At 34.2% G+C, this 249,734-nt stretch overlaps 5 protein-coding genes across 23 annotated transcripts; 3 read left to right on the forward strand and 2 right to left on the reverse strand.

Annotated features, from left to right (window-relative positions):
• The first annotated feature begins 12,248 nt into the window (after window positions 1-12,248).
• LOC108358515 (activating transcription factor 7-interacting protein 2-like) lies at window positions 12,249-26,039 on the forward strand. 13 transcript variants are annotated; one of them, XM_017609911.1, is made up of 7 exons: window positions 17,776-19,343; window positions 21,926-22,365; window positions 22,609-23,497; window positions 23,777-23,881; window positions 24,193-24,297; window positions 24,563-24,894; window positions 24,976-26,039. In XM_017609911.1, exons 2-7 carry the CDS (start codon window positions 21,981-21,983, stop codon window positions 25,458-25,460), a joined length of 2,301 nt encoding a protein of 766 aa, XP_017465400.1. In that variant the 5' UTR covers window positions 17,776-19,343; window positions 21,926-21,980; the 3' UTR covers window positions 25,461-26,039. The 13 variants fall into 13 exon arrangements, with proteins under 13 accessions (XP_017465394.1, XP_017465392.1, XP_017465390.1 ...); XM_017609899.1 differs by having other exon boundaries at window positions 17,776-18,619; window positions 18,671-19,343; window positions 21,926-23,497; XM_017609905.1 differs by lacking the exon at window positions 17,776-19,343 and adding an exon at window positions 12,249-12,517 and having other exon boundaries at window positions 21,921-23,497.
• Window positions 26,040-27,942: 1,903 nt separating this feature from the next.
• Window positions 27,943-32,003, forward strand: Daao1 (D-amino acid oxidase 1). The gene is made up of 6 exons (XM_017609921.1): window positions 27,943-28,020; window positions 28,093-28,310; window positions 28,769-28,892; window positions 30,344-30,489; window positions 30,566-30,956; window positions 31,644-32,003. Exons 2-6 carry the CDS (start codon window positions 28,123-28,125, stop codon window positions 31,803-31,805), a joined length of 1,011 nt encoding a protein of 336 aa, XP_017465410.1. The 5' UTR covers window positions 27,943-28,020; window positions 28,093-28,122; the 3' UTR covers window positions 31,806-32,003.
• A 2,265-nt stretch (window positions 32,004-34,268) lies between these two features.
• On the forward strand, window positions 34,269-77,027 carry LOC108358516 (ubiquitin-conjugating enzyme E2 W). 4 transcript variants are annotated; one of them, XM_017609913.1, is made up of 6 exons: window positions 42,127-42,458; window positions 67,068-67,430; window positions 73,265-73,356; window positions 73,449-73,551; window positions 73,624-73,855; window positions 75,158-77,027. In XM_017609913.1, exons 2-6 carry the CDS (start codon window positions 67,299-67,301, stop codon window positions 75,169-75,171), a joined length of 573 nt encoding a protein of 190 aa, XP_017465402.1. In that variant the 5' UTR covers window positions 42,127-42,458; window positions 67,068-67,298; the 3' UTR covers window positions 75,172-77,027. The 4 variants fall into 4 exon arrangements, with proteins under 4 accessions (XP_017465404.1, XP_017465402.1, XP_017465403.1 ...); XM_017609914.1 differs by lacking the exon at window positions 42,127-42,458 and adding an exon at window positions 66,426-66,742; XM_017609915.1 differs by lacking the exons at window positions 42,127-42,458; window positions 67,068-67,430 and adding an exon at window positions 34,269-34,486.
• A 1,089-nt stretch (window positions 77,028-78,116) lies between these two features.
• Window positions 78,117-80,137, reverse strand: Mat1 (CDK-activating kinase assembly factor). Its single transcript, XM_017609920.1, has one exon. It carries the CDS (start codon window positions 80,013-80,015, stop codon window positions 79,065-79,067), a length of 951 nt encoding a protein of 316 aa, XP_017465409.1. The 5' UTR covers window positions 80,016-80,137; the 3' UTR covers window positions 78,117-79,064.
• A 4,737-nt stretch (window positions 80,138-84,874) lies between these two features.
• Window positions 84,875-227,624, reverse strand: LOC108358517 (mucin-12). 4 transcript variants are annotated; one of them, XR_001846789.1, is made up of 8 exons: window positions 227,572-227,624; window positions 196,608-198,399; window positions 193,169-195,502; window positions 89,685-89,847; window positions 89,323-89,561; window positions 89,015-89,218; window positions 88,502-88,820; window positions 84,875-85,896 (listed from the first exon to the last, which is right to left on the reverse strand). XR_001846789.1 is itself a non-coding variant. In XM_017609916.1 (8 exons), exons 2-8 carry the CDS (start codon window positions 198,267-198,269, stop codon window positions 85,890-85,892), a joined length of 4,860 nt encoding a protein of 1,619 aa, XP_017465405.1. In that variant the 5' UTR covers window positions 198,270-198,399; window positions 227,572-227,624; the 3' UTR covers window positions 84,875-85,889. The 4 variants fall into 4 exon arrangements, 3 of the variants coding, with proteins under 3 accessions (XP_017465405.1, XP_017465407.1, XP_017465406.1); XM_017609916.1 differs by having other exon boundaries at window positions 88,570-88,820; XM_017609918.1 differs by lacking the exons at window positions 84,875-85,896; window positions 88,502-88,820; window positions 89,015-89,218; window positions 89,323-89,561; window positions 89,685-89,847 and adding an exon at window positions 124,354-124,425.
• Window positions 227,625-249,734: the final 22,110 nt, after the last annotated feature.

Here is a 249,734-nt window from a genome sequence, read left to right on the forward strand (position 1 = left end):
AGAAGAGAAATGACTGGCGTGCTGTTTTGGACTCGGCCAAAATCGCTTAGGCGGTTACAGCGCCAAATAAGAAGAAGAAGAATTTGCTTGCGTGGCTGGCATTCAAGCGAAAGGTTTCAACATCATTAAATTCACACACAAGCCACCTGCTGCATATTCACCGCAAACACTAATGATTTCTATGGGTACCGTAGATATTCCCCAAACGCTTGCCATCATTATTTTGGGACAGCACCGCAAGCATAGCTCATTTATCTCGAGAAAACAACATTTCACACATTTACTGGCGCATTGATGCTTGTACGCTCATACATAAAAGCAAATTGCTACAACTCATAATTCAAGCAAAAACATTAAATTTTGTTTACTAGTAATGTAAATATTTTAATTAAAATTTCATTGCAAAAGCAGTCAAATAAATTACTATTCTACTACTTTAATTAGCTAATAAATTTTAAAATACTATTCATAAATATACAAATATAAATACGAACAAATAAAGTACTTATGTATGTATGTATATCTGCATCATAAATAACTAGCAATCGTCGCACTACTTACATTCGTTTGTATATGAATTTTGAGGCCGCTTTAAGCAAACTAGGCGCAAAAAATAAAAATTCAAGCTGTAGCAGCAGCGCTTGCGTTTTGTGCAGGTGCGAGTTGTTGTTGCTGTTGTTGTTGTGTGATGAGCGGTCGAGCGCACGACCCACAAACTATTTATGTAGCTATGTAGAATACTATTTGTCACCTTTGCGTTGTGTTTTGTTGTTGGTTTTCACGTTTGTGCGCGCTTTATGACGCGTTTAATTGCAACTAATTTGCAAATGTCTATAATGTATATGTAAATATATATGTATATATATATATATATATATATTATACGAAACGAGCGTGTTTTAATGCTCCTAGCAGGCGATGGTGGTGATGACGATGATTGCGATTTCGATTGTGCAAATAAACTGGCAACAACTATAAATTGTAGTGTATTTATAGGCGCTTATGAGCTTGCTTGCTTGCTGGCTTGTGCCAAATGGAAGTGCGAATTCAGTCAACTGTAACAAGAACACAAAAACACTTACTACATCATTGCTATCAAAACACTAGCCAAATGTGTATGGTGGGTCTGTAGGGCAGTGAAGGTGCATACATAAGTGGCGGCATAGGTTAGCGGAAAAAAAAAAAACAGGAAAATGAAAATGGAGGAGTACTTAGAATCTGCGGAGTTCAATAACAAAACGCAATAATTGCACTTGAACGGATATTTTGATAAGCAAGAAAATTTTGCCACTGCCAGTTGAACTTAAAAATATTTGTTTGCGAAGAGTATTTGTTTTATTTTCATGGTAGCGAGGAAACTTGAAACTACATAAGTATGAAATAATATTTTTTAATATTCAAACTAGTTTCAAGGTTAAAGCATGATTTCTAGCTCTTAAGAGAAAACGAAAAATGCATATAAAAAACGCTCAGGAAATTAAAAAGAAATCAGTTTGCAGCTCTCAAGAAAAAAATTATCGTATATTTATTTCTTCAAGAAAATTTACAGCAACGGCAAGGTATTTTTCAGGCAATATAAATAAAGAAAAATATTTGTTAGGATTTTTCTTGGCAGCTGGGAACTAAGCTTAAAGAATGCGCTGTTTTTGAACTACATATTTGAGTGGAATGTCGTAACCTCTCCTAAAAGTTCTGTGATGAAGGCGCAGAGAACTGAGAAAAGTGATTAGCTTTCTAAATCCCTCGAAGTAGTAACTTGCTATACGTTTTTGGCTTTCCGTAGCCCATTTGAGATTTCCCAATAGGATCTTCTAAATTTATCGGCTGAATCCGAAGTTGAACCGAGCGTTCGGTTTTGATCTAACATTCGGCAAATTACCGAAGCCGAAGCCGAGGGACGACCGCTATTAGAAAAAGCGTTTTCTAATTCAGATGTTGCCTAGAACAGGGATCAAACCCAGGTCCAACGAAATAGTAGTACACCCCTCTAACTGTTCAGCCTCAGGGGCCGCCATTTCTCAGCTGCACACACTTTATCTTATTACATTAAACGATCAATTATTGTATATATATATATATATATTTATCCATAGGGTTCTGTGAAACGGCTCTAACGATTTTGATGAAGTTTTGTACACAGATAATGTTTTGGATTCTAAGACTATCTGTATAGGCATAATCTCCGAGAAGACTCGTATAAGGTTGCCACCTATTCGAAATTAGTTACAATTAGGGCTGTGCGATTAATTGATTATTCAAAATTTTAATTAATCATAAAGTTAATAACTCAATTATTCGATTAATTGGAAATTATGATTACTCAAAAGTTCAGTTACTCGAGTAATCAAGATTTTGATTAACCAAAAACAAAAATATTTGAGTAATTTGCTTTACGATTAATCAACATTATGAATAAAATGAGTAATCAACATTTCAAAGTACTCTTTACATACATACATATAAAGCAGTTGAAGTTCCTTGATACTTTGAAAAAAAACGTTTCTGTTTTCAAAAATTAAAATGAGATACATACACACATACATATTTTTTTCATATACAGAATATAAAAAAGAAAATAGCCATTTTCCAAAGCAAACTCTTTTAACGAGCAAAATTAATTTTTTTGAGTAATCAAAATTGATTAACCGAATAACTGATTGACCAACTTGCTCGAGTAATCGAATAATCGCACAGCCCTAGTTACAATTAATTAAAAAATCATAATATGGATATCAAATGAAAGGTATTTTAAATATCCCGAATTAAAAAATATTTTTATAAGGGTTGCCACCTATCTTGAATCGCAATTTTATTTAATATTTTGTTTAGAAAAAAAGGGTACCAAGAGAAGTTTCTTAAACAATGCTTTCTCTATATACAAAATGTTATCCCTTAGGATAATAGTATAAGGTTGCCACTTATTTTCGATTCTTCACAATTTATCTAAGATATCGCAATATGGATATCAAATGAAAGGTATTGTTGAGAACTTTGATCAGAAAATATTTTCGATAAATGTTGCCACGCTTCTATGTAATACAAATTTTCATACACAGTACATATACGCTTAAGACTTTTACTATGGATTCCGGCGTATTTCGGAATGGGGTTGCCACCTAAATTTTACAGTAGGAGACTTAGTTACTAGATATCGAAATCCATTTTTTTTTTTAATTCCAAAATATTTTTTCAAAGCTATGCAAATCTTGAAAACTTTAAAAAGTATATGCACTCCGGGCAAAGCTCGGTCAACCTGGTACTGAATTTGATACAACGAAGCAAAAAATGTGCTTTCATTAATTACAAATTTACTAATTTGCTGCTAATGTTATCTAATCAGGCATAAATACCTGACTTTATATGTAAGTAGTAGATATGTATAGTGAATCAACTCCTTAAACATTTAGTAATATTTTTTCAATATGGAAGAAACGTGAAAATGTTCTTTTGGTCTTCTCACAACCTACTCTCTAAAAACTTTACTTCTCGGCCTAAGCAAGTTCAAAGGAAAGTTCCCTTCAGACTTTAAGTGCAATAATTACGGCATCACTCAAGGGCCAATTACCCCATCTCTAACTCCCTGATAGCATCCATCGAACTAAACGAACTATTTCCCTTTACTAGGCAAACTAGGCGCTAAGTGGCGCTGGCAGGCTGCCCTGCTTGCGCTGAAATTGACTAATTTTTTAATTGAAATAAATAAATAAACAAGTAAATAAGTCCCGCACAATAACATCAAAATTAGTGAACGAGTGCTGCAGCATCCTAAATGATCTTGGAATTAAGAACCCAACCTTACTGGGCTGGGAACCGGGGCCCAGCAAAATATAATATTCCATGGCCCGGAACCATTTTTGGGACTCACCAAAGCAAATTCAATGGAGGTCATAAAAAAGGGGGTAGACGAAAAATTCGGGCCAAAGACAAGCTGATCGGTTCATCTGTCCATCACAAGAAACTTTTAAAAATCTCATAAATCTAGGCAGGGAGGACCTTTGAACACACAACTAACTCAAAAATCAGTTCCGGAAATATAACTGGTTGTACAGATTCAAGGCAATTAATGCAAAAACAGGTACTAGAGTTGTTTTTTAGTTAGTGAATATAATCGTAAAGAAATAAATATTTGCATTACCTAATTGAAGATAAGTCCTACGAATTGATTTAAGAAAAAATAGGCCTAAAGTTTTTTTTAGTTAGGTCTCTTTAGAGATAGGTCTGCGATATATGCTATTGAGTTTCCTTATAAGGACTTTTATTAGCTTAAGACAGGATTTAATAAAATCATTGCAGAAAGAAGGGATCAGTATTCCATATGGTATTACAGCGCTATTACTCTTGGCCCTCTCAGAAAAAAGTCAGCTAAATCTATTTTTCTGAACACATGGTTTAGTAACTATAACCAAATAATGTCTTGAGCGAAATATATTTAGCTGACCTTTTCTGGGTATAAAAAAAAAAGTCGAAACCATCGGATTTCTTAAAAAACTAATATTTTTTACATATCGTCACTAGACACGAATAAAGGCGCGAGCTCAAAAGTTGACGGCGAAAAAAGACGCATAAAAAAACGTTAGCGTCAAAAACTCTTAGCATACTTGGCCGAAGTTTTTCATAAGCATCTTGTTTCGCAAATTTTTTTTTACGCGCCTTTTTTCGCCGTCAAAACACTATCGCGCCTTTATTCGTGTGTAGTGACGATATGTTTTATTATACAATTATTATAGATTTTGAGACGAGAAACACGATCAACCTGTTTAAAAAGCGAAAAATATGTAAGCCTCTTAATTTAAAAAATGCATCCGTCTCACAATTTCGTATCACTCGCGTAAAAAGTACATCGTAGTGCTATTCAAGTTCTTTAATCTGAGCCAGAAGTATCTACAATATCGGTCATATCTATAGCACGCCATTTCAAAGTGATATTGTGTGCCACTTATGTTTATTTATTAATTTTTAAGAATTTTCAATTAAAATATGGTTCATTCTCAGACAAACCCGATACAAACCCAAGCCTAATAACTTATAGAAAGCTACAAAAAAGTAGAACAAATTTTCATATAAATTTCAAACTTTTTTCTCGGAAGTGTTAGAATTTTTTTGAGTACACAGTTTTTTAGTCCCTTCAATTTTAGTCTGATAATGTGCAAATTTGAAGTGGCTACGAATTACCGTTTATTTTTTAGAATTTTTTTTGTCGCATTGGCTTCCATATAATGAATACCTTTGGCGAAAAAAAAATCTAAAAAAGCAACGGTAACTTTTAGCCACTTGAAACTTGCACATTCTCAGACTAAAATTGAAGGGGCTAAAAAACTGTGTACTCAAAAAAATTCTTACACTTCCGAGAAAAAAGTTTGAAATTTAGGTGAAAATTTGTTGCACTTTTTTGTAGTTTTCTACAAATTGTTACACTTGGGTTTATATGGGGTTTGTCTAAGAATGAACTGTATTTTAATTGAAAATTCTTAAAAATAAATAAATAGACATAAGTGGCACACAATATCACTTTGAAATGGCGTGCTATAGATATGACCGATACTGTAGGTCCTCTTAGAGCCAAATTATAACAATTTTAAAGCCAAATTGCAAAAGTTCTGAATGAGTTTTTAATCTGAAATTAAGAAAAAAAAAATGCTAAAATGTCGAATGAAATTTCGAAGTCTAACTGACCTATATCTTAATACAAAAACACCCAATCGTTTAGTTTCAGGGAATTCTTATATAGCAGCCCAGTAAAGGATCTCGCTTAAGTAGTTCACAACGGTGCACGAAGCCTAGCATTTCCTCAAAGCACAGCCACCTCAACCTAACCTATATTGTGCATTTTCATAGCCTACACTTAGGCGCACATACCCATTCTGAAATTCTGGGTTGTGTCTTCATATATGAAAGTATGTATGTACATGTTTCCAATTTCTTACTCTGACTACAAAATAAAGTCGGAAATTAGAATAGTATGTGTGAGTAGCTACGTATGTTGCTTGCAGGGGCATTCGCAAACTGTTCATGTACACCCCTGTAATGCTGTATGCCTTCATGTGCATATGAACATATGCAATTTATTTGCATTGGTCATTCGTTCTGACTTAAACGCGTCGCATTGCAATAAATAAATGCCTTATAAAATGTTGCTGTGATGCGGCAGCTGCGCGCAAACATACGGAGCATTTGCTACTTTAGCAAATACGCGTGTATACACACACATACGCACAACAATAAATGCGAGAGTGTGTTTGTGTGAGTAAGTGGATTTTTTTTCTCTGGGCACGCAAACGAGTCTGCAAGAAAGTCTAGTATTTTTTATTATTTTTTATCTTCGTTTTACTAATTTTTTTCGCTCCATCTCCACACACACGCATAAACAGATGTATGTAGATACATACCTACAAACAAATCGATAAAAATTTTCTTCATCTAAAAATAGCGAGCGGAAAGGAAGTCAGGTAGTTGGGTTGGTCACAGGGTCGCTGGCTGGATGGCTGGGGTTGGGGTTTGACTTTGGGTTGGGTAACTGGGAGGGAGTGGTGTTGGTGTAGGTGCGAATGTGAGTGTGAGTGTTCACAGTAGCTGTGTCCTGCAACTATGTAACTACTTTGTTCTGTATATGTATGTGTGTAAATTTTTGTGTACACACACTTGGTTGCGTGTTCTAAGCTGGAATTTCCGCACTTCTCGCCAGTCTACTTCTGCATTCGCACAATTTTACTCTAACTATCCATCAGTCTGTCCATCTGTCTATCTCTACGTGTGTGTTGTTTCCATTGATTATATCGCACATCGAGGATTGCATTAATAAATTGCACCTGCTATTAAAATTTATTTTTATAATTCTGCTACTATACCTTTTAGCTTTTATTTCTGCACTTTCAATTGGCCTATTTGCCAACTTTTACTGCTGCTTCTACTTCGGCTCTGTTTTTACTCGTGATTGCTGTTGTTGCTGATTGTGCTGCCTTGTGGCCTGTTGTGGTTGGGAAGTGGCAGCTGGCGTTGTGCGATTAGTGTTCTTAATTCAATTCAATTTCGTTCGAGTCTTAGAATTACACACGGAGGACACACACTCACACACATGCAAACTCATAGAAATGTTCCACGTATAAACGCTGGACGCTGACAGCTGCTGGACATATATAAGTACCTACATATGTATGTACACACACACAGAGCTGAGTATAATAATTTATTTCGTTTGTGTGTCAAAATGAAATTTCAAGTGTTACTTTTCTCGTCGCAGTAACACAAATTTCCTGCCTTGCGGCTGGGAAAATTCACATTAACTTCTTTTGTAAATTTTGCAATTATTTAAACTTTTTTTTTACACACTACTCAAACACTTTTACTCAGCCACACTGCTATTCGTTCGCTCGTTTGTTGCCTATTTTGCGTTGACTTCTGTATTTTTCACGTCCCGTTAGGATACTAAAGAAAAATTCGTTGCTCTACACTTAGCGAGACGACTCCAAGACTTTTAAGCAGCAGTTACATTGACGGCGAATTGTGCGTTTGTTGTACGTGTTTTCTGCTTTTCTTGCTTCTCCCTTTCGCTGTTGGGGCGAATTGCTGTATACTGTCAGTGCACCTGGCTAGAACTTATCTCACACTGCTGGCGCTCCTCTTTGATCGAACTCTGCACAAAAGTGATTGCAAACTTACTTCCACAATTCAGTGCTTCCTTTTCAAATTTATATTCAGCCTCTTTTAGGGTTTCCACTGCGTATACGCAACTCTTGTGTGTTCTGCTGCTTTTTATCAGTTCACAGATTTTTCTCCACGGCCCACTTTACTGCTTCGTTTGAAGTGCGATATTGTATTGCAGCTCGTTAGTGACTTTTGGGTTTCTTCTTGCTTGTGAAAATCGATGACACGCGTGAAAAACTGCCTCTAACTATTTGTGAGCTTTTCAGTTCGCCGTAAGGCCGGCGAGTTTGTAAGCTTCGCAGTTGTAATCAGCGCTTTGAAAAGTGATAAGGCGCATGCGCTTAATTGGTTTTGACGTTTCCCAATAAATGAATGGCAGCATTTTGCACAAATGTGGTTGTGCGTGTGGTACTACATACAAAGATAAGTAAGTGTGTATATAGTATACTATGTGTGAACGTACATACCTACAATTTTACCGTGTCCAAAATCGGATAAGTATCTACTGATGTCGCCACAGTGACTTTATTTGGACGTTTTTTCGGAATAAAATTTTGTAAATTTATTTGTTTTTGAACAATTCTTTATGTATATTATTAAAATAAATTACTTAACATCAAGTATTTATGAAACGAATTTGCTATTACGCCTAAATTAAATTAAAAATTTAGAGAATTTCGCAAGCTGTGAACATTAGCCTTATCTGTTTTTTTTAGAATTTAGAGTAAAATTAGCGATAAATTTTTACTTTTAATTTTTAATTGACTCGTGACTTTTTGCGCACTTTCGTTACTTCTCTTTAATATTTCCCGCCATTTTTTATAACTTTATTTTAGAGCTTTATGGAACATTTCGTTACTATCAGGGATTTTTCTATACTTTTCTTAATTCTTAAGTACAGTGGCACATTTACGAATGCCGGTGACCGAAAATAATTATATTAAATGCCATTTTTTTTAGATCATAGCAAAATTGTCCTTCCTTGATTTTTTAGTCTTTGATATATTTTGATCGTCATTTTTTGTATAAATTCAATAATTTTTAACCGTCATTATGGAAACTGCATTCTTATGAACATTTTAAATCTAAAAAATTTAGTTACGGTTATGGTATAAAAGAAAAAATAAAAATCAAAAATTACCATCAAGATTGATCGGATAATAAAAAACTCAATTTTAACGCTTAAAATGTATTTTTTATGCAATCATAGTTATTATAGTCCTTGATGAATATCTAAAAATAAAAATCCGTCAACCATTTAGTATTTTTGAATCTTTCTATATATACAGTGTACATAGTGAACTATAGTACTTGTCATAGTTATACGCCACCAACATATTGACAAGTTTTGACTATTAATTTTTTAATATTTTCAATTTAATTTTTTTTTTTTTTATAAAAAATATAGTTTATTCGTTAACAAAAGCTTCATAAATCCAGCTTGCAATGCTTTATGCCATATTAAAAAAAGGCAATACACTTTCTTGAAAATTTCGAGCTTCTTTATTAGATTTCTTACAAAAAGTATGCAGTTTGGTAACCCATCCAACTTTATAATAAAAAGTGCAATTTTGAAGAAGCTAGGCTTGCCGTTGATTTTTGTAATTTTTCGCTGAAGGTAATGCTTCTTTTCTCCCTTATAAAAACATCGTGGAACATACTTTGTATGTAATATGCAAACAAGCCAATCTTGCTCTCACAAAAGTTTCTTATCAATTTTGATATTTTTTTGCATGGCATATGCTACTTCACAAGCACTATTTTCGCCCACTTTGTCATATATTCTTATCAATCTGTCGCTATCTATTCAATGTTGTCAGTTGGTTGAAGAGAGACATCGTCAAATCATCATTTGTACTAAAAAATCGTCAACACACAAATTCACAGAAAAAAATCCCCGAAGGAATGGGAGCTGGGATTTTCGGGCCAAGAAAAAGAATGCCTAGTACAATCCAATCGGAGGTTCACGCCAATGAAATCAAGTCCGAAATTGTTCTTGAATGCGTCGAGAGGGCAATAAAGGTAATGAGGAGGCAGACACGCCTGCCAGGAATGCGGCAGCAACAACACCAATAGGTCCCGAGCCTTTCTTTGCGTTAGGACCACACACCATCAGAGAAGAGCTTAGGAGAGAAAAAATAACTAGCAAACTACTACAAGGCTGCGACAGGCAAAGAAACTACTCACAAACTCCCAAAATATAAACTAAGAGTTCCAACAGGTATCTTAACAGGTGTTTGCAGATTAAGAAGCCACCTACATAAACTCGGCATCTGGTCCAACAATGTATGCCGGTTCTGTGATAATGCAGCTGAGACTTCTGAACACTTACTTCTCGAATGCGATGCTGTGGCGATAAGACGTGAGAAATACCTCGGTTAATTATGCCCGCTGTCGAACCACATACACTCTATGTCACCAAAGAATCTTTGGGACTGAGCGAGGTGTTGTAAGGAGAGAGAGGGCACTATAGATCTCCAGGTCGCAGAACATACCACAACCAATATGTATGTATCTATCAAGAAAATAGTGTCCGGAGCGGTTATTTTTTGTTTTTTTTTTCGCTGTTTGGTATAGGAAAACCAAAAAAAAACTATATTTAGCTTTTTTGCGAATTCATAAAATTTACATAACTTATTTATAACAAAAATATGTTTAACTGCTTTGAGATAAATATCATTCATATCAATATACTAAGCTGATACTCTAGTAACATTTCTGCACCAAAAAGAAGCTTTTGAAAGAAATTTTGCTTACGTCTTTTTGGAGGTTATGGCTCGATATATTAAAATTGTAACAGGTCGATGTCTGTACATTATAGATATAAAGGAAAAGCTAATATGGGGTCTTTATTGCGGCATAATAGAAGCCAAGTAAACAATTTTTAGAATTTGTATATGTCTGTCTGTCGGTATGTTTGTACACGTATCACTCAAAAACTAATGCATGGAATTAGGTGCTGTTTCCACCGATGTATTCCTAAAGGTCTAACTTGAAATATAAGCTTCATTTTACAGCAGAAACATATCTTATTAGAAAAGCGTGCGTGGTACCACCTATACAAACTGAATTTTTGACACCGCATATCTAGGAAAATATTTGCGAAAGAGTGCTGGAATTGTGTGGTTGAGCGTCCCCTCTAAATTTTTACTCCGCCTCCGAGTGACAAATGTTTTTTATGGAAAGCTCTTTCGATGCAGAAATATACACGAAGGTTTGCCATTGCCTGCCGAGGGCGACCACTATTAAAAAAATTTTCTAATTTTGATGTTACACGTACCAGGTGCCGAACTCTGGTCCTACAGAGTCTTAGTACGCACTTCTTACAACTACACCACAATGGCCACCTTTACTTAAAAATATAAAAAGGTATTTTAATTTAGCTCAAAAATTTTTGTTTTATAGGGTTAAAAGCCCAATAATATTTGGAAATAGTTAAGAAACTCGCACCAACTTTATTGAACACTAATATGAGACTTTTTTTTAATTTTAATCCCCAGTTTTATTATGCCGAATTTGCACTAGGCATTAAATGATTTTAATGACAAAGTTGGGCATTAAAAAATACCTGTGCGATAACGTTAAGAAAAATTGTCGTTAAATTCGTTTCCAAATAGCATTTCTTAAATGGCACACATTTTTCGTCACTTCAATACCTAGTGGAAATTTGGAAAAGAAAATTTGGATTTAAATGTTGAGTATACCTTGCATTGCAAACAAAGATAAAATCGTAGTTTGATGGTCGAAATCTTCAAATCGTCATGACAGTTAAAATGCGTCCCAATGACGACCAACTCGTCAACTTGGCAACACTGTACTTATTTACCACCCACTTAAAATATGTACAAATGTGCGTAAATTCTCGCTTCAACTGCTGATATATGCTGCCTGCAAATGACAAACAAACTTTGTGCGTCTCTCTTGTCTTGCTAGGTAATAGTCTGTTCCTTTGAACTTCGGACTAAAACCTGTGGAAATGTCAAACTACAATTTTACGCTCTCAAATGAGAGTAAAAGGAGAACAGATGCAGAAGTGCATAGGAACGCAAAAAGCACTATTTCCTGTAAAAACGTCAGACGGTTTGTTTACATGTCATTGGTACTACACTGATTTAGCTGAAATATCACTGAATAATTATTAAAATCTATACATATTCAAATATTTCGTTGTTTACTTCCATTTTTTAACAAATAAAAGGTTCTTAGCTTTCACCGCTTTCAGTTTTTGTTTGCACATGTAAATCAGCTGATCGTTTGACACTTTTCATGAACTTACAGGAAAAAAATCTCCGGACTAAATCCTGTAACTTCTGACTAGGAACAGTTGCTCATTTACTCTCTCAAATGTGTTCCCACTTACAGGTTTTGTGTCAATAGGAACGACTTCCTGTAAGTTCTGACTAAATCCTGTAAACCGGACTGCTATTGGAACAGACTAAAAATATTTTGCGGCGTGCGTTTGACACAATGCATACATACATACATACATACCCATGTTACTCTTATTAATATACACACTCATGTATAATAAATACATTAATCTATATATAATAATTTTGCCTGCTACGTTTGCTTCACTTACGCGCCATTAATTGATTTTCCCATTCAACAGACTAGTGTTCGACGCCTAATAGTATGCCTCTAATACAGAGTAAAACATATGCGCGTATTATATTTGACAACCGACGTCAAACAGTTGTCAAAAGCACTGCAACACTCAAAGTTAGTTGGTCTTCCATGCTGCAGACTGTTTTGTGTGGTGGCTTTTAGTGCAGCCTTTATCAAAGAACGAATTGGAGCATTAAATTCGTCTGGTTTCCCTTTTTATTTTTCTGAAGTAAAAAGTGCCACGTTTGGTTACAAAAAGTACATTTATGTAAGTGTTTATAATGCATTGCTAGACTACAGGAAGAGGAACTTTCCGGTTTTCGGGGTTCTAATTGTATAAATACATACGTATGTACATATGCACACATACTTTTGTATATGTGTATTTGTTCTAAGTCTACTCTTCACGCCCACACTCTTTAACTGATACTCGCATATATAAATGTATGTACATATGTATGTACGTAAACACTTTCGCATTCTTACAGTACATAAAAAATATAAATAGAGACGCGACATTTTAACAAGTTGCGACTATTTTTCTTTTGCTTGCTTAAGATTTTTTTAGTCTTTTATGAAAGTGTATCTCGTTGTCGAATAAAAACCATGTAACTCGAATTTCAAGCTTTGTCTAAAAATTAAAAAAAATTAGTGAAATTTCAACAAAATTGCATTAAATACTCGAACTTTATAAACAGAATTTCTACATAGAAAAAAATTTGGTGTGCAGTTTTATAGCCTACTAAAATTTTTTATAATAAAGTGCAAGTGATTTTGGGATTTTTTTTCAACTAAAGTAAGTTCGACAGTTTAAGGAGAAAAGGAGCAATACCTAAATTGCCACAAAGCAAAGGTAAGAGTACAACTCCACAACACGCTGTTCAGGCGTTTGCCGCTTTTCAGGCTTACAGACAATTCACCTATTACTAAAAGCCTAAAAAGCGCTCAACGCCCAAAGAGCTTATTGTGGAGTTGTACTCTAAGTTCTAGCTTCTTCAAAGTTGCACCGTATTGTACTAAAATTCAATTGTCTACAAAACTGCTTACACAAAATGCTTCGAAGTCTTATCTCTTTTGAATTTTCCCAATTTTGGTACATACTATATTCGGACACACATGTGTTTTTTTTTAGATGACGAGCTATACTTTCATACAAAACAATAAACATAAAATAATCTAAAGGAAACCGGCCCAACACTTTTTAAAATGTCGCGTCCCTATTTATATTTTCGCCACTGTATGTATGTACATCCATATATCCACCGTTACGAAGCTTTATTTTGCTGAGGTTCTTTCCCTAACAATCCGGACCGGATCTGGTAATTAGAAAATAAGCGAAAAGTTTGCTCCCAAAAATGGAACATAGTCCAGAAGTACGGGAACGCAAAAAACCACAAACCAGAAGTCCGTACGAGTCCGGACTAGTCAGAAATAGTTAGAATCAGTCAGATTTGACTGGAAATCGATCCCGTACTCGGTTCTCCGCCTATTGAGAGGACAAAAAAGAGAGTAAATACGGTTCTCTCTCTGTCAGAAGTTCCCAATTTTAGTCCGAGAATTTTTTGCTGGTAAATTCTGGTAAATGTGTCAAACGATCAGCTGTAGTGTGTTTGGCAACCAATTGTAAACAAAAAAAAGTACACTCTGCTAATTCACGTTGAAAAGTATTTAATTATTTGTTTAAGTGGATTCTAATGAATTTTAGTGTATTTTTGGTTATGTACATGAGTGAGCTGAGTTTGTTTACATACAAAATAAGCAAAAATTTACAACCAAAATTTGGAGGTTATGTTAAGTTAACAATTTTTTATTGTTAAGTTAACAATTTTTATTATTCTGAGCGAATTTTTATTTTTTGACAGTTTTACTAGTTTTAGTCCGAGGAATACGGGATTGCACCTAGAATTAGAGAAACAGCTGATTCACGTTGCTTTTTTGTCACTTAAATGCAAACACTTGGAAATTTACCGCCCTATTCCCACACCACTGACAAAATTCATCATATGACTATTGTCACAATTACTGCGCCTAAAACACGATATAAACATTGTTTCGCCGTTGTCACTTACTCAGTAGGTCTTAACAATTAAACTGACAATTGTCATACGACAGCTTAAAATAAATTTGCGGCATAGTATTAGGTGCAGTAGTAAAGGCAATAGTCAGCCGCTTTTTTGGTTTCCAGTGACAGTGCACTAGCACCACTTTTGTACTTTTTTGTAGCCGGCAATACAGATTATTATTTTGTTATATTTGATTTTTAATTTTTTTATCAAGTTTAATTTATTTACACAGATTATTTTACTATATCAGTTTATATCCTTTTAATTTAATTTTATTTGGCTAAGTAAAATTTTCTTTAATGTATTTATATTATATAATTTTATTTTATTTTATAGTGCTATAACTTCTACCGCTTAGACTTTGTTCCTTTTTCAATTTTTCCTAATAAACAATCGTGGTACAAAGCTAAATAAAAATATTAAAAATAAAATATTTTATTTCATTCTATTTTATTTTATTTTATAGTATTTTATTTTATTTTATTTTAATTTATATTATTTTATTTTATTTTATTTTACTTTATTTTATTTTATTTTATTTTATTTTATTTTATTTTATTTTATTTTATTTTATTTTATTTTATTTTATTTTTATTTATTTTATTTTTTATTCTATTATAACTAAGTTAACTTTGATTTATTTCCGTTTACTTTATTTTACTTTAATTTATTTTCGTTACATTAATTTATTTAAATTTGTTCAACTATCAATTTATTAAGTTTATTTGGAAAAATTTTAGAATGGTAACCCCCGATTACGGAATTAAGGAAAATAGGGTGGGTAGAGGGGGTTCTACAGGGGGTGTATGTAAAGTTTTAAAGCGCGCAACCTTATAGTTTTTAAGTAATTTGTTATTAAAGTTTGTAATTTTCACCAACTTGTATGGGACTATTTCACAATATATAATGCACTTTCCACTAAATTTACACGTTATTTACACTCAATATATGCGCAGTTAGAGTGTGCACGTTCAAACAAATAAATACTTTTAGTACATTACAGCTTATTTATAAAAAATTGATTGTTGTTTAACTTTATGAGAGTACATGCAGACTATGTGCAAATGGCAGCAGGACTGTGTTGCCATATCAAACAAACCAAGAGTGGAAAGCAAGACCAAGAAAATACGATTAAAAGGAAAATACGACAAGGTTCTTTTGTTCAGATAAAAATAAATAGTTAGTAGGGGGATTGGGGTAATATTCCCCCATAAAATACTGAAATACATTTTTAAGGCTTATATGTATATTTAATTCCTTAATAAGTTTGAGGAAAGTTTGAGGATGCTTACGAGCAATTGTTTTGCGCCAAAGATATTCTATAATTTTATCCGTAAAAGTATGGATTATTATAGTTGTAGAACACCTTTCTGCGTAGGTGGCCTTCGGCCGCACTTAGGGCCTACAACCCTCAGGCAGTAGAATTCTCCTTTCTGTGTTGCCAAAGAAAAGGGGCCGAACACCTTTTGCATAGAACACCTTTCTGCGTAGGCGGCCTTCGGCCGCACTTAGGGATTATAACCCTCAGGCAGTAGAATTCTCCTTTCTGTGTTGCCAAAGAAAAGGGGCCGAACACCTTTTGCATAGAACCCCTTTCTGCGTAGGCGGCCTTCGGCCGAACTTAGGGATTATAACCCTCACTACGTAGAATTCTCCTTTCTGTGTTGCCGGAAGAGGGGAATATGACCCCAATCCCCCTACTATTTATTTTTATCTGAACAAAAGAACCTTATCGTATTTTCCTTTTAATCGTATTTTATTTTGGTCTTGCTTTCCACTCTTGGTTTTTTAGATATGGCAACACAGTCCTGCTGCCATTTCCACATATTCTGCATGTACTCTCATAAAATTAAACAACAATGAATTTTTTATAAAAAAGCTGTAATATACTAAAGTTATTTATTTGTTTGAACGTGCACACTCTAACTGCGCATATATTGAGTGTAAATAACGTGTAAATTTAGTGGAAAGTGCATTATATATTGTGAAATAGTCCCATACAAGTTGGTGAAAATTACAAACTTTAATAACAAATTACTTAAAAACTATAAGGTTGCGCGCTTTGAAACTTCATACAGGGAACTATTAGACCCCCATCTACCTCCCATATTTTCCTTAATGCTGAACTCCGGGGTTTGCAATCTAAAGCCCACCCGTTTATTTAACTATACATTTTATTATTGTCACTGAACACCCTGTGGAGTAGTTTGGTGGGATCACTTAGAAGTCAGCTGATCTAACTTATCTGTTCCCACTGTTGGGCAACAGAAACAGCTGTATTTGACACTTTTATTCGTGTGTATTGCAGTAAAATTTCGCGTTTTTATAAAATTTATTTGGCAAAATTAAAACTTTAAATGAATAGCACGCGTTGCGTTTGTGCGCGTGTACTACATTCGACGCGGGGTGGATTCACTATATACAACATTCGTGTCTCACTTTTTTGCCGATATTTCTGTTTTCAGGAGCTTAAATAAAAACCAATTCACTGTTGTATACATGCCCTGCACTAAAATTTAGAAACAGTCTGGCCAAGCGCTAGGTCCGAACTACATATTTCAGAACTATCTCTGAACTGGTGCAAAACGGCTGCAGATCGGTACAGTTGAAACTTGCGGCGTAAGTGTAAAAATCCTCAATTCTCGTACAATATGAAACTAGCTCAGCGAGAAGACCTCGGACTCAAGCATCGTTGCATCGCACAGTGTTTCGACTACATGGGGCAGGTTGAAAAAATAGTAAACGTTAACCAATTCCGCTGAAACTTGACATGTGCTCTAATTTTACTTAGGAATACACAATTATGAGATATGGTAAAGTTGGGCTGATTGCTACGCCTTCTACACTTGTGGGCGGAAATATTACATTTCGTCCGATTTCGATGGAATTTAGTTTGTGCTCTCTTCTTCATCAAAGAAAACTAAAAGCAACATATGGCGAAGATTGACTAACTTAAACGGCCATAACTCGCCAAAATAAAATGGATCAAATCATTAAATGCTTTGGAGTTTTAGCATCGTTCGAAATTTATTTTCGCGAAAATCGCCAAAAGATGCTGGAAATGGAAACATTAAGAAAATCGAAAATTACATATATTTGCAAAATCGCGCGAAACGATCAAATTATATGTTCAAAACTGCATGAAATTCTCTAAAAGATGCATTTAGTTTCAAGACCTAACGAACCGGTACTCGCATATTTTTACGGAAAATCAAAATTTGTTTTTTGTTATTTTATGGCCTTATAACAATTATATTCAACAATTTTTATCGAGCTCGACGCCGTTTTTTAATGAAAACTTATTGTTGAAAAGCAACAATAATTTGAAAAAATGGTAGAAGTGAAAGCTATTTCGGAAATCACCACATTTCCTCATCAGACTTCTTTCAGCAGGATTCGATTCAACTGGCTGAGTCAGTGGGATCGTCGATTCGTTTCTTACACTGAAAAAAATTAATAATAACTCAAAAAAGCAAAATCGCTACAGTGAAAAAATGGTTTGAAAACCCGCATAAATTCAAATCCGCATAAAAAAGACCTAAGTATATGTAACAAGCACGGAATCTGTAAAAGAGTAGAAAAAACGGCAAAAAATCGAATATTAAAAACGTCTTATAAAAACACTTTCGAAAGTGGAACCGGTTAAAAACTAGCTGCAAAGTAATGTACTGGGAGACAATTGCCAGAGAATTGAGAGACGAAATAAACAACATTCAACTATATTATTAGGCAAAGAATTATTGAAGAAGTAAAACCGTTTCACCTAAGGCAGTCAATATGGCGGAATCAGAGCGAGCAGCTGCCAGCCTTGTATTATTGCATCATGGTTCTACGCTAGTTCTGATCATGATTCAATAACACGAGGTTGGATAAATATTGACATTTGTGTCAATCGACTGCGTTGTAAGGTTGCGTTTGAGAAGGAAAGAGATGCGGGTAACAATTGTATCCCCTTTTGTGAAAAGGTAGTTGGAAAAGTAGTCTGATAGTGCTAAAATGCGTTTTTTATATACAAATTGAATTAAATATATTAGGAATTTTCCACTGATCTACACAATAGACAATGAATTAATTTTTTATGGCCATATAAATATTAAAAATGTAACAAATGAATATTCACTTAAAATTCTCAACAAAGAAAAATCGTATCGACAAATATTCCTAAACATTAAAAATAAACCATGGTTTTATTGAAATTCCAGTGTATATTAAACAAAATTAATAGAATTCAAACAAATCCTTTGTTCAAAGGGAGTATATGAAGAAATATACAAACGGTAAAGATGCAATTGATATAATGCATATAAGTGAGTCTTAAAAATTATTATATTTATTGCATTTAAAGATTACATTTTTAGAAATTTTGCGATATGGATCGCGATCCAGCAATACTGCATGCTACACCGTCAATAAATATCGCGATACTTGGATCACGTCAATAAATACGAACCGTGTGACAGGACCCTATAAATGCGGGAGCGAGACAATTGCCAGGTTATCCAACCTTCTATTATTGAATCATGGAGTGAAATTAGAAATAAGAAGCAGTCCAGTTCTGTCTTTTGCATATTTCACAAACGAACTCAATTTGTGCTATTACTTGTTGTCCGCGAGGCCGCGGATTGAAATACATATATTTTTTTAAAGTTTCCTAAAGAACGAAACATAAGTGGCGCCCAACGTGGGACCTGCTTACATTTTAAAAGTGTTCGTATCGAAAAATTTTTAAGTAAAAGTCAGTCGAACCGAATTTTTTTTTAAATGAAACGAGTAGTGATCGTGTTAGAAAAACCGAAGGAACTTTTTCGTGAATAGAGAGCTGGGAGAGATCTATCAGTATGTACATCACACAGGCAATACACAAAATCTCCAATGACGTCATACTTCTGCCAAAATTTTCAAGAGAGAGTTAACGGTATCACAATCAGCGCCACCTTCTGTATTCGTTTCACCATGCAGTAGCAGCAGCCTGCAACAGCTCAACGTTTCAAAGGATAGGAGTCTGGATTTAAGGTTATCAACAGCTTAGGAGTAAGTTATATAAATATATACACGTATTAACTTAGGTACATATATGGGAAATACTCCAACTAAGTTTAAATATAATAAATTACATTACTGTGAATATTGTGGGGGGCCACATAAAGTTAAGAAATATGCCAAATTATTCGTCAAAAAGTAAAAAAAAATAACATAACTCAAGGCTTGTACAGCCGATAAACTAAAGAAAAAAAGACCTCCATAACTCAGCTCAATTCTGCGATTCCGAACTCCGGACCCTCCAGAATAGAAGAGCATCCTTTCCTAGAAGGGATAACGAATATAAAAATTAAATTGTGAAATTATTAGTATTGTTGTGAAAATAAAAATATCATACAAAAAAGAAATATGGCAAACGGCGACTTGACAGTTGACCTTAATACGCTACTTATCGCTAACAACAATTTAGGCCTAAGGCAGGAAATTGAACACTTACGTTCACAATTACATGTGAATAAGCGTAGGGCTACAGATTATGAAGCAGAAACAATAGAGCAAACTATAGTGTGTCAGGCATCCCTTGACGTGACTACCTGAGTTTTCGTGAAAAATTAATGCGTATGTTAGCTGGAAGGAAGCAGCTCGATAACACGATTAGCCTGTACGTGAGATGCAGTAGAAAATACTTCGCGGCCCTTACTATTTTGGGAAATTTTTCATTAATTTTTTTTTTCTTTTTTTACTATATATTTATTTTAGATTTTATTCTTTTAAAAAGAACTTTTTTTTTTGTTTAATTTAAATACTTTTTTAAACGAATGTTTATGAAATTAAAGTAATTAGGTTTCTTTCCTAATAAATTCTTGTTGACTATTGCTATTATTTCCTCGTTTCATAGAAATATTCATTCTTTAAAAAGCGTCTAGCAGATGAATGTATGTACATATGTACCAGGGATGTTGCGAATATTTGCATATACATTCGTTATGCGAATGTTTCGCATCAATTTTCGCATTCGCATCAAATGATACGAATGCACTAGACCACTAACCGGCTTTTAGCTTCAGGCGCTAAACGGTTAAGTAGTATATTAAGCAACATTAATGGGCCTTCAACAAGTACTGCTAAAAGTCTTATAAGTAACCTAGAAATAATTTTAGTTTCCTCCAGCGAAAGCGAAGGCTCGGATGTAGAATCTGGAGACATTAAAAAATTTGAAATTAAAGCTCAATTGAAGGCCTATCTTAAAGAAAAACGAGCTCATCTCGGTAAAAATCCTCTCGATCGGTAGAAAACTAAACTAAAATATGACAAATTGACAGATCTGGCCACCAAATATTTAAGCGCTCCACCCACCAGCGTTCCAAGTGAGCAATTGTTTAGTGCAGCCGGCCTTATAAGGGAGCCTCTAAGAAATCGCCTCATGGAAGAAAAGGCGGCAAAATTACTTTTTTTGAAATGCCCGTTTTGAACTTTGACTACCAGATTAAAATTACTCCCAACATTCCTATTCGCATTCGCTTATTTGCGTTCCGAAAATTCGCATTCGCGAATGTGAAAAATATGTATTTCGACCCGCAGAATCCGAATTTTAAGTCAGTTTGGCCAGTATACCACCTAGATTTCGAGTAAACTTCAAAAATCCGTAAAATATAGCGAAAATCGGCAATAAAAACGGTTTTATGAAGTTTTCTCGAAATCTATGAAGTATATTGGCCAAACTGACTGCAAATTCGGAATCTGCGATAGCCCTTAATTGCAGACGTTTTGGCCTGGAAAATGCTTGCAGTCTGCATAACTAGGCTAGACTCTCGCTTGAGTGCAGTCACTGTGGCTTGAGATTTCGTACGCGATTTCCGGTAAACCCAGGTCTTTGGTAGAATATAGGAGGTAATGGAGGTGGTGGAACTGAGGCCGTATTTTCTATCCTTCCAGAGCCGCAGAGCACATAGTTCAAAACCGGGCCTTTAAATTCATCTGAGGTTTTTAACAACGTCATCCTTAGTACGGGTTGGCCGCCAGACCAGCTCCCAGAAGGGAGTATGGGTCAGACTATAGCTGTGTACATCCTTGGTTTTAAACCCCATAAATTTCCTAATATTCTCTCGGAGGCATAGAGAGGCAACGAGGCTTTCCTTGAATGCTCCTCAACATTTTTCCCTTTGTTTGACAGATCTAGCTCCCCTCCCTCGCACCCTTAGTTTAGTAAAAAATTAGATAATTTTGTTTTATTTGTGAAAACTCTAAGGTCAGTTTTCTCAGGGTTTACGCCATTTTGGCCCAGGAATCTATCTATCCAAAATAATTTTAATCTCTCACGATTTCGTCGCACACGTCTATATAAAATTCACCTTTAGCTTACGATTGTAGTGAAGGGAAACGGCGACAAGGTATAGACAAAAAAAAAAGATAAAAAGGAAGAGAGAAATCGATCCAGGGCACTCTAAGTGCCATATTTTACGTGTCGATATTTTAAGAATTTCTTTAGATGCAACAACTGCAATGAAGAATTTCAAGAGTTATAACTTTTTTAATAAAGTTTATAGAAATTACCTATTATTTCTTTTGTTTTCTGTGGTAATTATTTACATTTGAAAATGATTTTTTGTTTTTCAATAAAAAAATTAATTTAGGTTGTGGAGGGCAAATACTCCAGCAGGTTGAGCCAGAGATTATTGAACAAGAGCAATGGCTATTGACCAGGAATTCCAGTTAGAACAGCAGCAACACCGGAAAGAGTCTGTCTCCGATTCGAAACATTTTTCAATGCAGAATGCAACTGACTCCTACCTGACAAAAGATACTCCAGTGAAGATGGAATCTGCCTCCGATTTAACAGATTTTTCAATGCAGAATGCAACTGACTCCTACCCGACAAAAGATACTCCAGTGAAAATTGAAGCTGCCTGCGATTTAACAGACTTTTCAACGCAGAATGCAACTGTCTCCTACCTGACAGAAGATATTACAGTGAAGAGTGAAGCTGCCGCAGATTTTTCAATGCAGAATAAAACTGACTCCTATCTGACAGAAGATCTTCCAGTGAAGAATGAAACTGTCTCCGATTTGACAGGCTTTTTAATGCAGAATACAACCGTCTCCTACCTGGCGGAAGACCTTCCAGTGAAGAATGAAGCTGCCTCCGATTTAAAAGACTTTTCAATGCGGAATAAAACTGACTCTTACCTGGCAGAAGATATTCCAGTGAAGAATGAAGCTGCCTCCGATTTAAAAGATTTTTCAATTCAGAATAAAACAGACTCCTACCTGTCAAAAAATACTCCAGTGAAGATTGAAGCTGCCTGCGATTTGACAGGCTTTTCAATGCAGAATGCAACTGTCTCCTACCTGGCGGAAGACCGTCCAGTGAAGAATGGGTCTGTCTCCGACTTGAAAGGCTTTTCAATGCAGAATGAAACTGACTCTTACCTGTCAGAAGATATTCCAGTGAAGAATGAAGCTGCCTCCGATTTAACAGATTTTTCAATGCAAAATAAAAGTGACTCCTACCTGTCTAAATATACTGCAGTGAAGATTGAACCTGCCTGCGATTTGACAGATTTTTCAACCCAGAATGCAACTGACTCCTACCTAACAGAAGATCTTCCAGTGAAAAGTGAAACTGTCTCTGGTTTGACAGATTTTTCAATCCAGAATGAAACTGACTCCTGCCTGACAGAAGATATTCCAGTGAAGAATGAAGCTGCCTCCGATTTTGCAGATTTTTTAATTCAGAATGAAACTGACTCCTACCTGTCAGAAGATCTTCCAGTGAAGATTGAAGCTGTCCCCGATTTGACAGATTATTCAATGCAGAATGAAACTGGTTCCTTCCTGACAGAAGATCTACTAGTGAATAATGAAACTGTCTCCGATTTGACAGAAGATCTTTCCATTGGTCAGCAATTCCAGTCAGAACAGCTTCAACAACATAATGAATCTTACTCCTATTTGAAAAAAGATCTTCAAGAGCCGAATACATCAACTCCAAGTAAAGCAAAAACTTCTACGGAGCGATCAAGACTATGGAGAGAAAAGCTGAAGAGGCTAACTGAGGCAGAGCGGAGCGAAAATTATAGGGAAAGAAAGCGTGCAGGCGTGTGTATTACCAAGCCAGTTGCCAAATCAAGCGTACAACGTAACCGGGAGTGGAGAGAGAGGAAGAAACTAATGCGACAGCAACTTGACGCCGATACAACGCAAGGGTAATGCTTAGTAATTAGAAAAGAATCGCGAGAAGTTTCAATTCCGTAGTATGGCATAGGCACACTTAGTATTTTACAGGTCTGCACTCCTCCATTTTGTGATTTTGTCAAGGCGCACAGCACAAACTGAAGGAGAAGCTCGGCCTATCACTTTTCAAAAGCACTAATTGTTTGTTTTTACATCTGTTATTTTCTTTGTATAGATAAGAACATACCCTGTAAATAATTACGTACTTTCAATGGCACAAAAATAATTTGTTTCTTTTTTTCTTTAAACAGAAATTATATCAAGCCACTTGCCAAATCAAGCTCACAACGTAACCGCGAATGGAGAGAGAGGAAGAAACTAATGCTACAGCAACTTGACGCCGATACAACGCAAGGGTAATGCTTATTAAAATGAGTATTTCTTTTGTTATAAATATGATTTTGAGACTAGTCAACAAGACTGACTCATTTCGGACTCTTTTGGTGTCATAAATTCTGATTTGAACAAAAGTAACAAAGTTCACAATAAAAGTTTAGTAATAATCAGGATTATAAAGAATAAGACTCAGAAAAGCATCATATTTCAGACTCTAATATGACTCCCAACTTGGACTCGTATTTACGTGGTCTTCTAAAAAGTGAAATATGCTCTTTTCTGACTCTTTTTTGGGCACAAAAATAACTTGGTTCTTTTTTTCTTCAAACAGAAATGATATCAAGCCAGTTGCCAAATCAAGCGTACAACGTAACCGCGAATGGAGAGAGAGGAAGAAACTAATGCGACAGCAACTGGACGCCGATACAACGCAAGGGTAATGCTTGTTAACGAGAAATGAATCGGGAGAAGTTTCAATTCTGTAGTATGGTATAGGCGCACTGAGTAGTTAACCGGTCGGCGATCCTCCATTTTATAATTTGGTCAAGGCGCACAGCACAAATTGAAGGAGAAGTTCGGCCTAGCGTGCTAATTGTTTGTTTTTATATGTTATTTTTTTTAGATAAGAAAATTCCCATTAAAAAGTAAATAATTACTTCCAATGGCACAAAAGTAAATTGTTTAATTTTTTCTCTGAACAGGCGGAAGCTTCAGCCTAAGTCTGTTAGCACTGTGTTAGTCCAACAACCGACACAGTTCCCATCGCCCGGCGAAACAACAAGCACATCGCCTAATGCATCCGTGGATGTCTGCAATCAAGCCTCACCAGCAGTGGATCTTACAGACGAAGATGTGGTGGCTAGTACTGCTACTGCAACTCCACAAGTTCGCCAGCGCAGTATCATCAACACCAACATTGGCATCAACTCACAGATAATGAGCGCAAATCCTTCTGTACCACCGATACCTGTCATTCCCATGAACCAGAAGACAGCTCCAATAGGTGGTATACGACAACAGAGTCCTATTACGGGTAAGTTTACGATTCTTGGAATTGCGCCTGAAATTAAATTATGTAAATAATAACAATTTCTTTAATAAATATTTACAACAGCAACAAAAACCAACCGCAGTGTACTCATGTCAAATATCTTCATACCGCCCTCCGCCACCAGCATTACGCGCGTACACATCAGTCCAGCGAATATGCCAACGCCGCCCGTATGCAGATACAGCCATCCTGCGCCGCTGCCTAATACACCGCCACAACCCCTCAATCCCGACTGGAAACTGACACCTTCCAGACCTACCATACGTATTAGTAATCTTGCGAATAGCATTGTCATTTCTTGGACTATGGAGGATTCCATGGAACGATTTGCTGAATGTGTGCTTTATCAAATTTATGCTTACCAAGAGACCTCCGGCCCGCCAGCGGTTGATTCGTGGTGGCATTTCGGCGATGTGAAAGCAATGTCACTACCGATGGCGGTCACGTTGCCACAGTTACAAGAAGGTGAACGGTATTACTTTGCTGTTCGTGCTATGGACGAGCATAAGCGATTCGGACCATTTAGTATGCCGAAAACGTGGACCTAAATGGATGGCTGAAAGGTTGGATGATATATATTACAAGAAACACTAGAACATTACAACCACAAGTAGTCATACATAAAATATTATTACATTCGATATTTTCATTTTTTTTTCATGTTTCACCACATTATGATGTATTTGGTGAGTTTGTAACACCATAAATGGATACTCTAGAAATTGTGAATTAATTGTAATTCGTATAAATTAGGTCTCAATTAAAATAATTACTATTAAAAAAGGAGTATTCGCATATTTGAGTATATTAACTAGAGTCCGACCGAACGTTCGGCTTCTGCTTTGGCCGAAAAATTTACCTTCAGTCGAATTCTAATATTAACTACGGCATATGTTTAAAATAGGTATTTTTAAAAGACATAAATGATTCAACCGAAGAATGAAAATTATTCACTAAACCACTCAAAAATTCTAATAAATATTTAATTAAGGTAAAAACTTAATTATTTTTAGTTGTTTGGTGCAATGGCACTGCAGTTCGTAAATGCAACCCGCAGAATTACGGTAAAGAATGAAAATCGTTTATTCATAAACTATACTTCATGAATATGACTTATTTTCGCAAATTAGTCCTACGGCATGGGGATGAAATAAATGACAAAAATGTTGAAGAATGTCATCTGAATAATCAGTTGAACGAGAGCTATATTTTTGTAGTGGTCCGGCAAATTATTAAAAAATTATAAACGAATACGCTCCTGAACCAAATTTTAGTCGGATATCTCTTTAGCTGAGGGACTAGTTGCCTTCAAATGGAAAAGCAGACGGATATGGACTCAGCTCGTTATATTGATACTTTTGGAATAATCTTCTATGATTCTGGCTCTTGATCTTATACTTACTTACAAAAATCACTATAATACAAGGATGCATTGTAACGGTAATTTTACGCTTCCTTAATATTTTTTCGATCCATGAAAAGGCATCTGTGAAGTGCAGAAGCAAAGCGTATTGAACGAAAAATTCAATAAAAAAATTTCAGAAAAACAGTTTTATGTACCATCTTTTCCCGCCCAACCGAAACGAAGGGCGCAGTTTACAAGCTTTTTTTTGTGCCAAGTCGTGGAAATCGGAGTTTGTTAAGGTCGAGATCTAAAACTATTCAGCTCAGAATCAAATTCATCAGCTCATTGGAAATGCTAAAGATGGTATTCCAATTATTCATAGAGGACATGGCGCAATAAACAGGTGAAGTTATAAAACAGCTTTCTCGCTTTATTTTGTGACATTCGGCTGCCTTATAGTCAAATTTTAAAGGCAATTTTTCATATAAGGCAGATTCAAAATCTTTCTTTTAGCTTTAATTACTTCACCTGGTATAATTCCGCCATGGATAGAGGAAAGGATAGTTTTCTTTGAAGTAAAAATTGAGTCCGGCATGTCAAACGTACTGGAGTGAGAGTTAAAATCTTGCTATAAACAACGAAATTATTCGTTTAATTCAAAATTAGTTTTATATGGATTTAAGAACAGAGGCCGAAAGTGTAGTGGCGATTGTATTTTTAAGAGAGTGTCTGGATACTCTAGAGGGAATATTAAAGTTTACTTCAGACTCATTAATTTTACGATAAATATCACACCTAGCATTTTTCGACGACTTGCAAGGTAAGGTAAATTAACGAGTTTTAAACGACTAGTGTAAGGTGGGAGATTGTACTCTGAAGCCCAGTTAAAATCACGCAATTCAAAAAGCAAGATTTGTTTTTGAATTGATGCAATCCTCTCTGAATGAACTTGGTAGCAATAGACAGTATTCTAATACTGGTCTAACTAAAGTGGTAAAAAGAGCTTTAGTAACATAAGGATCGAATAAAACTGACCCATTCTGTCGGCGTGAGCCACTAGAGTCATAATAACGGTGGTAGAACTCGCTTCTGTGGGATGCATATATGGCTCTGATTTGGAACTGTGGGATGTATATATGACCCTGCTTTGGAACTCAATTCGGCGGGTATTACTCTCTTCCTTAGCAGAGACACTATGCACTATTCGTTTTCCTGTACCTACTTGGAAACGAAAGTCGGTTGAGATATGATTTTATTATTCAAACATTTTATGAAATCTGCATTAAATGGCGTCCGTTTCTGGATATGAATACATATAGACTGTTAAGCTATTTAGCTACAAAAAAAAAAAAAAACAATTCGGTAAGTGAATAGTCGAAAGAAATGTGATGCGGATCCGTCCATGTTTTTCTGAATATTAAAATGCACTCCAATTTAAATTGTAGGTACATATTCAAAAAATACAAGTAATAAGTGACCGATAAGAGTATCACAACACTAAAAGACAAGTAGGTGGTAAGCATATATACTAGGTATGAGTGCTGAAGAGAGTGCCAAGGTGTCACAAGTATAAATAATAAAATTAAATAAACTAGCAGAGTGCAAGTGTGAAAGAGTGCACGTTATCAAATTGAAGATAGTACCCTATCTTTGCCTGCTGGATGAGATACGTACATAAGCAAAAGCTATCATTCAGTTGCCGATCGCGAGCGAAGCTGTTTTCGTTGAACGTGGGGAAGTGAACGCTACTTGAATTTTTACAAGTAGATATTACATTTACTACATACATACATATGTACGTATATAAGTAAAAAGTATTTTGGTTCATATTCCAGAATTAATTTAATTGTGATAATTATTTAAAAATGCATTTCGGCATCGTGGGCAGTGGTGTTGTGGGCTTGACAACAGCTTTGGAATTACAGCGGCACTATCCAAATGCGGATATTACAATTCTCGCTGATCGTTTCAATGAAGATACAACCAGCGCTGTAGCGGCGGGCATTTTTAGACCAGGCACCAGCTTTGCGGGACCAACCAGAGAGATTACACAGTTCAGTTTGTTGCACTGTCGCTTAATAAATAAAGGCCGGTCCACATAGAACTTTGGCGTTGGCGTTGATTTGACAGAACTCACGTTAAAAGTATGATTGCTATAATGAACTCTTGGCAGCGAATGCTTTGGCCACTAAATTAACATACTAACGACAGATAAATTAATATTTCATATCAATAATTACGTGAAAAACGATATTTCTTGCCCGCATTTGATTAAAAGGAAAAAATAATTCACATAATTTTATTTATTTGCAACAGCTGACGAGCGACGCACGGGAAAAGTTGAGAGTTGGCCATCTTTCTGCTTTGTGTTGGCGTTAGCTTTTACGAATTTCGGCAATGTGGCTATATTTGAATTTATTTATTTATTTAGTGCCAGCGCCAACGCAACGTCGAAGTTCTATGTGGTTGGGCCTTAAGTATCGCTCTGCTATTTGCTAAAGCAATTTACAGACAATGGGTCACCGATGCCTTTCACTACTGGGATGAGATTCGTCGCTCAAGCGACGCACCACTTGCTGGCGTTTGCGAACTCTCTGGTTACATTTACTCTTCCACCTCACCGAAGATTGTGCGGGTATGTAATTGGGGTATATACGGTGTCGTAAGTGTCGTATTGTCTTATGTCGTAAACTTTAAACGTCTTAAAATATATTATGAATTTTCGCAGTGTTAAAAAATAGTTGGTTGTGGTTTTAAGTTCGCTAAACATTTATTTTAGCTTTTAAAGTTTACGATATACAACAATAAGACGCTTACAACACCGTTGTGAATCCTCCAAATGTGTTTTGTGAGAAGTAGAGAGTTGATGACATTAACAGGGCAATTCTGGTTACTTGAAAATCTTTCGAAAGACAATTGAATGACAGTAGGCAAGATAATTTGAACGATGTTGTTTATTCTGCCACGAAAGTCTTACAATAAAAGCTCCCTTGCCAACTTTCATGTTGCAAAGCACTGCTCCACTGAGCAAAGCTCTTACGAAAGATGCGAAGTTCGAGTCCTCGGTCAGGTTCTTTAATTTTTTTAACTGGATTTTTTATTTTTATTTGAGTTTATTGTTTTAAAAGAATATTGTTTCTCTTTATTTCACTTAATATTTAGGAACATATTTAATTTTTTTAAATTAATTCTTTTTTAAATTTGTATTTACAGAGAAAAATGTTTTTTAATTTCTTTTAATTGTTAGAAACTCGTTTATGACTTTTTTCTTTTTTAATTAAATTTAATTTTTAAAAACTTATTTTATGTATTCTTCAATTTCATTTATTCTTTATTTTTTTTGTTTTAGAAAAAAATTAGTTTCATTTAATTTGAAGAACACATTTTTTTCTTTTTTAATCTTACTTTTTTTCTTATTAATTCAGTTTTTAAACATATTTTTTTAGTTAATTTCGAGAAGATTATTCTATATGTTTTTAGTGAGATTTTTTTCTACTTTTCCTTTAATTTCCCTTTAATTCGTAGAATTCATTATAGGAAAAAGATTTTTTAATTGTACTATATATTTAGGAACTTACTTAATATTCGTAATTTTTTTATTTAATGTTTTTTTTTTATTGAATTCCTTATCTTTTTTCCTATTATATAATTTTTTAATTATATTTTACTTTTAGAAAACTTATTGCAACTCGTTAGCAAATCTTTCAATTAGCCCTTCGGAATACATAAAAGAGCTTTCAAGATTGTTATCAGAATTAAAAATTGTCTTACGAAAGACTTTTTTTCTTTCTAAAGACTGTTTTGAGTTGAAAGACAGTTTCCAGAATTGCGCTATAAACTTGGAAGAATTTACGATGTCTTTTGGGTCTATCAGAATCGCTTAACCATTTGGCGTGCTGAACCTAATCTTTGTATTTAAAATTTTAATAACAACAAATGATAATCTTTATTTACATTTCTTATCAGCATTTGCCAATACTTTTGAGTGTGCTATGCATTTGTTTGATTTCTTCTTTTAACTTTGAATTCATTGCATCAATATTTTAGTTTATTTAGTAGGTACATGAATGTTTTTTATTACTTCAGAATCATTTTATCGAACAACTCCTGCCAGTTTATCGTCAAGCCACCGAGGAAGAATTGAAGCTGTGTCAAGGTGATTGGAAATACGGTTCATTCTTCACAACATGCCTGACCGAATGTCGACTCTTTCTGCCTTATGCTACTAAAAAGTAAGTGATAAAATCTTGCTTGCTCGCTTACCTCCAACTGTCAATTCCATTATTCGTTAATTTTTTCGCTTCGCAGATTCATTGCTGCCGGTGGTCAGGTCACGCGCCAACATGTCAGCTCGTTTTCCGATGTGGCAGAGCAAAACTTTGATGTACTCTTCAATTGCTCCGGCTTGGGTGCCAAAGAATTGTGTAATGATCAACAACTTGTGCCACTGCGTGGACAAGTGTTAAAAGTGCGTGCACCCTGGGTCAAACTGGCCTTCTATGGTGACTATGATACCTACATTTTGCCCGGTTTCGAAACCGTTACACTGGGCGGTTGTCGTCAATATGATAGTTATAATTTAAATGTATGCAAATATGATTCTATGGCTATTAAGGAGCGTTGCTACAGCATGTTGCCAAGCTTGAAGCGCGCCGAAGTTGTGCGGGAGTGTGTGGGACTACGACCACATCGTGCTGTGGTGAGTTTTCTTTTTGCTGTCAGCTATCACGACAATTTTAAGGAGAAGGTAGGTAGAGGGCTGACCTCCCATATAAAAAAAAATACGCTCATAAAAGGGTCACCGTTTTTTAAATGTTTTTTATTTAAAAAAATAAAATAAAAATCTGAAAATAGTCCTAATTTTATAATGGTTTCCTAATATCTTTTAACTGCATTTCATTTGATTAAGAAATTAACAAAGTATAGCCTCATTTGTACGTGCAGCAAAAGAAAACGGGTGAAAAAGCCCGAAGTTTTTAAATTTAAAAAAGTAATTTTTAAACAAAAGATACGAGTAAAACCGACTTGAATGCTCATATAACAGTTTAAGATTATCATTGATTTCTTCATGATCCAATGATTGGATCTATACCCAATTAGTATGGGACCACCTGTGAGGTAACATCTTTCCTTTAAAAAATGACTTGTACAAATCGCTTAACGTGGTCCAAAGTTATGCGGTAACATTCATAAAAATAAAAATAAAATATTCCGACGAATTGATAACCTTCTCCTTTTTTGAGGTCAGTTAAAAATATCAAAATTTCAAAAATTATGGCACTTTTATAGAGGAAATTTCGTTGAGGTCACCCCCAATATATATACCTTCTCCTCAAGTTTGTAGTGGTACTTATTGGACACCCTGTAAACTTTTTTGTTTTTGTAGGTGCGCGTCGAAAGCGAATTCCTTCGTTTAGCTAACGGTCGTATGCAAAAGATAATACACAACTACGGTCATGGCGGTTATGGTGTTACCACATCGCCTGGTACAGCTAAGTATGCTGTAAAAATTGTACGTGATCTCTTGGCTGGCAATAGCAAATTGTGAAAAAATATAATTAAATACATACTTATATAAGTATGTACATACGAGTATTTATAATTAATATACTGTATTTTATAACAAAAATTAGTAAAAATTGAAATCGCAAAATTAATGGTTTTGGTAATAGTATGTAACCGTAATAGTAGTGGCAATCGTTGTGGTAATGGTAATAGTAAAGGTAGTGGTAATGGTTATGCTAATAGTAATGGTAATGGTTATTGCAATGATAATGGGAATAATAATGGTATTGACGGCCGCTGTGGTGTAGTGGTAAGCAGTGCGCGCTTCCACTTCGCAACGCCTGGGTTCAAGCCCTGTCAAAGCAACATCGCAAAAAAAAATATAGAAAAAAGGTTTTTTCTTAACAACGAGTGTATTTCTGCCATGAAAAACAGCTTCTCATAAAAATACAATCGCCGTTCGGAGTCGGCGTAAAACTGCAGGACCCTCCGGTTTGTGTGACAACTTCAAGGCGCACGCCACAAATCGGAGGAGAAGCTCGGCCAAACGCTAACATATGTGTTAGCGCCAATCTATTATTATTATTATTAATAGTATTGACAATGGTAATGCTATTGTTAAAGGCAATTGTAATAAAAATTATGATAGTAATGGTAATGGTAGAGAAAATGGCAATAGTGGTAATGCCAATAGGTACGGTTATAGTAATCGCGATGGTAATATTGATAGTAATGAAAGTATTGATGGTAATGATATCGGTATTGCTGTTGATAATGACAACAACAGTAGTGGTAATGGATATGGTAATGGTATCATAATGGCAATAGTAACGATAACACCGTGCGGCAGTCAATTTTACACACGAAAAAATCAATATATTCACAAAACTGGAGGCCAAATATATTAAAACTGTGCTTTTAGTTTTTCTCTCTGACATCAGGCATTTTTTTTTTAAAGGACTTTGAAATTTCTAGAATATGATTGAATAAAAAAATGATTCAAAAGATTCGCTGCACTGTAGAATAACAACATGGGTATCAATTAATCTGTAGAATAGAAAAAAAATTTAATTTTTGGGTGCACCAGGAGTATTTAAAATGTCCTTTTAAAACTTTATCCTTGAATATCCTTGGAAATTTCCAATATTTATTTTTGAAAAAATATATGTCAAGAACATCCTCGAATTTCGTCCTTCTAACTTTATTAGTTTTAGATAAAAAAAATTTTACACTTCTCTTTATAAGATATTAATAGATAAGATATACATAAATGAAGATACTGGAATCATTATTATGGAACCATGTATGCGCTCTAAAAGAACAAACTGACTGTATGATGTACGGTTTAAATACCTTAATTGTTTTGTATACAAGGGCGTGGGGCTTTTCATCTAGGGGGGAAGGAGTTTATATAGAGGGAAACAATTTTTTTAATAAATTTTTTTTGTGTATATAAATAACAATTTTTGGGTTAAAGAAAGTATAAGTTTTCTGGTATCCTTTGCAACGACACCAATTTTTTAAAAATCAGTTTGTAATTTTTTTGTTTAAAATATTTATTTTTTTTATAAAAAAAGGTGTTCATTCCCATATTTTTATATACGAAGTATACAACTATGCATACCAGAAGAAAGGGGGTTTAATCGCCTTTACAACGATACCAAGTTTTTAAAAAGCGGTTAGTAATCCCTTCTGTAAATGTTTCGTTTTTTTCATAAAAAAGAGTATTTTTTCCTTTTAAGTGTTTTTTCTCAAATTTTGTATATACGAAGTATATAAATATGTATATCAGGAGAAAGAAAGTTTGATTGCGATTACAAAGATATCAATTTTAAAAAATCGGTTAGTAATTTTTTTGTTTAAAATATTTCTTTTATAAAAAAGGGTATTTTTCCTTTTAAATCTTTCCTTCTCAAGTTTTTACATACGAAGTACACAAATATGCATATCAGAAGAAAGGCGGTTTAATCGCATTTACAACGATACCCATTAAAATCAGTTCAAAATTGTTTGAAATACATGTAAGGTTTTAAATTTACGAAGACCCGACCTTTGACTCCTTATGGCTCCTGTAATATAAGTTTGCACAAAAAACGTTGTATACCATTTCAATAATAGCAAAAGGCGGACTACGTCTATATTTTTAGTTTTTTAGTTATTGACATATAGTAATAGAAATAATTTAGTCCATTTAGGGCGATTAGTATAGAGGCTGTTCACACCAGGCGATTTTGTTGCTTATAACTAAACGTCGGCCGTAAAATCGCCTCATGTAAACCCTGTATAAGCGATTTGCGCAAGTGCATAAACGACACTTATTTGCTCCTACGCACCGACAGATAGTGCATCATGCGTATTTCTCGATTATACTCCATTGGCCGCCTGATGTCGCCGTAGCAGATATTAGTTGCCAAGGCGAGAAAACTGTACTCACTATAATCGATAATAGCCGTCGGGAACACTTTCTACAGATTTCGTTTTGGTCCCTAACCGATTCCGGTTGTCAATTTGACTTGAGATCTAGCTGTCAAAATACAACAAACTGTCAGATGGGAAATTTTTCGTGATTGTCAACAACTTAAGAAATTTAATAAAATTAATATAAAAATAGAAGAAGTTAATACAATAATCCATTCGCAAAGCCACAAAGAAGCGTCAGGGCATAACATCTAAAAATTGTTTAGCCTAAACGTGAAGAAGATGTCATCAATGTCGCCATCAGAGGTAAGTGACTGATTTTTTCATATTGTATGGTTGTTGTGTATGTGATCCTCTTGATTGGATATGCACATCACATCAAAATCTATTGTTGACAAAACTGCCAGCTGTACAAAGGGTAGAATACGAATATACGTATTCCAAATATACTCTATATTCTGATGCCTTTGTGGTAGACAAATATGTGGCTAAAGATGTATAATTAATGTATAATTAACACCCCATGAATTGAGCTTGTTATTGGAAAATTCGAGTCGCCTCTTCATCACGCTAGTCGCAACTTACTCAAAGTTCATAAAGCTGTTGTTGTTGTTGTTGTAGCGGTTACCAAGCCCCGCTCGGGTCGGTACATTCGTCAACGTTGTCCGTTTCAGCTAAGGGGAGGTCCAGGAAGTGTGCGACGACTTCCACAGGGTCTGTCCATAAGAACAGGGGCGTCAGCTGGGTGGAGTTCTAAGGGCATGTGAAGAAGTCATGTGGCGACTCTCCACATGCCGGGCATTGTTTGGGCACATCCTCATTAATTCTTCTCAGGTATGAGTTAAGCCTGCTGCAATAGCCAGAGCGAAGATGGGCTATTGTGGTGTGTGGAGTTCATAAACCTCATTGTTTTTGCTGATAATTTTGCTTGTAAGTACTGCTAATTCTTGAAGATTCACCATGAAAAATCATTGCGTATACAGTTTTGAATTTTGTTTCAATTTCTTAATAAAAGTCGAGTTTATATAGATTTATTTCCTGCCAGAATTGCCACATCCGCTCTTAAACACTTTTTGGCGATTATATACAACTTTACAAAACCATCAATTGCGCTCCCATTGAGCTGTTTTCGCTGATTTAAAAACTAGGATGAGTCAATGATACCTACATAAAAGTTGTGAACCGTTTTTTATTTGCGAAGACATGAAAAATGATAATTTCTTTATCTAATCCATTTTTCTAAATCAATGTGTGCACAAAAGCTTAAATTGGTTTTGCTATGCATATCAAATTTTACTTCTATTTTACTTCCTATTTGCGAGTATGTAAATTTTTTTTTCGTTTCAAATTTCACGTATTCTTTGTTGCGACAAAGAAATCACACATAAATGAATGACACACATTCAGCTTATCTCTTGATTGTGTCAGTTGCTTCTTAATGCGCAATTTATTGCAAAGTTTCATATAAAATATATAACTTTATTTTGTTATGGTTCAGTGAATGAGTTTATGTTCCTCAAAGCGGCGGCATTATATGTACATACATATGTATTATTTATTCAAACTGTTTGTACATATAGAATCAGCTTTATATTAGGTATGTATACACAAATGCATAATAAAATAGTTCGTAACACCAATTATGCTATCAAAGAGCACCAGTTTCTTATTTTTCTTAATCACAATTTCTTTAGTTGTTGTAAAAGCTTCGATGATGATACTTGTCAGGGGAATAATTGCTAAACCTTATAGACGAGTTTCATGTCTTAAATTTTTTACGGCTCTCCAGAGTAAATAAAAAAGCACGGTCCGCAAATGTTACATTTTTACTGCTACCATAGGTTTCCGCATCTCAGAGGTATTTTGAAACGACGTTCCAGCATCCGTTGTCTGATTTGTCTTAGAGACAACCAGTTTCTGTGCTGTGGCATGTTTGGTATGCACCAATTTTCGTGCTCATCATCTTGCGTCAAAACTTTAAATTTTATAATATGTACATATTTAATTCAGTTTAAAATGTATAATTTAATTTGATGTAAAACTATTGATATAATGAATCCAAAATATTCGTAGTACGTGCGAAAACAGAATCTTTACGATTCCAAATAAATCAAAATTTAATGTCCGAAATAATGTATATTAATTATTCAAATTTCCGTACATCTGATCACTGCTTGATTTTTGGCTATCTGACCCTAGCGCCATTCCATACCATGTCTAGACTTGATAACTTTCTCACTCTATATAAATATGTATGTTCTAAATTATTTTTAAATTTACCCTGTCGTGTCCATAAAAAACGCGTTCGTAGTAATTCTCTCGTGTTATTGCCATTTTTTTTGTTTAAAAATAAAACATACAATTGTGTACATGTTGATGCTTGCTGACACATTTAAATTGCAATAAAAATAATTAAATGCTTTCCTTAATGGCGCTTAAACATATGTAGTACATACATATTTATGTACATGCTGTATATTTTTATTGTGGCCACACACTTTCTAAATGATCGAACCACGTTCTTACTATAAAATGTGCACGCAGCGCCTAGTTGCTATTTTAATCTTTTGTTTTTTTTTGGGGTTAAAAATTAGAAATCTTTACATCTCCCGAATGCATAGTAACACAAAAGTTCAAAAATGGAATGTTATCAATTTGTTGAAATTATAAATTGTATTTTTGTCGTATAAGCATGTGCTGATAATTTCCAACTTATTTGTTATTTCGCTTTAAATGAACATTTTTATATTATTTTAATCAATTATACAACTCTGCTAGTGGGCAAAATCGATTGATTACAAAAACATGCGCATATTACTTACATATGATGGGATTAAATGAAGGTCATTCGGAAAAATCGTGAATTATTTTAAAGTTGTCTGTAGCAAATATCACAATAAAATATCAATTACTTTTGAGTGATTCACTGAAAATGCTTGTGCTTGTCTATAACTTGCAAATGGCGTTTTCATAGTAACGTATTCAAAGTAATGGTCGCTGAAATGTATATTACTTTGGTAGTTTTAAATATCTTGCTAGAAGCAAAGAATATTTCTTGTTCTAACAGCATAAATATTACCCAAACAGTTTTGAGGAATGTTTGTGAAGTGACGGCCCTTGGCCAAATATAAATGCGAGACGTTTCGGTTACGTAGTTACCCGAACAAATTCTGATTGCTGAAGTAAACCGTATTTCTGAAGGACTGTCAGGGCCTGAAAAGAAGTCTCATAACCCATAGCAGTTGGTTGCCACATTATCTGATAAAACGATGCTGGGCTTATAATTTTCTTAGCGTCAAATTTCCTTAGCTGGAGAACTGAAATGGAACGGTTGGCTGGCTGAAGTTAGAGTCCAAGGTAATTATAACTCAAGTCTTCAATCTGGTACTCTCGGCGACCCTCCGCGCTTAGGAAAGGGTTTCCATTTAAACAAAAAAATCCCAAAAGTGAAATATATGTACTTGTTTATGCAACACTTCTGGGGCAAGTAAATTGGCTACTTAGCTGTTAGCGTGCTGCATGCAACTTTTGTGTACATTTCTCATCAAGTGTACATACATACATATGTATGTATTTTCTATTTCCAAATACATTACATAAATGTTGTCCCCGTCCCCATGCGGGGCGGTAACACGTGAGAGCTTCATTCAATTTCTACCAGGTAGCAAGTTTGCGCAATATTACAACGTTAAGCCATAGATACACACGGAAATGTTGACAGTTGACAAGACATTAGCGCTGCTACATAGTGCATAACGCGTGCAGGCGTTAATTTTAAGTCCATTAGACGCGCCCTGATATGCAAATAAAAATACGAAAGAAAAAAAAAATTTCTTATCGAAGCTTATTCTTGTTGATTTTCCTTATAACATTTTAAGCGCTTCTTTAGCCATAGAAGTTTGAACGCATTCGCAAAATGTTTCCTACTACATGTCAAGCATGATGCATACGTGTCGCCAAATCGAATTGATATCGACCAGGCTTAAATTGCTTTGATGCGCTATATTCATTGTAGATAAATTCAATTAAGGTTAAACCCAGAATATGCTTATATGTACCAACTATTATATAAAATTCAATTATGTGCATATACATACATATGTACATATATGCCTACATACATAAATATTTGCACATGATTGTATGTAATATGTATAGGCATGGAAAGTTTGTACATTACCCTCACTGTCCACGACTGCCATCACGCATACGCCATGCGGTACCGCATAAAAAACAACTGATTTAGCCGCTCGCAGCTTTGTTGACAGCGTAAAACAATTAATTACTTATTGCCATGGACCTAATCTGATCTCTATCGAAATTTATACGCTTGCTTTTGTACTCTCTAGTGACTCAGCTGAGCTGAGTAGCGTTGCTAGTGGTGGGTGCCACTTCGCTTGAAACTTGTATACTAGTTGCTTTTTTCTTTTGCAACGTGTTTTTTTTTTTGCAAATTTATCTTTTCCACATTTGGCATACACGCGCATGACCGGCTGGTCAGCATGCTGTCCAGCTATTCTCTCAACCGGTTATACCACAGCGATGTAGTAGCCTATTGGTTGTATTTTTCTCACACAATATAAGTTTACAGTGCAACAGTTACTTTATTAGCTGCAAGAAAACCTGTCTCGGCAGAGGTATAGATTTCGGCTTACTAAAGCTTTAAAAAGTAAAGTGAAATCGTTTCCAGAAGGGCAGAAGCATTGCTGGGTTAAAAATGTGACTGTTACGATGACACGTGCGTTGTTTGTTGATAAGCCAAAAGTTGTCTTCTACTTTGTGAGATTACAATATACCTATTTAATCTCGCGCGTTTTCTACACTTCTTAACCGATTAATATGAATTGCGAGGAAAAATTTATTATTGCATCATTATGATGCAGAGGATGTGCTTGCTAAATCAACGACGACACAAAATAAGTATATATTTTAATAATAGATAATAGACTTACAGGGCGATTTTGGAAACTCTGTTTCAACTAGAGATGGACGCGTGGCTAACGTTGATGGTTTTTTAAATCACGCACACTCACGTTCTGTTAATTGTTTTTCAATCATGTTCACGTACGCTGACGTCGCCTAGTTTTTAAATCACGCACTATTTTTCACGGAAACATTATTTCTATAAATAGAATTTCATATAAATATTGTTACAAAAGCTGGGCCAAACGTCTTGCCTGGGATGAATGCACTATTACTTTTTATTTTACAAATGTCAGATATACGTATGTACCAAGGCACATTAAACAGGTAGTATCAGTAGAGCAAAAACAACATTTGCGTGTATTTTGTTGTTGCTTCTGGTATCGAAAGTGTCAAAAACTGTTCTGAATTTTTTCTTCTAAATCAAAGCGTGCCATGTGAAATACAAAAAATTATAAAAAATAAAAAATTGAAATTGGAAAAAATAAAAATTGATGCAACTTTCTTTCCTAGTAAATTTGTTTGCTTCTCGAAGCATTGATCCATCCTTTACAAGGGCCAGTAATCAGCGGTTGTGCTGCTGAGTTGGGCGAACGTTCCAAAAGCTGCTATTCAATCGCTTGTTTTGTATGGAAAAAGGTTTCACATGCAAATGGATTTTAACAATTCAGAATTTTTGTGAGAAAAAATTAAAAATATTTGACATTTTCGAGACCAAATAATTTGAAAATAAATCAAATCAGCTGCTCTACTGATACTACCTGTTCAATGTACCTTGGTATGTACATATGTATGTACATTAAAGTGGTCCAAAAATGTATGTAAAAAAAATAAGGTCGGCTTTTTAATGCCGCCACCCCCTAGGATTGTTATATACCGAAAAAATATACCCCAATTTTTTATTTTGAAATAAAAAAAAGTTTAAGGAATGCTCAAAGCGCTCAAAGTTTTCCATGTATTTTATATGGGCAAAAAACAACTTTTCGTAGAAATAGTGTAGAATTCTTTAAAATCAATATTTTTCGATCGGAAAGCTTTGCTTATCTTTAAAAAGTTCCCGGCAATAATACGCAATTGTTTCTTTAACAATTCTTTCATGATAACTATATTTTAAGGTCCTCCAAAGCCCTTAGAAAATGCATTGGGGGGCCAATAAAAAATCTTTAATCATAAAAAATTGTTAAATAAACAATTGGATATTAATACTGGAAGTCTCCTGAAGAGAACCACAGTCTTCCGATCGAAAAATTTTCAAGAGTTTTATACCATTTCTACGAAAATTTGTTTTTTCTCCATATAAAACACATGGAAAACTTTGATCGCTTTGAGCACTCCCTAAATATTTTTTGATTTGAAAATAAAAAAGTACGGGTATATTTTTTCGATATAGAACAATCCTAGGGGGTGCCGGCATTAAAACTCCGACTTTATTTTTTTGGACCACTCTAATGTACATGTGTTACGAGTATAGAAAAGAATTTACATCAATATTCATCTAATATTCAAATGACTAGCTCGTATTTTTATTTTAAAATAATATTTTGTTCAGGTTATCACAAAGCAGTCGTGTACGTCTTTCTTCTAGAATTATGCCTGACACAGAAAAAACTCTTTCAATAGTTGCTGAGCTAACTGCTATTTGTAAAATTTGCTTTGAAAAGCTTCTAAGAAGCGGAAAATGGTTAGCTTTCTCCCAAAATTTTAAAACATCGTCACAACTTTTGTTTTCTGATTTTTTTTAATAAATCTTCCGCGTATTTCCGCATTAATGTCTTCAAAAACTGTTTCTGAAGATTCATCTCGTCAGAAGTGTGTACAGCAAGTAAGTTAAACAGAAGTAGTTTACGGTTTTATTTTGGTTGAAAATACACATATGTATGTATGTATATGTTACGAGCCCTATACGCCAGAAAGATGTAAGTGTAATTTTTTTCAAATTTTCACAACGTGTCACGTAGAAAATCACGTGTTTTGCCCATCTCTAGTTCTGTCCCTATTTCTAACAATTTTGATAGTACACATGTTCAGTTAGACTTAACGAGATAAACTTATATAGGTGGGCGGTACCACGTCCATTTTACAAAATTCCATAATAGTTTTATTTATTTTTAAGGGATTATTGCGTCCTTAAATTTCGAAATATAGTAAATTTAGTCCGATTTCAAAACGATCGTACCGCTCTGCCAAGCGGCTATTAATAGCCTCAGATTTCATCAGGCAATATAAAAACTAGTGATGGAGTGCCTTAAAAAGCTGATCATACTAGGTATGACCCACTGGCCGACTGGCATCAATGGCGGGGTCAAATCTACGAATATTTCTTTCGGATATTAGCTCGATTAGGTCTTAAGGTCGCAGTGCTCTATCCCCAAAAATTAGTTAGATAAATCCAGATTTTTTTTTGTAGATCATTGCAAAATCATGTTTCGATTTTTATTATTTTTCAAACAAGGATAACCGTTAAATTTAGATTTTTATTTTTTCGGTCCAAATTAAACGCTATTTTGTAATTTTTATTTTTTTCGGTCCAAAATAATCAATTTCCCGGATTTTTATTTCTTTTGATTATTTTTAACCGTTATAATGGAGACTGCGTTTTTATTTTAGATTTAAACATTTTATGATTAAAATTAAATCTTAAAATAACGATTATTATATGATCGAAAAAATAGAAACCAAAACTTTATCGAAAAATTAAGAAAACAAAAAAAAAATAAGATTAATCGTAATCGAAAAAGTAAAAATCATAAAACAGCTGACAAACTTAATCGGAAACATAGAAATCCAATTTTAACGGTTAAATTATAATTTTTAGTATAAAGTTTATAACCGTTACGGTCCCTGGTTTTCATTTTATTTTACCATTTATTGTTTTAGTTTTTATTACCCACACTCCCCAATATCTCCACACTGTGCCGCCATGCCGCATGCTATTTTGCTTGTTATTGCTGTTGTCCCCGTCACTGCCGGTTTTTGTTAGTAGCATTTTTGTTGTAAATGTGGCTGTATGTAGCTAAATGTGCTCATTATCGAGGCAAGCTGAGGTGGTTGGCTGGTCTGCAAGTTTGGCATCAGTTGTGTTTGGCACGCGAATTCGCAAAGTTTACTAAAAACGCATACTTAAAATTATAATAGATGTAACAATAAAAAAAAAATCAAAACAAAAAGTTTTATGAAAGGATAGTTAATTGATGTGTGCGACATGTAAATACTTTTAATTAGTCAAGGAAGGTGTTTGCAGGATTTACAGTGGCTACAGTGACAATGCAAAGCATAAATATTGTGCTTGAAACAATGGGAAAATGCTTAGGAGCTTTTACAAAAGTTTTAAGTTTCAAACACTAACGCTTTGAAGGTAAAATAAAATTCAGTTTAATGCAAATTAAGTCGCAAACACTGAGCGCTGAGTAATGCAAATGCACAAAAAAAACAACATTTCAACCGGTTTATAGTTAAAAAAAGATAGTTTGTAGTCTATCGCTTTTAAGCTGGCAGTGATTTCTGCAATTTTTAATCTTTTAAAAATAAATACTCTTAAACTGACCACAGACCCGTATTTATATACCTAATTGATAACTATTCGACCAAAGTAATATAAAAAAAATGGTGTATTTTTTTTGCCTCCAATATTTCGAATTTCAGCTGCTTACTCATCAAGTCACTTAAACTACATAATTTTTGTAATATATTTTTTTATATCATCAGCCATCTAGACATCTTCGAAGCAGTCGCTATTTCGGTACATTGTTTGTTTTTATTTCTTTCCTCTAAATTATATTCAATTCGTTGCTATGCAACATGAAAATGCCAGGTTCTAATTTTATATTTTGGTAAAATTGAACTCAAAATTAGCGAACTAAAATTTTTCGCCGCACGTTTTGGTTGACAAGCGGTAATTGTGTTTTTTTTTTGTTCTTGAATATAATAAAAAGGCCTCTATTTGTGTGTACTCCTATGTATGTACATTAGAGTGCCGCACGCTCTATGTAAAGAAAACGAAAGAATTTTAAAATTTTATAATTCAACATATTTTTTCTCAATACGAATTGATTCGCGGTCTTTTGATAACTTTTTGATCTTAGATACCCCTGGAAATCGCGTTCTTCTTTTGATTATTCTTGAAATACCCCTGGAAATCGAATTTTTTTAACCGACTTCAAAAATAGGAGGAGGTTATCAATTCGTCGGAATATTTTTTCTTTATGTTACCGCATCACTTTGGACAATCAACCGATTTCGAAAATTCTTTTTGCATCGGAAAAGTAGCGTCTAAAAGGTGGTTCCAATCTGGTTTAGATCCGATCATTGCATCATGAAAAAATTAACGGTACTCCTAAATTTTTATATGAGATTTGAAGTCGGTTTTGTGTTTTGCTTAAAATCTGCTTGTTTATTAAAAAAAACATATCAGAGTTTTTTCGCCAGAAAATTACCTAAGCAGATAGAGCAATCAAAAGCAGAACAATTTAAATTAATTACATTTTCTTATGCAATATAATACAATCCTATAAAAATATGAAAAAGTCAAATCTTACGCCGCCAATTTTTCAAGGTACAGTAAAACCCCGATATAACGAACCTTGCATAAACGAAATACTCAAGTTAACAAAATTGAAAAAAAACTTGTTGCGAAATTTTCCATAAAAAAAAATTTCCAAGAAACCTTCAGAAAATATTGGCGATTAGAGTCCCATAACGAATTCCGAATATGTCGGCCATTAGAGTCTCGTAAAAAAAAACTATACTTGTATAGAGGTTTTAATATTCTGCTTATGTACACTTTCTAGGCACTGAAAATCGGTCAGCGTCAGTCATTTCACTTTGTAAACCGTCATGAAGGATAGATAAATCTGAAAAACGTTGGGATGGCTTGGTTCGAAATCTAAAATTTTAATGATTATTTAGTCCAGCGCACATCTCTAATGCGAACTATCTCCCGGTAGGTTCCAGGTTCGTCTCCTGGCCCGACCATTAATTAAGTAATTCATAATTAACAACATAATTAACAAAAAAAAAATTAACATTTATAATACAGACATATTTTTATCGATATCGTTGGTAATAAATTTATCGATATTTATCCATATACAAGAACGCCCTATTTCATAATTTGGTTGAAGAGCGCCTTATCTCAGAATTCGATTGAAAAACGCACTATCTCAGACTTTGGCCGAAGAACGCCTTATCTCAGAATTTGGTTCAAAAACGTCCTATCTCAACTGAAAATATTTTGCTGTCGATAAATTCTTTCGATACTGTTATCGATATTCATGTACAGTTGGTATCGATATCAATACAAATATTTTTTTTATCGCTCTAATATTAATATTTGTACTTGTACATAAAATACCTACAGATGGTATACTTATAGAAAAAGTTCAACTCAACAAAGACAATTATTTTTATAACTAAAAAATCCAAATATTAAAAACAACCGAAATAAAAATTGGTATACAAAATGTGACTTTATCTACATACATATACATGTACCTATGTATTATTAAAACTTTGTATGCCAAATTTAGCGATTTTTGGACTTTGTAATGAATACGGTTTTCAAACCACTCACATACATATGTATGTCCATATGCTTTTTGCTTGTCTACATCGTTTATTCTATTATTACCCAGACGCTATCTCTGCACACTTACTATGATGTGTATGTATGTATGAAGATTCGCAGGTCGAATTCATTTGTTAATGCCAGACATGTGAAATAGACATAAATTAATTGGACAGCAATCATGAAAGGGCATAAATACAAGAAAATATAGGAAAGCCATAGAAATGCGTCGCAAAATCAAATTTTAAGAATAAATAGACTAACGATGCTAAGTACCTGCTGTGTATCACCGTCTCGCATCTCTTCTACCTGTGATGAGTAATGCAATCATTTGCTGCCGGCCGTTTGTTGCTATTCGCTCCAATCCGCTTGGGTTTAAAAATAAAAAAGATCCATTTATTTGAAATCATTGCAAATACTACACTCTAATTTTGATTATTTGGTTCATTTATAAATTAGCCGAATTGGCGTTAATTTGGTTTGTTGATAATTGCGCATACGAGAGCAGTACATATGCACATTCATACATACATAATTCGACTTTGGACACGCGCCAAAACAATTACAAAAAAAGGCATACAAACACAATAAGTGTACGTTAAGATTCGCACGAAATACTAACGTTGTTACTAATGATCAGCATGCGTATTGAATGTAGGCATGTACATATGTATGAATATAAGTACATTTACTAAGAAAAGTGACCACCTGTTGATTTTTTTCCAATATTCACAATGGTTTTCAAGTTACTTCTTTTTTGTTATTTTTCTATGAAAATATTGGCCAAGCTATTACCAAAACCAAGTAAATGAAAGTTTAAAATTTTATACAAAAAAGTAGTTCAGCAACAATCTAAATTTCAACATTTTTAATATGAATTTTTTAGCACATTATAGACCAACTTCGTTAGACTAAAATTGTATGGGCTATAAAACTGCTTCATTCAAATATGTGCTAAAGATTCAGATTAAATAGTTTTGCAACTTTGATGGAAATTTTTACAATTTTCTTAAATTTTGTATAAAGTTTGAAACTTTGATTTACATATATGATTTTAGCTTAAGCTGGGACAATGTTTTTATAGAAAAATAACAAAAAAATATACTTGAAAAACATTGCGAATATTACAAAAAAAAAAAATACACGCGGCCATTTTTTAAGTCACTGTACATACATAAAAAAGTCACATTTACATACATAAATGCTTATGCAAATAAATTTGATATAAACACGCTCTTTTTGGCTGAACCGCATACTATTATGGTTCGTTTTTTTTTTACATTAAATTTTTTTTTTTACTTGAATGTTGTTTGAATAGTCAGAGCACCGCAACATTTGCCGCATTACTTATACTTTTGCATTTTTTGTTGAATTTATTTAACTTTTGCCTGCAGAACATAAGGCGTGTCTTGTTTTGGCAAAAAAAAAGAAGAAAAAAAACAGCAACAGAAAGCGCTGTCTATTTTGTATAAATATTTATATAGCCATTCGCGTGCTTAGCAGCTTTGCTCATAATAATTCGTATACATATACTATTTCTTTCAGCGTGCTTAAATTGCCAAGCAAGTGGTTGGGCGCGTTTTAAGCATTTGAATATGAGTTATAAATTCGTATAATTTTTATTAGAGTGAAACGTAACAGTTGGTTGGTTTTTAATACACTAGATAAGGTTCTCAAATTTCGAAAAAAACATCGACTTCAAGACAGATCCGACACTTTGGCTCTTTGTATGGTCACACCAATCCTGTCAATATGAAAACGTAATCGTATATACGTACGTATATGAGCGTAACGTGATATCTGTTATGTTTAAAATAATAATATTCATCTTAACACAAAGGTAGTCCAAGAGTCTTGGCTGTCTAAGGCCCCATCATTACACAGTTGAGAATCTTTTGCGCGCCAACTCGTCGGTGAGCTCGTAGCTTACGATCCCACAGTTGTCTTGTACGCAGCATAGTGTTGAACGTATTTATTGCTGCCAAAAATTAAAGCTTTGACTTGATCTGAGATACTCAAAAAAAAAATTAAAAAATCTGATTAAAATATTGAAAATTTTCATGAAAATTCGCTGAATTTTCGCGAGTCGCGATTGAAAATTGTTGCATATATTGTGAAAAATTTGCTGTGCCAATACTTTGTTCCGGCAGTGTTTATGTATTTCTGTAAGATTCAAGTAAATCAAACAACTTTTTGCCCGATTTAGGAATAAATAACATAGATCTCTTTATCCAAGTGTACATGCGGCAATTATTCCCAGCATTAGCTAACCCCAAATGGACATATCAGAGGATCAATGTTATCCTAAATATTTCTTCGAGGTGGTGCTGGAAAAAATCCATGAAGTAGAAGCAACTGATATTAAAAAAAAAACTTACCACAATTAACCCCGATTTCGGTGCTCCAAATTCTAAACAATTTAAAGTGTCGATTTTTGCACTCATTTAGAGCATAAAGTGTAGCAAGCCACTTTAGAGTTAATTTCACTTTTGACCTCATTCCACTAGCTTTAAAATTGTGCATTTTCATAAACGTTGATTACTAATAATTCAAACAACTTTGTTCTATTTATTTATTTTTTGCTGTACTAAAGTAACATTTAAAAAATGGTTAACTCATTTTTACTCTGTACGTTTGTATCTACAGCAGAGCTGTTGAAAAAAAACATTGCACTATTTTAGTAAACAAAACCTAAATGAGCACAGGTGAAACGAGCTATTCTCGTTTGAAGAATAATTTAAAACAACAATAATTCAAGTCAACAATATTTAAACTATTTACAGCTGTTTTTGCTAGCTGAGTCTGCAGAATGGAGTAGAATGAGCGCAACACAAACTTATCTAGCTTTGGGTGAACGACTTAAGTTGCCTACACGCAGTTCATTAATGGCTCTAAAGTTTTTTTGCTTGATTTGCTTATACATACATATATATACGCACTAGGAAAAGTTTTCGTGCAGAGATTTTTGTTTTACGTTTTTCATAAGTTTCATTTCATTTCATTTTTTATAAATTATATATTAGTCCATTTTATAACACTGTGGAACACAAAAAAAAACCTAGAGTGCGTATATATCAGGTTTGATAGCCATACGAACAAGGCCTCATACTCAGATTTACTAGATCCGAGTATAGCGGCCAAATTTTTTTTCTCGAAAAATTTGCCAAATTGTCAGCAAAAATTTGTAAAATTTTTTAGAAATTTCGTTTATGCAATTTTATAGCCCACTCAATTTCAGTATATAAAGTGCAAGTTTGAAGAAGTTCCAAAATCTAGTCGATTTTGATAATTTTTTCTTACGGTGTTGTGGATTTTTTTTTCATTAAAACAATTTTCGAAGAAACTTTGTATGGCAGAAAAAAAACTGAAATCAGCGGGATTCTGCAAAAACTTTAAACCACCACATTAGTAGACTAAAATTGAATTGGCAGTAGAACTTTATACCCAAAAATTGTCTGAGAGTTTCACAAATTTTTAAATTAGAAATGAAAGTTACATACTTTTAATTGTTTTATTTTGTAGATTGGACTATATTTTTAGAATTAATTGAAGACTTTTTTAGAAAAAGCAAAAATGTTGTAAAAAATCTGTATCGAAACTTTTTCCAGTGGGTGTATATTTTGTTTTAGGTTTTTTTTTACCGTTTATTAGCACTTTAATGATGTTGCTTGCCAAAGAGAACTTGAGCACACGTGCTAGCAAACTGTTTGAATTGAATTGGCATAAATTGCGCAGCAACTGTACGAAAATTTTAGGCTTAATATTCTTTTGGCGTATAAATGTGATTATTCACAGTATTTAATCTTGAAGAGAGTTTAGATCGATACTGTGTATTAGCAGTCAAGTCTTATATTCAACATATTACATATTTAGCTTTGTGATTGTGATATTGTCTTTACTTTATTATTTGTCTGCTTTTTTAGTGAATTATTCTCGCTCGTATAGCTCATTTATGTACAGAGTTGATTGCTCTGAATTTCATAATTTTTTATAGCTGCCACTTCAATAGAAATAATATTATAGTTAAAAAAACTAAAAACACGCTTTTATTACAAAAAGAACTAAAAAGTATAAAATAATTTGTAGATATAGCGATTCCGTTTAAGAAGAATAGGAAGTTCCCTAACCTGATTTAATTTAACTGTTTTAAGTTAGCTAAAAATATGATTAAAGTGATTGATCCGTAGTTATAGTCAAAATAAAGTGCACTGTAAAGTTNTACATACAAGTGAAGTTAAATAAAAGCTTGTAAAATGTATTTATCTATGTACTTTGTCAAGTCGACTGTGCCACTGAATATATACAAGTTACGTAGTTCCAAAAATACATATATGAGATATTTTAGTCATAGTCATGTCCATCTGTCCCTCTTTTTGAAACAAAACATTTTCAAAACTAAGATTATAGTTGGCATGTACCGAGTTTTAAATTAAATAAAGCAATCGGTACTGAGTTTTTTTTTAGTATATTTTGACTAAAAATAAAGCACCGTCATTGACGATTGCTATCTTGCAAATCTGGATCTCTCTTTGAAAGTTCCCGAAAGTGCACGTTGGTTTCTGTTTGTATTTATCTGAGGGGATATCGCTGTACCACTGCTACAGTTTCATCCATACAAGGTTCCGCCTTGGCTAATTCGTTTGCTTTCTCGTCATCTTCTATGTTCCTATGGCCGGGAACCCAGACAAGAGAGTATTTTCTTTGGCTAGCTTAGATTTGGTTTCAGTAGATGCCTGGCTATTCGAGTAAATATCCGCTCTTTCTTTCCTGGTAGTACTATTTCTTAAAGGCAGTGTAATACGATTGGACATTTGTCCGAAATTTGGTACAAATCGAATCGTTGCTATCGGCCTAAGTCTTAAGATTGAGCTATGCCCAAAGGTTTAGAGGCCGTTTGTGGTTTTTCCTACCAGGCTTGGGAATGAGCACTACTTTGACTCGACTCCAACTTATGTTAAATTATTTATTAATACATTAATAAAAATTTCGAAGCTTACACAAAATTCACAAAAATTAATCACATTAAAAAAAAAAATAAAAAAATTTAAAATTTTTTATTCAGAATTTTCGAGTATGCAGTTTTGTAGCACATTAAATTTTAAGCCACCGTTATGATTCACAACTTGTATGCTGCTACAACAACAACACAACAACTTTCAAGATAGTTGAATTCAAGTTTTAAGTCGTTAGAAATTACAGTAAATTTTTGAAAATTGTTTTCTAAGAGTTTCATTTTGGATAAAAATGTTTTAAATAAATAAATAATGCTAGCAATATCATTTTGAATTTCGCACCGATTATTGTCCATCAGTGTAAATAAATCAATATTACGTTGACGATTAAAAGATTCAATATCTTTACCTACTGCTCTGCTGGTAAATAGACGACGAGAGCCCACTCTTAAAAATGCGTTTCTTCATTTCTTGTTAATCCTTGAATAAAATGATTTCGATATTTTGCGGTTATTTGCGCATCGTTGAGTTTTATTTTTTTTTTTTTGTGGCGACCCTAAGCCTTTCCACTTAATTTTGATGAGAAATCAGTTTCTTATTTGGGAACATAAATTTTATTATTCATGCCGGCATTATGTTACCTCATCCAAATGCTTACTTCCTTGTTTGTAAACATACAAATGATTATTAATGAAGCGAGTATTCATTAGATTCTTCTTAAACAATCAAAAAGCAATGTAATTTGCATTATCTAAAAATAATAATAAAAAAAAAAATAAACAACTGCAAATTCAAGTTTACAGTGATTCATTTGAAATACCCGATAACACTTTCATAGCCCTTAGATGGCAAGCAAATTACTTGAAAGTGCTGAAAAGCCAACTAACCGGTGGGTACTCCAGGAGGTCATTCATTCAATAAAAATGACATGACAGAATTTTATCGACTTACATACATACTTTGGGATGTACATGAATGCATACACCTACATGCATATACGAGTGCAAACATGTATATTAGGGCGGTAAAAAAAAAAATGTTTTGAATGTTAACCTCTCATCTGGGATTTTTCTAAATGAAAAAAAAAGAATTACCGTATTTTTCGTTTAAAAAATAAAATGGTATTTTATATGAGGAAAGACATTTTCGTAGAAATGGTAGAGAATTCTTGCAAATCAATATTTTTCGATCGGAAGACTCTTTCTCTTCAGGAGACATCCAATGATAATACTCAATTACTTATTATACCATTTTTTAACACTAACGACTTTTTATGGAACCTATGTACATATTGTTATTCTCCTAGAAGTCTCCTAAAGATAAACTGAGTCTTCCGATCGAAAATATTGATTTTCAAGAATTCTAGACCATTTCTACGAAAATGGTGGTTTTTCTCAGATAAAATACATGGACAACTTCATGGGCTTTGAGGCAGTTCTAGATATCTTTTTTTTACAAAAAATACGCTTATAGTTTGTTTTCATTTAGAAAAATCCTAAGGGGTGAGAGCTTACCATTTTGAACTTTCCCCCCTCCCCACATGTATTTTGGGACCGCCTTATATCAAAAATAAAACAAACTCCTCACAAAGCAGTAAGCCACTGCACCTGACTCTCACAGCTAATGCGCTCTAACATGAGCAACAACAGTCGCACAGGCCGGCGAATGCAGGGAAACCATCCACCGCTGGTCGGTTAATGCACTGCAAATCTCTGGAAAAAAAACGCTCACAAAAATGCATTCGCAGTCTACAGTGAGTCGTTGCGTTGCAGCAGTGCAGTTGCTGTGGCCGCGTGTTTATAATCTCATCAACGCCGACAAATGCAAAATTGAGCAAATATGTTGTGCAAAATTAAAAAAGAAAAAATAACAAAAAATATGTAGTTGTGCTTACGTGCTTGAGCATATTATTAAAAGGGAATATCAAAAAAATAAGCTTGTAATAAACATTTTAATTATAGATACGTTTTGTAAGTCAAAAAATGAAAAAAAGTCTTAAGTATGTTGCCGATTAAGTGCTTAGCCGGTGACCGGTTTCACCGGCTTTTTTAGTATACATATTCATAAAAAAACGTACATACAAACATATTACATTTATGCATATGTAATTTGCGTTTTTTTACATTTTTTTTACTATTCTGCGTGCATGCGCGCATCGCGTGCTTTCTCGCGGATTATTCGGTATATCATCGTTTGGGTGCGAAACTTGACGCTATTACGGGGTGTGCTCTCTCTCTTTTTTCTTATCGTAAAACCATATTTTCTAATAAATCAACGACAAACAGCTGAAATTTCGCTACTATAGTTGTGAGAAAAGAAAAATTAAAAAAATAAGAACTGAAAATTTAATACAACTGTTTTTTGGCATTTTGTTTTGATGATTTTGTTCATTAAATTATGATGAGTATATTTAGCATTTAAGCTCTTTATAAAAAATGAGTTATTAAAATATCAAGAAAATTTCTTTAATCCAGTTTAGACGGCTCTCTGAACATAAATTTCGCTTTCTGCTAAGCTTTAAGTAATCCAACTCTTTTTCTCGGTTTAAAAACTTGCGTAAAGCTGATTGTGGCAAATTGTCATTCTCCAAATGAGCGCGTTTGAAGCCGAAAACGACCGATGTCGATGGGTGCGGTGGATAGGTATCTATTAAAGTATAAGATTGGAGATGCATGCGAAAAGCTGTTGGGTGTTATGAGAACCTTGCGGAATGCGGGACAGATGCTTGTCATTTCAGCCAAAAGACGTAGCTCTTGAGTCTGTAGCAACACCCGGGACCGAGCGGGACTAGGGGGCACCTGGTCTCTCTATTGCGATTCAAATGGCGACATGGACTTATACAACCCAATAGTGCCAAATATTCTAAACCGAATGATTTTATTTTCGAATCGCAATACAGAGTAGACCCCCAGCTTTCTCAATGCGGTCTTTTAGGTTTGCCACTGCGCGTCATTTTTTCCTTCCGTCCACACCGACGCTGCGTAGTTTCCCTACAGTAAAATTTACGAGCGGGACAATTGAACTTGCGGTGTAAGTGTATAAATTCTCACTTCTCGTACAATATGAAAGTAGCTCAGCGAGAAGATCTCCGACTCAAGCATTGTTGGTCGCGATTTCAAATCGCGGTGAAGGCAGTTGTGAGTTTTCACAGGGGTACCATCGACCTGCGGATCGCTGTGTACGTTGCAAGTGTCGGATGTACATATGTATGTATGTGCTGAGAAGGAGAAAAGGCTATCGAACGTGACTTCCAAAATCGTCAGTTGTGGTGATGGATTTCGCGGCAGAAATGTTGAGGCTTCTGGCAGTGTAGTTATTAGAATGATCGGAAAGATATGTCTGTTATTTTACCGCAAATGCTGCGAATGCCTGGGACAGTCGCCATGTTTGTACAATCGTCTGCTCATTGGGTTGACTAAAATTTCTGACGGAGGAGGTTAGGCCTTACAGAGGTTAAACACCGTCGTGAAGAGTACGTCGCCGCCCTCTTGTGGCTTGGACTTATCATTTCGAAATTCAACTGCCAATTGACATCCACACATATAGCTGATGTCTTAGCAAAGGCTCGCATGGTTTAAGATGGGAAATAATCCCAGCCATTTTGTGTTGTTTTGCATGTATTTTATAATATAACATCGCTCCTAACACTCTGCCTTCAAACTTACTCTCTGCGGTACATACAGTGGTTAAATAGGAACGCGTCAGTTTAGCCTATTTTTCTTTTGTTTATTTAGTACTTATTATTTTTTCATAAAACTGTTGCGTATTAGCTAACAAAAACCAATAAATTCATATTTCAAACTTTATGCAAAACTTATAAAAATTTTGCAAAATTGCATCTAAATTTTAAACTTTTTAATCAGATTTTGCGGAATTTCAAATTCCAGTAAAATAAAGTGCAAGTTCGAAGCGGCTTAAATAACTATTCAAATTTTCTTATACCAATCTTTGAAAAAAGTTAAAAAGCAGCATCAAAAATCTCATTATTACGATTTCGTTCAAAATTTTTTTTTAATATTTTTATGTAAATTTTGTAAGCTTAAACCGTTTTTTCATTTGAGGGGAGTTTTTCAAAAAAAAAAAAAATCTTTCAGAAACTATTTTTATTCATAAAAAACTCCATTTTTGGAGGTATTTTCAAATAGGTCCAGCTCGCTTAAATCTTAATATTTTTCCGAAATATTTCGGTGGACGTCTTAAATGGAGTTTTTTATGAATAAAAATAGTTTCTTATTTTTTTTTTAAATCCCCTCAAATCTATATAAGTTATGTATTCGTAGATGCAATACCGAAACAGTGCTCCAGTTGTTTAAGAGAGAAAAAAAAAACAATCTAAAGGGATTTCGTTTCAACTCTTCATAATGCCGCTGCTTTATATACATATGTAAATAAGAAATTTTTGTGCTGCAATTGTAAAATTCATAACCGCAAATACAATGTTACACGAGTCATTTGTTATTGTTCATTTTTTTTTAACTAAATGCAACACAATCAATCAGCTGCTTGGAGCATGACTTGAGCGTGGTGGCATTGTTTTGCAAACGAAAAATCATAGCAATAATTAATATTTAATGAAAAAAAAGCGTTCAAAAACAACACCAAACCGAAAAACAGTGCTCGGCTCTCACCCATCTGCTTGCATACATATGTACATGCATGCAATTTACGTACAACTGCATCTACGTATGTACATACATATGTTCATTATGTAAAAAATGTCTGAAGAACACAGGAACTGCATTCATGAGCTTATGACGTATTTCATGCCAGTCAATCCGTGTCAGCTTTCTACAATAGCTCAAATGTCATGGCCGACAGCTGTACGTATGGATGTAAATATCGAAATTTTAGCTTCTATACACATGCAATATGTATGTATGTATGCACATTTCAGCATGCAAATGCGCTCTAAATAATCGTTGGTAATTTTGCATACGTCAACACGTCATGCTTCTTGCCAATGAACACAAAATCGATCGCTCTTTTCAGCTGTCACCGCTTTTTTTCTTTTCTTGTTCTTCTTCCCATTTTTTATGTTTGCATCTTTGTCCTCGCCCAAGTTTAAGGTGGAAACAATGCAATGCTTTTTGTACATACTTATGCATATAATTGCGACTTGCGCAAGTATGTATGTATGTATTTACCCTTGTGGTCAGCTAATAAAGTTAAGTGACATTTTTGGCTATTTTTCTTTTGTCTATTTAATGTTTTAATTTTTTTCTCTAAAAGTTTAGCACATTAAATAAGCAGCACCTCATAAATGCAAATTTCAAACTTCGTACACAATTTATAAAAATGAAACAAACTTTAACAATTACTCCAAAAAATTTTAAACATTTTATTAAAAGTTTTTTTCGAAAAATTTTAGGTATGCCGTTTTTAAGCCCATTTAATTTTAGTAGGTTAAAGTGCAAATTTCAAGACACTAGAAAATCGCGTTGATTTTTAATAATCTTTTTTTGCTGACGGTGTTGAACATTTTCTCCCATATAAAGTATGCTCGACAATGACTGCTGGTTATGCAATGTGCTAGACTTTTATTAAAAAAAAAAAAATATAAACATTAAATAAACAAACGAAAACTGGTCAAAATGTCACTTAACTTAATCAACTGGCCACAAGTGTACATACATACATACATACTTAAGCGTGCATTTACTTTTCATTCAAGTTCATTGCAACTTAAGCTCACAACTTAAGTTCCTATTTTCATGCTTTTTCGTCGTAGAAAAATCGTACGAAAAAAATATCCCTATAAATAAAATAGGAATTAACTGGATTTCATTTTGTAATAGAATTTTAAGAGTGGGTGCAAATAGGATTATAGACATGTGTAAGCCAAATGCATTAGCATTCGCCTTTGCTCGATCATGTGAAGTATGACAAAATAGAAATACGATTAGTTTTTTGTGGTAAAGTTCCATATAGCATTAGCATTAGGGTGGCTCAAAATACATGTGGAAAAGCAGTCGGAATTTTTAACCTCTCACCCCTTCGATTGATATATACCGAAAAAATATCCCTATATTTTTTTATTTTGAAATCCAAAAATATTTAGAGGTGAAAAAAAACAACTTTTCCCAGATCAGAATGCTGCGAAGAACGTTGACGCAATGAATAGAACAAAAAGCTTGCAGGCAAACTTTGTAACGAAATTTCAGTGTTGCATTATGGACGACGAAACTTATGTATTGGCGGACTTTTCGCAGCTTCCAGGCAACGATTTTTACGTAGCGGATCAGCGGGGAAATGTTCCAGAAGACTAAAGAACCCAAAAAAAAATTAAGTTCCCCAGTGCTGTAAAAGAATCCAGCCGTACGTAACTTCTGGGTCAGTCAACGCGGATATTTATATTGATGAATGCTTGCAAAAGATGTTAAACCATTTGTAATGCGGCACAAGGTATGTAACTTCTTTTGGCCTGATCTGTCATCATGATGTAATAGAAAAAAGGCCATGGGTATACCAACAATAATCTTAATATTGTACATAGAGAGGCTAATTCGCCAATCTGTCCAGAGCAAAGACAATTGGTGGAACGCTATTGGGTAAGCAGAAACTGAAGGTGACGAAAGGTGTATCGAAGGACGTAAGGGAATTGAAAATAAAGTAGACCACAGCTTCCAGAACCATTCATGAAAGTTCAAAATTTTCTCACCAACAAAAAACTTTAACTATATAAAATTAAGTATAATAAAAAAACCAATTCGCATAATTTGGATTCAAGCCTTAGTTAGTATTTTGATTTTTCTCTGTTACTGTTTTTTCATGCGTACTTCTTATCGTAGATATAGAAAAAATAATAGCGACATAGTGTTAATCATAAACTAAATTATTGTTTACATTAAAATCGTTTTATAAGGTCATTATTTTTATTATTATTTGCTCACAAATTTTCCGCGTGTAAAAATGTTAATGCCGGCGAAAAGAATTGTTCATGTGTATGGAGCTCAAACTAGTCGTTAATATGGGCTCTAAAAAATTTGCGTTGCGATTTATGTACATACATGTTCAGGCATGCCGTCATTATCTGAATAAGATTCATAAACTAGTAAAAAATACTCGTTCTATTTTAATGCAATCGTAATTAAAAAAAAAACAAAAAACATTTTTATGACGGTGTTAAAATTTTCATTAAATCTAATGATGCATTGGAGTTCCCTGTCGACTTCAACGAAAGCTTCAATATAACGGCATTAAGCAAAGTGCGCTAAGGTTACGACAAGCCGCTAATTTATAAACTAAACATGGCAATATACACATGTATGTATTTAAGTATGATATTTCGAAAACATCTGCTTATACTTAGTTACGCCAAATTTCACGTGAAATCGAAATTCACTTTCATTTAACTCATCATAAACATCGTATTTGCTACACGTCAGTGACTCAGCCGTCCAAAATAAGCGAGGTATCACGCAAACCCTGGCCCCCGTCAGTGCGATTTCGTTTGGTTGCGGTAATCACTTGCCTTGCCGGCGTTTCTCACCTATAAACTTATTTAAATGCTTTTTTTCTACATATGTAAACTTATGTATGTCTGCCTGTCTGTCTGTTTGTCTGTCTTGCTGCGAGTTCGTACGCCTTGTTTTATGCGTACTTGGGGGCTATTCAATTAACATGTTTTTGTGTTAATTAGCTGTCGGCTTTTTGTGCGATTTATTTTTTTGTTTGGAATTTGTGGTTGAACTTTCGGTTCGCCGCACTTAACATTCCAAATGCCAAAATAGCAACAAACAATAAGCGTTCTGCAAATCGGCCATCTGAGTGATGAGCAATACTTGCTTGCACAGTGTGTTGAAACATCTTGTAAACATTGCAAATGTTTGTTTACCTGGTGCGTTGTACTTATGGATTGTAAACATTTTGAATTTTTTTATTTTTTATTTTTTGCTATGCAATGTACAAACAATTAAGGAATTTTCCGGATACCAGTTCCCTTATAAACCGACATGTGGGCGAAAGGGAAATGAATTCGTTGTATTCAGAGCCATTGTACTTTGCATATTAAACACAAAATATTTGTAAACAATTCGCAGTTGTTTAATAGGAAAACAATTTTATGTAACAGTATTTACATATTTAGGTATAACACGGCCTATTCGTACGCGTATTTGTCATCGCTATCGATATACATACATACATTCCAAAATAACTATCGACACATTTATTTACATCTTTATCGAGATTTTTATCGAATAGTTTATTGATACATTTTGCATTTGTATTTTTTTGTCATCGCTATTTGAGGATTTTCTGATATTGTTATCGATTAAGTTATCGATATACATATTGCTTGTACAAATGGTATATGCTTCCTTTGATAGATTTGTTGATATTGTTATCGATTTGTGCCTATCGATAGAAATATTGATCGATAGACATACTTATCAATATTTTATCGTTATACGCTTATCGGTTTTTATAAGCCAAACAGTTTCTACAACGCATTCGTATTAGCTGCATATGAGATTTCGATAATCGTACAATCGAAATAACTTATCTTCACTCGAATGGAATTAGTCGAGATGAATTTATGCTTAATTTCACTCCACTAAGACTAATCAGGGAATTAGTCGTGGTTAATTTATACCTAATTTCACTCCAACAATACTAGCCTAGCGTTTTAACTGAATCTCGTAACCGGTGATCGGACTAGTTAGTCTCCATTTGAACCAATGGGAGATGACTCGCGTGGGAACTCATGTAGTACGCCTAAATTCTGCGGGATTTTCTCCGCCAGCCTACAAAACTTGCAATACGTCGTTTCAGAACTACCCATTTTGGAAATTAACATCCATGCCCTATCGGATTTCCATGAACATTCTTTCACCCTTCTGGCTAAAAATAAGCAGTCGCTCAGTGACTCCATGCGAGGGCATTATACTTAAATTTGTGGGACTGTCTTTAAGCCCGCGTATCCTTTGGATGGATCATCGAAAGGCTGAGGACCATACAGGCTCCGCTGGGCTCCCAATTTTGAAGGGAATGAGGCCGTTCGTTGCCATCAAAGTGCAGGCGAAAATGCCTCGTATGTTAATGAGTATGACAAGAAGCAGTATGTCTGTCATATGATTTCAAGCGTTTCCTGTTGCGGACACACAGACCAAGCGTACCCAGGTTTTACCACCATATCGAATGACCAAGTTATCATGAGTAAATTAATGGTACACCTAGATGGTTATATGTGCACTGGAGTTGGCTGCGTGTTTTTACCTAAAAATTACTTCTACCCCAGTTCTGCACTTGTTTCGCAGGGCTTGTATTTTAATACGCATATCGAAAGCAAAGATGTTACATATAAAAAACCAAAGCGTAAAAATTACGAAAAATACATAGTATGTACTTATCAAATGTCACAATCTTTTTACCTGCGACGAATCTTGTCACCTCTTGATTGGAAAAATTACATTGCGATACGACGCATTATAGCAGAGCTATATTCTACAACAAAATGACACCAGCCATCTTCTAATTGGCTCAATGAATGCATTGATACACTTTTATTTATAAACTAAAATTGAAGCATATGTACATATACATATATGTAGGTACTATATATGTACATATTTCTTTATTAATCAAACATCACTGCACGTGCGACACTGTAACTCTTGGCCTATGTAGGCTTTATGGCCGCAATTTTTTATTTCCCACATGCCATGTAGTAATTGCTCTTTTTTCAGCGCTCGTCAATCTAAGACTCTAGAGGACTTCAATGATTAAATATTGATCATTAAAGGCAAAAATAAACTTCTACAACTAGCCGCCTGTGTCCAGCGAACACCAGCATTGTTGTGCATGCGTTCTATAGCTGATCGATATGCATAGCGATTGACCAATTGAAAAATGCAATTGAAAGTGATTCTGGCAATTGTCAGCCTCTTCACACTCAATATTTGATTGCCTAATGATGATTGTTGCTGTAAATGTATTTGATGTAATTCTTCGCTTCATATGAATTTTGATATTTCCTTTGTTTACACTTAATGAATGCTTGTCACAATTGCTCGATTTATGCCAAAGACATTTGTGTGTAATTATTTATTTGAGTCTATTAGGTCCGAGAACCACTGCAACCAATATTACAAATTTACATTAGGGTGGTCCTAAAAAAGGTCAAGATCATGGCGCATCCCTTTCTTTTTTTCTACGTAATAAATAAATATATACACGAAAATTAAAAAATTTTAAATTGGTTTTTAAGAGTCGCTTACAAGGTTTGAGAAAAAATAATAATTTTTTTTTAACTTGCAAAGACTTGAAAAAATTTTGACTTTGACCAGCTATAATTCATCGAGTTTATGAGTTTATATAAGTAATACGCTTGAGTTATAGCTCATCAAAGTCATACTTGCATCGAACTTTTGGGATTTAAAAACCCCCGACCGCTAAATTTTTATTTATACATTGAAATTTTCGTGAATGTCTTTATTTTGTACATAGAACAAAATGGGAATGGGTAACCCAGTAAATTTTCAGGAGTTGACTCAATGACTCACTTTAGGGAGGCAGCTCAAACTACTAACTCATTTGAATGTTTCACTGCTTGTAATGCTTTGATTCAGTCTTCTACGAGTCACATAGTAAAATGTATAGACAATTTCTTTTGTTAAAGCTGTTGCTGACATTTTTCCATGTTAAAGAGTGTGGTGTAGTAGAAAGACTTTATAAACTAAATCCTGTGGTAAAGTAGAGAGAGTTATAAAGACTTTTTTCTATTGCCCAAACCCAGTTACATATATTGACTCCTCTTGGTACTAAAATGTGGCAAAGTGGACGAATTATATGGGCTCTTTTTCATGTTTAACAGAAATGAGCGATATCAAAAGAATGAGTCACTGGATATCAACTGAGCTACTGAACTGAATTTTTTTTTTTTGTGAGAGAGAAGTCTAAGCTGCCAAGATTAACTGATAGGTGTCAACTCAATATCTCAACTCAACTGAATTACCCACCACTCACGTCATATACCAAATATCTCCAAATAATGTGCATATGTACGTAGTTATTTGGCTAAAAATACAACTTCGATATCTACTATTTAGCTTTGTATTTGAAAAATTTATTCGTTTGGACTTTGATACGCTCCGCGCTTTTGACATCTTCAGGTCAATTATTTAATTAATATAAATAACGCTTCGTGGAATGTGGCAAAATAGAAAATTGTACAATTGCATAAGATTTCAGTTGAACTGCAAATGAATTTTGATCGATCATCATGCAATAGCTTTTAATTACCATTCCGCCTATATATGCTTTTTGGCTACACAACGCTGTCCGTTGGCATGGCAAGGCAAATCAAAGCAGATACTAATTATTCGGCAAGACTTCGCTGCGCCACACACAAGCGCCATATAAAGTGTGCCCACCACTGCATAAAGGCGTTGTGCTGCATTTTATCGATTCCAATATCCCAGCAGTGGTCTGTCGTCTTTAATAGAGACTTTTCGGGGTGAACATCGATTTGGGGCTATTTGATATTCAGTAAGATGTCTCACGTCTTTAGTCCAGACAAAAGGTCAAAAATTTTTCAGCTGGCTCTGAGCAGGTCAGGCAGAGTTTGCTCTAAAAAAACGCGAAAACGAAGCAAGGAAATATCTGTTTAAAAACAATTTAATTATAAAATAGCCCTGAATAATTTAATGTCATAAAAATGAAATGAAATAAAAAAGGGGTTTTTTGAGAACAATAAAATCTAACAATTAAATGAAAATTGAATTAAAAAAAATATTTAAAATAAAGAAAAAACCTAGACTAGAACCTCGGATATCTCGAATAGCACGCTAGGGCTTTGCTCAGCCGGCCTTTCTCTGTTTGTCTTCATCGCCCATTTTTGGTGAGTTTTTTGTAACTTTCTCTTACCGAATACCAAAATCGTTTTCGGGCGGAGTCGAACATTAAGTACCCGGCGCAAGTATTCAATATAGTGTTTTCACCTTTTCGAAAACTACTGATAGGGGTGGTTTTACCACTATTTCAAACATCTTCGATAGAACGTTTAGTTAGACATCATGAGATAAACTTATATAAATAGTTATATTGGGCGGTATAACGGCCGTTTTCCAAAATTCCATATTAATCTTCTTATCTTTTCAAGGGATTGTTGCTTGAGTAAATTAGCGTACTTTAAAAATCAATGCGATTTTCTAGCGTTTTGAAATTTGGGTATAAAACTGCATACCAGGGTTTGAAAATGCTGTAATTTTTTCATTTGATTTACTTTTGCTGTGCTTTGACTTCGGCATGTATGATATCGAAAGCAAAGCAACAGCAATTCGGAAAAAAGCAAATGCTTTGGCTGTCGTTTTGCTGTAAAATTTCGAAAGCAACCAGACAGTTAAAAAACAATATGTGAAAGCACAACGACAGCGCAGCGGCAGCCAAGCAACAGCAATTCGACTACCACTTGACCGTGAAACATCAAATTGGCAGAAATATGTATGCATGCACAAATGCACTACAATTTAGTTGTACTGGTGACAAGAGGCGACCATAAGCTAACTACGACGATGCATTACCGATTGTTAGGCAATTCGCTAGCGATTGGTAATCGCCAATTTCACACCAGATAATCGCTAGCGAAAGGTCAAGGCAAAGGAATTGATACTGCAAATTTTGTGTGTACTCACTCCTGGCGAGTCAGCGATAATACACCATGCTGCAAAGCTTCATGTGCACAGGACATTCAAGCAAATCACAGCACAAGAAAAGTGCTATCACAGCAAATCAAAAGCAGAAAATTCAATTTACTAAATTGTTTTCAATAAACTGCCGACAAAAAAGCAAAATAAAATTTTCAAAGTCACAGCGAAAGCAAATCAGTTTGAATGAAAATCAAAAATTTCAAAGCGAAGTAAAAGCAAAAATAGTAGTGCTGTTGCTGCTGTGCTGACAGTTTTTCAAACCCTGCTGCATACCAAAAATTTTTCAAAAAAATCTGATTAAAAAGTTTGAAATATTTGGGGGATTTTGGTAAAATTTTTTGAATACTTATAATTTTTGTACAAAATTTGAAATGGAGATTTATGCCGTGCGTGTTATATAAGGCGCTAGACTTTTATAAGAAAATATTAAACATCGAATAAACAAAAGTAATATAGCCAAAACTGGGCAAAATAAAAAAGTTTCTATTATTTCTTCCACCACTGTGCATAAAGTCACCGTAATTGTACGAGTGTTCAAATTTTTTCGCATTGTTAATAGTTTTTTGTGTATATTTGAAAAATTTCTGGCAACAATCATTATTATTTTTACTTATCAATATTTAAGTACCTACATAGAATAAATATGCATGTCGGCTTAATTGTTAGTAACACTTTTATCTTATCGGCCCATTTGCGCATTTGTTTTTGATAGCGGATAACACAAATGAACACGGGTAAGATAGCGGGGCAATTTGTTATACTAATTTCAGTATCGCAATAAAATCGATAAGGTAATGGAGAGGGGTAAAATAATATTTACTTTGGTCAAATAAATTGAACAGTAGATTTCCGTGAAATTTTTCCATAACTTTATTTTTTCTAGTTAAATAAATAAATAAGCTTGAGTAAATTGCCTGTAAACAAGTTTTGAAAAAAAAAATAAATATATAAATAAACAACGTAAATATGTACTTCAAAATGCTGCAATAAAAATTAAAACTAGAATATTTAAATTCTATCCAAACCTTATGCAAAATTAATGATAATTCTGCAAATTTTCATCAAAATATGTATTACATTTCTTAATTACACTCTTTAGAAAAAAAAACTGAGTATGCAATTTTTGAGCCCATAAAATTTTAGTATAATAATGTGCAAGTCTGCGGTATGTAGGACTTACCAATGACTTTTGACAATTTGTTTGTTGAAGGTGTCGCTCATTTTTTTATATGGAGAAATGTAAATTGATGAAAATTTGCAGAATTTTCTTAAATTTTGCACAAGGTTTGCAGCTCGGATTTTTGGGGTCTTAGTCATGGAATTAACCATATTTTTATAAAAGAAAAATAAACAAAAAGTTGCCCGTATTGCAAGATAATCGCTGTACCTAAACTTTGTTGATTGACTGTATCCTCCAAAATCTGAGTAATATCGGACTTTCCATCATCAACCTTGACCAATTGGTCTAGAGGACAGTTATTGGCCTAGCAAATGAATACAATAAAAAGTGTTGTGACTGTCGTTAACAAAGTTGATAATTGGTGCTAATTTTATCACAATTAACTTGAGTTCACAGCAACACAAAAAATACTCATTTGTACGTAATGAGAGACTTATCGACTTTTTTTATATAATTAAGTTCAGAGGCACTGCTATTTAGGAAAAAAGCATGTAATGAATATGAAAATATGAGATCTTTTGATGAAAATGTACATATGTACGTAGCTACTTGGTGGCAGGTATCCGTTCATCCTTATTGGCTGCAGTGCCATGCGGCAGAGAGTTCTGGACATTGGCCACTGGGGCGTCATGAATGTTCTTACAGTAATTTTCTATGGTCTTGCAACTCCGTAAGTCGCTTAATTTCCTAATACAATTAAATATTGGGCGTTTTTCTTATCCGACAGCATTTTAAGCTCTTCGCACTCACTTATTTCGGTCTCTCTGTTTATAATGGTATATCGCAGCGTGGCTTTGTTGGATGGAGGAAATCATCAAGCCTGATTTTGATATCGTTACAGGGCAGCGCTCGTAGCTACATACTTTCCAAGCGCTCATAAAAGAGATCTTCTATATACATGAGAAGCTAAATTTTTAAAAATATCGATAACGTCTATGGCGATAATTTTATTGATATCAATATAAAACGATATCTTCGTCAAATATATCGACGATTATTTTATTAAATATATCCATAATTATATCGATAACACTTTCGATAATTTTACCGCACAAAAATATCGATATCATGACTGGAATTTTAGAAAGATCTTATGGTTATCAAAATGAAAAATAAATGAATTCACTAGCTTTAATAAAAAAATATTCTGTTCGGGCATACTTGGTTGTGAAAATTTGTCATTTGACAGAAGTTACGCTTTCACGATGCTGTTATTTTCGACATACTCGTATCAGTAATATTTATTATTGCCTAATATCTAGCACTAGTAAATCAATAAATCGTAAATGATGAAGGAAAACAACGATAAAAACCTCACCACACCACAAAATTAGAATCATACAGGCACAGGAAGGTAGCAAAGACCTGAAAGCAATGGAAAGTATAAGTGCAAGTATGCGCCTACCCTGGCGGCAGAAATAATAGGCTCGTCGTACTTTTAAGAATTTTGGCTATATTCCTTTAGGTTATTTTATATTTAATATTTTCTTTTTTTTTATAAAATCGTGGCTAGTTATACAACAAACATCTTATAAATCCGCTTTTCAAACTTTGAACAAAAATTTTCAAACTTTTTATTCAGAATTTTTAGAAAAATTTTTCGTATGCAGTTTTGTAGCCCATTCAATTTTGGTATAATAAAGTGCAAGTTTCAATTGGCTACAAAAGAATTTTTTTACTGACGATGTCACGCATTTTTTCCCGTACAAAGTGTGCTCGACTATTTTTTTATATGGAAGAGAATCCCTAGCATCAACAAAAAAAAATTGTCAAAAATTAACGGTATTTTCTAGCCACTTGAAACTTGCACTTTATTATATTTCATTTTCTAAAAATTCTGAATAAAAAGTTTGAAAGTTTTTGTTCAAAGTTTAAAAAGCGGATTTATATGATGTTTGTTGTATAACTAGCCACGATTATATAAAAAAAAATACTAAACATAAAATAACCTGAAGAAATATATTGCCAAAGTAAATAGAATAAAAAGTTTAGAAATTTGTTGAAAAATTTCTCGAATTCTTATAATTTTTGTATTAAGTTTGAAAAGGGGATTTATATGGTGTTTGTTGTATAACTTTCCAGGCTTTTATAAAAAAATATTAAACATAAAATAAAGCACGGAAATCTAGCCAAAACTCTTCAAAGTAAGGCGAGTCTATTATTTCTGCCGCCAGTGTACATTACTTCTTCTTTGATACTCGTATCAGGCGCAATCAGCATTTTCAATCTACTTACATACATACGTACATATGTAAATAGTTTATTCGTACATATTTACAAGTGCTATTTTTATTTTAATAAAAAAGGGTCTAACTGAAAACAAACACAAAGGGAAAGGCGATAGATGTGTACATACATACATATATACATTAGAGTGCATCACAAAAAAAAAAATAAATATTTTAAGACTTCCGGAGAAATATTTCTAAAAAATATTAAGGTTTACGTGAGCTAGAATGATTTGAAAATATGTTCCTCCAAAAATCTCATTATTTTAATTCCGTTGATACAATTTTAAAATATTTTTAAGCAGACCTTTTAAGGTTAAACTCTTCTATCCTCTAAGGTTATTTTATAGAATTATTTTCAAAAACTAATTATATGTATTTATATCAAACTCGAATTTTGAGGTGTTTTCAAATTTGTCCAGCTCAGGTAAATCTTAATATTTTTCCGAAAAACAGTATCTACCATATTTATATTTTTTTGTATGGAGAGTGATACACCCTAACGTACATATATACAAACAAATAAGGGAATACTCAATAAAGCATACACAGGAAAAGGCGGCGTATTGCAATCGCAGCAAAAATTGAGCCACACTAAGCGAGCGTGTTTATATTGCTTTGACTAGTAGAGCTGATAGCGGTATATAAGTATTTTTTTTTTTATTTCATTTTGTTTAATTTTTGTACATTTTATTTTTCTTTTTTATGTTTCCATGCCTCAGGTGTTGTTAGCAACTTTCCTGAGCAGCAAACGAATATTCGTATTTTGAACGTTGAAGCGCTCGCAGCTTTCGTGCGGAGTATTTTGCAATCCAACTAAAAAACGAACGGTTTAAAGTTAAAGACATAAAACAAGTATTTAATCGCATTTTTCAAGTCGATATTATTACAAAATATCTAAAATAAAGAAAATAAAGACTATTTATAAAAATAAATTCTACGGCAAAGCGCTGTGGCGTTGCTGTAACGCCATGTGCAGCTTAGTGTGACGGCGACCCAGTCGTTTATGGGACGAACGATAAAAGAAAATTAATTACAATTCGCAAGATTTGTGCAATAATTGTGATAGGTGAGCTCGTCGCGCGCCGCATCTAAATACATATCTGGCTGAGTATTGTACATATAGCGTTGGATATAAAATCAAATTTGTAATTCTAATGACGCTTAATTGCTAATTCATTGACTTGAGCGTTTTACAAGGAAGAAATAATAAAATTTTGCTCACCGCTCGAGTCAGTTAGTTCGTTGGTCAAAGTCATTGCGCTGACAAAGCGAGTGCAGAAATTTGAATTCAAAACCGTACAGTAACTCAGTGTTTGCGCCTTAATTAACAGTTAATTGAATAACAAACTTAAGTGACTTTATTTTATTCTATTTTTTTTTACAAAATCTAGAAAATTACATCAGCGCTGCAGTATTACATAAAAAATAATAAGACTAGTGGGTTAAGTGTAGAGCGCCATTTTACATGCATATATCTACATATACATAATTACATATGTATGTATTAGTACAAAAATATAAATAAATTTTGTACAGCAATTAGAAATACATATTAGATAAAAAAAAAAAAAAATAGTGAACACAACTGTGCCAGTGTTAATAATAAAGTGCACAACGACAAAATGTTGAAAATATTCAAGAGCAAGAAAGACAAGTTACCGAAATCGGAAATCATCACCTGTGAGCCGCAGGTGACCAAAGAGCCGCGTACAAAATGCGGTAAACCGCTAGTATTGGACAACACACGATGGGAGGCAAGTATTGATAGATACTAAGAGTGTATGTATGTATGTATGTATTTCTACAACAATTATTTCTACATATCTACTATAACGGCCCGTCTACACAGGCAAAAGTTTTTGCGTACCAGCTGTCATTTTTATTACCAGATATAAATTTTATCAGAGACAATATTTGTGCGTGGGCATTTTTTATCTTGATAAAAGCATTTGTAAGATGGATATTTTTACCGAATTGAGTTACTTAAAAAATTTGCTATTTCACATTCAAGCACATAATAACAAATATTTTAATAGAAAACAGCTCAATTTTTGCTTTTTTATTAAAATATCAATAATGTTGCCGCCACGAAGTTATCGCGCAAATGAAAATGTAGCTGTCGAAAGTACCAAATTGCTGTCAATGTTTATCAAGATAAAAGCTCTGATAATTATTGCTTGCCAAAGTATTGCCTGATAACTTTAACATGATAAAAACTTTTGCCTGTGGAGACAGCAAGTAACTAAAGATATTGAAATGAAACAAAGAAAATATCTTAAAGTGGGTTTAAATAATGTTTTCCATAGGAGTACTAGTATGTATTAATTAATTCAGGTTGCAGATACTAAAAACGAAGAAAATAAGAATGGTCTTTTTAAAAAATTTAAATGAAATGGACATTCTAAACTCCCAAATCAACCCCGAAATTGAAGTAGTTTGTTTTTGCTCTATGTAGTCCCAAAGGCCCATGTAGTCCCAAGTCGAGAGATCTTCTGCCTTCTTCTCTACATCTTTCTATTTTGTATGGAGTGGCACAAATTAAGGCCATAGAAGGGCTTCCAGAAAGGTTTTTTGTAGAACGTACCTACTTCAGAAGGCCTTTTGGAGGAGTAATTGTAATGCTGCTTCTTTAATTCATTGATTCTTCAAATTATGCATAGGAATATTTTCTTTATAAAATTTTCATCGTAAATGTCTTAAATTTAAGTGTGAGGTTTCATTTTACCTTACCACCACTTTTCTAAAAAAAAAATAGCGTGGAATTTTGTAAATTAATAAATTATAGTTCACACTATAATACAAATTATATAAATAAAAGTAAAAAAAAAAATAATTCAATCAATTCGTGGCCCAAATTTCTCGGTGATTTTTCGAAATTTTTTCTCGGCGGTCTTGTGTACTTTTTCCATGTAACACATGCTTTTTATATTACAAAGTATCTCGAATTTTTTTTTTGTATGGAGAAAATTAACACCATCCAAAATCATCAAAACGCGTATTCTTAGCCACTATAATTTTACACTTTCTCGAGCTAGAATTTGATGGGCTATAAAACTGCATACTTAGATTTTTTTCAAAAAATTCTTAGTTAAGAGTTTGTTGTTGTAAAATTGTGTTAATATTTTTTTAATTTTTATGCTCAGCTTGAAATTTGGACTTATAATGTTTTTGTTAGATAGTGAGTTGTATTTTTATAAAAAAAAAATAGTAAACATTAAACATTAAACAAACAAAAAAATAGCCAGGTCAAATGCCCTGTCCTTATTATTTTTCACATGATTGTTAAAACAAAATTAATTTTTTTTTTAATTTACAAAGTTTTGTCTCATTTTTTAAGTGGTGGTAAGATTTGCGTGGTCACAAGTATACGTAGGTATTGCTTATTTATGCTTATGGTTCTAGTCTATATCAGTGACAAATTCTTGATAGTGTTTTTTTTCACGGAAAATATTATTATATATTCAAAAGTTTAAATTTGTCAGTTACAAAAGTTTTGTCATCGATACATAATTGGGTAGTATTAGTTTGTGCCGACAATGTACAAACACTCGCTCTCACTTGATTAAGGCCAAATATTTTCCTTTTGTTTTTGTAAAATTTTTTGTCAAATTTATTTTCAGAGTCGTAAAAAAATTAATTTTGGCATTTGCGGCTTCAGAAGTTCGTCCTTTAAAATTTTTTCCATAGTTATCAACATCGCGAAGATAATTGTTGACAACCGTTTTACTCCTGTCGTCCTGACCGTCATCGAAGAACAACAACTATCTGTACAACAACAACTGCTATACTTTCGCGTAATTCCTCACCGATTTTTGTAGCAGGATAAATTCCTATGTAGCCAGAATAAGAAGACGTCCGGAACGTCACGAATCCATCCTCCAAATGCTCACTCAAACCAACTTTACCGATGTCGAAACTGTTCGTTTCCTTGGTCTAAGATTGGCAAAAACACTCAAGTGGAATCATGGACTTAGGCAAGGTTTACTTAGGGCTGGTTTCTCTAACTCAACTTAACTTAGTTTCGCCATTTTTTGGACTTAAGTCAAAAGTTGGCCTACTTTTTACACAGCTTATTCTTGACTAAGCCAAAAAAATTGGCTAAACTAGGTTAAGTTGAGTTGGAGAAACCAACCCATAGTATTCTTCATATGTATGGCTTATCAAAACATAGCAAAAACTACTTTCAAGTTTTTCAATGATTAACGGGTTTAGAAGTTGTTTTCTTTGCCCCTGCACGTTGAATCACCGCGCTTATATCGGAAACGAAAACTGATTTTCAAAGCTGATGCCGTTATACGTAATCCTGCTGAAATCATCATACTGCATTTGTTCAATTTAATACTGCTTTAACAACTCTTTGCTCCAAACCTATCAGAAGTTTGGTGAGCTGTCGAGTCCATAGTAGTCATAAAACGTTCTCACAAATCGGCGGTAAACTGTCACTAGCAGTTTGGTATTTTTTTAACGAGGTAAAGAAGATCATTTGACATTGTTTGTGTGTTTGTTTTATGGCATTTTTTCTGGCGAAAAGTACTTGAACTACTTAAAAAAACACACAGAAAAAGTATGCAGCGCCAGTAAAATACCGTCAAACACAATATCAAACGGGCTGGAAACACTCATAGTCACAATAATTCCGCATTCTTAAGGAGTATAGCGCACCAAATATCGCAAATGAATCGACATTCGACGCCATTTTCAAAAGTTATTTATTCTTCCAGGAGATTCATTTAACCATATATATACGCCATCTTGTTTAAAGCAAAATTTTCAATGAGTGATTTGTCTGAAAATGAAAAGCATTAAATCAGTAAAAATTACCTTCAATTCAAGCACACCCAAAAAAGTGCAATACTAATACGACTTACGTCAAGCTAATGAAAGCTTCCGAGGTCATCTTACTTAAGACGCACGCACACCAAAAATGTGATAGGGGTACAGCCTTAAAGTTGTTAAAGGTGAATTCTTAAACGAGTTCATTAATATATTAAAGTTTATTAAAGTAAAGGGTAAAGTCAAAAAATGTCCGGAGCGCTCTTTTTAGAGAATAACTGATACAAGGGACTTTCCAAAATTCAAAAGAACTTATGCAAAAAATAAAAAATAAAATATTTATAACTTTCAATAAAATCAAAATATTACTCCATTAGTTAACTTCCGGAAGCATTGCATTTACATAGAAATAAACTATTCAATCGAAAATTACACAACGATTGAAATAGTAATCAATTGTATGTAATTTACAACTTTCAGTTTTTACGCGTAACTAATTACATATTATTTTACACAATTTCCATTGTTGGAGTTCCATAAAATTTTGAATTGAACTTAAAAGCAACTCATGCAATGCCGTCATTAATAATAGTTGCAGCGTACAGCAGTATTGTTGCATTATCATATTTTTGTTTATCTAGTATTTTTTATGACGCGCTAGAATTTTTTTGACGAGTTGTATTAGTCATACACATGTATGTTTAGTAATAATGCAAAAACAATTGTTTTATAGTAGACTTCTTGGGGATCTCTTGACCCCTTTATAGAAATTTAAAAATTCCTACTTAAAACTAGCAAATACCGTGCGTGCTTCGCCTTAAAAGTATTTTTGTGCTGTTTGATACTCGTATTGTAACATTTCATTTATTTTATGAATTTATTTTAATTAAATTTTTCAAACAGGTGGCAACCCTCCTCAAACGTATTCCCGACAGTAAACTTGCTTAAACCTCTTCAGTTGGATACCCATATTGTAATATTCAATTTACCTTAATTAAATTAAAATTTTCAAACAGGTGGCAACTTTGAACAGAAGTATTTTTGGCAGCGAGGCTTTTTAAATGTCTTTCTTTTGACAGCCATATTGCAATATTTACTTCATTTGGTCAATTTACTTAAACTGCAATTTTCAAATAGGAGGCAACTCTCTAACAATTTTCTTTCTATATTTTAAGTTAGACCTCTAGCAATACACAGGTGAAAACTGCATTCAACTTCATGCATTAGCTTTCCAGTGATGCGGGTACAAACATACCGACAGACAGACATACAAAAATTCTAAAAAGTTTTATGCCGGTTTTCAAGAGAAATTTTTTCATTGCAGAGATACACTCGGAGGTTTTCCATTGTCTGTCGAGGATCAACCGCTATTAGGAGCATTTAGCTCCTTCAAGTGTCAAACTGTGATTGCCAAATAACTTAATACTTCGATTTTTGTTATCTTATCATTTATTTGCTGACAATAATAACGTTTTCTAATTAATCACACAGCAAATATGAGTTTTTGTGCAAACAATAATACTCAAAAACAACTCAGCACCTCAGCATTTTTACCACTTTTGACAATTTTTTTTTGTCTTTTTTTTAATGCGCAGCAGTTTTTTATAAAAGATACACATAAATCCGAATTTCATCTAAATTCTAAGTTTTTAAATTCTTGAAAAAAATATAATGCAGTTTTATAGCCTTTTAAGTATTTTTTATAAGGAAGAATCAACTCGATTTTTTAACAACTTCAAACTTGCACTTTATTATACTAAAATTTAATAAGCTTGGAATTTTGATGATTTTTTATGATTTTTGTACCAAATTTGCGATTTGATTTTATATGGTTTTTATTACATAATGAGCTATACCTTTATAAAAGATTAATGAACATTCAGCAAACAAAAGTAAAATAGTCAAAAGTTGGAAAATATGGTGAGCTGCTATCATTTTGCCGCATACTGTATGTGCACCTACTCTCACATTGTATTTATGTACATTCTTGAAACAAATGTTTTTTTCAAATTCAATTTTATCCGCTGAGAAAGTAAACTTCGTAAATAAATACCGCTTACACACTGGTGTACTTTATTTTTCAGCAAAATTTTATCTTATCAAAAGTAAGCTCTATACAACCCTATTGACGTACATACTTGCGGAAAATGCGAATCATTTCCATTTAAATACATACACATGCAAATATACATATATGTGTATATTCGGCTTATTAACTTCTGAAGTCTACATTAACCATTAGATTTTTACACTTCCTGCTAGGCTGTAGAAATAAGTTTTATTTGGACTGTAACGCTATGTGAGAGTTTTAGATAAAAATGTGGTCTGTCTTATGGCATATAGTCAATTCCCACGTGATTGCTAATTTTACCTAAAAAAAAATCTTTGATTAGCGAATTCGATGCTACCTACCATTCAGTTTTCTTTTGCAGAAAGCTCACAAAAATTAATTCATAAGCAATTTTAATTTATTTTTATTATAATTAATATGTAAGTGGATGTGTCAAAGATATTTTGACGATCTTTAAAATCTAACGAATTTAAGCTTCTACCTACAAAGAATTTTAATTATTAACCGCCCCAAGCCTTTCAACCAACAATAAGCCTAAACCATCATTATCGGTCGTTTAGCTGAAGGCCAAAAAGTGCAAGCACTTTTGTTGAATGTATGTGCACGTACACTGATAATAAAATCGAAATAGTATTCGCAATAGAAATTTGCAATTTATGCCTTTATAAACACTGATCAACGTGACTTTATTGCTGTAGCAATTCTTTTAATAATTTGCCCATCTATTGCTCTTTCTCATTACAGAGAAGACTGCATAAAGAGTTGATGTCGCTGATAAAGGAACCGCCACCGGGTGTTACCGTTGATACCGATAGTATAGGACAAAATTTATCAGAGTGAGTTGCAATTAAACAAATTAACTACTATATGTTATTTGTGCTTTATTGCAAAACTAAATCATAAATATAATATTTCTTCTGTTTTTTAGATGGAAAATAAATATTGCCGGTTTCGAGGGTACTCTGTATGAGGGCGAAAACTTTCAGCTGCTTTTCAAGTTCAACAATAAATATCCCTTCGATTCGCCAGAGGTAAAGTGCCTACATATAAATACTCGTGCGTTTGTTTGTATGCTATTTAAACTGTTTTTTTTGCTATTTCAGGTGACGTTTATTGGCAATAATATACCCGTGCATCCGCACGTCTACTCCAATGGACATATCTGCCTTTCTATATTGACAGAGGATTGGTCGCCAGCGCTATCAGTACAATCTGTCTGTCTGAGCATAGCATCGATGCTAAGTAGTTGTCGCGAAAAGAAACGTCCACCAGACAATACACTCTATGTGAAAACCTGTAATAAAAATCCGAAAAAGACTAAATGGTGGTATCATGGTGAGTTTGAAATACGTAATTTATTTGACGGAAAACATAAATGTAACATCAAACAACTTATGTATGTAGCAAAGTTAAGACCCACAGACCGCCTTCAATTCATTCCATTTCGTGGGGTAAATTTTAAGCTGAGTAATATTTAGTGGGTTATTCTGAAAATTTTCCCAAAATCATGTCGATCTTTTGGTTAATCAGGACAGCTCCTCCAATTTTGCTGTATCAAAAAAAAAACATTATCCTAGGGCTCTGGAGTGCATTATTTGCACTGAAATAAATTCACAAGAAAGTTCTGAATGGCTTCTGTCTTCTTTTCATGACTAAAACTTCAACAGAAATTTTCATGGTAAACTCCTAACTGGATGAGCGTATGACATAGGCTTCAATGTATTCCTGACATTCAAGAAGTGGATTCATCATTTATAGGCTCATCAAGTTTCTTTTTCATCAATCTTCTTACGTTGACCAACGGGCGCGATGCCTTTTTTGAATAAAGTATTTCCATATGCTGAAACGAAATTTTAACTGAGATTCTTTTCTCCGTACATGCGATATGCTCCTAGCATGATAACCAGGTTAGCTGGAAGCACGTAGTTTGCGCTCCTACAAAATCAACACTAACGGTTTGCAGAATATTAGCCGGAAATCACAGCCGTGCAGACCTTATATATCATGTTGTACACCATGATAGTAACATGTAGAGCGTTGAGATGGTTCGAAAGTAAAGTCTTCAACGCAGTAAGAGATCGCTTATCGTCATGACAAGAGGAAGAGCGATCTCAAGAACACTGTGGGAAGAAATCAAATCCAAGATACCCATTTCCCATTTCAACAGATTGGAATTGTCCGGAGAAGAATATTTGAGAACAAATTCATGATCGAACTATGCAGCACAATGCTACAAAAGTGATAAGGGCCGAACGTGGTTGACAGGCTGGCAAATTATGCAACAGCTACCCGACAAATAGCATTAGAACCCTTCCTTGCTAAAAGGACAATATACCATCAGGGAAGAATTGGCAACTGAGCAAGCTGACTACAGCAAGCCGAAAAACCATAAGCAGTTACGACTTCGACAGATTTATTAATTCAATCGCTCTTCCTTAAGGCTAATAATAACTACTACAAATCTTTAAGAAGAGTTCTAGACCACAAAGCTTTAAGGAGAGTTCTAGTTGAGGTTACACCATTCACATAAAACAATTATACATACATAACAAATTACACATAGAACAAATATTTTTTTTTTTTAGCGTATAATAATAAATATCTTACTCATAAGTCTCTTTTTTCAATCGTTTTCAGACGATTCTGTCTAGTGGAAGGCGATTGCTGCTGCCGACCGGTTAACATATAAGCTATTCGCTGCACTGACAAACTCATTGCTGGTACTTAGAATGGAACTACAACAACAAATTACGCAAATATACACTGAGAGTAAATTGTCTGTGAAAAAAATACGTCGACGCGTAAAGCTCAAACGTAAACACGCTTGCGCAAAATTACATTAATTAAAAAAAATTATTCATATATTGCAAAAGGATAAACAAAAACAAGAAAAAAACGAAAGCAAGGTAACAGCTACAAACGACAGCAATCAACAAAAAGAAAGTCGCTTGAGTTGTGGGACGTTTGAGCTGAAAGCAGTGTTGAGACGTAAATGTGCGTAGGCGTAAGCGTGAAAAAATATCGTATTTTAAATTAAAATTTATTTTTATTATTATATAACTTTACTTTACCTTAACAAAACGACAAACGGCAAGAAAAGCAAGAATATAATATATCTCTACATAAATAAAGAGTAAGCAGCAACTTTGTGAGATGCAGACATAGTATACATGAAACACACCTACATAAATACTGACCGGCATACTTAACTAAAAAATAAATGAATGCAAACAGACAATGTAAAAAGTGACTAAATTTTCGAAAATAATAAAATTAAATACTTAAAATGCGAAGCTTGTATAAATTTCTAGATTAAAATATGCGAAAAGACAATTTTTTTTTTTAAACTTAACCTCAAAATTGAAAACATTTATATGTGCTAAATATTTCGAAAGCCATTGTCTTAAAATGCCAAGGTTCAGCATTATTTAGCTGAATTCATGTAATTATTTTTACGTTCTTGGCTCTGTTAAACAATTAGTATGTCAGTAGTGGTAGTAGTATTGTAAACCCAAAAAATTTGTTATGTTTCTTTAACAAATTGTGCAAAAGTGGCGATGACGATTTTAATAATGGCAAAAACCGCTTTGCCAAGGCAGCAGGAACATTCCACTATATGTTTGCTGAAAGTGCAATAAAACCAGAAGTATGCAATCATTATTTATTTGGAAGAGCCGGTATGATTAAAGTAATTATCCGATAAAAAAAATATGTAGGTATGCTTATGAAAGTAAAACTGAAGAGAAGAGAAAGAAAGCGATATAAAAGTAATTAAATATAATCCACGGCTGCATAATAACTAACATAAGTAATAGAAATTTCTTGAAATGCTAACTTTTTTCGAGCAACCATCATTACCTTTGTCTGCGCTTTAAACATCAATATCTTTACTAAGTTTGCTTAGCGTTACTAATGTATGTTTGGTTTCTTTTGCATAGTAAGTTTGTAGTTCTAACACTTTGGTGCAATTCTAATGTATCATTTGTATTCTTAATTTTGAGTTGTCAACTGTTCTGTTGCCATTTCAGTACATTTGTGATTTCCTTTTCTAAATGATCTACTTATATAAGATATGCGTATACACATACATACTTACTTACTTATATGCATAGTGTATTAATTACATTTTCCTTATAAAATCAGTAATTGCCAATTCTTTAATCATACATCTTAGACATACATACATACATATATTTACCTGTAGGATGCGGTATATTGCCGTTCTATTAAATATGTATGTGATAATTTTATATCTCTCCACGCGTAATTATAACTTTGTAATATTGTGTTTGTCCTTGTGTACTTTTGATTTTTTGTTTAATATATGCATATATTGTAGTTAAGTCGATTTAAGTGTAAGTCAAACTTAAAGTATAAAATTAAAAAATGTGTAACACGTCTTGAAACAATCTTAATAATGCAAGTAAATGCGTGTCATTGTCAAGTATTCAAAAATAATAAAAAAAAACGTATGATTATAATTCATACATAAATATGGAAACATAAATATGTTTTTATTTAAATGTCGGTTAAGCCGATGGAAACCTTTAAAAAATAATCTATAACAAATTGCGCAATAGAAATACATAAAGCGAGCCACAAAAGCCTACGCGCAGAGAATTTTTACGATGTATGCAAAGCTTTTATTTATTTTTTAAAATAAAACTCAAAAAAATTTAAAAAATTTGCAAAAAAATTTTTAAGTCTAATCAGATTTTTTTTTTTTTAACTTTGATAGTTTAGTAGCCGACTAAAATGTAATAGGCTACAAAATGTGTATATGAAGATTATATGAAATGCGCACAATCAAAATTTTTGTGAAAAATCTGATTACAAACTTGAAAAAGGGTATGAAAATTTACTAAATTTTCCATGAAATTTTTGCAAGAAGTTTAGATTTTTTTTTTGTAGTACAAAAAATTTATTTATAAAAAAATTCGAAAACACAGACTTTTGTGGTTCGCTGTATATTTCTAATTATACTCAAACCGCTTTTGGTTTATTTTAAACTATGGCTTGAGTTTCAGGCAAAAATCTGGGATCGTTCGAATCGTCTAGGCTGCTTTTCATTATCAGCCATATTATGGTTGGCCCGAATTCGTGTATTCGTGACCTTATGCAAATGAAATAACTAAAATGGCAAAAAAAAATTGTCTATCATTAAACCAATTATAAGTGGAAACCGGCTTAATGATTTTTATTTTTAACGGAATGGCAGCGCTTTTTTAATGCCCAAATTTGTCAATAAATGTACTATTCGAAACTCTAGCTGCAAACCCTAAGTACTGATATAACCGCACGTTCTCTCCAAACCGACTGCCGTTTGACGAAGTTGTATTGAAGTATGTTCCAAAGGTAAGTTTTTCTCCCAATCTATCAGACAGCGTGACCATCTTGAGACCCAGCTGCTTTCATCAAAGATTTTAAATTTCGATTACTAAATTCTTTGGTTGTTAGAAACTGAATTCGGAGTTCAGAGGAGTCCAATTACACATTAGGGGTATTCTCTGAGTCTTGCAAAGCCCTTGCATGGTGCACAGATTGCACGGATTGCACGGTTAAAACCGGTTTGCGTATGGGACAGCTTTGCAAACCGTGCAATCCCTGCACCGTGCAAGGGCTTTGCAAGACTCAAAGAATACCCCTATTGAAATCGAAAAGAATGAAGCAGAAATGCGCCGGTGCCGGTTTTGCAAACCAAAAAAAATACTTAGAATGGTAATTTGTCAAGATTCGGTGTTTTATGCGTATTTGCCTAGTAAACACTTGTTTTTCAACTTTGGCACTATTTTGTAAAGACGTCAGAAAAATACTGAGTTGATTTAAAAACGTCGTTTAATAACTAGTAAAATGAATTTATATTTTCAAGAACCAGTGTTTTGCTTATTTATTTATAAATGGGCAAAGAAATTAATTTGTTATACATTTGGGTGTCCTTATTCTTTTGGCAACTATGCAAAAAAAAATTAAAATTAACGATATTTTTAAACCTACATGAATTACAATTTACGTGAAGGCGTGTGTGCAGAAATTCATCAAGCTAAAGCCTCTTATTTTTAATCTATAATTGTTGAAAATACATACCTAATCTACGCGACTACGTTCGCATTTATTTAACCACATATTGGACATTTCCATTATGTTTTAGAAATAAAAGAGCATGATGTTTTGGCTTGATGCATTTCTGAACACACCAAATATATACATGCAGTAGGAAATTAGTTTTTGCCGCTAAGTAAGACATCGATGGTCCTCTGCAATAACGGCACATTCCAAAGTTCAGAAAATTTAAACTCCTACTGTTAAGTGTCTCATATCCTTAATTTTTGTCTAATCCATGTCGAATCATTACTACTTACTTAAGGGATCCTTACCCCTTACTTTATTAAGGACAAGACGTAGATTGTACAAGGATAAGATATTAATTTTTGAATTTTGGATTGCGTCGTTATTGCAGAGGATCATCGATATGTATGTATGTATTATATTTAAATTTTCAATCAACGCTTAGCGCCATCTCTCCGCAATCTTTCTTTCCATTATGTCAATTAACCGCTGGCGCTCCATGATAAAGTCCCATCATTGCCTCTTGCAAGGCACGCTGACAAGCCATATGTGCCCGATAACCGCCAGCGCGCTCAGCGCTATTTTCAGGCCGTATGTGTGTAATGAAACCTTTTGCCTCAACATCAGCGCCGCTGGGCGGAGATGGCCCTTCCATGTACAATGTCGGCATTTTGTGCACATAGAGTGGTCCCTCCTCCGTCTTTGGCAATGGCAGGAACATTTGATCGGTAGAACGTCCGAATTTGATGCCCGTCGAGAATTCTGTTGTTGGTTTGGGCGGTGGTACCTTCTTTTCTTCTTCGCGCAGTTTTTCCACTTTCTCAGCAAATTCATTTACAATTTCTGATGCATCTTTACCACTGCACATCAGTTCGTCGATGAGCGCCTCCTTCTCGCGTGCTTTCTTTTTCTTTTGCTCTGTTTCTAATTCGGCTAATTCCTGACGACGCGCCTCCTCTTGTGCTAGCTCCAGCTCGAGCATCTCCTCCAGTTCGTACTCCTCACGTCCCATGCGTGTCTTGTTACGTTGTATGATATCACGATTTTCACGTCGATATGCTTCGATCCGTTTATTTGTGCCAAGAATGTCGATGTTATTGCAGAGATTGTAGATTATAGTTTCAATTTCTTCCAAGTAGTCATTGTACTCTTGCAATGTTGCGAAATCGTCTTCCTTTTTATTGTAATCGCGTAACACACGTTTCCTTATATCCACTTCCTTTTCAACCATGGGATCTTCGAAGAGTTGTACTCGAAAATTGTTACGCCGTAACGGCACCATACACTCGGGGCATGATCCGGATCCTTTCAGAAAAAGTAGATCAACGCAAGATTCGCAGAGCGTGTGACCACAAACGTTGACCATCAGCTTCAGCGATGGGTTGCGGTATTTGGTTGTTTTGCAACGCGGACATGCCTGGTCCTCCATGCTGACAAGAGCACTTTTTGTTTAATACAGCAAAATTTGTAAGCTTTCAAGAACCTGCAAAACATAAAATGTTATTTCGGCGAATGCGGCGTTTTCCCAAATCGAGTGCACAAAACAACCGCCAGCAGACAGCTGTTTTTGACGTTAGTTCATTAGAAATTCATGCCACCCTGTGTATGCATTTATCGATAGCAAACTAGAGGGTGTATGCAAGTAATTTGTTTTAGAAAACTATTAAAAATTCTTCTGTAATGATAGGATATAATTTGAAATGTACTCTTCTGAGAAAGTTATATTCGTAATAGGAACGCAGTCGACACTACTCTCGAAACTACTCTCGAGTTTTCGAAAACAAATTAAGCTCTACCCACAATTGCAGCGGACGACGGCAAACAAATTCTGTTAAAAGATGTTGTCTTTTTATTCTAAAAACAAAATTTTATGTTCGGATTCGATGCTCTAGAAATGTGACGATTTTTGTCCACATAAATCTTGTTACCGTAATCATAATGTCCATACACACATATAAATGTATGTATATAAAAGATCCAAGACATTTTTGCTCAGTGTTTGATGAGCCAAATATAATGCCAATAGTTTCGCTGAAAGTTATTTGGACCTTCAATGTCTACTACTCATACAAACCCCATTCCGCAGCTGATGCTGATGAAAATAAAATTGAACCAAATAAATTATTCACATTTTCTCGTGTACTCTTTATTTTAAAGTTCAATTTTAATATATGTGTGTGTGTGTGTGTGTGTATATACATATATAATTTGTTTTAAATACATTTACAATTTCTAAATAAGTATTACTGTAAACAAGATTGATCAAACAAATACTTAGCAAATCAATCAATCCATCAATCAGCATTAATATTGTATTTTTCGCATACAATAATGATCATTTTAAATTAATTATATATACGTACATACATACATATGTACATATATCGAGCCCTCAACGCAAAAACACGTAGGCGACATTTTCTTTTTAGAATTTTTATTTTTTTTTCATGCAGAACCGTTCCTAACGCTTATGAATGCATTTCTGCGGCAAAAAAAAAAAATCGAAAAAATATCGTTTACATTTTTTTGCGGTTAGCGCTCGATATGCTTTTTATTTTTCATATTATAAATTTATATCGATTATAATCGTACAATAGTCTAAATACAAATTCAGCATTCAATTCAAACGGCGCGCCGCCATACAAGTTGCCCAACAGGCATACATACAGACATTGCAATTAATCATATGCATACGCACATACATATACCGACCGTTGAGGTAAATACTTTTGTATTATACCAATTACACAATTTTTTTTCTGCTACGCTATTTGCATTACGAATTGATTACGCATTAGTTAACTACATACAAACATACGTTTTTCCAATAGATACATTTAGAAATTGTATTTAGTGCTAGTAATAATAATTATAATAATAATAATAATAATAGTGTCGTTTTTATTTTGTAGATATATAACTGATTGTGTACAGACGTATGTACGTATACTTGTATATGGGCGTGGCTAGCTACAATTTGATTTAAATAAACTAAATGCTAGGCTAATTATGCTAAGTGTATACGTACGTATTTATATAACTTTTGAATTTCAAGTGAAATATTTAGACGCTTCTTTCAATTTATGCCGTGTTTTTTTTTTTTGTTTGGTTGCGCGACTATATTTGATATTTTTCTTCTAAGTTTAATGTTGTTATATATGTATGTATACGAGTACTATAGTTTTTTATTTAGTTCAGCACATAAAATAAAACAAAAAACAAAAATTTTTTAGTAAGTTTTTAGCAGAGACATTTTAATACTTTACAGTTAACAGTTAGAGAAATAGAACTGATTAATTTAATTTACTTTCGTTTTTATTTTTAGATAGCTTTATGCCTCGACATAGATACATTTTAAAAATGTATGTATGTAATTAGTATATACAGTAGTAAAAAAGCAGACATTTTACTAAGTAACAAGATATTAAAAAAAAAAAATAAATAAAAAACAATTTCTAAATTCAAGTAATGCTTCAGCAATCTACGTTAAATACGAGTATACAATAAATAAATACTTAATTCCACTAACAATCGTGACGAAAAACATTGATGCTTCCTATACAGTTGTGTAATAAGTATTCAAAATGCTTTTAGTAAAAGTAGAACTTTGCGAATTTCCAACAAACACCAGCAGATACTTCAGTATAAATGTACACTAGGGCGGTCCAAACATACACCAGAAAATCAGCTTTTTGGAATTTTCCTGCTCCCACCCGCCATGAAGAATAACAAAAATAAGGAGACCCGAAATATTTTTTTTTTAATCGGTTAATATTTAACTGTGCCGTGCGGGTAAAATACATTTTTTCTATAATTGCTATAAAATCCATGAAAATAAATATTTTTAATCAAGTAGGAATATTTCCATACAGAACGTTATAGTTAAAATTATGATGAATAATTTAAGTTTAAAATTTTACTATTTTTTCATAAAATTTGCGATTTGATTACACATAAAATAACATATTTTTGTACCTATATAAAAAATAAGATTATCGGTTTTGAAAAAGTAGTTAGTAAAATTTTAAAGTTCAATATGCCTCATTATGTTTTGAAAATCTCTGCAGGAAAAATTTTAAATGTAAAATACAGCGACTCGAACAAGTGTTCACGTGTTGATTTTTTTTTAATATTCACAATATTTTTAAAGTTAACAATTTTTTTGGTTATTTTTCTATAAAAATATTGTATAAGCTTTAGCCAAAACCCAGTTTCAAACTACCTATAAAATTTAGCAAAAATTCAACAAAATTTCATCAAAAGTTTCAAACTTGCTACAAAATTTAGCAAAAATTTAACAAATTTTCATCAAAATTCCGAGCCTATTAATTTGAATCTTTACAACATTTTTGGGAACCGTTGCTTAACCGTTATTTTTTGATTTTAATTTTATGGATCAATAATTATTGTTATATTTGGATTTTTATTCTTTTCGGTGAAATTTAATTGTTAGTTTGTGATTTTTATTTTTTTCTATAAACAATAATCGTTATTTTGGATTTTTTCTTCAATAAACTTTAAACGTTATAAAGGATACTGCCTTTTTTTGGCCGATTTAAGTCTTTTGTGATGTAAAAAATTCAATCTGAAAATAACGGATATAACGAGGCCTAACCGCCAAAAATATGTAGGTGAATTTTTTTTCAAAATTGTATTTTTGATGCAGAAATGTTCCTAGAAAGAAATTTTGCTTTTTGGCTAGATAATATGATCCAAAAAATTGAAATTAAAAATTTATCGGAAAAATAAAAGTACAAAATAAGCATTACTCTGGATTGAAAATATTTTAAAATCATACTTAAATTTAATAGCGAAAATGGAATTCCAAATTTAAGGGTTAAGTTATGATTTTTATTACAAAGATCATACCAGTTGAGGTCTTTGATTTCAGGTATTTGTTTTTTTTTTTTTTTTGAATTTTCGCTGTTCAAAATAATAACATTTTTTCAAACCCTGCTAACTTGTTTAAAATTTTGAAACTTTCTTGAATATTTCTAGTTTGTACGTAGAACAAAATAAAGGGCTCCCATACAAAATTATGATACTGATATTTTTAAGGACCACCGTAAAGCACATGTTTACATATGTAATTGGTACATACAAAGTGCTTTAGCAATTAGCAAAGTTCTATTTGAAGACAAAAATTCTCTCAAGCCGGGGTTGTACTAAGCGTTTTTTTGTTTTGCTTCTGAGCTAGCTTTTATCAGCTTTTGTGAGCTTATTTCCATTTTCGTTTGTGTTCGTTTTATTTATGTACATATATTTTACAAGTGTTTGCCCATTTTCTCATTTACTAAGCAAATAATTCTACCATGTTTTGTTTTCTTAATTTTTTTTTTGCTTTTGAGTAATCGATTTCTAAGAAATACGTAACGAAACAAAAAAAAATATTTATTACAAATCGAATCACTGTAAATATCACAATTTAGTTAACGCATAATGCATACCCAACTTACTATACATACGCATATATACATTTACATAAAAGATTTTACTTTTACATTCATATACATACATACAAACGTACTTGGTTATTTATAGCTTTAATGCTTCTTCTGTGTTTTTTGTTTGTTTATTTCAGCTGTTTTTAACTATGTCATTTAGACGTTATTAACGGGTATTTGAGTGAATATGCAAAACAATTTCGTTTATGAACTTCTTAAATGGGTATAAGTACAACAACTTCACCACAAAACCTTGAATCAAGCAACAGTAAACTATCGACATACATATCTATGTATTAACATGCCAATTGTAAAAAATAATGGATAATTAATATCTTATACTTCGCTTACAATACTCTGCATTTATTAGCATAACTCCATCGTCTCATTTGCCTAAATAATTATGAGTACATTAATCGAAAAACAAAAGTCTTTCGCTACGACTTAAACAATTTTAGTTAAATTTGCTTTATACACTTATGTACATTAGGGTGCATCACCAAAAAAGTTGTGGTTTTTCCAGCGGAATTATAAAACTTAGTATATTTTAAGATAACCGCTTAAATCTGTCGAAAAAATATTACGATTTACATGATCTAGATTGCTTAGTTGGAAACCATTTTTCGTGAATTTTAACGAGAGTTACTTATCCGGATTTCAAACGGTTTTCATCTTTCAAGTATACCCAAACAAAAATTTAATTTCAGTTACAATTTTAAGTTCTCCCTAACCGCCAAGAAAACGAAAATTTTTTCAAACTATTTTTTTTTTTGATATAGAAATGCTTCTAAGTCATCGGTTACGTTGTTTTTTTTTGCGGTTATGGATCTATATCTTCTATATTACTAATAACTCTGTGCAAAAATATCTCGATGGAAGTTCATAAAAAATATCAAATTTTATGATTCGCTTGTAGGAAAAATTATTTTTCGACTTATGTTTGTATGCATGTACATACATATATTAGGGTGCATCACTCTTCGTACAAAAAAAAAAAAAACTAAATAATAAAAATCGGTACAGTTTTCCTATCGGAAGTATAAAATTCAATATACGTATACATATTAATGACCTTTTTCATAAAAAATAAAATATATTTAAAGAAATTTATAAAGTGACATTTTTATACAAACTTTCTAATTATAAAGCAGTAAATGTCTTCTTTATTTTTCATTAGTTTGGGTGTAAGACTTTCGAAAAAATATTGATATCTATGTAGGGCCGATTTAAAAATGGCACCAAAAATTTAATTATTTTGATTCCGTTGGAAAAATTTTTAAATATGACGCACCCTAATGTATATACATATGTGTGTTACCTATGAAAGTATATACATATGCATCATATATATGTATATATGATTTATAAATCAAAATCAATCAGTACGAATTTAATTACACGCCAAACAATATTCTGAATCACAATTCCTTTTGCTAGTTTCCCGTAGTTTTCTGCTAAACAATTATACATACTTGACGCGTACATATGTATTTCAATGAGTATTTTGGAAAAAAATGTCTCGTTAATAATTAAATCAGCATTCTAAGCTTGAACTTTGCCTCGCTGTTTTAAAATTAAAGATTTTAAATAAGTGAAATATTTAATGCCGATAACTTTTGCTGTACTTTGCTCATTTGTTTACATTTCATTAGTTATTTATAAATACATTTACATACATACATTTGTGGTAGTGTTATATTCCAGATTATATTTTTTATAGTCAAATAAATAGGTAAAAGTATACGCTCTTTACTTTATATTTTTCGCATCAATACACTTTTCTGTATTTTTGTTCGTTTTCTTTTAAAAATGCTTCAAATTTGTTGTCCAAATTCTGGTGTACGTTTCGTTGGCGCCTTCTAAAGACTGAAAAAAGTAAAGAAATGGAATTATTAAATAATGGAATTATGAAATAAATTTAAAATAATGTTATATGAAAAAAATTAAATTCAATTCAGACCATGATGTTGAAAGAGTTTTAAAATATAATAAATCTTTTTTTATTTTCACTCCTTTCAAAGCTACTGACACCAAACAGCTGCTCATAATGCTGACTACACACGGGGCAACCGTTGAAGCGACATTATGAGGAAAGCTGAGACAACTTTTCAGCTCACTTTTTTCAACGAACCAAGCCAATAAAATGGCCAAATTAGGCCATTAACCGCTTACTACTAGTAAACTATAGTAAACTTATTCGCATAAAGAAACCCACTCGGTAAGACTTGAAGTTTACGCCTGTCATACGACCTATAATACTTTATGGTAAATAAGAAGTTGAATGCCAGACAATTTGGCGGTGTTCAGAGACAAACCGGTTTATGTATGTGCATATAGCCAATATACTTAGAAGTCAAGAACAGGAGTACAGGGGTCGGTCTACATCTTTCCACCAAGAGACGAACTCTGTACTTATGGCGGGTGAAGCTCTATTGGGTGCGAGGTTATAAAGAAATAGGTGCGAAGGAAAATTGGTGCAATCATATCGGACAGCGTGGCGTTCAAACACATTTTTTTACACAGATGGCCTAGCCGGCACAAATAAGGAAAATCTATTTATATATGTACATATGTATATTAGAGTGGTCCAAAAACAGTAAAGTCGGAATTTTAATGACGCCACCCACTAGGATTGTTCTATACCGAAAAATATACCCCTATTTAGAGGTCGCTCAAAGCGCTCAAAGTTTTCCATGTATTTTATATGGGGGAAAACAACTTGTCGTAGAAATGGTATAAAATTCTTGAAATTAAAATTTTTCTATCGGAAAACTGTGGTTCTTCGGCAGACTTTCAATAATAATATCCAATCGTTTATTTAACCATTTTTTAATACTACTTTATTGGTCCCGCCATTGCATTTTCTGGGGTTTTGGCGGACCAATAAAATATAGTTGCCATGAAAAAATGGCTAAAGAAACAACTGGGTATTATTATTGGGAATTTCCTGAAGAGAAAAAGAGTTTTCCGATCGAAAAATATATATTTCGAGAATTCTGCACTATTTCTTCGAAACGTTTTTTTTTACCCATATAAAATACATAAAAAAGTGTGAGCGCTTTGAGCACTCCCTATTTTTTTTTAAATAAAAGAATATTTTGAAAAATATATGGGTATAGGTCGGTATAGAACAATCCTAGGGGGTGGCAGCATTAACTTCCGACTTTACTTTTTCACATGCATTTCTGGACCACTCTGATGTACCTATCCTATATCCATTTTTAGGCTCTAAATCGAATTACCTTTTGTAAAGAGAGTAAGTATCTCTCTACTGCTGCAAGAGCGAGGGGAAATTTATAAGAGTTATGACCTCTCTACTTAGGATATATCCTCGCTACATAAAACCGTAATGAAGCCTATAATGTGTTGCGAAGAGATCTGGGTCGCATGCTGCGAAGAAAGCTGGGTCGCATGCGCATGCACATAAAAGGGCAGTCGGTAACCTCGATAACGATGTGTAACGGGAAGATAAATTTAACAGACATTCAAGAAAACGGTCCTTGCGTGCTGCTTAACATACACCCCTCCGACATCGTAGGTAAGGCTGCTGCAGTAAGGGATGCATTCAAACTTAACGGCCCTGGGCACAACTGCCTTAACGTTTGGACATTCTTGGGGGCTTTGGCTTTATGCCGTATACATAACTTCGATGACCGCGTGTGTAGACTGTCTAATTGAGAACTTTCTCCGCGAAAATCTCCTCCAGGGACGAGTGGACGGAAAGCAGAGGTGGGGTTCGCAGAAGACACTGTGAACTTATATATGTATGGGAGGTGGAGGGATGTCTTGTAGGGAGCTCTTCATCAACCTCAAATTTCGGCCTCTAAATCGTTGTAGTGTTTTCCAAACAGAGATAGATGGTCTTAAGGAAGCAGTCGATTAGCTGTTCAATTGTTGAGCATTCGAATGGGAGGTAAACACTTACTTTGCTACTCAAGCGAAAATTATGGCTTTGGACTCGCTTACAGTGCACTCAAAGCAAGTAAAGGAATTTTTATGATTTTAAAACATCAACATTTACGAAAAATTAATCTGCTGGATTAATAAGATCTGTGTTTACAGTCCGATTTTGATGAAATTAAAAATCTGTTTTGCCGGTTTGATGAGCTATACTTAAAAATGGATTCACTATATGGCGCTAGAGCCGAGCTACTAGAAAATCATTAAATATGGCCCATTTTTTATGATAGTAAAACGGTATGCTGTAGGTGTGATTAGAAATACTCGCTAGATGGTGCTGGTGTCGCGGTTTCCAGAAAGTCTATATTTATGGTTCGATTACAGCTATTTTTGATAGATATCTCATTGAACATTATTTAGAAAGACCGCAACTATCTTTGGAGTCCGCCTTCATATTAACTGCTAGTTTTTTTTTCCGGTTGGCGTGTATCAAATCAATAAAAAATTTTATACCGATTTCGTAGTTTTTGTAATTTAACTTTTTGATGGCAATTCTGTAATTTAAAATGACCTTTTTATTTCCTTATCCTGGCCTACATATATCCCAACTCAAAGCAAATGGTATATTATTACCCTTACCTCTGTAACGCTGTCGCTTCGTCCAATTCGGCATCGCCTTCATCGATTCTTGCACCGCTACAACTGCGGCATTTACAACATATAATACAGGGTGCTGCCAATAGCAGTAGCGGTGAGGCAACCAACAACAATATACCGAAACCGGCAAAAATACCAATCACTTGCGCTCTATGCCACACCACCGAGGCACGGGAATGTCCAAGTTTGTTCTTGCATGGCCCACGATCGTAGTGACGCAACAGAAAGTCGTCCTGCAAGATAACAACAATATAGAGTAATAAACATTAAGCACACTACGCACATAACACTCTAGCTTCTATGTAGATACTTAATAGCGCTTATTTCACAATCAACTTGGGTAATTTTGAAAATGTGGAAAATTTGGCAAAATGTGCGCACAAAATTGCTTGTGTAAATATTTAATTTTTGTACGCCGCATACTTACATCCAAACTGGCCAAACAGTACCAGCAGAAGACGTGCTTGCAACGTTTGCACATCATCTGCGCACAACCCTCATCCTTTTCGATGGGCACAGCACACATGGGACAGCACTTGATGAGGTCATTGTCGAAGGGTATACCAATGTCATCCTGACCGTCCGCCACCAAACGACGACTATTCTCCTCACAAGTCAGATTTGGATGCCACTGCAGTGGTAAAAAGTAAAAGTAACAAATTATAAGTGAACCAAAAGGGACAGACAGAAATTAGCAAGAAATTCACGAAAATAAAGAGCTGTGTGTGTACTAACCGCTTTCTTGCAGGACGAGCAGAATTCATCCTTACACGACGGACACTGAACGGCGCAGAGTGGCTGTGCGTGCGTGCCATGCGTGTCAGTGAAAGCAGCGCCCGGAGGGCCGCCACCACCACCACCAGCACCTGTCGAGGTCGATGGTGTGGCATCGGAATGTGGACCAACGCCGACGTGACAAACGGTTTCGCAGCCAGCGCGCGGACACCAGGTGCGCGTCTTGTCCATTTCGATTTCTGGTGAGCGTACAAAAAGGTGTGCAAGGAAGATTATTATTATTATTATTATGTTTTTATTAATTTAATGGTGTGCTTGTTTTATAGGAATAATATGTATGAAAACAAAATATGTTAGCATACCTTTGTTGAGTCGATATCGATGGTGCTTCTTCATCAAGTTGGTCGTCGTTAGGTTGGCGATTTCGGGTAGTGTCATAATGCCTTGCGCCGGGCATTGGGCATCGGGACACGAGATCTCGTAGGCGCCTTCGGTTATTTCAAAATCCACATAGGCCTTCATGCACTGCAAAGGGGCAAAGAGAGAGAGAGAGAAAAAAAATGTGTGAGTGAGCGGCGCCAAATTAGTGTTTAGTCATAAAAGTATGTAGCAACAACACGAATAACATTAGTCCAAATTGAATTGCAAAGTGGCGCCTGCAATTATGCTCCAGTGATGGCCATTAAAAATTTAAAACTTTTTAGTTTGTATGGCAAGGGAAAACGACAACAACAACAAATCTGTGGACACAAACTAACAATCTAATTGCGGCGAAGCAAAGGATGCAGTTAGGAGATGTCTTATGCCTGCTGTACTATGCCACATACGATGCAAGTAATTTCACAACTTTTGCAAAGCGGAAAAAGTACAAAATTTTTTATAAAACTTGCGGCATAAAAAATCCAAAAACCGGATATTCCGGCTTCCGTTGGAAGAACTTCAGTTGCTAAGCTGCTGCGCTGCGCTTGTGGGGTTATATGTATGTGTGTACATATGTAGCAGCATAGCCTATTGCGAGCGGGAAAGAAAGGACTGGCACGTAAGTGGCGTGGGTAAGAAGCAGTTGGCTGTAGAATAACTTGGCCATCAGCAGTAATTGTAAAGCCCAACATTTTGCAAATGCAATTTTCGCCAACTGTTTACAATGTTAAAAACTCACTAAAACAACAACAAAGCTAACAAGTCAATTTGGAACCATACAGCATAGTGCAACATGGCAGCTGGTTAAAAATTAAATTTGGTTTCTATACAAGAAAAAAATTCGTTTTGGTGTTTATGCTATTTTAAATTTATCTTTTCTTACTAAAATTTGCGGATTTTTTAGGATTGTCCGGCATTTTCTTGCGACTGTTCGGATTATTTTGTTGGGGATTTTCATATTTTATTCGAAACTTTTCGGGATGTTTCCGAAAAAAATTTTTGAGATTTGTGAATTTTCGAAGAAATTTCTTTTCTCCGGATGGCTTCATGATTGTTTGGGACTTAAAGTATCTTTTCATTACTTTTCGCAATTTTTCAGCAATTTCAGGTTCAACAGTAGGTACAAGCATGGAAAACTTAACTTTTTCGTAGTAAATATTTCAAAAAATATATAGCACATTTTACTGATTACTTTCGGCATACAATAATATCGGTTTGGATTTGCATTTTAGCTTTTTCTTCAAAAATAGAAAGCAAGCTTTATCGAGTTTTTTTTTTTTGTCAAATCAAAATTGTTCACTTTTTATTATAGAACTATTAAACCCGCGTGGCGTTAAAACGCCAAACCGATGGCAGGAAAAAAGTTCAAACTGCAAAAGATAAACAGGAATAACGGCAGCACGGCTGATGATGTTTTATTTGTTACCAGGGAACGGATTTTTAGGACCTAAAAACCTATAAAAATGCAAAAAAAAGTAACGAAATAGGCTGGAAAAGGCAAAATAAAATAGCGAAAAAGGCAGGAAAAGGGGGAAAAAATGGTATTGCAAAAAAAGCAAAGTAAGGCACTAAAAAAAGACAGAAAATACGAAGAACAATCAAAAATGACATTTATTTTAGAAATGCTTATATTACAAGTAAAAAGAGAAAAACTATGAACTAGTTTCATTATATGAAAAATTTGTACTTTGAATCTTTGACTATTTAATCCTTTCGAGTTTCTAACTCATAAAACTTTAATCTGTATAGTTGTAGTAACATTGAACCACAAGATGCATTTTGAAGTTTTCTGGCAGCATTTTCATTCGATTTTCGCGAAGAAAAGCCTTGAATGTACTAAATGTGCGCTCGACGTAAGTTGATACAAGTGGAGCTCAATTTAAATATGGAACGTTTGAAACGTTCGTATTATCAGAAATAAGGGCGTTTTCCTCGCCCTTTACAATTTTATCCACACCCCTTATTGTCTTCAAGCCTACGTTAGCTGAGAAAACGGCTTTGAATTTTTTCAACACCAATTTGGCAAGAGGACCCTGTGCTTCTATAAGCCGCATGGGCATGTGTATATTTTTTAATCTTTAAAAAAAAATTGCAAATGCTATAATCACTTTTTTAAAGGTAGAAAAGGCAAAAAAAGGCAAATATCTTAAAAAAGGCAACCATGTTTTCAATTTTCGGCCACAAAAATCGTTTAGCATGTGTCTGTAGCGCTGACCGTTGATCGAAATGGTGTTTCCAGCAGTAATTTCCAAGAAAAATGGGCAAATATTGCCACCGCACCGAATTATCACTACCTGAGGATGCATTGGCTTCCCGACGATGACGTGCGGGTTTTCCGTTCCTCAGAAGCAGCAGTTTTTCGTGTTAACATAGACGCCGAGATGAAATAGCGCTTCATCAGAAAATACGATTTTTCGAGCAAATTCGTTGCGCACTTCATTTGCACGTTGTTCAAGCTGGAAAGAGCTGTAACTGTCAAAATAGTATGACTAAAAAAAAAAAAAACTATATGGACCACACAATATACTTATATACGAGTATATAAATGATGATTTTTTTTTTTTAGGCTCTGGGACTAAATACGTTGACTATTCAGTCAAGGGCTCACTAAGCCAGAGAAGGAAGGTTGCAGTATTACCAAATACACTAACAACCAATGAACCGTTGCTCATAAGCCTGTTAAATAAAATTTCAGTTCTTTTGTCGATTGCTGATTATAGGTCATGTAGCTGATCGAATCTTTGCCTGGACTCTCACAAATAGGTTCCCTTATAACATTTGTGCTCCCTATACTTTGTGTCTTTAATTAGGCCTCTGCAGTTTGAATGCATGCGCTGCTAGAAGAGTGTTCTTCTTATTGATAACAATAAACCAGCAGGTTTCCTATCCTATGATCTATACATAGTCCATGTAACCCATGTATGTATGCCCAGTGCACGTGTATACCACACAGTCTGTCTAGTGGTACATGATCAGATCGTACGATTGTTTGATTTGCCGTAAGTCCGTCTCAAGTAAGACGTCAAGATGACTAGCTCCTCAAGTCTTCCGACCTACCCTTCTGCTTTATCCGCTCCTCCAGATTAAGCGTCGCCGACATTTTTCTGTCCAGCATGATTTGAAAGTACTTTGTTTGCTTAGCTTTGGTTGTAAAGTAGTCTCCCATAATTCCGGGTATTCCAGACAGGAATCTTGTGTATCCGAGTGAATAGTACTAAGTCAGTCTCATCCCCGCATTATTATTATTATTTTTGGGGATAAAGTACTGCGACCTTAAGGTTTATTTCGAACCCTTAATGGATTTATAGTGTGTCTATTAAATCAGTTAATTTCGCAATACTCTCGGTTATTAAAAGTTAAAATAGGTGCATTTTCCGTTTGTGCATCAGTATAGGACACCTTTCCAAGATCTGCTTTGCAATTTCGATATCTATTCTGTAAAATCTGCATCGCTTCTGCGAACGAATTCCCAGATTAGTGAGGTGATAGTTTAGCCTGCAGTGTCTTATCAGATGTCTTGCAATAATTCTTAAGTTATTTTTGAACTAGTAAATTGTCCCAGCAGCGATTTCTTTGAGCTTCTTCCCTCATCCATGCCAGGGACGGGAGTGCCCCTTTTTCTATGCCACACAAGGGTTCTGGGCCGATGAAAGGGATGATGCCCCTTTTTTCGTAAATTTATCTGCAATATTCTTTCCTTTGAATACCAATATGTCCCGAAATCCAGGGAACCCAAGTTCCATTGTTCCGACCAGTTTAGATGTTACCTGATGAGATCTGAAAGCCTTAATAGCCGCTTGACTGCCAGTTACGATTGAAATGTTCTGATTAAAGTCCACGCATCTTTCTATAACGTACGTTTCAGCCTGCAAAATGGTCATATGCTTTCCCATAAGTTGCGAGTATATCAACCTCGGTCTAACTACACCTATCCCGGTATCAGTGAATGAGCAATCAGTGTACTAGATAATAGTAATGTTAGGATTTATCCGATATATCTCAGATATTCCGGCCCAGCTCTTCTTATTACTCGGTTCTGTCCGCATTAACTATGTATAAGTCCAATTTCCGTAACCCAGTGGTTAATAAGTCATTCATCATGCCCGCGTTGGTATATGGTGCACAAACATGGACAATGACAACATCCGATGAAGCGGCTCTTGGAGTCCAGCAGACGATGGAACGATGAGCTGTGTGAGTTTTACAACGACATGGGCAAAATACAGCGGCGCCGCTGGCGTGGCCATGTAGTTCGAATGGACTCCGACGTTCCAGCTCTGAAAGTATTCAACTCGGAACCCGCTAGTGGTAGCACAGGAATAGGGAGCCTCCACTGCGATGGAAAGACCAAGTGGAGAAGGACTCGGCTTCACTTGGCATTTCCAATTGGCGTCAGTTGGCACAGAAGAGAAACGACTGGCTTGCTTTGTTGAGGTCGGCCAAAATCGCTTAGGCGGTTATAACGCCAAATAAGAAGGAGAACACGAGGATGGCCTGCAGTATCTGGTTCGCCAGAGAGCTAAGGGTCCACCTTAGTTTTTAACAGTCAGTAGTTTATTATCCGCAAATTCTCTAATTATTCTGGTCATTTAAAATCAGTTGCCATGACGAAAACTTTTAATCAAACAATAGTAACACACACTTACAGAAAACCTCTCTAAAAATCGCAGAAATGTTTGAACTTAGCTCTGCCTCGACACTCCATCACTGTCAGGGGCAGGCGCCAGCAACAAAAGCAATAACAAGTACATTAAAAGTGTTTGCTCGACCAGATGTTAGAATGAGTCAGCAAATTTTTTAAAGTTCGCAAACAGCATGGCAGATAAAGTCAGAGGAACACAATATGAAAGCTGTGTTGCTGGTAGAGTTAGTGGCGGTCAGCCAAGTGTTTACTTTTGTCAGCAGTTGTTGCATTTAGTTTATTTTATTTTTATTGTGTTAAGTATTTACAGCTATTTTATTTAAGTTTCGCTGCAAAAGTTGCATTTTACTTAGGTGGAAGTTGAGCTTGAATTTTCGAGTGAGTTTTGTTGAGAAAAATCTCTCTATATTTGATTTCTTTAAAAAAATTGCATCTCAAGAAGATTTTTTGATCAAGTCATGTGATCCGTGAATATTCTTTCAAGATACACGTGTAGGTAGTTTGAAGTAGTTTAACGACTTCTTTAAAAGATTCCACAATTATATATATCTTTACTTATTATTTATATACTTCCTTTGCAAAAATATAGTTCATAATTCAACGAAAGCCAATTAACCGAAAGTTTCAAACTTTGTGTAAGATTTATAAATTCGACAAATTTTATCAAATGTTGAACAAAATTTTAAATTTTTTAAATAGAATTCTATTTCTATAATTTCTACCATATAAAAAAAGTTTTATCATACTTATATAATATAATATATATCGAAAATCAACATTTTAAGCAAATGGTTAACTCAGTGATTCCTCTTAGGTTGTATGCATATATCAAAAAAAAGTATTTATTCGACCAAAACTGGTGGGTAGACAATGTGGCCAATGAAAATCATAAATTACCGTAGAGAGGAAATCCGGGCCCGGGGAGGGAAATTTGGCTTGTGGGCCCCTACCCTCCCCCATTACAATTTATTTTTGCTGGTGTAACATTTAGATGAGAAAAATAATAATAAGCATATATACTGCTGTCCAAAGTAAGAAAGTGATTAGCTACATAGGAATCTCATTGCGATTGCTGCTTTTATGATTTGGACGGCAATATATTGAAGACGATCCGCCTGTGAACCGGAAAAAATTGCCATCTTTTGATGTGACGTGAAAACAAATAGAATTTTAATAATTTGTCCGAAAATTACTTCCTACCAAAAAAACGGTAAATAGAACATACAGTCAGTCAATATAGCACGTAAGGTGGAAAAAATTCCACACAGGAAAAAATGGTGCCATGCTGTTCAGAAAACTATTTTAATCGAAATAAGAAAATGTTTTTTCTCTCCAATTGACGGAAAATATTTTTGAATAATTAAACTGCTACTGCAGACTAATTGACTACGAATTCAAATTGCGAAATTAACAAGTAATTTTTAAGCAAAATACAAAACCGACTTCAATTACTACCTTTCCAATGCAAAAAGAAATATCGAAATCGGTTGACGTGGTCCAAAGTTATGCGGTAACATACATAAAAAAAAGAAAATTATTCCGACGAACTGATAACCTCCTCCCTTTTTGGAAGTCAGTTAAAAATTGTTTCCATTTTAAACCCTAGCAAATCAATTTACAGGATTTTTACTAAATATCCAATGATTCGGGAAAAAAATAATAATTAGATCAAACTATTTTTAAAACTAGCAAATTATTGATTGTATTACTAAGTTTTGTTCTCGAATACTCGACGATTTTCCTTTTTACAAAATAAATAATCTATTTTGATAAACAAAAATCTATCAATATCAATATCATTGCAAATGTTTGCCACAATTGCATTTTCGTTTCCACATAGTTAGATAAGAATAATTCAACAGTGAAGCATGTCCCACCCGTGACAGCTACGAGTGGGACAGCTGTCAGAGGTAGGTTTACAGGGCTGATAAGCTTTATTTGTTTGCTGAGGTGGACGCAGAGGAGGAGGGGAAGCGCGGACTTGCCCATTACCTACCCTTGTAGTCAGCTGATTAAGTTGAGAGACATACTGACCAGTTTTAGTTTTTTGTTTCGCTTATTTAATGATTATAGTTTTTTTTTTATAAAAGTCTAACATATTACATAACCACATAACCACATAAATCCACATTTACCCAAAAATTATAAACTTTTTGTTCAGAATTTTGAGAAAAATTCTAGGTAAGCAGTTTTATGACTCATTAAATTTAAATATGTAAAAGTTAAAATGTCAAGACGCAAGGAAATCGTGTTGAGGCATTTTTTTTTTTCTATACAAAAGGCACTATAATAAGATAAAACGTTAGTGAATTGAATGCCTACTTGGCTCCATATATTTTTTATAACTAATATATGATATGGAAACACACTAAAAGCTCATTTTCGTATACAAATTCGTACGTATTCCATCCGTGACAAACACTGTACCACCCGTGACAGAGGAATTTCGGATTTTTTTTTGTAATAAAGCAATCATTTTTGTTGTAGTTTTTGTTTTGTTTGTATTCGTTCTTTATTATAAGACATCATGTTCACACAGAAAAGTGAAATAAATTCGGAGAGTTCCATATAAAAGAAATATATACAGCCCATTTTACAGCTGTCAACCATCAAAGTTTTAATTTGATATACAATTCTTGATCCCCGCGTCTAGAAATCAAACAAGTAATTTTTAAGCAAAAAACCAAACCGACTTCAATTCTCATATACAAATTTAAGAGTATTGTTAATTTCTTCATGATCCAATGATCGGATCTAAACGAAATTAGTATAGAACCACCCCTTAGGTAGAAAGAAGAATTATAGAAATCGGTTAACGTAAAAAAAAAAAATATTCCGCCAAACTGATAACCTCCTTCGTTTTTGAAGTTATTTAATAAGTGGCACTTTCAAAGAGATGTATTTATTTTTGGAGAAATTGACAGTTTATTTGACAGCTGTGAACTGTGAAACTATAAATTTTATCGCACATTCGGATTTAGCATTGCAAAAATACTACAGTTTTATTAAAATCGTAGCAGTTCTTCTAAGTTTTCGCGTAAAACATTGCATCTTCGACCACTGTGCGGTAGCTTGAAATAAGAACTTTTGTCATCCTGCAAGTGTAAACAACGAAAATAAAAAATTAAAAAAATTAGACGGCGAGTGGTCAAAGTTAAAACAATGCGACACACATAACTATTCCATACGCCTTTATGTATGTAAGTGTATATCTAAGAATGATGTGCTTAAATATGTATTTAGCTAAGCAACAATAGCACTAAAGTTTAAAGCCATTCAGCTGAGATCCACACATTATGCCAGCGCGGTCATTGCAACCGCAGCGGAGCCAACGCTTGCCAACGACCGCTGGCATTACCCCAAAGTGTGTTGGTCACTGAGGCAATCAGTAAATCCTGACCGGTGAATGTCGTGTGGCACGTAATATGCTTCTTACTGCTCAGCCATGTGTTGCTTGAGTTAAGCTGTTTTCTTCTTGTTTATTTTTTTTTTAGTCACTATAAAATGCTAAACGCGTGCTAGCATGTCCCACTTTACGCTTGCTGACCGATTTTCTAGTATTAGGCGAGACGCGCGCCTTCCGTATGTGGATGCACGCATCTGTATATATGTACATATATGTATATCTGCATACCTACATATAAGGGGGACAATTTGTAAAGGATATCATTTTTATTCTTGCTTGCTTCCACTCTTTTATTTCTTCCATCAGTGGTCGCTTTGAGTTGTCCTTGTTGACTGAGGCACATTGCATATTAAAATATGTGCAGATTTTTCTTTATTTTTATTTTTATTTTCTCTTTCTATATTTCTTTCTTCTTATATTATTTTTCGCATAACTGCTGCACCAACATACTATGACTCGCACGTCGATGTGAACAGTTTTTCCTGCAGCAAATTTATTTATGTACCTAGGAACATACATATATGTATGCATTTGTATTAATATGCACATATGGTGCAAGCTGGATCAGTATGCAATCTCGTTCCACGTTCGTCCATTAGTCTGGAATCTGAAGCTGTTGTAAATATGTACATACGGACATATGTATGTATTTATGTAGTGACAGTGGTGGACATAAGGCACACTGTAATATTTTTTTTCTTATTTTTAAGTTTTATTGTAGCAAGAAAGCGCTCATACACCCTTTTCAATTTTATCACACGCTTTCGCTTCGTTGGATGATCAAACGAGCTTGGAAAATGTCTAGGTTTTTTTTTAGGAATAATATTTTCAAAATATATGTAAATATATGGTATTTACTACATACATACATATAAATAAATGCGAAAAAAGCGAGCGCCAGTGCTGGACCTTACCATAGTTAACATAGTCGCTAGCCTAAGGGGCCCGCGCTAGATGAAAAACATAAATACTGAAAAGTGGCAAAAATTATTCAATGCCATGCTGAGTTCCCTAATCGAAGGCGATTCAAATTGTAAGTAGCACAACCAGTGCTCGACCTTCTACCACATTGTGGTAGATCTACCACTTTTTTGAGCGTGTACCACATCTACCACACTTGGTCTGAAAATTACCACATATTCTTATTTTTGAGGAGTTTTTTTGTTCGTCATAATTTTTTTTAGTTTTAAGAGGGAAAAAAATTTTCCGACATTAAAAAGTATGTGATAAAAGAAATCAAAAAATGTGTTTAAATAAATAGACGGAAATGCGTGTCACTAACACCAAACAAAAAAAAAAAAAATTGCCAAAAATCAAACGCGTTTTTTTAGTAACTTCAAATTTGCACTTTATTGTACTAAAATTCAATGGGATGTAAAACTGCATACCAAAATTATTTCTATAAGTTCTAATTAAAAATTAGATGAAACTTACTGAATTTTTATACTTTTTGTAGAAAGTTTAAAATTTGGGTTTATACGGTTTTTGTCAGACAATGAGTTTTTCTTTAATAAACATTCAACAAACAAAAGAAAAATAATCAAAACTTGTCAAAATGTCGCCAACTTATTAATTTGTCCGACACTATAAGTACTTATTATATTTTCTCTTTCGTGATACATAAAAAAGAAAAAAAAAATTATAAACTATCTTAACACTGAGATCTCCTAATTTTGAAAGCAAATAAAAAAATGTCCAGACAACAGCCTTAGAAAAGTAATAACTGGAGGATGATCCGAGATCACAGTTTGTCACAGAATACACCTGGGGGTCCATGGGTCATAAATACGTCTCTGGCTAGCACTACTACTAGTTGACTAGTTGGCTGTTTGCAATTTCCATTTATGCTAAAATAAATATGATTTTGCTCTCCTAACAACAACACTAACGAGTTATTATCATTGTTTGCTTCTGCCATTTGCTGTTGTTTTTGTTATTCTGCTATGCTGTCCAGTTATCCTTATGAATACTAAGCAAAAACTTACTTGGCGTGCGTGCTTTTGCCATTGGCGTCCATTCTGACTTGCCAAGTGCTCCAGTAAACTATGTTAGCACATATGAATACTTGCGGATATATTTGACACATTGGTAAGAAGAAGTCCCATTTGGCCAGCATTGCCTTAGTCTTTGTTATGCTCGGCACGTTTCTCCAACATTCTATTGGAATTACGCATATTTTCTGAGTGATAAAGTATAACATTTATTTATTTATTGATTTGAGTGACCAGCGACTTCTTGTATGAGATTTTATTTTGCTTAAGCTTATGGTAAAGAATGCAGTGCAGCTCAGTGATGTATGTATATTTTTAGCATTATTTACTTACTCGTGCCTGACAGGAATCTTATTTGACAAATGATAAGTTTTATTAGGATATTATTGATAGCATTATTTCCAAACATTTTGGAGCTCTTTGGGTGATGTTCGAAGAGAACTTATCTATGTTCTATTACACAGCGGGATTTAATAAATAGATTGGAAACGAAAGTTTAACTAGCAATGGGATTGTTGAAATCCCTTCGCTAAATTTTAATCGACAACAGAATTACCAACAACCAAAAAGAATTTAACAAGAGTTGTTGAAAATATTCAACAAGCAAGCAGAAGTATTTATTAAAATATGAAATCGTATACTAGATAGGTGGATAACTTTTCTCTGAAGTAATTCAAGTACAACCATTAGACCAAGACATTGTTAGACAGGCTTAATGAGTCTTTAAAACCACAAAAACCCGTGAATTTTACTATAGGCATCTACCCTAGATATGTATGTACTAGATTAATTGATGTCACAAGTTTGGAGTCTCATTGTATGTTGTACGACATCAAAGATGGGAGATCCTGCTGTTTGTACAAATAACCGTGGAATAAGCCTTCCCAATAAACCAACTGATTGGGCCTCGTCATTATCCTCTTTAGACCAAAATATAAAAATATAATAAACAATTTTCTATCTTAGTTAGTTCATGTTCAGATCTTATAAAGATATGGCTTAACATATGAAAAATCCACCATTGACTAGATTTTCATGGTGCGTCAAATCTTAAAAAAGACTCACCTTGACAAGCAAGTAGAAACACACATCGTTGTCGTTGACTTAAAACGCGTTTTTGATAACATAACAGGGCTCGCTCCAAGGCCCCATATTTCCCAAATTTCTCCAAATTTGGAACGACTTCTTTGAAACCTTCGACAGTAAGCCAATTCATACGAATTGCTAAAGTATTTTGGTAAGTTTTACCTCAAGACCTTTTCACATTCTAACCGTCTACGGAACATAATCTATATCTCTGACAAAAGCCGGATAATATGATGAATTAAAGCAGAGCATAAATAAAAAAATAAATAATAAGGTTGGTATCACTTTCGTGCTGCGATTCAAATTGACACGCTGATAATATTGACATCATTGAGCTCAGCAACAGGGCCGTCAATGCATCAAAAATGCTTAGAAAAGGAGGTGAAATAAGTTTGTGTACTGGAGAATGAAAACGATTCATAGTATTTACCTCCTGGCAACAAGCAAAGACTCGTCCTGTACTGGTATAGAGTGCCTACCACGCACATCACTATTGGTGCATTTTACTGTGTAAGTAAGACCAATAATGTTAGCCTGGAAATCTGTGTCTCTCAAAGAAGAAAAATTATGCTCTAAAAATCTTTCATCATTCTCATCCCTTTGTATGGAGCAGAAACATGGAACATGTTGAATAAAAATTAAAAAGGCTTTGGCGACTTTCTAGAGAACACTTGGTCCAGCCTGCGCTGGAATGACGAACTGTATGTGCTCTATGTGTGATATGGAGATAGTTAAACGCATTAAGGCTTGCGATATCTTGAACATTAAGTACGCTTTTGTGGCCATAAAAAACTGACCAAAAATCTTTCGTATTTTCAAAATTGTACTCAAAATGCTGGTAATTAAAAATCTGGACATAAATTCTTACGCATTTAAAAACAGGAAATATGCATAATTTCTGTAATTTAGGAACAGAATGTCAGTTTTGGCAAACATTTTTGATCATTTCGTATACTAATCGTTAATAAAAAATTTGACATACAAATTCAGAACTGGGCATACATTTTTTGGACATAAACTTTTACTCACTTAAGAACTGGCCATATACTTTTGGTCATTTAAAAACAGGATATACATTTTGGTATTTATTTTTGACAATTTAAAAACCAGACATAAATTAACGGCCATTAAAAAATCATACATAAATTAGTGAAAAAAATGTCGTTATTTAAAATGGAACATATTTAATGTTTGGTAATTAAAAAAATGGAAATACATTTTTCCTAATTTAAAAACTGGATGTTTGTATGTTTTAGTCCCTCAAGCCAAGAGGATACATTTTTTTTCAAAGATCAGACATAATTTTTTGGAAATCTTAAAATAGGAAATGCAATTAGGATATTGTACATTTTAAATATTTTCAAAACTGAATTTTTCTTAACTTAAAAGTTACTCCCCATTTTATCTTACAATACCCTGCCAAGCTTTAACTATGTACACACCTAAACCAGTTTGTAAATAATTAAGGACACTTTCAATCATCTGTTACCAGCGAAGAAGAGGAGCTAAGTAAATTTTCCAGCACATCGCCTTTGTTACGAAGCCATTAATTACCACTGCTTCTTAAACCCAACAGAAAACAACAGCAACCTAGCTATGTAAGCATGTGGACATGTTTACGCAATAATATGTAGGACTTAAATGTAGGTCTCTTGTCTTGTACATAGGCATACACATGTACATATATAAAATTTGTCCACGTGTCATATGATAACGCAAATAAAAGACAAGCAAGAAATACACACATACATAAGAATTTACCAAAGCTAAAACAAATTAATTAATAAACGTGAGCAGAAAATGAAAGAAGTTAGTGGTAGGGATAAGGAAAAGTTTCTCTCTGTGAATAAAAGCACAGCTTAATTGTATACATTAGACTGCATCACCAAAAAAACGTTGCGGTTTTTCCGCCGGGATTTCAAAATCTATAAAAAAAGTTAAAAAACAGCATCAAAAATCTCATTACGATTCCGCAAAAATTTTTTTTTTTTTTTTTTGAAAATATTTTTATGTAAATTTTTTAAGCTTAAACCGTTTTGTCATTTGAGGGGATTTTTTCAAAAAATATCTTTAAGAAACCGTAAATCTTAATATTTTTCCGAAATATTTTGGTGGACGTCTTAAAATATAGTTGATTTTATAATTCCAATGGAAAAATAGTACCCATTTTTTTTTTGTATGGGGAGTGATGCAGTCTAGTGTACATACTTTCATACATTTGGATACATATGCATGAAATAAGCTATTCACATAGGAAGCATATGGAGATATGTATGTATATATATGAAAATATGTACATCAGTTCATATGTATATATAGGAATAGCAGAATGTGGCCAAATATTTTTTAGGGAAATTTTGTTTTCCCTTTTTTACCGACCCACAAAAAAGCAGAAGGGGGTGTCATTATGAAAAGTTCCAAATAAAATGTAACCATAAAAGTTTAAGTACCTAATAAATGTACACGGAATTGTTGAGCATTAAAAGTGGTAATAATTTTGGGTATGAGCAGTCGTGTACATATGTACATACATACGTACATATAAGCAATTTCATATGGTGAATGGGGTGACTCAACCCAAGGCATGTAAACAAATTCAGGATTCCCCATGCATGTGCCAATAAAAAAATTTGTTTTCAAAATGTAAACAAATGTGCCTTTAAATTATGCATTCATAAATTTGTTTCTTGATGAAATTCTTTTCAGTCAACCCTTTATAATTTCATACTCGTGCAAGTATAAACAAATGTAAATTATTTATTAGAAGACTAGTTAGGAGTTTGGCTGAGTAGCGAAATAAACAGTGATACAAAATTCTACGCATAACAAAATCTACATGAATGTATATCAGCGAAGCTAGAAGCCAGATATTTTTAATTGGACTTTGAAATTTGAAAGATAAACATACACCAGGACAGCCAACCTTAATCCAACCCACCAGCCTTTGACCACAAGAGTAGCTCTGGCATTCATCTCAAAGTACTGGATCGAGATCGTGTAGTGATACGATCGGAGAATGTTGATCCGTTGGGGGTGTGTTGGCGTCCAACTACTGTGACCAGAAAACAAATTGCTTCTTGGCTTAAGCCTGACGACTGTTTTGAACGCTCTGCTTTCGAACGAAAAGTCCATCGGCGTGAAATAAAGCAAGAGGTAAGATGATGACGATGGGACTGTTCTAAATGCACCTGCAATGCTAATCAGTAGGGGTATTCTCTGAGTCTTGCAAAGCCCTTGCATGGTGCACAGATTGCACGGATTGCACGGTTAAAACCGGTTTCGTATGGGACAGCTTTGCAAACCGTGCAATCCGTGCACCGTGCAAGGGCTTTGCAAGACTCAGAGAATACCCCTAATAATAGCCTATATACACTATATTCGTTAGGAAGTATTTTCCTAAAATGTCTGCTGTACACTAGACCAGTTTTCCATGGAATACTATCGGCCTGATAATTGCAGTGAGGATCCAGCATGAAAGAGGGCGGTAAACCCCAAGTACAGTCCACAGTTACTACAGTTTACTGTCGAATCATTTTTTTATGTACTAGGTCTAGAGCAGCGGTACTCAATAAATTTAACTTAATGAGCCAAACGACAACAAAGTAAAAAGAAAGAAAAAAGTACTAAAACAATTGTTCGGTACTAAACTAACAACAAAGCAATGATACAAACCTCCCTACAAGAATTGTGTGATGGAAACTAACACATTCTCATTTATCTTACTAACACATTGTTAAAAAAAGACCATTAAATAAGGCCATAAGTTGGAGGAGGATAGAAGATCACACGTACACAAATGTTTACACCACATTTTTCACATTGCTCTTAAAATGTTGATAGAAGTACTGTATAGAGATTTCCATCACCAGTGAGTATCACATGATCAATCAAATGACTATCACTGTTCTTGTACGGCTACCGCTGATCAAATGCGAGCCAAGTAGTGAATGATATCTCAACCAGCCATCGACGGAGCGCCCTTCCGTACCTGCCGTCCGTATCAACATATGAAATTGCTGTTGATAGGGAGAGAGTAAAGAAACAACAACATCACAGCTTTCGCTAACACGAGAATCCCATAAGATAGTAGGTCGTGTCTGCTGACAAGGTCTACGGTTTTACGTCCGTCGCTGGTTGAGCTTCGAATCGCAATCGGTTTTGGTTTAATTTGTTTTTACTCAGTCAACGCTTGCTATGATCATTTTGTTTCTTCTGCTTCCAAAAATGATGTGTATAGTGTAATTTAGTCTAGGCGAGCCACAGTGATGTTTTTGTAAGCCAAAGTGAGCCTACTGAGCAACTGAGCTACTCATATTTCATGGAAAAAAATATTAGGTCCATCCTTCCTGCGTTGAGGGTAAGCCCTACTTCGGCTACCCAAAGGTGTATGTTTGGCAGTGCTTGGCACATGAGTGAGCTGTGTGTGAATAGAAGCTTCTTCCTTACTATGACAGAGACTACATCTGTACAAGTAGTAAGTTCAGCAGCTTCTCCTGCAATTTTCTTTAATATCTTCTTATGCACATAACTGTATACAATATGTATATGCATTTTCACACTTCCTTCACTGTTTGGTTTGCCTTTCTTATAAATATGTACATTAGGGTGGTCCTTAAATATAGGAAGAAAATTTTTACATCGGATTTCCGAAGCCTCAACCTCAACGTTGATGCTACTATAGGCGAAGATATCACAAATAATTTTTGGTCCGGACTGATGTCGGTTAAGGCGCGTCGCACAGGGGTCAAAGTTCAGATTGTTTTATGAAGACGTCTTAACCGACTCCAATCGGAACTAAAATTTATATGTGATATCCTCGACTTTAGTAGTATCGATTTTGGGTATTAGATGAAAAAAAATAAATTTTAACTTTTTCGGAATCTGTTGTTTGCCCCCTGCGCGATACGCCTTAACAGTCTCTAACCGGGTCCAAAAATTATATGTGATATTTGTGACAGCGGTATTACCGATTGAGGGGGTGAGACCCTAAAAAAACTCCTCCTTGATTTGATTTTTAAGGACCACCCTAATGTACATACATTCATTCATACTAGTGCGCATATCATATACGGCGTATAGCATTTATGTTTTCCCTGGCATGGTTTTGATAACATTTCCATTGCTTTCATTTTCTTATGCTTTTTTGTTTGCTTATGTAGCCCTTTGTTTTGTAGTCATTGCCGTTATTGCAATTACCTTTGGCTATTATAAAGTGTCTTGCTTTTGTCAGTATTTTCTTTTCTTTGTAATTTCTGGAATATTTTGTTCATGATAATTGCAAAGCTGCCATAAAAAGAGTCATAGTGCAGTGGTAAAAGAGAATAGAAAAAAGACTAGACTATCATCCTTGCACTTCATGCCCAGAAGATAATTGGGACAGAGTTTTCTTATGCCGTGAAGACTCTTTGGTCAAAAACCAAAGCACATACTTAGTATATATTTATAAAGTGTATTAAACAGAGATGTTAGGAATTTCAAATACAAGTATTTAAGATACAAAAATACATTAAAAAAATTTTTACAAGAGTATTTTGTATCTGTATTTTAATTACTTTTTCACTAAGCAGTATTTTTATTTTGTGTTTAAATACATTTTTACAAGAGTGTTTTGTATTTCTATTTGAATTACTTTTTTGTTAAGTTTTGTATTTTTAAATACCTTTTCTGTTCTCCATTATTCGTCATAACATAAAGTTCGAATTACCAAAAATTTAAAAAGGTCATTCAAAGCGCAATACATAAATTGAATTTATTCAATATAAGAAGATTCTTTCCTCCGCTGTAAAATTTTTAAAATAGAACTTAGCAACTTTTCACTATAAACAAGCGATATACAGTTTTGCAATTATTAGTTACTTTTGCCTTTCAAGCCTTGGCTGTTCCGTGTGATAAGGAGTTCGTCTCTAACCATAAAAGGAGAGAGTATACTACCCTTTGAGGGCAATAACTTGACGGCCACTGTGGTAAGCAGTGCAGAGCTCCGCAAAATTGTCAAAATAATTACGAAAAGTTCAAAACTCATTAAAAAGTCTAAAACAGCTATTATTACGGTGACCATATTTATGGGAGCCGAATACGGGAGAAAAAATAATTTTGAAAATTTTTTCCACAAAAACTTATTGATCTTAAAGCCTTCTTCAATAATCCTAGATGTATTAGCCTTGAAATAGCATCCTTCTAGTAACATCACAAATTTTTAGGAAATTTTCCCCGAGATTTTTACCCACAAAATTAAAAAGAAATCTTAAATTTAAGTACAAGAAAGTGTGATTTTGAAGTCGCTAAGACTTACCGTTAATTTTTGACCTTTTTTTTTGTTGTTGACGATGTTGAGCATCTTTTTCATACAAAGTAGGTAAGTATGGCTGACTTCCAAAACATCAATTGCTTTGCATATGTACAAAGTATAACATAACGTCAAACTACAAAATATTGACAATGTATACTGTTCCAAAACATAAGTTATCGAAACGCATCGCCCGAGCATACTTTGAACTGCTATCAAATTATAACTTAAGAAAGTTTTATTACATGGCAGTTGAGAAGTGCATTCATTAATTTAATGAAGGAAATTTTTGGACATGCAGCAGCCCATAGCACGAATTTAGGCGCCTGGTGTTAGCAGTTGCACTTAAACAGTATTATATGGGTTTTTTAGGAAAAGAGCTTTCTTTACTTTCATAAAGAATAATAAACGTTAAATAAACTAAGGAAAAATAGCCAAACTTTGCTGAAATGTCGAGTCCTAGCTTCTATTTTGGCCACTGTATGTATTCCTCGAATCGAAACACAGGCATTCAGATCACTTAAAACTCGTTCATAGGCTGGCCTTTTTAATGAGATGTTAAGGCATCGAAACACCGAATACGGGACAAATACAGGACATTAAAAGAAATACAGAACATTTNTATGTATATTTAAAGTACATTTGGAAAACGACCAGGTGGATTAGTGATGTTTTTTTTTTGGCAATATAAAAGCGTGTGAAAAATTAAATAAACTTTTTTTTACTTGTTAATTTCGACGAATTTTTTAAGCGTAAATATGCTCAAATATGTATTTATGTATATTGGCTCGACGTGCTTCCTCGACATATGAAATTTTGGTTGGTCGCGAAATAACTTAAGTCTATTCCTTAAAAATGTTCACAGGTAGAGATAAGTTGATCAAAGTATACAACAGCGGTGAAGTAAAATTTTATTTTCGCTTTAATTGAATAGCAATTTTTTTTCTTTAATTTGTTGGCATTAATTTCTTTGCTGACTTTTGGACAAAGCGCTTGCATTACAAATGTGTGCACTTGACAGTTAATTAGGATAGCATTTGGATAATAAAATCAACTTTTGTACAATATAAGAAAACGCCTACTATCGTAAGAAAGTTGGAAAGTTATTGTAGTAATAAAAGTTCATGTGAAAAATGAAATATCAAATGAGGAAAAGAAATGTCAGCAAAGTGAAAATAAAGCGGTGCTAAGGGAAAAAACATGACAAGCAAACGGGAAAAAAATAAAACTTCGAAGTGTTTAAAAACTTTAGTTAAGGTATTAAAATTTAAATTCTTTGAAAAGTAGTAGGCACAGATGCTTACGTCACACGTTTTTCGTTCACACATACAGTGGTAACAATGACTGCAACTTATGAGGTGTGTTTTTGTTTTAATCTGGTTGAAAAAAAAAAAACATATTATTCCGTATATATCAGTTAACTCAAATAAAATGATTTAAAAAGTAGGTAAGCACACATTCCGCCGACTTCATTCTTAACTACGTTTTCTTTAAATTTTCTCACAATATAATCCACCTACGCTATGATTGCTTTGTGTTGCTGGACGCTTAGTTTTTGCTTCACAGATAGTGGTCCTCAGAAAATTTTTTGTGGCAATATGACTTTCCATATATTTGAAAACAAAAATCTTAACCCTTGGCGACCGATAGATCTAAAAGGGCCACTTTTAAACTTGTGGTTTTATTGAAAAAGTTCGAATGCAGTTATTTTTCTAAAAATTTGCATTAAAAATAAGCCACTTAGTTATAAAAACTATTTACACAGTGGCTATTTTTTAGCAATATTGCCAAATTATATTAATTTCAATTGAAAGCCGTAAGGTTAAACGCAGCAGCCATTTTTTAAGAAAAATAATTAAATTAAAAGCTATGTCAGAAGTGTGTATTTTTCTCTCGAAAAACAACAATTATAGATCTGAAAAGTAATCACCTTTTCCTTTATCTTCTAAACTTTTGTTAATTTTTAGCTAATTACTAACTTTAATATGCTTGCTCGAAAAAGCTAAAAAAAAAACCGAACACAAAATTGATTCCAATACTTAACTTAAAGCATAAACAGACGGCAGCGTTGATCCGGATCAACTCGGGAATTAACTGCAGTTGATCCGGAGTAAGTCCGAGTTAGTCCGGATCAACGCTGCCGTCTGTTTAAGCTTTTACTGACAACGACTTTGAGCACTTGCTAAGCAGTTTACAAAAACAAAAGGCACCGATATTTGGTTTGTAGTTTCTTTATCAAATACCAAGGACAAAAAGTTTATTTTTATAAGTACGATAAACGACTTTTTGCTACAAAAACGTATCAAATTACCCCTCATCTCATCTCATCTCATCTCATCTCATCTCATCTCATCTCATCTCATGTATTCTTATCTCACCTAAGCGCTCGTGCTTTTCTAATCTCATTGTACCTAATTTCATTTTATTAAATTTTATTTGACTGCATCTCTTATTTCATCTCTTATCGTTTTATTTTAGTTTTCTCTTTTCATTTTATTAATTTTATTTCACCCTGCATAATTAATTTCCTTAAGCACGAATTTCTTCAAATGGATAATACTAAAACCAAAGCAAAATGCAATATTTTTTGCTGCTATTGCTTCTGTACAAGCCTTGATCCGCGCTTGACATATGCTAATCCGTGCAGATACATTTTGCTCGCCGCACATTTTCTTCCTAAAACCGCAGCGCTACTCACTAAGCATTCTTAATATGATACGCCCAATGCATTCTCATACTACTTCTGCTTACGCCACCATGCCAAGTCTGCAGAACTGTCAGTCTTACGCTCAACCTCAGCCTCAGCCTCAACATGGTAGATGGTTACTTTGACCTTCTCCGCGGTTTTCTTTTTTCCACATACTTATTTAGTTGAATAAATATACACGCCAGTGTAGGTCGACAGGTAGAACGCAACGCAAAAACCGTTGGCGACGGCCAAGCTGGGTTAAGGCAGCCAAATCCGCTTAATTAAAAGCGCTAGGGCGTATACGTGCGCCTTAAAGATGGCTAAAATGAAGATGTTGACACTGAAGAGCAAGGTAAATGGTGAGAACAAGTTAAACAAGCAGAAGGCGTAGACGACTTAGACGACTATGGCGTGTGCTACAATTTTTTCACGTTGGTATGCTTGCCAGCGCATATTAGATATACCCACAAATGTACACTACACTACATTAGGGTGCACCACCAAAGAACGTTGCGATTTTTCACCGGAAATATATAATTTTAGATAAGAAAACACCTACAAAAACCTCGTTTTTAAAAATTTTTATGTACAAGGTGATATTTTGAAGAAAATCTTAAAACTAATTTTATTAAAAAAAAAACTTGTTTGGAGTTGTTTTCAAATCCCGTAATTATTAAATGCTTTTCCGCAATATTTTGGCGAAGGTCTTAAAAAAATATAATAGATTTTATATTTCCGATGGAACAACAGTACCGATTTTTTTTGTATGAAGAGGGATGCACCCTAATATACATACATTCATACCGAGCACTTGGAAATTGAGCGCACTAAAGGGAGAACGTTGACAGTAGCATTAAAGATATACGAATGACGCTTTTCTTTTTTGTTTAAGGTCGCTTAATTGCTGCAATAATTTAGCATTTAACTTTGACACAACTATCATTCAACTTGTTACCGCGGCTTATTTGACTTTTTTTTTTACAGAAGAAAGACAAACCAACAGCGGCAGCGTACAAACGAGCGCAGCTCTGCTTAAATCCAAGACCACGGTGGGTACAACTTTGCTGATTGTCCTTGACCAAATATAAAGCTAGTAGCAAAGAAATTGTCGTAAAGTTCTTAAGTGTGACAGACGAAGCCTAGCGGCAATTAAGTAGCTACTTGCGAGCAAGTGGTATGTGTAAATTAAGTGCGTTTATATTCTTAGTATCGCTTTTGTATTCAAGACAACGTTTTTATGGGCAGTCATGTTGAAATGAGAATACGAATTGTACGAATACTTTGTTGTTATGTACGGAATGTTGTTTTTATTTACCTGTTGTTTTCGTGGTCTACTTCGCTCCTAACAAATTAACTGCAGTTAAACGTTAATGAAATTAAATCGCATCGAAAGATAAAAGCTGTGTTTTGAACTTTTATGGTTCATTAAATTAGCACTTCCTCATTTGTTGCTTGTAGTTAGTAATAATAATAAAAGCGGTACCTAATCGTTGCTTAATTTACTTTTATCATTCAATTGCGGTGAATTGCATAATTATCATCATTCGTTGTACATTTATAAATAGGTTGTATTTTGAGTTTTTTTTTTAACTAGTTTTCTTGTTTTTGCTTTTATTTATTAACTAGCACTCATTTCAGTGATGAACAAAATGTACTTACATTTATTTATTTAAAAAGGCTTAAGTAACTTGGATATCACTTAATACTGGGTAAGTATGATAGTATTTCTAGTGCCAGTTTAAACCTAGATCCCGTAAACCACAGTCGTGCATTGAAAAACTGGCTGTAGGTATTCTAATTACTTTAGGTAAATGTATTTAGTTATTTGTAAATATACATTAAAAGGCATTTAGTTACTTTTATCTATCGAAATACCACAAAAAAAAATTTTCTTAATGTTTGTGATTTCAATTACTGGATAAAAAAAATACTTTATAATTAGAGCTTCACGTAATATTGCACACGAAAATAATACGGATAAGTGCCGTAAATCACGAAATAATCTCGAAAAGTCGAATTAGTCCGGAAATCGCGAAATTTTACCGGAAAATTGCCGAGAAAACTAACGCTATGAATCCCGGCAAGTCAGGAATAAGTCCTAAAAATCCAAAAAGTTCTTAGAAATATCGAAAAGTAAAAAACGAGGAATGTCGAAAGACCCAGAAAACATCCCAAATAGATGCGGGGAAAACCTTTGAAAATTTAAAAAAAAAAAACGAAAATGACAACGCATTTCAACAAAACGCTTCAACAAAATTTGGATGAATTTGACCTCGAAAATGGTACCGACCTCATCTTATAATTTTTTGTTGCTGATTTTAAATATATTTAGAACTCGTATAGTTTTTTAGAAAATGGCAAAAAATAGCCATTTCAAAAAAATCCAAATAATTCTTAAGTAAAAATACCAAATTTAATTTTCATATAAAAATTTAGGAGTATATTTTATTTTTATATGGTCCAATAATCGAAACTAAATCATTTTAGTATGGAACCACCCTTGAGGTGCCATCTTTCTGATAAAAAAATAATTATGGAAAATGATGCACGCGCTTCAAGGTTATCCGGTATCATAAATAAAAAAAAATATTCTAACAATTTGATAACCTCCTAATTTTTTGAAGTCGATTAAAAACTAATGTGGCTGCATTTTTTTTTTTTTAATATTTGAAATTTGCCATTTTTCGACAGTTCAATAGTTTTTCTTCTCAAAAATTCACTTGAGTATTTAGCAACTTTAAGTACTTAAGTATTTTGGGTTCATATGCCAAACGGTAGTTAACTAAAGTAACGGGTGATTTTTTTGAGGTTAGGATTTTCATGCATTAGTATTTGACAGATCACGTGGGATTTCAGACATGGTGTCAAAGAGAAAGATGCTCAGTATGCTTTGACATTTCATCATGAATAGACTTACTAACGAGCAACGCTTGCAAATCATTGAATTTTATTACCAAAATCAGTGTTCGGTTCGCTTTACGTCCGATTTATGGTCTACATAATCGACCAAGTGAGCAAACAATTAATGCGATTGTGACCAAGTTTCGCACTCAGTTTACTTTATTGGACATTAAACCAACCACACGAATGCGTACAGTGCGTACAGAAGAGAATATTGCGTCTGTTTCTGAGAGTGTTGCTGAAGACCGTGAAATGTCGATTCGTCGCCGTTCGCAGCAATTGGGTTTGCGAAACACATTTCGAACCGAACACTGATTTTGGTAATAAAATTCAATGATTTGCAAGCGTTGCTCGTTAGTAAGTCTATTCATGATGAAATGTCAAAGCATACTGAGCATCTTTCTCTTTGACACCATGTCTGAAATCCCACGTGATCTGTCAAATACTAATGCATGAAAATCCTAACCTCAAAAAAATCACCCGTTATTTAGTTTAGTACGCCTGCTATTACTAGCTCCTCAAACTCAGCTTGGTTCTTTAAGTTCTACCTTTGAATTTTTCTTTAGCGCTAAACTGTACCCAGTATACACAGATTGACAATTTGCTGTAAAAAAAATGTAGATTGGTGACTTCTAATACCGCCCTGCTTGAGGCAATAATAAACCCTTTAAATTAACTGAACGCCTAGGTGAGTCTTGTCAGGTTTATTTATCACCAATGAGGGGTTGTCTAACTTATACTGCTGGGATAAGCAGCTCACAGGGAGTTACCTATGCTGTCGATGTGGTACTGATGGCTTCAGGAAGGTTCTTAGGCACCCTATATAAACTTATGCAGGTATACCAGGAATTGGTTGAAAACGGACTACTCCGGACTACCCCTATTCTTGAGCTAAATGCAATGCTAAATGTTGAGCTCGCCGCGGCTAGGCTAAGTGGTGGGGGTTTAAGTTCACATCCAGCTTTGATCACTCTGAAATTCTAGGAAACTTCAAGTTCATTCCGGCCAGAACCAATTACTGCCCACCAATGCTGAGTTAAGAAGACCCATAACTATCCCCATATCATCTAGAGAGGACTACTTGCGGTATCATGACCCTGTGAACTTACTCACGGATGAACTGAAGCGGAGAACTAACGGAGTTTTTCTAATTAAATGTAGCCGCAAGACAAGAAGAAGCGCACTAGATGCTCACAAAATGTTATACCTCTTAAGCAGATTAACACATAGCCGGCAACCAAAGCACTTGGCTCTTCGATGATGCTTTCGAAAACTGTCAGGGAATCGGATCATATTACTTCGCTATCAAGCTTAGAAAAACAAACTGGCTACAGGATGATCGACTGCAGTTAAGTTAGCTCTTAAAACTGACTAATTCACATAAGTATATCGTTGCTGGTTGCAGTTCTAACGGTAAGGCTCTACGGCAACAGCTCTATGTAGGTTATTGAGGTGGTATAATTTCAACATCCGCAATTCAGCTGCTAAGCTTTCGCGAGCTTCAGTTTTAGACACTTTGCATCTTACTTGTTTGTCAACAATGAGCAGCTTTTAGAAATAGAGATTAGGCGCGTGCAGAGTTTTGTTGAGAGAACGGAGCGTTTCTCTACCACCCATGTCTAGGCGCTACAGTTCAACCTCAAATAATTGTTTGTTTAGGTTAGGGTAGGAAAGCGCGTATGATGCTAAAATACTTCCACTCGGCGGTAATTTTGCCTACTGTGAATGTCATCTATTAGTGCCAGGGGAATCGCCTTATCTGGAGAATTGAACATTGACGTAGGAAACGGTGAATCGATTTCTCCTGTTGTTCTTTTCTTAAATTGATGGGTTGTAGGGAATTATTCGCCTGTTGATCAGGCATCTTAGTGGCCTGTTCGGTGCCCTCGATACCGCTGCGTACAGGAACTCAGCGGCGAGCGGATTGACGTAACTCAATGATGCCGGCGGTTGCGAAATTTATGACTATTTCTTGACTATACTGATTTTGATTGTAATGCTTTCAAAATCGTATATAGTGATTTTCCCTTATATTTATCTGAATCGAAAAAGTGGGTAGAGACTTTTTCACCGTTTGCCTTATAATTTGCTATTCCTATTCTGAACACCAGCAAAAAAAAAAACCGAAAACCTGCATTGCGAAAATTCGCATGTCGCTCGAAAATTTAATGAACCATTCTTTTCCTCCTTTCACGATGCGTCTACTGCTGTACGCGTATTTGCCTGTTAAATTAGTTTTATGTACATATGCGCTGCATAAATAGTTACGACTCATTGACCACTTTCTGTGCGCAGCAAATGTTTGACTTTGACATTTGTAATATTTATGTAAATTGCAGGAACATCACACGTAATAAATACATAGCTACGCACATTTGCATCATGTAAAAACAAATTTGCTTATTTTGTTTAACGGAAATGAGATTTTACACTAATACGACAGTAATAGGTTTGGAGCGTGTGTGTGTGTATGTGCGTCCGCCGAAAGTAACATATGCTTCAGTGCATCAGAAAAGCGCATACATCGATATTAAAGCCACAAAACATTTTCGATTAAAACGCGCATTTCCGATGACATCAGCAGTGACGTGGACGCCGGTAGCGCGTTACATTTCATTTAGTACGAATAACACACAGCATAGCGGCAGGAAGAAACGAGCCGCAGCTAACCCACCGAATCAGCCGATACTCTAACCAACGATATTTCTGCAGCCATTCAACTCGAATTCATTGATATTGGTTAGCATTTGCAAGAATATGCGGGTAAGTATGCGCCTCTCGAAGTTTGTGTGTGTGTGTGTGTGTGTGTCTGAGTAAGTTAGAGTGTGTGCATGTGCAAGTCCAACTTCACTTCCGTTTCCGGCTGCCAGATATTTTAGAATTTCATTGAAATTCAATTGATCGGAGTTGTATAAATGCGAGAGGAAGCGCAATCGAGTGAATGAGGAGGGAACAAATGAGGGCATGGACGGCTACATGATTGCGAAAAGGAAAGTGTATGTACACTGGGCGACAAATGAAAGTGTACACCTTTTTTTAATATCATATTCACAAATATTTTCTTTAAACATTTTTTGCATTAATTATTTATGAAAATATAGTTCTTTCTGTAATATAAACCATATAAATCAAAGTTTCACACTTTATATAAAGTTAAAAAAAAAAATTCAAAAAAATTTTCATAAAAATTTTTAAATTTTTATTCAGAATTTTTGGATAATTTTTGAGATGCACTTTTGTAGCCTATTCAATTTTAGCCTAATGAAGCACAAGCTTCAAACAGCTGTTTTTTTTGGTTACGGATTTTTGTACTTTTTTCATATATGTATGTATGCATGAATTTCTTATAAACTAAAATGCGGGAGACCGCTAGCAACAAAATTTCAAAAAATCAATGCGAGATTTTGTAAATTGCACTTGTTACCAAAAAAGCAGCCTCAGATAAAAATTCTAAAAATGCACGCGAATTTTTTATTTGCCGGTTAAACTTGCACTTTATTAGATTAAAAATGAATCGGGCACAAAACTACATACTGGAAAATTTTCTGAAAACGTGAATAAAAAGTTGTAGATTTTGTTAAACATTTTTTGATTTTTTTTTTTAACTTTATATAAAGTGTGTAATTTTGATTTATATGGTTTATATTATAGAATGAACTATATTTTCATAAATAATTAAGGCAAAAAAGTGCCCATGAAAATAATTGTGAATATTATACTAGAAAAAGGTGTAGACTTTCATTTGTCGCCTAGTGTATGTATGTATATGTATGCTGCATTGTGTAGATTGCATTGATGAATGCTTTGCGGGTTGTGGTATAAGTGCTGCTGTCGATGGGTATAAAGGATGGCGAAATGTAATATAGAACTCGGTGAGTTCTTGTTTTAAATTATCAGCAAAATTCAATTCAATATCAGCGGATATTTGTGCAGCAATGATGGAGTGAAATACTCGAGCGGGCAGTGGTAAGCAGCGGGGCAGCAGCGAAGGCGAGAGACAATGATGTTATCGTTGCGAAATGAATAGCGCGCGCTCAAGTCGATTGCATTTATTTACTTGTGGTGTAGGATTATGCTTTAGATGAATTTTTCCCGTTTTCAATCATACCAATCATTATGATTGAAATGAGCATTTTAGGAATTGGATATGCAAGACGACAAGCATTTTTTTTACATACATATGTACATAAATATTTATTTATCAGACGCTTAACCTACTTCAAAAAAGGAAGAGGTTATCTATTGGTCGTACATATTTTTTCATAACTAAAGTGCGCTTTTTGTTTAGGAAAGAAGCGCTATTGTCAAAATAACTTCAATCCTTTTGCAGTGCGAATTTATCACTTTCTCTACCAACATCACGCTTTCCACCATTAAAGCGCTTTGTTACGCAGGGTTTCTTTTATTTCCTATTGCTATGCATTTACTTGCTAAAAGTTTTGATTTATGCAAATTTGCTTCGTCGCATAGCCCATTCGTTGCTGTTTGTTTGCTTTGGGAGCCACAACCCTTTCAGATATTTTTTGCGCCGCGTAATATTAGTGGTGTGGAGTTTTTCATGCCGCAATATAAAGCAACAAAAAAATATATTTTTTTTACTTCCAATATGTAACTGTAGGCTATGTGGAATATAAAAAACAAAACATAATCATCATCACTATGCCATAAGCCATTCTTTCAAGCCCATATATTTTTATTTTTTATGACCAAATGTATATACACACACGCATGTGTGTATTTTGCATTTATTTATTTTTTCATAACTTCTCTTACTGTTTTTTGTTGTTGTAAATATTTCAACCCCACAATGTGGTATTAGCTGATGAAAAAAGCGTATGCATTTCTCTTTTTCTGCACCCATCTATCTGACTCTAACCCTAAGTTTTCCTCTACTTTGTTTCGGAAGTATATCCTCGGCAGCTATAAATTATGTTATTTATTGCATACTTTTAGGCGCATCACAACTGCTAATTTACAGCATTCCGCATGTAATATTTTCATTCGAAAATGTTTAATTTTTTTTCATTCCGCAAACACGTCTACGCCTCTCTCTCTTTCCTGGGTATCTAAATAGACATAGCAGTGATATCGAAGTGAGCCAAATAGTTGATGAGATGATGGCTAGACACGGTTCGAAAATGCAGATCAACGAGGCGAATAACTGCCTAACTACAGCCACCCATTTGAGATCTTCTGTGGAAAGTTGACTAGTACATCATAGTATATGCAGTGAGGGGCATCCCACAGGGGGGGGGCTCGTGGTCTTGGACGCACTACTGCTAAAGCTAGACTCTCAGAGAGTCAAGGTAGTGGCTTTGGCCGACGATCTAGCAATATGGGTATAGGTCAGTTTCCTTCGGTCATAAGCGAAATTATGGTAAAGGCTATAAGGACGTAAGCCCTGAGAAAACTAACCTAAAGTTTTGTCGCAATTACAACAAATTTACCTAATTTTACGGATTCAAGGTTACGAGAAACCGAACTGGATATGTCAAATAAGATGAAATACTTTGCAATTATACTTGAGTCCGAACTTAATTAGAAGCTAAATGTTGAAGAGCGTGCAACGAAGGTCCCGGTGGCGCTCTATGCAGCTAAAAGTATTTTAGACAATAGATGAAGTTTAAAACCAAGAAATATCCTCTGGATATACAGAGCTATAGTCTAACCCTTACTCTCTTATGGGGAGCTTCTCTGATGGCCAGCCCTTATTAAGGATTAGGCCATTAAAAAACTAAGCAGAATTAAAAGGTCAGCAGAAGCTGGCGAAGCGGGTGTAATGGGATCCTGTCCGAGAGATGCTTTGAACTTTCTGCTTGATTTATTATTCCTCATCTTCATCTTCTTATTTGGCACTACGAGCATTTGTCGGTTTTGGCCGAGACAAAAAAGCTTCTCGAATTGCCTCTCTCCTGTGCGAATTTGTGCCAGTTGCTCATCCCGAGTTGAGACATTTTGTTGATGGGCGCCCTTGCTTTCGTTGTCCAGCCATGGGTGCGGAGTCCAAGGATGTTTTCACAGGCGCTTGATTTATTGCCGATAGATATTTTTATTGAAAACTTAGCTGCTTAAAGCGCCTTGAGGCTCTGAGAAGAAAGACCGTGCGGGCATAGTTCCATGCTAAATAGATTACCGCCCGAAATTAAAGCGCTGACCGTGAACTATATCCTGTCGAAGATCTTGGCTCACCGCAAACCCCGCATGAAACACCCAAACCGCAGTGACTGGACTCAAAAAAGTGTCCTCGGAGGGCTTAGCTCTCTTTAAGGACGCATCACAGGTGGAATGCCGGGCTGAGGCAGGGGTTTTGATTGAGAAATATAAGGTAAAGTTATCCTTTCGCCTAATAGTCCAATGGTCCAACAAAAAATGTTGAAGCGTAAAAATTCTTTTCTTAAAGTGTTATGGCGAACACAACCTGCAGAATTCAGTGAGTTCTTAAACTGAATAAGTCAGAGAGGCCCCCCCTCCCCCCGAAGCTCCTTTTCTTTCTGCCGTCACCCAAGTCTCCACTCTGATTGGTCACGCCATCCCTCACGTGGGTAGTTCCCACAGTGCGCGAACGAGGACGCAAGCGCCAGGATTGAGTATAGTCGCGCATCGGAAGACAAGGCACACATGAACACAAGGGAAGGACCAAGTGCGAGAGGACCTGCCTGCACTGCGGATGTACAACCGTGCAAAGGAGGGAGGCAATTCGCGAAGTTTTTTGGTCTCAGCTCGAACCGACGAACGGATGTAATGCTAGCAATTAAAAATAAAAACACACTCTTCCATTTGTAAGCATTTTTCTAAAAAGCCTTCTTAGGTTGAAAAAGTTTAAATGAATCCTTGTTTATTTGCGCATTTTAAATAGAAGCATATATTTGTAATTTGCGCAACCATAACTATTTTTGGGCTTTCAATAAAATTTTAATTTTTTTATTTATAGAAATCATTAAGCGCCAAAGAAATTCTATAGAAAATCAACTTTAGTTCATTTTCAAAAAATCATCCTCGAAGTCCATTCCTTTATTGGTCATGCCACAATATACCAAATCAAGGCTAACTAAATAAACTGCTTTACTGCTGAAAATAAAAATGCAAAACAAGCTATGTAGTCAACTACGATTATAAGAAAAAAGTAGACAAAAATTTAAAATAAACACAAACCAGTTAGTGAACTAAGAAAAACTTTTGCTTTGAAGCAAACAAAATGCGTAAAAATATTTAAAGGATGCAGGCACTTGGCCAACAGAGTTTCGTAGTCACCCAACAAGTAAGCAACAAATGCAGGCCAGCACCGCAGGCAAAGGCCAACTGTCGGCAAAAAAATAAAAATAAAAATAAAACAAGTATGAATAAAAATTTTCAGAAAAAGAGCAAAGAAAAATGTGTGAAACTCTGAGCACCAATTGGCTTTTGCTGAGAAAAGCTTAACCCGATGCAAACACTTTCAAAAAAAAAAAAAAAACTATGGTAAAAAACTGCAGCGCAGCAAAAGTTTAGTTGCAAAAAAACTACAGCACCGTGCTAGCTGTACGTAATAGCCAAATGAAGTGAAATTCGATGAAAGCCAGGACATTTGAGTACTGCAGCAAAGGAGCATTGGTTTTTGATTTAAATTTATATACTTGCTTTATAAAGGGGGTTTTAATGCAAGCCAACTGGCAGGCAGCTCAGATGCAATGGGTGTGGAGAAACGTGTGTGAAAGAGCAGGCAGACAGCCGAGCATTTAAGCATTTATGTAGTCTAAAAATAAGGAAATGCTGCAGGCAAATATTTATATGAGTAACTTGATATGCCCGCATTTATGTGTATATATACATATATGTGTGTGTGTGTGTGTGAAAGATTTGCTTTCCTTCAAGCGGCTAAGAGAATGCAAATTTATGCTAAATTGTTTGTTGTGGCAGGCACTTTTTTCAAGGATTTAGTTTTTTTGTTTTTGTTTTTTTTTTTTTTTTGATATACATTGTTCTTATTTATTTGAGTTTGTGAGTAAGTGCTACCTTGTCTGTAGGCTAGTGAGTTGAAATTTGAACTCAATGGACAGTTGCTTGTTTAGCATAATGGACAATCATGTCGTAATTAATATGAAAATATACATACTAATAATATATGTAGTATGGTAATCGTTATATCAATAAAGAAGAAAAAGAAAAACAGTTGGTTATACACAGAGGTTTATAGATGGCATTTTACCTGCACGGGAATGCATCTGCAAATCGTTGCATTCTCATAAACTAATGACAAAACTGTCTCCTTTGGCTGATTAAGATGAACGCATAAAAGAAGCAATCAGATACCGAAGCTAAATAAAAATTCTGGTTAAAAAGCGCGAAATTTAAATAAAAAATTTCCTAATTCTGCAAAAAATTTTAAAGTGAATAAAAAGTTGCAAATTAGTGTGCAAATTTAATGAATTTTCCTGAGTTTTGCACAAAGTTTAGAGATTTTATTATTATGTTTTCTGGTGTAGAATGAACAATATTTTTATAAAAAATTATCGAAGATAAATTAGAATAAATAACTTTACATATATTGCGAAAAATTCACTCTGCCAATACTTCTGTTCGGCACTGTACGTGCTATATGTATAAATTAACATACTCAATTAGCTTAATAGGATAGTATTTTGAGCACCATTTTTATATAATATTACTTAACAGTTTTTGTCCGACAGATGTGTTTGATTTAAAATACACCAAGAAATTATTCTGCAGTAAAAGAGAAGTTGAATAAGGGCATAATAGTGCAGCTTTGAGATAAGTGATAGCGGCTAAATAACTATGTATAGTAATTTCGACAGCATCAGATGTGACTGTGAAAAAACTACGTATGTGCAAAATGGATACTACGAGTAAGTATGTTTAGCTAGGTAAATTAACTTTTTGCACCAACAAAACTTTTATGTAATATAATTTCAAGAGTTTCCAAATTCGGTTTCATCAGCCCCAAAGGTATTCAGGCGATAGGACACGGCTGACAAAATTAGACAAAAGCCGGCTGGCAAAATATTGCATATCTAGAAAAACTGTGTGTAAATACATACATACATACATACAGAAAACCCATTTGCATGCCCGTATGTATTGTTTGTGTAAACATAATTGCAAAGCGAATGAAAAAGCTAAACTATGGGTACGCAGATAAGTTAAAACTGAGTTACCGAGCCAGTGGATTCGAGAAATCTGTAGCAGTGGTTGTATATAAGTATGTATGTACATTACATGTATATACATGTAGCTGGCAGCACCCAATGCAGCATTACATATGTGAGTAAAAATGTTTGTATATACCGCAATGCCCACTTTAAGCCAGAACTTCCAACAACGCTACGAAAAAGTTAACTCAGCTGGAGTAAATATGAAAAGCAAGGCAAATCAATCAGATAAGCGAGCGAAATTATGCAAAACTTATGCTCGAGGCAGTAGAATATGAATATAGTTACAGTGAAGCAAGTTAAGTGCTTCCAACTACTATAACGTATCAAGATATGAAAGCTTCGACAAAAAATGTCAATTATGCCATTTAAAATTATGCCAATGGGGCTGGTGGTGTAGCACCTAGTCCACTTGCAATGAAAAACAATTTTACAGCACAGGAATGTATGTAGATGTAGCATGATTGAGAGCTTTAGATATGTATGCATATATGAGAAAATATCCGAGTTGTTGCATTTTTCGACAAAAACGTGCTTTTGGTTGAAAATGGTGGTACACCTACAGTGACTCAAACAAATGACCAGCTGCTGACTTTCTTCAAATATTCGTAATGCTTTTCGAGCTACATTTTTTCGTTATTTGTATGTATATAAAATTATCGTCCAAGCCGTAACCAAAACCGTGTTAATCACAGTTTCAAACTTTATACAAAGTTTAGGAAAATTCAAGAATTTTCCTCAAAATTTCAACTTTTTATTCAGAATTTTCAGAAAATTTTTTGGTATGTAGTTTTATAGCCCATGCAATTTTAGTCTAATCTAGTCTTTGGTGTAAATTTTAAACGGCTAAAAAATCGCGTTGATTTTTGAGATTTTTTTTTGGTGACGGATTTTTGCACTTTTTTTTCAAATAAGTATGAATTTTGTATGAAATAAAATGCCCGAGACCGTGAGCAACAAAATTTCAAAATCTCAACGCAAGTTTCTGTAAATTGCGCATGTTATATTAAAAAACTAAAAAAAAAACACGTAGTCATTTGTTTGAATCACTGTATCTTAGAACATGCATTATTTTTAGTTTTATATAAAGAAAACGATTCTATCGCGAAATTGTATTTAAATGAGTAAAAAGTCGGAAAAAAATCGTAAAATTTCAAAAATTACAAAATAGCTGCGACGTATATTCTGCATGCTGCCATTTTTTGTTTTTATTTAGTGGCACACCCTTGAAACTTCACAGATTGGTGGTATATGATGCCAACATCCATTGTCTCTAATATGAACATTATATTTGAAAACTTCCCAAAATTATAAAAAAAAATTATGATTTATTTGAGTGACAATGAAAAAATATACTTTTTCGCTTAAATAAACATTTTAGGGCTAAAATTGGTTAAATAGTTGATTTAGTTTTTATTGTACTTGTTTCTGGAACTCCATTGATCGAAATAAAGGCAAGAAGAATGCTTTAGCGTTTTTTCTGTCGGAAGAAGGGAATGACGCTACGAAAAAAAACTCGTGAGATTTGCTCATATATGCGCAGGTAAAAAATATATATCTTAATTCAACTTGATCAGCGTTGGTTAAGTAGCCGCGGTTCGTATACAAAAAAAAAAAAAAATAAAATCAACGGTACGTCCTAGCTACTTGAAACTTGCACTTAATTATACCTAAACTGAATGGTCTAAAAAGCCGCATACTCAAAAGCGTTCTAAGAAATCTAAATAAAAAGCTCGAAATTTTTACGAACATTTGATTTTTTTTTAATAACGACTGAAATTTGATTTAAATGGTTTTTTTGATCACGGCGACCATTGAAAATGAATTCACATATGGTGGCCTAAAAATTCAATTATACTTTTTTTCTTAAAATGTAAAGAAGCTGCGGCGACTTTCGGTGGACTCAAAAAAATATTTTGTTTAGTCTTTGGTTATACAGATGGTAAAGTGATTCTGGTGGGTTTGTTTCATTCTATTTTAATTTATGAAGTATTATTTTTTTTTCATTTCATTCTACCCCGCCTTTTTATGATTTAAGACGAAAAAATAATAATTGAAAACATGCCGACCCAAACACTGACACACGAACTGATGATTTTTTAAATTTTTTCCGCTTTTTTTCTTTAGTTAAATTTTACCCTTTGCAATTATTCCTTTACCACGCCCTTCACCCCAAATGAATTGCTGTGAACAGCTAATCCAGTTGCTGCTGCTACTTTTACCTTTATTATGGCAAAGGTTGAGTCTTTGCTTGCTTTTTGTTATTACACAGATACGGACTTAGTTTATTTTGGTTGTGTTGGAATTCAGTTTGGTGTGACTGATTCAGCAATTTCATTTCCTCTCTTTGATATTCCGGTCTAGACGGGTGTACATAACTGAATGTTGGTAATAATACACACATACACACATAAATAGCTGGTTTGCAGTCGATGTGTTTTAATTTTGTGTATACATACATTTAACAATTTATTTTCGACTGGACTGCGAGCAGTCAGAAAAAAGGGAAACACCAAAGTAAGGTCTGCTACGTTGGCTGTTTGAGTAATGAATTAGAAAATTACTGAAGTTATAATTGAGTTGGCAAATAAGTTTCATGATCTTTGACTTTCACAATTTTGTTTAGTGTTGTTTTACCAAAGAGGTACAGAAATTAAATGCACGTTTGTATAGTTATTTTTTTTTTTTTAATTACTTTGTAGAAAAAATTACGTATTTGGAGTTTTTGTTTGCACAAAAGCGTAGAAGCACATAATTTTTGCATGCATACTAGGGTAGCCCTTAAAATATCAGCATTTAAATTATTTTGTTCTACGTAAAAAATAAAGACATCCACGAAAATTTCAAAACTACCAAAACAACAAAAACTGACTTCAACTCTCATATAAACATTTATTAGTACCGTTAATTTCTTCATGATCCAGTGATCGGATCTAAACCAAATTAGTATGGGACTACCTCTGAGATACTAATTTTCCGATGCAAAAAGAAAGTTGTGCAGTAACATACATGAAAACAAATATTCCGACGAACTGATAACCTTCTTCTTCTTTTTTGAAATTGGTTAAAAACAAACTGTACGGGTCGCTACCAGATCTGAAAAACTCAATATTTTTTTAAGTCGCAAATATTCGATAACATGTTGACGTGAAATCTGATATCTGATAAATTTTACATATTATTGAAACTTATCCATATGAATTCATAAACTCGCTAAGTTATAGATGGCTAAAGACAAAATTTTTAAAAGTTTTTTTTTTAAATTTTGCAATTTTTGTGTATGTATTTATTTGGTACGTAGAACCACAATAATGGATACTATAAGTATTTACATAGTCGCTTTGAAATGATAACCCTCTTACCAGCCGCCACCAACTGTAAAAGACCAAGAGAACAGACAAAGAAGAAACGTACAGTAAACGACTTAGCTTACCTTGAGCTAAGCTGCCTAGGTTAAACTTTAGCCATTTTGAGATCTAGCATGAAGCCTGTCCAAAAGTCTCAACATGAAGCTCAACAAGAGAGAAACTCCATGGTGGAAACAGCCAAAGGCACTTCAATCGAGTTTAAAGACCGGGTGAATGAAAAATGCGCAAAAATGCCCTCACTGCATGCAATATAGTGCATGGACTTCAGGGACCCTTCAGCGAGTGCTTGACATCACAGGGCCTTTACTGAAATGCACTTGAAGGAAAAAGGTCTCCTAAGGACATGCAAGGAACTTGTTAACTTGCTGGCCGATTTTCCTTTCTCCGAGTGCTTACCATTGAGCAAATCTTGTACCATCCACTCGTGCAATGGGATCAAGTGACCACGCGCAGAGGATTGGAAATGCAGCAATGAGATGGGCTGTAACTGCCTGCAAGCCTCTGAAAGCATCTGGGCTGATGAAACATCTCCAGCTAATCTTCAAAAAGTACTTCACATCCGCTTCACTTTATAATACCACTAATCAGAGGATCTTATGCGCGGGAAACCGGTACATTTACAATGGTAGGATTTGAGGACTGGGAACATATCCAACGCAGGAGGGAAATCAGCAAACCAACCAATGTCATAGCAACCCATTAACCTTACATCCTTTCCAATAAATAAAGAATCGTATATTGGTAAAAAAAAAATCCACTTTAAAATCAATATGCCTTTCTACCAGGATGATCAACCGTTTACGCTCTGGAGAGTTTCATATATTAAATCAAAATATCAATAGAGAACAACGAGGTGTCTGTAGGTTGCCTCCTGGATAAGGATGGTGCTTTGGATAACACGGATCACTCTTTAATACACAACTGCATTCAGCACAGCCGCTGAATAGCGAACGTCTTGAACTAAATATAAACTTCCTTCCTAGGATCGGCAAGTGTCCGTTTTTTTGCAACGAAAAATGCTTATTGAGAATTTTTTTGGTTAAAGGTGTTTCACGTTTTTTCCATACAAAGTATGTCGACAATTTTCTTTTATATGGAGGACACTGCCAGCAAAAAAATTGCCAAAAATCAACGGAATTTTTTAGCCGCTTGAAACTTGCACTTCTTCAGACTAGAATTGAATGTGCTACAAAACTGCATACCAGAATTTTTTCTAAAGATTCTGATTAAAAAGTTTGAAATTTGGGTGAAAAATTGCAAAATTTTTATAATTTTTATACAAAGTTTAAAATCTGAATTTATATGGTGTTTGTTGTATAGCCAGCTAGGCTTTTATAAAAAAATAATAAACATTAAATAAACAAAAGACAAATAGCCAAAACTGGTCAAAATATCGCACTCCTATTATTTTGTGGACGGCATTTAATTTTGGGTGCTTTATTTCATCAAACCGCTTTAGTCTCATTCGCAGCCATATCTGGACTGGCCAATATTAAAAAAAAAAATAATCTTAAGTATTTTTGAACTCACCAATGCAGAAAATCAACTTAGATTATCAAATTTGAAATTACCTGCAATGAGAAAGATAAAACAAAAATAAATTTATGTTAAGTTTTATTGCGGCTTAAAAAGTTTATTAAATAACAATAAAATTATTTGCATGCACAGTTCTATAAAAAATACAGTAGCTCCATAGTATATATGTATGCCATTAAGTAATCCTCCTCATGTAGCTTAATCGGCTATTAAACGATTAATAAATCGCACAAGCGCTCAACAGCAATGCCCCTCAAATAAGAAATTTCCAGCAAAGCTCGGCTAAAAGGGTTTATTATTTCGCTTACCACTACCCAAGTGGCGAATGAGTTGTTTGAATAGATTTCGCAAAAAGCACAGACCCAAAAAAAACCCCCCACACACACACATGAAGGCACTCGAGGTAAGTACTTTGAAATGAAAACTTTTAGCAAGTGTATTCGTAAAAGAGGTCGGCGCTTGTTTTCAACCTTTTTCCTCAACGCCTCACTTCATTTAACATTTGATACTCGTATGCAAATGTGTTCATATTTATGCGTTTACATACAGGCGTGTGTGTGTGCTTGTACCCACATTTATTGCTTGTAAGCTTAAGCGCGTACTTAGCCACCGCCAAATAGTGGTCGCTTAAGCCACATACATTGTATGTACCTACCTACCATACATACACCGTCAACCAATACTAAATAGTTTAATGTTGGGCGCGCGTAGCGGTTGTCTCGCATCTGTGTGCGCAATTTAGCTATTGTTGCTAGTATTTTGCGTCTGGTCCGCTTTATCCCTTACCTTAGGCTATTAATTGAATTGGCTTTTACGCTTAAATAAGCTGAATTGGTGAAATAGTGCGAACACAAAGACGATTAACCATGGCAAGTCGATTTAATCGCAAGGGTCAGATGCGGTGCGCTTTTATGTATCTCGCGCTGTAGAAGCGAAACTGACACAGACAATGTGAATGCTTTAAATTGTGTCAGGCAGAGAATTATCTCATTATTAACACTCGCGGCTTGTGTTTTATATGCATTTAACTCAAGTAATAGTTGGATAGTAAAACAATACATAGCGCTGCTTGGTGGGCGAAGATTGACATGGCGTATGAGTAATGTCGGTTAGTGTTCCGATTGTAAAATGTTTGATTGAGTGGGAATGTAATTGGAAACCAATGTTGTAACTGACTTCAGCTAACGAACTCACTTTCTGTAAATTTTTTGTTGATATAGACAGAGAAGTCGAAAATCTTCTCTTGATTTTAATATTAACTGATAGTGTCTGCTGAACATATATTTGGATTTCATATCTGTGATTTTTTTTGCATGGTCGTCAATCCTTTTTTAGTACTATAAGGCTGGTAATGTAATTTTTTTTCAGAACTCAGGGGACTGGGGTACGCTAAAAAAATCGTGTAAACTAGAATATTCAACTTTTTGCCAAAAAAGAGGAACGACCATTGGGAGGCCTTTACCGCAATTTCCGACCTCAAATTAACTACACTCTAAAAAGTACATGTAAAACTACTACTGCAAAGTGATTATATTTCAACCAGAACCTGTGAAATATAAGCAAAGGATACTCAAGGTTTGATTTTGAACATGAGATGTTTAAAAAATACACAAGAAATGTTCAAAATTGTAAAAAATTTTTAAGTAAAAATATATTTTTTACTAATAATAAACATTAAGTGCTCATATTTACTACATTTTAAACATTTCGTGTGTAATTTTCCCTACGTGACAAATTTTATATGTAAAAGTAAACAGACAGTGTTTAATTTTGCACACATTAGGAGAGGAAACTGGTTACCTCTTTTTATATGCGCAAATTTAAACAAACAATTTTTAGAGTAAATTTTAAACATTTTGTGTGTAAACTGTAAAATTGTGAACAATAAATGTTTAGAACTCCACAAGTAAAAGTAAACAAGCAGTGTTTAATTTAATTAATACGGCGTGTAAATTTGTATTCATTAAGAGAGCAAACTGGTTTCCTATCTTAATATGCGCAAATATAAACAACTTTTTTTTCAGAGTGTACAAATAACATTAGATATTAAAGAAAAACATTATTGTTATAACATCGCATCGCTTTATATATAGACACGTTAACTTATTATTAATTAACGATATTTATTGAATTATCATTATTTATGGAGTTAACGAAATTTATCGAGTTATCGTAATGCATTGAGTTCTTTCAACTTATAAAGTTATCGATATTTATTGATTACCTGAAATTTGTCGATTTATCGAATCGAAGCTTTTGGAATTTTCAAAATACATATATCGAGTTATCGAATATTCAAGGTTATATAAGTTTATCGAGTTATCACTGCTTATCGAATTTTAACGCGTTACCAGAGTTTAACGAGTGATAGAAATTTGTCGACAACAACATTAACTGAGTTATCGAAATTTATATAGGTATCCAATTGTTATCGAATTATCTGTTTATATCGACATTTTTAAGCTACCGAAATTTATCGAGCCCTTGAAACGCAAGGCTATCGAGATTTTTTCAAAATTATCAAAGTTAGTCGAATTATCGAACTTTTTTTTTAGTTATCGGATTTTGACGTTTTTGAAATCCATCGCGTTATCGACATGTATCAAACTATGGAAATTTATTGGCAAACTGAAATGTAACAGGACAATTCCAAGTCCTGCAAAAGCCCACCAAGGACCTTAAAACTTTCAAAGATATAAACAATTGTGCCCACGATTTAGTTCCAAAGCAGGAGATTTTCCTGTAAGTAATTTTATACATTATAAACTAAAGGCAGCCGCTGTGGTGTAGTTGTTAGCAGCGCGCGCTACCATTCCGCACGGCCGGGATTCCAGCCCCACGGCAGGCAGTTGCAAACCTCCGAGTATACATAAATATTTCGGTCATGAAAACCAGCTAAAAATACAATCGTCGTTCGGAGTCGGTGTAAGAAACCACGTCCCATCCTTACTGAGTGTGACCACATCAAGGCGTATGCCACAAATCGGGGTAGAAGCTCGGCCAAACACCAACCAAAAATTTAAATCCGAAAGTAACGGTGACTATAAAAAATGTATCGAAATAAAAAAGATCATACAATATGGGTTAAATTTTGCCGGAAAAATAGAAATCCAATTTTAACTTATTATTTTTATTATAAAGATTTTAATCGTTACGATCCCTAGCTTTAAAAGAAAAATTCTTTTTTCCGCTTCAGCATGCCTTTGCTTCAAAAAATAACTACGCATATATGTTTATTTGCAAGCACAAGCTTTTGCATATCTTCTTAGAGAAAGCCGCTCTAAATGATTTACTTCGCAGTTCAATAAATTTTCTCATTTCACATGCCATTAGACACGTGCACCAAATGAAAATTTCATGAGCAAATTTTCAAAACGTTTTGTAATGCTGATGAAAAACTATAAAAAAAAACCTTTAAAAGTGAATAAAAAGATACTGACATATGCACATATGTATGTATGTCAAAAGATGCGATGGGAATGGAAAATCTCAAAATACTTTGCGCGGTAGGTGCGCCTAGCTTTTACATCAATGCCAATGACATATTTTAACTACAGTAAAGCGAAATAAGCTGCACGCCTGCGTATGTTTCCATATACATACATACATACGCTTGTGAGATAACATAGTTACATATATTTGCACGCATAAAAGTGCATATCAGCGGATATACATACCTACATATGTATGCAAGTATTCAAGTATATTAGCACGTGCTCATGCATACAAATGACGTACTTGCAAGTAGCTGCACTCGTGCGAAAGGGAATTGCGGCATGTGAGGATGTGCAGAGTACATTGCAGCTTAGTGGGTAGTATATACACATACAAGAAAATACATGTATTTGCGTTAATATGTGCGTACATAAGCAGCGCATGTTTTATGTTGTACGAGTAGTACACCTGGACGTATGCGTGACATGAAATATAATCCAAGTATGGGTAACATCTGTTGCTGTTACGATTGGCCACGGTGCAATAGGGGAAAAACTACAAAATTTAAAATGAGGGGCATTAAGGTCTGAGCTATATTTTTTATACTTGCACCTGCAAGCGAAAAAGGCCCACTAAGACACTGACCTGGCAAAAACGAAAAAGGGTCTGAACTCTGATTACAAGCTGAATAAATAACTGAGTGATAACACGGTGCTACACATAGTTCCAATTGTTTTTTATGTCATGTATGTAGTTAAGGTGGTAGAAAAGGGTCTAAAAAATTAGTTTGGCATTAGCAGAACACACACCCAACATTTTCGGTGTTTGTGTCTATATTTTCAGTTTATATCTTACGTACCGATTTAATAATTTTAATATGGGTATACATCACTTTTCGATATGCCTGATGTCTTCTAAAAAACTTAATGAAACATTCCTGATTTTCTGTTTTTTTATGAAAAAATTTAAAGACCTCAAACTTTAAGAGGGAAAAAATTAAAATAATAACAGATTCTATGCCAATTTTCTCCCTTTAAGTTATAGCCTTTTCTGTTACAAAAAAACAAGCCCATCCTTTCTTTTTTATAGTTGGAAAATTAAAATGTTTAATGTTATTTAAAAAGATTGTCCCTATGGCGCCACGTAAAAACCAAATTTACTTTTTTTTTTTTAAAAACTGCGTAGTTATGAAGAAAAAAATTTTAGTGAGTTAAATTCCTAACTTACACCCGATTTACATGGTTGAAGTACATACTTGAAAACAATTGTTGTTCAATCTCTTTTGTGTTTACTATTTGCTTTTGTACGCTTTATTTTTTGTTGAATTGAAGTTTTTGGTTCTCTAAAGTTTTTGGTTCCTTGAAGAGGGGAAGCAACGCAAATTTCAAAATCAAAGCAGGAAACTTGATACGACTTGACGGTACAGACGCATGTGTACTCTTTCCCTTTCTTCTCACCCCCTATCTTCCGTTTGCAGGTAGAATTGAATTCATTATTTGAGTCGTGTGAAGCCATCGTAAGAATGCGATATCGAATCGCAAAAGAAAAAATTCTTAAGTAGGAAACTAAAGTTGCAATTACCGATATCGCAAATGATTGCATCTATGAATTTTAATGTCACGGACTTTAAATACCATAGAGCTGAAGAAGCCAAATGATTAAATGGACAGCCAAATCTCGGGCAATTCAGCATTTTGAGTTCTAAATTAGAGACCGAAAATACTACACCTTTATTATTTTTTCTGGTATGAAATTATTCTATTTTTGTTGTCACGGTAGAACACTAACGGAATTTCCGGGGCTTCGTAGCGTTTTTCATGCGCAACTGATGGCAATCGCCAGGCCCACTAAACTGGTAAAGTGTTACATGATGACCCAAGTGGATAATAGCATTTTCACTGACAGCCAGGCGCCAATAAAATCCCTCACGAAGCAGTTGACAACCTCCATGATAGCCATGAAGTGCCGCGCATCTCTTAACAAGATGGCTCAGTCATTAAGCAGTATCAGGTAGTGGTAACAAAAAAGGGTTAAATAAACCCAGGTACCGAACATAACAGTTATTGATGAAAGGTGTCATTGAAAAATTTTCTATGAAGGAAATGTTCTACAACTATACATATTAATCGATTTATTTTTTCACCGAGAATTAAATTTAAAACTTAATTTTTATGCAAAATTAAAAAAAAAATAACAATTATTTTTGATATTTATTTTATAAATTCAAAATAACAATAATTTTTTATTTGTATCCAAAAACTCTGTAAATAACAGAAATTTTTGATTTTTATATTATATGTCTTAGATTTATAAAAGTCATCAATAAAAATCAGTTACCGACTCTTATTTTTTAAGTTATGCGTATAAAAGTCATTATCATTTTTCGCAGGTAAAAATGTGTTGTATACAAATGACTTTTAGAAATAAAAGCCTTCAATAACTGTTATCTAAGATATATAATTCAAAAACCAAAAATAACTGTTATTTGCGAATTTTTTGGATAAAAATCAAAAATTATTGTTATTTTGGATTCATAAAATAAAAATCAGAAAAAACTTTTATTTAAGGAGTAATCAAAAAATATAAGTAAAAAATAATGGTTAAAGAGCGATTTTTTAATAAAAGTTGTAACTTTTACGGTACCTGGTTAAACCATCTACGCGATGGAATCGGCTGAAGTAGAATTTGCAAATAAAAGGATACGCAACAATTTCGCTATGCTTAGCCACGTTTGCTCTTTTATTTTAATTTATTTTTATTTTTTTTTTTGTCTTTTACTTCAGTTTTTTTTTTTATAGTAACCCCTTTTTCAACATCCCGCATGCTCTTTTACTTTTGCCTCAATGCTTGTTGCATTTTTCACAATTCGTTCAATGCAGCACACACATTTACATTTGCATGTAGCCCAGCTTGAGTGCGTGTTCGGGCGATAAATTGAAAAATATTTTCCAATGTAAGGCGAAAATTCGATTTAGCAATCTGTTTTATTATTCCAGCATACCAGGCACTCAAATGTGTGACACACCACGTATGTGAAGCATTATTGATGGCGAACGTGAGGGAAGAGAAAAAAGCACTATATGGAGGAGTAAAATTTACAAAAAAAAACAATGCAAAAAAATATAAAAAAATATTCGAAATAGGAGTTCAAGTGTCGGCTGTCACAAGTTGTTAGCGCGAAATATGCGAACGGGAAAGGCTAGAAAACGAGAAGTAGCTAGAATGCGACGATAACACTTCGAGATTATACAACTGCAGGCGTATGTGTCAGAAATCATTATTTGGCTGCTGCAAATTGGCATGCCATCACTATGGCAAAGTGTTGCGATTTGATTTGTACAGCGACTTATGCTAGAACATGTTCATGCATGTAGCACTTGCACGTTCCCGTCATAACGTCCAACCGCTCACGCGGAAATATATTCCAATAACCAATTCGTAATGCAATAACGCTACCTTGTCACGGCTGCCCCCGGCGCCACCGCCGCTACTTTTATAATCGCTTTGTGACATGCTGACAATTTCGCAAATTGAATTGCCATAACGATTTGTGTAAGTACTATATGCAAGGAATGACGTAGTGCCGATAGCTAACTGACAGCATGTAAAATTTGCGTAATGCATGTTGCGTATACGCCGTGGTGTTGCGAAAAGGTATTGCGCTGACGCTACTAAATAAATGGCATGAAATGCCTATAGGGCAGCATCACCTCATTAAAGAGCTGGAATCTGCAGTGAAAACTAACCTAAAACCTTTTTAGTGGCATTTGTAAAAACAAATGTATATTAACTAAAGCGAGGCGATCTGATGCGGTTAAATGTAAAAAGGCGAAACAGGAAATTATGTTTTCTTGACCTTAATCTAAAATGGCTTATTTGAACATGTTTCCTATGAAGCGATAAAGCGATACTATAACGGTTGTTTGACATGAAGAACTCTTGCTTTAACCTATATGCGGCCCCTATTAGATATAACGATATTTTCTTAATCCTAATATGGAATCCTAATCAATGAAAAAATCAATTAAATCTGACGGGTAATTTTCTTGACGTGAACTGGCCGAAAAAATCGACCGCTGGCCAGATGAGGCAGTATAACTCAGGTGCACTATTCCTATGAATTGGCATGGATGTAGCCGGTTCATTTCCTGCGACCAGATTGGGATTGTGGTTGTGGACTACTTAAAAAATGCCTAGAAGGTATTCACCCACTGGTAATTTTTGCCAGTGGACTTCGCTAGCCTAGTGTCCTGAAATTTGGAGCAAGTGGCTATGCAAGGCAGAACGGAAGGAAAACGTCCAACATCCTGGAAGGGGAGCTAAGAAAAAAAAATACATGCCCTTGTGAAAAAATGCACTCAAATTATTAGTGACAAGATGAGCGCATCCAGCGATTCTCGCCAGATGCTTCTCCTACCAACTTTCATAAAGGGAAGCTTACATATTTTTGGGGTTGAAATCTATGAAACTGGTATGAAATCACAGTGGGTAGACATCACGAAACTTGTTCTCAAAAAGTTTGGCATTGTCATCCGCAACCAGACTGTGGATCAAGGCGTTGGATAGAGTAATTTCTTGAAAAATGAATTGGGACCACCTTAAATAGATCTTGAGAAAAGTGCCGGATAAAAGACTGGAAAAATTCTGACAAATTCATCTAACAGTACAATCTTGGCTAAGATTGTTGCAGGTAATTTGTAAGAAAATTTAAAGGCAATAGACAAAATAGTTTCAAAATTTTTCTTACGCTGGCACGAAAGCCTTAGAAAAAGCTCCCTTGCGAACTTGCATGGTGAAAAGCTCTTTTGACTGAAAGCACTTGAGCATGTTTCTTGTGGAGATATATGAATGTATGTATATGATTTTGCTCGCGCTGCGCCAACAGTTGCACTGGCCGAGTGAGCAAAGCGCAGAAGTGTCATTCGATAGATCTGAAGTTCGAATCCTTGGTCAGTGGTTTTTTTCTTTTCCTTAATTACTATTTTCTCTGTAATTAATTAAATTTTGTTTTAATTTTTTAAATTTATTGTTTAAAAAAAAGTATATATTTTTAATTTGATTTAATTCTTAAAATCTTATTTATGTATATATTTTTTATTTTCAATTAAAATTTTTACTCTTTTAATTTAAATTTCTATTAATATTTTTTTTTAAGAAAAACTAATACGTATCATTTAATTTAAGAAACTCAATTTAACTTTTTTGCAAAAATTTGTTTTTATTTATAAATTTTTTTGATCTGTAGATTATTCAAAATTAAAAAAATATTTATTTAAATTTTTTTAATGTTATTTAATTTTTTGGAAGCTGTTTTATTTTTACAAGGTATTATTTAATTTGCTCTGTATGTAAGTATGTTTGCTAAATTTTTAATTTTTTTTTTAATTTAATTTGTCTTTAACTTTTGGAATTTATTGTTTCAAAATCTTGATTGAATTTTTGAAAACTTATTTAATTCTTTTTTTATTTTATTTTTTAATAAACGTTTTACTTTTTTATGTTTTTAATACGTAATTTAAGAAACTCAGTTTAATTTCTTGTAATATTTTTTTTACAATTAATATTTTTTATTTGTAGATTATTTAAAATTCTCAAATATATTTATTTAAATTTTATAATGCTTTGTAATTTTTGGAAGCTGTTTTATTTTTTTTCTTGATTTTAGTTCACGTTTTCGTTTTTAATTAAATTTTTAGAAACCTATCATGTTTATTTTTGCTTTTGTTATTTGATATTCTTGAAATTTTTAATTACAATTAAAGTTTTAGAAAACTTATTGCTAAAATACAAACAGAATAATGCGAAGACCTACTCGATAGCCGATGTTTCAATTAGTCTTTCGAAAGACAGAAAAGCGCTTTCAAGCTAGTTGCCCGAATTGACAATTCTGTTACAAAAGAATAAACGGAATTTTTAATTTGATACAAATTGTGAAAAGTTGCTGCATATTAATTTTTAAATGCAAGTTAAATGCTAACTTGATATCTAGATACTCATATGTATTTAGTTATCAAGTTTTCTATAAGCAAATGTGTATCTTTTCGATATTCTTCCGTACATCTTTGTAAACTTATTTAAGCTCAAGAGCTTCGGTTAAATGTTGAAACTCATATCTCAAAGCAAATGGAAGACGCAAAAGTTCAACAACAAGTCGTGCAGAGTTTACGAGTTTACGCATATGCATGTATTTAGTTATTAATACATGTTTTATGTGGGTAGACAACATTCATATGTATTCCTGGGAAGAGTCTTATGTGTGCATTCAAATGTATGTATCTATATATGTATTATGGAAGATGTGTATAAATTTTTATGTCAAAACTATTACCAACTAGAGTTAAGAAACTTCACTGAGTTCAACTGAAAATATGTACATACACACACACACGCTCGCATAAATTTATACACAGCAAAGTTGCGTTCGTAAAGTTCTTTTAATCTACTTGCAACAAAGCGAGCAACGATGCAGCATACACTCTGCGGAATTACGCATACTCGCAGCGTAAGTGCATTCATATTTATGCGCATTTGCTAAAAAATGAAATAGAAATAGAACATAAAGCGAACCGAACGAGGGGAAAAAGGCAAAACTTAAATGAGTCACAAACTATGTGCAAGTCGCGACTCCCTGGCGTACGTCTGCACTGCTGCGATTCACTGAAATTGACAAAAAAAAACAGGATTATTAAACTCAAAGACATGACGCATTTACATAGCGCACACTCGCACACATGTATGTACATTGGTGGTTATACCAACAAGTAAGCGCACACATTCACTAACGGTCCTGTGAAGATATTTTCATAAAGTAAAAAGAAAATCAGGCAGCTTTGATAACAAAAATTGCGAGGAAGCTGCAAAGCTTGTTAAGTGCAAAGTGTTATAGAAAATAAACATTGACTAAAAGAAATGTTAACAAGAAAGTAAGTAAGTAGCAAGTAGCAACTAAATTAACGCTTTATACATAGCTACTTACAAATATTGCGACATTCGAAAATTTCCGTTAACTTTTCTGATGTTCTTATTAGGGGTGTACTATTTTAAAGCCTGTAAAATCTTACCTAACTATAAAAGCTTAATATACGCTTGCGTGGCGTATACGGAAACGACATTTTCCTTTAATTTTAACAAGGGACCGAAAATAACTGTTAAGTATCAAGATTTTTATTTCTAAATCATCGCAAAATCGTTATTTAGGATTTTTATTTTTTACGATAAAAAATAATCGCTATTTAGGTTTTTATGACAATTTTTAACCGTCAGCTTTTTTATGACCGATTTAAAACTTTTTTGATCTAAAAATTAAATAAAATAAAAAGTCAAAAATAATGATACAAAATTTATCGAAAAAAATAAAATCAAAATAAACGATAAAAAATTTAGCGAAAAAATATTAAAATCAAAATAAACGATCAAACAGTTAGCGAAAAAATTAGGATCCAAATAAATAATAAAAAATTTATGGAAAAAATCAAAATAAACAATAAAAAATTTAGCGAAAAATTTATCGAAAAAAGATCCAAAAACTAACGATGTTAATCGAAATAATAAATATCAAAATAAACGATCAAGAATTTAACGAAATAATTAGGATCCAAAGAAATGATCAAAACATTAAAAAAAAAACAAAAAAAAAATAATCAAAAATTTACAAGTAAGATCCAAAAACAAAGATCAAAAATGTATCAAAAAATAAAGATCCAAAAATAACGATTTTTCTTGAACGAAAAAATAATAATAAAAAAATAATGGATAAATTTGATAGAAAAATAAAAACCAATTTAACGGTTAAATTATGGTTTTTATTTTGTTGTTTAAAATAAATAATAATATAATATATATCACACAGTTCAATATTCTGTAAAAAATAGCGCGGAACTGAGTATATACAATAAGCTGACTTGGAATGACATCATAGCGAAACCCATTGCAAAGAGGCGATACGTATTTCATGGATTATTCTTCACGAGAATAATACGTACATACCTTTACCTTAATTCCCAAAGGCCCTAACCAACAATTTTTTTTTATTTTACAGGAGAAGCAAAAACAAAAGTGTCACGTGACTGCGTTTGCTTTTGGCACTTACACTTAAGATTTTTATTGAAGGTGTATGTACTTTAATGTATTTATCCTACCAAAATCTATGAGAAACGAAGTTTCGAGAAAAGTATTGGTTAGAGCCTTTGTGAGTTAAGTAACGATATCTATGTACATAGATCCTACGTTTGATGCGGCTTAGTGGCTGGAAAGTTTAACGAAGCAGGCTAGTGAATCATCTCAGCTCATTCGGCTATTCCAGGTAGGTCAGTGACAATTTCATTATCCATCAGCAACGACTATTGCGATACCAACGCGGTGATGGAGCATATTCCCAGTCCCATCAATTTAAATAAAGATTGCTCCTCACTTGAAGGCAGTATATTGCTGTACATATTAAGCGGGCGTGTTGGTCATCCAGGAGGATGAAAGAAGCCACACTCAATGATCTAAATCATTTTATTTCTTCTGTGACAGTCAGGCTGTCCTTAAGGCTTCAAACTCTTACATGAACAACTCAAAAATTCCGTAGTGAATGCCGTATAATTCCGAATTAATAGGTATAGCATTACCGTTAATGAAGAGCATTGGAAACGTTCATAGCCTTCATAATTCAAAGTGGCTTCGACCTTAGGGAAATTATAAGGAACTCATTTGGTAACACTATGTGTCCTTTTATAGCTTTGTCTGAGGAGGCATCTTCTCTTCAGCTATTTTAAACAAAGCTGACATAAAACAATACCAAACGAATTTAAGATGAAAAAACATTTATACCAGGAATATGAGTTTGCCATATCTCTGAATAAGGATAATGTGTAGATATGCATGTAAGCTTAACTTAGATAGCGTTGGCTTGCTAATGAAGGCCAAGCTTAAACTGAATGCATACATATGTAGTTCTCGTGTTGATAATTTCAGGAGTTAAAAAGCACTTACAAAATGGCTCTCTTAGAATTGAGAGGCCTCTTATTTTCGCTACCTATAGAAGGGCTACCGGATAATTAACATAAACTTATGCATTTGCGAAAATTTTAAATAGGATATGCCCTTCTAAACGCATACAGCGAAGCATCTGCTTTTAGCCTATATGCCTATATTGGGTAAGCCAGGCACACAACGATTAGATATATGTTCCACGGTTTCCTCCAAGTTTCGATGCAACTTTAGCATTAACTCTGAAGCTATTCTTACAGCCAACATTCTCCATAAACGACACTGAAATGCCCAACAATCGTAAATGTCTACAAATCTATAGTTACATAAAATATACAGCAGTCTCAAGTGCATGTTTCATATTATTTAAGAACGATCTGGAAAAAAATGCCACATCTATTACCATTTGAATCGGTCCCTATTCTTCTGGGGTAGGGTTTTCTACTAAACCTGTGCCATTATGCTTTCGTTATCCGCTCCTAGTTATGTTGAGTTTATTGAAAATAACCTCTAAAATAACGAAATGTTAAAATACGAATTGCAGCCCTTATAAAATTTTTCACGTAAGTGAATGAAGTCATGAAAGCTCTCACTGCTGTCAGCATTGCGTACTTAATTTAAAGAAGACTAGCGTTTTTGGATACTCGACTAACCTCCTAACGTAGAAAAAACAAAAACAGTTGAACAATTCGTATTGCTAGTTGGTTTTTTTATTTTCTTAACATGAAGTTTGGTTCAATGCTTGTGCTAATAGAATAATGTTTTAATTTTTAGTACCATGGGTTTAAAAATAACACTCTGTTTCCACATATTTTAAACATTAAAAACTTCATGCAAATAGAGACATCCTTACTTAGTAGTGCAGCTGCTGCCATAACTGCTACTCTTGCAGATACATAACTACATACATATATACATATGTACATACAATTGGCGCTAACGAACCCGCATGGTTACTTTTTCGATCGTGAATGTGCTGTACACATGGGGAAATAAATATGTATGTTTCTATGCGACCACCAGTTTGGTTTTGTATATACATATGTAGTTGTCGCTCTGACGCTTGGTGGCTGTTGGTCTCATCTGCTGCTGCTGGCAACATTTTATGGCATGCAAGTCAGCCCAACCAGCTAGCCAACCAGCCACAGTGGCAATAAGCAAATGTAACTACTCCAAACCAAGCGCATGAATATTCAGTCGAGTTCAACTGGGGAACCATAGAATTGTGTAGTGGCAACGATTAGGGACTTTTGCTTTTGGGGGCGCGCAAATTGATGTTGTGGGAGTGCAAACATTCATATGTTGTCTGCATTAGTGTGAACTTACATACATACATACATACATATATATGTACAGTTGTCCACAAAATAATAGGAGTGCGATATTTTGACCAGTTTTGGCTATTTGTCTTTTGTTTATTTAATGTTTATTATTTTTTTATAAAAGCCTAGCTGGCTATACAACAAACACCATATAAATTCAGATTTTAAACTTTGTATAAAAATTATAAAAATTTTGCAATTTTTCACCCAAATTTCAAACTTTTTAATCAGAATCTTTAGAAAAAATTCTGGTATGCAGTTTTGTAGCACATTCAATTCTAGTCTGAAGAAGTGCAAGTTTCAAGCGGCTAAAAAATTCCGTTGATTTTTGGCAATTTTTTTGCTGGCAGTGTCCTCCATATAAAAGAAAATTGTCGACATACTTTGTATGGAAAAAACGTGAAACACCTTTAACCAAAAAAATTCTCAAAAATCAACGGAATTTTTTAGCCGCTTGAAACTTGCACTTCTTCAGACTAGAATTGAATGTGCTACAAAACTGCATACCAGAATTTTTTCTAAAGATTCTGATTAAAAAGTTTGAAATTTGGGTGAAAAATTGCAAAATTTTTATAATTTTTATACAAAGTTTAAAATCTGAATTTATATGGTGTTTGTTGTATAGCCAGCTAGGCTTTTATAAAAAAATAATAAACATTAAATAAACAAAAGACAAATAGCCAAAACTGGTCAAAATATCGCACTCCTATTATTTTGTGGACAACTGTATATGTAGATATTGCTCATGTACACGTATGAACAAATGTAAGTAACTGCAAATGGCGCATAAGTAATATGAGAATACATATATATGTAAAATTTTAAAATATATGAAAGTTTTTTTTTGGACTGGTAATTGCATGAAGGAATACGAAATCTATTTCGTCAAAAATGATACTAACATTTTAATTTTCGGAATCTTTACTGAAAGTAAGGTTGTATGGTGATTAATGCCCATCTTCTTTAGATCGACTGCACTCAATTTGTGCTCTAGAAAGGGATCAAGTGGTTGGGTATGGCCTTGGCAAAAGCTCTCTTGGAAGCCAAATATTACAGAGTTGCCACCTGTTTGAATATATCAGTGCAACTAATTTGACAAGAAAAATAAATATTGAAATATGGCTGTTAAAAGAAAGAGGTTTAAGAAGGCTTACCATCGAACATATTTTTGAAGAAGGTTGCCACCCGTTCGAAAATTTTGAATTTCATCTAAATATACTATAAGCTTAGTTAAATATTGCAATATTGGTATCAAACCAAACAAATTGAAAATTTTATTGAAGATAAATATATGGTGTTTAAATTTTTTGCCACTAATATTTAATCAATACATATTTGAGGAAAGTGCCTTAGAAAATACTTATATTAGCTAAAACCCACATTCAGAAAAAATAAAGAATGCTTCATAGCTCAAAAACTTTTTTGAAAATATCCCTTCATTCAGCTCTTTAAATTTATTTTATTTTTATGAATAAGGCCATACGAGTTTTGGGAGCGAGTATGAACAAAAATATACACTTGTGGTCAGTTGATTAAGTCAAGTGACATTTTGGCTAGTTTTGGCTATTTCTCTTTTGTTTATTTAATGTATATTTTTTTATAAAGTTTAGCAGCTTACCTAATCAGCGCCACATAAATCCATATGGCAAACATCGTGCAAAAATTATGAAAAATTCAACAAATTTTAACAATTGCACCCAAAAATTTTAAACATTTTATTCAGAATTTTTGGAAAAATTTAGGGTACGCAGTTTTTAGCTTATTAAACTTTAGTAGGTTAACGTGCAAATTTAAAAATGCTTGAAAATCGCGTTGATTTTTAATAATTTTTTGCCGCATACCCTAAATTCTTCCAAAAATTCTGCATAAAAAGTTTGAATTTTTTGGGTGCAATTTTTAAAGTTTGTTGAGTTTTCATAATTTTTGTACGAAGTTTGAAATATGGATTTATGTGACGCTGGATAGGTAAAGAGTTAGACTTTTATACAAAAAGATATAAACATTAAATAAACAAAAGAAAAATAGCCGAAAAACAGACAAAATAAAATTAATAATCGGTGAAAAAATAATTTAATCGTACTTCTTATTATACATCTTTGATCTATATATGTAGAAAGATAAGTCCACAAAAATGTGTACATACGTTCTAAGCAAGCTTTTATTGAAAATTTGTTGAATCGCTTTCAGTCTAAACCAAGTTATCTTTAAATGCATTTACAAAGATCCCAAAATTGAATGCAGGCTAAGTTCCCTGCAAATTCAATTAGACTGGCGATGCGAAATGAATCATAAACGATATTCTGATAATGAACTTATGTTGGATAATCAAAATATATAAATACGAACAAAAGCAGTGAAAATCATTTAACACATACACACATACGTTCATGGACTGTCAATTCATCATACGCACTGCCAGCACGACGAAGAACAAACCAGTCGGATAATACCGAATGTGATTCCCTAAGAAAGCCTTTTTGGGTACTGGTTTCTTCACGACATATTCGAAGAAGCACATTAAAATTTTGTAGCAAAAGTTACAAAAAATCTCCATGAAGAAATAATTACATACTTTTTTCGCTACTATGGAAGGCGCAATATCTGTAGGTCGTGAAAACTTCACTGCTAAAGTCAGCATTTTGTAATGTTTTGATTTCGGCAAATAAATCCGAACAAAAATAAAAACTCTCCAAAGCTCTCCAAACCAACAACAACCACCTCCTGCGAAATTGTCTTCTTAAAGAACCGTTCTTGCTGTGTTTTGGAAGTCTGACTGGGAAGTTCAAATCAATGAAGACATACAAAAACGATTTAGAGGCAGAGCGTAAAACATAAACTGAACTAACGCCTAGTTGAGAGTAAGGAAATGCAATAAAATAAAAACGGCATACAAAAGTGAGGTTAAGCAGTTAATGCTGGGAGAATTGCGAAGGAGAGCTGTGAGGAGAGTTGACGAACTTTTATTTATACAGGCAAAACGTTTTTGCGATTGAAATTCCACGTTAGTCACAAAAGTAATACAGCATCAAGCAATTTATGACACCCAGGGATAGACAGACAGGCACACAGGGTGGAAGTGAGTAAGCAAATAAAAAACGACAGCTGATGCGGTTTATGGCAAACGTAAACAAACAGCAGCCAAGTAAGCGTAGAACCAAATTCCGACTGACTAAACTTTAATTTTCCTCCGCAAAGTACAGCTACTTTTTGAGAAGTTGAATGCAAACTGAGTAACAAAAATGAGCGAAGTCATTCTCAGCCATCGTTGAATGGGCAACAGAAAGCATAGATTTCCGTCATTGGGCTGCCAAGTAATAACCATTGAAGCCATTTCCAAAGAGGCAAGTAGAGAAGTTGTTTAAAAGAAAGAAGTCACAAAATTATTTAAAAAGAAAGCCTGCAGACTAGGGTGGTCCAAAAATGCATCTGAAAAACTAAAGTCTGAATTTTTATTACCACCTAGGATTATTCTATACCGAAAAAAATGCACCAGTTTTTTTTTTATTTTGAAATCAAAAAATATTTAGAGCTCGCTCAAAGCACTCAAAGTTTTTCATGCATTTTATGTGAGAAAAAACCAATTTTCGTAGGAATGGTATAGAATTCTTGGAAATCAATATTTTTCGATCGACCTTTGTCTCTCTTCAGAAGATTCCCAATAATCATACCCAATTATTTATTAAAGAATTTTTTCATAGCAACTATATTTTATAGGTCCGCCAAAACACCCTGACCTACAAAAAGTGGGTTTTCCGATGTAAAATACATGGAAAATTTTAAGCGCTTTGAGCGACCTCTAAATATTTTTTGATTTCAAAATTAAAAAAAGGGGTATATTTTATCGATATAGAACAATCTCAGGGGGTGAGAGCATTGAAATTCCGAGATTACTTATTTTGTACCACCCTAATACACACAAGCATATGCTCATACAGTTAAAATTTTTTACTATTGTAATCACTCATCATAGGAATGTATGTATGTGTGTATGAAGTAGTATATCCCTCCGACTTCGTACACGTCGGACGCGGTGTCGCGTAAAAGCACGTGACCTGCATTTGTATGCAAATGGCGTCTCAGCACGCGGTGTGGCTTTGCGTTGGTTCAAGGTGCTGTAATACCCAAGTGTTTGCGATCGGACAGCAGGCAAGAAGCCAAAAGTAGATTGCGCCTGCCTTAGCGATTGGATTGTAGCCATTCTGGCACGCCAGTTGTCACGAAGCAACCGGAAAGTAGCGAGGGTAAGTACGTAATATAGCTGGGAGTGGAGTGGAGTGAAGTGGTGTATTGTGAAGTGAAGTGCCCTGCGGATGTGATGATGAGGCCATTTAAAGTGACTTTAACGCCAACAGCACATAGCCGGGGTGAAAGAAGCAGCGTTATTCGCGACAACGGCGACAATTGCACATAAAAGCAGCAGCAATGCCTCGTAAGTACTCGTGAAAAAAATTTTTCTGCGCGCTGTGAAAAAAATACATATTACACTCACACTTGCATTGGGTTTTTTTTGCGGACGTTTGTTTTGTGGAAGGAAACAAGCATTTATAGTTTCAGGTACTCCGGTAAGCCAGCACGACGACAGGGCGTATGAGTAACAGCTTTAGTACGCTCATAAATGTGAGCCAGCGAATGGGCAGTAATGACATGAAGTGTCGAAAAAGAAAAGTTTGCGGAATTTTCGTTGGACACTCAGCAATGAAATGAGATCTGTTTTCTTTTCGCTTACTTGTTTATTTTGCTTATTTTTTTTTTACTTGGCTATATGAAGTAATATTCTCGCAGGTGTCAAGCGTGGGGTAAAAACGAAGGATGTGCAAATTTTTACTTGGCTTGAAACTCATTAAATTAAAAAAAAATAATAAATATTTTAGATCAGGCTAAAAGTCTGATTATGGCAACTCAGCTTAACTTAACGAATCGTAGAACTTAGAAAATCAAAATGAAACAGATTTCGATGTGGCATTAAGTTACGCTAAGTTTCGGCTGTTCACTTATAAGCAACACCCATTTAACAGAATTTTTAAGAGAGATTTTTAAGTTGCCATAATCAGACCATTAGCCTCTCGGATGAAATCTAGCGTTCGGTAAAGTTAGCAATTAGTTAAGGGGGATGCTTGATATGAAATATCAAAATTTCTCAGAGAAATTATTTATCTTGTAAATAAAAATTTTGCTTGCATCATTCACAAAACCCAGTTGGGCTCATGGTTATGCAATGGGATTATTTTGAATGAATTTCTTCCATCTAAATTTCTCTAGGGGCTGGCATAATCCTCGCACCCGTAGGTCTCTCAGTATTATTGACAATTTACTTCCCTCCAGGCGATTAAACGGAAGCTCGACATGTCCATAGCCCGGAAGGCACTTAAGGTGTGAACCAAAACTTAAGGCTTAAACTCACTTAGTTTATCCTTTACCTTCAGAGGCACGATGCTAGGCTCCTGGTGGGTATCTGTTGCCATCGCGCGGCTTTAAACACGCTCGGACCAATGATAAGATATCTGTTGAAAATACAGAAGGAAAGAGGAGACAGCACCGATGTTCTTCAGCATTAGTCAAGGTACTCAATGACTAAGTAACTGTCTAATGTAGTCTTAGTTTGCTTGGTAACGCTATGAACCTAAATGGGTTCTGCAGTGGCTTGCAAGCTGACCACACATAACTTAAGGTCCGTTTTTGTGTCTTTTAGAAAAATTTACAGAAATACGCACAGAAGAAATAAGGATGACCAGTAAATTGTTCTCAGTCAATATTTCTTTCGAGAAGTCATATTTGATGCCAGAAAGTTATACCCAGAAATTGTGTGGTTGAAAATATAGTATACCTGTTTCCTGCAATCCTGTTGGGCTGGGGCTCAAACAAGTGCTTCTTGAGTTTATGCACGTGGTATTAATTTAACAAGAACTTGCTAATAAAAGGTTAAAGAATAACACTTAGAAAACGACCAATATAAGTATGAAAGTAAAGGTGAGTACGTACATAGATAAAGAAAAGGACAAAGATAGAAACAAAAACAAAGATGCGTAGAGAAGAAGGCAAAAATTAAGACCAAAGTAAATTTAAACACTTTACTTATATAAGGGCAAAGGTGAAAACAAAGATAATAATAAAGAAAGAAATGAGGATGAGGATACCGATAAAAGTAAAGATGAAGATAGAGGAAGAAAGATTAAAATAAATAAAGGTAATTACACACAAAATGATATAGACAGAGACACAGGAACTCAATCTGGGAACTATTCTAGGGTTTTAGAGATTTTCGGAATTTTCGGGACTTATCGATATAATAATCGATATTTTTATCGGTTTTGTTATCTATTTTGTTATCGAAATTTTTTTTATCGATATTGTCGATATTTTCGGAACTTACCGATATAATACTCGATGTTTTTTTCGATTTTGTTATCGATATTTTTATAAATTTTGTTATCGAATTTGTAATCGATATTTTAACGATTTTGTAATCGACATTGTTAGTGATTTTCTTATAGATATTGTTATCGATTTTCTTATCGATATTTTTATCGAATTAGTTATCGATTACGTATTGATTTTGTTATCGATGGTTATCGATGTGCTTTTAGAGATTTTATAAAAATCGATATTTTTGTTGGTTTTGGTATCGATATTTTTTATCGATTTTGTTATCGCAACTTTTGCTGATATTGCTATCGATTTTGCTGTCGACATTTTAGGAACTTACCGCTATAATAATCGATATTTTTATCGAATTAGTAATCGATATTTTTAACGATTTTGTAATCAATATTGTAATTGGTTTTGTTATAGATATTGTTATCGATTTTTTATCGATATTTTTATCAAATTTGCTATCGATTATGTATCGATTTTGGTATCGATTTTGATGTCGATTATTAATCGATTTTACTATTATTATTGGCGATTTTATTATCGATTATTTATTGATAGTATCGATTATTTATCGATTTTGTTATCGATTATTTAATGATATTGTTATCTATTTTTTATCGATTTTGCTAGCGATATTTTTTATAGATTTTCTTGTCGATATTTTTATCGATTTTCTAATAAATTTTTGTTACAACCTCGATTTTGTGATTTCTTACCGATTTTGTGATTGATTTGTTTATCGATTATTTATTTATTTAGTAATCGATTTTTTATCGAATATTAATCGATTTTATCATCGATTTTGTTATTGATTATTTATCGATTTTGTTATCGAAATTTTTATCCATTTTCAAATCGATTTTGCTACCATTATTATTTAATTTGCAATCAAAATTTTTATCGAATTTGTCATCGATTTTGTTATCGATTATTTACTGATATTTTTTATCGTTTTACTAATCGATTTTGTTATCGATAATTTTGTCGATTTTCTAAACGATATTATTATCGATTTTGCTATCGAAATTTTTGTCGAATTTGTCATCGATTTGGTTATCGATATTTCTTTGGTTCGTGATCGATATTTTGTTGGATGTTACTATCGATTTTGTTATCCATAGAGCAGTGCTCGTCAAACTTTTGAGTGTGACGGACCGGCTGCAGTTTTTCTATTACGTCGGGGACCGGTACCTTTTTTATTGATTATTTTTCGTTTACGATCATCTCATATATGTATTAAAATTTGTTTAAATGAATTTCTTTATTAGCCGGGTGTCTATATATGACCTAGTACCATTTAATGATAGCAGATATTAGCGATTTTTTTTATGAATGTTTAACAAATTTAAGTTGTTTTTATTATACAAGTTGTATATAGCCTCATTAAACAGTAATATAAAACATCACAAATGTAATATGTATAATATGTATATATAATCGTTTAAAAAATCGTTGTCCATTTCGCGACGCCCTTTGCGGACCGGCGACTTATGGCTTACGGACCGGCACCGGTCCGCGGACCACCACTTTGACGAGCACTGCCATAGAGTATATGAAGGTAAAGGAAAACAGAGTAACATAAATGTAATTAGAGGGTGAGGATCTAGATAGAATAAAGACAATAAATCCTTAAGCAAAAGCAGATGTGTGTAGGTATGTATGTATATTGGTTATGAGACAAACTAGATGTAACGGGTGATTTTTTTGAGGTTAGGATTTTCATGCATTAGTATTTGACAGATCACGTGGGATTTCAGACATGGTGTCAAAGAGAAAGATGCTCAGTATGCTTTGACATTTCATCATGAATAGACTTACTAACGAGCAACGCTTGCAAATCATTGAATTTTATTACCAAAATCAGTGTTCGGTTCGCTTTACGTCCGATTTATGGTCTACATAATCGACCAAGTGAGCAAACAATTAATGCGATTGTGACCAAGTTTCGCACTCAGTTTACTTTATTGGACATTAAACCAACCACACGAATGCGTACAGTGCGTACAGAAGAGAATATTGCGTCTGTTTCTGAGAGTGTTGCTGAAGACCGTGAAATGTCGATTCGTCGCCGTTCGCAGCAATTGGGTTTGCGAAACACATTTCGAACCGAACACTGATTTTGGTAATAAAATTCAATGATTTGCAAGCGTTGCTCGTTAGTAAGTCTATTCATGATGAAATGTCAAAGCATACTGAGCATCTTTCTCTTTGACACCATGTCTGAAATCCCACGTGATCTGTCAAATACTAATGCATGAAAATCCTAACCTCAAAAAAATCACCCGTTATAACGTAAGTTTCACTTCTCCAGTGCGGCCCAGATGCACCTACTGTTTTTATTTATAGAGCAACTTTAATTTTTTTAAATTTTCCTTACGTGCATGGAAAGTAAAAAAGGAGCAAATTTTTAGCACAGATATAATAAATTACTAAAATATCTCAGCACAACAAATATCTACCAAAAAAAAGCAGGGCTTGTAAATTCAAACTACGAAATTTTCTTATTTTTAGGGCCAAAGCAGAGTAAACGAGTAAATAAATTACCGTTATGCAAGCACCTTTTATACAAAACATGCGGACCTTTTGGCGCAAAAAACTTGGAATTTCTTTTTAAGTATTTATTTTTCGACATATGTAAGTATGTATATAAGTAAACGTTTATGTGCTGGACCTTCGAAAAACGTCGTTGTCCTTCGTGTTTAGAAGGCCACGATAATAATGTCAATGTGGCACTTAGCCTTCGGATTGTGGCTGAAGACACGAAAATTGCCTGCAGCTATGAGAGATTTAATGTGTTGGCCGCCAAAAAATTACGAATGCAAGCTACTGAAAAACAAAGTAAAGAAAATGAAAAAATGAAAAACTAAAGACAAAATTAAAGAAACGAATGAAATGAAGACCCACAAGGCAGCACATTTACATTTACACAGATACACTGAAAATTAATGGACTAAAGGTGGACCCAAAACAGACGCAGTAGACAGGTGAATATTTGTCTTACCTTCACCTAATACAAACACCTTCAGCATTAAGAAGACAGCACACGTTTTCTGGTGGCTTTTGCGTTTAGCTCCTGTTTTTCGGTAGACGCTGAAAAATGAAATTGCGACGTGCTTTCGGTTGAGCATTAAACTGCTCGACCCTACTAGCTATTTACACCTCCGGCTCCTTTGCTGCCTTAAAGGTAACGCCAATTCATTGCCTAATCGTCTGTGCGTCGCATATCCTCCTATCCTTTTCTCTGCTTCTCTTTTTATTTTAACTTAAGAAGCAGAAAAACAAAAGACCACAGCAACCATTAAAGTAAATGCGAATGCAAAAAAGGTAGCTCATACTTCACAGCGCGTCATGGCACTAACCCACGCTTTATTGTTTTCCTGAGTGGAAAATTGCAATTTCCGTAAACTAATTTTTTGCCACCGCGCATTTTCCTCAACGTCATCGGCGTCGCTGTATCCGTCGTCCTTGACGTCGTCGTCGTTTTTCTTCATCAGTGGAAATTTTCACGCGCTTTGGCATTCAACGAATAGCTGCATGAATTGGCGGCTGTTTGTGTGAAGAGCAGTGAAGGATAAGTGGACGCCCCCGCCGCCATTCGTCTGCGATTAGCCCGGCTGGCCAACAAGCACAAGCTGTTGTTTCGCTTTCTGTTGCTATTGTGAAAATAAATGATTATTTACGCCTTAAAGGCTGCTTTGTTTTTGGCTTAACTGTTGCTTGCGCCACTATGGACTGAGTGTACTACTTGCGCGCAGCCAGATTGCGCGCTTGCAATTGCGCTTTTTCTTTGAGTTGGTGTGAATGTGCGAATGCGAATTGAATAGCGCGCTTTGGTTGAATGGTTGAAAGAAACAACAAAACGCTTTGAATTGCAAGCCGTACTCGTCGCATATTTGCATTTCTTTGTTTTGCAAATTCTTGTTGGTCGTTAATGAATTTATTTGCCGTAATTAATCTATTCGGAAATGCTAGCAGAGCAAGTGGGGGAAGTGGTTATTTAGCAGGTGAAAAAAGTCGACTGTAATATGTATTTCTGAATTAATTAAGACGGAAATAAACACTTTCTATGCGAAGGGTGAGACGCGTGGAAATTAAAGTGGTATGCATCTAAACGAAATCGGCATTTTTTTATTGTAAGGTTCTTTTAAATATCGAAAACGCAACTGTAGTTAGTGATGAATTTTTTTAAGTTTAACTGTAGTTGCTAAAATCATTAATTTCTTGAAAGTCAAACAAACTATAAGCTTACTGTTACAAGTTTATTCTTATTGATTTGGGATCAGCTCATAAACTGTGTGGCACGTATTGCATAAATCTTCATCAACTAACTGAATCACTGCTTTAAACAATATTTTTTCAGCAGCTGGGTTTTACGTCTCTATGACGCCATATCAAAATTTAGAATCTGCGCGTACTTATACGGCTAAATACGCTGACCCTGATCAGAAAATGTCTTAAAATATTATAATTAATCAAAAATGGTTATAAATCAGTTTTTATGCACACATATATATGTATGTATTTAGGTATTTAGATTTTACTTAAAAATCGGTATGTATGTACATACATGCATATTTACTTCACTTCATTGACTGACTTCAACTTCGTTGCGAATTTAACAAAGCAAAACATGATTTTTATGCGAGACAAATTTCCACAGTAAGTAATGGTAGAAAAAGAAATTTTGGATATTCATTCTATTTTTCAGCTGACTACGATGCAGCATTCTACTTTGCATTCCCCGAAATGAAGCAAAGAAGCGAAATAAAAAATATATATTGTAGGACATTCTACGTACCAAAACGGTTTTGAGAGTACAAAAAATGTTTTTTTGCAGTAATGATGCGTTTACAGAAAAGCTGTGAACCCTTCACAGAATTTCTTTTCAGTTTAATTACTATCATTAAGAAAATGCAATATATTTCTACAATGCTATGTTTCCCATACACAAATTTCAACCAAAAATAATGTCCTTGAAGATTTTGCCACGAGTAATTTTAGCAATCAGAAGCAGTTATTACTAAATACTTGTCACAATAGAAGTGTGCTTTCTTTTGGGCATAAAAGTTGGCTAATATAATATGGATGCACATATACATACATACATACATACATATGTACAAGCATAAAACATTTGCCTGCGACCGAATAGCTGCAGATAGAATTGCTGCAGCCAAGAACTGCCACAATATGCAGGCAGTGGCGCTCTGTCATTGTTGCGACAACTAGCAACACTCAGCACTCGACAGCCAGCATTCACCATTTAGCATTCACCATTTAGCATTCACTGTCATAGCCACAGCAAAAGCCAATAGAAAGAGTGCAAACAAATGTGTGAAATAGAGCGAAGGAGCTGCCGCGGACGGAATAAGAGGCATAAGAGACAATTCAGAAAAACCTACAAGTGGTATAATTTCGTAAATGATTCAACGGCGACAATGAGCGAGAATCGGCGGCAATAATGTCATTGCTGATGGCACCAGATAGCAGCAGGGGAAGCAAACACAAATGCAGGCGACATTCATACAAACAAAAGTGTTTTTCACATGCATACTCGCATACATACATACATACTTTTGTATGTAGCAATGGCTGCGTGGAAATAAGTAATTCAAGCGCTGCATTTGTGTGGGAGTCAGAATTTCTGACTATGAGCGGCCATAGTTGCAATGGCACAAGTGATAAGTACGATAGGCAGTGGCATATTTGCACAGCCAAATGTTTATGTATGTATGTGTGGCACTATTTTCGTATATTTGGCACGCTATGAGTGCGCTATCAAATGCTGCCGTGCGGTTTTAGCGGAGAATGCGGCCACCGAATTTTTAAAAATGGCCTAAACAGGCACCAACTAAGAACCAAGCAAGCAGCGACTGCAAGCTCTTTCAATTTAAACTGGGCCAAGAGCAGTGCTGCGGCAAAGTGGTATCTACTTTGATTTGAACAGCAAACGGTCAGAGATATGCAAGTCTAAGCAGATAAAAAATAGAAAAATAAAAAATTAGAAGTAACTTCAAGTAGATTTGTGTATTATTGGCTATTGAAGCACGCCAAAAGTAGATGCTGATAAAGCGAGAGTGAGTGAATGGCTGGCACTTAAATTTTTGAACAAAATTTCACTAAGCGATCACAATTTCGAAGGGGCAACCACAATAAGAATGGCCACAAAAAATTTAAAATTGTACAAGCTGCTACTCAGTTTATTTTACTCGCCGCGCCAGCTTATTATTATTCTCAGTTCTGCTTGCATTCTTTTTATTCGCTTCCTTTAGCCAAGTTAAGTTAATTTTTTTTGACGATTTATTTTTGGCAAATTCGCCAACCGACTTCCTTTGTCATATTTGTCTAAATGCTTGTCCTTCAGCATCACCATTCGGTTAGCTCTGCTTGCGCTGCACTTTTATTTGAAATTAGCAGGAAGTGGACACTCAAAAAGCAATTTGATGCAGACTTGTTTGCCTGATACTCGTCTGCTAAATTTCGTTGTTTACTTTTCACTTTTAGTTTTTGCCTACACTTTGACTTCTAGCTAAAGGACCGCGCGTTTTTTTCAGGTCGCTTGCTGCCGTTACTAAAATCGTTGAATATTCGTGGCAGTAAAATAAACATAGTCCTAGTGCATAAATACATACATACATACATATGTAGGAGGACTCAAGAATTAAACAATAAAAAAATTTATCAAAATGTGTTTCTAATTAAAAAAAAAAAAATATACAATAAAAATAAATACCGGATGCAGAGTTCAGCAAAAATTAAGGTTTAAGAAACTTGCTTGCATATTTGCAAAAATGCATGAAATCTTCCTTAAATCAGCCATTTCATATAGATGTGATGTTCGATTTCAAGATATTGCCAAAAAGATTTTTCGTTTCGCTATCTATTTATTGCCTTATTCGTAAAAATTTTCGATTGTAAAAGCATTTAAAGTCTTTTTTAATTTTTTATGAATATGGGTGCTAGAGTTTAACTTTCATTTTATAAAAAAAAGCAAACAGAATTAGCAACTTAAGGCTTTAAATTTATTTTTTATTGTCTTTAAATTAACCCTGTATTTTACTATTTTAAGGCAAAAAAAAGACTACAAATAACGCGAATTGTTTTATTTTCATTTGTTAGGGTGCATAGGAAGAAAACCTGTAACTGAAGAGTGCTGTTGAACCTGAAAATTTCGAAAAAAAAAATAGAATTCTCGAAAACAAGTCTGAAAATGCCGAAAAAATCCGAGAAAATCCCGAAAGCTACTAAAAAGTTCGCAAAAACCCAAAAGTTCGGAGAAAATCCCGAAGGATTCTAAAAAGTCCAAAAAACGAAAAGTTCTGCGAAAATCTAGAAACATCGAAAGTTAAAAATCCAAATTTAACGATTGCAAAGAGTACCAGTTACAGCCGAAATTCGATCACTTTTCTAGTTTTTCTCGAAGATTTTTTCGCCGTCCTTTTAGACGCTGTTTTTATATACGTATTAGTCTTCGCATTCGTTCTAGTCGTCCTTCTATTCATTTTCACATTCATTTGAAAACTGTGAATGTATTCATCTTTGCAATCATTTTCGTATTCGTTCTTTTCGAATTCGTCTTTGTCTATGCATTTTTCCTCGTATTCAAATTCATCTCGATGTATGTCTTCATCGTATTCGTATGCATCTCCGAATTCGTATTCAACTTCGTCTTTGTACTCATATTTCTCTTTCGGAGATTCGGATTCGTATTCGTCTTCGTCTTCATATTCGTCTGAGTCTTCGTATTCATTTTTGTCTTCATATTCATGTTCATTTTCCTGTTCGTCCTCGTACTTGTGTTCATATACGTCTTCGTATTTGTTTTCGTTATCATCTTCTTATACGTCTTCTTAGTAGTATTCGTTTATTCTTCGTATTCCTCCTACTCACAGTCGTGTTCCTATTCGTCCTTACATTCTTATTCGTATTGCTGTTCGTCTTTATATTCAGCTTCCTACTCGTGTTCGTATTCGACTTCGTCTTCGGTTACTCCTCGTATTTGTTTTCGTAAGCGTAAATGGCTTTGTGTTCAAAAATGAAAATACGCAGCAAATTAGGATTCGAATTTATTAACCCCCTATCAAACCAAATACAACACATATTGAAGAGTTTGGAATAACGACTACACATAACTACAGAAATTTTGACACGGTGATTGCAGCCGTATTTTTTTCAATTCATTTTGAAACCATAAAAACGTTCGTATTCTGCAGAAAAATAGGTTTCCAATGTTTGTTTTTGGTTTCAATTTCAGTTCAGTAGAACCGCCAAACGAAGGAGGAAAAAAATTTACGTTAGCCTAAGTATTAATACTTCTTGATTGAAAAAAATAAAAATTTTTGTAGTTAACGGTTATTTTCGGTTCCTAAAAAACGCTACAAGTTTTCGTAACTTTAATTAACCAATATCCGGTTTAAATATATAAATATATCGAGAACTATATAATGTATGATGATATTTCTTGTGGTATTAATTAAAAATTAAATTTTCTTTCTGAAAACAGAATAAGCTACTAATAAATATGAGCCACTATGATTTTACACAAATACTAGCAATCAACATATGTTTTCGGCTTTAGTTGTAGTTTCCTAACTGCGGCTTATAACTTTAATACTACATGCATAGGCTACGCTCAACTAATTGCAAGTTGCAAAACTTTAACAACACTCATACAGTCATTCACTTGCCCAACATCTACTCACTCATTCATTCGTTTCGTCGAGCAAACAAGCAGACAGGCATGTGAGAAGCAGGGGCAGGGATAGAGGGTTTGAACGGAACTTCCGCTTGTGAAGGCAATTTACACAAATTTACACACATGCCTACCCACACTTTTATTTCGCATTAATGGTATGCACTTATGTGGGGCATTCCAGCACAATACAGACAGCCTTTGGCTTTTTGAGCTCCGGTTTTTCATGTTATAAATAGAACCGATTGAGTGGGGTGGTCTCCCTAATTTAAACATTTTTGTTTTGTCCATCCTTTTTCGAGATATACATTTTGGAAAAAAAGTTTCATTTTAAATGCCCCTACTAGTACCATTTGTTTGGAAATTTTTCATTTTCAAAACACTTTTGGCATATAAAATCGAACAAATTTTCAAAGCTTTATTTGTATAAAATTTAAAAACTTATGATATAAGATGTTGTTTTCAAAAAAAAACACATACCCAACGATTTCTTGAAAATTTTTCAAAAAAACTATCACTCATTTCGCAACTTATAAGTCTAACCCGATAACGGAATAACAATGGAATCTACTCTTTTTCGATTTTTTAATTATTGAAAAACTAACAAATTCCGTCCAACTCAACGCCGAGAGCTATTATATAATAAATGTTCTACATAATTGCAGTGGGAAGTACAACGCCGCTTCGTCGATTCGTAAATTCAATGATTTTTTTTGTATAAAATATGAGCAGGAAATAATGTTACTCATACGCCATGTACGACTAAACAAAGTTTGTTCAAACAAAAGTGATTAGTCGTAGAAAATGTATCACCCTACAATGTACGGTTTTTATCTTCTCACTTAATGGATTTGATTTGACGCAGTCAGAGTTCTTGGCGTTGAGTTGGACAAAATTTTTTAGGTTTTGTTTTTATTAAAAAAATCGAAAAAAGTAGATCCCATTGTTATGCCATTATCGGACAAGGCTTAAGAGTTGTGAAATACTTGAAACTTTTTAGACGAAATTTTCGAGAAAATTGTTTGTTTTGGAAGTCAATATCCTATATTAAATATTTGAAAATTATATAGAGATACAAAATTTTTTAGCAAAAAAAAAAATTCTAGCACAAAATATTTAAGCAGAGTTCAGGGCAATTAAAAAAAGGTACCTTATGTTTTTCAAAAGGCGATTTCTCGAAAACGGCTGGACAAAAAAAAATACAAAAGTCAGGGATGGCATAAAAAATATGAAAACAAATGTGAGATGCAAAAGCCAAATGGCAGTCGAATAAGGATGGAATGCCCCATATGAATACTTCATTCTTTGGTGAATGATAGAAGCAGAAATGCCTACATACGCGCACAAACACACACTTGCAACAAGCACGTTATTGTTTCTTCAACCAACGCACGATAGCGCGTCGCCCCCTCTGTATTGCCTAAACTATGCTTTTATTGTTGCCACTGTTGCTATTGTTGATGAATTTACTGTTGTTGTTATTGTTATGGTTGCTGCAGCTGCTGCTACTTTCGATGTTGCTGCCGCAGTTGTTGCAGTTGCAACTGGCTGTTGATATTATAGTGATTGCAAGTGCTCCACTTATACACTTCATAGAGTACGAATAAGTATTTGTTGTTGGCTCGTTTCACAAATGCAAATTACCACCAAGGGTTGTGTTGTGACGCAGGCGAGTATTTGTTGTGAGGGGGAAGGAAACAAGGGAAACCGAAAGTCATTGCAAACGCCGACAGACTACACAGAGCCAACGCCGGTATGTAGGGCAGCAGCTGCTGGCACAGTCCTTACACTGCTGTCCCCCTTTATGGAAAATGCATAAATGTATGAGCAGAAATTAAAGTGAAATTTCTCAACACATTTAAGCTTTGCACGCATATACATACATACAAATGGACGTAGGTATGTATGTATGTGCAGATGTGTTGAGTGTGTGCGCAAGCTTTCATCAGAAGTTGTTGCTCGTGAATAGCTGAATGTACGCATAAGTGCATATGAATGTACATATGTTGTATGTATGTATGTATGCTTGTGTGTGAACATGCCACATTTCGGTGTTTCATATTTGATATTGGTAAGCATTTTGGACCACATTTGCATTTTAAGGCAAACTCAAACTCCCACACATTTGCTCTACTTTTGGCTGTAATTTTCATCAAGCACAAATTTTTCGTAGTACATATCGACATAGCTTCATTATTATACCTCACATTAGGCGGACTCATATATATAATAGAGAGAGTTTACTCAAAAAAAGTCATACAATTTTTTTATAAGTATTTAATGAGTCTTGCCCAAGTTATTGGTTCGATTCAGAATCATTCATGAAATATCCTTATCTGCTAGAAATTTGCATACTAGTTTGAATAAATGTCCAGGCAATGAAATTCGGATAAACAAATTTGGCGAGTTTTCCATTTTCATGGATGTGGCGAAGCCTGATAGAAGCGATAGCGGATGGACTTCTACCATTAGCTCTTCATCGACATTAACTTTAGGCTTCCAGACTTCTGAAAAGTTTTACAAAAAGAATTCAGTGGCATTTGAAATGCAGTAAATGTACTGCTGAAGGAAGTGACGTCTGTAGGAAAGAGAGTAAAAGCACCACTCTGATAGCCTAACGGATTTAAGAGCCCTCAGTTCACTGATGGTGCGCTCAAAATTGGGCAGACAACTCCTTTTCAATTTGGTCTAAGTGGACTGATATGGGTTCAAAGGTATATTGTCATGGGCTGGAAATATAACCGGGAAGGGAGCGATATTGATCACCTGTGGTTATTTCCTGGACGATGGGCCTCAAGTCTGCTCAGAGAATGCTGGGTGAAAACTAGCGCAAAAGGCAAGCTCCTTCTGGTCTAGTGGGGATCGGGAACGGTCAACGGAGCTTCCAATACTCGCAAAGCGACAGCTCCCGCTTTTGACGGCGGTTTTGAAATGCTCGGAAATCACAGAGTAAGACTGGAAATGAAGGATCGTGAGGTGGAATAATCTCAACACTTTCCACTGAGCTGACTAGCTTTCGCGTAGCTTTATTGAAACAGCTTCCCAACATGTTTTTTTTTTTTTAATAATTCTCTAAACGAATTCTAACACAGTTTTCTGGCCTGATTTTCGATTCGAGAACTACATTATAATTCTAATGTAAAATCAAATTATTTCTCAAACATTAGGGACTGTGTTTGCTAGGTTAACTCTCTGCTTAAAATCAATCTTGACTAGCACTCGTATACGATATAGCTAAAACCATCTTCGCAACCTCGGTATTGTCTCGCAGCAGTTCTTCGTTTGAGTGGTCGTTATCATTAGAAACCACATGCCATGGGTTGCACAACCTTTATGTTGTCAAAGTGCGCCGCACACAAGGGACGATGAATTAACCTAACTTAACTTACCCTGTGTCTACACCAAATGTGCAAGCATCAATAAAGGTCTATCTGCAATTGTAGCAAAAATTAGTTAAATCAGAATTAAATTTATTGAATTTTGCCAAGTTTATAACAAATAGCCCAATTTTTTTTTATGGAGTACTAGGCATCCTAATGTCTGCTTGTGTATGCAAATACTTATTACTCAATTTGCTCGCTTGTGTGAATTTACTTTCACAGAAGTTATTAATTAATTTATAGAGTTTTGTGTAAGTGGCCTTAAATTAATATACTTATGACCATTTTCCCTGCACACGGACGTGCTGATTGAGAGTAATCAACAGGTTATTGTAATCTTTTTTTAATATTTTTTTTTTAACCAAATTTTCAAGTTTCAAAACGGGAGACTACTTCTTGCAGATACGAAGGCGGAAATCTTTTAAAGGACGTCCGGAGTAGACCGAAAATATGGAGGGAATAGTTCTTAACGCTTTGAAACGTCCCAGACCAATTCATAGAGACTATGCAGACATAATTCCATTTGACCAAGACGAGAATAGCAATAATATGGCTTAAAGTCAACAATTCCCCTGAAGTCGACGGCTCACCAGCTAAACTATTCAGAACTGGCGACGATAAGCCGATTGTACATTTGAAGAGCTGTTAAGCGTGCATCGGTTTGATTAGTCCACACCCGAAGGCTGGAATCGTAGTACCCTTGGCCCTGTTCACAGGAAGAAGGTCCAGCTGCTTGCGCTAATTACCCCGGGGTAAGCCTTCTTAGCGTTGCTTATAGAGTCCTTTCGACGACGTGTGGCTGCAGGCTAGAAATTAAAACCGCTTTTGAGGGCAAACAAAGAAGCTATTTATACGAAGCCAGAGCTAAGTTTGGGTTCCCCTTAAAACTAATTCGGCAATGTAGAGTAGCGGTAAGACAGCCTTTGGCTCCATATAAATCGGGAAGGACATCTTCTTGCCGTTAGATACCAAGCGAGGTTTTAGACAAGCCTACTCACTGGCGTTCAATTTGATGTAGGTAAGCCTAATATGAGCTTCCAATATGAATAGGGGCGGCACTATAAAACAAAACACAATGTTACTGGATGACATTGACTCCGTGGATCTCAACACCAGGCTCGTAAGCGCAGCACTCTCCAGCTTGGAGACAAATTAAAAAGAGGTTGGTCTATTGTGAACTAGATTAAGACAAATTACCACCACAAAAATAGCGGATGGGCAACAAATCCGCGAAACTGCTGCGTCCTCGGAAATCCGGCTCAAAGAGTCAGGCTACTGGAGGGCGCTGCAGCACAGTTAGAGTGGCACTTTTGACAAGCTTATCTAATCAGGGAAACAATCAGGTTTTATACCTCCTACGACAGACTTCAAGAAAAAAATTTAGGTGAAGTTTCCTTCTAGACGGGATTGGAGTAGGGGCAGGATAGTCGAGGAGAATTCCACTAAAATCTATACTGACGGAACAACGCATTCCACGTTCCAACTACCGAAATTTGTTAGTATCTTCAGAGCGGAAGTACTGGGAATCAAAAGGGTCTGTCAAGAATTAGAGAGGACAGCCTCTTTCCAGGAGTGCGAAAAGCATACATCTTCTCAGATAGCTGAGCGGAATTTCTAGCACTTGCCTCACCAAAGTCCAAAACAGTGAGAGATGGCAAATGTGCGCTAAGCTCGACGGCCGAGTTAATATACATTATTCTTATCCGTCTCCCGGCCAAAGGAACCTACATGGAAATGAAAGGGCTGACGAGTTGGTTAAGGCCGAACCATCTCTTTATGAATCCGAAGCATAGACAATAAACTGTCCACTCGGACTCATCAAAAGGGAAGTGCAATTGCAATACGCACGTTGGAACAACCTTAAAACTTGCAAAACTGCGAGGAACATATGGAAAGATAAAGTCAAGTTAACAGCCACGATAACGGGGCATTAGCCCATTGGCGAACATGCGGCTAAAATGGGCCTTCCGTACAATCCACGATGCCGTAGCTGTGAGCTTGAGGGAATTAAGGAAACGATCCTACACTATCTTTGCGAGTGCCCCGCATTGGCACGAATAAGGCATGACACACTCGAGAGTTTGTCCATTCAAAATCTTAGGGAGATCTCCAAATGCACCATTACTGACCTAAATAGATTCATCGAAAGATCCGAATAATAAGATCAGAAAAAAATCAAGGATCCCAGAGAAAGCTTATCGAAATGATGCTATAAACGACGTTGCTACCAACCAACCAACTGTCAGCCTGAAGATCTAGCGGGATATAATTCTTGTCATCAGTTGCTACTTTGGGCTGGGTAAGCAATTAAAATGCAGAACCTTTCTCGGCGAACACAAAGTACTAAGTAGGTGCAGTAGGACCTGTTTTTGAATAACCAGCGAAACTTCATAAAAAGCGACAGTTTAGGAGATTTTTTTGTCCTGCCACAAACTGACACACGGCTTTAGCATCAAGAAAGAAGGAGAAGAGACGTATTTTACACAAAAAAATCCACGATATGTAAAAAGCTTGGATGATGAGTCTCAATTTCAGTTTTATTACAGCAAATGAATTCCTCTATATTTTTGTAAGTGTTGTGAAATTCACTCAAACATATTTATGCCCAAATAAAAAGCGTTTGGATTGTGGTGAGCGAAATGAATCAGATGCCCGAGGCATCCCAATTATAACCAAGAGTTAAAGAATATTTTTCAATAGCGAGGCACTACACAAAAAACCATGATTTTACGCCGGAAGGATGCCTTTTATTTCAATGTAATTTTCTTTTACAGTATAATCATGCGCTAGTTACTTATATCTACATATATGTACGTATGACTGCATCAAAGAAGCAAAAAGCGCATAGACTCCACATAAATGAGCTGATAATGGAGTTTTAATTGCTTTGGGCTTATAAAGGATAATAATTGCTCGAATTGCTTGCAATTATGTTTGCAGACACACCCACTAACAGGCTACAAGCAAACACATACATATGTACATATGTAAGAACAAGCCTACACATTGGATGCTTGCATATCACTCCAAATACATGTATGTATGTATGTTTGTATGTGTAGGGATAATTTAAAAAAAAGTTAAACTGAAAATGCCATGGAAAACCGGAGTCTCACCACACCAAATCATGGCAAATCAGTGATTTATGTGAGCAGCAACTGAACAAACACAACGCAAATTCATACATACATATAAGTATATATGTACGTGCATGCATACATACGTGTGTATTTGCAGACAATTTTGCCATTTGCTGTCGATTGTCGAAGGCATTTCTACTTTGTGACAACAGCAATAATTGCTCGAATCCTGCTGCTACTCCCATCGCTGACTGCTGGCTGGTGTAGCAATTGCAGTGAGCATGGGCATGTTGTGCAATGCTTTGGCATGCGACTGTAGCGGTGGTACGACTCTTATGTGACAAATGCAACGAGCCAATTGAATGCAAAGACATCCGCTGCAATTCTGGTTGGGCGTACGACTGCAGGAAATACAAAATTTAATTGAAAAATCTGTTGGTGCAAAACTAAAGCCATTTCAAAATATGTGAACCAATGAGAAACCATCTTGCGCTACAGGCGCAGATAAAGAAATTTCCTTTATCAACTTGCAATAACAAATACGTATCTGTTATTTACATACATACGTAAGAGACGTTATCAAAAGTCATCATATTATATTGTACTACTATTGGCTCAGTTACCAGCGCAAGTAACCTTAAAAAAACCCTTCAGTTATTGGAAGGTAAGGAATTTTAAACTAAAATATTTTATTTCCTTTACTTCTTAAGCTACAAACCCATGTATTTAAATAGGTCTAAAGAATAGAGTTTTCCAAAAATCATAGAATACAATTCATTTCTTAACTAGTCATAGTCTCTCACTAACCCGCGCTAACTCGATATCAACCCATTACTTGTTAAACCCCTAGCAACTTTAGAGATTGCCTATGATCATTGTCCTATCGTTGTAATTCCATCGCAATGTTATTGTGTCAACTGAATGGGCGTTCGCCATATTAGCGTTGCGCTAATTGAAATGAAATGAGCTGCTGTTATGCGCAGATCTATCATAGCTTGCTGGTTGGTTCCCTGACTGTTTCGTGCGGTTTTCGTTTATTTGCAAACGGATGTGATTTCCTATTCTAATTTGCTTACGCGCCAAATGCACACACACACATACTACATGCACATACATGTATACATAAGTAAGTAGCGTGCGTTAATACCTTCGCCTGGCAGGCAAATCCGCAGTTTCATTCCGATCCCTAACTACTATGCTATACGGCTTTATAATTTCATCCCAGCAACTGATTGTCATTCATTTATTCAAACTAAAATGACGCAACTATGCAGTTGTTCATTTGTTTAACAAACTTTTTATATAAGTAAGTATGTACATTGGTTGCAACCATCATTTGGTGGGTACATAGTTGAGGGTGTAGTAAGCTAATAAATTGTAGTGTTACACAGTCTCGAAACTACGCACCAGCGCAAATGATTTGACATGCATGCAACATGCGGCCATATTATACGACTTTCCCACGGCACCCCAATTACGTAGTTCGCTCTCTCATTCGTCATTCGCACGCCAATTAACCTTCGAATTACGTAATTCGCCATATAAAATTTTGAGAGCGAATTACCTCATTTGTTGGTAATTCAGATCCAATTACCATACGAATTACGAACAAATCGGTGCCGTCTCTAATTTTTATCGGAAATTTATCTAAACTAGCTCATAAATCAAAACTTGCATTTTTCTGAGTACGAAAAGTAAAGTATATAAATGAGTATATACCTAATTTAATACGGGAACTTATAAATTTTTAGGAACAACCTACAGAGACAGAGAACTGTCAAATCGAATTAAGAATGTGCCCGTGGGAATGGGGTAATTCGCGATCGTAATTGGGGGAGCGAACAAAGTAATTCAGGATGCCGTGGGAAAATAGTATTAAACCACATAAAAGTGGCATTTGTTAGGCGCACAGTAGTCTGAGAGTGGCAAAAAGTCCAAAATTCTAAATGTCTCAAAATATGCAACTAAGGGGCTGAGTAGATAGTAGATATGTCTACTAAGACCTTTTAAGGACTTTTTATGCGAAAAATTACAGTAGTGGGATTCAAAGGATACAGGAAGTCGATGTTGTAGAAATTTGATTGTGAATTTCACAGAATTAATTGCGGTAGTTGAATGATCATTTGTGGTTGGATTTGCCTCTATCTTGAATATCAAAATCAATAGTGCGCAAGGGTTACTAAATGACATATTTTCATCATATTTGCTAGTTCTTTCAGGGTGGCGAACATATAATTATAATTATAATTTTATGCATATCAATGAGCATCTGGAGAGAATAGGTACCTTCAGCGCCTTATGGTGAAAGAAAATCGGTACCAGTGATGGAAAAGTAGGTAAATTTGTACTTTTTCAGCCTTTTTGTAATTTGATAGTACATTCGGTACATACATCTTTTATCTTATTTAAAAAAAATTGTCCTAAAATGTTTTTCTCCTTGTAGTTATACTAGTCTAGTGCAAACGAATCCATCTGGGCTTGGATAGCTTAACCTAAAGAGCTAAGAGCCTTGTGCAGATTAGCTCCATCGAACACAATCGAGCACATATCTTCTTAATCAGGCATCGTCTACCTTGCTATGTCGTGTGAGCAGACAAGAGTGATCTGAGATTTGTTAAGGTTGATTTCTCTTCATTTTAAAATGCCCTTCTAAGCCAAGCTCAGCACGATATGTCGTACGAATCGAGTCAGTTCCGCAAATACACGACGCTGTACGTGTTTGTAGTAATAGAGGAATAGAAAGAGAAAGGCCTACTAAGCGTTTGAAAAACCTAACGGAGAAGCACTTGACGCTAGTTGCCCCGTCAGAAACGCTTAGTGCCAATAAAGGAGACTGAATAAAGATTGCCACAGTAAAAAGTTATTATAATGCTAATAATTTTTCAAAGGTATGCCTGTGCTATTTCTTCCTGTGTATTAGGCTACTAAAACAATGGGGAAGTTCCCAATATTTACTTTCGGATAATCAGGTCATGGACGAAAACAAAAGCTGCTGAAGTAAGGAGAAAAAGGAAACAGTTCAACATACACAATTTTATTTTTGCTCACAACTGCAAAATTAAATATTAAGAATTATGGTTCAAAATGAGAAAGCTCTCACTGTCTCACCGTATGTTATAGTAAATGGATTAAATGAAAGATTAAAATACTTACAAAAATTTACAACAAATTTGAGTTTTTAATTTCATTTCTCGAAAGCTTACCTGAAAAGAAAAGAATATAAATAATTAATTAAATGTTATATGTTTGAATAAATGCATTTTATTTATGTGAAAATTTAGTATAAGGATGTATAAATATTTGATGTGCTACACAAATTTTCCTATGTCAACTTACATATTTAGTTAAGGCACTAAACCTGTTTTAATTAAGAAGGATTAAGAAGTAAAAAACTTGTGATACTGATAAGCATACATATTTATGTAAAATACTTTTTGGATGCTTTTACATTGACAAAATTAAAAATACTCAGTCTAATTCAATTGCCAGCAACTGCTTTCTGCTAAGGAAAGTATTTAACCATACAAGACCAAGCAAAGAAATTTAATATGCAATTTCGAAGAGAGCACATTTCGCATAATTTGACAAATACATTTTTTCATGGCGAGTACCGAATAATTTTGAAAAGATTACAACTCTAGGAGAAATAGTTATTTTTTTCTTCTCCTTAATACTTTAAATTTTCAGACATGTGTACTTTTCATTGCAAATCTAATTAACTTCAAAGGCAAACAATGAAAATAATATTTATGCATTCATAAATAAAAAAATGTGCGCACATACATAGGCATTAGGGTGGTAAAAAAAAAAAATAAAGTCGGAATTTTATTGTGAAATGAAAAAATGTTTATTGAGTTTTTGATGTATTTTATATGGGGGAAAACAACTTTTCATATAAATGGTAAGAATTTTTGGAAATCAATATTTTTAGATCGGAAAACTCTGGTTCCCTACAGGAGACTTTCAATATTAATGTCCATTTATTTATTTAACCATTTTTTAACACTTATCTATAAAATATAGTTACTATAAATAAGTAGTTAAATAAACAATTAGGTATTATTATTGGAAGTCTCGTCAAGAGAAACAATCGAAAAATATTAATATTCAAGAATTCTATACCATTTCGACGAAAAGTTGTTTTCTTCCCATATAAAAAAATGGAAAACTTTGAGCGCTTTGAGCGGCCTCTGAATGTTTTTTTATTTCAAAATAAAAAGGAGGGATATTTTTTTCGGTATAGAACTAGGTGCAGGCATTAAAACTCCGACTTTATTCTTTTTTGGACAACCCTATTATGCTTGCTAACAAATCGCACGCTTGCTGGAAGAACGTTATATGTAGATATGTAACTAAAAAGTTAAAAACTCGATAGAGGGGGTTTTGAAATTTTTCTCGTGTGTTTCCAGTGGATAAAAATTTATAAACGCTCAAAGAAATGTTTAAATTATATTCGCCAAATTTAATACGAGAGATTAAAGCAGTAATTAAGTTGTGGTTTGACGTTTACTTCGGCTGTTTTCTTATTTCCTCAGCCAAGTGGTAAAGTGTGGAAATGAGAACACAACTTTTGAACAGCAATTTGGAAATGTCATCAGAAATATTTTAAACAAAAATATTTTAGATTATGACGTATCTACTTCAAGGAAACGAACAACTTCTAACTATGTTGCATTAGACTACCTTTAAAGTAACCAAAAAAAGATCACCGTATGCTGCTAAGTCTCAAATATTTTTGTAAGGCAATGTCGAAACCCCAGGGGTTGCCATTTTATGTTTTTCGTTGACACTAGCATGCGGCAATAATTTTTTTTTTTCAAAATAGTTCTACTAGAATAGTCAAAAAACTTAGAAAAATTTTAAAAATAAAAAAAAAAATTACCAAAAAACTATTCGAAATTGATTTCGAATCGAAGTACTTCCTCAGAAATTATTGTTTTTGCAAACCTTAATTCACTGGCATTAGGGTGGTACATTAGATTGGTAGGAACTGAGATTTGGTTGATAAGTACTAGAACGGGGTAACTGATGTCAATGAAATTTAGGTTATACAAACTTTCTCATCGAGACTAGAGATGTCAGATCGAAATAAAAGAAATCGATTTTTGAATCGGTACGAGTCGAAGTAAAAATAATCGATGCAGGAATAAATCGATTCCCCAAGATCGTTTCATATATTTTACTTAATTTGTGTAAAGAAACAAAACACACCGATCAGACCAACACTGAAATTACAGACATTTATTGTAATTAATTGTTAAAACTTACATTATTCATAACGGTTTCAATATCTTCATTTATCCAAAAGCTATCAGGTAGCTAACAATCCGTAAATAATTAAACTGTTAGATCAGGTTTTTCTCAATTAGGCCAACGATATGAAAATTCACTAGAAGTCTTTTTAACACAATTCAAAAAAAATTATCTAAAACTAAGCGGTATGTTAAAATGTGTTTTATACATACACTAGCCCAATAAAGTTTATGTAAACAGTTTTTTTTTGCAATACGGACAATTTATGATTTTTTTTTTGTTTTTGCTAGCTCTAAATTTCACTCCTTAATTACACTTTTTAGAAAACATTTAAGAATGCAGTTTAGTAGGCCATTGCATTTTAGTTTAATAGCGTGTAATTTTGATTTCTGGCAATTTTTTCCACTGAAGATGTCGCTCATTTCCTCCACAGCTCGAAATTGTTTTTTACATGGAAGAAAATGTGCATGAGCGTCAAGAAAAAAAAATCGCTAAAAATCAACGCCGAGTCCTGACATATTTAGGGTTGCACCAAAAATTCAATGAGCTAGAGAACGGCATACTAAAATGTTTTGTCGACTCTAGAATTTTTTGGATCGCTTCACGGATCGTATCGGAACTAAGAAATTGACAAAAAATCTAATCGAAAGGGCTCGATTAATCGATCTTCGATTTAATCGATTTAAAAACGACATCTCTACTCAAGACATGAACATTGACATATCATAGATATGTTTAATATATGACGAAAAATGTGAAAAGCGATCCCTACGTTCGCGCAAAAATACTTAATACTCGAGAGTGTGGGCGAATTTTTTTCTAATGTGTATGCGTGCGCTATTCATAATTTTACTATGGCTCAAAAAAGAACTCCACAACTAGTGAAAGTTTTAATTGCAGTTCATTGTTTTATCTCGGGCTTGAGTCAAAGGATGTGATGAGGCAAAATGAAATTTGCAAAAAAATTCCATTGTATGCATGTATTCGTACACACGATATAGCTGTTGGCGTACCTGCATAATAATTTTCTACTAAGTTAAAAGAGAAAAAAAGTTGCCTATGTTCGTGTGTATATAATGTTAGCTTAGCTTTAATTAAAAGCACGGGAGTATGTCTGTGCGTGGGCCTGCATGTGTGCTTATTTGTGTTCCCTTACAACTCGTTCGCATTCAGAGTAAAGTGATTATGATTGAATTTAATGGGAGTTGAAGCGTCTTGTTGCAGAGCAAGTTTTTCGATTTATTGTACGAGCTGCAGTTCAATGCGCGATGGTACTAAGTATGTATGTGTCTATGTATAAGTTTTAATTTTATTTTTGCTAATACTCGAGCACTGAATCTAACTTAACTTGCGATGAAGGAAGAACTTTTGAATGTGGGTCGCGCAAAGGCAGAAATTAAAGAAAAAAAAAACACTGAAAAGGTAAGTACACACATACTTTTAAGGGGGAAAACTAATGCGAATGTACATATGTATGGCTGTAGGCTCGTAAGTTAGCAGCTGTCATCAAAATAGATTCACACACCCCTGATTACTGTGGTTAAGATAGTTTTGCAAACCAGAGAGAGTTTGAGAAAAAAAAACGCAACGCAAAGTGTAACAAAATCAAAGCACCGACAGGCAACTGCAAATGCGGCCAACTTTTCCAATTTCACTTAGAACTGCGATGGATTTTACCTACATCCTGCACATATATATGAATATGTACATTAGACTGCATCACTCCCCAAACAAAAAAAAAAATCGGTGCTGTTTTTCCATTGGAATTATTAAATATATTATATTTTAAGACGTCCACCAAAATATTTCGAAAAAATATTAAGATTTAAGCGAGCTGCACCGATTTGAAAATACTTCCAAAAATTAAGTTTTTTATGAATAAAAATAATTGCTTAAAGATGTTTTTTGAAGAAATCCACTCAAATGATAAACCGGTTTAACCGGTCGTAATAATGAGATTTTTGATGCTATTTTTTTTAACTTTTTTCAAAGATTGGTATAAGAAAAACTTGAATAACTGAACCTAAACTTTTCCGATTTAGACTTGTGAGGTATCATTGGAAAGGGATTTTCTCACCCTTTGTATTTCTTTGTTTCAAAACTCATGCAAAGGATGAAAGAGAAAGGTAGGATGAACGAACATCATTCAAAGTTAAATTAAGATGTGTTGGTTTTGAAAAAAAAAAATTGGGACGCGAATGACTTCTTTTGCACATAAATAAAAATAGTGGAAAAATAAAATATATTTATGCAGATTTTTAAGCCTAATCTGTTTTGTCATCTGAGGCGACCTTTTCAAAAAGTTCTTTAAGAAAATATTTTTATTCATAAAAAATTTCATTTCTTTAGGTATTTTCAAATCGGTCCAGCTCGCTTAAATCTTAATATTTTTCCGAAATATTTTGGTGGACGTCTTAAAATATAATACATTTTGTAATCCCGGCGGAAAACCCGCAACTTTTTTTTTGTGATGCAGTCTAATGTACATACTTAGTACAGACAAATGTTCATGGGGATATAAGTACCTGCATACATAAAAATACGTAAGCAAATATCTAAAGGGTCCTGCAATAAGGACGCCAGAAGGTGTCACACTTCTAAGCCGTGTTGAAACGTTGGGCAAATCCATATAGAATCGCAGGCATAAGCAACGCATATAAAATACTGGTATTTAATTTTATATTTGAACCAAATTAACAATTATCTTTGATTTTTATCTAAATAATTGCAAATAACAGTTATTTTTGATTCTCAAATTATATGTCTCAGATAACAATTATCGATGACTTTTATTTATGAAAGTCATAAATAAAAACCAGTCACTGACCTTTATTTTTTAAATCATACTTATAAAAGTCATTTGTATAAGTCGTAGTAAACTTTTGTTTCCCAAAACCTTCTTAACTACGAAAAATGTTAAAGACTCTTAAAAAATAATAAAAGACTTCGATAACTGTTATCTGAGACATTTAATTAAAAAAAATAATAATAATAACTGTTATTGGCAATTATTTAGATAAAAATTAAAAATATTTGTTATTTTAGATTTATAAAATAAAAGTTAGAAATAACGGTTACTTAAGGAGTAATTAAATAAAAATAAAAAATAATTGTTAAATAGCGATTTTTTTATAAAATTTGTAACTGTTACGGTCCCTGCAATTTGCAGTAACAAAATTTCCGGGTTACAAAATGTTCGGTAAAAAGCCGAATAGGCCTGTTAGCTAACGCCTTTTAATACCAAGGTGTTGCAAGGTAAATAAAAGTCTTCAATAACTGTCATCTAAGACATAAAATACAATAATACGTTGTAATAATTGTTATTTTGGAGTTATAAGATAAAAATTAAAAATAATTTTTATTTTTTTGTAATATTGCATAAAAATTTATTTTCAAATTTGATTCTCGGTGAAAAAATAAATCATACATATGAAGTTTTGTAGAAATTTTGGTGTTGCATATTTCACGGGGCAATATTTTGCTGCTTATGAGATGGTAACAAAATTCACGAGTGCAGAGAATGCGAAAACGATTTAAAAACTAACCGGAACATCATTTAGCGGTCACAAAATTTTTATTAGCAAAGCAGAATAGGCCTTTTATAGCTAAACTATACTTCTAAGGTATAAAAAATTATATATCATTACCAAGGTATTTTGTAGCTGAAGTGCAGAAAATTACTCAGATTTTAAATAAGTTTAAAATAAAACTAAAAAATCAATTCACAATTGACACTTATACAAATGTCATATGTGTACATGAGGAGGAAATGCCTCCTAAATGTATGCTATAATATTGAGACTGAATTAAATAAAGTGCTAAGCAGCAGTTATGTTATGTAATGTTAAGTTATTTTCTGTTATATTTTGTTAAGTTGTTCAACGAATTTCACCTCAAATCACCACAGCTCACTTCAAATCACCTCAACTGCCCTCATCTCACCACCACTAACCTCACATCAACTACTCTCACTTCACCTCAACTCACCTCACCCCAATGCTGCCACTTATAGAGATTTTATTAAATTTCAAAAAATAAAAAATGGCATTCTTAAAATAAGATGTGATGAAAACCGCAATAGAATGCAATTCCATAACTAAAAATCAAAATCAAAAAGTTTGCAGTTTAACAAAAATTTGCTTTTCAGTCATCTCAACTTGAACACCCTTTCTGGGAGTGTAATTCGTTTTGGTCTGCTTTTCGGCCTTATTTGTTTCACTGTGGCATCTGCTTGAATGTACTTCCTGGTAAGTGTAAAAGTTCGTAAATATGTGTCATTCGCAAATCCTTTTCATCCTTTTCCTCACTGCCGAGGGCGACGACATCATTGCGACAATCATCCAGATTGTCAACAGATCTTTTCTACGTCATTCTGCGCCACTCAATCATCATTGCTTCTCAAAACGGCATCGTTATTACGCGCGATGTTGCATGCTTTTTGACACAGTTTCAAGTGTTGTTGCTTGTTGTTTTGCAGTGAATGTAAAATGTTTTTTGCAAAGTGAGTTTTGTTATTCGCCGGAGGCAGTTAGACAGTTAGTGAGTCAGTGAGTCTGTTAGTCTGTTCCATTGCTTAAATGTTAGTTGTTGCTAGTTCGTATATTTGCGCTCGCTCTTGCGCCACCCTTCCGCTTTGTCACGCGACATGCAGCAGGTATTTCTACGCTCTAATTAACACACTTTTGTAATGTTTTATCAATGTGTGCGCTTTCGATTTAATATCTGTACTATATAGTTTGTTTTTGATTTTTAATTTTTGCTATAAAGACATACATATACATTTATGGATTTTATTACCAAATTCATTCTCATTTGGAATCTGTTTTCGTAGAACTCAGTCAATTAAAATGAATGAAATTCGATTAAACAAATTAATTCACGCTCGAATGTACAGAGAAATACCTGCTTTGCTCTATTCTAAAATAATATTCAATTTTAATAAATATAAACAAATTTAAAGGCTGCACATTCACACATACAAACAGAGGATTTTCGACGATTTATTGGTAATTCATCGAGATTTTTTGAGTTTCCTTAAGACTTGAAAGAATTTTCTGCATCCACCAAAATTTTCTTTGCTACTTTCGGGATTTTTTACGAGACCTTTTCATGACTTTTTGTGTGTCAGGCAACAGTAGCGCCGAGTGAATTGAAAATTCCACTCTCCAACGATTGCTTGATTATAAATAAGCTTCATGGAGGCATTCTGCGAAAGGCACCCGAGTTGAAAATTTGAGGTATATCTGACCTCATAACTAAAGAGATCTGTTTTGGCAGAAAGTACCTAGATAGCGATGATGTGGCAAAGGGCTCACACTTTTAATCCTAGATAAGCATGTACGTTGGTGCACAGAAAGAGCAAATGCCGGGATTTATGGAACCGGTACCAAAGTTTTAATTGCCAATGCAATGAGGTCGTGGATGAGCGAACACAAGAAGGACCTTCAAATGACTTTGTTCGATCGGAACTATTTTGTGGTCTCAGCTAGTTTTCTTTGAGAGTCATAATTCCTTAGTGGATAAATTTTGAATGCGGTAAGTACTGGAGAGTGGTGCGGGGCATAAACAGGCGGCCCTTTCAACAAAAGGATATTATTCTATTACTATTCTCTTTGTTGCTTGGTTCTATTAAATTAAAATTACATCAAGCTACTCTCCGCGTATCTAACTGATCACAACTGACAGCAATTTCCCAAGCAGCGGATATGTGTGCTACCACAGTCATAAAGCCGACTCTGTCTTAAAGACGACCAGACTTCAAAATGCATTATTGTTCGGCTTTGACTAGGCAAATATTATTTTTAAATTTTAAAGCTCCAATTGTTGAACCTTTTTTCAATGAATAACTGCAATGCTAAGGCCCTTTTCGGATTTATTAAGGAAGCCGAAGGTCTCTTGGGAATTTTGGATACAAAATACCTTTAACGCCGTAGTCTCGCGTTCTGCTACATGAAAATATTAAAGTAACTAACTCTGTGCCAAAAACCTCCAGTCTGGATGCCTGCCAGTTCTTAACGAACACTAAATGTGGTATTATACACCGATTTTAACTATTCATTAGTACCTTGTAAGTATGCAAATCTACTACATATACGAATCGCAGACACTTCGAATGCATGCGGTGTATCCTGTGAGGCCTCGGCCTACCTAAGAGATAAAGAAATATGCAACAAGAAGTGAAATGTTTTTACTCTCTTTCTTGCATTCGAAAGGCACAGTAAAAAATTGGAAAGAAAAGTACAGTAATTGCCTCATATTTGCAGGATTTATGCATATTAAATACGAAGGAGGTCAGTACACTAATCACAACGTTAATGATGGGATGTGGCACACACCACAACTTGCATACACTTGCATGAAATTCAGTAAGGAAACAAAGTAAAGGGAAATGAAGTGTACAAATAACATACGCAAATGTATGTATGTATCTGCGCATGTATGTGTGTGCCTTAGGGTGCATCACTACATAAACAAGAAAATATATCCTTACTCTATTTCCATCAGAAATATAAAGATGTTTATATTTTAACATCCAAATTCATAAAAAATAAAGAAGACTTTTTTTTTATAAATTTGTATGAAACTGTCACTTTCCAGAGCTCTCTAAGCCTATTATATTTTTTATGAATAAGGCCATAAGACTTCCCCCAAAATGTTACGGAAAAATATTTAAGATTAACGTGTTTTGAAAATATCACCAAAAATCGAGTTTTTCATAAACAAAATTAGTTTTCAAAACAATTTTTTTCAAAAAATCACCTCAGATGAGGGAAGAGTTGTGCAAAAAAATGTCTAAAAATTTTAGCAACGGAATCAAAATAATGCGATTTTGGAAATATATTGGCGGAAGTCTATAAGTACGGTGACCATCCGTCCATTATTTTAAGGGACAGTCCTTTAATTTAACCCCCTGTCCTTTATAATTTTTTTTTCAAAATAAAGGACGCCTTTTGTCCTTTATTTCTTAAACTATCCTTTAAATCGGCTCTACATTTTTCAGAGGTATTTTTTTAACGGAGAATATAAAAAATAAAAATGTTCCTTATAAAATATAATGAAAACCTTCCCCAGTTTGTTTCGCACCTCACTTAAGAGTTTCTATTTAATCGGTTATCTTTGTACAATCTATAAAGCACAGGGAAAGTTGTGCCCATCCTGGGTGTTGCACGCTGAGTTGCCAGTTCCACTGAAAGAGAACAATAAACCCCCTGCTGCTTAGTGGTTCAAAACTGGCATTTAGTGTTCGTACTTCACTGGAGCCATCATTTTTCATTTCATTTGATTAATTTTTATTTTTTTTATGAAAGCTTACAATATTTGCAAGAGACCAGTTAAGCCTGATTTCTGAATTTTTATTTGATTATGTTAAAATTTTTGTGCAAAATGCAGAAAAAGTAACTATTTTGAAGAAAATGTACTCTCCTGTTCCAGTTAATAAATGTTACATAACAAAAACTAGTTGAAAACAATTGTTCTTCCAAAACAAAAAAAAATACACAAAAAAAAATTTGGAATGTTTTAAAAATTGTTCACCAAACTAAATAGTTTTTTGTTTGCTTTTTAGTAAAAATTGGTTGAAAAATGAAGGTTTCGGTGGATTATGAACATTAAATTCAAAATTTTGAACCACTGTGTGCTGGCTTCGTCGTGCAGTATGAATTATCGCAAACGCATTTTGGTAGTAAGGGATGGCGAAGTCCTTGAAAAGGATTTGGCTTCATTTTTTCGCTACAGCAGGGGAACTTGTACAATTAAATAATACAATTAACTGTAAATATTTGATTTAAATTAAGATATGGGTAAGGTACTTTTATCAGACGAGTTGTATGTACGTATTACCAAATCATTTTGAAAAAAATGTCCTTTATTTTGCGTTGGTTAATATGGTCACCGTATCTATAAGTATAGATTTTATAAAACGGTAAAAAAATCGCAAATTTTTTGGTGATGCACCCTAATGTAGGAACCCATATGTATTTCATCAGTCACATGCTACATATATGTATATGTATGCACTTTAGTATGTATGAGTGTAATATGTAAAGTTTTGCGCCTTCAAGTAGGCAACAAAATATGATGCATGCCAAGCATTGACCGCCACATGAAAGTCAAAGAGGAAATATTGCCAAGGTAATAAAAGTACACGAGCGATGTATTAACAAGAAAAAAGTGGCGACAACATGCCACTTGGACTACTTGCCAGAACATCACGCCCACTAACAATACGTTTCGTTTTTCTTTCGCAAGACTTTTGCAGCAAAACAAGAAAATATGCAACTTTTTGCGTGCCATCAGCAATAACAAGCGATAACCGAGTTACCAACGATACGTGGGCTAAAGGGTTGCCGGGTGTGGCATGTGCGAGTTGGCAGTTAAGCTATATGAAGTGATCACTTTTAATTTCTTTGTGGCAGTCAACGGCATACAAAAAAAAAACAACCAACAACGCCGACAATAAGGCAGCCGTTTATGCGCAAAAAATCTCAATTACGCAGAAGCAATGAGTGGTGTCGCCAGTTGGCAGTTTCGAGTTGTTAAAGTGTTGCAAGTTGTTAGCTTAACGTTTAGCTTTTTTGTTTGCTTGTATTTTCGTTGGCAACTTGCAATACTGATGTATTTGGGGCATGTTTAATGTGCTGCGGCGTCGTCGTAGCGAAATGGTGGGCTTTTTCATGCGTGCTTCCTTGACAACGCATGGTACACAATATGTAAACACATCACTATAAGCATGGGTATGTGTAGGTATTTGCATACCTTTATACATGCATACATACATATAAGTTTTTCCATGTACCCATGTATGTGTGTTAAGCCTTTAAGTAGGTATATATACGCGAATGTGCGCTTGAAAAGAAAAAGACAGTATTTGTGACAAATTGTTCCGCGCAATATAGCAACATAATGCACGTAATACCTACTACAAAAACAATAATAGAAAACACAACAAGCATGAATGTACGTACATATGTAGATACATATGTATGAGTGTAGAGCGTTCGCAGCATTCAGAGCGAAGATGATAAATGACTAACTGCCTACACATACGCCCTGGTGCACACCCATACAAGTGTATGCTAGGGTGCATCAGCAACAAAAAAACTTGCAGGGTTTCCACCCGAATTATACAATATATTATATCTTAAAACTTCGCCAAAAAATTTAAGAAGAAAATAAGATCTACATGAGCTGGACCGATTTGAGAAGACCTCCAAAAATCTCAGTATTTTGATTTCGTTAATAAAATTAAAAATAAATATATACCTATGCAGACTATTTACTTTTAAACTCTTCTATCATCTAATGTGATTTTTGGAAAAAATATTTCTAGGGACTAAGTTTGCCAATATCTAAAAGTATAAAAAACTAAATTTTTTTCAAATCAGTCCACTTCACGTATATCTTGGCGGAAGTCTTAGAATATAATAATTTGCATAATCCCAATAGAAAAACAGTAAAGATTTTGTTTGTGTGGAGAGCGATGCACTCTAATGTACATATGCGTCTACTTACAAAATATGTTGTTTCACATTTCTGTATTTGTTTTGAATGCATTTGTGCATTGCTAGTTCGATTTTTATTTTTATTTTTTTTTCGGAAAAACTAATTTGACGCTAAGCCAAGTAGGTAGAGCTTATCAATAAATTAGTATGGGAAGAAAGGCTTCACATCCGTCATATTTCTGAAGGAATATTCTGATAAACCTTTCAGAATTAACAAAAGTTCTCCTAAGTTACAAATATTACCAACTTATATTTGCTGACTTTCTTTAACTAAGATGCAGATCGATATACACTGGTGGCAGAAATAATGGACCGGCTTCTTTAGACAAGTTTTGGCTACATTTTTTTTTGGTTCCTTTTAAGGGATATTTCCAAAAATATCAAAATTTCTTCAATCAGTTTGCAGCTCTCAAGTAAAAATGCTTGCGTATTTATTTTTCCAAAAAAATTTAGAGCAAAAGCGAAGTGCTTTTTCAAGCAACGGATAGTATATTGAAAAATATTTCTTGTGATTTTTTTTGAGAGCGGTCATAAAATCAGATCTAATTTTCCAAAAAAGCCAACTCTTTGTGAAACATACAGTTCTAAATGTAAGACTTGAGTGAACTGACTTAATCCGTTAAAATATGGAATTTTTCATATTTTGTTTTGGCACCAAGGCGCAGATAAGTAAATTTATCCTTTGAATTTGTTTACCGACGTGACAAATTGTTAAGAATACGAAACTGCTTTCAGGCTCTCTAAAAATTGTTATTATTTTTTCTTTTTTTGCATTTTTGTAAAATATTTTCCAGAATGTCACTGTTAGAAAAAAGTATACTAACCGATTAGCATTGTACTGATTTTTAACGTGAAACGCATGATTTTTAAACATTTTCATATCACTTTGAATCTCATTTGTCACATAAGCTATTTTTGAAGTTTTTTCTAGGGGACAGGCTGTTTTTTTAATCATTCTTCGGCAATAATTTGCCATATGTGCCATTTGAACAAAAATCCTTTATCACCTAAAAGTGACATTCTGGAAATATTAACATTTTTCTTTTTTTTCTTTTCCAAGAGTTTTATTTCACGAAGATATAAAAACAAGGAAATAATTGAAACTCCTTAAGCAATAAACAGACATTGGTAATTATCTTATTTTTGTGTTGTGGACAAAAAATAGCACTTCGTTTGGAAATGACCCATATACATAGACAAATTAATTTGGAATTTAATGCCCTACAAGAATGTGCCAAGAAAAAATTTTTATCTAAAAAGGTTTAAAAGGTATAACATTTTTAACGAAACAAAATTTTTCTACATGTTACTTACATGTAAGATTTCAAATGCCCACTGACACCTTTCAAATTTGCAATACAAATTTTTCTAAATGGGTCCTATTAAGGCCATAAATTCGTTAGCTTAGTTATTTTGTCCACAAAGCATATAAAAAAAAGCACACACACACACACGTAAAATTCTATTTTATCCTAAAGCTTTTTGTTTTTGTAGTGCATATTACTTTTTTGCAGAGATTGACAAATTTGTCAAATCAGTGAATCAAAACATTTTGATGATGGCATCACCGTACAAAATGCTGACATACTCAAAGCAATGTTAGCAGAAAATAAATGTCTGCTAAAATGAAACGTTGCAAAAATTATGGCAGCAAAGATTCACAAAAAAAATGAACTATCTAAATATGAAATGAAAGTTTCGGAAAATACAAATGTATGTACATATATTTATTATGAATAGAAGCAGATTTATTTGCCCACAATAAATGATTTGAGTTGAGGTGGCAAAAACTGAAGAACAATTTAAGCATTTTTTTATCGTTTTGTTTTTGATGACAAAGAAAGCTGCAGGGCATAGTTACCAAAACAAACTGTTGTTTGTTGCCTCTCCAAAATGATTCAGGTAAAAAAAAAACTGGTTATTTTCTTGAAATTTCAGTAAAAATTTGTAATTTTAAATTATGACTCGCGTTTTTGCGAATCCAAAATGACGGACGATTTGATTGAACTCGCTCGTAATTTGCCACTCGGTGGTGAGCCCTGGACTTGGAACTCGCCACATTAAAACAGGTTTCAATGAGAAGACAAAAACAACCTCGGAGCTTTCTATGAGCGCCTAGGAGAAGGGTATGAGCGCTGCCCCCGCCACCATATTAAAATCGTGATTGGCGACTGTAATGGCAGGGTGAGCAAAGAAGGCATATTTGGTCCAACAGCTGGAGAATTTAGCGTTTATTACAACATTTCCGACAACGCAGAGTGGATGATCGAGTTCGCCGCGGCACGGAACATGGCTGTTAGTAGTACCAGACACCAGCATCGAAACATCCACAAAGCCATTTGGGTATCCCCTGATCAAAGAACAAATAACCAAATTGTTAATGTTCTGATAGACGAAAGAGAGTTTCTGAACAATTAAGAGCCGTCTTCTCAAATAACCTGTAACTTTAAAGTTCACCTTATATTTAAAGGTCGCATTAAAGTTTATGATTGTGCCTAAAGTAAAGAATTTTATTATCGGTTTTAAATAAGTTTTTAATAGAAATGCTTAACTTTACATATGTAGCTTTCGTTTTAATCAAACTTTTAAATATAAAGTGAGCTTTAAAGTTTACTTCAAAAAAAGTTACTATCCTAAAACCTTTTTTTTTAAATAACTAGCAAATACTCGCTAACTAAATGTTATTTCTTCTCTACCTTTTCGTATTTCCTCCGTCTGAATATGTTTTATAAATTTATGTAAATTTTTGTATACTTTATTTTCAAGGATTGCTGTTGCATAGAGATTCTGCAGAAAATTGTAGCGTAATTATTCAGAATGAAACACAAAGTGATTAATTGGTAAAAAATTAATTTTTAAATATGTAATAAAAGTATAAGATTAATATGATATTTATAATATTAGCCAAAAAAAAAATTTATAATAAAAATCATTTTGGAAAAAAAAGTTCTTCTGGCTTTAAAAATGGTTTAGTCCGCTTCAAACTTATATCAATTCTTCCTCATTTTGGTAAAAGTTCGTTGTAAAATGTTGACTTTTTCGAGAAAAATAACTGTTTTTGTTTTTACAAAAGTGGCCGCCATTCTGTAATTTTAAAGGTTTTTGAAAATTTCAAACGAGTTTTCAATAAAAGCCGGGCCACCTAAAAAAAGAATTAGGAAGACAAAATTATATATCTTAAAAAGGAAAAAAAGGTAGGCAAAACAAACTTTTTTTATAGATTTTATCATTCAAAATATTTCAACGGCAAGCAAATCTACGATGTGAAGTTATCAGCCTGCCTGATTTGAGTTGGATTTGGCCAATACAATTTTTAAAACAGGTGGCAACCCCCTCAAAAATATTTCCGGCAGTAAACTTTGCTAAACCTGTTTAATTTGATACCCATGCTGCAATATTTAATTTATCTTATTAATTTAATTAAAGTAAAATTTTCAAACAGGTGGCAGCCTTCTTCAGAAAAATTTTTCGGCTATGAGCTTTTTTAAAACTCTTTTATATTTATGTATCTTATCAATTTACTTAAACTGTAATATGCAAACAGGTAGCAACTCTCTAATTTTTTCTTCTATACATTAAGTTAAACCTCAAGACATACATCGGGGAAAACTCAGCTGGCGATTCAAAAACGCCCTATATCAGCTCATTTTCAATGTACATATTTTCAGCTAGAATAGGGCGTTTTCAAGCTGGCTGCCGAGATAGGTCGACCTTTCACTTAGGTGACGGACATATTGCTTTTTTACGATTTTGTGTAATTTTCATATAATGAAAAAAATAAAAGGATATACATACATACATAACTAATTAAAAAACGTGCTGGTTCAAAAGATATTTTCACCTATTTAGCAGACACATTTATTCGGCGCAGACCTTAGTGTAAATTATAAATCCAATTGAGCTGTAAACTCACAAAAATTCACAAAAAATCACACAAGTACCATAATTAAATATGTCGAGTGAATGGTACAAAAATTAAATTTAAGCATCATTCAGAAATACACATAAACAAAAATCTAAATTCCAAATTTGAGTACGTTGCGGATTTTATAAACTTGAAAATAGCAACACAATTTATTTCACCCGAAATTCGAACAAATGAACTGCCAGAGTAATGAAATTTTCTTTCTCCTTCCATGAGAAATATGCGCACAGCAACGGATGTCTTATCTGCTAGGAATGCCACACCGACACGTTCGCAGCTCATTAAATTTAGACGAGAAAGGTAGTGGCAAATAATTCACGTGAGAGTCTCTGCGAGAATGCATGAATATTTATTTATGTATATGCGAGTGTGTATGTGCGAGTACGTGAATGTGGTTGTATTGCAGGTATTTATTTCACGAGAAATACGAGCTGGTGAAGAATTTCTTGAAATTAAGCAAAATAACTTAAATTCAAATTGTGAATATACCCACATACTTATGTATGTATGCATGTATGCATGTATATGTAGGCATGTACGCATACATGCAAAGCAGGCTTCGAAGGTTGTCTTAAATCTACATAAGTGTATGTTTGCACTTATTTACACATTTGTACTTACATACTTGTATGCTAAGATAGACACGTACACTCGGCCGGCATTCAACTTCATTTCAGCAAAGTACTTAGACTTGAAAGCTGAAAGCCCAAAGATTCAGCAGGCACGTCTCACAGTATGCAAATGTATGTATTAATGTAGCAATATACGCATACAAGTGGACAAAAATTTGCACATAAATGCATACAAACATGTATGTATGTAAGTTCGCTTATGTGTTAAGTTGGGCTTGTGTTCTTGTGTTGTGTCGTTGCATGTTGTACACCAAATCCTCGGCAGATTTGCTAAGAGGTCTCAAGGATTCAAATGACACGGAAGACAGAGGAGTAAGAAGGAGACCATGTGGAAGAGGTGAGAATGAGCAAAGAAAATGGAGTGAGTAGAGTGCGCGGCAAGTAAAACTACGAAATCACTTGAGGCAAGTTGAGGGCGTTTCACTGTTGGGCGTGATACTTCATAGCATTCGAATGCGATTTGTGGCAATAAATTGTGCAACATTGCTTAGAAGTAAAAATTTTTAAATTCCGCAAGGAATACTAAGGCGAATGAACCATTGGGGTAACTGAAATTCATTCAATTCATAGCATTCGAATGCGATTTGTGGCAATAAATTGTGCAACATTGCTTAGAAGTAAAAATTTTTAAATTCCGCAAGGAATACTAAGGCGAATGAACCATTGGGGTAACTGAAATTCCACGGCGCTAAGAAGTATTTAGCAAGGAGTAGCAAAGTAAGAGGTACTCTTAGTTAAGTGGAGTAAGGTATGCCATCCACCATAAGACAATAAAGAAGGTGGGATTTTCACGTTGGCGCATAAATCCATTGTAAATTAGGCCTTTTCTACATACAATAAGATAAAATCACGTAAAGAAGGAAGAGCCTCCTAAGGTCAGCTTAAGTGAGATGACTTACTTAAGATAGGAAAAATCCCACTTAGCTCGAACTGATAAAAATATTACTTCAGAGGGAAAAATCTTGAAGCATAGCTATGTATGATCATGAAACTTTAGAAAGATTTTTAAAGCTCTCTGTAGATTTTATATGAGCGCACATAGAATAAAAGCTATTTCTGCACTTTTTTTGATCCACGATGGTGACCAGAATGTAATGGCGCTTTCCAGAAACATAGACTTAAAGCTCGTTTGCTAAGTTAATAGTAAACTAGTTAAATTGAAGATATTTGAAATTGTCACTCTTTTGCATAGATCTGTGACGACCAAGGTCAGTATTCGCCATGTAAAAAGCTTAAAAACAGCAGAATAGACGTGCTACTTTTCAATTTCCACTGGTCTAAACGCCCGCACATAAAGGTACGTGACGAATATTAACGCACAGACATATGTACATATGTATGTAAAAAAGCTGCATATAAGAAATTATGTGCACTTCTCAAATGTTACATATACAAATTTATTTTAAGTATTAAGTTGATGGCACTCAAAATCATGCCCAAAGCGCTTGTTGCATACCACAAAACCTCTTCCGAAGTTGGCTCAAAAGTAGAAGCCCACTGCGTTCAAAAAGCATTCGTGATCTGAATGTCGTTTATGTTACATAGGTAGTAAAAGATGGTAACCATTGGCCAAAGCCGCCTTAACACCAAATTTTGGCATCAATAAATATTTGTTTGTTTATATACTTACATTCAACCTGGCCCTAGTCAACGGAATCGATGATAATAAAAATAGTTTTTCCTAAATGAAACTATTTGATGTGCAATTAAGTGAAATGTGTTGCCATGCATTAGGGTCAATATGATCTCAATATTCTTTACATACAAATACGACCAATTTTATATTCTATTATCTTAACAAAGACGAAACTATGTAGTAAACATTTGCGATCAATGAAGCTAACCTCAATGCCTGCCCGCTCGTCTCCTTGAAGAATATTGCCTTTATTCCCTAGCGTGTCCTTCATTCAAACACCTGCCCAGTGCACTGCACGCGCCAGCATACTACTTATACCGCCACTCAAAGTCACACACACACTCCCACTCACAGCTTGAACTGCAAATCTGCTTGGAAAGTCGCACAGCAAGCGCACGGCACAGTAAGACATGCTGACCTGGTCCACCACCTGCTGCGCGTCAGTGCGTTAATTTATTTATGGCACACAACAAAATTTGTTGTGGAATTAGGTGTAGGAAATTAGCTTTGCTCACTGCTTAGGCAGACAGCCGCCCGGAACAAGCAACTTGCCAGGCCAAGGCCCTCGTCTGTTTACCTTACCTTCCGGCCAGCCCGTTTTCACAGCCACAGTGATTGTGCCAGTAGCTTTTGTTTGCTGGATAATTTAAGTTGTACATACTTAGTGCAGCTGGTGATGTCCTACGCGAGTGTGAGCGGGAGTTGGTATATATTGCAAATGCACCTTGCATCGGTCGCTGCATGTTGAATATTCTACGTAATTTATTTTTGTTTTGTTTTCGCCTTGCTGCAACACATAATTTAGCAACGTCAAATAAAGGAGTCGACGGCATTTATGTGGCGCTGCAGTGTTGTATGTAAAACAAAAGTTAATATCAAATAAACGTCGTGTGTGTGTGTATACAGGAATGTTTTCGAATTTCGGTGTAGCAAGCATTTTCGCCTTTGTGTTAAGCTAATAAATTTTAAAGCAGTCTTGATTTTATAACTGCAGTTAAGCAAGCACCCGAGTGCATAGAAATGTGATGTTTAACTTAGGGGTTAGGGGGTGGCATACTAAAATATAGGAATACTTGTGAAATTGTTTTCATTTTCATTGGGATGGTATTTGTCAACATCTGCTTTAACAGAATTAAGTATCGTATGGCTTTAATTCTGCTCAAAGACGTAAACTGTCAACCATTTACACGAATTCCTAACTGAAGAATCGAATATGAGAATACATATCCATATACATACACATATAAACAATCGATTCCGAATTGGTGTACCTACTATAAGGGAAATCGAATTTTTTGCAATATTTAAGTTCCCTTTTAATGAAAAAAATAAATATATATATACCACAGGCAATAAATGCTAATGGCTACCGCAGCCGTTCGTTAGTTCTTAATCGAACTAACATCCAAATAAGTTTTTTCTAATACATAGCGGTATTTTCTGAACGGGCAATGGCAAACCTCTGAGCGTACTTCTCCGAAGGAAAACCTTACATCTCTCAATGAAACCAAAAATATTTAATTGAAGATGATTATATTTAAAATTTCAAAAAAATAAATAAATAAAATTGAGAAAGCACAAAATGCTTAAAAAAAAAAAGCGCGGCGAACTTTCGCAAAATATTCAGTACATTCACAGTAGGGTCGTACTTAAAATATTGAAATCTAATTTTTGTATGACGCATCCCTTTATTTTGTTCTACGTACAAATTAAAAGCAATCAAGAAAACTTTAAAAGTAAACAAAATTTATAAGTCGCTTCCAGGGTTTGAAAAAATTAAAAAAAAATAAAAATTAATTCGTAAAAATTCAGCAAAATTTTGACTTGAAATCTGATAAATTTGATATAGTTAAAATTTTGTCGAATTTTTGCGATAAAAAAAAAAATAAAATTTTTTAAACCTGACATCGGCGACCCCTAATTTTCTTTTTAATTCTGAAATGTTCGGCGATGTGTTTATTTTGTACAGAGAACAAAATAATAGGGCTGCCCAATGATATTGATATGTTAAGGATAACCCTAATATATATTTCAAATATAGAGAGCTTTGATATACTAAAATTTACTAAAAAAAGTGCACACTCGAAAATTTTATACAAATTCTGAATAAAATGTTGAAAATTTTGATGAACATTTTTGAATTTTCGAGAACTTTATATAAAGTGTGAAACTTTTATTTATATAGTTTATATTACTATAGAATGATCTATATTTGCATACAAAATTTGTGCAAAAAAATTTTCATGAAAATAATTGTGAATATTATATTAGAACAAGGTGAACAGTTTCATATGTCGCCTAGTGAACGTACATCCATACATATGTGTGTATGTGTGGGTTTAGTTGTACTTATCTAATATTTATTCTCACAATCACCAACAAATATCATAACACATTTTATTGCCGCATAAAAATAACAATTTAATAAAGATTGCAACATGACAATATGCACGTCCACATGCCACAATGCATTATAGTACTTCTCGAAGTCGAGCATATTCTCTCACAACACATTTTATTAGAAAAGATTTCCTATATGCATTTGGGTATGTGTGTGTGTGTGTGTGTTTGCGAAGCCAACTACATACATGTGTGACTATGACTTTGTATATAAATGGCTTGCGTGCGTGCATGCGTGCGTGAACCCACCCGTCAGTGCAACCAAAACTTTTTAACTGCACAGATGTGTTGGCATTGTGTTTGGCTTTTCATTCATGGGTTTTCATAAGAATTCCTCCTTCGATTATATTTTCCACCTTTTTTTCACAGTGAAAGGAATCGGTAAAGTAGCATTTTATTGCTTCAATTTCAAATGCATTGCAGATATACTTAGCTTACCTTGGGTAAAATGATTGGTAGTGTATGTAGTGAATGGGGTGATTGTGTTTTACGAGGGTAGCCACTTAAGTGTTGAGATAGACAAATCAAAGCAAATATTTACGAGTGCAACTTTTCTTGCGTTTGAAACAAATTTCGAAGCACTTTTTCCACTCCGATTGAGGTACCCCTCCAAAGCATATGATTTAGAAGCATTAATCGATTCTTAATGCGTCGAAAAAAGTTGACCTCACAATTAATTTTCGAGCTGCGTAAATAAGAATAAATCATTGGGTGTGACAAATAGGGACTGTTCTACATTTTATCTTATGGAATGTGAAGTTATTCCAAGAAAAGGCGATCCGAATTCGTCCTGTAGCAAAGTGCGGAAACCCAACAAAGGACGGTGGCTTCACCACCAAAATTCGAAGTACGTTTCTGTTGGGTTAATTCACGTCGCAAATCTAAGAAAATTGTCGCATTCGTATGACAAAACATTTTAAGTATGTTTGCCTTTATAATTGTCTGGTTTGATATATTCGCATTAGCATTGCCATATCTCCACACCTAATTAAGTAGCAACCCTCGCAGATAGCGTTGCACAGTGTAACTTCTTTGCGATCGGTTGGTGTAAATTCAATCATCGTTGTAACAGAAAAGTGTCACAATCGTGGAGATCTAATGGCAAACTCCAAGGAAACCAGAAATCGACAGGAAAGGATGGCAGGGAGTTGAGAATGATTTAGATTAAAATTTAGGTTCAGATCGAGATTGAGATTAAGACCTAGATAAACATTAAGATATAGATTAGGATAGGGACTAAGATTAAAATTAATATTGAGATTGGGATTAAGATTGAGATTGAGAACCACATTAAGATTACGATTAAAATTAAGATTAAGATTAAAATTAAGAATAAGAATACGATTAAGATTAAGAAATAGATTTAGATTAAGAGATTATCTAATATTAATATTAAGATTGAGATTGAGATTGAGATTGAGATTGAGAACCAGATTAAGATTGAAATTAAGGTTAAGATTGTAACTCTGATTGAGAAGCAGATTAAGATTAAAATTAAGACTAAGAGTAAAATTAAGATTAAGAATAAGATTAAGATATAGATAAAGATTAAGACAAAGATTAAGGTAAAATTTAAGATTAAGATAGGTATTGAGATCGGGATTAAGACTGAGATTGAGAACCAGATTAAGATTAAGATTAAAATTAATTTGGGTTCGAGATTGAGATTAGGATTGAAATTGAGATTAAGATTGGGTTTAATGTTAACATTGGGATTGAGATTAAGACCAAGACTAATATTAGGGCTAAATTTAAGATTAATAGTGACATTGTGATTGAGATTGGGATTGAGATTAAGATTTAGCTTAAGACTGAGATTGGGATTGAGAATGTAACTAGGACTAAGATTAAGATTGTGATTGAGATTCGAATAAAATATGAAAAAGATATGAAAAAAATAAAACAAATAAAATTTGGGTAAAAGGCAGTAGTTGCGTGGTATCCACAAATAACTTGTTTATTTCTATCGGTAGAAAGCACTCAAATTTAATTAAAGCCAAAAAAGCTTTATTCACTCAATATTTCGTCAAGTCACGAATTAGCCTTTAGCTAAGCGAACACCAGCGATAGCGATAATTGGGCATGCACACCAACGCGTTAGGGATAGAGTTGGGATTATATAGTATGTCGAATAACAAAGTTAAGTTATATAATATGTGTAAATAAATGTTTGTTACTTTCCACTTTCGCTGAGCTTAATTCAAATTTCATCCATACTTTATCTTTCTTACATTTTTGTAATCTTTTTAATTTAAATCAGATGAAATTCGATGATTTTTCACATAACAAATTAATTTTTCCACGATTTAATCAACTTTTCAAATTCCATTCACCGCATAAAACACCTCCTTTACTTAATAAAGGCGCAGGTTGTACGAAGTGAATACAGAAATTGGGCTTTATTTAAAATACTTTTTATTTTAGGCACCTTACGCATTGGAATGCTACACTGTGCGTGGTCAGGTGGATAGAAGCGTGACTTGGCTGCCATGATGCTAACGCTGGTCATTATTATGGCTGATGCGTATGATGATGATGCTGATGGGAGATTGTAATACTTGTTGTTGTTTTTGTTGCTGTAGCTGCCAACATACCAACTCGATGTGGTCGCAAGTTTTGGTCATTCTTGCTTAGCTTTTATTGCTACTTACTACTGCAACAGTTTTTTGTAGGTACTATGGAGCTTCTACCTACTTGGGAATGCAACGTGCATTGTGGCAAGTTGATTGCTTTCCCGATTGCAATTTGCGTTAGTTATAAATGGAAACGTAATATTGGTAAAGTTTAATGAGAAAATCAATCAATTGTTGTAAGAGTTTGTAAAACTTAAAGTAGGTAAAGTATTACTTACAGATTTTGCATTGGACGTGAGAGCTATGTGATTGGCAGCAAACAAAATGCCAAAGTAGAAAATGTAAGTGAATTATTTAAATTGAAAAGGACAACGAAACGAAATTGCATGAAAAATAAAATTTTAAATGAAATCAAAGTGTTTTGTGGTAATCTAATATGATTCTTAATAAAACTTTTATGCGTATACATTTTTCCTTGGTATCTTTTATGAATCACATTATTTATTTCAGTTCATTTTATGAACTTCATTACCTTCTCAACATTCTATGAACGGTCGATTTCAACTTTTCTGACTGGGTAAAAACCGCTTATGCATTTTATAATAAAACACAAAAAATTATATGTTTTAAAGAAACATAAGTAACCAGGTTTCTCTGATATATTTTTGGGCTGAAAAAATAGGTAGTGTTTGCTTTTCATATTGATACAAAACGATTTACGATTTGAATGTTCCGTCAAATACTACATACCCCTAAATGCCCTTATATGAGGGGTAAGCCAAATTGCATCTAGAAAATATTATTTTCTTACATCCACACTTGAGTGCGCTAGATTTTTACACCTACAATTCTTCGGGGTTCTTCGTGTTTTTGGGATAATACAGGATTTTTAGAGGTTTTCAGGATTACTACAGGACTCTAGGGTCTATTTTGGGATTCTCGGGACTATTTCGGTAGATGCTCTTAGCTCAGAGCTCCTAAATGACAGTTATCTTTCTACCCACGAACAATTTAAACATCGAGTTTGAACACATTGATTTTCCTTCGAAAATATCGCAAATTTTGCTCAGTTGGTTATTACCCCTCAAAACCTTATTACTTGGCGCACAGAATACAAAAGCGTTGGATTCAGTGATTTTTGGCGTTGGCACAGCCATATTTTACGCTGCATAACTAAGCAAAAATAACCGCCGTCGGCAGCCTCATTTCACTCATTTGTTTACACAAGAGCTTTTGCCTCTGTTCGTTGGCCAAATTATCCTATCGCTAGCAGGTGAATGCTTAATCCAACCAAATCAACTTGCTAAACGTCAAACTTACACAGCTTGCTTGCTCGGGTGTGTTTGCCTGACTGTCAGTGCTGTCGGATATTTGACTTGCTGCCACGCATGCAAGTGCATTTGGATGTGCGTATGTACATACATACATGCGTACGGATTTATGTGCCTGTGTCTCTTAGGGATATATAAATGTATATATGTGCGTTAGGAGTGATGCAGTTAATTTGTGTACGTGCCAGTCGGCAAAATTCTCAACTCTTCACTCGATTTTATCTTATATTTTTAGGGAATACCCAGACTTTCGAACCTTCTGAATCAGCTACCTTTTCAAATCTAAAAATTACCTGATATAATAAAAACACAGTTGAAAATTCTCTAGTCAACTGTGATTTTTTTTTTTTTTGCTTTAGAAGTACACCTTCTCATCTGCCTTCTAAACAGCTTCCAATGAAAAGGTCTTTTCGGAAAATACCAACCTGAAAGTGTTTACTTAGAAGAGCTGCCCATTTTTCTGACTGGGAGACAAATAGTGCAACTGCAATTGGCAACGTTGTTAGGAATTCACCTTTTTCACACACACCCTCAAGCAAATTTGGCCAAGCGAATACATTTTTTTTTTTTTGCACTAGGGTGTTCAATTATTCTCCTTTTTAAAAAACCGCTTTTTGAGTCATGCGAAAAATTGCAATTTGAAAAACACCCGGGCCAGCATTTTGAAATTACTAAAACCCGGATAAACCGCTTTTATTTTACAAAGTTATCTTACAGTGAAAATGTTCTTGTTGGTATGAAGTGATGACCAAAAATTGCAATAAAACTATTAACAGTAAAGATAGCTTTTATCTTATCTCAACTTTTTTTTAATACATACTTTAGGCATTTTTTCTGACTTTTTTCGAATTTGCGTAGTGTTTTTACCGCCTTAGCCGAGTGCTTAGAGGTGCATTCTGCCAATCGGTAGGTCCATGATTAAATTTCTGCGCCCAGCAACTTCAAAAAGAGTTTGTTTGAAATAGAGATCGCTCCTCGGCAGACAATGGCAAACCTCCGAGTGTACTCCTACCATAAAAAACAACTCATTCGGTGGTGAAGTTAAAGTGAAGATCTCTCCATTTGTGTCACAATATCAAAAAGCGGAGCACGTATTGGAGGAGAAGCTCATTGGGATCAAGTATGATCTGTTCTTTCCCAAATAACCTGGTACCTTTCGAAAAACTCAAAATTGTAATTCTAGTCAAAATTTGTATGAAATGAAAAAACCCGGTTTTTCGATAAAAACCCGATTTATTCGATATTCAAAAAATAAATATTTCAAAAGCAACCACCTATAGATATTCAAAAAACCGGCGGAAACCGTTTTGGAAAAATCGAGTCAACCACCCTATTATGTACCTTTGCTTACGCTTGTTTATTGTATGCCAGCCATATTTGCTAAGCACTCTTGAATTGTTGATGCCTTCGACAATCCGTCGTGTCTATCTTTCTCATTCCCCACTCAGCAGGCTTTTGTGTGACATTAATTGCTCTTCAAGGTGCAATTAAATGCGAATTTGATTGTGTAGTATTCGGCATTTTCATTTTGTCATTTTGGAGATTTTCTCGCTCAAAGGCTAAGCTTATATGTACATACATATGTATATGTATATGTGTTTGATTGTTTATGCTTGAGTTGGTTTATATGTTAGTGTTAGCGGTGCTTTGCTTTGAAATTTAATTTGGTGTAAATTAATGAATGACAATATAGATTTGAAATGAGTTTCCTTAGATTTGTGAACTTAATTTATTCGGCATTGTAAGTGAACTTTAATCGATTTAGTGTACCTTTTGATAACTTTAAGTTTGCAGGGCTAATGAAGGGTTCGAAAAGGAGGTTTACACGCCAATGTCATTGCCTAAGGGAAGATTATTGTATTTAGTAGTAAGTTTTTCGTAGTTAATCTGGAAGTGTTAGTATAAATTTATGCCCTGATGTGAAAATCGTTACACCCTAATAAGCGAATGACAAAACTGTCTACCTTTGGCTGATGACGATGAACGATTGCTAGAAGCGATCAGATACAGATAACAGATCATACAGCACCAGAGGTAATAAGTGACATAGAGCGTTTTACAGCATCACCGACGATATCTAAGTAAATATAAGACAATTGATACTACAGGTCTTCGAAAATTTTGTGATGGAGCGATACTCGGTTGAATAACGGGTAGAAGTGCTCGAAATATTAAAAAAAAAAAATCATCATGAACGATGAGACACATCTTTACCTAATCCACACCCACTGCAATAAAAAAAACTATGCACCCACAACGAGTCACTGTTCGGTGTGGTTTTTGGGTTAGCGGAATCATCGGACCATTCTTCTTCGAAAACTAAAATGTCCTGAATTAGATGAAACAGACTTGTAAAATGTGTGGTTTCAATACATAGGGCGGCGCCACTTGCCTTACAATGCATGAAACAATGGCTCCATTGCGAACATCTGCGATCTTATTGAATCAACCTATATCTCCTTATACATATGTATGTATTTATGATTGAAAATGACATGGAAATAATTTTATTTTTCCGCACGCGACCCAGTCTTATGGGATTATTTTGTGGCACCGAATGAAAATCATAATAAGTCAACATAGGCCGCATAGTAAGATGGCATTAAACAAAGATAACGGAACGAAGTTAGAGACGAACTTTGTAGACCGACTACATGTCGTTATTTCAGCTAGATGAAAATTGGATACCATGAATCAAGACCTTTGCGCTTCAGATGCCGGAAGTTACCAGAGCAGCTTAAAGTTAAAAGAACAAACGCAGCTTTCTATGAAGAAGGTCAAAAAGCGACAAGAGAAATTATTTGATTTTATTTTTTCGAAATTCGGTTTGACATGTAACTCAGCCAAAAAAGAGGCGTCGCGACGGGACTGAAAAGAGTCAGAATAGGCCCAAAGAGCACAAGGTATCTACACCATCGTGACGATTAAAAAATTGACGGCGCACAGTGTAAGATTTGGAACTAAAATTACCATCAAAATAAAAGCTTTTATTTCTTGTCTTTTTTTGACCTCTAAACAGGAACTTTTTTTAAAGAAATTTCAAGCCATTTTTCCGTTCTTGCGACCTTTTAATGGATTTTTTGACACAATAACAGCTAAAATATGTGCTTAAACTTTTAAAATAGTTTTCGCATATTAATTTCACTACAAATAAAGAAAAAATTTAAAACATACTGTAGCTTAAGGTCAAAGTAATTATTTTATTCAACGAAAAGTGTTCGAATTTCGATGGGCCTGGAGGTATTAAATAGTACGACTACTCTAAATTAGTCTGGGTTTTAAGAATGTATCAGACGGCGGATGATATGGCGCGAGCTGAATCCACTCTTAATGAATACTCTGCAGTCCACCAGAAGCAACCAAGAAATTGGTTAGGGTTAAGTGATTTGAAGAATCATCAGGTTTTGACTCCATCTTATAGCATAGTTTTCAGGGAAATAGTGAAGCTGCTACCAGACAAGATGGCGGGTTATAATTTTGGTGTTTTGTCAATTGAAAAAAGTCCGAAGGCTGCGGTCGTGATAGGGGGCGGTACGGGAGGCAGTAGCAATATCGGTTTCCGAGTCGAAAAACCTGCTGCCGATGTGCAATTTGTACACAGCATAAGTATTTATTTGCCTATATTAAGCTCTTTTGTTTTTTGTTAGCGATTTTCGTTAAAGAGTCTACCAGTGACACCAAACCGAATTGCTGCTAAATAGGGCACATAAAAAGACATTTTTGGAGTCGAAATGCCGCGTGGCTAATAAACTTGTATATAAAATCTTTCTTTTAAGATATTCTTTTTCCAATTGCTAAACAGAAAAAGACAAATCCGTGGTTGTATCAGATATCAAAAAGCATTATAAGAAAATAATTAAATTTGACTTACCTCAGTGCAAAATTCACAACCGCACAACTGCAGCGTTGTCGCCTCTCCCTGCGTTTCCACATCAATTAGACACAGCTTGCAAGTGAACGGCTGAAAACGCTTCATCGGTTGTATCGCTGGCGCTGGTGTTGTTGCGTACGGCGCATAATGCCTGCCATCCACGACAGACACAGACATATCAGCACCCGGCACGCCGTTAACAGCCGACGACGACATTGTTACCGTCATAGCATCATCATCATCTTCCTCACCAAATCCATCGACACAACGTCCGACATCGTGTGCCATGTTCGCCTTTGACATTGCCAGCAGTGATGTAATGGTAAAGGGATATGTTTGCGATGTTGTTGGCAACGCATAGGTGGGCGCGGGCGTAGTGGCCGATGAGCAGGAGCTAGAGGTGCACGGTGTACTCGCCGAGGAGGCAGCGGATGTTGGCGATGACGGCAGATCGACGAGTATGCCTGAGGTGTTGCTGTTGCTAGTGCTGGCGTATGAGGACATTGTTGTCTGCGCGTGCGGTGAGTTGGCGGTGGGTGTGACTACTAGTGATTCTGGTGCGACGACGATTGCTGCAACTGTTGCTGTGGTCGCTGCTGCTGCTGCTGTTGCTGTTGCTGTAGGTGTGGTGGGTGTGCTGGCGTGCGGCGATGTGATGCTTGATGTGAGCGTAGCCGTGGTTATATTGGACGGCGGTGTGATGCTGCTCGCGCTATGCGTGCTTGGCGCGCCAGCGGAGCTCTTTCGGGAACAATTACCACTACTGCTGCCACCGCCGCTGGCACATTGTTCCGCGGCGTTTGCATCAGCATTGCGATTACTAGCTAATACATTATTATTACTATTTAACTGACTACTGCTTACATTACTAATTTTACGTTCGCGCTTCTGTTGATGTTGTTGTGATGAGTGTATTGGTGGCTTGCAATCGAGTGATGCTGCGAGCGCTTGCAGCTGTTGCTGTGATGCAGATGTGGGCATTTGTGTGGAGGGAGGCGCTTGCATGAACGCTCCTCCGCTACCATTCGATGTAACATTCAGCGAATAACGCGAACTGGAAGCGGCTAAGGAGAGTAGACTAGAGCAACGCGAACATGTCGCTGCAGCATTGATGCTCGTAACGCTGTTGCGCAGCCGATTCAATGGTCGTATTTGCTCGACGCCGCTTGCGCTGTATATGCCACTGCCGGTGGTGTGTGTACGTCGCATACCACTGCTTCCGGCGTTCGCACCGCCACCAGCGCTACAGCTGTTGTGTCGAGCAACGCCGCCGCCACTGCCGTGTTTTGCGCCCGCACCCAGATGCGCTGCTGCACTGCCACCGAAAACGGGCGAACACAACGAATTAGTTTGACGCGTCAGCGCCAAAACAGTCTCACACTTGCGCAAGCCACGGTACTGCACTATCGAATGTGACTTCTCGTTGTACAAGCTGGCCGCGCTGTCTTCGCGCCGCATCATGTTCCACAGCTTTTGTTGCACAACATTTAGCGATGAACTGCTACCCTGTATCGCGCCGTTTACGTTCAACTTTTCGCCACTATAATCACTTTTACGCTGCTCCAATGCCGCTGCAAACCCTTGCTTATATTGACGTCCAGCCAGCGCGGCATCACGCATAAGCGCCAAATTTTGCTCTGATGGCGTACCCGTAATAGTTATTTCCGGAGAGGCGGGCATTGGTTGATGTGAGACGATGTTGTCTGATCGACTCGCCAATGTTGCTACTGATAAAGCGTCCGCATTGCCGCTATTACCCGAATTGCTGCTAGTACGTGCGCTCGATGACTTACGTCCCACTAGAGACTTCAGAAAGTTCTCAATACGCCTGCGCGGCGGCAGCGTGCCACTAAGCGAATTCACCAATCCACCTTCGCTTTCATATCCATTCACCGGTACCGATGTTTGCTCTGCACTAGTTGATAGGCCAACGCCTCCCGCACCACACCCGCTGGCGGCCATTTCATTGAGCAGCGTGGTATTGTGTGCGCTCGCCAACGGAAGCGATGTAGGCGCTGGTGGTGCACCACCATTTGCACGCCTCGCTTGGCCGCTGTGTTTCTGTTGTGCGCGACTGATGGCGGTGCCAACACCACTGCCGCCGATACTGATGCCAATGCCGTTGCCACCAACGCTGCCATCCTTGCCACTGTGGCTCTGACTGTTGGCCTGCGTATGCAGCTGCGCCTGTATGTTGACTTGGTTGCGCGTCTCTAGCAGCGCAACGGTTTCATTGTCCACCGCCGTTGAAGAGTTGTTTGTGGACCGATGGTGTTGGTAGTGGTTGAGGTGTTGTTTCTTTGTGTTGGCCAGATTGTGAATTGGTGAGGAATCCTGCGGAAAACGAATGGAACAAGAAGAAATTCGTTAATTTTGACATTGAAGTGAATATAAATTGATTTATAATTGTATTTTTGTTTTGAATTTTCGTTTGTGTGTTTTTGAAATATGACTTTTCGTGGGTTTCTAGCAGTAATCGAAATTTCTAAATCAGTGTCGGAAAACTAAAAAAATTTGTTGAGTGCCTACCACGAACTAGATATTTGAGGGAGTCACTAAGCCTTGCTAAACCCTTGCACGGTGTACGGCTTACAAATCTGCCCCATATTAAAACCGGTTTTACGTTCACTGTGGATGGGTTTTGAAAAACTTTCTAACCTTCATACTACCCTATGCTACCACGTCGACGGTGAACCAACTCGAAGTAATCTGCTCGTTTTCTCGGCGCACACAGCCAAAATTACCAATGAAGTGCAGAGCTGCAACAAAGTTCTCAAATCGCTCGCAGGCAGCACTTAGAAAGCAATTAGCTGCCTGTTCTAAAGTATGCTACGCCTGTGTGGTCGCCGGTCACAAGTACAACGCCATAAGGCAGCACTCCGGACAGCCAAGGGTTGATTTCTGTTGTCGCCTGAACATCACATCCACAGTGAGATCCAAAGGCTCGCAGCAAGAGAGCACAACATCATGCTCAGTAAGCAGTTCTTAGTAGAGTGCTATAGCCGTGAGTAGCCGAACACATACATGTTTGATGCAGAGCCGTCACCTAGGCAAGTCAGTAGGCATGAGCTGAAGGCCAAGCTCCAGTGTCACGTAAAATAGCCGCTGGACCCGAGACTGTACAGATATTTACATCCACGTATACTCTGGGTAGCGACCAAACACGCGTTTGGGAGCGAGCTAAAGTGAGAAGGCGTAAAACTTCGCGTGCACTGGGTTTGGGTCCCGCCACGTTAAAATGCATAACTACCTGGGATTTTATAAAAAAATACTAAACCTAAAATAGACTAAAGAAATATACTCGAAATTTTTAAAATAACGACGAGTCTATTATTTCTGCCGCCAGTGTACCTGTGCCTACTTACTACTTAACTTTAGTCAACGCTAAGTTAAGCATAACTTTATTTATTTATTTTTTTCAAATTTCCCCTCTACTCACCCTAGAATCCTGTTCCAGTTCCTCTTCGAGCGCACTATAGACCGGAGCGTACCACGAGTACGCGTGTTGCTTTCGTGTTGCCGCAGCCGTGGTTGTATTGCTTTGGCCTGATTGCTGTTGCAGTTGCTGCTTTTGTTGTTGTGGAATGACGTTGGTAGTTGCTGTTGTTGTCGCTGGATTATCAGCCTTCAAATTCTGATTATGTTTATGCAAAACAGCACCAATTGAACCGCTGCCGCTCGCACTGCCACTGACACTGGCAGTTTTGCCCGTTGCGGCGTTGCAGTAATTATTGTTCGCACTGCAGCACGTCGATGTGGTCACTAGATTATTGTTGTAGTTCAATTGTAAACTACGGCGTTGTTGTTGTTGTTGTTGTTGTTGTTGCTGGTGTTGCTGTAGTTCCTGCTGTTGCTGATATGAAGCTGGCAAATGCCTGACAGGTTTGCGTGCAACGTATTCCTTAGCCGAGCGTAAGCTGGCACTATGTTGAAGTGGCTGTAGCTGCTGTTGTTGTTGTTGTGGCTGATTGTGTTTTTGTTGTTTCGCCTGCTGTTGTTGCTGTTGCGTGGTGCAATTATTATTAGTACCACCACCGTGATAGGGTGTCACAGACGCTGTGCGCTGCGGCAACAAATCCTTCTTGGTGAATATCAATGAAGCGCTACTCTTCGGCAGTCGTATGGAGCGTTGCTTATCCGCAACGGTGGTCTCGATATTCGTTAGCAACGGCTCTGTCTCGGAAAGCGGCAAATTTATGGTACAATCGTTCTGATTGTGCGATGGTGAGTCTGCGGCTGGGAAGTTGATTATGAAATGCTCAGCCGCGTCATCAAATGCGCTGCTAGCACGCGAATAGGTGTTAGGAAAACCGGCCGCTGTTCTACTGTTGCTGCTGCTACCGCCGCCGCCAATCGAACCGTCCTCACTCGACGAGGAGCGCGAATATTGACTGGCGTAGGAAGCTCGGTGCGTTGGCACAGGCGCCGCACTGGCAGCTGATGCGCGCCGATATGGCGGTGGCACGTCCGCTAGAGGCCGTTGCGGCAAGTAAGCTGTTGTGCTACCTTGGAGTGGGTAGACGGGCTCATGTGGCGGTGATGTGCTCAGGTCCAGCAATTGTATGCAATCAAGACTGGTGCTTTGCGGCTGCGGTTGATGCGGTTGCTGTTGCTGCAGTTGTTGTAAATGCTGGCGTTGCACAAATTGCTCCTGCCTACTTTTATCATTCACTGGCAGTTTGACACTAACTGGATATGCTGCAGAATTTCGGCTTACTCTTGGTTTTGGTATCACAACGCCCACCTCTTTCTCCGCGGGCGCAACTATTGTGGTCGCTACAAAATTCAGCGGTTTATCAACGGTAAAGTTCGGTTGCTCAAAATGGTATTTGCGCGCTTGTTGCGCTGCAGTTGTATCGTAGTGTGACTGGTTGAGAAGTGTCAGTGGAGTGGTTTGGGGTTGTTGGAGCTGCTGTTGTTGTTGTTGCTGCTGATGGTTCTGCTGCTGATATTGCTGTGGCCGCAGTTGTAAAGGAAGCTGTTGATGCTGTGTAGTGTAATGTTGTTGTTGCTGTTGTTGTATCTGACGTTGTCGCTGTGTGTTGATGTGCACCTCATTATTCTGCTGCAGCGCGGCTGTTTGCATTGCTGGTGGCCTCATCTTTGAAATTGTAATTAATGGCGTTCACGGTGATGTTGCAAGTTGCAGGTAAGTACTTGTGGCATGATGCTGCTGACGCATTAACGCAGTGACCAACAAAGTTCCAAGTATACATTTTCATAATGGCGGCCTACAACGAAAAAGCAACAAAACAATAAATCAACAGTGGAAATGAGAAACTGTGTTTGGGTAGTTGGAGCTGGAACTTGATTGATTTATTATGAACTAAGAAGGATGGATTTGGAAGCCAATGAGTATGAGTGGAAAAGGGAAAATATATATGTATGGATAAGTACAGTGGTTGTAAAAATTATAGGCGCAGCACACATGAACAAGTTTTAACCATTTGTTTAATTTTTTTTTAATTTTAGTAATTTTTTGTATAAAAATATAATTCATTTTTCAAGAAAAACCGTGTACAATATTAAAAAAATTCAAAAAATTTTTGTGAATATCTCGGTAATGGTATCTGTCTTCCTATTCGTATTCGTGTCCATCCAAGTCTTCGCCTCAGCATTCATTTTCGTGTTGCTCCTCGTATTCGTTTTCGTTATAGTTTTCGTATTAATTTCTATATTGGCATCGTCCTGTGTTTGTATTTGTCTTTGTGTTCCTTATCGCATCCTGCGTCGCATTGGTCCGTCTTTGTCTTTGTCTTTTTTTAGTCAAAATAATATAATGCAACGTGTATCACTTTCTGTTGGAAATACATACAGACATACGTAAGTATGGACATAAGTACATATAAAGGTATAAATGCATACAGAGTAGCGACGATCAATAATTTTTAATTTTAATCAAAAAATTATACCGAACTAAAGGCAGGGACTTGAAACAGAAACAAAATCATTCGAGCGGTTAGTAGCTTTTTTTTGAAGATAAATAAAAAAATTGCCTAATTTTTTCACCCATTTTGTATCTTAAAACGCTCGATTTTTGGGCAATTTATTTTAAACTTGTACACAGGAATATTTCTTTTACTCTAAAGAACTTAGATTCCGCATTTTTATATCTGCAAATCGAAGTTGCCAAAGCACCGTAAAGTCTCAAAATTGTCACTAAAATAAACTAATAAACAAAAACAAAAACAAAATATTTCGCTTCACTACTTCGTGTTCAGTAAGCGTTTTCGTCAAGCTCGAAAAATTACAATCGCAAAATCTAGGCTCGGCACCCAGACCGACACATTAGACGTATTCTACTTTATAAAATAAAATTTCTTTTGAATTGTTGAAAATGTAAATTATTAAACTGTTTGGAAATCTATCGATAATCTCAAACCCTTAAGTAATTGTATAAATTTCATTATACGAATGACATGCAATTCAGTAAATACGCGGCTTAAATTGCATTACTTTTACTATACATAAGTACACTTTATAATTCTAATACACTTTACTATGAAATCGCAATGAATAAAACAAAGTGAAGAAAAAAAAATTGAAAATTGATAATACCCCAAAGCACAAAGGCATTTTTACAACGACTATTTTCGCTGCTTTTTTTTGTCCACTCGCTCTTCGTAAATGCACACTTAAAAGTGCTTGAAAATCGAATTTCCAGCAACTCAAAAAAAGTTAGATGAAACTGTGAAACGAAGTGAAATTTATATAATCTCACATTGACAATACCCTGCGATATTCCACTGACAATGAGCAACTGAATTTGAAATTCGATTGAAAATGACAATTCGAATTAATGTCGTGGTCGTTTACAAAGTAGGTACTCAGTTATTTTTTTATTTTCTTATTGGCATTCGCTTTGTACGTTGTCATTTAGCTATTGTTCGTAACTAGAGTGTATACATTTACATACATACATATACATATATACACTGGTGGCAGAAACAAAACAACCGTCTTATTTTGACGATTTCGGCTATAATTCTTTTGTTTTTAAAGTCTAATATTTTTTTAAGTCCAGCTCAATACTTATGTTATAGACTGTATATAAATGCGCATTTCAAACTTTGTACAAATATTATACAAATTCAATTAAATTTGGTAAAACAAAGTGCAAATTTCAAGCAGCTAAAAAGTCGCGTTGGTTTTTAATAATTTCGTTTGCCGCCTAATATTTTCGTTTTTTTTTTTTAATATAAATAGTGCAGTTTAGGAAAATTGTCGGTGATTTTTCAAATTCTGTTTTTGCGAACAGTTTGGCCCATTTAGATGCGTAGGTGAGGCTGCGAACAACTTGCGCGGGTCACGCCATAATCCTCGACATAGTGGGGGGTGGAGTATAGTAGCTGTGACTATCATGTCGCGAAGATTGACTTCCATGGGAATTTCAATGTCCATTTTCCAGACAGAAGTGACTGGGAATTTAGAATAGCTCTTAGCGATGACGAAATACAAATTTTCATGGACGACTCCAAAATGGATATTGGAACGTCATCTCGCAGGAATTAGCTCTGACAAAGTCTTATGTACTCCCAGATCACTGCAATGTTTTCAGGCTGAGATATATGCAATCGACAGGGCGGCAAGGCTGGTGCGCATGATTGACCTAGCTCCATCTAAACTTGCCTTCGTCGTTGTCAGTCAGGCGGCTATCAAAGCCTTAGGCTCGGTAACGACTAACTCGATATGTGTTAAGGAATGCCGAAGATCCCTACAAGCTCTACAACAGCAACACATAATCAACCTTTATTGGGTCCCAGAGCACAATGATGTCCCAGGAAATGAGGAACCTATCGAATGTGCAAGGAAGGGATCTGAGAAGGAGCTTGCGAAAGCGATTCAGATCATGAAACTTCCCCTGCCATTTATGTCTTCAGCAGTCGAGAGACTGACCAGGGCAGCTACTAACAGCAGGTAGGAAAATTTGCACACGGCGCGAAGAACGAAGAACAAATTTATTAAGGCTGTTAAAGCCAAACGTTAAGATTCTCACAGGAATACTAACGGGACACTGGACCATTAGACATATGGCCGCCAGGCTAGGAGCACCGCATAACGTTTTATGTGGAAGCTGTAGAGAAGAGGAGGAGTGGTATTCTAATTTAGACCTATAAATTTTTACTACAGATTCGGATTCCGCGGATAAAAATATGCAGCTTATATTTGAAACTTTTTTCTCGTAAGTGCCATTTTCAAACTCTAAATGACTTCCGAACTTCAAGTCGTCCTGAACTTATTAACTGAGTGAAAATATTTTTAGAGCGGGTGGACATGTATAATGAGCTAGACTTTTACAAAAAAAAAATATTGAACATTAAAAACAAAAGAATTATAGACAAAGCGGAAAATTATGGCGTTTCAACTATTTCTGCCACCAGTGTATGTCTGTACATCTGAAGGCATAAACTTTTCAGCACTTTGTCGAATTAGTCGATAATAAGATCAGCATCAGCACAAAAAAAAAAGAATAAAAAAAAACAAAAAACTCCAACATACCAGCACACAAAGTAGTGAAAACAAAGAGCATCAGTAATAAGATGAAAGATAAATAAAAAGTAGGGATAAAATGTAAGTGCAGAATAAAAGGTTGTAAAGCGCTTGAAATGCTTATTCTTTTGCCTTACTCAATCATTTGTTAGTTGCTCACTCACCTCACCCACACACTAACGCTTAGCGCTCATTCATATCTGCTCATTTCATTCGACTAATCCATTTATAAAGTACTTCAAAGTTTGGGAATTACAGTCATTGTCAGCGGGAGTAGCAGTTACATATTTACTTACTATGTACCACCGTCTTTGGCAAACCATCACCGCTTACACGCTGGCACAACGTAGTACATACATATTTCTCGTTCATCATTCACTTATTCATTTTTCAATCAGCAGCGGCAGCTTTTGTGCGGAAGCTAGCCGAGAGCAAAACATACATCAAATGGAAATGTACAGCCATTTCAGCTCAATTGCATTAAAGTGATTTCCGCTTTACGTCTGAAAAAAAAAGCGCAGAAACAGCAACAGCAACAGCAAGCATTCAGCCACAATGGCATACAGCAGACACTACACAGTTTATGTCTGTGGTGCCAAAGGAGGTAGCGAACGCACAAGAAGATTCGCCTCCTATTTCGATACAACTCATAACAAGTAATTTTTAGCAAAAAAAACCGACTTCAACTCCCATATAAAAAAAAAAAAATATATATATATATATATCATGATCCACTGATCGGATCTCAACCAGATTAGTATGGGACCACCTCTGAGACACAACCTTTCCGATGCAAAAAGAATTATCGAAATCGGTGGTGACGTGGTCCAAAGTTATGCGGTAACATACATAAAAAAAAAAAAAAATATTCCGACGAACTGATAACCTCCTCCTTTTTTGGAAGTCGGTTAAAAAAAGATAGCTAGTAAATGCTAATCGGATGTAACCTAGCGCAAACAGCGCTTCCATTTCTCATCCGAGTTGAAACCTTTCCCTTGCTTGGGCACTACTCCACCGTACCCGTTCATCCGCTGGCTTCAGTCGTAATGACCAAATCTGCTAAATCTGGCTAGAAGCAATGCGATGTCAAATGGCATAGCCAGCATGGTATTATTTACCAGCTGTGTGTACGTATGTATGTGCGTAATATAGCTGCGAGCAGGAGTAACAACTCCAAATGCTTCACTTCCACATAGCAAATCCGAACTACAAGTCTGGCGCTGGCAATTCGAGTAGTTTCAAATAACCATAGTTGTTTTTGTTGTTTAGTATCTCGATTGCTGCTGCCACTACTCACTTCTGCTAATTCTACGATTTGTAATGTCTTTGTCGCTGGCTATTTGCGGTAGTATTAGTACTAGTAGAGGAGGAGTAGTGGTAGTAGTAGCCATGGCTCATGGTGCTGCCATTGCCAGGCGAATGCCATTCATTCAACACATTGTTGCTTTATACAAATATATGTATGTATACACATGCACACAAACACTTATACAAATATGGACAAACAAACATAGATTCATAAGGGCACGCATACATTGTAGACTTATAACAAATGTTGCAAATGCAGACGAATTTCACGCTTGAGCTATGCTTGAAACTCTGATAAAATGTCGAATTAATGAATCAGCAGCGTGGAAATAATGTAGAATCTGGCAAAGCAGTCAACGAAGCATTGATGGCTAGCAAAAAGCAATGCTGGGTAATAGCAGCAGTTGGCTATTTTAGCTGTCATGACCAAGGGTTATGACTAAGCGGATAATAGTAAGCTTCATATGAATGGGATTTTCGAGATAGAGTTGCCACAAAATAATTGAGTTTTGCATACGAGAAACATGAAACAATTTAAGCCAGATCAATATTTTTTCAAAGCGTGGGTTGGTGGGTTGGTACTTGGCTTATCTTAGCATTGATTCAGTTGCCCAGTTCGTTTGCAGTCTCTGGTATTATCTGCTGTCACGATTTTCTGTTATTTTCAAATCTCCATAACCTCCATATCCAAATCCCCATAAACCGTAAGTACATCGATTTCCGATAGCACTTCTAATTTCTGACAATTTAATTAATCATTCCAGTTTTTTTTATTTATTTTTTTTAAAAATGCAAAAATTCAAATTTTAACAGAAGAAAAATTTAAAAATAATGGGTACTGTGCCAAATTTTTGCATTTGTTCTAAAGCCTGCTCCGTTACAAAACAAAAAAAAAATCAAGTTACTAATGAAGAAAATCGATGGATAAATAAGAAATAATGAGTGGTCAAATGAAGAAACGCAAAGATTTTTTGTATGAAAAACGAACAGAAAAGAAAGTTACTCATACGCCACGTACACCTGAGTACCAAGCTTTTCTAATCATATTTCAAACAAAAAATCGTAGTCTTAATTTGAATCTTAATTTTAATTTTAATCTAAATATTAATTTTAATTTTAATTTAAATCTTAATATTAATCTTATTCTTACCCTTAATCTTATTCTTAAGTTTAATCTAAAGTTTTCTTTGTCTTAATCTTACTCTTAATCCCAATCTAAATCTTAGTCTTGATCTTAATCATATTATTAATTTTAATCTTAACCTTAATCTTAAACTTCATTTAATATAAATCTTAAACTTAAACTTAGTATCAACCTCAATCTGAACATATGTAAACATTTGTTAAAAAGTTTGAGCCGAGACCAAAAAATTTCGCCAATTGCCTCTCTACTTTACGGATTTGCGCCTGTTGTACATCCCGAAGGCGGACAGGTCCTTCTACTCTTGGCTTCATTGCCCACCCATGGCTGCCAACTGAAAGGATCTCTTCAGCTGAGCCTCGACATCCACGCATACAACATGTCCAAGCCAGCGCAATCGATGCATTTTTATGCGCTTAACTATGTCGACGTCGTTAAAAAGCTCCGTCAGTTCGTCAGAAATACTATAAATAAAATGACCTCACCAAATTTCTTTAAAAATTCAAACCTTTTTACCACGGAATAAAAGAATTTTTTTTTCTTTTAATACAGTCAACTGTAAGAAATATGTTAAATCAGAACTCAACTGTAAAATATTTGAGCTGTTCTAAGAAAATGTACATAAAAGCGCTTATCAAATTTTAAGCATTCAGCAGCCGGCATTGATTTTTGCACTTGGCTTTTACGGCCATCACACATTTGCAATCGCTGGTGAAAAAAAAAAACCAAAAAACTACCAGGCTGCAAAAGAATCAAACGGCGCTGAACCGGAAAAGCGAGTGTAGATGGGCAGAGAACACAATGAAGTGTGATCGACGTTTTTGTGTGATGTTTTTTTTTCCTTTTCTTTGACGCCCCAGAATATGGCGATTGTCTGCAATGCAAATTTTATTTTTTTTTGCCAACTATTTCTCTATCTTTTTTAATATTCTCTACATGATAGTCACATAAATCTTCTGCTCACTGCAGTGAGCGAATTTTCTGTTGCTACTGTAATGATAGCAAGCACTATGGATTGGCATGCCACAAACACCACCAATGAATTGATGATGCAGAATTTTAGTTTTACGAGCAACCAAATCTGATGGTCGATCGGCCGAGTTAATTTCAGCATGTCCGTTTTGAAATGAATTCTATCTATCTATTCATCTTATGCTGCGGCAGCAGCAAGTTAGTTACTCATTTCACACGCCGCTGCAGAGCGCTCAGCTGCAGCGTACTCACCGCTGCCGTCGCCGCCGCCGCCGCCACACGACCATTTGCGCGGAAGTACTTCGATTGAAAATTCAATTTGTCCAGCTGTCAATTCATGCTTAAATAAATTTTACTTGTCTACTTCGACATTTCGCTTCCGAATGGAAAGCTAAGAAAGGATGCGGTGGAAGATAATAAAGTTGAGAATGCACGTCAGGCAGCTGGATGGGCTGCGTTGAATTGTGTGTGTGTGTGTGTGTGTGTGTGTGTGGGCAACCAGCAACATCCACCCGCTAACAGTAACCGCCGACAGTTTTCTATGTAATCTGTGTTTGCTTTTTAAATCTATGAAGTTTTTATGTTTTCCATTTTTTTCTTTTCTTTTCGTAATTTTGCAGTTTTATTTGAGTTATTTCGAAGAATATTCACTCATGCAGATATATCAGAGATATTTCTGAATCTCTCAGCCACTTACAGGCGTCCCTGCACTTACATGTGTACATTTGAGATATATGTATATGTGTAAGCCCTCACTAATCTTTATGTCCTATCTTAATAAGTGCTAGAATTTCACCAAGCAGTCGAAATATTTTTGCTACTTCCACTAATACTTGCTAATCAAACAATCTTTTGAATGAAAACTTTTGCAATTAGACACGCTTGAAGTGAGCGCAGACTAAGAAAATATATTTTAATATTTACCAAAGTTTTGGAATGCAAGACGTATCAGCAGACAAAGACTGTTTCAGTACTAAAATCTGAATAGCACGTTTTGAGAAATAGGAAGTGTGCAGTGTTGTGTTTATTTGGAGCTATGTGTTTGTATTTCTAATTTTTTTTTATTAGCTTAACGTACAAATACATAGTACCTATGTACATATATAATAAGGTTAGGTGTAAATGAATAGAAAATACAATGTTGGCAAACAAGTTTTTCAAAACTTTTGCAAATTTTTTAGAATTTTTTTAATTTTTTTCGGAACCTTTCGGCTTTCCTTTGGCCGCATCAGTACTTTTTTAGATCTTTTTAGGATCTTCAGAAATTTTATCGGTATCATTTCGATACCCATTGCAATTTTTCGAGGATTTTCGTGTTTTATTCGGAACTTTTCGGTATACTAAAAAAGAAGTAAAAACATACTTAATTATTTTTCGGAGTTTCCCGAGATTTTTAATTTTTTTTTAGTTTGGGGAATTTTTTCTAAGGCTATCGATAATTTTCGAGTGTTTTTTTTTAATTCACTTTTCGTTTTGTATTTGAAACCTTTATGTATACTTAAAAAAATATTATATAAATTTTTTGTAATTTTTCGAGGGTTTTCGTGACTGCAAAATTCTTTCGAGTTTCCAGAAAATTTTCAGGGCTTCAGGTAATTTTTTTTTCTGACTGCGAAACTTGCTTCTGTATTTTCTCGGGACCTTTCGGAATTTTTTGGCACTTAACGTGTTTTTTTCTAAACTTTTTGGAATGCTTAGAAAAATTTCACCTTTATTTTGTAAAAATCAGTAAAAATTAAAATAAATTTTTTTTGGTTTCCAAAATTTTGTTTTAAAATTTGTATCCAGCGTGGTACTACAAAAAAAAAAAATTTGGAAAAATTTATTTCGTTTTTAAAAAACGCGGGAAATTTTCTATAGGTACAAGTCACGAAATTAATTTTTTTTTAATCTTTTTCATAAAAATCTACTTAAAAAAATTAATTTTAGTTTTCATTACTTTTTTGAACTACTTAAATAATTAATTTTAGTTTTCATTATATTTTTGAAAGACTTAAAAAAATAAATTTTAGTTTTCAGAATTTTTTTTCACAAATAACCATAATATAAAAAAAATATGTGTACACTTTCATACCTAGCCCAAGTACAGCTATTTACCCAATATATGAACGAATTCCAAAGCGTTACTTTTTTCCTATAAGCTTGACGTGAAATAACCCATATATAAGGAAATCTTAGTTTTGGTTTTTTAAAAATATAAATAAAGTTTAAACTTTAATTTATTTCAATATAAAGAAATAAGAATTAAAATGTTCTACTTATTTTATTTCTTTATCGAGATACTTAAGATTCGCATATAGCTTACTTACTTACGTATTTCACGCTTTCTTGTGGTAAAAAATTCATATTTCAATAAATATTATGAAAAGATCTAACCATAAGGGTTTTTTTCTTAAAATATCCGTTTCAAAAGAAAAAAAAATTATTTCACCTTTCCTAAAATTTTTTTTTACAAAACTAAAACTGAATCGAAAATATAAGAAATGCGATTTTTGTACACGTTTCCATTTTAAATCAAATTGTTATACAATTATTCAAACTTTTCAAATCATAAAACATTAACCATGCGTAAGACATGTTCAACCTATCGAAATCGTCATATCTTAATGTCAATTGTTATTATTTTTTTATTAAGTAAATCGCGTGGATACATGGCGTATGAGTTATGAATTCGGGCTCTTCCGAAAAAAAACTTCTGTGATGAGCCTAGCGTTGTCGAAAAAATTCCACCAACCTTCATTACCAGCTAAAATGACCTGAGCCGAGATTATGAAGTTCTCGTTCGGCTGCTTAAAACTATTCTAGAAAAGCCTTTACTAGTTGCAATAAATGAGTTGCACTTTCAAAGTCCGCAGTAATATCAGTTGTAGAGATCTAGGCATTATAGGAAGTTATAGTTCCGCCTGGGGAAGTCCTGTGAGGTAATCAGATATAAAATTCCAAGAAAGAACAATAAACTGTACAATTTATAAAAATAAATAAATATAAAAATAAGGCAGTGGCTATGACTAGCACGTATCCTGCGAAAATATTGCTGAATACCTTGCAACGCTTGTTGAAGGGAGGGGGCAAGGGATAGTAATTCCTTTCGAGTGCCAGCTATCACAATGTAAATTTTTATTTTACAGAAAGCTATTAGTCACGCTGTTGCCTTAGGCTGATGTAATGTACCTACACAAAAGAGAGAAATTCCAAAATTTATATGTTGAAAAAATATTTGTATTGTGATGATTTCCTTCAGCAAGCATTAAGTGAGAACACAATCTATATTTGCACTTATACAAATGAAAGTGTAAAAAAAAACCTTAAAGCAATTTTCCAAAACAAAAAACAAATCCACAAAGCATTAACTGTAAAACAAATTTATTTTCGAGCAAAAAGTAAATCTCATCACGATAAAAGTAAAAGTGAAACAAAACAGATTAATCAAGGCTTATCGTCTGTTGTGATGCTGCGGCTGTTGCGTACATAAATTTGAATACCAAAACAAATTTCTGCTAAATTTACTGCTGCATACCCACTTTGTGGTTAAAAAAAAAAATGAGGGAATCATACATCACATGGCTACCGCACATACAGAAGTAGTTGGCCCGCCTATCGCATTGTATGTAAATGTTCTTGGCTATACAAATATATGTATACACTTCTTTTTGCTTGAAGTCATAAGGCTGCACCGAAAAATTTAAATTGATGTCATACTTTAAAGCAAACATTCAAGAAAAACAAAAAAAGACAACCCACAAGGAAGCTGTTGCTGATTGTAATTTAAAGCGTGAAATTCCCTGGAGCGCATAATGGGGCGGCATGGTAGCACACAAATGAAAGTAAAGAACAAGAGAAATGAAATGGTATGAAGCTAAGTCAAATAAAAAATAAAATAAAGTAAAACACAATAAAACAAAAATAAAGTAAAATAAAACAAAATAAAATAAAGTAAGATAAAATAAAAAAATAAATAAAATAAAATAAAATAAAATAGAATAAAATAAAGTAAAATAAAATAAAATAAAATAAAATAAAATAAAATAAAATAAAATAAAATAAAATAAAATAAAAATAAATAAAATACAGTATTATAAAACACCAAAAAAAAAACAAACTAGAAAAACAAATAAGATAATAAAAATGCAATTAACTAAAATAAATTTAATAAGAATTACGATTCAAATCGGAATATATAAAAAAAAATTATTTAAAAGTTCCATTAAAGCTAAAATTAAAGTCGATATTATATATGAGTTTTTAAATTAGTAGTTAGAAAAAACTTCATAAGATTATTTACATTAACGTAAAAGTACTTTTGAATGAGCGTTTTAAATTCACTTTACAATTATGTATGTATTTGCATGTGAAGACCTTTTTCATAAAAAGAGAGGATTGAACGTTTTCTTAACTCAGGAACACAAATGCTGCTGATCGATGCTGTTGGAAGCAACAAAACTTAAAAAAAAAATCGCACTAACTATTTTTAAATTTATTTATTTTTTAATTTGTTTACATACTTATATTTATTTCACTCGATCCACTATGAAATTTAAAAAAACTCTGAATATTTGTATGGCATAATATTGAGAAAGCTTTCCATTGGTTGCCATGTGGCAGAGATTTTATACAGTTACTTATGCACCACCACAAACCCACTCCCTCCAAGTGTGATTGTATTCTTCGAATATGTCAGTGTATGTGCTTTTTTGTGCGTGTCATGTTGCCATTGCTATCATAATGAAATTTCCAATCTCATTAATTTGCCAGCATAATGGCATAGGCAGCCATCAATCATTTTCAGTTGACTGAGACAACATCAGTGGCAGCAGGAGCGTTGTTCATACATACATAAGTACATAAAAAAGCATTACAACTTATGTACGTATAAGCAATATAAGTAATATTTTTGTTGCTGGCAAAGTGCCACGCAATTCCGTTATAGCAACATAGCAACAGCATACTTACTTATTTAGTTGAGACTTTCTTTACTGTTGGTTTTTGCAATACTTTCTTGCCGCTCGACTGCTTGCACGGCTAAGCCTAAGTGGTTAATATTGACAGAGTAATGATTGTATGAAAAAAAAACGAATGTATTGAATGATGGGTAGCTGCTTTGAAAGGAGTAATAGCGAACAGGCGGCACTTAATTTTGGAAAATTTGTCAATATTTATGCAGTTGTTTGTTTTTATACAAGTAAGTATATACATACGCAGATATGTATATTTTTGAATTGACGTTTGTGATTTGTCCACAAAGGAATTTTTAGCATCATTGGCTGTGCAAATATGCGTGAAGCGTCAGCTTGCTTTTTTTTCTCTACTTATCAAAAAGCATTCCGCTCGGCAAGTACAAAGCGAAACAGTGCAATAGCCAATTTGTGAAAACATATTTTTGACAGCAATTTATCAAACTAAATTGATGGCAGCAAGAGTACTACTACCACTACCTCAAATTATTGATCCTTTCAAGGGGCCCATTACCAAAAGTTGAGTGATTGCAGTTTGAGGTGGCTCGAATGTTGATTGGCAATAATGAGAGGATTAATTGAAGGATATAACACGTTTTTGGCTTGCAGTCGATTCGGGAATTCTACTATTAAGAACAGCTGCTTATAAACAAATTTTTTCTAAACAAAGTTATCAATTTAAGACTTTATTCGAAATTAAATAAATCTTGATTTTTCTAAACCTAATCCACCCTGGTGCGAAATAAAGTCAATTGACATTATTATAAATAAAATCCATTGACATTATTGCTCATTCAAACATTAAATTTGCTTAGCTTCGTGGCGATCCGCGACCGCGCGCCACACCGCCGTAAAAGGTAATAATGTCAAATGACTTTATTTCGCACCTGGGTGGGAAATAAAGTCAATTGATCTTATTTCCGTTGATGTTGTTACCTGTCACCATTTTTTTGCTTGATTTAACGACTACAGTTTACATCCGGAAATATGATAAGTCTACTTAATGGTGTTAAACTTTTAAGAAAAAATGAATTGAAAACATTTCTTAATGTTAGGGTAAAGCCAATTTTTCTCACAAACAGTGTTGTTAAAAACCAACAGTTAAAAAAATTAAGGCTTTTTAATTTCATCAAACTATATATTAATATGCTAACATAAATTTCGTCCGCCTTCGTTTGGCGATTCTACCCAACCGATAGTTGTTGTTGCAACCTGTTCAATTTGAGTTGTTTTCGCATTTTGTTACCCTTTTTATTTGAAATGTAGATTTGTAATAAAGATAAATGTGTTGATGAAGAAATAAACGATAGCAATTAAGACAAAAAAAGTCAAGGCATAATTTAAAATAAAGACAAAAATTTAAACAATAAGAAATACATACGAATTAGGGTAAATGAAAGGGTAAGAAAAATTATTGACATTATTTATCGAAAGTTATCAAATGTTTATCGAGTCATCGCTGCTTATCGAATTTTATCGTGTTATCAAAATTTGTTGATAGATTTCGAAAAATATGGATCTATCAAAATTCAGCGAGTTATCGAAATTTATAGAGGTATCTGAAGTTTGTCGAACTGTCGATTTATATCGAGATATATACATTTTTGTGTTATCGAAATTTATCGAGCCCTCGAAGCGCACAGTTATCGAAATTAGTCGAGCTGTTGCGTTATCGGAAATTAATGTTATTGACATTTATTTAATGATCGATATGTATGGATTTATCGAAATTTATCGGATTTTAGTTCCAAAGCAGGAGATTTTCCGGTAAGTAATTGTATGCCTTATGATTCAAAGCTTTAATTATGAGGTATATTTAGAGGGATGCCACATGTTTAAAAAATCAGACTCAACTTAATTCATCAGTTATTTAAAATATTAATCACCAGGTAAGGCGAAGGGAATTTGGGAATATTTTAGCTTGAAAATACTTTTTACGAGGGTTGCCGCCTGTTTAAAAAGTCGAATTTGATTAGCTTATATACTTATTATATGAAATATATTCAACAATTTGTATTCAGCTTTAGGCCATTTTTTTTAATGAAAAAACTATTGTGGAAAAGCTGACAACAATTTGAAGAAATGGTAGAAGTGATAGCTATTTCGGAAATCACCACATTTCCTCATCAGATTTCTTCAGCGGGATTCGAACCGAATGAAGAAGTCTGATGAGGAAATATGGTGATTTCCGTAACAGGTATCACTTCTATCATTTCTTCAAATTGGTGTTGCTTTTCCACAATAGTTTTTTCAATAAAAAAAAATGGCCTCAAGCTCAATAAAAATTGTTGAATATAGTTATTGTAAGGCCATAAATAACAAAAACAAATTATATGAAATATTAAAATGCGGGTGTCAATTAGATAATGTTGAAGAAGGGTTGCCACCTGTTTGAAAAGTTATATTAAATTTAATTTGTAAAATAGATGAATTATCAAGAGATAAATATCAATCGAAATGGGTTTCAAAAGGATTTATATCTGACCTCTGTTTGAAAAATCAACTTCAAATTAACTAAGATTTTAGCTTGATATGTTTGAAAAGGAGTTCCACTTGTTTGAATAGTCGAATTTAGTCAACTTATACAGAAGTTTCAAATTAAAATGAAACCTCGAATAAATAAATAAATATATTTCAATAGGCTTGCCACATTTTTGAAAAGTTATACTGATCTAACTAAGTATATATATACGTATATTATACGAGAGGAAATTTTTTGTGGGGGTCATTAGACATGCATTGTTCTTTCCAATTTCAGATATGAGAGATGGAATAAAGTCCTTGTGCTGTATATATGGGTTAAGATTTTATTTTTTGAAGTTGGAACTTTTTTAACGTTAGAGCGTGTTTTGAAATTTCGATATATTATAAAAAACGAAAACTAAGCGAGACATCCCTTCACTGCACTCAACGGCTGCACGACATTTAGATGAAATATGGAAATCACTTATAACTCCGATTAACATTTGGAATATTTTTTTACTTTTTGAATATAAATTTTGTGGCGTTTTAACGCCATGCGATTTCACTAGTAAAATTTACAAGCAGAAGCAGGCTAAGAACACATTGAACCACATTGAGGAACTCCTCACGTTGCGCAAAGAAGTGTGAGTGAGAAGTCGCACTACCAGGCACAACTGTCCTGTATCTATGAAATAAATGTGACTCCAACTATCTTAGGCAGGTGGAATAAAAGCATCAACATATATAAGGTGTATATAAGGTATTGACTTGCACTTTTCTGTGTATATATGAATTTAATATTAGACTTTCTTATTTTAGTACATATCTAGATAATAATTAACCACAACGTAACAAACTTTTAATTCTGTCTGCCACAAATACTATAATTAAATTGAACTCAGCACTGATTGCCCGACCTTTTCTTTAACTTATATCTCGTTGAAGCATTGTCACATGCCTTTGAGATGGTCGAGTGGATTTCACGTTGCGTACAGTTCAACTTCTGTTGCACACAGTAGACTATATCAGCTACCTTCAGTGGATCCAACTGACTCTTAAGTGGTAGTCCACGTCCATGGAATGCAGGTGAGGGCCGACCGCTGAGTGAGTGGGTTGCCAGTGTTTGCCGATCAAATAGTATATATAGCAGTGTACGCGTGGCAGTTGTCGCCTTTTCCCAAGAGATCTTTTCAAACTGGCCTTTCAAAATCTTCGTGCCATTCGGACCTATTTGTATGATTTCTGTTAATTTGTTTTCAATCGGTTTCATTGCAGATGTTGTAGTTGTTGTTGATGATGACAAGTATTCTTGAGCAGTTGCTTCACTTCTCAATTTCGTTGCTTGAGCGCTTATTACGGGATGGTTTACTAATGTTTTTTCTCTGAGTGGTTTTTCAGAGCTTGGTGCGTTTTGTTGGTGACATATTTTTGCGATGGGCACAAACGATGGTTGTTGATTTCGAACTGCCAAATTATCGGAAATGTAAGATGAAGTCGTCACGTATGTTATCGGATGCCATGTTTCCTGGTTCACTTTTGCAATTTTCGTAAAATTGCTAATAATTTCATCTTCAAATTGACGTCGTCCCCGTTTTAACTGCAGACTAGCTGGAGATGTTATATGCGACTGTGTACGTTTTAGGTGTGGAAATAATGGTAAACTGCCATTTATAGTCTCTCCTAGTGTACTGATTCTTCTAACGCCTTTCCCAATAGCATGCTGCACTTTTTCCAGTTCGAGCTTTCGTGGTTCCAATGCCATTTCTAAGTGCTTATTAAGTCCCATATCTACTATTTTAACAGGTATTTTTTTCTCCGGGTAGAATAGTGATTCTTCTCTTGTCTTTGTTGGTCTGGCGAAGATATCTTTCCTTACCCAAATTTTAGCCATTTTTCGAGAGATAAACTTGCTTTGGCGTAGTCTACGATAATACTGAGGTTTTATGGCAACGAATCTCAAGTTTTATAATTTTTTGTTGGGTACGGAAATCGGCGGATCAGGTAAAATTATAAGTACATGCAATTACTTTTTGTTTTTTTTTAAAGCTACCCTATTTATAGGGATAAGATCATCATAACTCAGGTAGATGGGCGATTAATTACTCGTGTACTCGTGAACAGGTATTTGATGTGAGTAGGTAATCGCACCTTGCAATAGAAATATATGAAAGACGCAGGGCTTATGGCGAAAGGTTTTTTCTTTACAATAAACCGGCTTTAGTTAGAAACATCTCTTAAAAGTAGTACGGTACGCATCGCGCAGGTATACAATTATTTATTTTAGCTCACTTTTCAGGATTTGAGACAGTTCTGAAAGCAAGAAATTTTTCGCACACAAGTTTGTGTGTCTATTCTTGTCGTACCACTGGTAGTTCGGAAGAAAAAAACAGCGTTTGGGGGCCCCTAAGAATACATTGAAAGCTTTTATTTGTGCTGATACCTTGTATTTATCTAAATATTTGGTTTTGTGTAGGCTTTGAGGATCTAATGTGCGCCAGTGAAAGCCGTTTTCTTTCTTACGAAAAACTAATTGAAAGATCTGCAAACAAGGTGGCCTTAGCATTATTCTGTTTGTCTTTTTGCATAAGTATGCCAATAATTTAATTATATATACATACATATGTGCATATATATATGTACGTTTCCTTTTAAGACAATAAATCATAAAAATTAAAGAAAATAAAACTTAAAACGAAAAAAAATTAAAAAATTACATAAAATAAGTTTCTAATAATTAAGTCTTACTTAAAAACATTTTGCTTCCTAAAACATTAAAATCTAAATAAATATTAAAAAAAGAAATAAAATTGCATTAAAAGAAAGCAAAATTAAGCAATGTAATGTAATGTAAAGTTAAAAGAAAAGAAATTCTTTTGGAAACAATAAAAACTTACGTAAAAAAATACAAAAAATAACCATAATTTCCTAAAATTTTATCTATAAAATAACAAAGTTTAAAATTTACAAAAAATAAAATTAAAAGGGAAAATATTTAAATTAAAAAATATATATACAATAAATTTTTATTAACTTAATTAAAATGAAACGATTCATACTTTTCTTTTCAAAATAATAAAATTTAAAAAATAACTCACAAAAGGAAAAAAATTAAATTAGACAAAAGAATAAACTTCCGCTCCCCGAAACTAAAATAAGAAGCCAAAAAAAGAAAAAAAAGAAAATAAATTAAAAAATATATAAAATAAGTTTCTAATAATTAAATTTAATTTATAATTAAAAATATCTTTTCGATCTAAAGCAATAAAATCTAACAATTAAATTAAACAAATAAATAAAACTTGATTAAAAAGGCAAAATTAAATAAGTTAATCTTGGTCTGAATCTATATATTTTCACTAGATGAAATATATTAATGCGAGTATTAACTTTTTAAAATTTTTCGTTGAAACGTCTGTGTATTTATACATACTAATCATTGACTTTAATGTAAATGCAAGTAAATATGTATTCAGTCTTATTTAGAGCGATGAATAAATCTGTCAAAACAATGGGACTGATCTATAAAGCACAAAAAATTTATAAATGCATTTAAACCGAATATACTTAAGTGAACCTACAAATATTGCGCTGATAGAATGATTATACCTAAAACAAAAAGAAAGCACCCTAATAACGATAAGTTGACATATTGTCGCTCTTTTCACACAATCATTAATCACATCGCGAAGCACACCACAGTTCGCATGTTTAACACGCCCACTCGAGTGACATTAGCACGCCTCATACAACATTGTTCTTAATGGATCTTTTCATTTTACTCCTTGAGCGAAAAATTAAATGGTGTGAAATTGTAAGAAAGACAAATTTCTTTTCCGCAGCTAATTTTACGAGTGGAGCGCATAGTCGTCGTATCCAAACACAAGCACAGATTTAACATAATATTTAAACTCAAACGAAATTAATCGCGACTTTAGCTCGTATGTCTGGCCGTTTACGCAACATACCGCGAGCACAAGTAATATATACATACATACATATATTATGGGCGTATGTGATGCCTTTCGCGAAAATTGTGCTTTTGGCTTTTATAAATTTTGTGTAAATTAGATTTTCCCAACAATTTATCATAATATGTGCATTTTACCTTTTCAAATATGGAGTCTGTTCTCGGTGTGTTTTGTCAACCTGGTGACAGGCAATTAGCAAATTTCTGCCATTTTAAAGCCACACTCTCGCGCAAATTAGCTACAGAAATAATTAATTCTCACAGGCAATGTATTACATTAATAACAAAACTTGAAAATTTTTCCACCCATTATCATCAAAATGGAAGGGTCTGGACTCTCTTGCAATATCATATGGCGCACAACTGTGTATGCGGCCATTGCATATGGAATGTAACAAAAAGTAGTGATTTTTTTGCTTGGTGGCCTACGATTTGTCTAAAATTTTGGGTATAGACTAACTTCATACTAAAACTGAGAGACATCGATTTAAAAAATTAAAAAATTTTTTTCTTAAAAATTATGTGCTTGGCAAATATTTATAAAATAGCCAAGTTGGGTCAACAAAAATACGTGTAAGTTCACAATTACTTGCTCTAATAACACAATTAAGTTATCATTGGAAAGGTAGTGAATGAAGCCGAAGTCTGCCACAGGCACTGGCCACTATGATTCAAATCATATTTAAGAGTTTTTTGCTTCCGCCGAAAGCTGCAAAGAGCTAAAATATTTTAAGTCTAGAAATTTCATTACTAAGAAAAGGCGCTAAACTCGATATTTTTCACATGGTGAAATTATAACAGGTGTAGTAATAAGAGCGAGAAGAAAGATTTGACACTATCTTATTTGAAAATTTGCTTAAAAAATACTATAAGATAGCCGAATTCAAGAAAACTAAGAAAATAAAGCGAGAAAGCTGTTTTATTACTACACCTGGTATAATTTCACTATGATTTTACAAATATTTCACATTTGAAGTTTTTTTGCTTTTGGGCTTAACTTCAAAAATTCATAACTTGTAAACTGTTAAGAACTTCATTTTGAAAATTTTTTATTGGAATGGAAATTTTTTAATGTTTTTATTGAATTTGGTTTAGACAAAATAAATTTAAGAATATGGATTGCAATTTTAATTATTAAAAAAAAGATCGTAATTTCGAAAATTATTTATTAAAAAATTTAAATCTATTCAGGTGATAAGGTTTTAGTTTTGTAATTAGCGCGAAAAATTGAACTTTTAAGGAATTTTTATTGACCCGAGCTCGATGGAGGGGCGTTATACGAACGCACTCCACCAACGAAAAAATTTTAATTCACTATTTTAAAACAAAAGTATAAAGGACATATTTTTAACATTTGTCGAAATTTCCAGGAACTTTTTAATGAGAATTATAGAAAAATAACGCACCGATTTGTACTGCAGGCGGAACTAAAATTCATGGAATATGTTTTGAATTTCTCATTTGATTTCTAATAAAAAAATGTTCAACGATCCTTAGCTATGAGGTGGCAAACTGTGGATAAAATAGCGCCAAAAAATGCCGAATAGGAAAACAGATGTGTCAAATAAGTTTACCAGTTCTAATCAGTTTCATCAACTGTAAAAACTAGAGAATTTCAGTTGCTGAAATAAGTATAAGATTTAAAACAAGTTAATACAAATACTAAATAACTAAAACTTTTCAAAAATTCCGTTTCGATATCGACCAAAAATGGCATGATTCGAGCCAAAATGGCAATTCTGCTTATAGCAGGGTATAGGGTAGCAGTTTAATTTTTGAGATGCACTGTTAGCACAGTACCTAATTACTTAAGTTATGCTCGTTACATTTGATATGTTTATTTATAAATTAAAAATAACATACTTTTTTTTATTTAAAGCAAAATATGCCAATTGTCAATTTTATTACCTGCATAGTTATAACAATTTCATCAACTCTTGTAAAGATGCCTAAAGCTCCGGTTACTATTTATCGCTTTTAACTTAAAGAAAAATATTTTATAATATTAAAATACATATGCATGTTTCTTGACTCAACTGGGGTACCTACTTTACATCACAAAACACATTTTCCTAATTTATTGCCAGCTCAAGTGACGCTCTCTTATTGTTCACACCAAATTTGCGGTATATCTTTTGACGTTTGACTTCCCGAACCGGCGAATTTCCATTAAACTGCTGAAAATTGTGCTCAACAATTTTATGTTTTTCTTGCTCTTGCATATGTTCCTTCAGTTGCCGTTTCCGTTTGAGTTGTAAACTAGCGATAGACCCTTGATTCGTCGTTTCCGCATTCGTAGATGATGACGATGAAGATACATCTAAAATTCCTGAATCAGTTTGTTTCGAAGTTATCGATTCAGAATTCGTTGAATATCCTGCCGGGCTCTGTATTTGGCAACGATTTTGGCATTGTCTTATGTCTTCCAACTGACGTGCTAGATATGATTGTAAGTTTATAGCCGCTTCCAATGTCACCGTGCTTTCCATACCATGCATTCTCTCCACTACAGTTGTTATTGTATCAAGCGCAGTCTGATGCTCAAAAATGGCTTGTTCCAAGGCAACGGGCTCTTCTACGATTGTAGAATCATTTAGAGATGATCCGTTGGCAATTTTTCGATAAGCGAACATGCTTTCCATGTTGAATTTGTGAATTTTGAGTTTAAATCTTGCTTCTTTGGTTGACAGCATACGTTGGTTATTTAATCTACGCATAGAAGTGTGGTCGATATTTATACTTTGGCGCGCTCGTTTGATTGCTGTTCATATACAGGTAACAAATTGTGGCAATTACTCGCTGTAACAATGTCCTTTTTTAAATATTGAACACCTGAATCTGTATTCGCAGGTATGTTGCCTACCTTTAATGCACTAACGACGTTGTTTATGCTGAAGGTTGTCAACTATTCTATTCCTAATAACTGTGCTCTGAAAAATAACCGAGTCCTTGAAAGGTTAAAAAAAAATGTTCTTAATTAACCATCAATTTAGGAATTTCACCAGGTAGGACAATGTTGTTGAAATATGTCACTGCAAATTAACCGCAGCGCACTATGGATTGGCAAACGATAAAAAGTGGCCAATATTCGAAATTTTATCGGAATGGATTAAAACTGGCTACAGGGGTTTTTCGGGGTCGGTGATTACGTATCTGAAGTTAGATTTTAAAAATTCAAAATAGCGTATCCAATATGGCGGACAATATTTTGCAAAGTAATCGGATTTGCTTAAAACTTGTTACTCTATGATTTTTGGACTCACTGACCAATAAAAAAAAAAAAAATCCACAAACATTTCATCTAAATTCCAAGCTTTTAATACAGTTTTTTTTAATATTTCGTAAGCACTTGTACAGTTTAATGAATTGTAGTTGATTTTGTATAATTTTTTTTTTCGCCGGCCGTGTTATGCCGCTCTCTGCCAGATAAAAAATTACTTTAATTCCACTTAGGCCGGTTTTACCAAAATATTAGACAGATCGTGCTTTTTATCTTTTTTTCAGTTTCTGGAGCATAAGCAAGATTATATTGCGCTATCTTCCCGAAAGAAAGTGCTTGGTCATACACCCGATTCCAGTTTATCTACTTAGTTATCTTCTGTAGCGATCTACAACATTTCAGCACAAATTTTCAGTTAGGCAGTATGGAGCTCATAGCTCTAATTGCAGCTTGGCTAACGCTGAAAATGATATCATCTTTACCAATTATATTGGTTTCGATTGTATTTATAGCCTTCATAACAGCAGAGATCTTAACCTGGTACACACTGCATTAGTCCTGTAAAGGAATCTTTGCCATTTAGTTTTGAAACAAAGATGAAAATTTTACTACAACCAGTTGAAGTGCAAAATCATTTGACGTACTCCTGCTTAAATATTTACATAGTAGTTTAAGACTATAAGCATGTGACATATGAACTTGACTATAGTATCGACAGTAAGATCCTAGAGAAATTGGCTAAAGCCTCTGTAATTGATTACAGTGGCCAAAAAAAAATTTCCGCTGAACTTTTGAAAGAATTAAAATTAGGAATCCGCCTTTAAATTGTTCAATTTCTCGTGATATTTCATATACAAATTATAAAAAAAGCACTTTTCAAATTTTTTTTATTTTATAGTAAAATAACGTTGCTTAAATGAACTGTCTGAACAGCATATAAAAGAAACCTGGACGTTGCCCTTTTTATAATAATTCTTTCAACATAAGTTTTAAATTCTGACAACGAAAAAATAAAAGACGTATGCAGATGTCATTAAATATTAAACCCCCCATCTTGAAGTGTATAGCCAAAAGCTACAAAACTTCAACATGCTCAATTTTCTCCAATTAAGCCGGATTCCCAAATTTTCGAAACATTTGACAGACAGATTGAGATCCTAAGAGAGGCCTAGTAAAAAATTTCAATTTTTTTTTTTAATAATTTTTTCATTTTCGAAAACCATTTCTAAAGCCTTATGCTGTTTAGTTGCTACATAGATTGTAATCCAAAATTTTCCATTTGCCATCTGTGAAAGCACTGACGACAACTTCTGGAGAGAAGCTTAATACACCCACATACCTCATGGTTCACCGCTTCAGCTAAGCCGAACGAAAGATAAAAATAAAGTTCATAACTCATACTTAATCGTCTCATCATTAATCGCAACTCAAAATGGTTTCCATCCGTGCACATGTTGTGCGACAGTAATTAATGAAGTGTCGAAGTGAACGCGTGAGAGTTTTAAGTATGCAAGCCGCGCAGCATGTGGCTGGCCAGCAGAAAGTAATGAACTCGCTGAAACAAATGCGTTTTGCCACACTTGGAACATCCAACGAAAATAAATATGATGGGCAGTGTGACCAGATTACCACAAAAAAAAATTATGCTAAATTGACTTAAAAAAAGGTTATAAAATGTTAGAGGCAACGAAAAAATAAGCTAAGAAAGACAGCCACTTGTATGCAAAAAATTTAAAGCACTTCTACCAATTCATGTAAGCGTACTAGTTACCTAATTAAATTTAATTTTTCTTTTATGCTCAAAACTTGCCAGTAGGCTTTGAAAGGCCTTTTCCAAACACTAAGCTCATTTTAACATTTATATGAATAAACCGTTTTTTTCTAAAATTACTAATAAGATGAACATTATTTATAAAAAAAGGTAGGATTAAAAAATCCACGAAGCTGGGCCTAACACTTCGAGGCTAGAACAAATAATAATCTTAACTAAAGTGAATTGAAGTGAAGTGATTTTAGATCAGTTAAGGTGTGTTAGGGTGAGTTGAGGTGAGATAAGGTGAGTTGACGTGAAATAACCTTAGTTGGGGTCACTTGAGTGGAGGGGTTGAACTTTGAACTTAGCATAACATAACATAACATGTCATTACATAACATAACATAACATATCATTACATAACATAACATAATATAACATGACATAACACAGCATAATGTAATATAACATAACATAATACAACATAACATAACGCAATACAACATAACGTAACTTAGCATACAAAACCAGAACATAACATACCATAACATAACAGAAAATAATACAACATAACATAATGTAACATAATATAGCATAGCATAGCACAACATACCATTACATTACATTACATAACATAACATAACGTAACATAACATAACATAACATAACATAACATAATACAATACTTAACATACAAAACCAGAACATAACATACCATAGCATAACATATCTCATTCTTCATTTTTTTTTTCTTTTTTTATCTCTATTACTTTCTCTAACTATATCTCTGTCGTTTTTTTATCTTTATGGTTACATGCACCTCAGCATCAAAATACCTTTCCAATTATAAAAAATTCTCTATAGCTTAGAAGTATAGTTTGGCCGTAAGTGGGGCGTTGTAAAGAAAACATATTTGCCTATTTATATATGTATAAAATTTAGCCTCAAAAATATTAGCTGGTCACTTTGATGGTGGGTGTGATTTTTCGTTACTATATACATACATACATACATATGTATGCACATATGTTCACGATTTAGCTCATTGACCAGCCCTTAGCCGACATATGTTTACCGCTGCTCCTCCGCCGCCATAGCCACTCAAACTCAAACATACTTTCGCCGCCTATCCACTCTATCCGCCTATCTGCTTTTCAGCAAAATTTACAAATTACTTAATCAGCAGCTGCAAATGCGGCTACAATTGTTCTACATCCGATTGGATGTTGGCTTGTTGCTGTTGTTGTTAATGCATTATTTGCACCCATAGCTTTTTGTTGTTTTTACCAAGTGCTGTTGACTCCTGTTGACTAACCGCATCGTTTTTTTTTCTCTGTTTCTGTTTCTGTATTTGTATTTATTTTTGCCCTCCCTAGCCTAGCGCAAAAAACAACTGAAGGGAAGAGGGCGCGGGCGTGGGCGTGGGCGCGGCCGCATTGTGGTTAAGTCCATCACTTGCGCTAGTGGGCGTTTCATGGACATGCGCCATTGATTTATGTTCTGTGGTTTTTAGAATTTACCAATTTTAAACGCTTAACAGAGTAGTTAGCATGAGTATTTGTATGTGCATACATATTGGATTTGTGCAGCGCCTACTCCCCGCGGATTCTAAATGAATTTGTCGTTTCATGTTTCCAATTAGTCTAAGTAATTTATTTGCGTACACCAGGCAAATACGTACTTATGCACAAATATTCAGTACAAACACACAGCTGCGCGTGCAATGTACATCATACGTGCTTGTACATACTAATAATTATCAAATACACAAACACACGCCCGACGCTTTCAATTAATTAGGGATTTCGGTAATATTGCACTCATTCAGTTATTACCCCCAGAGAGTGAAAATCGATCGTATTTTTTGGTTATTTTCTAAAGCGATTTTACCGCAAATTTTATTTAAGCACATACTCCCTGCAGATATTGGGAGCCGCCCGCTTCAACCGACAAAATTATTGTTGGTGGTAAATAATGTTAGTGGGAAAAAATGCGAAAATTTTACAAATTATGGCTAAATTGAAACGCTTAATCACAGCAAGAATTTAATCGAGTTTTTTATTAATTAGAGCGCACTTTTCACATTTGATTTAATTAGTGAAATTTTATATTTATAAAATGTGCTGAATATTTATTTACCCCTTTGATTGCAGTCAGGTATTATTTGCTATTAAAGATTTTAAAACAATGCCTAATTATTTTATGAAAAATTATTAGTGAAATAATAATTGACGCACACACATTTTGGCAAGGGTTTGGCTGAACCATAGTATGCCTCTTTATAATAATATTTTAAGCTTGGAATGGCGGCAGATCTTCGTTAGCGACAATATAAATTGTCTGAGTTGGGAGGATCAGCTTTCAGGCAGTGATATCGCCGAGTGCTAGGATGCTTTCGGGTCAGTGGTGCATAATTACGGTGACCGACCGTCCTGTAATATACAGGACAGTCCTTTTTTTTGACTCATTGTCCTGGCAATTTATTAATTTTATACGGGATATATATGATCGTTATTTTCTCTATAAATAGTTATTATTTTCCAATCTAAATGCCTTTGAATTAGGACTTGACAATTTTTCCTTAGTTTATTTAATGTTTATTATTTATTTTATGAAAGTAAAGCTCTTTTCCTCAAAAAAAACTATATAATACCAAAATTTCAAACTTTGTGCAAAAAACTATAAAAATTAATTCTGAAATGTTTCACCAAAATTTCAAACTTTTCAATTAGAATTTTTAGAAAAATGTTTGGTTAGCAGTTTTGCAACTCATTAAAATTGAGTATAATAAAGTGCGAGTGGAAAGTGCTACCCATTCACTTTTGTTTCAAAAAAATGGTCGAACATATTTACTTTGTATGAAAAAAAATGCGTAACACCGTAAAAACAAAAATTCCAAAAATTAGTGATAAGCCCTAGCGACTTAAAATCTCGAGAAAATTATCTTACAAATTTGTGATGTTACTAAAAGGATACTGTTTCAGGGCTAATACATATAGGATCATTGAAGAAGGCTTTAAGATCTGTAAGATGTTGTGGAAAAAATTTGCAAAATAATTTTTTGTCCCTTACCTTGACTTCGTAGCGGGAAAAAAACTTATGGAACAAGCCAGAGCTGAGGTTTTATAGAGTAAGGCGAAGCTCCATCTCTGTCTCGGTCTTGCATCAAGGCTTCACACGAGCTGATCACCGTATCTCATAGACGATTTACTCAGGTTTCACTGAGAGTGCGAAAGGGGACGTATGAGTGGCAGAACGTCCTGCACCCGCCGTAACACAAATTTATGAAAAATTTTACCTTTCACATTGTCTAAATTTGATTGCCCTTGAGAGCTGGTGCTCATTTTAAATAAAAGACAAAAACTAAATCTCCTCCCAAAAAAAGTTTAACTTCTAATCAGTTCTTACGTTTAAATTAATAATTCGATTTTAATAACCATTGTACCGTGGAATAAATTACGTAAGTGTGTAGACAGAGAGTCTATATTTATCACATCGAAACAAAAAGGCTCTAAACATACTAACAAGGCTAATTAAAATCAAAGCTATTTAAATATGCTGCTTACGTCAGCATACTGTTATTGCTTGCGTAAACAAAAAAGTTAATTGCAGTCACAATGGTTTTGGTGTTCGTGAAAAATTTTAAATATTTGCGCTAAAAATATGATGGGAAGTACAGATACTTTATTAGAAATTTAAAAAAAAAGACAACAGACGCAAATTTCAAAGATATTCTTAGCTTTCTTGACAATATGCAAAAATCTAAAATAAATTGTTGTAATAAGAGAGCACAACAATAATTATTATTACAATTTTCTTCACTAAAGTTAACCAAAATGCATGAACTTTTGTTTTTAGATTTTTTTTTTTTGGAGACTTAATTTTGTCTCAAATTTCTATATTTAACCCACGCTCAGACCAAATGCATACATCACTTTGCTCATTACGTCAAATAAATTTTAACATTTTTTTTGTATTTGGGTGTGCTTTAAAGGTGACTAATGACAGTCGTCTGCTGCTCGAGTTTTTGCTTTCTGCCCCCTTCAAAACACTGCTAATTTTATGGGAGTGTTTTTCATTTGAGAAGCTGCACGTTTTTTTGGCAGTGATTTGTCAGCGTTTTCACGCTTTGTAATTTGCCACTTCCGATCCGTTTTTGTCTTTTTGTAAGTAACCATGTACTTAAGTATTTTAAATTTCATTTTATTTTAAACTTTCAGCAAAGCAGAAAGAACTTAAGTTGCAGTACATTTTTAGTAGCTAATTAACTTGTGATTTTAATGAACTTAATTAGTTAGATGTTTCGGGGAAAATACGAAACAAGCAAGTAATTGCAGGATAGCTGGGAGTGGCAGAAGTAACGAACAATTAGGATGCGCTCTGTTGCTAATTATTTCGAGCGGCTCTTAGAAATAGGAAGATACTTGTAAAACAAATATAAGGGAGTGCATTTTTTGAATTTTAGGAAAAGTAAAATTAGTATTTGTATTGTATATGCACATTAGAGTGCACCACTAAAAAAAAAAGATGCGGTTTTCCAACGTAATTATAAAATTTATTTTATTTTAAGATTATCGAAGACCCTACCAACAAAACAAAAAAAAAATCGCCAGCAACCCAGGGTACTAAGTGTTTTTTTTTCCAAGGCAATTTCAAAACAAAAAATGCTTCCGAACCTAGGGGTCGCCTTTTTAAATTTTTCGGTGACACCTACATATATACAATCGGCAATCAATATTTCTTTTTTCAGTATTCTAGTGTTATAATTAAAAAAACTATAAGTTGCATAATTATTGGCGAGCTTTAATTTCCTCACATTAGGGTGGTTAAGCGTACTCGAGATCAATGAACTTTAAAATTCATAAAATGGTCTCTCGAAGCCACAACATCATATATCATACTTTAATACTTTTAGATCATACTTTAAAATTCGACTGTAAATGCCGCTGATATGACGAAAAATGTAAAAAGGAATTACCTTTTTCGGATGGCGCAAAAAAAAACGAAATAGCCTTGCAAAAATAGCTTAGGTCCAGGCGTGTGTGGCGAATTTTGTTTTGTAATTTGTAATTTTTTTTCCTGGTTCGGTCTAATGAACATCCGTATTTAATAGTATGTTAGATGGAAACACGTTTGATACAATTTCTGTCTAGTTAGTTGCTCGTAATTATACGCATTATGTGCAAGTAATGAAGGCTAAAATTAGATGGACTAGCTTTTTAGAAAGCATTTCAGTGCTAATTAGAAATATTTTCAATGTGTGCTCTTGGCAGAGGCACGCAGTTTTCGCGTCGCATGAAATACCAAAAGAACACTACATAGATTCTTACAAATGAAAAATACCATGCCAATTTTCAAAGAAATAAAATAACTAAATGGAGCCCTAACCTCCACAAAGACGTAAGCGAAATTTTTTTTTTCAAAATTTTATTTTTGAAGCAGAAATGCATCTATGCTATAGGAACTAAAAGGCATACAAAAATGTCGCTTTCGTATTTTTGGCGGTTACAGTTCGAAATTTTCCTAACAAATTTTGACCCGTGACCGCCAAAACGACGTAAGTGACATTTTTATTTTTTTTAATTATGATGCAGAAATATTCTTAGATAGCATCTAGATGTATTTCCTCATCGAAAATAAACTTTTGAAAATATGTCGCTTACGGCGTTTTGGCGGTTAGGGCTTGATTTATTCATTTCACTTCTCTGCAAATTTACTCGGTTAGGATTCGGTATACTGCTGCTTTCATGAGTTATTAAAACTATGTTATAATTCGGTTGGTAGAGATAAAAAAAAAAATTGTTTACTACGGCATAATAAGTTGCAAGATATTCGAAGTATGTCGTAAACCAAGTAGCCTTCATTAGTTAATTAAGGAGTGTAAGAGAAAATTAGTTAACTATAAGCTTATGAAAGTGATTCATTAATGTATCTTCATTCAATCAGAAATGTATCTATTCCTTAATAATCGCCAATATTTTTCGTTGATGTATACTAATTTTCAGGTCAAATAATCTGTTTTTTGCCTATATTTCAATAGAATAATGCATAATAAACTCATTTAAAATGTAAATTAGAATTTATGTGCTTATTTTTCATTTCATTAAATCTGTGCATAGCCAACGCTTCTTACTCACCATTTTGATTTGTTGTCAGACCGCAAATCGTGTTAATCGAATTTTCTGTAATTCTGTAAATCAAAACACAACAAAATAAAATCCAAATTAGTATGAATTCCATATGTAATTATTCAATTATATATACGACTATTAACGATAATATTAAATGCTTAACAAACACATTCATACAATCAAATAAATGCAATTAACTATTGTTGACGTTAGCAGTTATAAATCATATGAAATTACATTTATACTACACACTGCACACTTGTCAAAACAAATGCAAACGCATTGTTTTATTAATATGTATGTACCCTGCGGAAAAAAAATCAATTGATTAAAATAAAAATCTAGTTCTCACTATTTTTCGGTCCTCGTCCTTTAAAATTAGTTAGTTACGACGAAAGAAAATAGTTAATAAATAGCAGTCGACTGCTAGTTAGTTAATAGTTAGCTACAAACTAGACCCATTTCCTGCAGGGTATCTATGTAGTAGGTAACTAGTTGGGGCGAACAATTTATTTAGAGAGAGACTTGCTTTGGTGTGGTGCTTGTGAAGGAAATCGTAATATTCATATTAGTAATAATTGGTAATAATTAGGGTAATGGTATTGGTAAAGTTAATGGCAGTAGATAGTAGTGATAGTGGTGGTAATGGTAATTGTAATGATACTGGTAATGACATAAGTAATTGTAATACAAATAGTATGGGCGTGGTTAATGCCAACACTAGGAGCAACGAGATTAGTACTGGTAATAGTAAGGTTATTGTAATCGTAATTGTAATGGTTACAGCAATGGTAATGGTAGTTGTTATGACTACAGTAATGGTAACGGTAGTTGTAATGGTTATTGAAACGCTAATGGTGGCAGTAGTATCTAGTTATGGCAATGGTATTGGTAACGATAATGGTAATGGTAATGGTATTGGTCATGGTAATGATATTGGTAATGTCAATGGTAAATGGCAATGGAAATAATACATACATACATATGTATGCACATTAGACCGTACCACCTAACAAGCAAACATTAAAAAGTTCGCCTCGCACCCCTGAGTCAATAGTATTTTGCAAGGCGATTTCAAAAACATTGTTTGCATACCTGTACGTCGTTTTTTACGGTTTAGGGTGACGCCTACATTAGACAATGAAAACTATTGGAATTATCGAAATAACGGGTGATTTTTTTGAGGTTAGGATTTTCATGCATTAGTATTTGACAGATCACGTGGGATTTCAGACATGGTGTCAAAGAGAAAGATGCTCAGTATGCTTTGACATTTCATCATGAATAGACTTACTAACGAGCAACGCTTGCAAATCATTGAATTTTATTACCAAAATCAGTGTTCGGTTCGCTTTACGTCCGATTTATGGTCTACATAATCGACCAAGTGAGCAAACAATTAATGCGATTGTGACCAAGTTTCGCACTCAGTTTACTTTATTGGACATTAAACCAACCACACGAATGCGTACAGTGCGTACAGAAGAGAATATTGCGTCTGTTTCTGAGAGTGTTGCTGAAGACCGTGAAATGTCGATTCGTCGCCGTTCGCAGCAATTGGGTGTGCGAAACACATTTCGAACCGAACACTGATTTTGGTAATAAAATTCAATGATTTGCAAGCGTTGCTCGTTAGTAAGTCTATTCATGATGAAATGTCAAAGCATACTGAGCATCTTTCTCTTTGACACCATGTCTGAAATCCCACGTGATCTGTCAAAGACTAATGCATGAAAATCCTAACCTCAAAAAAATCACCCGTTACTTGCTTGGCAAAAGTTTAATACTTTTTGGTGGTCTTCAATTCACTGGCATTAGGGTGGTACGTTAGGGTGATAAGAACTGAGATATGGTGGGTAAGTACTACAGCGGGGTACTTGAGGTCAATGAACTTTGGTATCAAGAAATTGTCTCCTCGGAACAGAAACTTCGATAAGTCATACAGTAAATGCCGAAGATATGAAGTACGAAAAATGTAAAGAGGCTACATTCGGTAAAAAAAAATCAAAGATTCCGAATTTTCTTTGCAAAAATACTATGGATTCGAAGATGTACAGCGAACATTTTTTCATGTACAGTCTAGCGTATATTAATTTGAAATTTGTAGTCTTCTCTTACCCAATGGTGAATACACCAGAGTTATAATAAAGTCTTTATTATCTGTAGTTTTGAAAGTCAATTAAGTCACGTTAACATATGTCAATCATTTTTTCATGGAATTTTGTGTAAAGTTTTAAATGAAATTAGCATGCCTTGAGTTAATCAAGCTCTTGAACGTTTCCCAACCTAATGGGATCATCAACTTGATTACTTGATTAATACACATCATGTAAAGCTACGTATAAGCGTTCATAACTCGTAATAACGTCAACTATTTGACAGTTATGACAACCAGGTTTATAGTAGGCAAAAGAACGATGATGTTTTTGTGTACACTTATCACGCGGATGTATATGTATGTATATTTTTACTTATTAAAGCTCGGAAACAAAGCGACCTCTTTTAATCTACACTTGACACTTGAAGGTTGCAAATAAAAATATTTTGTTTTGAATTCCTTTAAAATTTGTACGGATGCTTAATTAAGTAGATAACTTGTTTTTTTAATATGTAGTAAAAAGTATCAATGGATATAATACGGTCGTATCTACATATGTACAAAAGTGTACGTTTCTAACATATTTTTTTCACTCATTCATTTGCGATTAAATTTATAAATGTTAATCAGTATTAATTTATCATCAATTTCATTATGTTTATGGTGCAGTATATGTCAACAGCCTACTTTGACCTGGTCTTTTGTGACAAAGCCACAGTATAATTTCCAAAGAATTTTCGTTGTCAAATTAAAAGTTTGCATTTTAATTTGTTTTAAATTAAATTAAATATTTCAAAAGCACAGCTTTTATTATATTCCTTTTTAATTGCTGGAAAATATTGGACTTAATTGAATGAATTCAATGATAAATTGAGTAAAATTTGGTCACAATTTGAGCAGCGACAATAATGAGCGAGATGAGTGACTTTATGATTTCATACTTAGCTCTAAGTTTATTATTAAAAAAAGGAAAAATGTTACCACTTTTATTATCTCGAAGGGATGTTCTGAAGGTTACCCTTATTAATAAGAATACGGAATGCCTGGTCGGGTAGTAGGAGTAATGCCCAAGTTTCTTCTGACTAGAAATTTGCGCAATGCCAACGGGTATAAGTATCGTAAAGAGCTCTTGCCACAATACAGCTAGCAAGTTACTCCAACAAACCTAGTGGAGCTGGAATATCTGGTCGACCGTTTCACCCTGGAGCCTGTAGCAAGGCTATAGACAGTAATAAAGAAATCATAAATTCACGCTAGAACTGCAGGAAAAACTTCAATCAGACAGTAGGCCGAAGCAGCCACATGTAATTGGAGGCCATTCAGTCTGTGGAGATTTCTTCACAAGACAAAGTGTCAGCTGGGCTATAGGGATGTTCAAGTATTTAAATTACCACATCTGGTTGGCATCTCCCCCATACAGCTGCAGCAAACATTACAGCAAAGGTCAGCATGGCTACACGCAATAATGAAGGGAGTAATACATAGCTCATAGTCATATCCCTAAAGATTGAAGGAAACCGAGCGTGGTGTCCATATCCACGGTAGGGAAGCTATCTCACAACAACCCAAAAGATTTCGGGCCCATTACTTCGTTGTATTTTCAACTTAAGAATATGGAGAGACTGGTTGAGGTCCATATCAGAGAGTGGGTTGGTAACGGACTTTCAATATGCTTATACGAAATGGAGATCTACAGAAATGGCGCTACATTAAATAGTGTCACACATAGAAAGATCACTAGCCATCAGAGGCGCCTTTAGTCCTTTAGTCCTTGATGGCATATTATTGGTGGCTGAGACTTAGATATGAACTGCTATAAATTTTAAATTTCTATGACTTCTTGCTCTGCCGTTATGAAATGTTGCTTGCAAATGTTTATAAAGCAATAACAATAAGAATAATTTTCAAGGTTTGATGGTTTCATTTAATTTTCGTTAATAATATAAATTGTATAACCTAAACCATTTTTTCAAAAAAAAAAAAATATGCTTTACTATGGATATTTTTTTTAAATGTTGCAAAACCACTTTTGGCAACATTTCAAAATTTTTGTTGCGCACAATTAGTCACAATGAAAATACGCTGAAAACGAATCGCTTGTATTAATGATTAAAATAACGCATACAGTATATAAAGAGAATGAAACGCACAATCAATTCATATGGTTATAAATTTCTTGTACTTTACACACAAAATAGTACATAACAATATAATATTTGCAATCAATTCCTCTGTTCCAGTTAGTAAATGTTACATAATAAAAACAAGCTAAAAACAGTTATAGGATTCACCCAAAATAAAAACAAAAAATAAAAATAAATCTTAAAAGATTAAAAAAAATAATTTCCCCTAATTTTTTTTTTTTAGTTCTTACCATGCAGATGTGCTCAAAAAGTTAGCGAAAAAAGTTATTAAAAATCAACGCGAACCCTAGGCCACTTGCATACCCAAAAGTTTTCTAAAAACTAAAAAAAAAAACTAAAATTAATTTTGTTGAATTTCAAAATTTCTTATGTTTTTGTTTCGTTTTTTTAAACTATCTTTTAACTGTGCAACATTTATTAACTGGTACATGAAAATCGATTTTCTTCAATATTGCTACTTTTCCTGCACTTTGCTCTAAACAATTTAATATAAGCAATTAAAAATTCAAGAATCGGACTCAACTACTCTTTTCCAAATTTTAAAGGCTTTCATCAAAAAAATTTATCAAATTAGTTGAAAAATTAAAGCTCCAGTGAGTTATAAAATTAAATTCCACTTTTGAACTACTGTGCGATGTGACTAAAATACTACATTTTTTTGGTCTAAAAACGCTCGTATTTATTGCAATTAAAAAGTTTTCATTTCTACGAAACTTAAAATAAATACATACATAAATATACTATGTACATAGAAGCATTCTTTTATGTTCAATGCACCAGCAAATGCATGCGGACGAAATGGAAAAGGGAACAGCTAAAAAGTACACAACATGTAAATTCAATTAGCAAAGACGTATTTAATTAATAAAGTTAAGAGCCATTATTCATTTCGCTGTGGGTGAGCGCACACACACTCGGCAGTTGTTGCTTGTTATGGAGAAAAGCGTACGTATGCATATATATGTGTGTGTGTGTATATGCATGCTACTATTATGCAGCAAATAAAAAGCAGTTAATTCATAAACACACGACAACTTTGTGCAAAGAGTTCTTGCAGCAGTTGTCATTAAGCACCACCAACAACAAAGTCATGCTAATGCGGATGTTCAGCTAATCTCTTGAATCTCTTTCTGCTAAGTGCACTTTCTGAAGCTAGCAAATGCAATATTTTGCCGAGCAATATGCGATGCTGCAAGAAATTGGCGCGTATAATATTGTAAAAAGTATCTCAAAATCTAAACTTGTAGTCCACCTCCTACTGAAATGGTAAACGCAGGTCGTTAAGCGGATATCATAATATATAGTTGTAGTACTCCATGCCACTTATGTACATATCTATTACAGACATTTTTAAATTTTAAACACGTTTCATTATACCAGCTACTTATTATATTTATGTGTTTCCTTACTCATTACGCACAAAAGCTTATCATTAGGAGCAATCTTTATTTTTAACTCGCTTTTATTTCTCCAATAATCCACGCTCATCGAGCAAAAGCAATTTCTCTCTACAAAACTTATTAAGCATTTGCAATCATTCATGGAATTTTAACTTGAAATTCCTAAATACTACTAAACATAAATATGTACTCTCAATTCACCTGCAGCTAACAGTATAGTGCAGTAGCTAAAGCATTTATTAAGAAATCTGAAATGAGCGAAGCAGCTAATCAACATAACGCTTCAAAATTCACCTTGAACATTTCTCAATCTGGCACTTAAGCAACGCAAACGCAACGTTTCTGAGTAATCGTCAGTTCATTTGGCTGTTGGAGATTCAATTCGAAGTTTACTCAAAATTTATTAGCTGATTGAATAGCAATTTGAAGTCTTCATACCAGGAAACAAAATTTCGAGCTGCCATTTTGCAGTGCTTAGCTAATTACATAGATGAGTGGCTGGTATGGATGTGTGGGTAGATTAGTTATACAAATGCTAACTGGCTCAAAACTGGAATTTACTGTACGTAATTCAGTGGAGCCTTAGTTTTTCAACCAATTAGATTAATTTTTTTTTTTATGAAAGCCTATAAAACTAGCAAGAGATCAATTGAGCCCAATTTTTGAACTTATACTTATTTGTTTTTAGTAAATTTTTTAGTGCGAAATGCAGAAAAAGTAGCAATTTTGAATAAAATTGATTTCCTGCTCCAGTTAATAAATGTTACAAAAAAAAAACTAGTTGAAAGCGATGATGGGGTTCCCCCAAAACGAGAAAAAAGAACGCAAGACAAATTTGAAATGTTAAAAAAATAAGTTTTACTAAACTTGAAAAAAAAATTTAGTTTTTAGAAAAATTTTGGCTATGCAGTTTTATAGATATTTAAATTTTAGTGTGATAAAGCGCAAGCTGCAAGTAGCTAAGAAGCTAAAGTTAGAAATAAATACGTTTGTTATAACTGTTATTAAAAAATCAACGCACTAGCAACTTGCATTTTATTTTACTAAAATTTAATTACCTATAAAACTGCATACCCAATATTTTATAAGAAAAAAAAATTATTTTTCTGAACAATATTTTATGTCATTTCAATATTTTTTGTGATTTTTTTTCGTTTTGTTTTGAACAGAAGAATCGATTTTCTTCAAAATTGCAAATTTTTCAGCATTTTTCACAAAAAATTTTTATATAAACAAATGAAAATTAAAAAAATCAGGCACAGCTGGACTCTTGAAAGTTTTAAAAGCTTTCATTAAGCAAAAATATGTATCAAATTGGGTGTAAAATGAAATCTCAAGTGAATTATGAACACTAAATTCCAGTTTTGAACCACTGTTCGATGTAGGGAGTGATATGTATTAAGTGAAATTCAGTAGTGCGTGGAAGTGAATTGCAGTAATGTTAGTGCAAATTTGGAATCGAGTTAATATAGAAAGGCAAAATAGCCGTATCTAACTAAAAGTTTTTACTGCAGGAAACGATGCGGGGACTTATAATTCGATGAAATACATCATAATCAATCAAAAAGACAATTTTGGATTTTTAGTTTGTTACGGTTTTTTTGTATTTCAGCAACGATATGAGATAGGATAAGTTTTCGAGATATTTTCAATTTACCGTTATTCAGCTTAAAACAAAAAGCGTTTACACTTAAACACGTATGTCTTCTGAATTAATTGAACATTTTAAAAAATTAAAAAAATAACAGATTCTGTGTCAAATTTGTTACATGGTGCTAAAGCCCGTTCTTTTGCAAACAAATCAAGTTACTAATGAAGCAAATCGATGGATAAATAAAGAAGTAATAAGTGGTCAAAGTAAGGGCGTACAACATGGTGCTCAGCAAGTAGTTCGTAGAAGCGTATTACAAACGTGAGCACCCGAACAGATACTTGCAGCTCTATGAGCTGAAGGACGTAGTTCAGTACTACATACAGTAACCGCGGGACCTGGTACTCTATAGAGAGGCTATAAACAGCGTTCATTGGGAGGCTGACTGCCGTGATTTGAATGCCGTCAATAATGTCCAAGTACCATCTGTGGACGAGAGTGAGCTTCAATTGCTACAAGAGGCGCGCGTCACAGTGGCAAAGTTGCGGTCTGGAATCGTAGCCTTCAACAGCTAGCTAGCCACACTAGACTACCACCAAAGACACCAACGACCTCTTCACATGCCCATTCAGTCCAAATCAACTTACACCCCCCTCTTGCTCTGGTCCGACCCTGTCGAAACATCACGTTTGCTATGCCAAAGGGGCTCATTTCGTTTGCAGCGCAGCTGTTTTGCCTTCCCCGACTAAGAGCCGTGCACGATCGGGTAAATATATGAATACAGTGACCATGGTTATCGATAATAATAAATATATAAGTACTTATCTGTATATATATTCATGTCACTCATACGCCATGTAGACACAGACGATTGAAAACTTTTGACCATTTGAACAAAAAAAAAAGTTTACATTAACAAAATGAATTTTTAATTAAAATTTTCTTGACGATAACAAAATATGTGTGTATGCGATTCACAAAATAGAAGAGCGGCCAAGCACGAAAACAATTTAAATCTATTAAAAAAGGACTAAAATAAACGAAAAGCTGGAGAAAAAATTTTCAATTTTATAAAATGGCCTGAACCAACTGAAACTATATTTTACACAACAAATTACTTGTTGGAAATGGTGAAAAAGGGCGAAAAACGATGACCGTATGCAATATTAAAATGTCAGCCACGTGATAAGATGTGATGTGTGCTACGTTGCGCTGTCTTTCGTTACACCGCGCCACAACTGTCTGCCAGTGCTGTTGCACTGCGGCCATTAGGTTGAATGACTAAAACAGACAGCAAAAAGGCCAGAAACAAAAGCGGCAACAGTGGCAACAGTCAACAGTTATGGCGGCGGTGACAACAAAAAGGCATAATGAGAGCAGAACTGACGCGCTGAACGTATGGCTGCAGTCAAAGGAGTGCGAATGCGAAAAAGGATGTAAAAATAAAGCAAAAAGCAAAAAAAAAAAAACAAGTGGCAAATGGCGGTGGTGAGTGACATAATGTGCGCATATGAGTACACACAGGCATGCGTTTTAATAAATTTATACGCGTGAGTGCGCTTATGTGAATGTTGGTAAGCACTTTGCGTATTCACTTGCCGGTTGGGAGAGATAAAAGATATAAAAATTAAAATACAAATAAAACAGTAACAAAAATTTAACTAAATGGACGCAGATGTATGCTGGCCAAAAGTGACATTTGGAGAGGTGGCAAGGAAATGAATGACAGGCAGCTGAAGCAACGGAAATACAAGTAAGTACGAAAAATACTATAATAATAAATAAAACCAAAAAAGTTCAGAATGACAACAATAACAACAATGTTAATGTATGCACGCAGGGAAACGGCAATCCCAAGCGTTATAATGTGCTGTTGACCCAGTTTTTTTTAAAGTGACACAACTAAAAAGTAGCGCAAGCCGTGTATATACGAAACAGTCAACAGCCCCCCTACAAATATGTCCATTAATATGCACATACACACATATATCCATATATATCTACAAACTTTTGCGTGCCGTCGTAATCACGCTCTGTGGCACTTACACATCACGCCACTTCAGGATATACGCAGCATATGAGCAACTCTGTGTACGTTTGTGTCTGTCAATGCCCACAACTTCCTCTACGACAGATTGTCCCAAAGCGTCACTCAGTGCTGAATCATCTTTTGTGCATATTTTAAATATACATACCAACATATGCAAATTTCTTTATTGTTCTTTTTCTTTGCTTTCCTCGACTTTTAAATAAATGTCGCTGCTCAAGTCTCCTAGGAGCCATTTCAATAATGAAAAAAATTCAACAAAAGCGGGGTTTGAAAGGCAACGTTTTTAATGCAGAGGAAAAAAATTGACACACAATAGCTTAATACATTTAACTGATGCAACCCATGATCCTTAGATTATCAAATATACGAGAATAGCTACTACGAACAGAAGCTGTTGTCCTCGAAAATGCTTCAAAATTTCCTGTAATTTTAGCACATCGGAGTCACTTCACTTAATAATTCAGAATTTTCTGGTTTTCATAGATTCTAGCGGAAATCGTACGATAAGATTTTCGGCGCTCTGATAATACTCGGTAATACTCGGATTTTAATCGACTTTACTCGATTTGTGATAGTCATAACAGGCCTTATAGGGAAAAAATTGTCATTCGTTTTTTTTTTTTTTTTGAGCATGCCGTTAGACTCTCCACTCTCCACTTTTATTATTGAGAACAAGAAACATAAAAGCAGATGTCTTTTAGTTTGCTGTTTACTTTTAGGCTGATAATAAAAATAAATGCTTCGAGATTTACCGATGTTTTTTGGATTTATGTTTTTTTTTTTTGATACTCTGCATGGTTCCGGAAATTTTTGAACTATTTTCGACACATCCATGGATTTTTTCTTGTCCTTTAGAGCTTTGTCGTATTTTATTTTTTGCGATATTTCTTGTGCTTTTCGGGATTTTTCAGAATTTTTCGAAACTTTTATGGGTTTTTCGTGTTTTACGTTGGAATCCTTATAATTTTTCTTCGGAACCTTTGAGGATTCTTCGTGTTTTGCTTTTCAGCATTTTTTTCGAGATATTTCGGGAGCATTAGTTATTGCTTTCGGATCTTTACTTTATTTTTTTGCAACTTTTTAGGATTCGTCGACGAGAAATTTTGGAATTCTTTTTGGTATATTTTAGACTTTTTTATGTATCCTGGGAACTTGGTTTTTTGAACTTTTTCGTAACCAATAAAGATGTTTTTTAGGACTTTTCTAGTATTTTTTGTGATGATTTTCGAGATTCTGCGTGTTTAATTTTTCGGTACTTTTCGACATTGATCGAGAGCATTTACGATTCATTTAGCTACTTTACTACGTACACTTTTGCGTCACTTTTCGGGATAATTCGGAAGTTTTTGCTATTTATTTAAGTTTTTTTCGGACCTTCTCGGGAGTCATCGTGTTTTAGCTTGCGAGTTTTTTTTTAGGAAATTTTTGGAATTCTTTTCGGTCAATTTTAGATTTTTTTACGTGTATTTCGAATTCAGTTAACGGGACTTTTTGTGAACTTTGGAAATGTTTTTGAGAAGATTTTTAGTATTTTTTTTTAACTAAGCATTCTTCGTTTTAAACTTTGCGGTACATTTTGACATTTTTCGGTAGACAGGATTTTATTCGGGTCTTTTTCGGGTTTTATTTCCGGGCCCCTTTTCTCTAAATTTAAGATGTCTAAGGGATTTTCAAGTAGTTCAAGGAATTTTTCGAAATCATTCGTGTTTTATTTTCGGCTACTGCTACTTTGTTGAAAGAAGAAAAAACTGAATCTAAGGTCTTTGCCATCGGCAGCATGGTTTTGCCCTACCGAACAACAAAAGATAGATGAAATCTAGTCCAAATTTTGTAGTTTTTGATAAAATATTTTGTGCGGCCACCGAAGCCGTATGAGTAGATGTTCGCACTATTATTCGATATGAAACCAGGTTTGATTACTGGTTCGATCAACGGAAGGACAGTGCTGCCTTTGGCTATGCCAAATGCTTCATTATCTTAATGAATAAGTATAAGAAAATTTAGTCATAATATTTTTCTTAATTTTAAGTATACAGAGTTTCAGTTTAGCTAAGAAATTTGAAACAAAATCTCATATCTGAACAGTAAGTGGCATGGGAAATATGTGTGTATACTTTATAAAGCACCAAACTTGATAATTTTCTCACATGGACAATTAAAAAATGATTAACGATTAAAAAAATAGTTTTTGCTGATGGAAATGACTAAACCGACTTAGCTCGTCATCTTGATGGATTTATTTCAAAAATTATTTCATAAGTGACGCACAGTGTTCTATTTTGAAAAAAATGTACAAAGTCAAACCTTTCGGGAACGAGAAGAGATAGCGAATTAAGTGTAACGATATTTTAAAGCTTTTGAGATGCCGTCTCTTTGAAAAATAATAATTACCATAATTTTAGAAATTAGCTGCAACATTATCCGTTTTTAAATTTTAGAAAGTATGTACTTTGCATACTGGTTTTAAGAAAAATGAACACAAAATTTTAAAATCTTATATATTTTGGAGGTCATATTAAAGGCAATTCGTTCATCAAACGAGACTATTTTTCCTGAATTCTCAAGCTCAAACTGGAATACCGTTACATTTACTTAGCTTTAAATTCTCATCATCTCTCTATTTTTTCCAAAATTGAACACTGTGTGGCACTGAACTCGAGTTATATATTTGAAAATGTTTTATATTTATTGCAGATTAAAATTCGAATACATAAAATTAATTTAGGGGGTTGATAAGATTTATACATATCTACTATGTAGCTGAGTGCCACTGCAGTCATGTTATTCATAATAGTGATACTCAATTTGATTTTTATAATATTTTGGTCCTTATCATATCAATAGTACAGAGCACGAAAAACTTAAAAAAAAAAATTTCGAAAATCAAAATGTTTTCGTAAATATTTCAGCCTTTATCCTTTATTTACACAAAATTATAGTGGCTTTACTTGTTACACGCTTTTTTCCCCATTGCAATTGCCTGCGTGTCCTCGTGACATATGCCAGTGACAGTGACAAACGCTATCGCAATATACATATAAACGATTGAATAGATATTAAAACACATTTATATAGTCAAACAATGCACACATACAAGCAGACTCGTACTTTCACAAAACATTTAGCAATTGAAAAAGCATTACTCAGACAAGTGCTGTCACGAGCAGACAATCTCAGGAGAGTCAATTCTACAATAACGAATGACAATGCTATGAAAGCTCTATATTTAATAAATAACAAATGGCACGCAGTTAAATGGTCAAAGAAATGTGCTGAAATATTTCTAAAAGCTTGAACTCTGATTTGGCAAATAAAAATATTGTGATTTATTATACGAACTCAGGCAGCGTCGTCGAAGATCCTTACAGATATGGGTAAATAAGTAAAAAAAAACTAAGTTTAGTTAAATTTATTTTAAAGGATGTAAATGCATAAGAAATTGAAGATAATAAGGACATGCACACAAATAAATTATTATGTAGTACATATGACTCACAGAAGCATTTTTCATTGTTTCTTTTTGTGATATTTAAAATGTTTTTCATGGTAAATTTTTTATAAAAATCTAGTTCATTCTACAGCAGAAATCATGTTAATAAAAACTTCAAACTTTAGAGAAAATTTTGCAAATATAATATACATATTTTTTTCTTTATTTGAGAAAATCTCCCTTCTCTCAGCAGAATCAAATGCTAAAGCTTTCTTCTTTTAATCAATGGAGTTCCAGTAAGAAGTGCAATGAAAAATAAATCAGTTATTTGAACAATATTAGCCTTAAAACGTTTATTTAGGCGAAAAAGTACCGAAACTACTCATTTTTTAATTTTGACTCCTAAAAATCATAATTGTTTATTTTTAATAACTCTGGGAGGTTTTGATATAGTGCGTTCATATTAAGAGGCAATGAAAGTTGGTACCAAATACAACATATCTGTGAAGTTTCAAAAGTGTGCCACCAAAATAAAAAATGGCAGCATGCATAATGTCATTCTATTTGTTGCTATTTTGTAATTTTTGAAATTTATAGTTTTTAATTTTAAAAGTTTGAGGTACTTCAAAATGTTTAAAGATGAAAATGTTCTTTTTGCCAAAACGAAGCAATCTAGAGTAATAAAACTTTTGTGCCAGCAAATGAAAAAGAATTAAATTGAATATAAAATGACGATGATTTGCGAATTAATATATGTAAATACAAACGTTCGTAAAGAATGCCGTAGGAAAATAATCTACGTTATTATTTAATTACTTTTAAGTAATATGACTTTTAAGTTAAGGTGTGCGAGTAAACGTGTATATCTTGTTCAAGTTTTTTTTAAATGCATTTTCGTCAGGAAATCTTGTTCTTTATGCAAAACTGAAATAACGCGCAGTCTAAGGTAAGTGTGCAAATGCATCAACTCCTGCGATATGCTTATGTATGTACACACATATGATATTTTTTATAAAATAAGGTTCATGCTTTAATAAAAACCAGAATGTTTTTAATTTTTTTTTGTGTATGCAATTAACAGGATTATAAAATTTTAGTAAAATAAGTGCAAGTTATGAGTGGCTAAATCGCATTGATTTGAACTTTTTTATATATAAACATGAATTTTTTTTAGAAGTATATGCGCAAGACATTTTGCCAACGCCAACGTCCTAAATTTCGCTTTTTATATGAAAAAAAAAACCAAAAAGCCGTAAGCAAAAAATATCTAAAATCAATGTGATTTTTTAGCCGCTCAAAATTTGCACTAATTTTACTAAAATTTTATAATCCTGTTAACTGCATACACAAAAAATTTAAAAAAATTCTGGTTAAAAAGCTCGAAATTTAGATAAAAATTTGTGGAATTTTTCTAAATTCTGTATAAAGTATGAAAGTTTGATTTATATAGTTTTTGTTAAAGTATGAACCATGTTTTTATAACAAAACATCGAAAAAATTGTTGCTTGAAAAACATTGTAAATATCAAAAACGAAAGACCATTCATCAATTTTTGCCCGCCACTGCATGTGAATTAGTATGTGTGTATTATGCATATATGTGTCCGTATTGTGTATTCACAACTTTACATATTTGTTGCTTATTTACTCCTTTTATTTAATTCTTCTTAATTAAATTTATTTTTTCACTACAATTAAATGCCAAGTCAACCTATTTTTCGCCAATATGTATACACACACGCCATAGATACGCATTTTTGTGTTTATGTCTATGACACACTTTCACACCATTGTAAGTTTTATGTAATTAAAACTATGCCACTCATTGTGACAAATACACGTAAACATATTTACGTATGTGGATACAGTTGTTTGTATTGCTGGTGACACATTTATGAACTGTCTGCCTGTTAATTTTCAAATGGCACGCATACGCAATGGCGTACCATCAACAGAACCTTCTTAACAACTACAGAATATCGAAATATGAATTCATCGCTGTCGAAGATGGATATGGCAATATTGTAAATTACAAAAGTTTGTTAGTATTCTAGCAAAAGAGAAAAGGAGGAGGAAGAGAAAGAGAAATAAAAGCAGCAGTGCTCAAGTGGCCGCTAATGAAAGGCGTGTAGGGTGCAGTACATAATTGATTTGCTCATAGATAATAATTTTTTTTTTATGTGCCTTTGGAGAGAAGGTGTAATTTACGCAAATCAGCAGTTTGTGTTGAGCGCAAGAGTTGATGAGTTGTAAATTAGGTTATTAGAAATTGAGGGAAAACGGATTAAAAAAAACTCCCCCACTTTTCTGTTAATTTTGAATAGACTAAAATAAAGAAACGCTAATTGCAATTGTTGACAAAAAAATTAAATTACTAATTAAATGTTCTTAGTCTGGTTATTTGAAAGAAAACTTAACGACAGTTTGTACTAAAAAAAAAAACAACTATTGTAAGCACCTTGGAGATTCTGCAAGTCTTTGCACTACGAACTTATTTTATCTCTTCGCCAGAATATTTCGTTCAATAACGATTGGCCGGCGCTAGGGCCATATGGGTGGGCAAAACCTAGCTTTTTCTCAAGACATTTCCGACATTTTCCGCCGGTTTCAACAGCAATTTAAATGGACGACGATTTATTTCCCTTCTGTAAGTTTTCATAATAAAATCATATATTAAAAATTTTCACTTGAATTGCGTTCGTGAAACTGGATATTAAACTTTTTAGTTGACAACTGTAATTTTTCCTAAAAATAAGAAATTTTAAAAATTGTTTTTTTTTTTTTTAGTAACACTCTTGCAGTTTAGTAACATTATGTGGTTGTTCATACATCCCTCGTTATAAGGTTATCTGGTTATGTGGTTATATTTTTATATAAAATACTTTACAGAATAATAATTTTTAACCAGATAACCTGGTAACCAGACAGGTGTGAACAACCACAATATTTTAATAAACGGAATATATTTAAAATGAATTAGGCAACTCTCTTCAAAAATACTTTCGGCAGTACACTTTCCTAAACCTTTTCAGTTTCATTCCTATATTGAAATATTTAATTTAACTTATCAATCAAATTAAATTAAATTAAAATTTTCAAACATACGGCAACCTCCACAAAAATATTTTCGTCTGTAAGCCTTCTTAAACCTCTTGCTTTTGACAGCCATATTGCAATATTTAATTTATCTTGTCAATTTACTTAAAGTGCAATTTTCAAACAGGTGGGAACTCTTTAATTTATTTTTTATCTTTTCTATTTAAGTTAGACCTCTGTCAATACACCGGTAAAAACTTCATTCAATTTCGTGCATTCGTTTTCGAGTGATGCGAGTACATACATACAGACTGACAGACAGACAGACGAAAATTCTAAAAATTGTTGATTTGGCCTCTATTGCTCTAACATATTAATGTTTCTTTAACATAAATAATGTACAGACATCGGAGTATCTTAATGACGCCATATTCGATTTTTTTTTTTAAATTTGGAAATTTTCAAAATTTTATTTAAAATTTGTAACGTACAAACTTAGGAACCTCAGAACTTTCTTATTATGAATTTACCCAGAAAATAACATTTATTAAAGCTTTAATATTTTCAAAAAACATCTCGATTTATCTATCATTTAAGCAAAGCTGGTGTATAGAAAACTTGCACACCCAAAGGCACATTTGAATGTATATACTTCAATAAATAAAACTGTAATCCTAGCAACATCTCTTGTCTTTGGTAATGTTTTACCAATAACGAACATCAAAGCCAGCAAACTTGTCGCACACTAATGAGATTTTAATGTGCTCTACTACCCAAGGCAGGCATGCGGGAATGCAAGCACTCACAACAAAGAGTAAAATGAGCAAGAAACTGTCATGCTAAGTGCGAGTGTACGTACTATTGTAGTATGAGTTACTGCTGACGAGCACAAAAATATGCAACACGAAATTAAGGAATAGAAAATATAAAATAGCAATGCTGTTGGTGTGCGTACATGTATGCTACATATACAAAAGTGAGATCAAAATACACAAAAACCAAATAAAATACAAATATTTTTGCAATTGCAAAATATCTGCAGAAGCCGGAATGCAATACACATACATACATAAATACGTGTATTTTAAAAATAAAAATAAAAGAAGCAAGTAAATTTCAGGGGAAAAAGCTTTGACAGCATAACCAGGTGTATTGGTAACATTTTTTCACTAAAATGTATTTTATAGTTGAGCTTTAGTAAGGTAAAAATATTTTATTTTGCACTCGTATGTAAAACAAAATTTATTTTTTGAAAAGCGAATGTTACTTTGAAATCAAAAACTTTCGTATTAGTTATGTTCTCTGAAAATTGTTAACAACTTCTCACAAAAAAATTTACAATCCTTTTTGCAACGCACAGTTCCTGCGAAAATGAGATTTAAGTCGGCAGTTTAAAAACCTGCTTCATTTTGTTGAATCTAGCAACAATTCAATGAGAGACATATTTCCTGCATTTCCATCCAAAATTTTAAATATTTTTCATCAATTTTTTGCCTAGACGATTATTTTTTTTTCTATTCTGCAATTTGTCACTGTTCATATTATTGATTCACTTCCACAATTTTTTTTATTCTTGCTGTGTACAAGGGCAACTCGAAAAGTCAGTGACTTTTTGAATTTAGCGCGCAGTAACTTTAAATGCAATATTGATTTCGTCAACTGCCAACGATTGATAGACTACTGTAAAAACTTGAGCAAGTTGCATCATTTAGTTGGTGATTAAAGTCGTTGCAAGCAGACAACCTCGCGAATTTTAATGAAAACTGAAGTAAGTTAAAGTTAAGTTTTAAAAAAGTGTTAACTAAATTTAAAATTTTTTTTAGGTCTTAAAAAACTGTTTGGTATGCAGTTTTATAGATCATGGAATTTTAGCATAATAAAGTGCAATTTTAATAAAAATGGAATAAAGTTAAAGTTAAAATTAAGTTTTAAAAAAGTGTTACTAAATTAAAAATTTTTTTTTAGTTCTTAAAAAAATTTTGGGTATGCAGTTTTATACATCATGAAATTTTAGCATAATAAAGTGCAATTTTCAAGTGGCTAAGATGAGCTCAAAAGTTCAAAGTGAAAAAAATTATTAAAAATCATTGCGAGCTCTGAGCCACTTGCAACTTGCACTTTTCTATACTTAAATTTAACGATATATAAAACTGCACATCCAAAATTTTCCTTAAAACTCGAAACATTAATAAACTTTTTGGTGAAATTTTTATTATAATATTTATATTTAAATTTTTTTCCTTGTGAATTTCTTTTCCGTTTGGGAAACCCTACAATTGTTTTCGACTAGTTTTTTATTATCTAACATTTATTAACTGGAACAGGAGAATCTATTTTCTTCAAAATTGCTACCTTTTCTGCACTTTGCACTAAAAAATTTCATATAAACATATAAAAATTCAAAAATCGGTCAGACCATTAATCAAATTGGTATGAACATTAAAGTCCAGTTTTGAATCTCTGTGCGTTGTCGCGCTAGAAATCGTCGATAAAATCCCTGGAGCTTGGACGACCGGAAAATAAGAATGTGTGAGGTGCCATAGGCGTGAATTGTGTTTTAGACATGAAAAGCTATCTGCGCGATGGGAGCCATGCCTGCTCACACTCGACCGTAAATGTAGCCGTGTGACCACTTCAAAAGAGTGTTTGGCGATGTTCAGCCGCAATCCCAACTAGGTTTTACACCGTTTCATAACCGTTGAAGAAACATGAGACCCGCTACAGCACACCAGAGGCCAAGCAACAATGAAAAAGTGCACCAAAGAAGGCTGAAGTGGGTCTGTCGGCCAATAAGTTCATGGGATACAAGCGATGTCATTCACATCGAGTAGAGCTGAACACTAAATACCCGGCGCAAGTATTAAATATATGTTTTTTCACCTTTCCGAAACGTACCGCTAGATGGTAAGCCGGGGTGTAACAATTTTGAGTAAATTAGCGTCCTTAAATTTCGAAATATTAAATTTCAAGCATTTCTAAAAATTACCGTTATATGAATTCACGATTTCAGTAATTTTCAACGTTTTGCTTTTATGTGGCAAGAACAATAACCAAACCGAGTTTGGCACAAATTGGTGGAACGGTTACTGACATACATATATGTGATCATAAGTGGGCGGTGCCACGCCCATTTTCCAAAATTTTAACATAAACGTATTTCTTGGTAAAGAATTGTTGCAGGCATCAATTTTGCATAAATTAGCTTTAATATTTACTGATTTATCGAAGATTTTGTATTTCTCTAAATTACCGTTATATGGGATGAGGGCGTGGTTATTGTTCGATTTTAAAAGTTTTCGGCCATTTGGTATGCTGTACCAAGGCCAATAACTGTGCCAAGTTTGGAAGAAATTGGTGCAGTGGTTACCAAGATATACACATGTAACCATAAGTGGGCGTGGCTACGCCCATTTTCCAAAAATGTATAATATTCTTATTTTTCGTCTAAAACTTATTGTAAATACCAATTTTGAGTGAATAATCTTTAGTAGTTACTAAAATATCGCCGTTTTCGTATATCTGAAAATTACCGTTATATGGGAAGTGGGCGTGGTTACAGTCCGATTTCGCCCATTTTCATTACCAACCTACCTTGGATAAATGGAAACCTACGTACCAAATTTCGTTGAGATATCTCATTTTTTGCTCGAGTTATCGTGTACACGGACGGATGGACGGACAGATGGACAGACAGACATGGCTTAATCGACTTCTCATTTCATCCTAATCATTTATGTATACATTTGTCTATATCTATCTCGATTCGTTTTGCCTGTTACAAACAACCGTTATGTGAACAAAATTAATATACCCTTGTGCACAAGTGCGCTCGGGTATAAAATATTTTGGCAGAACCCTCCCCGAAAAGAGTCCTGGGTCACGGCCCTGATTGTAATAACACAATAAATAATGATGTTTCATTGATTGACCAACCCACAGAATGGATGGCAGTGCGATCGAAAAAAATAACTTTTTCTTTTGCCACCATGGAAACACTCAGCAACTTATGCGCACTTTCAAGAGAAGATTAGAAGAGCAATGTAGTCGAGGGTTTCTTCAAAATATGTAAGACCAAAAATTTCTGTGCTTAAATGCCATATTAAATGCAAAGCAAAACTTATGGTAAAGTCTACTCACATTAGTGAATTCATGTACATACATATATTTAGTCCGAAAAAAACGCTCACAAAAAATGTTCTACAAAAGAGCAACTTATGTATAAACTTTCAGCCAAGTAACTTTTTAAGAGCATTTCCTTCATTATGTTTTCCGCAAATATCAAATCCCTAAATTTAAGTGCTTATGTACATATGTACCTATTTTTATGTACATACATATGTATGTACGTACATACCTAGGTATTAACGTGGATGCCTTTATTGTCATCTTTTGTTAATATCCTAAGCAAAGACTGTGTCTACTTCACTTGGGCGCCAAGAACCTATCTGCTTTTCACACTAGGACTGCAAGGAAGAAGATCTGACAACATGCATACATACATATATAAGTATACAAAAGAAAGCATAACCCTACAGCAGCTACAACGACCAACAACAAACATACATACATACATATTTAGAAACAGCAGAGCAACACTTGCATTGCAACAAAATACTCGTGTAAGTATTTCTCTTTTGTACCATAAATTCCTATTTTGAAAACTCGCTTTGCGACTATTACAAGCAGCTGTTGTAAGTATTTTCTGCAGCTATTTTAAGCTTCTGCTGCAGACGACAGATGTTAAGAGTCGTGCTTAAAAGTTTACAAGGTACGTTGTGGGTAATCACATTATCTAAGCGTCAAGTAAACAACAGCAACAACAACACCAGAAAAAGTGCAGAAAGATGCGCGAACGATGAGTCACAGATTCGATGGCAACAACACAAACGCCTGACTGACGACGGACAAGTGGCACTTCAGTGTCTAGAGTCTAGACTGATGCATAGAATAGTATAATGGCAAACTTGTATGTGTATCTGGTTATACAAATACATACATATGTATATACTAACATTGGAATAGGTGTAAATGGATATAAAGGGTAAGCAAGCTGAGGTGGATATGTTGGCAGGAAACAATAACCTTTCCAAACTGCCCAGCATTAGCCGAGGCTTTTATTAAATCATAAATTCAAATTGTGCATTTCCGTTTTCCATGATTTTTTTATATTTTTTCCGAGTGCTAATTTTCGTCGCGTATACGACGTGGTGCACACCATAACTATGTGCATATACTTGCATATTTGTATTAATGTATAAGCCCACCACTTTGCCCACAAATCTACTCACACATTTATATATAAAAAAACGGTGATTCTGCAATAAGTGTTTCCGGAAGGAAGCGCAGCAGCAATGTGAGGGAATAATCTGATCCGGGACCAAAGGCCACACATGTGTGCAGCCAAAATCAGTGAAAATAAATTTGTGGAAAATGTATGTATATGCCTAGCAGGTGCTTTTTGTGATTTAAAAAAGTCTGCCAACATTTTTTTTTTAATAAGCACTTCCCCATATTGTTAATAGTTGCTGCAATAAAGAGGACGAATGAATAACTTCATTTTAATGCGAAATTTCTGAAATTATGTATTTCATTCTTACATGTTTCCAAATAATAACACTGGATCACAAATTTGAGATTTTTTTGTTGTTCACCTGATAATCCTATACAATTCTTATGTTAAATTGCTCTTTTTCTATGGATACGTTTTCGAGATATTTTCAATTAACCGTTATTCAGCTCAAAAGAAGTGGCTTCACTTAAGCATGTTTATCTCACAAGTAAATTTAACAATTTTTATATGAAATTGAAAGCCAACCAAATTTTCCATAAACCGTGTATGCATAACTTTTCGATATGCCTGACAGTTTCTGAGAAATAAATTAATCATTCCTGTATTTTTTTTACAAAAAAATAAAAAAAAATCAAACTTTAACAGTGAAAAAATGAAAAAATTAACAGATCCGATTCAATTTTTAACCGACTTCACAAAAAGGAGAAAGGTTATCTATTCGTCGGAATAATTTTTTTTTTTTTTTTTTTTTTTTAACCGACTTCCAAAAAGGAGGAGGTTATCAGTTCGTCTGAATATTTTATTTTTTTATTTTTTATTTTTTATTTTTTTTATGTATGTTACCGCATAACTTTGGACCATTTAACCGATTTCGATAATTCTTTTTGCAACGGAAAGGTAGTGTCACAGAGGTGGTCCCATACTAATTTGGTTTAAATCTGATCATTGAATTATGAAATATATAGATATATATATATATATATTTAAGTCGGTTTTTTTTGCTAAAAATTACTTGTTTCTATTTTGTTTTTATACCCGAGCGCACTTGTGCACAAGGGTATATAAATTTTGTTCACATAACGGTTGTTTGTAGCAGCCAAAACGAATCGAGATAGATATAGACAAATGTAT

Source organism: Rhagoletis zephyria, unplaced genomic scaffold (assembly GCF_001687245.7).
Source record: "Rhagoletis zephyria isolate East Lansing unplaced genomic scaffold, Rhagoletis_zephyria_1.1 Rzeph_scaffold_00266, whole genome shotgun sequence".
Lineage (NCBI taxonomy): Eukaryota > Metazoa > Arthropoda > Insecta > Diptera > Tephritidae > Rhagoletis > Rhagoletis zephyria.

Coding starts and splice junctions, on each gene's coding strand:
- LOC108358515 (XM_017609905.1), top strand. CDS start 21,981: ATGGCTATTGACCAGGAATTCCAGTTAGAACAGCAGCAACACCGGAAA. Junction 23,882..24,192: donor GACGCCGATACAACGCAAGG/GTAATGCTTATT, acceptor TTCTTCAAACAG/AAATGATATCAAGCCAGTTG. Junction 24,895..24,975: donor ACAACAGAGTCCTATTACGG/GTAAGTTTACGA, acceptor TATTTACAACAG/CAACAAAAACCAACCGCAGT.
- Daao1 (XM_017609921.1), top strand. CDS start 28,123: ATGCATTTCGGCATCGTGGGCAGTGGTGTTGTGGGCTTGACAACAGCT. Junction 28,893..30,343: donor CCTCACCGAAGATTGTGCGG/GTATGTAATTGG, acceptor TTATTACTTCAG/AATCATTTTATCGAACAACT. Junction 30,490..30,565: donor CTGCCTTATGCTACTAAAAA/GTAAGTGATAAA, acceptor TTCGCTTCGCAG/ATTCATTGCTGCCGGTGGTC.
- LOC108358516 (XM_017609913.1), top strand. CDS start 67,299: ATGTTGAAAATATTCAAGAGCAAGAAAGACAAGTTACCGAAATCGGAA. Junction 67,431..73,264: donor TGGACAACACACGATGGGAG/GCAAGTATTGAT, acceptor TTCTCATTACAG/AGAAGACTGCATAAAGAGTT. Junction 73,552..73,623: donor ATCCCTTCGATTCGCCAGAG/GTAAAGTGCCTA, acceptor TTGCTATTTCAG/GTGACGTTTATTGGCAATAA.
- Mat1 (XM_017609920.1), bottom strand. CDS start 80,015: ATGGAGGACCAGGCATGTCCGCGTTGCAAAACAACCAAATACCGCAAC.
- LOC108358517 (XM_017609916.1), bottom strand. CDS start 198,269: ATGAGGCCACCAGCAATGCAAACAGCCGCGCTGCAGCAGAATAATGAG. Junction 195,503..196,607: donor AACTGGAACAGGATTCTAGG/GTGAGTAGAGGG, acceptor CGTTTTCCGCAG/GATTCCTCACCAATTCACAA. Junction 89,848..193,168: donor GTTGTGAATTTTGCACTGAG/GTAAGTCAAATT, acceptor GCCCCTTTGCAG/TGCATGAAGGCCTATGTGGA.